The sequence below is a fragment of the Mixophyes fleayi genome, chromosome 5 (assembly GCF_038048845.1).
Source record: "Mixophyes fleayi isolate aMixFle1 chromosome 5, aMixFle1.hap1, whole genome shotgun sequence".
NCBI classification, from domain to species: domain Eukaryota; kingdom Metazoa; phylum Chordata; class Amphibia; order Anura; family Limnodynastidae; genus Mixophyes; species Mixophyes fleayi.
In genome coordinates, this window is record NC_134406.1 from 250240630 (window position 1) to 250528987 (window position 288358).

Genomic DNA, 288358 nt, shown 5'->3' on the forward strand with positions numbered 1-288358 from the left:
GCACAGCTCCCTCTCTGATGGTCATCACACAATGCACAGCTCCCTCTCTGATGGTCATCACACAATGCACAGATCCCTCTCTGATGGTCATCACACAATGCACAGCTCCCTCTCTGATGGCCATTACACAATGCTCTGCTCCCTCTCTGATGGTCATCACACAATGCACAGCTCCCTCTCTGATGGCCATCACACAATGCACAGCTCCCTCTCTGATGGCCATTACACAATGCACAGCTCCCTCTCTGATGGCCATCACACAATGCTCAGCTCCCTCTCTGATGGTCATCACACAATGCTCAGCTCCCTCTCTGATGGTCATCACACAATGCTCAGCTCCCTCTCTGATGGTCATCACACAATGCACAGCTCCCTCTCTGATGGTCATTACACAATGCACAGCTCCCTCTCTGATGGTCATCACACAATGCTCTGCTCCCTCTCTGATGGTCATTACACAATGCTCTGCTCCCTCTCTGATGGTCATTACACAATGTACAGCTCCCTCTCTGATGGCCACCACACAATGCTCAGCTCCCTCTCTGATGATCATCACACAATGCTCAGCTCCCTCTCTGATGGCCATTACACAATGCTCAGCTCCCTCTCTGATGGTCATCACACAATGCACAGCTCCCTCTCTGATGATCATCACACAATACACAGCTCCCTCTCTGATGGCCATCACACAATACACAGCTCCCTCTCTGATGGCCATCACACAATGCTCAGCTCCCTCTCTGATGGTCATCACACAATGCACAGCTCCCTCTCTGATGGTCATCACACAATGCACAGCTCCCTCTCTGATGGTCATCACACAATGCACAGATCCCTCTCTGATGGTCATCACACAATGCACAGCTCCCTCTCTGATGGCCATTACACAATGCTCTGCTCCCTCTCTGATGGTCATCACACAATGCACAGCTCCCTCTCTGATGGCCATCACACAATGCACAGCTCCCTCTCTGATGGCCATTACACAATGCACAGCTCCCTCTCTGATGGCCATCACACAATGCTCAGCTCCCTCTCTGATGGTCATCACACAATGCACAGCTCCCTCTCTGATGGTCATCACACAATGCACAGATCCCTCTCTGATGGTCATCACACAATGCACAGCTCCCTCTCTGATGGTCATCACACAATGCACAGCTCCCTCTCTGATGGTCATCACACAATGCACAGCTCCCTCTCTGATGGTCATTATACAATGCACAGCTCCCTCTCTGATGGTCATCACACAATGCTCTGCTCCCTCTCTGATGGTCATTACACAATGCTCTGCTCCCTCTCTGATGGTCATTACACAATGTACAGCTCCCTCTCTGATGGCCACCACACAATGCTCAGCTCCCTCTCTGATGATCATCACACAATGCTCAGCTCCCTCTCTGATGGCCATTACACAATGCTCAGCTCCCTCTCTGATGGTCATCACACAATGCACAGCTCCCTCTCTGATGATCATCACACAATACACAGCTCCCTCTCTGATGGCCATCACACAATACACAGCTCCCTCTCTGATGGCCATCACACAATGCTCAGCTCCCTCTCTGATGGTCATCACACAATGCACAGCTCCCTCTCTGATGGTCATCACACAATGCACAGCTCCCTCTCTGATGGTCATCACACAATGCACAGATCCCTCTCTGATGGTCATCACACAATGCACAGCTCCCTCTCTGATGGCCATTACACAATGCTCTGCTCCCTCTCTGATGGTCATCACACAATGCACAGCTCCCTCTCTGATGGCCATCACACAATGCACAGCTCCCTCTCTGATGGCCATTACACAATGCACAGCTCCCTCTCTGATGGCCATCACACAATGCTCAGCTCCCTCTCTGATGGTCATCACACAATGCTCAGCTCCCTCTCTGATGGTCATCACACAATGCTCAGCTCCCTCTCTGATGGCCATCACACAATGCTCAGCTCCCTCTCTGATGGTCATCACACAATGCACAGCTCCCTCTCTGATGGTCATCACACAATGCTCAGCTCCCTCTCTGATGGTCATCACACAATGCACAGCTCCCTCTCTGATGGTCATTACACAATGCACAGCTCCCTCTCTGATGGTCATCACACAATGCACAGCTCCCTCTCTGATGGTCATCACACAATGCACAGCTCCCTCTCTGATGGTCATCACACAATGCACAGCTCCCTCTCTGATGGTCATCACACAATGCTCTGCTCCCTCTCTGATGGTCATCACACAATGCACAGCTCCCTCTCTGATGGTCATCACACAATGCACAGCTCCCTCTCTGATGGTCATCACACAATGCACAGCTCCCTCTCTGATGGTCATCACACAATGCACAGCTCCCTCTCTGATGGTCATCACACAATGCTCAGCTCCCTCTCTGATGGACATTACACAATGCACAGATCCCTCTCTGATGGTCATCACACAATGCACAGCTCCCTCTCTGATGGTCATCACACAATGCACAGCTCCCTCTCTGATGGTCATCACACAATGCACAGCTCCCTCTCTGATGGTCATTACACAATGCACAGCTCCCTCTCTGATGGTCATCACACAATGCTCTGCTCCCTCTCTGATGGTCATTACACAATGCTCTGCTCCCTCTCTGATGGTCATTACACAATGTACAGCTCCCTCTCTGATGGCCACCACACAATGCTCAGCTCCCTCTCTGATGATCATCACACAATGCTCAGCTCCCTCTCTGATGGCCATTACACAATGCTCAGCTCCCTCTCTGATGGTCATCACACAATGCACAGCTCCCTCTCTGATGATCATCACACAATACACAGCTCCCTCTCTGATGGCCATCACACAATACACAGCTCCCTCTCTGATGGCCATCACACAATGCTCAGCTCCCTCTCTGATGGTCATCACACAATGCACAGCTCCCTCTCTGATGGTCATCACACAATGCACAGCTCCCTCTCTGATGGTCATCACACAATGCACAGATCCCTCTCTGATGGTCATCACACAATGCACAGCTCCCTCTCTGATGGCCATTACACAATGCTCTGCTCCCTCTCTGATGGTCATCACACAATGCACAGCTCCCTCTCTGATGGCCATCACACAATGCACAGCTCCCTCTCTGATGGCCATTACACAATGCACAGCTCCCTCTCTGATGGCCATCACACAATGCTCAGCTCCCTCTCTGATGGTCATCACACAATGCTCAGCTCCCTCTCTGATGGTCATCACACAATGCTCAGCTCCCTCTCTGATGGTCATCACACAATGCACAGCTCCCTCTCTGATGGTCATCACACAATGCTCTGCTCCCTCTCTGATGGTCATCACACAATGCTCTGCTCCCTCTCTGATGGCAATTACACAATGCACCGCAATAATTTGCATTATAAATTGGACAATCTCCTGTAATGTGGTGGTCATCAACAAAAACCTCCACTTTAATTTAAACACTTAGTGAAATAATGAGATAGTATTTCTTTATCCAGAACACAAAACCGTCTACATCTTATGTAGTGCTGTACAATTTTTAAGAGGAACACAGACATTCGGAGGTATCACACTGGGTTCCATAGCAAAATTTTGCGGGGCTGGGATGCTGGTCCATCGGCTCCCAAGGCCCCCACTTTGCTCTTCTGCACATGCTCCAAACAACAGAGCTGGGGGCTCGGTAGCTGAAGGTCAGGAATCACTGCCCCCCCCCCCCACCTCTTGGTAAGATAGCCACCACACCGAATGCAATACTTTGCCTAATAACATAATAATACACAACGATACACAAGGGCGATGAGAACCATGCTCATGAGAATTTAGAGTCGAAGAAGAAGTATATACCAATATTTCTTGTTGACATCGGCTTATTGTTATCTGACAATGATTATTAATAATGGATTTTGAAAAATATGGCCTCAGTTACACAATCACCGTAAAATGTTTCCTGAATTTAATAAATGCTTTCTCCTAAATGCTATTCATATGATGTGATTTATGATGTGTTTCATATAATTTTAAATATATCCAGAGAAAAATCTACAAAAGCTGGCTACACCTATTAGTCAAGGAAAGATAGCAACTATATGTTTAAAACATTAGCTTGCGGACTGATACAGCTTATAGAATAACAATAGAACAGCAGATAGTGTATAATACAGAACAGGAGATATCGTATGGCAGACGTTCAACAATGAATGCCAGGGTCAAAAACGTTCAAGAACAGATTAAAAAAAATGAGATTGCCCTTGAATGTGAAGGACAAATGTGCAAAGTCTGTCTTTTATATTTCCAATAGGGTTTTGCTAGTTGGTTTCATTTCTGGTTTCTCAAAAGCAGGTTGAGTCCAGTCTTGGCATCTTATCAGCGTTCTGCATACTCCCTCCTCTTCACGGTTACACCAAGAAACAAACCTTTGAAGAAGTTATCTCAGTATTATAGACAAACAGCAAATTTCTTCCAGCCTATGTGATGGAGTAAAATCAGCTTTAACAGATACATCCATTAGCTGAAAAATTAAAAAGGCATACACATTATTCACTGTATATTGGTGTACGCCTGCTCTTCGCTCCAGGGAGAGGTCTCTTAAAACTAAAAGTGCATCTGGGTTTGCGGAAAGATGGAAAAATCTTAAGAAGCGCACTGTGTACAGTACACACGTGTAAACATCACATAACATGTAAAGTCAGTCCAACCACCACGCTTCAGTTTTTCCCCTGAAATGTGTTTATTTTTAGCCTTATTTATAGCTTGAATTATTCCTGAGAATAAGGGGAAATCCGCTGCGGGTTTGAAAAAGTAGAGATGTTGCCTATAGCAACCAATCAGATTCTAGCTGTCATTTTGCAGACTGTACTAAATCAATAAACTAGAATCTGACTGGTTGCTATAGGCAACATCTCCACATTTTCAAACCCGCATCTTGATGAATTTACCCCCCAGGACTCTTTATTATGTGTCACTTTTTGGTGTCTGAACCTGTTCATGACATTGCTCAGATTACACCTAGAATTGTGATTCTCTGCTAATATTCAGGACGAAGGAGCACAATGGGTCCCAAGTTATGAGACAAGACCTGGAGACCACCAGCTCTCTGCACACTAAGCAACGCCCCTAAAAACGTTCCCTCTCTGCCCTCATTATCCGTTTTATTATAACATTTTATTAACAGCTTTGAATGTGTACAAACAAGGCAAAAGCAACAGTGCATCCTGTGCATAGGATATACAGTGCATCCGGAAAGTATTCACTTTTTCCACATTTTGTTATGTTACAGCTTTATTCCGAAATGAAATAAATTCCTTTTTTCCCTCAAAATTCTATACACAATACCCCATAATGACAACGTGAAAAAAGTTTTTTTGAGATTTTTGCAAATTTATTAAAAATAAAAAACGAAGAAAATACATGTACATAAGTATTCACAGCCTTTGCTCAATACTTTGTTGATGCACCTTTGGCCGCAATTACTGCCTCAAGTCTTTTTGAATATGATGACACAAGCTTGGCACAGATATCTTTGGGCAGTTTCGCTCATTCATCTTTGCAGCATTTCTCAAGCTCCATCAGGTTGAATGGGAAGCGTCGGTGCCATTTTCAGATCTCTCCAGAGATGTTTAATCGGATTCAAGTCTGGGCTCTGGCTGTGCCACTTAAGGACATTCACAGAGTTGTCCTGAAGCCACTCCTTTGATATCTTGGCTGTGTGCTTAGGCTCGTTGTCCTGCTGAAAGATGAACCGTCACCCCAGTCTAAGGTCAAGAGCGCTCTGGAGCAGGATTTCATCCAGGATGTCTCTGTACATTACTGCATTCATCTTTCCCTCTATCCTGACTAGTCTCCCACTTCCTGCCACTGAAAAACATCCCCACAGCATGATGCTGCCACCACCATGCTTCACTGTAGTGATGGTATTGGCCTGGTGATGAGCGGTGCCTGGTTTCCTCAAAACATGACGCCTGGCATTCATGCCAAAAAGTTCAATCTTTGTCTCATCAGACCAAAGAATTTTGTTTCTCATGGTCTGAGAGTCCTTCAAGTGCATTTTGGCAAACTTCAGGCAGCCTGCCATATGCTTTTTGCTAAGGAGTGGCTTTCGGCTGGCCACTCTACCATACAGGCCTGATTGGTGGATTGCTGCAGAGATGGTTACCCTTCTGGAAGGTTCTCCTCTCTCCACAGAGGAATGCTGTAGCTCTGACAGAGTGACCATCGGGTTCTTGGTTACCTCCCTGACTAGGGCTCTTCTCCCCTGATCGCTCAGTTTAGACGGCCGGCCAGCTCTAGGAAGAGTCCTAGGAAACTTCTTCCATTTACGGATGATGCTCATTGGGACCTTCAAAGAAGCAGATATTTTTCTGTACCGTTCCCCAGATTTGTGCCTCGAGACAATCCTGTCTCAGAGGTCTACAGACATTTCCTTTGACTTCATGCTTGGTTTGTGCTCTGACATGCACTGTCAAGTATAGGACCTTATATAGACAGGTGTGTGCCTTTGCAAATCATGTCCAATCAACTGAATTTACCACAGGTGGACTCCACTTAAGCTGTAGGAACATCTCAATGATGATCAGTGGAAACAGGATGCACCTGAGCTCAATTTTGGGCTTCATGGCAAAGGCTGTGAATACTTATGTACATGTGATTTCTTAGTTTTTTTATTTTTAATAAATTTGCAAAATTCTCCCAAAAACTTTTTTCACGTTGTCATTATGGGGTATTGTGTGTAGAATTTTGAGGGAGAAAGGGAATTTATTCCATTTCGGAATAAAGCTGTAACATAACAAAATGTGGATAAAGTAAAGCCCTGTGAATACTTTCCGAATGCACTGTAAGCTGAAAAAGTACAATGCAAGATGGAGGTAGGACAGCAAGGAGGTGTTCTAACTCCACCAAACTCCTCCCATCGGCTGGTGAATACCTCAGCTTCTCCACAAACTCTGCTATCTTGTTCCTCCAACACATGGGTGTCACGGGCACTAGGAGTCTTTACCCAGGGATCACCAGGTGATGAGCTTACCAGAGCAGTGTAGATGGTAATATGGTACTCTGGTAGCGGGGTGATCACGGAACAGGAGACAGCGGAGGATAGAGATGCTCGTGAAAGTCTATGACTAGCAGCACTGGTAATATATATGTAGTAGTACACGAGGAACTGAATGGACAAAGGAAACGTGAGGGTAGTCAGTGGTCTGCGGTAGCAAGTTGTACCACTGCTATAGAGAGGAGGAATGTCCAACAGCAACGAGGAGGTGATGAGAGTCAGCGGTTTGCGTTTAGCAAGTTGTACTGCTGTCTGGGTGAAGGAATGGAATCCAGGTGGAGGTATCCGGGGAGTCAGTGGTCTGCGTTAGCAAGTTGTACCACTGCTATGTGAGAGGACACTGGAACAGGTGACACAGGAAACAGGGATCAGTGGTCTGCCTCTAGCAAGTTGTACCACTGAATATATATGTGAGGAGGAGCACGGGGAGAGACTGCAATACAGAGGATACACGGGCACCTTGAACTTGATCCACAATGACATGCACAATATAGTAATGACTGAACAGCACTGCAATAATACAAAGTCACAGAAACTATCCGGGCAAAAGATAACACAGTCAATGATGGCAAAAGTCTCAGCGGATAGTAAGCTCCAGAGGAGAACAACTCAGTCCAGCAAGATATGCAATACACCAGCACAGTCAGGGGCGGACTGGCCATCTGGCACTTCTGGCAAATGCCAGAAGGGCCGATGGCCAGAAGGGCCGGTCCGCATGTCCGCCGAGCAGCAGCACCCTGCGCGCTGCTCGGCGGACGGAGAGTCAGTGACTGGCGACTATGTGAGTAATCACATGGGACGGCACCACGCCACAGGCGCCGTCCCATGTGATTACTGCATAGTCGGCAGTCATTGATTCTCCGTTGGCTGACCAGCGCGCAGGGTGCTGCTGCTGCTGGATGTAAAAAGGTAAGTGTCTGTGTGTGTAAGTAAGTAATAGTGTGGCAAACAGTGGGGCTGGCAAACTGGGGCAAACAAACAAACAGTGGAGGAAAAACAGTGGGGCTAACAAACAAACAAACAGTGGGGCTAACAAACAAACAGTGGGGCTAACAAACAAGCAGTGGAGGAAAAACAGTGGGGCTAACAAACAAACAAACAGTGGGGCTAACAAACAAACAGTGGGGCTAACAAACAAACAGTGGGGCTAACAAACAAACAAACAGTGGGGCTAACAAACAAACAAACAAACAGTGGGGCTAACAAACAAACAGTGGGGCTAACAAACAAACAGTGGGGCTAACAAACAAACAGTGGGGCTAACAAACAAGCAGTGGAGGAAAAACAGTGGGGCTAACAAACAAACAAACAGTGGGGCTAACAAACAAACAAACAGTGGGGCTAGCAAACAAACAGTGGGGCTAACAAACAAACAAACAGTGGGGCTAACAAACAAACAGTGGGGCTAACAAACAAACAGTGGGGCTAACAAACAAGCAGTGGAGGAAAAACAGTGGGGCTAACAAACAAACAGTGGGGCTAACAAACAAACAAACAGTGGGGCTAACAAACAAACAGTGGGGCTAACAAACAAACAAACAGTGGGGCTAACAAACAAACAAACAGTGGGGCTAACAAACAAACAAACAGTGGGGCTAACAAACAAACAGTGGGGCTAACAAACAAACAGTGGGGCTAACAAACAGTGGTGCTAACAAATAAACAGTGGGGCTAACAAACAGTGGAGGAAAAACAGTGGGGCTAACAACCAGACAGTGGGGCTAACAACCAGACAGTGGGGCTAACAACCAGTGGGGCTAACAGTGTGGCTGTGGGGCTAATTTTGTGCATGTGTGGCCCCATGTTGCTATAGTGTACGTGCGTGTTTGGCCATGTTCATATAGTGTGCGCGAGCGCAGTATTTTAAATATAGCATGTGTGTGCGTGCGCGCAGTATTTTAATATAATATGTGAGAGAAGGGAGGATCTTAATATAGTGTGGGAGGTAGGCTATTTAATGGTGGAGTGTAGGTGGGGGCTAATTATTTAAGGTGAGGTGAAAGAACCTTTAATTTAATGCTGGGGTGGTTTAGGGCTATCAATTGAATATGGGGCTGATTTTGGGGAGAAGGGCTATTTATTGAATGTGAATATAAATTATTTATTGTCGGGATTGGTTGTGGAAAATGGCTATATTTATTACATTTTAATGCTATTTAATTTATTGCTGGGACTGTTTGGAGGGAGGGAAATATGTCTTGAGTAAATGGGTATACTGTTAATTTTATGTTGGGGCTGGTTGGAGGGAAATTGGTCTACTTAATTAATGTGAATATTATTATTGTGGGGACTGGAGGTAGGCCTAATTATAAAACGTGAGTGCTATTGTTTTAACATTGGGGCTGGTTGGAGTTTTCTAAATCTCATGTACCCATTTTTTTTTCAAAATAGGGCATCCAATATTCCAGGTTCGAGACAAGAATGAACTGAGCTAAAGAAACCATCTGCTACAAGTGGTGAAAGTGATCAAGACAGGTAGGAGAGAGCAGGACAGTCTGCCAACTGTCCTGAATCTGGTAGGGCAGTCCTGAATTTGGATGACTGTCTCCCTTAGTCAGGATTTGGTCCGACTGCAAGGACAGTTGGGAGGTATGTCCCGCTTCACAACGTACTGCTTGTGAAGGCAACGCTGTGTGCTTCTAACAGTAGGGCCTGTGTATTTGTCTAAAATGTAATGTATTATTATAATGTATGTATCAATGCCCCATGTTGGCCACACCCACAACACAATGAGGTCACGCCGTGTTCAGCGCCACCGCTACGCGGCGGCACATATTTTCATTCCTGCTGGAACTGAGGTGGGCCTGTGTACCTTAAATGCCAGGGCTGATTTTTAGTCCCAGTCCGGCCCTGAGCACAGTCAATGAGAAGTATGCATACCGTGGTTCAGGAGCAGGCTGTCAGACAGGAGTGCAGGGATACCTGAACGGCTGGAGGCCGGCAGTATACAAAGTCCCTGGAGGGTGAAGCGGTAATCAAGTAGGTGTAGCGCACAGGTAGGTAGACCAGCAGGGATAGTAGCAAATACTCAGGAAGCAGTAGTATATAGAACTGGACTCCTGGAGGACCCTGAAGAGTAGCGATGGTCTAGACGAGATGAAAGCAGCGAGGCGTAGATCCGATGCAGACTGGTGAGTAGACACCGGCAGGAACACTGAGAAGCACGGAGAGCGGATCAGCTGCTGCAGACACGAGTAGAACTGAGGGGTAGCAGCCAGCAGGACTCTGCAGGTACACGGAGGTAGCGGATAGAAATCAGCAGGTGCAGTCACGATGAAACACGGGAGAGTAGAGCTGAGCTGGAACTGTTGAGCACGGAGAGCAGCGGATAGGAATCAGCTGGTGCAGACTCGAGGAAACACAGGAGAGTTGAGGTGAGCTGAAGACTGTAGTGCACGGAGGCAGCGGATAGGAATCAGCTAAACAGTCACGATGAAACACAGGAGAGTTGAAGTGAGCTGAAGACTGTAGTGCACGGAGGCAGCGGATAGGAATCAGCTAAACAGTCACGATGAAACACAGGAGAGTTGAAGTGAGCTGAAGACTGTAGTGCACGGAGGCAGCGGATAGGAATCAGCTAAACAGCCACGATGAAACACAGGAGAGTTGAAGTGAGCTGAAGACTGTAGTGCACGGAGGCAGCGGATAGGAATCAGCTAAACAGTCACGATGAAACATAGGAGAGTTGAAGTGAGCTGAAGACTGTAGTGCACGGAGGCAGCGGATAGGAATCAGCTAAACAGTCACGATGAAACACAGGAGCGTTGAAGTGAGCTGAAGTCTGTAGTGCACGGAGGCAGCGGATAGGAATCAGCTAAACAGTCACGATGAAACACAGGAGAGTTGAGGTGAGCTGAAGACTGTAGTGCACGGAGGCAGCGGATAGGAATCAGCTAAACAGTCACGATGAAACACAGGAGAGTTGAAGTGAGCTGAAGACTGTAGTGCACGGAGGCAGCGGATAGGAATCAGCTAAACAGTCACGATGAAACATAGGAGAGTTGAAGTGAGCTGAAGACTGTAGTGCACGGAGGCAGCGGATAGGAATCAGCTAAACAGTCACGATGAAACATAGGAGAGTTGAAGTGAGCTGAAGACTGTAGTGCACGGAGGCAGCGGATAGGAATCAGCTAAATAGTCACGATGAAACATAGGAGAGTTGAAGTGAGCTGAAGACTGTAGTGCACGGAGGCAGCGGATAGGAATCAGCTAAACAGTCACGATGAAACATAGGAGAGTTGAAGTGGTCTGGAAACCACAGGAGAGTTGAAGTGGTCTGGAAACCACAGGAGAGTTGAAGTGGTCTGGAAACCACAGGAATCAGCAGCGCTGAATACACGAGGAAACACAGGAACACCTTCTGAGGCTCATGGGGAATGAGACTCCAAGATCAGGCAACGAGGTATGGAACTCAGGTGCTTTAAATAGGGAGTGTTGCCTGATCAGCCAATTAACTAAAGGGACAGGTACTGAAGGTTTGAAAGGGCTGCGCATGCGCAGACCCTCAGGATGGTGGACGGCCACGGTTCCTAAATACACGGGAAGAAGCACTCACAGTCTGGTGAGTGACAATGGGCTTTAGTAGAAATCTAGGTGCGCTTAGGTAAAACATGGGTCATGATGGCGCCAAAGCTGCTGATGTGCTTCCCCTTGTCATATTATTCTTCGTAAATGGCCTCCACTGTGTTTAAAGGTTAAACTTTAGATGGAGGAATTGTATAAATTCTAAACATGTCGAGGCTGAGTCATTAAGGGAAGTACAAAAAAAGGAGTAAATGTTCTCCGGAACAAACCATGTTACAATGCAAGGGGTGCAAATTAGTTTATTATTTGGCACATAAGTTAAATACTGTCTGTTTTTTTCATCTAGCACACAAATACTTGATAGCTTTATTCTTACACTGAAAATTAAAGTTGATCTAGGACATGCCCTACCCCAAGTATAAATCTGTCATCACATTTTAAACTTATCTCCTATGTTACTGTTGTACTGTGTAGGGCAGTGACTCCCAACCTTCGAGGTGTGACAAATTTCCTGACACATCCAGCGAGGAAAAAAAACAAGCAGTGCTAATACATACCATACTTGATCACTCTCCTGTGGAAGGTCCGGGAGGCTCCTGAGTTTTGGGAAGCCCTCCCAGGGCCCAGATGGAGGCGTGACTTCATGATGCAATTTGAATGAATCAGAGCATTACACAGAACAGGGGAGGGCCAGAGTGACGTGATTACCACGCCCCATCCCACACGTGGCAGGTATAAAATAATATAATAATATACAATATAATATACCTCACTTATCAATATCCAACTGTATTATCACAGATAATTGTTTTAATGTTTACAATCTACTTGAAATCAATTTATGATAAAACTGGTATAGCCAAATATATGCAATAGAGTACTAAAGTTTCACAGCTGATAAAGTTGGCATACTATATAATAACCAAAAGGCGTGATGTTTAAAGTCTCCTCATAAACAACAATCAATCGCCCCAGATCCCTAAAGGGGAAAGGAATGTAAAGAAGAAGTTATATAAATTGAGTTTATATAGGTTGATATTGGTCCATTTTGTAGAATAGCTCTTATTAGGAAGCAAAAATGTCCCACTGTTTAAGAGGATGACCCTGATGATAAAGCGGAAGTCTTAAAGACTTAATTTGCCAATTGATACCCAGGGCCTTTTTCATGGTTGGATGTAAGTCTGTTTGTGTGCCGTATCTTGCGTGAAATATCTCAGCGCATGCGCAGAAACGGATCCCACACCAATAAGCTGCAACTGAATGCAATTAACGTCTGAACGCAAATCACACTCACGACAGAATACGACTTTAAAGGCGGCACAGTGATGTGAGGGGTTGATGAACATAGGCCATATACAATAAGGGTGTGCCAACGGCGTTCTGACACAGATACAGCCGATTCGTCCAGTGTTTCTCCTATGTATGCCTGGTTTCAGCTGTTCCACTTGCACCAACTACAGGTGTAAGTGCCGATTGATAGTGATCACTTTCATGGCATAGTCTTTGTATTAAAAACTACAAGTATGAGTGCCACTAGCTAGCACAGAACAGCTGTATGCAGGGAAAATTACTATATGCATTGTATATACAGTACGCATTAAAAGTATCTTGGTTTATGTGTTTACTGTAGAAAAAGATATTCTTTTCAAATCCATATTCTTATGAATGATTATACTGTTAAGAGTTGTTCATTTATTTATTTATGATATCATTTTTGTTATGTGTCCTAATTTACGTGTTGTGAAGTGACTTTTTAGTGAACAGACGCTTGTGTGTACACTGCAGTCTGTTGTATGTATCTCCATACGGTAACGTTTAGGCAAATCGTACGTACACGCTCATGTTCCATGCTTTTTTTAAAACGCAAGTTGAGTCTGAACATGAATAATGCCCAATATAAATAATATGACTACCACATGATAAATTACCTCTTGTAAGAAATCTGTCCCATCAATAGTATTGTATTGTGTCAATGTATGGCAGATGAGCTTTTTTTTTATTGGATATCTGTTACCAGCAGCTTTATATACTTTATTATAAGTATAACTACATTTTAGTAACAATTAGAATTATCAATAATAATTGTGCTCGCAGTAACCTAGCAGTGAATGTTTATCAGTTTTACACAGATAGAAGATTGTTGTTGTTTTTTTTCTTGATGCACCAATGTTAAAACATTATAATGAATGAAAACCAAATCATAAATAAATACAGGCACATTAGTAAACTAAAGTGAATTACAGGTAATTTGGGTCACTTACAATTAAAACATAATTTGCATACAGGGGTTGATTTATTAAAGGGGAAAAAGCCCTTTTGCAGTGAAACAGGTATTTTTCCCACAATAGGGATTTTTTTGTCCTATATATGTAGGGGGGAATATCGCTGGCGAAAGTCCACCTGCGTTGATATCGCTGTGGAAGGCGATACCAGCTTTTACTTCCAGTACCGCTGTGATACATGGTATTAACAGAAAGAGAGAACTAAACAAAAACAATTTATTGATTAATACATTATTTTTTCAGTTGGATCTATTTGAAATGAATAGAACTAGTATTATTATGTCCTGACACAACATTTGAGTATCCCTGCTTTAGGAGCAGAAGCCAGCGTTTCCAAGAAGCAATTTCTTCATGGAAATTGTGTTCAAACGATGGCAACTCTGAATAATATAAATCAGGGGTGGAAACTGACTGGAAAGTTGTGTGTAGTATCAGGTGTTTCAGTTCATTTAGTTGCTTGAAAAGGAACAAAAACCTTTTGGTGGCAAGCGTGATTTTTGTATTCTTTTATTAATATTTAATTACACTTTCCCTTTAATTTCCCTTTCACATTAGATATTATCATCTTCATTGAAACAAATACATATAAAAGTTTCATTAAAAATAGTCAAAACCTCATAAGGACCCTCCGTTCTAAAATTGAATTTAAAGAAAATGTACCACACACCACTTGTAAAGGAATACTAGAGCCAATTAAATCACTAAATCACACCTGTTTTATGAGAATTTCATATTATAAATGTGCATGCCTCCTGGAAAGAGTTTCTTCACAAGATGAGCATTGTGGTACAGAAACATTCCAGCCAGGGTGTTAGAGCCAAGTTCCGGAGCCTAAGGTAAAAGGACGGCCTGTGAAACGCGTACTTTGGATGAGTCTATCCGGGTTACCTGACTACTATGCTGGTGCGGAACATCCTGCAAAAGTACCACTGTCCTTTTATCAAAATCTGTATCGCCCCCAAATCTATATTGAATTTACCAGCGGTGTACGGGATATTATATACTTACCATGCGCTCATATTGCTTTTAACTAATCTATTTAAAGTATTCTGTTATTGTGTCTTGGTTTCCAAAATGGTTTTGGTCAGCAAAATGATAAAAATCTTCTTTGTAACCAGTTGGATATATGGGGCCTGATTCATTAAGGAAAGTAAGGCAAAAAAATTAGTAAGTTTTCTCCTGGACAGAACCATGTTACCAGGCGCCGGCTGGCAAAGTTCATCCCGAGGGGCGCATAGGCGGCCGCATCACATGACACGCGATGTGGCCCCCCCAGCCCAGCCCTCCCCTGCATGTTACAATGCAAGGGGTGCAAATGAGTTTATTATTTTGCACATAAGTTAAATACTGGCTGTTTTTTCATGTAGCACACAAATGCTTGATAGCTTTATGGTTACACTGAAATTTAAAGTTCATCCAGGGCATGCCTTACCCCAACTATAAATCTGTCCCCACATTTTAAATGTATCTGCCCCCTCCAAAACAACATGGTTTTGATAAGGTGCAAAGCTACTCCTTTTTTTGCTTTACTTTCCTTAATGAATCAGGCCCATGACCTTTATTTCGTATAGAGGGACATTACACACATCTGTTACACACACCTTTATGAAAGAATTTTCCATTGTGAATGGAGTCCTGAAAAAAGTATGTGTGCTTCTAACGTGTTTTTTAGATTTAATAACTTTGAATGGAGCCCTGTGTATTGTTTTAAAATTGCATATATCCTGCAATGCAAGTGGGGACACATGGACACCAATGGCCTGAAAACAGTTGTAACAGGTGCGGATAGTCTCTCACAACAGAACCAAAGAGGCATTTTCAGCAATTTATTTATCAGCAAACTCTAAGGCAAGCCAAACCTAGACAAAGCTGGAGGAAACAAAGGTAACTGAGACATACCTGTAACTATGTCATTGGTTTAAATGACTAGCCTTTTGTTTTGGGGCATAACCTACATCTCCAGCAATGACATTCGGAGAGCATGCCAAGTGAAGCTCCACCCCTGAGGTGTGTGCCGTTGGGGGGAAGCAAGAGGAATCTTTCAAGTCCATCATGTAAAGGTACACATACGTCCTGGTACATACATGCCACCTCCCAAAGGAGAAGCGTACATACTACAAAAAAAGATGGGAGGAGGACAACTGGTGGAGGAAAGTGATTATCTGGCTGTTTTGAGGACCTGTATGAAAGGTAGGGATTGAGTGTGAACTCTGGAGACAAGTCTGTTCCAAAATTTGACTTTTATTAGATCTACAGTGAAGACACAGCAAATCAGTGAGAATGGTCAGGTTCAGTTAACAGCACTGTCTGACAAAAGATTAACATAGTGTGGGTTTCTACAGTACACTCATTCCTCAAGGACTGACAACTTTACACTGAGTTTACTAAGCCTTATAAAGGAAATGAGTACACTCAGTGTGTGAACACAGTGGCTCTATAACACACTTCTTGAAGACGTTATCCCTTTCCTCCACCTTGCTACATGCCTCCTCCATTAGAAGCTAGTTTGAACCAACTAAGGTGCTAGATCAGCACTTAAGTCCTAGCAAAAATACCTATGTTGATGTGTAGGCATGCTGTGCAATGGTGAACCTCAAAAGAGAGGACTTCGATCTGATTTGAACCTCCTTCTCTCTGAATCCACTGCCTCGGCCCTGAAACGGCTGAGGCAGACGTTCTACGAGAAGGGAGATAAAGCTGACAGAATATTAGCCACCCGTCTGAGGGCTCAGAGATCTCAAAACAACGTCATGGCCTTGAAGTCTCCTTCTGGCTCACCCATCTACTGTCCTGACCAGATAGGGTGTGAGTTTCTGAAATTTTATTCAACACTATATAATGTGGAGGCTCTAAATCCTGGGTGCGCTCCACCTGCAGACACTATAGCGGCTTTCTTGAGACAAGCTCATCTCCCTACCCTGTCCAGTAGCCTGATTCAACAACTAAATGAGGAAATTACATCGGAGAAAATACTGGCAGTTATCAAGGCCCAAAAGACCTCCAAGGCCCCAGGGCCTGATGGCTTCTCCGCAGCCTACTATAAAAGATTTTCCCAGACCCTGGTTCCCTACCTCCGATCCCTGTTCAATGCTGTCTGGCGTGGTGACCCCTTCCCTAAATCCATGTTAGAGGTGCGTATTGTAGTCATACATAAGGAGGGGAAGGATCCTAGCGACTGTGCAAGCTACCGACCCATCTCCCTTCTTAATGTCAATATTAAGATATATGCAAAGATCCTGGCCACCCGCCTGAATGGAGTCCTTCTGGATCTAATCCACTATGACCAGGTGGGCTTCATCCCGGGTCGCCAGGCTAGGGATAACACTCGCCGTGCGATAGACCTGGTTCAAATTATTAATCAAAGACGTCTTCCGGCCATGATGCTTTCTCTGGATGCCGAGAAGGCGTTCGATCGAATTTCTTGGGATTTTATGACCCTTGCTCTGAAGGCGTACAGCTTCTCGGCTGAATTTTTGACTGGGGTATCTGCCCTATATAACTCTCCCTCAGCTAGGGTCCTGGTTAACGGCTCTTTATCTGACCCTCTCTCCCTCTCCAATGGGACGAGGCAGGGCTGCCCCCTATTGCCCTTAATATTTGCACTAGTTATAGAACCCTTGGCGGCAATGATCCGACAGACGGCGTCGATTTCAGGTGTGGCAGTGGGGCGGCGGGAATTCAAGGTCGCTCTCTTTGCTGATGACATACTTCTCTCTCTGACAAACCCTCAGGAGTCGTTACCCGCTTTATATAAACTTATGGATGAATATGGCCTCCTGTCTGGCTATAAAATTAATTTTGCTAAATCGGAGGCCATGCTCCTCCTTCCCTCAAGACCAGTTTACAGACCAATTTCGCACTACGCTGGCAGGCGAATAAGATTAAGTATCTCAGAGTTTATATCACCTTGACTTATGATAGATTATATCGGGAAAACTTCCCCCCTCTTCTGACCAAAATCAAACAGGACCTAGAGATGTGGAAGAGCTATATCATATCGTGGCTGGGGAGGATTATTGCTATCAAGACGAACCTGATCCCTAAACTTCTATATCTTTTTCAGACTCTTCCGGTGAGGGTCCCTGACTCTGTATTTAGAGATCTGCATTCCTCCTTCCTAAAGTTTATATGGCGTGCCAAGCCCCCTAGAATTTCGGTGGCAGTACTTAAAAAGCCCAGGGCCCGGGGAGGCAGAGGATTTCCAGACATTAAATTTTATTATTTGGCATCCCATCTGACCCAGGTGGCGGTAACCTATGCCCCTTATCAGTCCATAGCATGGGTGGACCTGGAGACCCACTTTGTTGGGGTCCCCTCTATGGCATCACTCTGGGGCCTGGCTAATGTGGATAGACCACCAGCGGCCTCCTTTCTTCAATCTCTTAAATTCTATTTGTCCCTTTGGGACTCATGACGGGTCAAATATAAATTGTCCTCCCCTATCTCACCTCTGACTCCTCTCTGGAAGAACCCACACTTCCCTCCCAACAATTCAGCACAGCAATTTAAACATTGGATGAAGGCGGGAATTCGGGTGGTTTTCGGACCTGGCAGTCAATCAAAATTGGGCCTCTATGTCGGAGCTTCACCACAGTTTTGAGCCGTTTCGCTTACTCTTTTTTGAGTACTTCCAGGTCCGACACTTCGCTATGTCTATGCCTTCCCAGGACGTTCTCCGGACCCTTACTTCCTTCGAGTATATGTGTCTACATTCCCCTCTTACTAAAGGGATGTCCCGGATATATAATTGGCTCATAGAATATACCTTTGATACCCCAGGCCGACATGAGCGGGAATGGGAAAATGACCTGGGACCTCCTCCAGATGACTCATGCTGGGAGGAGATCAGGGAGGGGATTGCCAAGAGCTCGATCTCTACATTAAGGAAACAGCCTACAAAGTGTACTATAGGTGGTACTATACTCCTGATAGGCTGTCTCAAATGTTTCCCACGGCCAGAGAGGCACGATGCTACATATATGGTGGACCTGCCCTCGCATAGTTCCCTTCTGGAATATGGTTCTTACACTTATAAATTATGTGTCAGAACAACAGATAAATAAAGACCCCTGGTCATTCCTTCTCTCTCGCCCTATACCTGATGAGAGCGCGCCTTCTAACAAGCTAATCTCCCATATCTTGGCAGCTGCTAAATCCCTAATAGCAAAACATTGGAAAGACCCCAATGGTCCCTTCATGCAGGAATTACGGTCTTACATAGGACATGTCGCAAGCATGGAGAGTATAACGTGCTACCTTCACGATAAATCATATAACTTTGATAAGTTGTGGGCCCCATGGTACTCACTAGAAGGCCGCTGCGGTCTGTCCAGTATGGCTCCCCCTCCCGCAGGTGGAATAAAGCTCTTGGGCCGCCTCCGGATCCCCTAGGTTGGATGCGGCGTGTTGCTGGTGAGTAATGTATGTCTGTTATTTATTTAGTTTTTATTTAGTTTTTTTCTCGCTAATTTAACCACGTGGTTTATTTTTTCCTACCAGTGTTCCATGTTCTTGTTTTTTGTTTTTTTTTCTGTTAGCAATATTGTAAATTGTATCTGTGCCTTTCTACCTCCCATCCCTTCTCACTCTTCCCATCCCCCTTCTCGACCCCCACCTATATAAATGTATAAAACACAGAGGAGACACCTCGTATATTAATACTTTTATGTTCAATATGTTGACTGTATTTTTCCTGTTGTTTCCTCTTTAAAGAGTTTTTTTCTTAAAAAAAGAGAGGACTTCGAGGGCTGGGTACTATCTGGTTAAGCAACCACTGGCATCCCCAATGGATTGTAAACATTTCAGTGGGACAACCACAAAATGAACCAAGGTATCAAAGAAGAGGCTCTACTAAAACTCTCCTTTATGATGAAGCACTGCTTTCCACTGCAGAGTACTGAATCTCTATGCTTATACACACTCCTTGCCACCTCATCTGCTCTACCAACCGCCTACCACACTGATTAGCTCTTCCCACTCCCACCTCCGGGGCTGTTCCCCAGCTCTGGAATGATCTCACACACCCAATCAGGTTAGCCTCTACTCTCCAAGGCTTCAAGCGTGCCTTTAAAACTCACTTCTATATTCAAGCCTATCAGCCTTCCTCCTAATTCCTTTGCCTTGGCTATAACCTTTACTCCTCCACTTGGTAACACCGTATTTATGTCTCCCCCTACCCTTTTGGATGTAAGCTCTCACAGGCAGGGCCCTGGTGTTCTCTTTATATCACCCTCTGAACCTCTAGGACTGCTTCCCTGGCCCTGTCTTCCCAAGCCCAGGACTACTTCACATTGGACATTACCATCACTCTCACTCACTGTCCTTGTTCTGCATTATCAAGTTATCTGTGTGTAATTTGTTTAATCAGTAATTCTGGTCTTTATTTTTCATTTATTATGTAATGCGTTATGGATCATATCAGCTGGACCTTTTGTGGTGCCATATAAATAAAATATAATAATAAAAATAATAATGTACAAGATCGCATGTTGTACACCCTAAAAGTCCTAACACAGGACTTCCCCAAAACCTACATCAAAGGCATCAGTTTGGAGAGCAAAAGTCAGACCCTCACAAACACATCCAGACATTTGCTTTTGTAATACTTTATTTTGAAAAAACATACGTAGTAAGTACAATCAGTACAGAAAATGAGAAGAGCAACATATACAAGGTCCATGTTTTGTTAGAAATATATAAAACAGTTTTCAATAAACAGTAACATCAAACAACTTTTGTGGGATGGGAGGGGCGGGAAGGACGGAACAGAAAGAAAAGAGAGAGCGGAAGGCGTTATCACAGAAAAAGCATTAAGTATGTTCTTGAACGGTAGTAGATGCACTTATTCTATGTTCCATTTTGAGAGAAGAGGGCAGCTCACATGAAAAAAGGAAGAAGAAAGGCCCAAATGTATACTGGTGGGCCTCTAGATGTGGGTAGGGCTTTGTCAACTTTGTCAAGAGCTAGGAAGACCAAACTTGATTAAAGAGGTTCAGTCTATCACTGGGGTAGTAAGCAATCTTTTACATTGACCGTTGAAAGAGGAGGTGTATCTACTTGCTTCCAGTGGGATGTGATAGCTGATTTGGCAACCACTAACACAGTGGATTCCAAACTTTTTCAGTTCAAGCACCCTTAGGGTCTCCAAATTTTTTTCCAGGCACCCCTAAGCCAAAATAATTACCAAGTAGTCCCCCGCCTTGCTTACCACTGGCCCTGACCGAAGCACCCCTATAAGATCTCCAAGGCACCCCAGGGAGCCTGTTTTGTTAATATACTTGTTAATCAGTTCATCAGGACACTGAAGCATGGGTGGGCACTGCTGAGCTCTTTATTTAGCCATTTGCAGACTCCGGGTACATTGCACACTGCCCCACACCCACTTCCCAGCATTCCCCATGGTCTTAGGGACCATCACTAAAGATTCAAGCTTAAACATATTAGGGAGTGTCTACAAACATTAAGCATATCTAATGCAATAACATCACAGAGCCTAGGTGCACTGTTTGGGAACCACTGCGCTAACACATGGGAAGCAATTTTCATTGAGTGTCTAGATGGGAAAGGGGAAGACCAAAGGATATTTAGGGATCCAAACTTCCATAATGGAGCTCAGAATTCTGTTTTTTGTTGTAAAACAATTATATCTTAGGGCAGGTCCTCCTGCCCAGGACTGCACAATACATTAAAAATAAATAAAAAGCATAACCCCCCCACCCTCCAAACAAATTAACCCTAGTGCTGGTAGTAGCAAAATCAGGGGGACAAAAATTGTTCCTCCCCAATTTCATTACAACCAGCACTCAACTGTGGCAGCCGGGATGGTGGCACTATAGCAGGGGAACCCGCTGGATGGGGTTCCCCTGCCATAGTAATACTCAGACCCAGGCTGGTCAGCACGGCTCTTCCCACACCCCTGGGCGGTGGATGTGAGGTAATAAAATGGTTAAGTGTTAGAAAGATACTATGTTGAGTTGGTGCACTACAGGATCCAGCAAGCTGTCTGGGCATGTTGGTGTTTTAGTACTACAAGCACCAGCATAACCATGGCTGCCTGGGTATGCTGGAACTTGGGGAACCACAAGTGCCAGCATACCCTGGCACCCAGGGCACACTGTGTCCTGTAGTGCACCAAGTTGAAATTGAAATAAAACACACACCTCGTTTAAACTACCAAATTGTATTTAAAAATAAAAAACCTCATTCATACTCAACAACATCTGTGTTTTTCATCTGTACAGAACCAAATCTTATAAGCTTTGCCAAAAATATCTAATAAACTTATTCCAAGGGTTTTAAAAACAAACAAAAAAAAAGCTGGTAAAATTAGTCCATGGATGTTTAAAAAATCTTCTTTTCTTCCCGCTTGAATCCCCATAATAATCTTCTGAACATGCTTGGCAAAATAAAACAAATATTCAAATGACGCACCCTATTTTCTACAGTGACGAAGTTCCGCCATAGAATGCAAAACCGACAGCCGCTAGGTCTATTTATAAACTGGAGCCTTCGGCTCTGACAGCGTGTGAAAGTCCCAGGTTATAAATAGATCTACTTTTTTTTTTATTTCTATGCATTCTTTTGGGATTTTATATTTCACATGTGCATTGGACGTATCCTGCAGAGTATTGGCTATCAGAGCAGAGAACACCTAGACCCGAATTCAACAGACGTATCTTCAAATCTTCTCCTATCTGAAAACTGATGTACGTATTCTCGATTTACATTCCTTTTTCCGTGCCTTAATAAATCAAGCCAAAGATGTCTGATTTGGTGGCAGGCCAAGGAAGGAGTACGTGCTAACAGTGCAGTTTATTTTAAGATTAAATGAAATGATAAGTACTAGGGATACACTTTTACAGAAATAGTTGTTTAACGTCTTCACCACCTTTTTGGCAAGTCAGTTTCTAAAAATACAATACATCCATATTTGCCAGTATTTTAAAATAATTTCCAGGGACACTTTGGTACTGAACAAAATGCATCATGGATTGTACTGTTTAGTTAGGATGGCAAGGGCATGGCATATTTACTGAAAATGGTTATATAATATCATTTTTATGCATTTAATAGTCATATTCCATAAATATTAAGTTATAAAGCTGAAAATTAGAATAGATAGTGATAACTGCATAGTGTATACAGAATATCAGACATTCTACTGTGCAGTTTGTCAGTTCTGAAACAAAGAACATCCCCAGAGACAGATGTTTATATCCTGGAGGGTTATGCTATGTGTATCCCTCAATACAATAAATGAACAATGTGTTAAACCTGGTCTCTGTAACCCTAGCAGCAGTAATACAGTCACATACAGGTTTACTGAGTGGGAGGAGCCCACAGCAACACCACGCCCATTTCCCCAGCATCCTCTGGTGTGTCCCTGCCGCTTCCTGCTCTGTGCTTGTGCTGTTTGGGAGGGGGAGTGAAGCAGAGCACCAGCAGCAACAACACAGAGCGAACATGCTAGCTAGCCTCACTCAATGTGACATGATAACTGTCCAATCAGGAGACGGGCTGAGTGCTGAGTAGCCCAATCAGCGTGCACTAAGCGCCTGGGGTCGGTGCTTGCAGCTGCGCAGGCTGGGTTGACGTGTGGTACGGAGGAGGGGATCAGTGATAGGAAGATGATGGAAGTTGTACGGAGTTAGTGACTATTCCGTTCCGGGCAGTCTGTGTGTTATTGCTGGGGGTGTCTGATCGGAGTCATCCAACATGGAGCATCCTGCGCCAAAGAGGTGAGGATTACAGGGCGTCATTCCTCTGGGGAGGTGGGCAGAGGGCCTTGGGGGAAGAGGGGGGTCAGCACTAAGACCAGGCCTTCATTCTAGTGTCCAAGCTGTCATCTCTCAGAGCTCACTCACTGGGATCATTCATGTTCTGTTACTTTCCTGACACACATTATACTGTCATAAATTACATGATCACCAGTAATACTTCAGTGTCTGATAAATTACTATGTATCAGTACCACTTCAATGTCTAAATTACAATATGCTTCAGTGTCCCATATCTTACAATGTGTCATGTCTTACAATAAATCAGTACTGCCTCATGTCTTATAATGTATCAGTACTGCCTCATGTCTTATAATGTATCAGTACCACTTCATGTCTTATAATGTATCAGTACCACTTCATGTCTTATAATGTATCAGTACCACTTCATGTCTTGTAATGTATCAGTACTGCTTCATGTCTTGTAATGTGTCAGTACTGCTTCATGTCTTGTAATGTGTCAGTACTGCTTCATGTCTTGTAATGTGTCAGTACTGCTTCATGTCTTATAATGTATCAGTACCACTTCATGTTTTATAATGTATCAGTACCACTTCATGTCTTATAATGTATCAGTACCACTTCATGTCTTATAATGTATCAGTACCACTTCATGTCTTATAATGTATCAGTACCACTTCATGTCTTATAATGTATCAGTACCACTTCATGTCTTATAATGTATCAGTACCGCTTCATGTGACATGTCTTGTAATGTGTCAGTACCGCTTCATTTTACATGTCTTGTAATGTGTCAGTACCGCTTCATTTCACATGTCTTATAATGTGTCAGTACCGCTTCATGTCACATGTCTTGTAATGTGTCAGTACCGCTTCATGTCTTATAATGTATCGGTGCCACTTCATGTGACATGTCTTATAATGTATCAACGTCGCTGCCTCACAGCGCTGGGCCATTAGCTCTGTGAAGTTTGTATAGGCTTCTTCCAGGTGTTCCAGTGTACTCCCATAGTCCAAAAACATACTGGTATGTTAATTGGCTGCTGACAAAATAGACCCTAGTGTGTGTGGTGGAGAATATAGAGTGAGCTCCAATGGGGCAGGGTCTGGTGTGAATGATTACATATTCTCTGTACAGTGCTGCTATATAAACTATAATAATTATTAGTACTTTGTAAATAATCCCCAACATTTCATGTGTCCTGTTCTTTAAGTATCATTTGACAGAATAATAATGGTCCTTGAGCTGAACCAAAGTGTCCCCTTAGAAAAATATCAGTAACAACAGCTTTGAAGAAAGCTGAGGTAAAATTCATAAGCAGCATTCTCAGGCAATTATATACACTGTCATCTCAATAAAACAAATTTGTGAATTTGATGTCACAGTTTAAAATTCACTTACACGTAGTGGAGATGGCCTACTAATATACTAGTAACTTAAACCTGCCCTAAGACTTCTCGGTGATGTCACTAATTCCTAATGAACTGATAAGCAGACTTTTCGTTCATACCACAAACTGGCTGCACTCTGTGTAACTGATGGGCACTCTCTAATAATGGCCAAGCGTTGTTTTGTCTCCTGTTCTTTAAAGCGGCTTGTTGGATGTTGAAACAGAATTCTGCATTTTGATATATTTTCTCCTGGTCTTTCAAAAATATTTATCAGAAAATCTGCGATGTTCCACTGTTCAAAAAGTTTAATCATTCTTGCTATATGGATCAACAATTAAATCTTAAAACGCACTCTAAATATGACACTTGGTCCATCCTCATATATGGAGAAACAACATGGTAAATTGCCAAGCTTACCACATGGCGATTGCAGCTTTAATGTATTATTTTCTTGCTGTTGGGTTAAACACATATTCGCTGTTCATGTTTACACCAATTGAATGATGGACCATGAACGCTGCTGGCTCTTTATTGTTTGTCCCCTTATTTTTATTTTTTCAACTCAGAAATGTTTTATTGAAAATTTTTAAACAGTGGATGCAAGCAAAAAAAATTTTGGGGAGGTCGTCCGCAGCGGGGGGTAAGGTCACACTGTCACTGCATTGCAGAGTACATAACAATGGAATATATCGACTCAACACATAACACATTTTGATACATTGATTAAGAACCGGATGACATGGGGACCCGTCGGTTAATTTGACAGATGACCACTCTTACAATGCAGCGATTTTGGGCCAATTGATAAATCTAATATGTACTGAAGCAATATTGAGATAAATGTGTTCCTCAGTAAATCAGCTGTTACTATAGCCATCCTCTTTTAACCTGGAAACTATAGCTTGCCTGCAATGATGTAACCATTGAGTCGTCATCATCGGCTATTTATATAGCACCACTAATTCCGCAGCGCTGTACAGAGAACTTACCAACATCAGTCCCTGTTCCATTGGAGCTTACAGTCTAAATTCTCTAACATACACACAGACAGAGAGAGACTAGGGTCAATTTGATAGCAGCCAATTAACCTACTAATGTCTCGGGTTTGTCAATGTATGATTACACTTTTATTTATAAAAGTAGCTCTTTCATATTAAGGTACTAATGGCCCAGAGTCAGAAAAGAGATCTCGCTCTGTAGTAAATTGAAGACATGGGGGCTCCTTGCCCTGGATAAACTATCCAGTTCTGTTTTATCTCATGCTTGATGTGTATAGACATCATATGATTTTCTTAAATTGTTTTCATCAACAACCATAGTATTGTTTTTGACCTTCTAGGGCTCTGCTTAGCCAGGTCTGGTCTTACAGTTCTTTACTCTATATAAATAGTCTCAACATTATATCTTAAATGGACTCTAATCCCAATTTTTTTTAGCCCATTCTGTTTGTCTATTTTAATATTAAGGAAGTGTATAAACTGTACATGTAACAGATCTTTTGGCATTGGTTTGCAAGTATCTGGGTGAGCGCTCTTCATCATAAGCAATTCTAGTGGTTATCTTTTTGCTGAATCCTCCACCCCCTTTATCTGAATGTCTATATTTTTGCCTTGCCTCCATTAAATCTCCATTTCCCCCCCCCCAACTTGGGAATGCATTTTCCTGTTCTCTGCCTCTGTTTTTGCCCATGTGTACTTTTTTTTTTTTCTTCTTTTCTTCTTCTTCCCCCCTGTGCTGCCTCTTTTGGGCTTGTTTTTCCTTTTTGTCTTTTCTTCTTTGTAGTCTTCCTTTTAGCTTGTTTTTCCTCCATTGCGTCTGTACACCCCCCCCCCCCCGATATTATTCCATGTACCTGTTTTCTTTTTTAATTTTAGCCCCCTTCTCCCCAGTGCTCAGTGGTTTTCACATGCTAACTGGAGTAAGGAATTTATGAATGGTCGCATTTCCCCCTGTTAGTTATCATCCCTTATCATTTATTAAAGAGATCATCCCTGTGGGCAGCACAGTGGCCTAGTGGTTATCTCTCCTGCCTCACAGCACTGGGGTCATGAGTTCGATTCCCGACCATGGCCTTATCTGTGTGGAGTTTGTATGTTCTCCCTGTGTTTGCGTGGGTTTCCTCCGGGTGCTCCGGTTTCCTCCCACACTCCAAAAACATACTGCTAGGTTAATTGGCTGCTATCAAAAATTGACCCTAGTCTCTCTCTCTCTCTATCTCTTTGTCTGTATGTATGTGTTTATGTTAGGGAATTTAGACTGTAAGCTCCAATGGGGCAGGGACTGATGTGAATGAGTTCTCTGTACAGCGCTGCGGAATTAGTGGCGCTATATAAATAAATGATGATGATGATGATGATCCCTGGACAGGCCATCCGATAAAAGGCTGATCCCGCGATGACTTTACTGTAGCATTAACTCCGGGATCTGACATGGAGCCTTTAATGTGCATGTGCGACCTTAGGCTTTTTCGGGAAGTAAGGAAGGGGAGAGCATGAAGGCTGACAGAGAGGGATTCAAAGATCCCTCCCCTCCGCTGCTCTCCCCACAGGGCAGAACAGCTAGCGCCATCGTGGTCAAGCTATGAAAAGCTAGGCTTTTTGGAGCTTGCTAAATTGGCACAGACTGCAGTACCTAATGAAAATTATGGGGACTGTGGTTTAATGCAATATATCTCCTGCGTTAGACTTATGTTAAATAGCCCTGATACGTAAAAATGCCTAAACCATGCAGAAAAAGCTTTTTCCGCAAGGTTTAAGGCTTAATAAATAGTCCCCTAGATCTCGATTTCTTAACTGTAGGAGTTGTTACATACTCCATCTAGTGTAGAGATCCAATTGAAAAGAAAACCCTTTAGCTTTCATCCAATAAAATTGTGAGATTTTCTCTCAATGAGATCACTGCTACTACAGATTTGAAATTAAACCTCTTGTGCAGTATTCTATCTCAATATTAAAATGGAAATTGCTTGACTGAGGCTTGGATTAAATATGTAGTCTCATGGTTGTGCTTATTAGTGGCCTTTCAAATGTTTTTTGTTATTACCTAATATTATATTTTAGAGCCACATATTCCCACTCACACTATTATCATGTCTTCTTCTGGTGAAACCAGCCCTTATGGCACACAGTCATATGTTTCTTCCAAAGAGAGAAGAAGGCCTAGCCCTTCCTAACCTCCATAAGTACCAGGAGACTTGTTTATTGACGCAAAGAAGAAATTTGGTTTCTCTCTAGGTCGAAAGCCTTGGATAGATCTAGAAAGGGTCACTTAGATTACTCTATAGATGACTATAGTTGGATCCCTAAGAAGAGAGCTATCGCTAATAGAATGCTCATAACAACTGTAGCCTCTCTGAACGTATAGGGCAGAATAACTGGATTTGCAGAGGATATATTTACGCTTGTCGAAAAGCATTGCTAAATTGATCCCGTGCCCTAATCTAACCACATGACATACAAGGGGGATGTTAAACCGTCTCTTTTCACAGCGCTAATCGCAATTTCGTCTCCTCTCCCCAATTAGAAATTGGATAAAGGTAGTTACCAGCAGGACCACATATTACAAATGCCTTAGAAGCTTTTCCAAGCAAGGTGAACAAAGTCAGGTGCGAGGGGTTGGATCTCCGATTGGTACAACTTTAATATATCTCCTTAAACACCCCAGAAATCTAGAGTTCAGCTTCAGTGGGTCACTGGTATAAAATTGTATTTAAAAAGAGTAATGGGAGAAATTATTTTGTGAACTCGCATAGCATCTCTATGAGGTAGATTGAATAGGGCGCAAGGTGTCTCCTGAATGTTAGCGGAGACACCTCGCATCGATGTTCTGGCTGGAATCTCACTCAGTTTTCCTTACACTCCATAGAAGTGCGAAGAAGAATAAGCGGAGATTCCTACCCTAATTTCCGGCAATATGCGTATCCGGACATGGCAGTGATGTCCATGCGCCACTTCGCGGCCAGTTGAACCCCTCCATATATGTCTAAATAATTCAGATATGCTTAAAAGCTAATAGATAGTTTTTATTTGACAGTAGAGCGGCTTTCCAAAATTTGGCCAAGTCATTTTGCTGCCACAATTGCAGTGAAGTAGGAGTTATCATATATATCTTCTGGGGTTGCTCTCGCTTTCAAAAGCTCCATGTGGATCCATGATAAATGTGTTCTAGGATACCCATTATTTGCTCCAAGAGCAGTTATTGCTTAACGGTGGAAATACCATCTCCCCCTATCTATAACCAAGAAAATAAGTAAAATTCAATAGTTTTGATGGAGACGATCGGACTGAAATACTCAACCTCTGCCTCTCCGCCTCTCATGAGTGATATAAACGCCATGTGTGTATTAAAGAAGGAGGCTTATCCTCACCGAATCCAAACTGTGGGTCTGATGCACCACTAAACGTTTAATCTAAGCCACTACAAATACATCCTCCAATGCCCGAATAATAGTAAATAGGTTCTTAAGACAGGGCCTTATCTCATCCTTCACATTGCATCACACTACAGACTTTGTAATAACCATTGCAGCAGCCATGTACTATTCACCTGCAAGTGAATGCGCATTATGCAGTTGTCTGTCTCCCATATGTGTCCCTTCAGTCACCCTCCTTCCCTGGTTTCTCTTTTAATGTATCCATGTTACTTGAGAAACTTAAAGATTAATGAAGGAGAAAAAAATGGTTGGTTTCTGGATAGCAATAGCAGCTACATTATTGAAATTGCTCGTCGCAGTCTGCATTAGCCACCAGTTGGACAGCTCTGTATGATACTAGATTAATGGGGTTTTTCGCCTCTGGGATGTAGAGGATTCACATACAGCCCTCTGCCCCAGTGTTCCTGGATAAGCAGAGATCTCTCCCAGTTTGGACAGTGTAGGTGTAGCCTGAAACCTTACAGTGATTCACATTTATCCTGCCGGCTGAGACCCACATTGCTATACTAACACTGGTGGGGTTATAATGAGGATAATGTGGGTCTAAGTGGGGGTTTCCACCTTTTGGGATGGGTTTTATACAAGCTTCTCTTCTCCAGACTAGTAAACGAGTAAGTACCTCTCTTGGGACACCCACAGTACATCTGGGCCAACTGGCATTTGTCCAAGCACAACCCAAATTTCATTTCAACCACTATGTCAGACCAAAGGCTTTCAGAAATCTTACAGCAGTCCCAGTACAAGTAAGGTTCTCGGGACAATGTATTGTACAAAATGTGTGTCCCAGGCGTGGTTAGTCTGTGGGGCAGGGGGTTTGTGAGATCCCCACCAAAGGTAGAAAATTCTATCCCCTCTTTGTGAATCCATCCAAATTATTATACCTGGCTGGGTCTGTTCCCTTACCTGCAGGATAAAGAGGGGAGCACTTATGTGTCATAACATAATAAACGTGATTATATTTATCTAATAAGCTTAAATATCTGCTGGATATTTTCTGTATCCCTTTGTGGGTAGTGCCCTCTTCTTGGTAACAGACCTAACGCCTCTCATCATTGGTACATTGGTTGTTGTCACATCAAGTGTAAGGGATGATCTTTGCTTTGCCACTTGAGATTTTTGTCATATATCAGATCTGTTTTATTCAGTGTCAGCAGTGGAAGTTGCTTCTTGCTGTTTCCATGTTGAGGGCATTCTATACTCTGCAGTGTAAAGTCAGTGTACACTTTCAGGCCCTATATAAAATAGTGCTATAGATGGATTTAGTTGTCTATTTAATATTTCTGCTGCGTTAATAGGGAGTTCAAGGTTAAAGAAAACGCTACATATCAGCATAAGAGCAAATGACAGTCCATTGTTTTGTATCGTTTCCTATGCAAGTTATATTTCATATTTCTCTTCACTGTACTACAATGCATTTTTAATCGAAGGGTCAATTTTGATTGTTATGTAAAGTGTTTGTATAAAAGGCAATTTGATTGCCTTTTGGTTACTGTTGCAATGAATTTGCTGCACAGAACATGGTTCTTTGAGTCTCCGGTGACAGCAGCTACTATTGCATCATTGTCATAGTCTATTTCCAGTTGGACTGCATACATTGAGGGCCCAGATCACATTATAGAGGCTGTAAGTCTATGTGGCAGAAGAATGGAAGTCAAACGCTTTAGAGAGGATAATTCTCTGAATGGGATTTTGTGGCCACCAGCGTCGATCACGGCGATTGGACAATATCATTGATGATATTGCATTATTAGCTCATTTACTTGGTTAATGAATTTCATTATACCAAAACGATGCATTATTTACAAGTATGACTAATTTATGCAGGAATTTCTCATTTAAGGAACATAATATGACTCTGAGGACAAGGTTAATGAAATATTAATAAAGGACCCAGTTGATAGCATGTAGTTGGGAGTCAGTTTAACCTGTGTGTGCCAGCTCTCTGTGCACTAGAATAGCATTGGACTTAAGCAGCTGTGTCTGCTTGTTTGTTTCCTGTAGCCCGCTCTGTTTTCTACAAATGTTCTAAAACAAAGTCTTGAAGCTAAGATGCCAATTTCATATCAATAACTCATTTTAGTGCATAGATTTTTTTTTATTTTTTTTTTATGATTTATGGAAATGTTTAATATTTAGCAATGAAATGCAGTATATCCCATTGCTGAATGCTACATGTAATTCCCTCTTGCAACCTTATCCTCGGCTCAGTTTACCAAATGCCAAAAGGAACAATGGGAAGGTTTGAGCCCAGAGTTCCTGTCGGTAGCTGGAAGACAGGTGCAGGTTTAGAGGATTTATTGGTGTGGAATATTTAGCTACCACACACTGCAGCTGTGTACAACCAGGAAGCCTTGATAAAGCACTTCACCTAAATAATGTCATTTAATGTTCAACCTACCATAGCTGCTCTATAGCTTTTACAAAATACAAACAATTGCTACAATGTGATGAAATATTACTGCACAGGTCTGTGTGGAGCTCATACATTTGTGCTTTCTTATTATGCATTCTCTACTGTTGGGTTTGTAGATGTGTTGTGTCTAGATGTATCTTAAGCTGGCCAAACATTACAGGATTTTCACCCAATTATTGTACTAATCACACGATAAACAACTGTTAGGCATTATTGCATTAGTGTGTACGCTCCCACGATCATATTTTATCCCAACAATGCACATTGTATGGTTTCATTTTTTTTAAACTAACTAAAAGTCATTATCAACAATGGAACGATGTCGGTCAAATTCTGCAGTGTGTAAGCACTCGCTGCCAGCAGTGTAGGCAGATCTCTATGGCGTTTACAGAGTCACAATCTTTTCAGCAGATGGTTATCAGAGATGAAGAACACAGATCTGAAGGTAAATCGTGTAAGTGTGTACAGTAATGGCCAAAAGTTTTGAGAATGACACAAATATTATTTTTCACAAAGTCTGCTGCCTCAGTTTTTATGATGGCAATTTGAATATACTCCAGAATGTCATGAAGAGTGATCAGATGAATTGCAATTAATTTCAAAGTCCCTCTTTGCCATGACAATGGACTTTATCCCAAAAACATTTCCACTGAATTTCAGCCCTGCCACAAAAGGACCAGCTGACATCAGGTCAGTGATTCTCTTGTTAACACAGGTGAGAGTGTTGACAAGGTCAAGGCTGGAGATCACTCTGTCATGCTGATTGAATTAGAATAACAGACTGAAAGCTTTAAAAGGAGGATGGTGCTTGAAATCCTTGTTCTTTCTCTGTTAACCATGGTTATCTGCAAGGAAATATGTGCAGCCATCATTGCTTTGCACAAAAAGGGCTTCACGGGCCAGGATATTGCGGCTAATAAGATTGCACCTAAATCAACCATTTATCGGATTATCAAGAACTTCAAGGAGAGAGGTTCATTAGTTGTGAAGAAGAAACTTCAGGGCGCCCAAGAACATCCAGCAAGCGCTAAAGTTGATTCAGCTGCGGGATCGGGGCACCACCAGTGCAGAGCTTGCTCAGGAATGGCAGGCAGGTGTGAGTGCATCTGCACGCATAGTAAGGCGAAGACTTTTGGAGGATGGCCTGGTGTCAAGAAGGCCAGCAAAGAAGCCACTTCTCCCAAGGAAAAACACCAGGGACAGACTGATATTCAGCAAAAGGTACAGGGATTGGACTGCTGAGGACTGGGGTAAAATTATTTTCTTTGATGAATCCTCTTTCAGATTGGGGCATCTGGAAAAACTCTTGTCCGGAGAAGGAAAGGTGGGCGCTACCATCAGTCCTGTGTGATGTCAAAAGTAAAGCATCCTGAGACCATATATGTGTGGGGTTGCTTCTCGGCCAAGGGAGTTGGCTCACTCCCAAGTTTGCATAAGAACACAGCCATGAATAAAGAATGGTACCAAAACATCCTCCAAGAGCAACTTCTCACAATCATCCAAGAACAGTTTGGTGATGAACAATGCCTTTTCCAGCATGATGGAGCATCTTGCCATATGGCAAAAGTGATTACGGAGTGGCTCTGGGATCAAAACATAGAAATTTTGGGTCCATGGCCAGGTAACTCCCTAGACCTTAATCCCATTGAGAACTTGTGCTCAATCCTCAAGTGGCAGGTGGACAAACAAAAACCCACAAATTCTGACAAACTCCAAGCATTGATTAGGCAAGAATGGGCAGCCATCAGTCAGTATGTGGTCCAGAAGTTGATTGACAGCATGCCAGGGCGAGTTGCAGAGGTCTTCAAAAAGAAGGGTCAACACTGCAAATATTGACTCTTTGAATAAACTTAATTTAATTATCAATAAAAGCCTTTGACACTTATGTAATGCTTGTAATTTTACTTCAGTAAACCATAGCAACATCTGACAAAAAGGACTAAAAACACTAAAACACCAAACTTTGTGAAAACCAATACTTGTGTCATTCTCAAAACATTTGCCCATGACTGTACACATGGATCAGCACGGTCATCGGGACTTTCAATCGTTTGTAAAATCGTTACAGATATCGGGATAACTTTTCTGTAGTGTGTACTCAGCTTTACTAAGTTGCCACAATCATGCCTTGTGTCAGGTCTAACTCATGTCACATAATTTAGTTGTCATGCACCTCTGTGTATTTGTATGTTCATAATAATACTATAAGAGCCACATAACTGTTGTTCTAACAGACCTACTCTTCCTCAGTACAAGTATTCAGGACATTTACACCTTGATACTTGCCAATCTACATAGTGTCTATCTGGGACACTACACAATAGGTTTCCAGATTTCCAAAATCTCAGCTCATTCAAACGTGTTTCTTGCCTAAATACTGTATTGTCTACCTTATACAGTACATTTAAGTTCATCATTGCAGTTTACACTCTTGGTGCCCGTTTATGAAGTAGCATTTTTTTAATTTCCAATAAAGTAAAATATACAAATGGTAATATAATTTATCTTTCTAAGTTTATGTTGATATTTGTACAGTATGTTTGGGAAGAAAATGGGTGCTCCGTTCCTTCCACACGCTTAAAAATCCCACTGAATTGCATTGTATGTTAATTGTAAATGAATCAAAATTATTCCTACTGTGTGTGTGTGTGTTGTGGTAGAGAAGATGGATTGTAAGCTCCACTGCGGCAGTTACTTATGTGAATCATTACATATTCTCTGTAAAGTGATGTGCAATATATAGGCTCTATATAGTTAAAGGTTAATACAGTACTGTGCAAAAGTTTTAGCCAACATCATTGAGTCTGTCTGGGAATACATAAGAGACAGAAGGATTTGTGCAAACCTACATCCACAGAAGATCTGTGGTTAGGTCTCCAAGATGTTTGGAACAACCTCCCTGCTGAGTTCCTTCAAAAACTGTGTGCAAGTGTACCTAGAAGAATTGATGCCGTTTTGAAGGCAAAGGGTGATCACACCAAATATTGATTTGATTTAGATTTCCCTTCATTTTGTTAAAAGATAAAAATAAACTATTGAGACTTCTATTTATGAAAGCATTCTTACTTTGCAGCATTTTTTCCACACCTACCTAAAACTTTTGCACAGTATTGTAAATAACTATGTGTAAACCTGGGTTTATCCTAAAATCCATAGTTTTATAAGTTTTATAATAGAACCCATGTTTATAATTCCCTCAGCTCTGCCTCCTTTTAAGTCCCGGTCTTGTCCATAACTAGTATTTCTACATTATCGAACTCCATAATTGATGCTGCAACTGGTGTATAGATAACTAAAGTAAGTCTGCTTATAAGAAACAATCCAATACAACTGGCAATTGCTTCCAGAAAAGTTAGGAATCCGTCACTGCATGAACACAGATTTGTTAAAGTTCATGAGTGACATTTAGGGGTAAATTTATCAACCTGCGGGTTTGAAAAAGTGGAGATGTTGCCTATAGCAACCAATCAGATTCTAGCTGTCATTTATTTAGTACAATCTACAAATTGACAGCTAGAATCTGATTGGTTGCTATAGGCAACATCTCCACTATTTCAAACCTGCAGTTTAGTAAATATACCCCTTAGACTTGTTTGCCCTCTGTCCCATTAAAGCCTGTGTACAGGAACTGTTAGTTTTGGCCCGTTTCCAAGCACTTACTGCAGAGTTATGCATCCATGTACAGACTTTTCAAAAGGACACGAGTGTCCCAAATAAGTTATTTCTAAAGTGCCAGCATTGTCCACAGCGCAAGTAATAAATTCCGGGCAGTAAAACTTAAATGATTTTAACATTTGCGCAAATATTCCACAATAGAATTGACAACTTTGGTTACAGAGCTTATAATCCAATGGAAATGACACTTGTCCATCTATATACATTAGTCTCATCGCTGAACTCTGTTCGCCTGACTTAAAGGTATGGTAAGTGTCAATATATTACATGCTTAGGGCTGTGACTGTCCTTGCTCCTCTCTCTCAAACGCTAGTGTTCTATCTGCAGTTATCCCATGTTCCACATGTCATGTGATGTATTGACCTCATGTCTGTGTCTTTTTTTTCGTTTTTTTTATTAGCAAACTTAAAAAGCTGAGTGAAGACAGCTTGACGAAACAGCCAGAAGAGGTCTTTGATGTTCTAGAAAAGCTTGGCGAAGGGTAAGTGAAAAATGTAATATTCTTTTTATCACTTGTGCTGGGATTCAGGGATAAAATGGGTTCTGTTAAGTTTGCTTTAAAGCGTGACTGTAAAGTGTTTTACTAGACCTTGTATAATGCATACATTGCAATGTTCTGGGAGATCTCGCTTGTATTTACGTACAGGAACGCTCTAATATTGAAAAAATATTAAATTTGCTCAATGCCAAAATCTTTATATAAAAATACTCTGGCTTTTCATTTCACTTGTGTTGTCCATACTTCAATACCTACAAGCAATGGTTTCTGTAAAGTTAATATGTTGATTTGGATTTTATTATATACAATAGAGGGGGTTTCCGTTGGAGGAACTCATTTCCCCTAGCTCTGTTTTTTTTTTCTTTTTTCTTTTTGGTCTTAATAATGTTTTTTGAGTGTCCCTGTGCAATTGATGGCATTAGAGCGTGAGATGTTTTATAGAGTTTATTGAAAACAATATAAAAGCTGTTTTATCACAATATAGTCCTATTTCTTTATATCAAGAATACATTTTGGCACATGTTTTAATTCTCTATATAAACAATTGTCTGGTGTATATATAGCGCATTCTATTTTTTTTTTTTTTTTTATAATTCATTATTTTAGGTGGTCAAAAGAAGTATGAACGGACATGTTAAAAACGCACATGTTAAATGGGAAACTGCAAATGATAAATATATAAATGTATTAAAATATAACAAAATCAAACATGAAACAGGATAGCAAAAATGATTAATAAAAACGGGAAAGAGTAAACATTACAAATTTTTAAGACAAATGAAGTTAGGGGTGAAGTAGATGGGGGTTGGATGGGTGCAAGGGGGGTGGGGTGACGGTACAGGACTAGCAAGGAGAAGGGTGAGGGATATCTTAATGACTCACAGTAATGGAGTTGGTAGGGTATAGCTGGGTATATGGCAGAGGTGACGTAGAAAGGGTTAAGGGTCATTCTGTACGCTTGTGGTCCATTCACTGCACATGGGTGAAGGATGGAGGTCATGGGATATAGGAGAACATGGGTAGAAACCTGTTCTCTGTGAACAGCCATGCGGCCCACACTTGAATAATGTATGGCCTCTATGGAGGAGATAGTACGTTATTTCCTCTGGCTGCTGTATGTCAAATTTATTTTTAAGGATTGGGAGGAGAAGGTGGACCAAACTCTTCTAGTTTTTGGCTATTAGATATTTAGCTGCTGCTAGGATGTATGCAACTAGTCTCCCACAGGATTTATTGAGGTCTTGGGGGTAGGGTGGGGTTAGAATAGTAAGAAGACCAAAAGGTTCTTTGCTAATACCCAAGGGGGGCCCAAAGAGACTAATCAGTAGTCTGTACCAAAATGGAGTTATTTTGGGGTGTGACCACCATATATAAACAATGGTGCCCCTATAGCCACAGTTTCTCCAGTTTGCGGGTGACACATTATGTTAAGCCTCGCTGGGGTGTGGTACCACCGATACTACACTTTGTAGAAAGTTTCCTTGACCTTAGTTGAGATGGAGCTCTTAGCGATTCTGAGTCTCACGTTCTCCCAGGCCTCCTTATCCGGTGGAGGACCAAGGTCGCTGTCACATTCCGTCTCATGGTAATTGTGCGATGGTAAGGCAGCGTTCATTACAGTATCATATATTTAGATAAGTCATACCCCTGTTCATTGGAAGGTGCCTGCAGATATTCAGGAATAGGGTAAGATATCAGAATATATGGGTCAGGGTATGGAATGCAGAAATAGATGTATTTGGATGAATTGAAAATAACTGCACAAGTGAGGGGTCCACTGTTGAAGTTCCGCCATAGACAGCTACTGGCCATGATTAGACAAAATTAATCTTTTATAATCGCTTCTCAGCTGTTTTCTTTACAGTACATTCATGTGACAACTATTAAGTGCGTAAATTGGAAGTAAAGCGAATAGTAGAAGATAAACCAGCAGATTCTAAGCTCGGAACAATTACCCGCTTTAGGCTTTTGCTAGAAGAGAGGAAAAACGGAGGTGTGAGAGCCAATCAGAAACCGCTATCACGGAGATTGTGGCCTCTCCTTGGTTCTTCCTATCACATCTCCCCCACCTCCCTTTCATACTCATTTTAATGTGGCATAGTGAAATGTTCTGTCACTTAGCTTACATTTGTATTAGTACCTAAGTAATAAAAAAAATAAAAGTTTGCAAAGTTGGAACTTACCCTTTTAATTTGTGTCTTTGTCTAGAAAAAAATAATATATATATATATATATATGTGTATGTCGTTTTAAGTTTAAAGCCATCAGCAAACCAACACATTTATCATTATGTGCATTATTGTAATTCGCATTCCCAGCCAGACAGAAGTGTTAACAGAAATGTTCACCTTCTACGCGTGTTAAATGTTTTAAGGTGGTCTTATCACCAGGTCATCTGACGTCACTTTATTCCTTTATTACATAGTGTCTGTGCACTGTGGTTAGCAATCACCTCCCCTCCTTGTGAAACAGGTGCGCACTTATTATCATTTCCCATAATCCCTTTATCTTTTCCCAGAATTCTGCTGTCAGTCTTGCTGAAGTATAAGCCTCTGAATATAATAGCTTTGGGGCATGGCCTATTATTAGTATTAATTTTTATTTATAAGGCGCCACAAGGCGTCCGCAGCGCCGTACAGAGACAAACAAATTACAATACAATGGGAGACAGCACAGTAAACAGTAAGTACAGCAACTCAGTAAGCTCAATGCACAGCTAGAGAGGGTGGGGAAGGGGGAGGTAGGATCCACAAATGACGGGGCCCAAGAAGGAGGGCGCGGAAGACAGGGAGACCCCCAGGGGGGAGGAGGGAGCGAGAGTTGACGTGGAGTGGAGCCTCGAGGAGGAGGGCTAAGTACCTGGAGAGCAGAGTTACAAGTGGTGGAAACAGGAGGAGAGATGGCCCTGCTCAGAGGAGCGTACAATCTAAGCCTAGTTGCGAAAGAGTAGCATGTGTTTCACCACAGTACAGTCCACCGTTCTAGTTATAATTAAGCGGAAAACATTCTTTTGAGGGCACAATTTCTTTAAATCTGTCTTATGTGCTTTGAGAAGAAGCTTGGGAGAGAGCGTAACTAATAAAGGACATGATGGATTTAATGCTCGCTACAAGGTGAAGAGGTTCCCTGTTTTTTGTTTTTTTTTGTAATTGTTGCTAATTTAGAGGGGGATGGGTGACTATATAGTAAAGTAATAAAATAATATTTTAGGACCAAGTGTCGGGTCCTCTTGTGTTATACAGCTGTGTCTGTCCAGCAAGGTCACAAAGATCTAATGAAGCTGAGGGTTATACTCAGTGTAACGCTGCGCAAATGTTCATAATTTACATGAATGTGTTTCAAGACTTGAATCCTCCACCCAAGCTGAACTTTTGTTCTGCGATATCATGTTAGCAGTAATCAATGTATATATCACTATGGTAACATCGATGTTTCGTGCATAAACTTCTGTAGAGGACATATCACCTCTGGAACAAACTTTACCACCTTGCTGTGAACAAGTGTGACGAGGCTGCGTTTGTAGGAGCTTCCTTCTGCATTTCAGCACTGGGTTTTGCTTCCTTGATATAGTAGCTTCTTACTTTCCTATTCATAGCAGCGGAAATGACCCTCTCCCACTGTACAGAATACTGCTGTTTGTAGTTTCCTGTTGCAAAACAGTAGCAGCCTTTCCCTTTTGATCTCTGCCTGTATAAATGTGTACTTTCTTGTTTCTGCTGCTTGTTTGTTTCTCTTGAACATCAATATGTATGTATAAGGAAAAACTATCTCCTGTGACTGTGGTGAGCTCTCTGTAGGGGTCACTTCTCTATGAAGTCAGTAGTGTTCCCAGTCCCTGTGATTTTTGGCAAATGCATGAGTTTAACTTCTGAGATTTCTAAATGAGACCAGCAATACTTCTTCACCTTAAGTTGGTTCTCTGGGCGTTTAAAGGGCATGTAAACCCATTGCTAGTCATTAATGTATTTATTACTGAGCTAAATAATATAATATTGAAATAACTGAATAATTATTCAGTCCAGTATTCATTGGCTGAATTTCATATATAAATTATATTTAGTGGGGGAATTATATTTAGTGGGTGATGTTGCATCACTCTGGTCCACATCAGATGCCTTAGTGTGGGTGATAGGCATACACTATATCTTAGTTAAAAAAAATACTGCTTCATTGGTTGGTAAATAACCAGTGATGTCACAGCAGGCATAACTTCATCATCATCATCATCATCACCATTTATTTATATAGCGCCACTGATTCCGCAGCGCTGTACAGAGAACTCGCTCACATCAGCCCCTGCCCCATTGGAGCTTACAGTCCAAATTCCCTAACATACACACACACACACACACACAGACGGAGAGAGACTAGGGTCAATTTTGATAGCAGCCAATTAACCTACTATTATGTCTTTGGATTGTGGGAGGAAACCAGAGCACCCAGAGGAAACCCACGCAAACACGGGGAGAACATCCAAACTCCACACAGATAAGGCCATGGTTGGGAATTGAACCCATGACCCCAGTACTGTAAAGGCAGAAGTGCTAACCACTTAGCCCCTGTGCTGCCTATAACTGACATGCTATGCATTACAGTTTCTGATTTTTCTATGCTATGGAATGTGTCTTGCTGTTTTTAAGCAGTGGAAAGGAGGTGTTGGGAACGGGTACTCCAATATTTTAACATTTTTAAAGTAAAAATAAATTCAGTTACCATCTATTATTCACTTTGCTTGTTTTCCGCAACATTTATTAGTGTCCCTATGTAATCCTTCTATTTTTTTGCCCCCTTTTGCCTATTTTTCTCATCTTACCGACACCTTTTCCATTGGACTGCTCCCACCTGCTCCTTTAATTTTCTTTGGGCTCTTCGTTCTCAGAAAATGAATTACTTTGGGTCCAACACTCAGACAAGATTCCAATGGCTGCGTGTTGTCTGAGGGCAATGAGCTGGCGGTCTGATAAAAGACTGCTGGTAGAAGTGGGCAAAGTGTGGCAGACTGGGACCCAATGGATAGCTACTGAGGGTCTTCAATAGGGTCCAGGTTGTACCTGGGATATTCCACACGGAACTGAAAAATCTGTTTTGGACGTAATTTTCATAAAACAAACTGTGCAATAGTTTTAAGTCGGGACACCCAGTCACTTTTTTTAATGGGCTGTAATAAAAGAATGGGGAAAGGTGCCCAAAGCATTCATGATAAAATACTCCACGGTTTGGTGTGATTTTTTTTTTTTTTTTTTTTTTCTCTCTTAATTATTATTTTTACCGCATTTGGAAATGCATATTAAGTTTGGGGGGGTTTATTTTTGTGTTAATGCCGGGAGTAATCCATGTTCATTATTCAGAATAACAATTTAACACACTATTAAAAAAAATATTAATCAAGTTTTGAAGAAAACAGAATGAAATAAGACTGCTGCCAGCAAATGTACTTTTTGTTATATCTTTGAAGGCTGAATTCTCCCCCCTATTTATATTATATTGGGTGTTTTTTGTAGTGTTGTTTCTTTTATATATAGATATTTATTCTGGGCCTGATATATTTATTTTTTAAATATCACTTGTCTGATAACAGTAACTTTACAAAAGCTTTGAATGTATCTTTCAATTCATAGAACTGGTTGAAAATATTTAATAGTCCCTTGAGGCTGTTATGAGAAAAGTGTAAAAAAAAAATCTGACCTTGTGCCAGTTACAAACAAATATAAAGTTTTGATTTCATTATTATATGTTTATTGACGTAGATTTTGATGTTTTCACATAAGGATTTAAAATAAACTCGCTCTTGGATATGTCTTCTAATTGGAAATAAAACGTTTTACTGAAAACATGACAGGTTGACTTAGTTATTTATTATACACAAGTTAACCCGTGCATGATACTCGTGCATTCTAGTCAAATCAAGCTACTTAAGGTGTTAAAAAGGTTCTTGTCATACATTTGGGCCTAGCCCAGGCCTCCTCAGGGGAAGAGCGTTACTTCCTACCACAAGCGCCCTTTTTTAACGTGGTTTTGTCCACATGTCACCACCTCATCATTTTTCTCCATCACCTCATCCTTCATCTTCATCGCCACATCCTTCATCAAGCTACTTAAGGTGTTAAAAACTCCCCACTGTCACCCCCGGCAACCACCAACCAGTCCCAACTGTCACTTTTCCTTCAAGACATATATAGGTAAGTGTATAACTCTGCCCAGCAGGTGGCGCTGCAGCTTGTTGTTTTTTTTTCCCCCCACACATGCCACTAGGCATTTATATAGTAGATTGTAGAGAATATTTGATTACTATAAAAACAAAACTCAGACAGTAGTCCTCAGTGAGTATCATCCGTATTCTAAAACAAAAGACAGTTGTTGTTGGTGCTTATCCTTAATACTGCATATCTGTGTGTATCTAGCAAAATGAAAACATCAGGTATTGGTTCATATTTTGATCCAAACATTTAAGCCTGTATCCCAACGACAAGGGGACCCCATTATATGTATCTAGCAAGGGCTGGCTTGTAACCCACACCCAACAAGGCCTTAAATAGGCCATATGGACAGCTGTCAAGGCAAAATGATGAAACAAAACCATAGAAGAAATAAGTCTACATGTGGTTAATCCCATATTATATATGGTACCAGCTGCATGACAGTGTGAATGCTCTATATGTATACAAAATAAAAAGGACAGGCTTGTTTATTCTCTGTTTTCCCCCATCCATATGCTACTTGCTAATCTAATCTGTACTAACCATTTACTGCACCAGCTCCCCTACAGCATGTCCATGTGTCCTTATCTGAGGAAATGAGTGTTTACCAGTGACTTCTGTATAGCGTTATACGTTTCTGGAGATGTAGTAGACAGACTCATGTTTTCATAAGCCTTTTGTTTCTGTGTTTCATACTTGTCAACTGTCAGAAATTGCCTGGGACATTGGCACAGTATGGCACTGTCCTTGGAGTCGTCAGACATGTCCCAGGGAGTCATAGAGGTATAAAGCCTTCGGTGTCCACCAGTGCTGAAGTTTCTCCACCTCAGAGCTCTATTTCCTGCTCTACAGCAAACTCTAGCTGTCCGAGTTCACTGTGAACTTCTCAGTCAGGGATTACTCGGCTATGGTTCCAGTCCACGTGGGCCATTTAGTTTTACAGCAAAACCCAGCAATAGTATGTATTGTATTCAGACTTGTAAATAGCTGTCTATATTATACTGTAGATGTCACTGTACACTACCCACCAAAGAGGTGTGTTTCTGTGTTAGTAGTCATCACCAGAAATGAAAGAGGTGTCTATATCGTCTGCCAAGTGCCAGAAACTTGCTTTCCTTCATAAACTAGCCACCAGACAGGGTTTGTGATGACACAAATCTATTTTGTATGTACTAGCCACCAGCCTGTGGATTGTATAATGGTCCTGAGATGTGTTACGTGCTAGCAACTGAGTATAGCATGCTGGACTTTGAGAACAATATGCTCTACATAGCGACCGCCCCCATCCCCCCCCCCAAAAAAAATAATAATAAAAAAATATAAAATAAAATATAAAAAGAATTATACGGAATGCATTGCATGCCATTTGGTTTTATGTTTACAATGTTTTTAATTTGCATTAAAAAAAGTGTCCCTAGAACTACTTACCAATTAAAACTCAATTTCCTGGATCATGCTGAAGAGAGCGTACAGTTTCTGGGAGTTGTAGTACACCTAAGGCGTCATCTTTGTAGTATAAGTAATTGGCAGAAAGTTGGTGATTGTTGGTAATCACACAGGCACTTTGTTGTACCATGTATTTTAATTTTTGTGAACTCTCCACTTTTCCACTGTATATTCCAGCACATAATTGTGTAAACGGTAATTTTGTGTCAGAGAAACACTGATATAGTAAAAAGATCGGGATCCGTTCGGCCTGGAAGGTGATATAAAATCCATCTGGGCCAGGGATTTTATCTCTTTTTATAGATTCAATTACATCATTAATTTCCTCATACTTCCAAGGAGAACAAATAGCAGCTGCTTCTACTAGGGGTATGGAGGAGGGAAGGTTAAGGGAGTCTAAAAAAGCATTAAATCAATCTATTGTAGGTTGGAATAGCTCTATTATCCAGAGTGTTGAGTGCTCTATTATCTACAATGCTATAGCATTGTAGATTTGCAATAAGAAGATCTGTTTAAGCTTCTTTGGAGCCTTACAAGATATGCTTTCATACCTGGGTTAGAAGGGTTTTTTTGTGCTGTTCTTCTGAGTTTTCAGTCTGGGATTCGTAGGAGAATTATAATGTATTGTTTGTTTTCTTAATGCTGGCTGCCTCCTGAATTGCTCATAACCATGTTTAAGGCACACAGTGTACACAGAGGTGTCTAATGGGACATTAGTTTGTATATAATTGTCAAGGACCTCTTGTGTGAGTTGTGCTCCAACATCCTCCGATAAAATGTAATCCGCTAATCTCCAGGGTCTAGGGGGACAATCTCTTTTTAAATTGTTTTCCTTTATTAAGAGATGTCCACTAGTACTAAACTTTTAACTAAACCACCAACAGTTGAGGGTGTCATGTCCAGGACTCCTGCCATGTCGTGAAAGGTACATATTCTGGTTGCCACTACAATGGCTCATTCAGCAGCAGAATTTCCTGAGCCAGAGCCAAGGAGCTCAGATGTTGACTATCTCTTAAATAATGGGGGCTCCAGACATTGGGCTTTTGCAGCTCTGTTATTTGGGAGGAGAAAATTAATAGTTAAAGGGGTTGTTCACTTTTTGGGAGGGTTTAATTAAGAAGGGGTGGCCCAAAGAATTTATTATGGATGGACATCTCCAATGACCTCTGAAAATGAAATAACGTCTTCACTTTGGATGTTTTGAGATTCAGCGCAGACTACGAATGCCTTTGGGAAGAGAAGATTCCATTTCATGATGGTCTAATTGACTTGTTGTATTTCTGTGTTGTAATGCTTTGATTAGTAAAGCAACAATCTGTAGTGACACATAGGCTGTGTAATAACAGATGTTCCATCAGATGAAATCTACATCACAATACAGCACAAGTGGAAAGCTAATAATGCAATCAAAACTAGACAACAGGACCAGATGTTTCTTGTATTAAGCTAGAAACCTTTTGATAAAGAGCCACCAAGGCAGATGTATTAAAATGAAAGAACAATACAGGTGTCTGTGTATTTTGACAGCACATAAATGTGTTTTTGTGATTTGGCTGAACGTTGAGTCTTCAAAGCACTATAATCAGTTTTTACTGTAAATCATTATATATTGGGGGGGAAAGGTCACATGTATGAAAACTGGTGTAAAGGAAAAAGGTTGTTGCCCATAGCAGCCAAATATATTTTGCAATTTTTTTTTTCTTTTTACAGTTTAGGAAGTGAAAGCAAACATCTGGTTGCTAAGGGCAACAATACCCTTTTCTTTGAACGAGTTTTAATAAATGCCCCTCGAGAAGTTGTTTCCTTGCTGCCTACTCTTTTACATTAAAATGAGAACTGGTCATAGCCCTTTGAAGTAACAAATTAGCTAATTTACAAAAACACATCTAATTGCTCTCAGAATACAGCAACCTCTGGATACATTTGCGCTGATCATTGTTGTGTAGAGTTTTTCAGGGTGTTGAGCAGGGGTTGGCGGTATAGGAACTCCCAAGGATTAGATAGTTGCTGGTTCGTTTCTGCAGAACAAACCGTTTATATTTAGTTATTTAAGTCTATATACATACTTTATTTAGTGATGTGGGGTTTTCTTTTTTTAAAGACGCGTTGTAGATCATGTAGCACATCAAGGTACAGTTTTACATACTGTAACGTCAGTTAGTATACAAATAGGAAAGGAGATATCAAATTTGACACCTCACAAAGCCATAGAACACTACCATCTAAAAAGGATAACTGATACATTTGCTGACCAATTTTTGATATATAACAAAGCAGATAAAAAGGGGTCAATAAAGAATAAGGGTAGGGAGGGTGGCATGACAAAGTGTCAGAGAAGGACAAGCTGGGTATATCCAAGTCTCCCCATATCTTCCTGCTCTTTTTGTTTCATCCTATTCTTTTATTTAACACGTAACTGGTTTAATAATGTAAAGTTTGAGCCTGCACTGTGTTAAACAGGCGAAGATTGCTGTTTCCTGAATTACATTTTAATAGCGGATGTATATGTTTATCAGGTATATTTTATATATTGAGAGTGAAGACTGAATATTATGTAAGACTAGACAGGAATATAACATTGTAACACTCTCTTATACAGAACTCCTGTGTAACTTTTATTAAACAATAAAATTATCCAGAAAAAAATATCCGTAATGCTCATGTCAAACATACATAATTTATTATATCTGTATTCAGCTGAATTTAAACCCTGTGGTTATCAGATGAAAACAATTGATTGGTTGCTAACCATTTACTAATGTCGCTTCGTAAAACATATGTTTCGGGTTTACATCTCCCTTTTTATTAGATGTGTTTCTAGGCAAAGCAGCAATTTCATGGGAAAAAATGAGTGTTTTTTGTTGTTTTACCTAAATCAAAGTGGAAGGCTGTAAGAAGAATGTTAGTATTTACCATTTTCCTTAGTTTGTGTCTTCATACTGCTAAAAACTATAATTCTGCAGTATCCTGTAACTACCACGGCAACCACAGTCCCATGGCACTTGATGTAGTGAGCAGTGAGTGTTTGGATCTCCTTCTGAGCTTTGTCTGCTCTGTGTGCTGTAACATTGTTTTCTTCCGCGTCTCCTCTCTGCCTTCACATGAGAAATTTTGAAATGGAGATAATGAATTGTAGAAGGACAGCTAAGAAAAATGGATGCATGTAAAAATACCTGCTATTTAAAGAAAAATAAAACTTATGTGGGATTGCTGCTTTAAGGTATCTAAGTCTCTAAGTGGATCTTGCTTTGGCACAGTCTCATGTCAATACAGGTCAGCAAAATGCTTTCATTCACCACAATAACTAGTTTTCTCCCACTGCACAAAACATCAAATAGTTTTTATATTGGACTGTTTTTGTTGCAATTTCTTAAATATCTTCCAGGATGATTCATAAAATATGATACCTGGCTTTGAACAATATAATAGATCATTCTCTCTTTCATAAAACATGAGTATTGTCAGAAATGTCTTTGAAATGTCAGAGACCTGAACAGAGTGCAAAAATATTCCCTACAAGGTTCGCTGTAGTGCGTTTCGTGTTGGTGTAACAGACAAACCTACGTCTGACTGTCTGGATTTACGTAGGTCAGAGAGCATGAGGTTATGAAGAGAGCCCATTCTGTGCAAATTCTTCTCTTTTGATGTCTTTTCTAGTATACTGCCAACATAATGTCAATTCGACTTATAATTATTGTATGCCTACATTTTTTTAAATAAAGTTTTCTTATTTGTTTCCCTGGCTGTATAGCTCATATGGCAGCGTATTTAAAGCCATTCACAAAGAGTCTGGGCAAGTTGTTGCAATCAAACAAGTTCCTGTGGAATCCGATCTTCAAGAAATAATTAAGGAAATCTCTATAATGCAGCAATGTGACAGGTAAGCAGATCACACATGGGTGCCAGGATTGTTCATATCCCACCTACTGTCTACTTGTCCCACGCTATGTGCTTTTTATGCTTTAAGCCTAAATGTTTTGTTTGTTGCCCATGTTTTACCACTATCTGTGACGCCTTACAAATCAACGATGATGATGAAAGGGTTTGTAATTCACATGATCTACTGTGTTTGCTTCCACAGTTCAGACACCCAGCTCCTGCCCTGTGAGGTGCTTAGCTTTGCAGTTTGGAAACCGCTGTAGCGTCTCTGACTCTGAACACTGTGGTCAGACACCAGATGAATGATGCTGACCTTTACACTTTACTGTTTTCCACAAACTTAAGCTAATCGTCGTCTTTTTTAGTTATTGCGAAAAACTAAATGGAATAGTTGAATAGTCTCTTCTCACTCATTGCTGGTGATGTCAGTGGGCACATGTAAAGTATAGGCTAGGTTAGCAGTTTTTAGACAAGAAGTCAGGCCTTGGTTTTAGGTGATGCACACCTAGACCTATGCAGACTAAAGGCAAAAATTAAATGATCTGTATACGGAAAGTCATAAAAATTCTGAAAAAAAGGAAACTAAAAAATATAAGGAATATTAATGTCATACACACAGCCCCTGTGAGGAGCTCTGCAATACAAAATAATGAGAGGTTGGGATTTCATATACAAAAACATGATCGCTCCTCCTACTTTCACTGTGAGGAGCTCTGCTACTCCAGGTAATGAGGGGGAATTTCAAAGGAACAGAAAAAGATGATCACAGCACTTCCTCATGTCATCACTATGTGGAGCTCAGCTACATGCTATAAGGAGGAGGAACATACCAAGGATCGTGAGTGACAAAAGGCACTTAAAAAAATAACTAAAAATTGTAGCAGCTTTGAGGCATTGTATTCCAAATTAAGGAAATATATCTTATACATGAAAGAAGTCTGAAACATTGAGGATAATAGATTCCTTATCTATATTGCCATAAGCAATACTATGGCATTTGTACACGCCTCTGGGTTAAAGTAATCTTTAAGTAGCAAAGCCTTCCTCGCAATGAGTGTGATGACCAGTGTGTGTGGTTTGTAAACCTCTGGTTAAAATTCTCTGGTTAAAAACAAAAAAAAAATGTAATGGATAAATTGATGAGGAAATCCCACATACGTTTTCCTTCCTTCTTTCCTTATCTTCACTTATGCAATTATCAAAGCACTGATCCAAAACTCTCTTCTTTGAAATTATCTTCCAAATGTCCAAATAAGACATATAATATACAAGTTAACCCGTGCATGATACTCATGCATTCTAGTCAAATCAAGCTACTTAAGGTGTTAAAAAGGTTCTTGTCATGCATTTGGGGCTAGGCCAGGCCTCCTCAGGGGAAGAGCGTTACTTCCTGATGTAAGCGCCCCTTTTTTAATGTGGTTTTGTCCACATGTCACCACCTCATCATTCTTTTCCATCACCTCATCCTTCATCTTCATCGCCACATCCTTAATCTCCATCGTCTTACTGTTCTAAAACCTCTCGATACACAACGTTTCTGCTAAACACCTTATCGCTGTGCTCAATCAGTCTTCCTTGAAGGGCAGTATTCGTCACCTGCACTTTCACATCACTGCTTCTCCGTACTCGTGAAAATGCGACATACAATTGTCCATGACCAAACACAGGCTCTGGTAAATAAATACCCACACGGTCAAGAGTTTGAGCCCTCAACTGGTAAATTTAGCCTTTACTACCCCTCCCACGGGGGGAAGGGGGATGATGGAAGTTAACTGACTTCACTATTATAATTTTTTTGTCAAATAATGTCAGTATACCAAATTTCCATTTTAAGCTAAATGTTCTAGGATTTGTTTCTCATATTTGGTGTTGGGATATTTCTGCTAACTAGGATTTTAAACTAACTGACAAATGCTTACAGTTTGTAGCCCTATATAGTGTAGTGGCACACTGGTGGTTTAGGAACACCAGATTTTATTATGTTTTATCTTCATTTTAACTATATATAGCAGGCAATAATTTACTTGTTTCAATAGTTCTAATACGTAGCCCACTGTTATCTTCTGTATTTAACTGACAGATGTGACACCAGCCTTAGGCTGGTTACACACAACAGAACACTTCTCCCGATGCAATATAGTCCACGAACGATTGAGAAAAGAAAAAAGCCCCGATCAGCATGTCGATTCATGGGTACACACTAAACACGGTTTATAAGATTTACCTTCAGATCTGTGCTCTTCATCTGTCATAGCCAACAGCTGAAAAGATAGTGACTCTGCACACTCCATAGAGATCTATGGAGACTCCCCTGTGGTGAGTGCATACACACTGCAGAATTGGAACAACGTTGCTCCATTGTCGAAAGAGATTTTTAGTCCGGTTTAAAAATCAAATCAAAAGATAGGATGAGCTTTGGAACGATAATTGTTCGTTGGAGCGTACACACTAATGCGATATCGGGTTGAACGTTCGTTTATCGTGTGATTGGTTCAATAACCTGCTGAAAAACATGTAGTGTGTATCCAGCCGAAGACTTGAATGCATATAGGATTCCGGGACTGGCAAGTTAGACATCAAATAGTGTCCAATAAAGTTCTAAGCTATACAGGAATATATTATCTTGTACTGATAGGGAACATTCTGCTCTTTCACTTAATATGTAAACTGAAATTTGGAATCCTGTCTCATAGTGAAATCGTGGTGGATCAATACATGGTCTAAATCACACCGTAATTTAACTCTATCCCTCAAAACAGCCTTACATCTTGCATGGTTTCTGATTTAAAAAAACTCTATATTTGAAAGTTTACAAACAAACTTGTTCTGTGCATGGAAACATAACGTCTTTCATGTTTCCTCTTTGTGCAGCCCCTATGTAGTGAAATATTATGGCAGCTACTTTAAAAACACTGACCTATGGATAGTTATGGAGTACTGTGGAGCTGGCTCTGTCTCGGACATAATTCGATTACGGAATAAAACAGTGAGTATATATTCATTTTATCCATTTAATAAAGTAATGATATAGAAAAGAATGTTGATGATAATGTCTTTCACATGCACATATCTTGCTTTTGTCCTGTCTTTGTACCTGCTGATCCCCTTCTTAGGGATAGATTTACTAAACTGCGGGTGTACAAAAGTGGAGATGTTGCCTATAGCAACCAATCAGATTCTAGCTATCATTTATTTAGTACATTCTACAAAATAACAGCTGGAATCTGATTGGTTGCTGCAGGCATCATCTCTACTTTTTTTTACACCCGTAGTTTAGTAAATATACCCCCCAAGTCTTCATATACATCCCTCTCCTGCTCTGTTATATCAGCTTCTATCATCACCAGTGTATCCTGTAAGGGTGCTATGAAGAAATCACTTTATACTGCTTTTCTCAATCTTTCCGCTGTAAAAACTTTCATTGGCCGTAGTCGTGGTCAGTCTTCCAGAGTACTGTCTTAGTTCTTTTTCTATAGGCCCTAGTGCTTGCAGTTATGGGTGGGGGTTAAAGTACCTCTATATAGTAGTTTCAGTTACATTGCACTTTAGCAGTTCTGAATTTTTTTTCCCCAATATATAATTACCAGATGAACCTCATGTAAGTACCTGGCACGTATTTAGAAGGTTGTGTTGCCTTTTTTTTCTGGCAAGTTAATAAGTCCTGTTTGTTTTTTGTGCTTGATGCAATTCTAATTATCTGCACTAATTTTTCTGTGCTGTGTGAGCTGAAATGTCTTAAACCATGACTTATAATTCAAAGTATTTATGATGAAATACAAAGGTCACTTGATGATGGAAGATATACAGTCAGTTACTGTAATACACCATGTTTGTTGTGTTTTGATGGATCTGCTTAAGTGTCCCTGGAAACTACTGAAATGTTGGTCACGATGCAAAGGTTAGAATAAGACCATCGTTCTTTCCAGCTCAGGCTCATGGGGCCTTTAATTTTCATGCATAAGTCAACAAAAGTATGCTTCATACCAGGCAATAGCTGGATCAGTTTGTGTTGTCTTTTTTATTATTTTATTTAGTATTTTATATTGCAGTTTGCCTTCTGCTCTGTCCATAATGGGTGGAAGAATCTCATCATTATTAAACATTTAATTTAAGGAGTTTATTGGACTGTTTAATATTACTCACATAAACTGTATAAAGTATATTCGCACTAGCGAGCCGCCGTCAGTCTTCTGTTACTGAAAGTGTTTTTATTAGTGTTTGGTACCAAAAAAAAAGTATTAAGGATAAAATAAGTTAGCGAGTCAGCTGGAGGCTTATCTAGTTGTGTGCCTGCAATGGGATGATGGTTTATTCTCTTTATTTATTTTGAAAACCTATGAAATGGAGCACATGAAATGTGTCCCGTATTCTATAGCATTTTCTTTTATGTTGTGACTTTCCTGACCTATTCTGCAGCAATACCAACGCCAAGGAGGCCATTGTGTCCTATTGTTAATGGAGATGTCCCAACATCACTGTAGCTTTAGTAATTTTATCCTTATAAGTGGAGCATGTATCGTTACTATATGTTTGTTTATGAAGTATGCGCTGCCTGGGTGGGTATATGTCTGCACCGACTCCCTGTCTGCCAGAGAAGGACCTCCCTGAGCAGGCAGTTTAAAGAGGACCCCACACACCAGACTCCTAGAGCTACGTCATTCTGAGTAACCAGGACAGTTCTGCTTCACATTAAAGTGCTGGTGTTGTAATTCAGTCTGATGTTGCAGAGGTTAGACCCAGACTACCTGACATGGGTTAGATGGTTTCACCTGGCACCCATGGGAGACCATTCAGGAGGTTACTCACCCAGGCACTATTCCTCAGACATGTAACATTGTACAAGTACATGCTGCTGAGCCTATTGTCCAGCGTGATCTGATCATCCACATTGTTCTTGTGTCCTATTGATACATTGTCCTCCAGCCTGGAATATGGTTTTGGAATCTGTAGGGATTGGTTTGAATCTCCTGCTGGATTTCTGTGCTATACATCATATCTGCATTCCAAATTTGGATCGAAGCACAGAAATTGTGTGCAGTGATTTGCTTCAAAATAATCAGACGTTCGTTTACCCTAAAGTATAAGTTTAAAGTTGTCTGAATTTCTAATAGCGTTTGACTGTTTATTGATATATATTTTTTTCTTTTTTTACTTTTAAATATTTGTAGTAGGATTTATCTTTCTTCTTTAATTGGTGTACAGTTGTAATGAAATTGATATTTGATACTTCACAGACATGGTTTTTTTTTATACATATTTTTTATATTACTTGATTTATTATATATTGCAGCATCCAAAGCGCTGTCCTAGATCTTCTTTTCTTCTTGGTATTTGAATTAGTGGTGGCAGCTTCGAGGGTGGCAGCTGCCTGGTTGCTGTATTAAGTAATTAAGCGCCTATAGCTGGTTTTCTTTTGTGTTTTATATGGATTCAACACAGTATATTAAAGTAAATTATTTAAACTATATTGAATATGGTCACCTACATTATCAGTTAAGAGACCACTATGGGACTAAGATAATTTAGTCTGTTTAAACACAGGATTTTTTTTGTTTACATATAAAAATGAATTAACACTGAACCGATGGACACATGTTTTAATGATGAGATCAACTTCTTATGGAATATTCTCTTTAGTGACTCAGATTCATGGATGTGAAGTAGCGGATTGGACAAGATAATGTAGAGTTCAGGAGCCAGTGCATTAAATCGAAGAGCCAACAGGGTCTTTTAAGAAGCTACAAAGATGTGCATTTATTATGAATAGAAATGATTTGTAAATGTTAGGCTGCAGAAGGGTCTGTCCGTCTATCTGTTGGCTCCTAAGATCTGTAAACATAACGTCTGTCTTTTGTGAAGTGTTAGGGGAAGAAGGGCAGAAGACCTGTTCTAATTTTGGACTCCTGCTTCTCCACACCTGAAACACGTGTCTAAACACTATGATTATATTCAGAGCAGTCTTTACTTTCCTCATTTTTAATTGAAGTTGTTAAAAATGTATGTACAGAAATATTTTGAATTGTGATTGAAATTTTCATTCGTTAATAATGGTCACAGTTTCCACATCCCAGATTCTGCTGTGTAAGCTGTATTAACAATGACTTTATTAAGGGTTAGGAGTACCCCAAGTCTTCACACCCACTGGTGTCTTATTGCATGGGGTGTTTTCAATTGAGCGCAAGATTTTTTTAAAGACCGCGTTAAGTCATTTTAACGCTGTTTTTTTTAAATCGTTTTTGAGTAGATTAACTTTACCCGCAATTCAATTTCATTTTTGACGCTCCGTTTTTTTTTCATCAAAGGTCCTCTCGCGCTCCAGTAGAAGGTCTATTGAAAGTATAGGGTGTGCGAGAGGCAGCTGCATTAAAAGCTATTCAATTGTTTTTTAACGCGTCTGTTAAACAGGCCAATATGCTGTTTTATCTCGCACCTCCTTGGGGTGTGATAAAAATTAAAAAAACTATTTGAAATCATGAAATAATGAGAAAAAAAAAGATATACTTATGTTTATCACTAATGCCTAACATGTAAAATTTGATTTTCTTGTGAAAAAATAATAAAATAAAAAAAAATAAGTAAATAGAAATCACTAATTAAATATATTTCTGTATGTTTTTGGTACAAATATGTTTGTACTAATGTGTTTTGGCATGGTATAGATGATTCTGTAGTAAAAAGTTAAATAAAAAAATATGCTAAAGAAAGTACTGTATGTAGATATTATCAACTAGAATGGTTGTGTAATGCAATGAAATGTATCATCAACATCATCAACATTTATTTACATAGCGCCAGCAAATTCCGTAGCGCTTTACAATTGAGAACAAACATTAATAAGACAATACTGGGTAATACATACAGACAGAGCGGTAAGAGAACCCTGCTCGAAAGCTTACAATCTATAATTTAATTTATAATTTAAATGTATGAAAATGTATGCCAATCCTTTTTTTTTTGTGTCCTACATGACGCGTTAAAACTCCCCTTCACTCCCCTAGAAACTCGCAAACACAATGATTAACGCGCAGGGGCAGCGTTACCTCTTTTTCAATTAAATTGCACAAGTTTTCACGCTGTGTTAACTAAAAACGGTCGCTATAGCAGTCAAAAACACGCGGGTGATTTTTTTTTTTTTTTTTTTTAAGAAGCCGGGAAAAAAAAAATCTTGCTGTCAATTGAATACCCCCCATGGATTACAAGCATTTGTACTGCTAGTAAAATGCGCATAACCTTGTTTCTAGAATGGCAATACCCACTACCGTTGTTACTAACATCGGTGCATTACCATTCCATTTGCGTTTTTCGGCTTTCATCTAGTCCCAGTTTGGAGGCATCTTACTGTAACCACATATGTTTGCCAAACGTATTGGAGCAGTCGACGGTGGGATCCAAATGCTAGTATTCCATGCACGTCCAGCGCGCTTGCGTTTTTACAAGCGTTAGAAGAGTGCTAACACAACGCCATTGGGTACCTGGCCTTAGAGAGGCCGTGCGACCATTAATTAATACATCAGTACCATGGACAGTGACATTACATGTGAGATACTAGAGTGATGACTTACAGCAAGTTTCTTCCCTATGCCACTCATTGTAGTATGTGTACACAGTAATTACATTAATAATGCTACATAGCCTTTTGTTTGGAATGTACAGTAATAGACTCGTTCTGCCCCATGTTTACAAGTTCTCTTTTGCTGCCGCTATAGCGTTGTATAGGCAAAGTGTAAGCGCGGCTGGTTTTTATTTTATCTGTTATCATAATCCAGTGAAATGAGAGAGCGCTGAGAAAGTTTGCAGTGGAAACTTTTCTAATAGGTTCCATAATTGTTTAACATCTAAATTGCACAAAAATAGAAACTACTGGAAAATTACAAATTATGTGTGGTGACCATAAACAAGGGAAAGTAAATGCAGTCTGAGAAAGGAATGTTAATGGACTCAGGCTAAATACATTTCTTTATCCATACTCTTCAATCTTGGGAGCATTAAACCAACCACCTCTACTTCCCCAGATCTGCACAATGCTTCTCTCTGACCATACAGCCTGCAGCACTAGCAGCCATGCTGATGTGAATGGTTTGATTTTGTTTGCCTGTGCGCTTCTGTCTCCTTTAATCTGTAGGTGAAGCGGCCTTTATTTTAATATGGCCGGATTTGCAATCATGTTAAACCTCAGAAACGTCCCTGTTTGCTGATCACAGTAGATAAGGGGGATTTGTACATTTTCCAGCTGCTCAGGAAAAAACATCTGCAGTTACCACAGAGCATGATATTGCATTCTTAAAGGGCTGGCCAACCCTAAATGGGGCTTTGAAGTGGGAAGAGAGCGTTTAACCTTTTTGCAAAGGCTCTAGATGGTTTTTTTCTCTTTCAGCAGCACACTGCGCCCTCTAGAGTACAGTTTGTGCATTGCTCCTCTCTGGTTTGCTAGTTGTTACCACTGTACAGCTATTCTGTGTATTAGGAACTCCAGATTAGACCAACAGTGTCCGAATGATACAGATCAACCTGTACTATATACCTTAAGCTGGGTTCAAGAAACGTTTGGTTTGTTGTTGTAACAGTTTTGCTATGCAGAAAAAATATATTGTCAGGACTATTTTAAGTTAAGGTAAATAACGGTGTCATTAATTTTTTTACCCACGCAACATGCATATTTCTAATTCTAATATGTGGATTTTATTGTAAATACATCCCACCACCCTTTTGTGGAAATTTATATTTTTATTTAATTTTGAGCACCATCTCCTATGATTTTGTTAAATGCCTCCTTTACCAAATAAATAGAGGAGCAAGCTCAAAAAGTTAGTAGTTATAACTTGTATATATGCATACAAGACGCATCCGTGTATCACAGAGAAGTTGCATACATCATCATCACCATTTATTTATATAGCGCCACTGATTCCGCAGCGCTGTGCAGAGAACTCATTCACATTCCCAGACAGACAGACAGACAGACAGACACACACTAGGGTAAATTTTTGATAGAAGCCAATTAACCTACCAGTATGTTTTTGGAGTGTGGGAGGAAACTCGAGCACCCGGAGGAAACCCACGCAAACACGGGGAGAACATACAAACTCCACACACCTAAGACCATGGTTGGGAATTGAACTCATGACCCCAGTGCTGTGAGGCAGAAGTGCTAACCGCTTAGCCACCGTGCTGCCCCATATGCTTATGTAACAGGTACCTATAACCTGACATTTGTGAATCTTTATTTTCTTTCTCAATTAAACACAGTATTTGGTTAAGAGGGGGAAAAGCAGTATTATGTTGTTTTCTTTCATTTTGTTTAATAAAAAATAAAATACATGTTTGTTTTTTCCTTACAGTTAACAGAGGATGAGATTGCTACAATACTTAAATCCACTTTAAAAGGGCTTGAATACTTACACTTCATGAGAAAAATCCACAGAGATATAAAGGCTGGGAATATCCTTCTCAACACAGAAGGTCACGCCAAGTTGGCGGATTTTGGGGTGGCTGGCCAGCTAACGGTAGGTGCCATCTAAAGCGCTAAATTACAGTGAAGCCATTAAATGCCAATCTATAAATTCCTCTCCTTGTCGCTTCCTAGGATACAATGGCAAAACGCAATACAGTAATAGGAACCCCGTTTTGGATGGCTCCCGAAGTGATACAAGAAATTGGGTATAACTGTGTTGCAGATATTTGGTCCCTGGGGATTACGTCTATAGAAATGGCGGAAGGGAAGCCTCCGTACGCCGACATCCATCCCATGAGGGTAAGATCTGTTTTCACTTCCTTTTTCTGCTCCTGGAAATATATTATAGCCATTAAGGTTGATCGTCAATGGCCGTGTCTCTGTTGATGAAGCCGAAATCACCAAAATCATAGTTAATTAAAAAAAGCAAAACCTAAAATAAATATACAGCATATATTTTGTTTCACATCTTATCTGGCAGAGTAAATTTAAGTGTATTACCATGTCTAAGGAATACATTGTTCAAGTGCTAATACTTGGTAAAGTTAAGATAGAACTTTGCCAGTGCTAAGGTCCCTTTCACCAGGATCCCCCTTTTGTTATCAGTGAGCTTGGATAGAACATCTTGTAGCCAATCGGATCATCGGAATGTTCCCAGAAGAACAGAATGATATCATTTCATATTAATGCAACGTCACTGTGACAGGTTTATTCATATGTGATGCATTCATATTAGATTATGACTAGGAAAAGTATTAATGATCATCCCAAAAAGTTTTAGCCCAAATAGTGCTCTGTAGTTTTACGAAATTGTATCAAACACTAATAACACAATCAAGTAAATCTACAAGCTGAGCTGGTGCATATCTCACTGTGCTTCAACTAAATTCAGTGTTAACATAAATATCTGTTTGTACTCATTTTTCACTTTTGGTGCAAATCTGATCAGCAGCAGCAGCGCTCCAATTTGGTATTTGTTAAGATATTTTTAAATAGCTAGAACACTGTAAAATTTGATAAAGAATGCAGAAATAGAGTAGACTTCGATACAGGCGCGGGCTGGGAGAGGCGTGGCCGGGGGGCACACAGGCGGCCGCATCCCATGAAAAGGGATGCGGCCGCGTCATTGATGACGCGGCCGCATCCCCTGTCATGTGATGCGGCCGCCTGTGCGCTGACACGGCCGCATCTGATGTCATCAGATGCGGCCGCGGGGGAAAGCATAGTATTTTGCATCCGGGGGGCGGCCTGCCGGCCTACTCACCGGCCCTAATAGCGGCCTGACCGAGCGGCCCGGGGGACCGACGCCCCCCTGCCCCCCGGGCCAGCCCGCCCGCCCCTGCTTCGATAGAGCATTGAGCACAGAATGGTTTGGGCTGCTCACCCCCACGCAGTGTGATAATGGTGGCATCTTTACTTTTCAATGTGTCTCTGGACAAGATATAACACTACACTAATGTAAACTAATTAATCTATACTTTTCTGACAGTTTGTATAATATCAGCAGATACATATCTAAATGAAGCTTGATTAAATTACTGAACTATTTGTCCATGTAAAATTCACCAACCGTAGCTATAATTGCTAATGTTAATATGATTTAAATCTGCTTTGCTGTAGTGTTAGTCTGATAGTCCGGTTTTCTGCATATATTAAAAGAACAGAATAAAAGCTTAGAAAGCGTGCTGAATAGCATGAAGATTATTGAAACGAAGTTCATGTTTTACTGCCATAAGTCTCCGTATAAGTTTTAGAATCTGAGACCTAAACATTGGAAACATTAGTCAAATGGATAAACATTGAGATAATGCAATACCATGTCATATGTATATTAATTCTAAAAGGATACTGTCAAAAATACACAGTGTAATGATTAGAGCTGATAATAAAATAGAGAGATGAACTTTGTCAAGTCTGAGCTGCGTAACTAACTGCGCCAAACCGAATGTGCTTGATCTGTCCTTGGTCTATGATGTCATCACTTTGAACGTGATACACGTGCCGGGGAAAGTACAGTTGGGACGTTCACCAGAGATTGGAGGAGTAAAGGAGCATCTTAACGGCAGCTAGTTCAATGAAAAAAAATGTAATTAAGATAAACATAAAAAACATGAACACATATAATGCTGAAGTTCTTTATTTAAGCCTAAGGGGTATATTTACTAAATTGCGGGTTTGAACAAGTGGATGTTGCCTATAGCAACCAATCAGATTCTAGCTGTCATTTATTTAGTGCATTCTACAAAATGACAGCTAGAATCTGATTGGTTGCTATAGGCAACATCTCCACTTTTTCAAACCCGCAGTTTAGTAAATCTAGCCCTAAGGGTTAAGTGTCTTCAATCAGTAAATGCACTACGATATATATTTATTTGTGACTATTTTTTGATTTGTATAGTTGCATATAATTAAACACAGAGCATGATGTGTCTAATATACTTTATTTATTTGAATGATCATTCTACCTCGTCATACTCGAATATGGATTTAGATAAATCTTTGACATGTGATTTTGCCACTTTGATGACTTTGAGTGACTAATTTCTCACTGATTATTGACGTTGATGGAATTATGAGTATTAGAAGTTTGCTGATTATTTAATGGAATTCCAATTTTGAAAGAGAAACTTTATAATGACCGTAAATGAATGTATTTTCCATTTGTGGTATTCCACATGGCGTCATCCTTTAAGCCATAACTTTTGAGCACCACACACCTTTCACTTATGTTGGTACCCTAGTTTTACTTGAGGAGAAATATACACAATATATATTTACAATAAGTCGTGTATTATGTCCATTTAGGTGTGTGAGTTTGCACATTGCACACATGGTTAATTAGTTTTGGAAATTGATTTTTTTTTTTTTTTTTTAAATAAAAACAATGTTATACTTTCTCATTGTTCATCTTTTGTTAGTATATCATCAGTAAGCCTAGTTAGAGCAAGTTAATCCTATGATTTTGTTAAATGCCTCCCGTACCAAAGGAGGCGCATTTGATTATTGTCCAAAAATAAAGTGAAACTGTCAACAAATATGGCAAATTCCACGGTATCTTGGTGCAGAAATATCTGTTTATTTCTTTGTTTACATATCGACATGTGGATCTCTGTGTGAGTGCATGTTACTCTTATGAGAGTGACTCTAAGGAAAATCAGCGCAAATGTTAGAGCTGAAACATTTATTAAAGTGAAAGTGTTCTGGGGACCGATCTATACATCAGTCAGGGAACATTTATACGGTGACATTTGTTCCATTAGTATGCTGGTATTTCTTTACTACATAACTGTAGGAGAATCATCTGAAAACCAGGAACAGTAGTTCCTGGGGAAAGGACGTTTCTGTTCACTCAGATAAACATATTTTTGACTGGTGTCTGAGACAGTCCTAAGTAATATTTATATTATGTAAATCACTTGCCTCATTAGCAGCACTGGAAGCTAGAGCAAGGTTACTTTTCTTTTCTCTAAGTCTGGCGGTTTACCCTATTGTCTGATTTATTTTTAAAACAAATGTATTTCTGTTGCCATAGAATACTGTTACTTTCTGTATTGTATGAATTATAATGATTAATCCAGATTTGTTTTGGTTAAAGCACATTGTTATCCTAAAGTTTCTATGTCTTCAGTGTTTTCCTTGTTGTGTTTTTTTTTGGGGGGAAATATTCATACTTAATGCAAATGAAAGAATTTCAGATTGAGAATTTAGTTTTAAATTGTGGACTTTGATGTGGCTAAGTCTTCTGTACGAATATAGTGCAAGGAAAGTCAACATTGACTTGCATCATACCCCAGAAGTATTGCAATCCCCATATTCTCTACGCATGGCTTAGCTTTTTCTTGTAAGAGTGATTTTCATTTCACTTTGTTTGTGTGCTTTTTCTGGTATAGCACCTTTTAAGGAAAGCATATGTTTATACGATAAGGAATTCCATTCCCCTAAACTTATTAGGTCTTCCACTACAAAAAGGCCTGGCCAACCTGTGGCTCTCCAAGTGAAACTACAAGCCCCAGCATGCGTTGCCAGCAGATAGTCAGCCGATAGCTGGCAAGGTGTGCTGGGACTTGTAGTTTCCCAACACCTGGAGAGTCACAGGTTGGCCTCTACAGAATAACTCTTCGTATTATTGACCAGCCCCCTGCTTAATTTCAGCCAATTGGAAGCAAGCAGGCACTTCACCTCCAAGATTGTGTTACCGATCTAAGATACGGTGAACTAGATACGCTTGATACATTTACATCAATGTGGAGCTATTTGTACTATTTTGCTGCTGACTGAATTAAATTGTTTCCTCCTCATAAACATTTTTGCCTTTCCCCCATTGTAATTACTGTGTTCTTATGGTGTATATTATGGTGATTAATTGTTGGTATTAAAAATAGGTGTAGTAAAGACTCTCCTGTAGAAATACGGAAGCCTGCTGACAATGATAGAACGTGTACATTACTTTTCTCTGAGCCAGGCGGAACACAGCAGATGAAGGCAACAGTCACGAGGCTTATCATTGCCAATTTCTCTAAAGCTAGGTACACGCTACAGGAAAAGTCTTATGATTAGCGATTTTACCAACAACGGAGGAAAATAAATCCTGCTCAGCATGACGATACATGTGTACACACTATACCCGATTACCTTCAGATCTGTGCTCTTTATCTGTTATAACCATCAGCTAAGGTAGGAGGGGGAGTGCTGCTGCTTAACTAAATTGTCGTTCCAATTCTGCAGAGTGCATACACACTGCAAAATTGGAACGACACTTGCCCCATCGTTGAACAAGATCTTTAGTTCAGTCTACTATCTCGTTCAACGATATTATATACTTTGGAATGATAATCGTTCCTTGTTGCAGGGTACACACTGCTGGGATATTGGGCCAATCAGTCGTTGATAGTTTGATTTGGCCGATAATGACGAGAAATTCTCTGCATCTGTTCCTGTTCTCCACACTTTATAATTGAATAATTATCAATGACAAACATTTAAAATACCCCAAACATTATAGCTCTGTTCATTGAGCATGTTATGGGTATTGTAGTGCACCTCCTGCTTTATAGCAGCCTTTCTTGTGATTCCAGAGCAATTATATACCATTTTCTACATGATTCCACATAATAGGCTGATCTATACCGAGTAATAATGCTTTGTGCTACCATACAACAAAGTTGAACCAGGGTACAGCTGTAAACTATGCTTTGTGATGGCAGAGGGAGTGGGAAGGGGGGGTGTTACAGTGCAGACAGAGCTCAGAGGGGCGTTCCAAGGCCTATTTGCTCACTAGATTATGTGGCATGTAACAGTGGTTGCCATGGTGGTCCAGAATCATAAATCATTCATAGCAGCCTGAAGAGAAAACCAAAATGGTAAAAGCCAACATTCTTCTTTATAGCTTGCCGCAGTGATTTATGAATTTTTTCATGGAATTGCTGCTAATGTGGACTAAAATGTAAATTATTGGATAGAGATGGATAAAAAGCAATTTCTGATTGCTCTCTATGGGTTACTGGACATTTGCATCTTTGAGCAATGATTGTAAATGAAAATCGGTGTTAGTGTAGTGGATGACCCTCATCTGCTGAGGGACACCGGTCCTTAGGGTTATCAGAGATACAAACACTGTGTCGTCTTAGTCTCTCACTGCAATAACTCTGAGTTCAGAAGGCCAAGCACTGTGGTGGAGAACAGTTTTTATGTTCACATCTAAGAGGCAGGAAATAATAAACGAGGGATAAAAATAAATCCCAGCTAAACAAAAATAGACATTTTGGGGGGGAGCAGAGAAAGCTCCTTCTCTCCCCACAATCAGTACAAAATGCAAGTATGAAACGGAAAATCTGCTGGCAGAGAGGCTGTATTGATTACAGATTAATTATTTGATTGCCCTAGCTTGATTTTCAGTATAATATTTTCAAGCTTAATGTAATCATCCACTACACAGCTGGAATCACTCAAACGTCTTAATTTCATTTAAGTGCACCAGTTACCAAAAGGTAAGGGGGTAATTTCTCTAACATGAGTTTTTTAAGAGGTAATGAGAAAAATGCAAAAGATTAGAGCCCTTGTAATGCTGATAATCAGATAAGCCCGGGTCGGACATGTGCCTCTCCAATTGTGCTATTACCCACAATGCACTGTGCCTTGATGGCGTGCGGGGGGGAAAGAGGCGCTGTATACGTTTAGAAAAGATCTGTATATTATACAGGTTAGCACTTCTGCCTCTCAGCACTGGGGTCATGAGTTCAATTCCCGACCATGGCCTTATCTGTGTGGAGTTTGTATGTTCTCCTCGTGTTTTTGCGTGGGTTTCCTCCGGGTGCTCTGGTTACCTCCCACACTCCAAAAACATACTGGTAGGTTAATTGGCTGCTATCAAAATTGACCCTAGTCTCTCTCTCTCTCCCTCTCCCTCTCCCTCTCCCTCTCCCTCTCCCTCTCCCTCTCCCTCTCCCTCTCCCTCTCGACTGTAAGCTCCAGTTCTCTGTACAGTGCTGCGGAATCAGTGGCACTATATAAATAAATGATGATGATGATGGTTTTACACCTGAGCCAATAATAAAGTGTATTCATTTAGAAGGAAATATATTTTTATGTCGTTATTACTTTCACTGTATTCTGCTTATAAAGCCTTCTTTATCTGCATTTTCACAATTATTATAAGAGGGAGCTGGAGGAACGCTCATGTGGTAGTATACCTGTCACCTATTCATGGTCAAGCAGCCTATACGTTTACTAGACATCCATGCCTCGCGCAGCTTTGACCTGCTGCCTTCTCATGAACGGTGGATCAGCTCCTAAAAGAACTGCCTCCACTGTATATAACCATCGGGTATACTTTAAAGCTGCATGTGATTTTACACTGCACCGTAACAGTGCCCCCTTGTGGGGAGACTCTAATAATGGCACGGTGAGCATTCATAGGGGGGTATTCAATTGTTGCCGTTAACGCGCTAAAACAAAAAAAAAACGAGCGCTCGGAGCTGCGAGATAAAATTTAGCGAGTAATTACCGTATTAACGCTAATATTTTTAGAGCGCTCGTTTTTTTTTTGTTTTAGCGCGTTAACGGCAACAATTGAATACCCCCCCATTAACTTTTAAACAGAACCTCTCTGACATGAGAGTACCTTAGGCGAGATAGTCATTACAACTGTGCACAGGTAACCAATCAGATTGTCATTATTTTAGATTAGTATTGAAAAGGAAAGAAAATCTATTATACTTGCAATGGATTATATACCATTGTCTGCTCACACGTCTTCATAAATTTAATTTTAATCAGCAATATTTGCTGCTGTTAAAATACATTTTGTCAAGATGATGGCTATTTAACAAGTGCACAATCTATTTTCGGTGTCACCATACAGTGGTATACTAATGCATAGTTACTGTTGGCTTTGGCTATCTTTATATTCCACTTAAACTGGTTTATGATTTGCTGGAATTTCACAGTATTTCGGCCATCCCTGTTTAACTTGTATTCATCTCATTTGTTCAAACAAGACAAAATAGCTCCCTGCCCTCCAAGATAAGTCTTTACTATGCAATCGGTGAAAGCAATATAAATATATTTGTCATCATTAGTGAAGTATATGGAAGAATGTTTATGGTGTAGCAATCTCTTGGCCTTGATTTGAAAAATTCACTAGTTGCCATTTATTTTCCATTTATCCTAATAATATATCATTAAGCTGCTTTTCTAACCACTGCAGAATAAATCAGCGATAACTGCTCAAACCAATAAAATACATATTATTTGAAAACAAAATGAATCAAAGTGCAGCATACATATTGATAGGAATCTATAGAATCAGGTGCATAATTCTGCCCTCTCCAGATTCTGTTGAGAAAATGACTTTCATTCCTGGGCTTATGAGAAGATATGGCTGAAGGAATGTTTACAGACTTAGCATTTTTTTTTCTATTATGGCTTAATTGCGAAAATATAAAACTAATATCCAGGAACACTTTGCTGCTGAGATAGTTTATCTATATACTGTCATGGACCACTACAATCCCCATCATTAAATGTTTACTGAAGGAGGAATGTTAGCTAGCAGCTGGTTAATGCATAAAAATGATGACACATCCTTGGGGCTATCACTGTGGCCCAGTGGTTAGCATTGTTGCCTCACAGAGCTGGGATCATGAGTTTGATTCCCACCAGGGCCCTATCTGTTTGGAACTTTAAAGTTCTGCCTGGGTTTCCTCCGGGTACTCCGGTTTATACACTCCAAAAACATGCTGATGGGTAAATTGGTTTCTGACAAAATGGAGCAGTGTGTGTGGTAAGGAATTAGACTGTAAGCTCCAAAGGGGCAACGACTGTTGTGGATAATTACATATTCTCTGTGCTGTGTAATAATAATAATTTAGAACCTGGGACTGCTCTTGGTAATTAGGGACAGTTGGTATCAATCATTATGGCCCATTTCCATTACTGCATGATCTAGTGTTGTTGAGATGCTTCAGCCACAAGAGCGCATGTCACGCTAACGTCACTTTATTTTTTGCAGTAATTCAGAATGATTACTGTACTGGGGCCGATGTCTGCTACATACGGACACTAGACATGTACAGAAAGCAGCTGGAGAAGAATGGATGTCTGAGGACCAGACCTGGGGACAATGGTTTAGCATTGGGATAGCAGCTGTATCCAAGTCCCCAGTATACTATGTTCAGGGCTTTCCCTCTCTCTGCCCCTGCAGAATCACCAGAACTGCCTGTTTAGTGGTTTTAGGAAGCTTTCTGAATTGAGAGCACTGTGTAATCATCACTGCACGGTGCTCCTGCGACAGTTCAAAGCTAAACCTTCTCTTATATCTCCTAAACCAGCGACAGAGCTACTGTTGCATGTCTAGGGGGCCCCAGATCAGGTTTTACAACTGGGTCCAAGGGCATTTATCTGCACTTGCCTTAAAACAATCTAATATTAAAGTAAGGTAGTCTAAAAAACGGGTGGGGGAGTTGATCTAAAAATGTAGGGTTGAAAACTCTTAAAATGACTAAATAAAGCAAAGCTGTGATCTTCTGAGCACACGGTTCTTGGGACTCTTGAGTGTATGGTACAGGGTGTTGGTAGATAACACTATAGGGATAAAGGAGAATTGGCCCCACACAAACTAAATGATGCTTCTGTTCAGCATAAGAACAGAATAGATGACGAATTTACGAAATGCAATGTTATCCCTACTATGGGCCTATTTCAATGATTGAAATGATTGAAATTTCCTGCTCTGGTGACTCTGGGTGGTCTTCACCTAAGTCGGGAGTCTGTCAGGAGAGCAGGTAACTCTAGTTTATATCCGTGTTGATATACGTCATAAACTGAAGATAAGGGAAATAGAATGAATGGCATTTTTTACCTTTGCACTTTGGCTGGACTGAAATGCAATATGTAGACTTAACCTCATGTATCCAACTCCCATTGTCCTAGAGAGTGTACTCTTGTGAGCAGGCCCCTGTTATCTGTATATCTGTATTACCAGTATTGTTGTATTACTGTGTTTGTCCCCAATTGTAAAGCGCTACGGAATTTGCTGGACCTTCTGTCTTTAATATAAGTAAAGTAACCTCATTCTATCCCTTTTTATGCTTTTCAAGAGTTGCCTTACAGCCCATTTGGAGCAGCACAGCTATGAGCATGTATGATGACTGATTCTTTCGGACACTGCCTGCTCTTTTAGTTACTTTCACTACAAATGAACGCAGGGCGTCTATGAGGCGTCCTCTGATGACCCCATCCCCCCTCTGGACCATAAGTGCAAGGACTGGTTACCTAACGATCACGTGTTACTGCTGTTTTCCTAATGTTTAATAGGGAAACCAGCCTATCAGAACATCATATTTTAAATATGTTTAAATTCTTTCTTTCATGTAATTTATCCTTGAAACTAACATGTAATTGTTCATATTTAGATCTGTTAATAAGTAGCAGCAATGTTCAGTATGTTACCTTAGCACAACTGTGAAATCATCCAAAACATAGTAACATCTTTTTCCCCCTGTTATCCTACCAAGCTGATCTGATCTGATCTTATACACTTCCTGGACATGTGTTGACTCCTTTTTTAGTTTGTGTGACTTTGTTTTTCTTCTGACATTGGACCGATAAAGGCAAGCATGCAAGCCAGGGCTTATTGTCTTTGCTTTTCCTGGACTCCGGCCACTGTCTTCAGCATTTATGTAAAGTACAATTCTTGTGACTTGGAAATGCATGTTGAAATGATCCTGCACACTGTTTAGCTGGAGGCCAGTTGGCACTGCCACAAAGTTGATCTTGGGCCAACAGGCCATTTCCTAGTTGGCCACGTTGGAGCTTTAAATAGAAGTCGAACATGGGTTTTTAAACAAGTGCTCTGGCAGAGAGGAAGTGGTGGATTCCTTGCAAACAAGCATCGCTTCCTCTCCACAACTACACTGCACACATTCACCACACTAGTACCCAGGAGAGTGTGGCCGGTACAGGCCGCAGCAGCATATTTGGGGCTTAAGAGGAAGGCTGGAAAATCTGGCCAATCTTAATCTTTTGTTCATGATGTAATGATCACTTAACCTTCATTGATCAACTCTGTAATAGCTTCCATTTGTCTTGATATACATGTCACACAGCTGACGCTTTGGCCAAAACAAAATAATTGCTATACAATTAAGAGATTTTTCATCATGTGAAGTTATGTAAATATTGATTTGTGCAAAGTGCTTTTAGTATCAATTTACAGCCCACTGATATTAATGAAGCTGTATGTGAAAGCCCTTGGTTCTGTGCATTACCCTGTTTACTTTTGCGTGTATTTCTTTATGTTCTCAACAAAAGAAGATACGATTATTTTACAAGCCCTGTTTGTCAGCGTCACTGTACCGTAGGTGTCTGGAGACCTATTCTATTCATCATGTCGCCACTGCAATCCGTTTAAAAATCATTCTACAACGCTCTCTATGTCGGCCTTCATTTTAAAGTGACATTAGACAAATCACATAATGATGAAATGATTTTCTGTTCACAGAATCTACAGATTCAGATTAGCGACCTCTTTCTTTTAACTTATAGGTTTCAGTTGATTAATCCTTTAGTGGCAATTTGCAAGTTTTTAATACTTGTATTCTTTAGGTATTATGCTTTCCATACGAAGTGTTAATATATATTTTATCCTAGAGTAGATCAGTTTTCCATTCTTACCTGGCTTGAATGGAATATCTTAAAGTTTTTTCTTCTTCTCCCAATTGATCTTAAAATGGAATTGTCTCTAAGCGTCGGTTTCAAGTTTTAAAGATGTGCTCCTTGGAATCAATCTGGTTTACAAAACGGACCATCCACACAGTACAATTCCTGTTATTTTGCATTTGACACCATGCCTGTATTCTGTAACTTAATTAAAGTCAGGAAATATAACATTATGGGGATTGCAGTTCTTGAATACATATATACACAGTGCCATATATAATGCATTTACTCTTACTATTTTGATTAGTTTAAAATGTCAACTAGGACAATGAATAACAATGATACCTTCTGTTTTATTTTGAAAAACTTTTCAAGGTATTGAGTTATCTGCAGCATTCAGGGTTAACAGTTTAATGTAATACAGAACGGCTGAAATATTTTAAGAACGGCTGAAATATTTTAAAAACAAGTAGTAGTTATGAACAATAATGCTTATTTTGCTACTGTAAGACAGTGAAAAGTAAAACAGTAATATTTAATAAATGATAATCTTCAACCAGATTATCTGGATTAAACAAAGTAGTAATGCATTCCCTATTTCCTAAAGCATGAAAAACTCCAATGTTTTCTTATTATAATTTTATTTAAATGAAATAAAGTGGTAAAAATCTTATGTTTTTTTAAAAACTGAAAAGCTGGATATCTGTGTCTGGCATAATGGTCCCCACAGCATGGCATATAAACTGTATGGTTGGTATATGTTCTACAATGGGGTCTCGCTGTAGTGGAGGATATAGTTGATAAAAGGATGGCATTGGTCGCTTGGGGGGGCGTGTCAGGGGTGTGAACTTGGTATTGGCCAGCTCTGGATGGCATTGGTCGCTTGGGGGGCGTGTCAGGGGTGTGAACTTTGTATTGGCCACTTGATAGAACTGCAGCGTAGGTTGGTTGCAGTTCATCAATCTTTTTCCACATAGACATTGTCCGTACCTTTCTGAGGAGGGCAGCAGTTTTTTATAAATTTTATTTTTTATTTGGTGTCCTATATATTTAATGGCAGACGCTTGTTTTAAAGTTGATTTATTCTTTAAATGTCATTTATAACTTGTGGATTTCTGTGAAATTGTCTCCTTTTGATACAGTTTTAGAAGACATTATCAGCCTCCGTTAGAGTTTGCAGCAAAGCAAAAAAAAAAAAAAAAGAGACCAAATTTACTCCTGGACAGACCACGTTGCTATGCAAGGGGTGAAAATTAATTTGTTTTAGCATGTAGAGAAAGTAGTAGTAGTAGTAAAGAACAATTAGTGTTAAAAAAGAGCCAAAAAACAGTGAAGTAAAATATAGTTTATGAGCAGATGGCTGGCGTGATACTGAACCATGGGGGTTTGTTTTAAAGTGGATCCCCTCTTTATTTACTTGATTACTAAGCTTATTATAACTCTTAAATTCTGCCTGTACATTTTTATTAAATATCACATTCCCTATACAAAGGATTGCTGATGTTATTGAAGCGGTATTGCATTTCTATCAATATTTATTGCAGTTGTGATTCTACTTTGTTCATATGCAGATGATTGTTATGGGGAATCCCTATATAACACAGAGCCAGGATACTGCCCACTGGTTCTCAAGCTAGGTTGTTTGGTCATTTTAAGCTTTCTTGGCATCCAGCGGTGTAGACCAGAGATATCTGCAAAAAGTGTACAACCAACACATCATGTTGGTACACTGTATGCCAATGTACTCAAACTGTCTAAAAAATAAATGTGTATATAGAAAATAGATAAACTTATAGATTCTGTAGATTATACACAATCTAGGGCTATGCAGCTCACACTGTCGTACAGGGGAAATGTGAACTCCTTACATAACAAGCAATGAAAGAAAAAAGAAACCGTACAGCGCTGAGAGTGGTCTATAGCCGTAATGTTAATTAGAGCACCAACACAGATGATCTAAATGTACAAAATAATGACTTGCGTCATTGACTTTACCTATACTGTTACTGAACCTTTTATAGCCTATAAATTGTACTCATGAATTGGATAGATTTTTCATTTTCAATTCCATAGAAGGCAGTTTGCTAACTTTGTGTCCCCACTTATAGGTATAATCTGCAGAAGAAGCCGAAGATCACTTTTTGCAATGCAGAAATGTGTCTATCTAATACTGCACTTGAGGTGGGAGTAAGGCGTTAAAAAAGAAAATGTAGCTGACTATGTGGTCTATTCAGTGTGCTTGGCAGTTATTCCATACCTCCCAAATGTTCTGCTATAGGTGGTACAGTCACGATCAGGACAACTTTGTCCTGCTGGTGGGAAATTTGGGAGGTATGTCTCATTCACTGCTGCTCTGCATGGCAGAGAAGTGGTAAACGGATGCCAGTGAGCACTGGTGCACTCGGCAATGGAGTAGATTGAAGGGGAGGAGAGTACGGGGCAACCTAGCGTTCAAGAGCCCTAGACATGCCATCATCATTATGTGACCATGCCCCTTGTCCCGATGCTAGATACCCAAATGTTGGGAGGAATGATTAGTCTGTGCGCTGTGACCTTTGATGAGGCCTATAAAATGAATTTAGCATTTCCTTTGTAGGGACAACGCCATGATTAGGCAGCATGGTGGCTAAGTGGTTAGCACTTCTGCCTCACAGCGCTGGGGTCATGAGTTCAATTCCCAACCATGGCCTTATCTGTGTGGAGTTTGTATGTTCTCCCCGTGTTTGCGTGGGTTTCCTCCGGGTGCTCCGGTTTCCTCCCACACGCCAAAAACATACTGGTAGGTTAATTGGCTGCTATCAAAATTGACCCTAGTCTGTGTCTGTCTGTCTGTCTGTCTGTCTGTCTGTCTGTCTGTCTGTCTGTCTGTCTGTCTGTCTGTCTGGGAATTTAGACTGTAAGCTCCAATGGGGAGGCAGGATCGAACAGTTTGTGTGTTTAGCTTTAGTTATAGCGAATACAAAGAATCTTTAGATTTATATCAGAAAGCTGGGATTTGGTTAATTTAAAACCCTTTTTTTTTTTCTTTTTGTTTTGCTTCAATATTTTTAAATTAACGTAAAAGTTGGATTAAAGTCAGGATTGTTTATGCAACCCTAGAAAGGCAATAAAAGTAATGAAGGCTTGCGGGGAATTAAATGTCACCAAATATATCTCTTGTCAACTCTAATTATCCTTCTAAATGCAAATATTTTTGTTTAAAACTACATTTATGAAGTGTGAAACCCCTCACGTGGGCATGTCATGCTATAGAATGAATTTACATATTTGTACAAGTTTGTTTGGCAAGTGTTTTGCCATTTTAATAGTAATCATTAGCCAATCCTAAAACCTGCACCATCTGTAATATGAACAGATTGTAAATACATCTTTCAAGCTGTTCTAGCCACCAGTAAAAGAAAACATTCCAGATGTTTTTCCTTCTTTAAAAAAAAAAAATAAAATAAATCATTTTCACCTGCCAAAATACACAGGGATCTGAAATGCACCTTAGAGGATTTTATTTTAGATTCATACATTATACACACCCTGGTTGAAATGTTAGCACAGAACATTGATGTCCCATTGCACAGTTTGATTAGATAAGAGTTGATCTCCTTTCATCAAACTGAATGGTTTATTGCTGTGTAGTTAAAGGATAAACCTATATTTAAGTAATATCACCATAAAGCTAATATTTGTCCAAGAAATGCGTATGTGTGTTTGTTTTACTAGTGTGGCCCCAGAAATACCTTTTGTGTTATCTTTTGTGAATTCCAGTAGCAGTCCTTTGTATGTTTGCAAAATGCAGTTTTAGTGGTGGAAGGACAACTTGCTCTGATGTTTCAGCACTGTGTGTAATGTCTCCTACGGTAAATTACAACTCGCACAATCCAAAACAAGACTGCCTCCATTATGAACACTAATAAGTACCTGTTTCTGACCTGCGTGGTTGTCCCAGATAGTGTTAGAATCCTGCACAGAGCTAAGAGCTGCAGACAAGGTAGCACTAAATGTTGTTTCTCTCTTAATAGATGATCAGTATGTAACAAAACAGGATTGTATTTTACAAACAGTAGTGTATCAAGTAACATCCGTGTCGGACTGGGGCATGAAGGGCCCACCAGGGAAACCAGTGACTGAAGCCCACCTAATACTATGTAGCGCTGCAAAGGGGGTATTGGGGAGCCTGGTGCACTTAAGACATTTAATATAATTTTAGACTAATACATAGGCAAAACTGTGTACACTACTGTTAGATGCAGTTCTGCCTTCACAAGCAGTACAGTGTGAAGCGGGACTTACCTCCCATCTGTCCTTGTAGTCGGACCAAATTCTGACTAAAGCTGGGTACACACTGAAGAATTTTTCCAACCGACGATCTCAAACGATTGTACCTACGACTGAAGGTCCGATCAGTCTGGTGATTCATGCATACACACTGACACGATTTACCTTCAGATCTGTGCTCTTCATCTGGTCCTTTATCTGGTCCTCTAGTCCGTAGAATGACAGCACAATATTAATTCACTACTCTCACATTGTCACACTGATTAAAACCGCCTTGTTATAGCTATCCACATGTCCTAACGAATTTCATTAGTTTCTGTGACTCTGAAACAAAATATTCTGTCTCGGAATGACCAAATGAATTATTCCTTCTACAGAACTCTCTATATTTATTCACTCTGACATTCAGTGCTAACATCGGCTGAAAAGAGCCTGACTCTAAACTCTATGGAGATTGTCAGCATGAGTGCATACACCCTACTCGATCGTTAGGTGATTGATCGGAAAACATTGAACGGTACGACCAACCAAATGAGGCGATAATCGTCCATTTGGGCAGACTTTCGACCATTGTGTCACTACACACACTGACCCGACTTTTGAACGAGCGGTCGTATGTCTGTTGGTTGAGCCGATTATTGAACAAAAACCCTGTAGTGTGTACCCAACTTAAGCGTGACAGTTATCCAAATTCAGGACAGTTGGCAGACTGTCCTGCTCTCCCCTACCTGTTCTTGTCACTTTCACCACCTGTGACTGCTGGTGTCTTTAGATCAGATGCTGCTTGTCTGGATCCTGGGAGGGCCCTATTGGGGGAAAAACAATGGGTACATGAAATTTAGAAAACTCCAACCATTCCCGCCATTAAATCAACAGCACCCACATTTAATTATTAGGCCTCTCTCCAGCCTCAACATTAAATTAATTGTACGGACATTTGATAAATAGATCTATTTCCCTCCAACCAACCCCAACATTAAATTAATAGTATTCCCACTTAATAAATAAATCTATTACCCCCCCCCCCCTTCCAAACAGCCCCAGCAATAAAGTAATAGCATTTACGTTTAATGCAACCATTCCCGGAATTAAATAATTAATATTCACATTTAGTGGATAGCCCTCCTCCCCACACTCAGCCCCACATTCAGTTATAGACCCAAACCACCCAGCATTAAATTAAAAGTCCCGTCACGCCATCTTAATTTGATAGGCCCTACCAATAAATTATATCGCCCCACTATCACCCCACAAATAATGTAGTATCCATTAAATAATTGGCCCCCGCCTAAACTCCACTATTAAATTAATAGCCTACATTTTCCCAATGTACTATTAAGACAGCCCCCCATTCCCTCACACATTATAGCAGCCCCCCTCCCTATAGTTTAGCATAGGCAGACCCCCCCTTCCTATAGTTTAGCATAGGCAGACCCCCTCACTATAGTTTAGCATAGGCAGACCCCCTCACTATAGTTTAGCATAGGCAGACCCCCTCACTATAGTTTACCATAGGCAGCGCCCCCCCCTCACTATAGCTTAGCATAGGCAGTGCCCCCCCTCACTATAGTATAGATAGGCAGCGCCCCCCTCACTATAGTTTAGTATAGATAGGCAGCGCCCCCTCACTATAGTTTAGTATAGATAGGCAGCGCCCCCTCACTATAGTTTAGTATAGATAGGCAGCGCCCCCCCTCACTATAGTTTAGTATAGATAGGCAGCGCCCCCCCTCACTATAGTTTAGTATAGATAGGCAGCGCCCCCCCTCACTATAGTTTAGTATAGATATGCAGCCCTGCCCCCTATAGTTTAGTATAGATAGGCAGCCCTCCCTATAGTTTAGTATGGATAGGCAGCCCCCCTTCACCTGTAGTTGCTCTCACCATCGCTCCACACATTGGTCAGACAGTAAGTCAAGTGACTTCCTGTCTGCCGCACAGCACTTTGGGACCCCATACAGCAACAGGCAGCCTAGCTATTGGCTGTCTCTTGCTGTTCCGCTGACCACCAATGCTTTTGAGCATTTTCTTCACCCCCCTCCGCGGCCACGTCCCCCTCCGCACCCTCCATTGCGCCCCCCCCCCCCCTGCACCTGTGAATTCCCCCCCCCCCCTTTCCCCCCTGCACCTGCTATGAAGCATCGGGGTCAGTCCGACGCTGAGTAACATACACAAGTCTATCAATATTGAACACACAATGTAAATGTAAATCAGTGGTATCTAAAGCAGGTCGTTGCAGAGTATCCTGAGCAGTTTTTGATATATAATGGAGGGTGAATAGGAAGACCAGAGAGGAGAGCAGACCGCTAAAGAAGGGAAGGTAGGGAGAAGGAAAGGAAAAGGAACCAGGTAGACCAACATTAACCATTCAAAAACTCAAACGGACAATGATAGGCGTGTATTGAAATGGGAACCGTGATTCCTCCTTTATTATCTGATGAGTCAGTCTGTACCTGTGGACTGGTCTGGACAAATGACCATAGCAATGTGTGCGGTCACAACATTCAGTTTTCTAGATAATGATCTGCAAGCACTCAATATAGTTGCAATGAAATATTATATTTTATTTATAAAACACTATCCTATACAAACATAGAATTTGACAACATTTAAGAACCACTTGGCCCATCTAGTCTGCCCGGTTTTTTTTAACTTATGGTAACCTCAAGCCCTATTTGATCCTTAGTTCTTTGTAAGGATTTCCTTATGTCTATCCCAAACATGTTTAAATTGCTCTACTGTATTAGCCTCTACCACCTTTGATGGGAGGCTATTCCACTTATCCACTACCCTTTCTGTCAAGTAATTGTTCCTCACATTTCCTCTGAACCTCCAGTGTCAGTGCATGTCCTCGTGTTCTAATACTTCTCTCTCTTTGAAGAATGTTTCCCTCTTGTACCTTGTTAAAACCCTTGATATATTTGAAAGTTTCTATCATGTTCCCTCTTTCACGTCTCTGCTCCAAACTATACATATTAAGATCTTTTAGTTTTTCCGGGTAAGTTTTGTGCTATAGACCATGCACCATTATAGTTGCCCTTCTTTGTAAGTCTCTAATGTATTTATATCAATCTGGAGATAAGGTCACCAGAACTGAAAACAGTATTCTAGATGAGGCCGTACCTATGTTCTATATAGTGGTATTATTACCTATATCTTTCTTGTCTGTCTCATTACTTTTTCATTACCTAGTGCTTTACATTCACAGAGGCTGTGTAACAAATTTGCTTAAAATGACATTAACACACACAAGTTATCCCGTATAAAGGAGCTACTAATAACACTTACAGATATATAGGGAAAAGTTTCCATACCTTGATGGGATTTGAGATGTGCAGTACTTGTATTATAGTACAAACTATTGTTCTCTGTGGTCAGTCATTGGCTGCACTGACCACCCGTTGGATAACCAACAAATATCTCCATTGAGCCGTAACTTTGTCAAATATCTTCCTAAAATATTTAAATATATATATATATATATATATATATATATATATATATATATATATATATATATATATATTTATTATATAATCTGTTATTCGTTATTATTCAACCCAGCTTGTATTTTAGGTTAAGTTGTCCTTTAAATCAGAAGGTAAAGGAGAGCATGGCGAACACAGTGTGAAGTCTCTTCAATGAATGTAATTTTTTTTAAAAAATTAAACATTTTGGAATAAGTTGTCGGCAAGGAATAATAGACCATACAGTGCAACAGAATACAACATCACGTGCAGAAACCCCTATACTTTATCACTGCAAATATGGTTTTAGTTGTGATGCTGCCGTCTGAATAGATGGACGTTCTGCTGTGTTATGGATAGGAAGCAGTGATTTATAAATTGGGATTTGTCAGTCATTGGGGGTTTTACGGAAAAGATTAGCCTTGGAATGTGTAATCAAGTAGCAGGACCAGAGCAAGTAAGAAATGAACACGTCAGACAGCAATTGAAGACTTAATTGGTATTAAATGGGATACATGTTCTTTGTGTTTTGCAAATGTTGTTTTGATTAAATGGAATAATTTTTTTTTTTTTCTTTTCTTTTACATACATATATACACATAAAAAACTAGGAAATATGAAACATGCCCCATTTGATGGTTGGCTTTCTTTTTGACTTTGATTAATCACTTTTAAAGTAAGCAGTGAATCAGTTCTGTAATTTTAAAATTACACACACGCTGGTTAAGCTGAAACCGAAGTCACGATAAGTGAAGGATAACTGGATGTTGGTTGTGTTTATGGGGCTCTGTATATTTTTGTAACATAACTCCCATTCTTAGAAGTGCTAATCTTCTGCAAAACTGTACCACGGTCCCATTGAGATATTTACATGAAGGCTTAATACACAAATGTTTAAAGTTGCGGTATTACTTTCAAAGTAGTGTATCCCATAATACGTCAATTGTAAAGGGCTGTCGAATGGGAGTTGATGGGTTCTTTTAGACAGCATATTTTTCTGTAGCATTTTAATAGGAATTCCATACTAATGAACTTGTATGTTTCATCATTGGCGTGACATCTGGTTTATTCTGGAAAAAAACCCACTAAATTTACATTTTAGTTATATGGTCCCTTTAAATTCTCTAAACAAATCTGTTCCCGTTTCCCAGAGATTTTATACATTTTGTCTCGGGAGATAAATTCATACCTATGTTCTATCTGCGGAACCCTCTTGAAATTCTCTTTTTATTACGTTCCTACAATATTTCCCCAGATTTAGCATCTGTAGCTATCTGACTTTGTCTAGAAAAACAGCTTTGTATTACGGTCCTCTCATGACTTTTTTTTTATTTTTTTATTTATTGGTTCTTGGGAAAATCAAAGGAGGATGATGTTTTAATGTACGGGCCACGATACCTAGAGCTAGATACTTTATATAAAAGCGCTATTAGTGGCATATACATATAAAATACACATTTAAACATTTAGGAAGTTAAAGAAATACTTTTTAGACATTCTCATTTTCTATTAGACATATGCTGACTATACACTCAGGATTATTGGGGAATTTTTCCCCCCAATATTTGCAATTGGCCCCAAAGTGAACGGAGTTCTTGAATACCATTAAGCCATATTAGCTAGTTTATAGGCAAATAAATTTGACACCATTATCTCTCAGTATAGTGGACAAGTGACCGAAGACACAGGTTGAACCTGATTGCCAATCGGGCAGTTCTGCCCAATTCGTCCCACTATCTGTCAGTAAGTCATCACAGACACAGCCAGGCCCCCATGTGATCAATGTGTTCAACCTGATTGCCAATCGTCCAGTTCCATTCAGTTCGGCCCACTCGTGGCTAAATAGGCAACTGATCCTGATGCTTGTGTTGTGTGACTAACTGACCCATGAGCCCACATACTTTATCCCATATGGACAGAAATGGTCTGGAGGAATCTAGGACATTGTGCCAAGAGACAGAAAACAAAGTGAAACCTTTTAATTCCAGTCGTGCTATAGAAGTTTTACATCCGCATTATTTTTTTTTCAACGATCTTATTTTTCACTTGTAGCTCTTTAATGGTGTGTTCTAATAAACATACGGTCAAGAGCTAAAAGACTCCCCTTGTCTTTAGTAGCGTTTAGGTGAGAGATCTCTCCGGAGATCCCCATCATTAATTGTAATTTCTGCCTGTACCTGTCATTATCAAACAGTGGAAGAATGTTGCAGGATCGATGATTTCAGCACAAGAAGAAATCTTAGCTTGATTAATGCTTCTCTACAAAGGTAATGTGTGGCCAAAGGCTGGGTACACACTACAGAAAACTCCTCCCAATGTGATATCATTAACGATTTTTACCAATAACTGAAAGTCCAGATCAGCATTCATGTGTACACACTATACACATTTTACCTTCAGATCTGTGCTCTTTATCTGTCATAACCATCTGCTGAAAAGACCATGGGGTAAATGTATCAAGCTGAGAGTTTTCCAGCAGGTTTGAAAAACCAATCGGATTCTAGCTATCATTTATTTAATACATTCTGCAAAATGACAGCTAGAACCTGATTGGTTGCTATGGGCAACATCTTCACTTTTCAAACCCGCCGGAAAACTCTCAGTTTGATACATTTACACCCATGACTCTGTAACCTCTATGGAGATCTGCCTACACTGCTGGTCGTGAGTGCGTACACACTTCAAAATTTGGCCAACATCGTCCATCATTTTATAGAGATTTTTAGTCCATTTATAAAATCAAATGACACGGTACGATGTGCTTTGGAACGAGAAAACTGAAAAATGATCGTGGGAGCGTACACACTAATGCAATATCAGTCCCAACGGTCATTTTTCCTGTGATTGGCAAGAATAATCAGGCGAAAACCTGTACTGTGTACCCAGCCTTATGCAAGACCAGGAGGCTGCTTGTGAATCAATTGGAATGTCATGTAACCCGTATGCAAAGGAGAGTGTGGATTTTGATTCGGAAAACATCCTAGCAGTGTGAAAATGTATTTAGCCCCTGCTACTGGGTTTGACTTACATTGGTGTGGATGTGTGTTTGGTGTCAGAACCACATTATTATATCTTATGGTTTTTGGTTGGCCGATCACACATTTACCAGTTTTATGGTTTGAAATAATAATGTGCATTCCTAATTGTTCTATCATCTTCTGCTCATGCAAGTATGAAATGACTTATGCTTACTTAATACAATCTCTTCCAGCGATCTAAGCTACATATACTCTACTTGTAACTGGACCCATAATTTGAACTAATGTTGTTTTCAGAAAATAAAACCTGATACTACCTCGGACATGAAATGAATTGTAACTGCTGCCCACGAATGCTGCCACAGGGTGTATTTCTTGCCTTTTCCAAACACTTAATAAAAAATGTTCAATGTTTTTAATGTGAACAAAACGATATTCAAAAGAACTATTTCCAATCACTCCGAATTTCTCCAGTTAAAATGTGATGGTCCACAGGCAATTTATAATCCTTTTCCTGTTAAAACATTTAGCAAATTCTGATGCCGTTGCAATGGGAGAGTTTATGGAAACATAAGTTCAGGTGGTTTCAAGTACAGCGAAATCTTTTAATTTTACATTTTGATCGCACCTGTTTCCGTTTAGTCCCCCTGGCAACAACTGTGCTATCAAAACGGTTACAAGACCACCCTGAATTTTGAAAGCAGCGAGATAGAGTGAAATAATTGTTTCCGCCCTCTGTCATTTTTGCTTTTGACAGATGTTGTTCCGATGTTCTTGCGTTTTTTAGAGCAAGTGTTTCAGATCTTTGCAAAGTTAAACAATCTTAGATGGAACTATCAGCGTTGCTAAGGTACCGCACAAGAAAACATTTTCTTTCTACCCATTTGAAGCGGACACATTTTTCTGCAATGTGTCACTAAACCTGTGCTGGGTTTGATAAGTGTATAGGCAACGCAATAGTCCTTTTATTAACATTTTTGAAGAGGCGCTAAGAAAACATTTTGTGATTAAACTTCTGGATATTTATGTAAATAGATAAATCAAATGTTCTCATTTTTATTAGCAATAAAAAAAGGAAAATACAGTAAATGGTGCAGATGGATAATAAATGTATAAAGTTTCCCCAATGCTGGGATATGCTGCCAAAGCAGCCAGCCAATCAGGACAAGAGAAATGTAGCAAAAAGAAAAAAATATATGATGTCATCAGACTTAAAATATAAACCAATTCAATATAAAGCACTTCTTCAAGCAAGCCATGCACTGTATATTAAGAATATGCCCAATGTCCATTTGGACCAGTATAACAATAAAATAGTAATCTAAAAAACAAATATACATTAAAAGTCTCATCAAAAAAGATATCAATTTGAAATAGCCATAGGTCCATGATCAAATGTATTGTCCCACATGAAAATAGAACTGTACTGAATAGAGACATTAGGTAGTATTCAGCAAATTAGAGGAGGTGAGACTTACCAGATAGTAGTCATACAATGGGTGGGTGTACAACCTTTTGGCAATCACAGGGGCTTTAGTATTAGTCTAGTAATTAGAACCCCCCCCAATATGTGTCTTTATATTAGAGATAAGCGGGCTCGGATATTTGAAATCCGAGCCCACCCGAACGTTGCCGATCCGAGACAGATCCGGGTATTCCCGCCAATTGCAAAACTGAAACTGAGGCTCTGAGTCATAATCCCGCTGTCGGATCTCGCGATACTCGTATTCTATAAATTCCCCACTAGCCGCCGCCATCTTCACTCGGGCATTGATCAGGGTAGAGGGAGGTTGTGTTAGGTGGTCCTCTGTCCTGCTATATCTCGTGCTGTGCTGGGGAAATAACAATGCCCTTAGAAGGACAGACCACAGGACGCAGCACAGCACAGCCCAGCCCAGCCCAGCACAAGTTATAAAAAAAAAATATCCAAAAACAATCCTGCAGTATAAGTCCATTGGTACTGCAATATTACAAAGTTCACTGATTCTGCAGAATAGACTGGGAATTAGTGGAAATGATTGTTATTGAATGTTATTGAGGTTAATAATAGCGTAGGAGTGAAAATAAACAAAAAAACTTGATTTTAACACTTTTTATGTTTTTTTCAAAATAAATCCAAATCCAAAACCTTAAATCCGAACCAAAACCTTTCGTCAGGTGTTTTGCAAAACAAATCAGAACCCAAAACCTCAAGCAAATCCGAATCCAAAACACGAGACACCAAAAGTGGCCGGTGCACTACCCTACTTTATATCGACACAGACTGAAAATAAACACCTTTAATGTATTACATTTATCCTATATTTATACAGTTATTGCTGCATGGAGGACTGTCCCCTCTCTATATCACAATGAAATACTCATACACTACATCATCATCATCATCATCATCATCATCATCATTTATTTATATCTTTATATATATATATATATATATATATATATATATATATCTCGCCACGAATTCCACAGCGCTGTACAGAGAACTCACATCAGTCCCTGCCCCATTGGAGCTTACAGTCTAAATTCCCTAACACACACACAGACCGACCAGAGACGAAGGTCAATTTTAATAGCAGCCAATGAACCTACTAGTATGTTATACACTTACTATACCACCACAGTGTAGCCAGCAGGCGCACGGTACTTTGTCCAGAAACGAACGCACTGTGCTTTATCCCACAGAAAATACGCTGACATAAGCTGTTTTTCCTTTTAGTTCTTTCTTTGGAAATTATGGTGTTTGTTTTTTTCCCGTGTTTTATGGACAGCGCTGTTTTAGAAGTTGCATTTTAAAAATTAAGGAAAATAGTTTGTTTCTTTAGTGCAGAACCCCAATAGGACTGTCCCCCAATCCATTTAGTAGACGGAAACCAGGTTGATTACTTTGAGTCCTTTCTGCCATAGAAAAGGGAAATGTGTATTTACTGTGCCTGGGGTACTGAAGCCACTCAACATCACTCTGCATTACATGATCGTTTTCATTCATGGAAGCGGAGTTCAGGAACCCGCCTGTGATAAAGAATCAGTGCGACTGTACTAACTAGTAGCAAAAAAATGTAGAGTTAAAGGTCCCCGGAGAGCCTCGCACATTTATCCCTGCTTGCTCACAAAACATAATTATTCCCATATTGTGATATAGTAAGTTCCATTTTACAGTTCATGAAGCTCTGATGGAAGGCTGCCTGAAATTAGTGACAAATATCATTACAAGATGTTTGGTAGGGAACTCTACCGTGTCTCAGGATGACAGATTTATGTTCTACATTATTTACTTGACAGCAACAAATTTAGTGGATTTGACCGTAGGAGACTTCTGAATGGGAGATGTAGGCACATGATATGGAAATAAGATAGCTTAGCTTAAAAATTGACCCGTTTGTATGATTTTCTACCATAGAATTAAGAATGTCTATATGTGGAAGAAAGTGAGTGTGCATTGAGAGACTGCAGTCTTCCTGTAGGACATTAAACGTGTAAGTGTTTTTCTTGATCTAGCTCTGTTAGCTTCTGCAGCAGGCACGGGTCACCTTGATACTTGTTTCTAATTTATAAATTGGTAAATAGAAAATGCCTTTATTCACATTCCCTGCCCTCTGAACCACTCTCTTGTGTAGCCTAAACACTATAGCGATCATGTTTATTCACAACATTTGTTAAATAAAGTTTGCAACCTGGCCTTTGTTATCTTTATTGTGAGTGTTTCTACCACTGGAGAAATGTGGCCTGTTCAGGGGAGGTACAGAGCTGTGCAAGTCCCACCCCCGCTGTGTCATGTTACGTTTCACTCCCTCTGCATAACTAGATTTGGAAGTCCCAGCAATAGCTGCCATGTTAGGGTCCTGCAAATGAAATTACATTGTGGCAGTGAAGAGGGGGGGTACGACAAACAGTGAGATACACTTCACTCCGCTCTGCACATGTGGATCTTTATTACATTTCTTACTCCATATAATCTTTTCTTCTTCTGGATAAATGGGGGCTGTAATTCTTCCCACCTAGTTATTAAGTAGTATTATTGTAGATTTGAAAGGAGCCACAGTGCTCCACAGCGCCGTGCAGCAGGGAAAACAGGATGTAAATAAAACCGGGACATACAAAGTGGTCAAACTAAATGCAGACATGAAAACAAAGGTTATGGAGGACTCTGCTCATTAGAGATCTACATTTACACTTCTACATTTACTCAGACAGGTCAACCCAAACATGTTTTCCTTTTATAACATATTTGGTATAATCTATATAGGATAAATACAGGTGAGTACTTTTTCTTTATGTATAATTGAACTTGTGAGGACCTTTTAGGAGTCACAGGAGACTCTGCCCATATAGATTGCACTTAGACTGGATATGATAGTAATTGGTAAGGAAGCCACTAGTAGCAGGGGCGTATGCAAGATTTATAGGGGGGGGTTTCCTCCCCACCCCCCAAAAAAAAAAGCGAGCGAGTTGCTGCTCAGTTTCGGCAGCACTGTACTATACAGCAACCGCGGCGCTGTCAAAGAAGCTTCCGTGGCGGTGCTGTATACGCTTCTTTGACAGCACCGCGGCTGCTATATAGTAAATTGCCGCTATGTGGGGCACTTTGTTAGCGGAGGGGAGGGGTTTCTGGAGACTCAGAAACCCCCCTCCTGCGTGCGCCCCTTATTAGAGTTTGCCTGGGTTTATTGGTGTATGACATGGAGGGGATGTCCTAGTGGTGTCACAGTGTCATATCCTGACAGCACAATGGCTTAGTGGTTAGCACTTCTGCCTCATAGCACTGGGGTCATGAGTTCAATTCCCGACCATGACCTTTTCTGTGTGGATGTTGTATGTTCTCCCCGTGTTTGCGTGGGTTTCCTCCGGGTGCTCTGGTTTCCTCCCACAATCCAAAAACATACTGGTAGGTTAATTGGCTGCTAACAAATTGACCCTAGTCTGTGTGTCTGTGTTTGTATGTTAGGGAATTTAGACTGTAAGCTCCAATTGTGCAAAGACCGATGTGAGTTAGTTCTCTGTACAGCGCTGCGGAATTAGTGGCGCTATATAAATAAATGGTGATAATGATGATATCTCCTGATTCGCTGGCCACAAAGGGGTGTGCTTGTTCTTTTGTGTGCGGAGTTTGGGCAGGAGGGGGATGGGGCTTATTTTGTCTCTATTTCATAATGCAAAATTTTGGAAGATATGCAATGTTACTTCTCTGGATTTCTCTCTCTGTGTAAGCTTGCGAACACACAGTGTTTTGTTTTGTTTGCAGTGGCCAAGAACCAATTGAAATTGTTCCCGGGTCAAAGACATTGGCAGTGTCCAGTGATGGCGGTATGCTTGGCAGTGCATGGCTACCATCTTTAATGATAGTTTATAAACGGCCCTCCTGGAGATCCCATACAAAGGATCATTTGTAAATGGCAAAATGGTGTGAAGATGTTAAACCTGCACCAAAAGTGTAATCCTTTAAGTGGAGATGAATACCGTTGGCGAGAGATACTGGTGCGATAGCATCCATGAGTGTTTAAGTAATTATTTTGTATTTGTCCTTTTAAGTTATGTATAGCAGTGGAAGGCAGCCTGTAGAGCTCTGGCTTTCAGGGCATGCTGTGTCTTGTAGTTCCACTAGCTGTGACTTGTGTAACTGTGTTCATATAAAGACTGCTGAGGGGTCTGTCTGCTCTTTTCTACTAATGAGATCATAACTGTGCCCACTTGAAATGTTGTTTCAAAAGTAGAACAACGTTATTTGTCATGGATGTCACGTACTGAAATGAATGGCATGTCACACTTCCTTGGGAAGCGGACTGTAAGGTCCTAATAGCATACCTGTTTAATTTGTTTTCTTAAGTAGGTTAACCAAACTGCAAGTGCCGTGTTGTGAACTTAACCTGCAGTCATGTTGATGTAGCCCCTGACATTTACAGAAGGGTTTAGTCTTGGGTGCCTGAGCATAGAAGAAATGTGTGTATTGTTCCATGTGGATGGATCTCCGTTTATAGTAACAGATTCCATGTGTTGTCGTTGGAGACTTTGTTTTGTGAAAATAACTGTTTTTTATTACAGAAAACATAGGGCTAGATTTACTAAGCTGCGGGTTTGAAAAAGTGGGGATGTTGCCTATAGCAACCAATCAGATTCTAGCTGTCATTTTGTAGAGTGCACTAAGTAAATGAAAGCTAGAATCTGATTGGTTGCCATAGGCAACATCCCCACTTTTTCAAACCCGCAGCTTAGTAAATCTAGCCCATAATATCATTTAGGTTCCACATGATGACCGTCTTTGGCAGTGGATTGTAGTTGACTAACTATAAATCCTACACTTACCAAGACCAAAGGTACTGTGGTTTGGAGAACATTGCAGGTTACTTAGAGAAATGGCTGACCCATTACTTAAGCATCTCCTACCTACACGTTTCCATTTACTCTCCAAGACTAGGACGCCTTCTCCTTGGTTGCAACAAGGTAATGGCTGGGATTGCTAGGGAGGAGGAGGAGGAGGATGGCCCTGATATAGGAGGGAGTGTCATAATGGACAACACCTTTACATGTGAGATAGGCTATCTAGGCTGTGGTAACCTTTATGCATTGCACAGTAAATAGGATACAACTGGGCAGTTCAGAGATGCTGAAATATAATTGGATATAAGCTGGGTAGCAGCACTAGAAGCTTGGTGATTTCTGCAAGAGCTTATACAAACTTGATAGGAAAACCACACACAAGGAGCAGACGTGGTTATATTATTGTATAAGTTACTTGTTAATCCGCTAACTCTCCTTCAGTCTTTCCAACAACTGAGGGGGCAGTCTGCTCCTTTACGCTACTTATGCATCGTACTCCTCAGCATTGGTGGTACTGTATGATAACACCATCCAGCTGCTTGACAAACTCGACAATGAGCACAAGTCAAATAGACCAAATTGTCCTCTTTATAGAAATGAACAAAGTTGAAATAAACATCAATTGCAAGGAAATGCAATAGTAGACCAATTTCCTTCTTATTCCACCTTGTCATATACTGTTTCACTTAAGTGTTGGGCTCTTTTTATAGAACACATGTAAAATAAAATTGTATGCATTCCACTTTGATATGACTACAAATATCTATTTTTGCCCCCCTCCTAAAACCGATTTAAATCCTCAAGGCTCTATTAAGAAATATTATAATATTCTCCGTAAAGATGACACATAACGAAAAATGTATGGTGACTGGATTGCAAAATATACTTACAAAAATGTGATGTCCCAATTGTAAAGCACTGTGGAATTTGGTGGCACTATATAAATAAATGATGATGATGATGATGTCTGCTTCCAGTTCATGGTTCATAGTCTAGTTTGTGGCACTTCAACTGTTGTCCCAGGATTTCCTGCAAGGTAGAATCTAGAGGAACAAGCTACAGTTCCACAACAACAGTAGAGCCTAAGGCTTTCTTCCACTGGACTAGCCCATCATTCTGTTGGTCAACTCCTGACCTCATCGTAATTTAATTTGGTGACTCATTCTGCCACCTAGTGGTAATCCACAAGAATGCTCCAAACAGTACAAAGTGTAGTTATTGGATTGGATTGGATTTTTATAGTATAAAAGATATTCTTTCTTTCAACAGATTGGACCAAACCATTCCAATTTTAAAATTGTTCTCTGGGACAAATAGTGTGAGACATGGGTGGCGTTTATATACAAAAGATACTACTAAAATGTTAATGCTGTACCTTATGACAAGCAGGTGACTAAAGCACTACATCTAATGAGGTGTTTATGATTTGATGTAATGTACTGCATCTCTCTGCACAATAAAATGGTTCAAATTATACTAACACATCCCTAACCTTTGGGTAAGTAATGGGAGAACCATTTTTTTTTAACTGTAGAGAGATTTTAATATTTTTTTTTACCCTTAAACTGCACAAATTAGATTTAGTGCTGTGGAGTGGTCAAGTTCTGTATATGTGCATGTCTGTGCTTTGCCCAAGGCAAGATACATTTATCCTTTCCAATCCTTGCCAATTACATGATAAACGACTATTTGGCCCGATATTGCATTAGAGTGTACGCTCCAACAATGAACGATTATTGTCTTATTTGATTTTTAAATTGGACTAAAAAAAATCGTTCAACGATGGAACGATGTACTTCTAATTCTGCAGTGTGTATACACTAACAATCAGGTTCTCCATAGAGTTTACCGAATCATGATGGTTATGACAAATGAAGAGCCCAGATCTGCAGGTAAAACGTGTACAGTGTGTGCACATGAATTGGAAGCTGATTGGGACTTTTTCTTTTTTCTTTAGTCATTTGTAAAATCGCTACTGTTATGGCATTAGGAGAAATTGTCTGTTGTGTGCACCCAGCCTTAGTCTGTGCAGGGGGTTAATATGAGATTCTGAAAGCTCTTTAATGGAATCTAGAACAGTCACTGAAGCCATGAAACACATCTTCTCATACAATGCAAACGTTTGTCTGGGCATAGCAGAATTACTAAGTGTGATCATCTAAGCACTTTGTTTAATGTGCTGGCAATTAGGCATAAAAATACTAATTTAAGATGTTGGAAATTAGGCATATCGCACTATAGCCCCTCCTGGGTAAGCTCCTACCACTGCTAAATCAGATAAATTTATGATGTTTGAATTGATGAAACTGGTTTCTAACACAAAGGCTTCTCTGCAATAAAGAATACAAGCAGAACTTTGAACCATAACATCTCCGCAGCATATAAAACCGTGGAGTTATTTCATAGTCATTATCTGTGCATTCTTTATAGTGATAACACTGTTAATCAGACCTCAAGACCAATTTCATATTTTCTTTTATGATGTAGCAAGATCAAATCACTCTAAACAAATGATGTTGACGTATGTACATATCATGTGATCTACGATTGCCTCTTTATTGAGAAACACACCAACTTATCTCCTGGCTTTTTAACAACCATTAGACATCGTAACGAACGCTTTAGATTACGGAGTTGCTGTTTATCTCGTTGAGTTTAGCAGGTTTGTAATCTACCTACCCTGATTCTGAGTCCTCAATCTGAAACACTAATTGTATGACCACGGAGGGGACTGCGATTTAAATGATTTGCAAAATGCTGAAAACTGGCGCTCAAGGAAACAGCCACATACATCTTTAACCAATTAAAACTACGTTTTATTATTTATGAGCCAATGATTATGACAGCATTTTAATGATCTCATGGTAGTGCTTTTGATGGTAAAATATGACTTGCTATTACAAATTCTATGTATTCTGATTTTTTTTTTTCTTTTGCGTAAACTCAACATATTATAATTACGGCTTAATAAGTTTTACATGCCAGAGGCCGTTTTCTCTCTAAACGTGAATGACAGCTGTGGAGATTTAGGTTTCGCCACTGAATGCCTTGCCCGGGGGCCTGCACATTCCCATAAGGTGCAGAAGAAACCATTGACTAATTTGTTATGAAAGTGAAAGAAAAGTTGTTCGATAATTCTAAGGGAAATGTGCCACAGACATCTGTTTGTAATGAGCGCGTGTCCTTTCAAAACCATACTATATTACCATCGTGATTGCTGCATTGAAGTTAACATCCCAGGGAGGGAAACTGTGGATGACTCTGACTTCCTCCTGGGGGTCATTTTATACATGGAGGTGGTGTTATTAACTCCAAATGGCATGCAAGCTCCGGCACGGCCGGGCATAAAACCAACACTGATCTTTCCCTTGACACTAATCTGGATGGATTAATTAGAAACCAAGTTTAGCCTTTTAATTCTTCTGTCCTATACAATGGTCTGTTAGTCCAGCAGTGTGCTTCAGTGTTTTATGTTATTTGTGTCTATTGCCCGTGAGTCATCTTCTGTCCTATTATATCAAGACTATCCAACCTGCAGCTACCCAGGGATTCAACCTGGTACACCTTCAATGATCAGCAGCCAGCCAGATGCATACCTCCCAACATTTAGAATCGTTGAAGTAAGCCCCACCCCGGTTCAATCTAAACTCCGCCCACACATGGGTAAATTAAGATAAAGCTCCACCCATTTTTGTTAAGCCCCAGCCCCTTTCACGTACCATAAATTGTTTGCAAGCCCCTTTGCAGTACAGTGAAATAGCTGCATGCTTTCTCAAACTGTTGCACGATAGTAGATATGCTTGAAAGGTACCGCTTGGGCCAATTATTTATATGTCAAACATGATCCGTTTATTGAGATTAGCCAAGTGCCACAAAAATATTCTTTATTTTTTTTAAATAATACATTCTTATTAATCTGGACAAACAGGCTGTGATATTGGTTGTTGTCTCACCCCAAAATGAGCTGGTTATTGACCCATTCATAGTTGATTGGATTATTATTGGGCCTTTTGGTAAACATGGTTGGGAGATAACCTTCCGATAACTGTGTGTGGGGTCATATTCAATAGCCGCTAGCTGGCCCCAGGAATATCTGTGGCTACTCATTCTGTGTACTGAGCGACCAAAAGGCATCCAAATTTGTCTCCTATGTGTGCGGTGTCACGACTGAGTATAGCGTACCTGCTATCGTTGGCACTACTCGAGGGAAGGTGCGGAGTCTAACGTGCCCCTGGTGTTCACCAGGGACCCCCGCAAGGAGGTATGGACTCAGCTGCAGGAAACACGCAGGTCGCGGTCCTTCCACGAGTCAGATAGCGAAGCACAAGAGGAATTGTCAGACAGACCGGTTCAGCAACGGTGCGGGCAAGGCAGGTGCACGAGGGGAATCCAAAGGGGTAGTAAGTCGAGCCGGGTCGGTAGCGTTCTGGCAGCGTGGTACAAAAGGGAGATCCAAAAGGGGTAGTCAAGGCAATCCGGGTCACAGGCAATATGGCAATAATCAGGAGACAGGCTATCACAGGAACACTGGAAACGCTGGAGGACAGGAAAGGACCTGAAACTCTGGCACTGGAGGTGGGGCCATGGGAAGCTTAAATACATCTGATGCCCAATCAGCTTCTGCGCCGCAGCGTTGTCATCATATTAGCGTAGTAGCGCTTCCTGAATGCAGCGTCCCGTTGCCTAGGAACGGGAACGCTTTCACTGCTGTAGCCGGGTGGCCGAGCGGGGCGGAAGTGCCGCGTCTGGTTGCTAGGCAACCAAACGCGCAGATATGAGGTGCCCGTCCGAGACTTACAGGCGGCGCCTGACATGCAGCAATTTGGACACTGTTTGTGGTGCTCGGCGCTAAGCTTAAGCAGCAGTATCGGCCCGTGTGCGCGCGCAGCACATTGGAATTGTCCAATGAGATCTTTTGGAAAGACATGGATATGGATCCTTTTTTCCCCCGAAATTTTCTGAATCACTAGTTTACAAATTTACTAGTCACTAGACACTGGCCAGTCTGCAGAGTTTGTGAATGAAATCATTTATCACTGTTCAAAATTGCTTTATTATGTTTTTAGTTATATTTTTGTATATAGATTTTGTATAGTGCTATTTTACATAGTGTAACTTTACATTGGATGAATATGGCAGGGTAGTTTTTACCTTTTCTTTGATAGGATTTTTAGTGCAGCAGTGAATTACATTGTAGCATATTGTGTATGTAATATATATATATTGTATTTTTTATTTTATCAAACCTCTTTAACATCTTTCTTGCTATAGTTTTTAGCACTGCAGAGTTTTTAGCTTTTTGTAGGTTTTATTTTGCCTTCCATCTTTTAATAACTGTGATTTATATAGAAATGAATGCTGCATTCATTCCACATTAATTGAAATGGGAGCTGTTCCAGAAAGGTTTCAGGTTAAGTATACAGGTGGTCGTCGCATGCATAATTCTTTAATGTGAGACCAAAAATCAAATTGTGTAGTACATGTTTGTGTTCAGTTCCCAGGATGTCCATACTCTGCCTGCCAATTCCTGCTGGCGAATTCCAACAATGGAATATGTTTTTAACATTCTTCTCTAGCTGCTACTCTGTTCCTCTGTACCAGCAAAATGTTGTACACCGCCAGCTCTGTCTACCCTACTATGGCTTAGATATCTAGAGCACGGCAGGCTCTATAAGATGAAGTAGACCCCTTGACCCCTGTGGTTTGGGCTTACTGCTTTATCTAATGAGAACATTACAGAAATTAGTTCTGCAATTTTGGCTAATTAGCCTAAGCATTAACAATTTGTATTCTGGTAATAGCTCATGTCCAATCAATTGCCCTTTCATCTCTCTAGTAGAGAGTCTTCTGGATCTTTTGGTCACACTTCAGTGCTGTTGGGAATCTTTGAACTGGTCATATTCTGCAGTATTGTTTATGAATAGAATTTTAGTCATGTTCTTAGCTAATCAGTTTACATTATCCTTTTACATTTGTAACCTACATTCAATTTCCGATTACCAGTAATTAAATCCATTGGCCAGGGGCTACTTATACGTTTATTAATTCCTTTCTTTCACATTTTAATACCCTTAGCTATAGCATCATATGTTCCTGACCCCCTGAGTAAGTAGCTTGAGTAAATGTTTAGGAGAAATGGATAAATGAAAGTATAAATGTGATTATAGTCTTGATTATGTAGGATTGTCTAGCCGTCAATGTTCAATGGCCACTGTGTGACCTAGCCAAAGGCAAGCTCCCTTTTTTTTCTTCCTCTTTTTATTTTATACTTTTATATAACTAATTGGCCGATGTTTACTTTGCTAAATGTCATATGGACACCGTAAAAAGCCAGTGACCTGCATTGAATTAGTGTAATTGTTATACAAACAGAACATGACATAGTTTTGGTCTTATACAGGAAAGGAAAAAGTTGGAAAGATTTTTGATTTTGATAAATAGAAACTAAAGATATGAACACACAGCATGCGTCATACCTCTGTTTTCCTTTTATCTGCCTTCTTACTCGCATTTTGTTTTTTAAATCCGACCTGCTTTTTCTGTAAAGTTATTTCCTCTTTCTAATTTTTTTATTTTTCTTGGTTGAAGATATTTTTGGTGACTGTCATTTTTAAGTATATTTTTCTTGGCAGCACAGTGGTTCCCAGTCACGTTGGGATGACCAATCCATCAGATCTATAGGCAGTTTGGCCACACAAATGCAATCATTTGGCGATTGGTCAATACAGCCTTGTCTGAGTGTTAAGAGGGTCGTCCCTAGTTTTCTAGTTCGTTGGTGACCCCTAAAACCAGTGATGGGATAGACCAATCAGATTCACTTCTCTGCCTAGTAACATCTAATGTAATTGGATCAATTTTGACAATTCAGAATTTTCACACATTTAGTAGTGTGAAGCCAATTTTGTTTAAAATTGTATAACCTTATCTTCCTGCAGTGGGAAGTTTAAGTGATGTTACAGCATGCACTAGGGTACGTTGATGTTAAATGGGTTAAAATGCATAATTTGTTATTTTATAGTCTGTATGTTAGAACACATTTAAATTGAATAAAAATACATTTAATTCACATAGTTGATCTGGGCCCCATCATCTTATATTCCCTAACGTGTTTCTTATTTAGTGCATGTGATTAAACACACAGTATTACAGACACCATATCCTGTCCCATTGAGCTTACAGTCGAAGTTATTATTTCTGTGACACAATGACAAAGTGACGTAACCAAGTCCGCTCTACTTGAAGTCCTGTCATACTTACCTCTATGGAGGACAAATGATGACATAGTTTATCTGTGATATGTGTAATGTTCAGCTGATCTGATCGGTAATAGGGGAAGACCAGCAGGTCTTCTGTTATTTGTCAGAATAATCTGGCTGCTAGGTGCATATGGGGTGTAGACTGATGTGGATTGGATCATTGGTAGCGCTATATAAATAAACAGTGATAATCATTAAATGTTTCCTTAGTCATTCATCATGCATCATTTTTCTGACCAATTTCTTAGGTACAAAGAGCCCGGCTTCTATTCCTCTTTTCTCACTTGTCTTTTCTAAACCTGTTATAACTGTTGATGCTTCATAACAAAATGATCTTTTAAGTCCACCCAATACAATGTGTCCTCCGAAGTTGGGGTCCTTGAGGTCTAGATGTCTTGTTTTATTATTATCATTTATGTTTGGATTACTAGGGATGAAGATTTGTCGGCTTTAATTTTATCAAACCATGGCTTAGTTGTAGCCATAGCCATCCTTGTGGCAGCAGGAAAGCATACCTCCCTATACCCCGATTTAGGCGAGACAGTCCCGATTTGAGGGCTCTGTCCTGTTATCCCGATCGGGACAGCTTTGTCCTGTGGTGGAGAATTTGGGAGGTATTTACTGCTCACTGTAGCTCTTAGGACAGTACGGGGCCTTAGAAGTGCTAGGCATACCCCCGGGGTGTGTGACCACTCCCCCACCAGAACGTGGTCATGACCCCTGTCCCGGGATTCCCAAATGTTGGGAGGTATGGTAAAGTCTTGGCCGTAAACAGTCCTGTTTTGTTTCATTGTGAGACAAACTATACTTTTTATTTTGCTTTATATTAAGAACATGTGTGTTATTATTATTATCATTATTATTATCATTAATTGATATGCAGTGCCAACATATTATGCAGTGCCAACATATTATGCAGTGCTTTGCCGTTGGGAGCAAACACAGTAAGAAAGCAAGACCAGGTATTATAAAGCAGACAAGAGGTATAAGGACTGCTCTCAAGCTTACAATCCATAGGCATATTGGCGTTTGATATGCATGAGGTTAATTGTCATGGGATACATAATGACCCAACAACACAGTGTTGCTGCAGTGTTGTGCAATGTATATATATATGGAGGAAGAAAATCAGATTACTTGGAAACTACAGCCTCGTGCTAATCAATAGTTAATGTGAAATCCATTATATCGTGCCATAATGTTTAGATGGTAATCTGCCTGCCCTGATACATGTGACCATGTTTCCATAACAAGAGAGTGTTGTCTTTATTATGCGTCTATGAGGAGATGACTTTACAGCCTTTATTGCATCTGTTGTCACATAAAATACAACTTTTGTACTTTATTTTTAATAAAAAGGGACACATTTACAGTCTGCAGTTAATGGTTGTTAAACTACTGGTTGGGTTGTAAAGTTGGCTACTAGTGTAAGGTTAAATGTGTTGTAACGTTGAAGTTTTCCTCTTGAAGGTCTGCTAAAGAGCTGTTCTTTTTAGATTCTGTGCACCAGGAAATGACATATCTTTATTTGTGGTGTGTTCACGCAGAGTAGTGTCTATATGTGATAGAGCATTGGCCATGCTTTTACCATTGACTACCAGGATGCATTTCCAACAGCTCTCCCTGTCATCAGAAGACAATCCAGCAAATTATAACTCCTTCTTTTTTGTTTATTGAGCAAATAAAATGTCAGGATGACACTTGGTTCCTGCTTAGTCTCTGGAAAGAAGAGGAATCATTGACATCTATTTGCTTTTAATCTGCTTAATGGAAGCACGTTAAAACCCAATTGTAAAGCGCTACAGAATTTGCTGGCGCTTTATAAATAAATGTTGAAGATGATGATACAAAAATTACCTTCAAAGTCCTACTTTTCACATTGCTTTCTAAAAATCTTAACACTGTGTTCACCACCCTGCCACTTATTTCTCTGTTGCTCCAGGTGACGGCACATGTAGTATGGAATAAAAAATAAATTGACGTCTATCTAGCTTGCGGTATTTTACCCATGGATCTCTCATCGCCACGTTTATAGCCACTTCTTACGTTAAAGCCCCAGTGTGTGAGCCCTGTAGCATCATGGAGCGGACTCTGTCCTTACCGCAAGGGTTTCCATCATGGGACCTTGCAGAGTTCTTGTTGGCTGAATGACTAGAGCTCCATTTCTAAACTTGGCAAATATGGAACGAGTATTTGTTTTCGGTACATGGTGCGTCAGGGAAATGTTACATTTACGGAGTGGCGAATTCCTGTACAGACGAGCTTGCGGTTGGGTAAAAATCTGATCCTGATAATTGATCCTGATAATTGATAAGCCCTTTGTAAGCTTTCCATCATCTGCTTGGTACAAACTGCAAAATCCAAAGGTGGGATTTTCTGGTAGTACCAGTAGGTGCCGTCTTTCTCTCTGATTACATTTATAGCTCACTAAGATTGATTGCTGTGATTATCACTTTTAGTGAGAAGCTTGAGAGAAGTTTATGTAATAAAGAAACTGTGCAGTAGTAAAACTGAGAATGGTTGAAATAAAGTTAGCTCTATTAACTAATAAAGTTAGTCTGAAATTAAGAAAAGTTTTTCATCTGTAGAACACAATGGTTTCATGTTTTGTTCTGAAGTGTATGGTACACACACACACGTACACACACACACACGTACACGTACACACACGTACACGTACGTACACGTACGTACACGTACACGTACACACACGTACACGTACACGTACACACACACACGTACACACACACACACACCCACATTTAAAATTACTCTTACAGCGGATATTTATATCACTTCGAAATCAGAATATACATTGTATGGATCTTTCTTCTGTTGAGTAAGCAATATATACCCTTAAAGGGGCTTCCACATTTGGACACCCCCTTCTCATTCAGTAGTTATTTAGAACTTAATATGACCCTGTTGTTGTAGCATTGCTAAAGGCAATTTCTCAGCTCAGGACTAAGACAGTTTTTCAATTTTCCACAGTCAGGGAGGTGAAGATTTCAAGGTTTTGTTAGATTGCTTCCGAAAAAGACCTGGAAGTGTCAGGCTAGTACTAAACCTGCTCGGTTTTGTTTGTTGAATGGGAAAAGCTACACCTTACATAAAGTTTGTCCCTATTAAAGCTGGCATTATGCCTATAAAAACTTTCAAAAGCGCAAAAATTGTCACTTTGTTTTATTATTGCCGGGGAATATGTGAGATGACTCTGCAATATTAAAACTTTATGAAGTCATTGTGCATGCAGCAGCAAACGTTACATAATAATAGTTTGTTTCTTTGTACAGCTAAACATAATAGATAAACAAGCTTTACTTTGAAACGTTTGCCGCTGCGTTGGCGTAAAAGGATTTCATACAGAAGATGGTTCTATTGCTTTAAGCAATGTGTAAAGAAAATGGAAAATCTCATCTGTCAACATAACTTTGCTTCTATCCCAGTTCTTCCCAAGATAAGATAACACTTAATGCTGTTAGCGGGGACTTTATCCTGTAATTCTTCCTTGTGTCTAAGCTTCTGTTTCTTCTCTTTATCCAAACCAACTGCTGACTAGAGAAATATTTGCAGTAGTTATTTTTTATGAAGGGAGATGAGATAAGCCGATAAACGCTATAGGGCTTTTCGAGTTCATCTCGCACATTGTTTGCTGTTTAGAATGTTTATGTAGCAAGGTGTCAACCTCAGCTTGTTTTCTAATGCAGGTTAGTGCTTTACTCTATTGCCCAAGTAGCTAATGCTCCTTAACAATGACTCCTGGTTTCAAACTTGTGGGAGCCATTTCTGTTGATGGGAATGGGTGCAGGTCTTTCCTGGCTCCTTAGCAGATCCTGATGGCTTCTCGGACTGGCTCCTGAATGCTATGTTATTTTGCCCAGCCTTGCTTTATATAAATAACCTGTCGACTGTGAACAGTAGGAAAGTGCACCAGTAGTCCTTTATTATGCCTCAGTGATGCTACTAGTTTTTTTTGTTTTGTTTAGTGAATTGATTGCCTGCAATCGATACGACTATTCGTTCAGTCCACAGAATGCCTCTTTCCATTGTAAGTAGGTGATGGATACTCTTTAAAGTGGCGCTATAACTCCACAGTAAGCTACTTTGGTGTCTTGATGCTTGGTAGACAACTTAATTCAAGTCATTAATTTCTAGTAGAATGGTCTATAATATTAAAGAAGACAGGTGTATATATTATTTAGTTTTGCAAGCTGCTCTCCACGTAGTCTCCTGGTTTTTGACATGGTAACACATGACTTCAGAGCGCCTCACCAAGAGACATGAGATGCTGTGAGCGGAGAGTGATGACTTCATTTGTGTCTTCCTGCTGGGTTCCACTTGCTGCATCTCTCTTTGCCCCGTCCAGATTTTCTTGGAAGTCCGAATTGGTCACCCACTATTTTGTAAGTTTTTCGAACGTTCCGGAATAGTGTATTTTATGCAGAGTTTGTTCAACAAGGTAATAATGCTTTGGATGTGTCTTCTTGTCCTTCAAGTTGATTAGTCACTCAGTAGATTTTTCATTCACAGCCAAAAAATCCACACACAGTCAGTCAGACTTGGTTTCTCAACTCCTATGGATATGGTAATTATTTTTAAAAAATCGACTTTGCTTCAGTTTTTTTTTATTATAGGAAGTGAAACATTTTTGAGTTTAATTCGTTTTTTGTTTCTAAGGTTCTTGTGTTATGTCATTCACTTAAAAATTAAAAGCCAATATGGTTCTTTAATACCCTCTGTATTCATTTTCAGGTCAGAGTTTAGTTTGCGCAGGCTTATGAATTGTACATATGAGGGGATTGCAATCTTGATCTCCTATACTTGAGCTTTTGACTCTCTGAGCCAGAATCCATTCATTCGATTAAAGTAAGCCTCTGTATGTTAGCTGTGCATGTTAACTTTGTTTCATATTGAGTTACATGTGTGTAATGCACCACTAAGTGCATACATCTAAGCTTTACAAAAAATCAGTCACTAAAACTTAAGCTGGGTACACACTACAGGTTTTTCACCTAATTATCTGCCATTCACATGATAAATGAAAGTTAGGTCTGAGATTACATTAGTGTGTACACCCCCACGATCAGGTATTATCATACCAAAACACATTGTATTGTTTGATTTTATAAACTGACTAACAATCTCTACAAACGATGGAACAATGTTCCAACCCAGCAGTGTAGTCAGACCTCCGTAGAGTTTAGAGTCACAGTCTTTTCAGACAGATGAAGAGCACAGATCTGAAGGTAAATCTTGTAGATCGTATTTAGTGTGTACACATGAATCGGCTGCTGATCGGGACTTTCAGTTGTTGGTAAAATCGTTAATGATATCACATCGGGAGGAATTTTCTGTAGTGTGTACCCAGATTTAGTCCAGCCTAGTTTTCCATATGTTGCAGAGCTACATGTATGTAACTGGTAGAGCATGCTTGGGTGCCGCAGACTATATAAAGCTGCGATTGGCAATCACATAACATCCTGAACATGGATCTGTTCTCCGGGGTCACACTTTACCAATATAAGTATTGTTGGCATTGGATGACTTGCAGTTTCACCTGTAAACTGTCTGTCGGCCTCTAATCATTATGCAACTATTGATTTTGATAAGCTGCAGTGCTGCTGTATATTGATTGGAGAAACCCTCCAGTACACTAGTAGTAATATCGCTATATAAAATGCTGGAATCATTTACAACCTCTCCTAACACTGCACATAAAGTGTGTGATGCTAGGGGGTGTAGATACCAGTTGTTAGTGGAGGTTAAAGTTTTGGGTTTTGATAGCTACTGAATAGCTGTTAAATTTGCTTTAAGATCATTAAGAGATTACAGATACAGCTCCAGGTACTAAAGTTCACTGTTAGATAGTTGGTCTCAAGGACAACCATGCAGGAGATTGTGGGGAAACCATATTGTGTTGTCAGTGCATGAAAATATCCACTCCTGTTATTTCATATTGCCAAAAATATATTCACTCTCGCTGCATCCTTATGTTTGTGCTGGAATATCTGAGCCTCTACTTATTTTTTTCTGTAGGAAACCACATTCTACATGTGTACGCGGCACAATTAGTAAACATTTGTGTCTACGTAAAACCAGGATTTTACATTATAGGATAAGGACTGACTGAGTACTGATCTGATAAGTTGTGTGCACAGTGTCACCTACAGGCTGTGCATAGTTACTGCATCCAAGCCGTTTAATGTTTACTTTCATGGGTTGGTTTCCACATTTTAATTAAATGAAAGGTCTGTACATTAAAATGGTCATTGTGTATTATTTCAGATGGCATCTGTAAGACGTGAACGATTTAGGCCGGGTGTGCCTAAGTGGGTGACATCTGACTGTGAACTGGTCTTGCAGCAAAACTAGAGTGAAGAAAAGCTGTGAAACTTTGAGAGTGTCATGTAATGTAATGCCGCTTAGATACACAAGCCCTTGGTTTAGGTGTAAAGAGACCTTTCATGAACATTTTGTTTCCTCTATACACTCCATCCTGCCATACTAGGAGAATTCTTGGGAGTGCTGCTATGGGAAGCTGTGACGAAAAAATATTGTGTACTACATACCTGGCATCTCCGTATGTAGATGGGACAGTCCGATTTTGATGGGACTGTCCCAAGTAAAAGGACTCTTGTCTCAATTCAGGGACAGTTATATCCCTTCATTGTCATAAGTAGCAGTTGTAAGTTCACAGCAATGAAGAGGTGCTTTAAATGGGGGCAGCTCAGCGATTTATGAAGCACTTGGCACACCCTTAGGCAATGTTTTACGTGCCACGTGGTCAGGCCTCCTTCTCATGCTCTCGGCATCGCATGCTGGCTGTCCTGTTCATCAAATGAAAATGTTGGGAGGTACGGGTATTACTTTGTTTTTATTAAAGCTTGCTAAACCTAAAATGCATATAAGTGAATAGCAGAACCTAAGAGCAATGGCGTAGAAAGATTTTGGGCCTCATTTAAATTTGGGAGTGAATCCAGTGAGAAGGTGAACAGATATAGTGGAGGCACGTCCTTGCTCAACTCTAAATCACAGTGCAAAAATAAAGCTGCCCAGTGTTGTGTGTATACTGAAATATCTGACTAGTGTTTATTATTGCAGAAAATGTTGCTAGCTTTTGTACAGGTGCTTTGTGTGGCTGACATATTGTAAATAGACATTATTGTCAAAACCTGAATATTTCCAGCTGCAAGCGGCGAATAATTCAAAGGAAAATTGTGGCCAGTGCATAACTTGTTTCACATACCTTGTTCATTTTATTTATAATCTGTTTGCTCATTTTTAGTATTTAAATCTATTATTTTACTAAAAAATACAAGTTACTTGCAGTGATAAACAAAGCTTTAGGATTTGTTCACACGTGCTGTGAAAAAGCTAAAAATCGCATGAAAACAAAAGCACGCTTTAGGCATGTTATATTCATGCATTTGTAATACCTTGTTCACGTGCTGTCGATGCTCTTACTAATACCATCCGTGTACAATGTTTTTATTTCAAGTCTGGAATCCGCTTTCAGCTCTTTTTTTCTCTTCTTTTTAGGCTATATTCATGATCCCCACAAATCCTCCACCTACGTTTAGAAAACCTGAGCTGTGGTCAGATGAATTCACAGAATTTGTGAAGAAATGTCTAGTGAAGAACCCAGAACAAAGAGCTACCGCCACACAACTGCTACAGGTAGGATCTTCATCAGTACCGCCACACAACTCCTACAGGTAGGATCTTCATCAGTACCCCCACACACCTCCTACAGGTAGGATCTTCCTCAGTACCGCCACACAACTCCTACAGGTAGGATCTTCATCAGTAACCCCACACACCTCCTACAGTTAGGATCTTCCTCAGTACCGCCACACAACTCCTACAGGTAGGAACTCCCTCAGTACTGCCACACAACTCCTACAGGTAGGATCTTCCTCAGTAACCCCACACACCTCCTACAGGTAGGATCTTCCTCAGTACCGCCACACAACTCCTACAGGTAGGATCTTCATCAGTAACCCCACACAACTCCTACAGGTAGGATCCTCCTCAGTACCGCCACACAACTCCTACAGGTAGGTTCTTCCTCAGTACCGCCACACAACTCCTACAGGTAGGATCTTCATCAGTAACCCCACACACCTCCTACAGGTAGGATCTTCCTCAGTACCGCCACACAGCTCCTACAGGTAGGATCTCCCTCAGTACTGCCACACAACTCCTACAGGTAGGATCTTCCTCAGTACCGCCACACAACTCCTACAGGTAGGATCTTCCTCAGTACCGCCACACAACTCCTACAGGTAGGTTCTTCCTCAGTACGCCACACAACTCCTACAGGTAGGTTCTTCCTCAGTACCGCCACACAACTCCTTTTAGGTAGGAACTTGCTCAGTACTTGGGTAGGAACTTCTAATTTATGTGTGTATTTCTATTACAGACAGCCTCTTCTTACTCAATTCTGTTATACATGTCTTATGCAAGTAGCAGCTTAATAACTTATTTCTAACAAATCCTGTACTAGAAAAGATACTCTGTTCTGTCACCTGAAATTGGACATCAGCTGGATTCTCTGGCCAAAATATCATTTCAAGTGTCCACACTTAATGTATTGTCCGCTGTACTTGCGGTTAAGGTTTCTTTTTGTCACATGATAGTTACCATCCAGTAGCAGTTACAAATTTGATCATGTTGGCACTTAATGAATATTTTATGTCCAGATATCCTGCATCCATTGTGCCTTCTCATCAGCTAGATGACGATATAGAGCTTTGTTATATGTTTTCGGTTGATAAGTGTTTTATCACTTTATATTATTGGTTCGATTTCTTTTAATGGTTTGTTTTAAAATAGATTCAATTTTTCTAGTGTATAGTTATATAAGTCTGACCTGATCATTTTCACTGTAGTTATATTCTAGAATTGTTCGGATTTGTGACAAAAATAAAACTAAAACGGCCCACTCTAAATATTCATAAAGATTCGACCATAGCTGAAGTCCTTTCAAAAGCAATAAAACTGTACAGGAAATATTTAATAGGAATAAAATTAAAGCAACTAATAATATTATTGCAGACAATTATTTTAACAGTCCTCTATATTAATATGTTTGGAGTTGAAAAAATGGAAGGTAGGGTGATAATGACAGGGGGATAAGTATTGGTCTGAAGTGCATACAATAATAAACCATGTAGGAATGAGATCAATAAATACTTCTTAACAGCGAACACCTTACATTTCTACAATCCTGCTCCTTACATTTCTACAATCCTGCTCCTTACATTTCTACAATCCTGCTCCTTACATTTCTACAATCCTGCTCTTTACATTTCTACAATCCTGCTCCTTACATTTCTACAATCCTGCTCCTTAGCATTTCTACAATCCTGCTCCTTAGCATTTCTACAATCCTGCTCCTTAGCATTTCTACAATCCTGCTCCTTAGCATTTCTACAATCCTGCTCCTTAGCATTTCTACAATCCTGCTCCTTAGCATTTCTACAATCCCGCTCCTTAGCATTTCTACAATCCCGCTCCTTAGCATTTCTACAATCCCGCTCCTTAGCATTTCTACAATCCCGCTCCTTAGCATTTCTACAATCCCGCTCCTTAGCATTTCTACATTCCCGCTCCTTAGCATTTCTACATTCCCGCTCCTTAGCATTTCTACATTCCCGCTCCTCACCCACTACAATCCTGCTCCTCACCCACCCCTGGAATCTGTGCCCCCACATTTATCTTCAGGACATCCTGTCCATACCTCCCAACATTTAGAATTACAAATTTGGGACAAAATAAACACTGCACACATTATGCACAAATAAATGGGCAAATCTAGGTAAACTCCACCCACTTGTTGTCAAGCACTGAGGCCTGCAAATCGTCATATCCTGCCTTATCGGCACAGTTGGGAGGTATGGAGCGCCTTTACACAGCCCTCCACAGCAAGGAACGTCTAAGTATCATATTTTCTTAGGTTTACTGGATGGAGGACACCGTATTTGTAGAGCATACACAAAAGCTAAGTGCATTAGTGTTACTATACTTCCCACAGGAAATATACCTGTTAAGGTTGCATGTAACCCTAACTAGCTCCTGCCCTAAGGATTAACCGATGTGACACATGGTATCATTAATGGTGTCTGGTTATATCACATAAGACATTATAAGCAATAATACATCAATCACTGACATCATACAACATTCCCTATAACATTGACCAGTGGTAGTCATGTTCCCGAACATGACTACCGCGACAACACTTACCCCGACATCGTGACAGCGATTCTCGGGACACAGACATGCTCATAATATCCATTGTTTAAAAAAATGACTTGCAATCATTGCGACTACTAAAGAATCCAGCCGCACAGAATGAAGTGACTTTGAACACCGGCACTATTATTTTTGCTCTTAAGGGTGCAATGGGATGAGGCGGCGTCTGTATATTATGGAAGTTTTCTTAACAACATTGTACAGGCGCCGCCTCCTTCCATTGCACCCTTAGGAGCAAGAATAATAGTGCAGATATTAAAAGCATGTTGGTTTCCCGAGATTCGCTGTCAAGATGTCAGGGTAAATGTTGTTGCGGTAGTCATGATCGCTGTTACGTACCCAACTCACTTTGACAGTTACCTTGATTAAATACGTTAAATTTGTACACACAGTACTGTGCACCCACAACATCATTGCTTTGTTGTTAACAGAACAGATTTACAAACAAAAACTCTGTACCGTGACACCATGCAGACCCCAAAACTGCATGACCAGGGTATAGGTGAAAATAATAAGTGTAGTTCAAGAAGGCCAATATACTGCTTAATCTGTGTTCCTATTATATTTAGTTTGCATGCCTGTTTTCTGCATTTCTGTGGACTAATGGTTTTTCATAAGGTTTTTTTGTTTGTTTACTTCCTGTATTTACTTCCTCTAATTCAGTTGCCCCATCTTAAAATAACAATATATCATGTTTTATTAATCTGATTTTTAACACTGATATTATGCTGCCCTAATCTTAGTGATTGGTGATGTAGTCGTTGATATCTTAGTGTATGTTATAGGATGTCATTTAATAATGTCTGAAATGTTCTGCTTGACATCCTTGGTGACATCTCTCACATCTAATTTTATGTATGAAATTTAAATAGATCCTTGGACTGGGATAGTTAATGTTCTGTGCAGCCTTACAGCAGCTTGTTGTATTTCTCAGTAGTTTTATCAGTGCTAGAACATCTCCAGTTTCCTTCTCAATGGTGGGGTACGGCCCACCAGCAGTAGTTTGAGGACTAACAGGGATTGTCAACCCCCACCATCGCATTTGGGCCCAGATATGTGCCTTAACCTGTGGATAATTGCTTAGCCTACCATACTTCACCATGTTATGACTACTACAACTTCAGAGGTGGTCAAGATAAACCAGTACACAAAGCATGGAGGTGTAATGGGGGGAGCAGAACATTTCGTACTCGCTGTTACTTAAGGCCATAAGGCTTGAGCCTTCACTGCACTAATGCTGCTGTCTATGCTCAATATAGATTTAAACTACATCTTACAGTTATTTCCTTAATTTCAATGTAGTACCTTCCTTTAAGTAGCATATTGAAAAGGGGGAAGTTGTTATTGCTGCAGATTGGACAGTCACTGGTCAGTGGAAGGGTGTTGTTGCAGCTGATTGGACAGTCACTGGTCAGTATAAGGGTGTTGTTGCAGCTGATTGGACAGTCACTGGTCAGTGGAAGGGTGTTGTTGCAGCTGATTGGACAGTCACTGGTCAGTATAAGGGTGTTGTTGCAGCTGATTGGACAGTCACTGGTCAGTATAAGGGTGTTGTTGCAGCTGATTAGACACTTGTCACCTATTTGCTATAAATGGAGAGTGGGATGTATTTGTAAGGGGTTATCCAAAGTGGAAACCTTTTTTTAAAGCAATGTTGTTGCATGCGATCTAGACGATAATAGCTTCACATCTATGAGGATTATTGCTTTAACATATAGCCACTGCTACTTTTTGTGTTTGTGCTAGTTAACAACCTGTTTTTCACACTAAAGTGTAATTCTAATGCTGCTTTCACAGCGGTGTGGACTTTAATAGTGTTTTTCTATGTTTTATGGAGTAATAAAGGTAAATGACTCCTATTTAGTATACGGTTATGGCCTGCGGAGAATATAAATTCCTGTTAACTGAAATTTGCCATTATGCACTTTCGTGGGACAAATATATATATATATATATATATATATATATATATATATATATATATATATATATATATATATATATATATATATATATATTATAAAAATAATATCTTGTACATAATATCTCCTGCTTTCTGGCATTCCCGACACCCATATATCCCCTGCATACATCTCAAATCTCATATTGAAACACCGTCCCTCCCGCCATCTAGATCTACCTCTGACCTGCGCCTTGTCTTGTCTCTGGTAACCACCTCTCCCTTTCATCTACAAGACTTCTCCTGTGTTGCTCCCCACTTATGGAATTCCCTACCATGCCTAATCAGGCTTTTCCCTTAGTAGGTATTTCTCTTAAAAAACAAAAAACAAAACCTATCTCTTTTTTTAAAGCTTACCTTATCCCTGATACTATTCACACTAATGCACCCTCACAACTGTCCCAATCTCCACTCTGAGCCACACTCGCTCCTCTTGTTTCAGCTGTGCCCTCTTCCACTTAGAATGTAAGCTCTGTAATGAGCAGGGTCCTCCATACCCTTTGTTTTCATGTCTGCATTTGTTTGTTTTTTTACTTTGTATGTCCCTGTTTTATTTACATCCTATTTTCCCTACTGTACGGAGCTGCGGAGCATTTTGGTGGCTTACAAATCTACGATAATAATAATAGTGCAAAAACGTGTAGCTTTTGACTTTAGACACTGGAGGTAGCTATTTTGTGATCTGGACTAAATCCGTATCCTCCATACAACGTTGTAAGACTTTTATATTTAGTGCTTAGGTATTCCATCGCTTTGTGCTCATAAGGGATATCTGCAGCCCTTGCCCTTGTTTGGTTACATAACTGCTTAGTAACTTTTAATATAGTTGTCTTTCACCCTACTTTATATTCTATATAATGTATACAAAATAGGACTGCAATAGAGGAGGAGGGCGTGCTTGACCTATCTGCTCGGTTGGAAATCCATTGGGTCCCCTTGATTCATTCTGCAAACTGGTTTATTAATTACCTTTTCACAATGTTCTTAATTTGTAGACAGCAGTAAAATAATTAAATTTGAGGACATTATTAATGAAAAACAGCGATTTGTCACAAAATTGTTTCACAGACATAATGTAGGTCCCAGATGAATCCTTGTGTTTCCTGAATTAAATATCTTTATTTTATTTTCAGTTCCTCACTCATGTTAATGGTGAGTAAACATCAGAGTACCATATATACATACATACATCCGTCTCCAGGACTTCTCAATGACCAGTAGCAAGTTTTTACAGATCAACTGAAGTCTATTCAGATCTGGCTGTAAAGTTCAATAGCAACTCAAAAACCCTTTAATTCCCTGTTCACGTTGAGGCACTAAAAAGTTGCTCTTTCATGACGCTGTAAATTACAGCATATCACAAACCTCATCTTTCTGGAGATAACACTTCTTATTTTGGTATTGAATAACTTTTATGAGCCAGTTACTCAGATGTCTGATTTAACATGGAAGCATTCCAAATGAAATAAATATCAGCTCTCTAAGTGCTGGTATTCACTGATTGCCCAAATGATTAACAGATCCTGGAGCTCGGCCCTTTGAGTGACTTATTCTAGGTCAGTGACATAGAGTGCATGGAATGCAGTGCACTAACATGCTAAGGGCAACATCTAAAAATTATTGCAAGCATTTTGTTTCCTATGTGGAAATTCGGGATGGATATAAGAGGGATCTGTGGACATTCACTTTAGAGGCAGACTGAGGTGCGGAACGTTTAACTCTCAATCGCTAAATAACCAGCAGTTGTCTAGAATGATCTTTTATAGCCTGCAAGAATGTTTAGAGTTTAAAGTTTAAAAGGAGTGAAAGCTGAATAGGGGTGATCGCGTTGATTTATTTCTTGTTTTTATTTCCTTAAAAAGAAGGAATTGAACCTGTACAGGTGCTGCCCACACATACATTGAGAGTACAAACCACACCTAGTAAAGACAGCCGCTAGGAAATTATCATTTACATTACTGATCTGTACCCGTAATTAAACTTGAATGATACTTTTTGGTATCTTTTGGGTTTGCAATAAAATTTGTACTTTTTATTTTTACTTATGATATGCTTCTTAAAACTGAAACAAAAAAGGGTCCGCAAAAACCTTGTTTTCATTTTTGTTTGTTGGAACAAAGCAATTTTAAGTATACAGTTTAAAATGCATTATTACATAAAATTAAATTTTAGCCTAAATAACAGGCCCAGACAGGTAATCTGGCAGATTTGGTATTTGCAAAAAATGTCAGGTGTCCCTGAGACTATTAGTGGTAATGACCATGGCTCCAAAATAGACCATATCATAGACCATAGCTACCACCGTATATAGTCGTTGCTGATGCCAAGTGAGTGATTTACCTGCCAGCCAATCAGTTAATGGTGGTGTCCTTTGTCCAAACATGGGCTGAAAAATAGTTCAGGCCCTATACACAAGTTTGGGTTACCCTTTTGTCCCTTATTCTTTATAACCCTTACCCTGATCTTGCATTTTATCTGGTGTCCTATTTCATGTGGTTAAATGACCCTTTTATTATGGGATGCATATGATGGAATATAGTTGTCTGTGTACTGTGCATAAATGCATTGCTGGAGAGAGTAATGTGGTGTGGGACATTGTGAACTCCGCAGGATTCTGTTATTGCAGATGTTAGTCTTATGTTTGGCGCCACCTTGTGGTGCAATGTTATTGTTCTTATGTTTTGCCTGTACTAATTAACAACGCTACTGTTAATTATCATTCTGTGTCATCCTTATTACATGCATCTAATGGTGTCAGAAGTTGTTTGACCCACAAATAATGCCGCTTATTAGATGCGCAACTTTCCGGATTGTGGTAAGCTCTGTGAATGAGCAAGGCCTGCGTGGATATTAGTCAGTTTGAAATCACAGACACCCTCCCAGTGATACATAGCTTAAAGCCATTCTGAAGAGGGTGCACATTATTATGGTGACTACTAATACTAATAGTATTCTTCCCCCATAAGGGGTGTAGCTGAGTGGCATTTTGAGTTAGTAACTGGGAGATCTTCAGAGATGAGTTTGAAGATTTTGTTCCAGGTGAGATGCAGGAAGCCTCGCTGAGGAGGGTGATGGGCAGTCAGTGTTGTCATGTTGTTAAGCACAACCTGAACGTTACTGAAGGCACCAGAATTGTGTAAAAGCAAACTTTAGATCCACTAGAGACATTTTTAAATCCGCAAAAAAATGTGATCTATGAAAGGTACATTTTTGGCTGCCAGTAAGGGGCAGGCAAATCTGTTGACAACTTTGTTACCCTACTGAGAGCAGGCAGCAACATGTGAGTATGGCACACTGAAAGATGAACTTACATGAGACAAATTAGTAATGGTTTGTAGCAGTGAGAGCACACAGCACAGTCCAGGGGCTGGCTGGCAAATTTTAGCTTGGGGAGCGAGACTCGGCTTAGTAGCCTTTTAGGAACATTTTAAAGGGAAAAAAAAGCATTTAGCCCGGTCACTCAGCCGCAGGTAGCACTGTGACCCGGCCGCAGGTAGCCCGGTGATCCTGCCATAGGTAGCCTACTATAGTTCCAGCCCAGGGGGAAGATTTCCCACTATTCAGCCAACCTCTGGCGCAGTCAAGGCAACTTAAGACAACAGAACTTAGACTTGGCACCAGCTATTGAGGTATGTCGCACTGCAGAGCTCACTGACCAGAGAATGGACAGACATATTGACAATGTCAGTTCTGCAGAAAGATTACAGGGCAAGCACAGGTGACTTGGTCATCTGGCAACAGCATAAGAACCTGCACAAGAGTTTACCAGAAGCCAAACGCATGCAAATACTGTGGCAAAATGCATAGACAAGGTAAAGAGCGTTGTGAAAAACATGTAGATTTTGTTTGATTACAAATCACTTTGCTAAAGGGTGTTTGTCAAGAAGGAGATTGAATTCAGTAAGGAAAATACATACTTTCGAAGAAACAACTCCTGCTGATGTAGGCCTCCACATTGCTGAAGTGATTTACTCAACACAATGCATTGGTGCTATAAGATCACCAGGCCAAAGATGGTTTACACATCTAAGTTTGCATGAGAGACAATCCTGCAGGTTACTGAGGTGCAACATGTGATGAGTCTGAGAGACTAGATGAAGCTAGCACATAGAGCCCCACTACAGCCAAGTTTATACCAAACTGAAGCTGCATTTTGAAGACCTGAAATCTTTGGGATGGTTCAGAGCAAAATACGTTGTTGTGGTCGTACACATATGCTTAGCTTTGAGATCGTGAAAGCTCATCAACAACCATTACTGTCAGGTTCCACATGTGTGAGTCTGATGTAATTCACCATTCAGGCTGATTTACACAAGATGTAACATCATCTATCTGGCCCACTGTCAAAAGGAAGGACAGCTTCTTAATGCCTATGATGATGTCTTTAAGGGGCCAGTGTAGTGTGTCCCCGGGGAAGTACATTTCGAACTTAAACCACGTGTCTCGCCATGTCACGGTTTCCCACACAACTTGCCAATAGCCCCCTAGTCAAGAGGGATGGCTTTACTTGATCAGCAGGAAGCAGACGGCCATACTGCATGTTGCTGACTGGATAAGCAACATGATCATTTTGTCAGTGCCTGAGAAACTTATGATCTGCCCTGATGTGAAATTCCTAAACCAAGGACTGTGGAGATCTCACTATATTATGCCATCATTGGAGGTCTTGTACAAGCTGCCAAAAGCATAACTTTTCATTCTTGTTGATGCACGGGATGCATTCCTGCATTGCAAGCTGGATGGCCACCTTTTGGACCCTTTCGGGTAGGAACATGTGGCTTAAATTTTAGGTTGGCATTTGCATTGCACCCAAAAACATAAGCTCTTGACTGGTCTCAGTGGTATTGAGCTCAGTGGATGATATTCTTTTGATTGGCTGTGGTGAGACAAAGAATCAGAAGATGACATGTTGCTAACACTGATGGATTGCTACAGTCAAGTAAAAACTAAGACTTGATGTGAAGAAACTGCAATTTAAGTTGAGAGGTAAATTTCCAAGGTGACAGCCTGTCCCCACAGGTTTGAAAGCTGACCCAGAACAGAGCAGAGTGGTCTTGGAGATGCCAAAGCCCATTGATATGAAGTCAGTGCAGAGTTTCAACAGATTTGTGACTTATCGGGCTAAATTCATGCCTCGCCTTTCTGAGATGTGTGAGCTCCTGCAGAGACTCCTGGACAGAGACTTGGTCTGTCACTGGCTTCCAAAACATGACATTGTGGTGCAAGAAATAAAAAGTTGAAGTATTTAGATTTTACCAAGCCAGTCGTTATACAGAGTGATTTAAGCAAAATCAGACTGTAACATTGCCTGATGCAAGAAGGTCAACCAGTTGCATTTGCTTCTAGGACACAGACCCCAACTAAGTAGAATAATGCAGAGATTGAAAAGGAGTGCCTGAACATTGTGTTTGATTGCCACTCTTTGCATTACTATCTGTATGCCTGGGAAATGATCTTGGTGAACACAGATCACAAGCCACTAGTTGCCATTTTTAAGAAGTCACTCCTACGTGCTTCCAAGCATCTTCAGAGCATGCTCCTAACATTTCAGCATCAGACAATACATGTTCTCTGCAAGCCAAGCCCATAGATGGTCATCAGTGACAGTCTCAGCAGGGCAACATCTGCAGATGGGGACCCAGAGCAATGCAGCAAGTGCAGACCAATATTGTACAGGTCAACTAAGCAGAATATCTCAATGTCACAGATTAACAACTGCATCAGATCCTACAGCATACCTTGAATGATGAAAGTCTGCAGACTTTAAAGTAGTGGTCAATGCCATACCGCCACTTCTCCTACAGTCTGCATTGTAAAACTATCAAATTCCATTCACTTACATTTTCCATGCCGCCACTTCTAAATTGCTACTTTGACCATTGCAGTCTGAAGTCCATTGTACTGGCAGGTTAGCCAGATTTGAAAAAGGAGACTCCACTCTGATTGAAGGACTACTGGTCATTTGGAGATGAGGTCGGCCAATAGAATGGTATTTTGTATAAGGGCCCAAGGTGCATAATACCAAAAACTTTTAAGAGCAGAGATGCTAGCACGCAATGACAGCAACTGTTTAGCATGTTTTGAATATGCACTTTTACAACAAAAATAAACCAACGTGATGTCACTTGAAATTCCGGCAGATTGTCAGCATGGAGTTATTCACCTATGTGGGCAAGGGATTTCTGTTGATGATTACTACTTTGACTTTTGTGAAATTGATCTACCCCCAACTTTTGCAAGGCACAATTTGCAATTTGCACGTCATGACGTGCCTGATCCAGTGATTTCAGACAATGGATCTCAATTTGCATGTGAGCAATTTAGTTTTCGTCTGAGTGGAAGTTTGTACATGCCACATCATCATCTTGTCACCCAAAATCTGTAAGGTTGAATTGACTGTCAAGATAGTGAAGAATATTTGCAAAAATGCTATCGGCGACAATACAGACCTTATTGAAAGCCATATTACATTGGACGAACACACCAACAGAGGGCACGAGGAGTAGTCCAAAACAGCGCCTGATGTCACATTACGCAAGACATTCTGTCCAGTTTCCTACACATTACTTCAACCGAGTGTGGTACTAGGTGTTCCAATTAAACTACAGCAGATTTCAAATTGGGGAACAATTCATCAGCCAAATAGCTGCCTGAACTGGACACCCACAAGCCAATACCTACAAAGCCCATTCCCGGAGATCACACAGGTCGCTGGACACTATCTTGTGGACATTCTGCCCCTATCTTGTGGACATTCTGCCCCTATCTTGTGGACATTCTGCCCCTATCTTGTGGACATTCTGCCCCTAGCCTGACGATGGAGGCAGGTAGCCCAACTGAACCGCTGTCAATAGTGGGAGGCGAAAGACCACAGGTCGCCATACCAGAGAGTTGTCACAAGAGGAACATGCAAGTATGCCTTATGGCTTCCACGTATTCAATCATGGAAACCTCCGTACAGCTCATTGTCACCTACTAGAGCCACACAAACCCCTGCCTGACAGAACCATGTGTGTTCCCGTGGCAGACGCTTGTCACGGCCACTGGAAAGACTCCATTTATAAGTTTACAAATGAATATGGAAAAATAAAATACAGTAAACTTTCAGCTACGTTTATAGAAAACAAAAGCACAAACATTACCGATGTTGGTGTTGTGTTTGGCACCAACTTGTGGTGCGATGTCACTGTGCTTATGTTTTGCCTGTACCTATTAACCGGACGTTGTTCTAATTAACCTGGCTACTGTTAACTTGCACTTTGTGTCTGTTCTTATTACATGCGTCTGAAACACCTGTAAATGGGGCAACTGTTGTAAGGAACATTTCATTTTTTATTAACTCACAGAACAACATTTTTAGTTTAGAGTTGATTTGCTACTTGAAGGCTGTAAAGTTGAGAGATGTGTGACAAATTTCACCAGCAATTCAGAAAATATACTTTTTTTTTAAATTTTATTTTTAATAAATATGCCCTTATTTAGTGATCAAAGGGTAGCGAGAAATGGGTAATCATGGCTATTATTCACAGCCCTCACACATTTTTTATTAAGTGTGTAATCTTTCTTATGAAACGAATATATATTTTTATTACTAGATTAATAGGGAAGTCGGCTAAGCTTCCCAAGCACTACACAGACGTTTAGTTTATGAATGCATAAAGTGCATCGCCCTTTGGCAAAGTACAGGGTCCTTTGAAGTGGTCAACATTAATACAACGGGGAGCTGTAGGTTTACAGTTAATGTACATTTCTTCTTGCTGTAAGTATACAGTGTAGGATTACACATGGTCATGACTACATGGCATTTAAAACTACCTAATTGTATTCTAATTGGCTTTAAAGATATTTTGTGAATGACTCAAATTAAGCTCTTTCCTTGTTTACAGAAGATATTATCATTTTTATTCCTGTTGCTGAGTTCAGGTTACAGATTCTTCATGCTTACAGTCATGGAACGCAGATCTGGGGAAATAAACAATAGCTACTTGCAATGCAGCCACTGATTTGCCATCTCAGTATGTTAAAAAAATAAATAATATATATATATATATATATATATATATATATATATATATATATATATATATATATATATATATATATATATATATTAGTGAAACCCGGCACTAACAGCCTTAAATTAAACTGAAATGTAATGACTTAATTATTAACAGAATTAAAATTAAACAACTTTTTTTCTCATACACTGTTACTTGTCAAAATTGGAGTGTAATGAACAAATAACTACATCATCAATCAATATATTAAAGGAACTAAAGGACTTCTTTATACACTACAATTTATGTATAACGTCTTCCATCGAAGTTACTTTGCTGGGCATTGTCACCCGCAAGACGCGCTGATATATGTGGCTGCAAATAACTGTCACAGTTTCCAGACCACCCAGCAGGTCACATGTGCCAGCTCACCCAGCAGGTGCCCAGGGAGAGTTTATTTAGTGTCACAGGTTCCAGAGCAAACTATAGGTGTATTGCCAACTGTCACATTTTCCAGAGGATAATGCCAATGAATTGTCAGGCGGACGTTTTGCGAAATAACTCAGAAACAATGCAACCGATAGAACGCCAATATTTTTCTGCAAATCTACAGCCTAGGACCTGTAATTAGGTGTAAGATGTGCCCTGCTCAGACAACAACATCATATAAATAAGTTGCTCATAAAAGTCTTACTTATGATATTATTATATAAATATATGTAATATGTTTTGGGGAATCAACGGCACACATTGCTGCCATCCTACTGGGTAAAGCAGTGTAACTAAATTATTTACAGTGTTCAGAATACTAAAGAAAAGATCGGTAAATAGGGAGCTGCTTCTCAAGAGCATTGTTTTACTGTAGGAATCTGATCATGTTTAACAGTACAAAAGTTTTCACCTGTTTTAAGTGGATAAAAAATAAATGCTGTTCTTTTGTTTCGAAAAATACCTAATTCAGCAATATTGTAAGCAGTTGTTATGAGCCATCTTGAGCTTTTAGAAGTTTTAAATAAGACGGAAAAAATCAAGGTTTGAGCTGGGAAGAAAAGATGTGCACCCACTGCGTTCTATATAGATATTTCCAGGGATCATATAGTTAGACATCGGTAGTAAAATTTCAGATGTTGTGACTCTTGGGGCTAGATTCACTAAGCTGCGGGTTTGAAAAAGTGGAGATGTTGCCTATAGCAACCAATCAGGTTCTAGCTTTCATTTATCTAGTACTTTCTACAAAATGACAGCTAGAATCTGATTGGTTGCTATAGGCAACATCTCCACTTTTTCAAACCCGCTGCTTAGTAAATCTAGCCCTTGGTGTTTGCCCAATATTGCTCTGATGTGTAAGGTTTGATAAACGAAGGTTCATGTAACTTGTTATTGTTTATCTTATACATCGGGGGGCACATGATTTATCGATCTCCCTTTCTTCTCTTTCCCGTAGCACACATTTATCAAAAATGCTAAGCCTGTGTCAATTCTTAGAGACCTCATCACCGAAGCGATGGACATCAAGGCAAAAAGACACGAGGAGCAGCAAAGAGAACTTGAAGAGGAAGATGAAAATTCAGTATGTTTATTTTCTTTACAGTTTTGGTAAACATTAAAATGTCAGATAACTAGCTGTTACTGGAGACCTCTCACACTCCAAGGACCTTTAGCTATCAAAGTCTGTTTTTGTCCAGAACAATTAGTTCTTAGTGTTTGACACAAGTTCTTTAAAATAAATTTGCACATTAATACACCAAAGTCTGTTAAAAACTCAGAATTCTGTGGCGATCTGTTCAGATTATGGTCCACAGGGAGGATACAAGGCCACCATTTGTGGCTTGAAGAAATGAGACTTAAACTCCGGCTACAAAAAGGGGTCTTTAATGTATACATACTGAATATACAGGCTGCTGCCGTCATTGACACAGTATAGTGTGTTGAGTCAGGAAGTTGTCCAATTGCCAGTATGGGCTTAGTAAGGAAATTTTGAAAAAATATGCTTTATAGTTTTTTGGGGTTTCCTTTGTCTTCCTCTAGATCAGCTCTGGTTTTTGAGAATTCATGGTTTGACATGATAGACGTACATCTTTTTCAACCTAAACAATTATGCAACTTTTTTTGATACATAATATAGCAAAGTAATTATTATAAGGACACATGTGGAAGTTTATTTCTACATTTTGCAAAATCAGTGCAACTGACTACTGTATCTATCCCATGCTTTGCAAGAGCTGACATGTTTAAACAGTTGTATTCGGCTCTCAGCTACATTTATATCACCTGGAAAGGAGATAGAGGAGGTCAGAGGGTGGGCACACATTCCTAAAGCTGCTGAGCCATTGGCTTACAGTCTCCCAGGTAACTAAAAAAGCGTACCCCAGATTGGAAGATTGAGACATGGCGACAACATTAAAACTTTGAAAAGGGAATGGCTCTCGCCTCTTATATCGCCCCTGTTCACTATTCTCCGCTATCATTTAGTCAGTGACCGCAGGCTGTTGGTTGTGTTACTTTGTTTATGCTTCCTATAACAAAAGCTTTTCTGCTTTACCTTTTTACTAAAAATTTTTTGTTTATTTTATTTTTTGTGCTTTGAGATATTGTCTTATTCCAGAATTGCTGCTTTTATAAGCTCCCCTTGTATTATTGTATTGTTGTTGTTTATGTAACCTTCTGCCTTATATGAATAGAATATCTCATTCCAAAACCACAAGCATTAATATGGAGCTGTCTCCCCCCTATGCTGCTATACCAGCCCTCCTCTTCTGGGAAGGCCTTCCACCAGACTTTCTAACATGGCTGCTGGGATTAACATTAATTCAGCCACAAGGGCATTATTGAGGTCAGGCACTGATGTTGGTTGGTAAGGCCTGGCTCACAGTTGGCGGTCCAATCTCTCCCAAGTGGCATCCAATGACCGTGCCGGGTTGAAGGTCATTGAGCTCTTCAGTATGGCCCATTCTACTGTTAATATATGACCATGGAGATTGCAAGGCCGTATGCTTGATTGTATGCACCTGTTAGTAGTGACCAAGCACACTAATTCGAAATCGTGTCCATATACTTTTGCCCATGTATATGTGTGTGTGTGTGTGTGTGTGTGTGTGTGTGTGTGTGTGTGTGTATATACATATTTTTTTTATTTCCTGTATTTGAAAAAGCAAATCCACTGTTCCTTATTCCCATCATGTATGTCAACCTACTTGATGTCTTCTGTAGAATTGGACATATTAGAAGAGATTTGTAACGTCGAAAAGAACTGCACGGTGGCATAGCAGTTAGCATTGCTGTCTCGCCGTTCTGTGGCCCTGTATTTGATTAAGATGCTATCTATTCTGAGTTTGTAAGTTCTCCCCATGCTTACATGAGTTTGCTCCCATAGTCCAAGAACATATTAAATAGGGTTGGTTTCTGACAAAATTGGCTGTAGTGTCTATGTGTGTGTAATCCTGTAAGTTAGGTATAGTGCTGTCTACGGAGATGATTTGTAGAGAAAGAATAGCTAACTGCATGTTGAAACGTATCCATGGCCAGTGCAAGCTTACAATTGCTGTAATGCAAGGGCTATACTGGCTTTGCATTTGTGATACATATAACCTGTTGGGTCATATATAGCCACTAGTACCCTATGGAAATGACAACACATGGGACTATTGGGTATTAATCGGTAGTTAAGAGATAAGAGGTGGCCACTTCTTAGTGAAAGGTAATATTGTTTCTGTAGAACAGAGCACTAGCTATAGAGATGCTTTTGGAACAAATGACAAAGCGCTTCATGTTCTAAAACAGTTATGTTTTTGGAGGGTAGATGGTAACTAGACTGACGACTGAGACAGCTTGGAGACAAAGGTGTACTTATTACACATGAAACAGCGTTTTATTAATATTGGTAAGGCACACCTACAGAATTTTTGTTGCTATAATTGCATTGGTCCATAATAAAATATGTTTTACAAGACGATTAGCAGTGTACCATTTTATGTTGAATAATATGGTGCAATTCCATGGCTGAGTATGAACTCATTGTCCGCTGTACATGCTCTGCAATTTCAGCTCTATAGTTTACTAATGAGATTTTTAGAAACAAACGCTTTACGTTCATGACATGAGTTTGTTTGGCATAAGGATGCTTCTTATGTAAAAGCTACAAAAATTATTACTTATATGAACGCAGCTGATGCTTAATTTAAATGTCAGCTGTTGTAGTGATACTGGACAGAACCTGTTACTTGGGACCCTGTGTTATGGTTACACAGCTCTCCCCAGTCATTGATAAATAGGGTTCCGGCACTGGCCAGGCTGGATAGAGTAAGTTATCACTGGTATGGCGACAGTCTGATTTATCAATGTTGATGGTTTGTATTATCATCAGCAACAGCCATGTCCATGTAATCAGACAACTGCGCTCTTCATGATGGTATAGTTTCATTAGAGAAAATGTAGTTACTATGCTTGTGTTAATAATCTGCTCTATGAAAACTGACATTAGTTCCCAGTGATAAAAGAAGGAAACACTGTGGTAAGTCTGATCCTATAATTCCAACACAGAGAGAAAATAGAGCGTCACTGTATTTACCTAAAGAATGTTTGTATTACTCAGTATAACACTGTATCTCCCAACATCTGGGAATCTGGCATCGGGGCAGGGGGCGTGGTCGTATCACATTGGGGGTGTGGCCACACCAGTGTGGGTTTAGCTCTTTTGAATGGCTAGGATGCCCCCACTCTCCTCCCCACCCCTCCAAACACCTCCATTGATACCAGTTCACCGCTGCGCTGACATACAGAGAACATACGATACTTCCCACCCGCTTGACAAAGCTGTCCCGATAGGGATGGTGGGACAAAGCCCTCATACCGGGATGGTTGGGAGAGTTATGTAACACTCCTGTCACATATTATGGGTGTTCAGCAGTACTTTATATTTGGGGGGGGGGATTGGGTATTGCTGCATTACTTGGTGTTAGTTCACAATTTTTTTTAAAAAAAGAGTCTTTTGTTACCTGAACATGTAATGCAGTCTCCATTTTATGGGTCAGTGTGCGTTTTTGGAATACAGTAACAATGCACAAAGATATTTTAAATTTAGTCTGCTAGATCCCACCTTTCTGTGATATTTTCCAAACATTAGTAGATGCTTTTTATATGACAGCGACTTGTGTTTAAGGCCCAGAGACCCTAGACGTAAACTGAGGAGCAGGTGTGTGGTTAGATGCGTTCAGCTCTCCCTTGGTGTCCTGCTGATACTGTGCAGTTTCCATATTGATTCATTGTTCATTATAACAATCTGAAATCCAAAACCTCTCCCTCTTCCCTGCTGCGGGTTGAGTATGAAGTGTCCACAAACATAATGCCTACGCATTCAGAATGCCAACATGTAAAATTACACACACTGTCATAATGTCTACAGGGTTGTAATGTTGGGATTCCAAATGTTTAGTAAATAAATAGATGTAAAGGAGAAAAATGGCAATACTTGTAAATAAACAAAAACAACATCCCCTGCCCCGAACAGGTTAACCAACCCTACTGCCAGTCTAGCTGGTACTAGCAAAATCGGGATACAGAAAGTGTGGGGTCCCCCCGATTTTACCATGACCAGCACTAGACTCTGCCTGTCTGGGCTGGTGGCACTATAGCATGGGATCCGACAGTGTGGCACCCTCCTGCCATAATTCCAAACCAGCCCGAGGCTGGTCAGTGCAGGGCTGGATTCCCTAGCGAGAACGGATCTGCAAAAAACAATGCAGATGCCCCCTTTGGTTTAACCAACCCCATGCTGTTAGCACTAGGGCTCTTCCCGCCCCCCTTGGGCAGTGGGTGTGGGATTTTAATTGTTTAAATGTATAATTCCTTTTTGTCCGTCCCTGATGCACTATAAGTCACAGCATGTCCAGGCTGTCATTAAGTGTTTGGGCATGCTGGCGCTTGTAGTACTACAACCCGGTAGACATTATGAACATGTAGACATTTCGACTACATCCCCCTGCTGCAGCTTCCCTGATGTTAAAGTATCCTGCTCTCTTTCCAGTGTCATGAGCCCAGAAAGAGCTACATGTGAGTTAGGAGTATAACATGCTGCTTTGTGTAGTGGAACTAGTCCTGTACCCTCAAATAGTAATTTACTTCTCTTCATGTTAAATCCTCGAGTCTCACACAGAAGCTGCTGTATCCAGTGTTCTACATAACTTCCATCACTTGTCTCTCAGGTAAGTCTGCATAATTACTGTATGTAAAATGTGGACTCTCCTCAATAAAGAGAACAGCAGCAGAGACATTTGGGGCTAACATAAGCTGCAGTGTGCGGCAATAAGTTCTAACACACACAGCAGAATGACCCTGTTCTTTAAGGTAATAAATATTTGGCCGTATTCCCCGCAAGCTGTCATGAATTGAGGTTTGATTGTGATACATTCCACCGCACAGCTGCTTGACCTCCTGAATCAAAATCCTATCCAAAAAATTAAAATTCTCTAGAAGAGGCCAGTCATAGTCAGTATGCTTAAACTAACATTTTAACTTTCAGATCTCCATTACCCCCCCTCCCCAGTAGAATACTTTGCTTGCCGTTTTCAGCTAATTAAAAAAATGTGTTTACTTACCTGAGCAGCTATCATAACATATCAGCCTGTCACAAGACGTTTCCATCATACGACTCAGACCAATAACATGTTTTATATCCGTTAGGGAGAAATAACCTGTTCTGGTGACCGCATGCACCCAGCGGCACTATACGTGTAACAGGGCTGGGCTATAAACTTAGTCATATTGTGCATTATTCTTTTATAAACATACGTTAATGTTTTAGGTGTTTGTGTGTGTCTGACGTTGACCCTTGTTTATCACACAATGCGTATGTTACATTGTACCTTATCATCATCATCATCATTTATTTATATAGCGCCACTAATTCCGAAGCGCTGTACAGAGAACTCACTCACATCAGTCTCCATTGGAGCTTACAATCTAAATCCCCTAACATATACACACGCACACACTCGCGCACACACACACACACACACACACAGTAAGGGCAATTTAATAGCAGCCAATTAACCTACTAGTATGTTTTGTTTTGTTTTTTGGAGTGTAGAAGGAAACCGAAGCACCCGGAGATTTTTCTTTAATGTTCAAAAATTATATTTTCATATTTAATGTGTAATTCTAAGTCTAAAAAAAAGTTGCAAGTTTTTTTGTTTTTTTTTTGGTAACCATAAACCCCCCATTGTTTTATCTAGTGATACCCCTGATGCATTAGGCCGTATGTTATGTGGGGACTATATCTAAGCGCACACGGGACATGGACAAAGTCTGACAAGTAAAATATGTTCAGGCCTCGCTAGAACTCGCACACCTGGATCCTCATTGTAAAGCAATATCTACATAGCAACACATGCACAATAAAATAATTATAGTTTTTAATGTTAATGTTGTAGTATACCAGAAAACTTTCCAACAATGCAATATTTCTGATATCCTAATTAAGTGGAACAAACCTTAGCTTATATACATTTTGTAGTATATGGTGTAATATGCGGAATATATTTAAGTACGTCAGACATGTCTTTAGTAATGATTTAGCTTCAGTTGTATCCCATGTTTCCTATTACTAATCTGTGTATACAGCGTTATCCGATCGCCGCTGTAGAGTGCTGGGTGGGGTCCAGCAGCGCTCTGCGGCGATGATTGAATATAAGCATCACCATTGTACTAGTTGGAGGGCATTGTGTTATGTAGTGCGCGCACATACCACCTCCCGCTGCAGCCAAGAGCATTAGTGTTATCCGTTTATACACAGGTATAAGGAAACTGATACAAGAATCAGGAAAAGCTTAGTGGGAAGAGATTGTTTTGAATTGTGTTTTGTAGTTTTGACTATTCTGAATGTTTCATGCAAGTCGCACAAAGCTGTGAAAGACACAGGCTTAGCTACTGTCATGCAGCGGTTTTCTGTGTAGGGACTATGGTACAGCTCATAGTGGGACACCATGTAAAACATGATCAGCCAAAGCCTACTAGGATCCGGTAGTCTGTCCTTATGATGCCCACTCAGTGTAATTTGAACTGCTTTTTATTTTGCATTTAAAATGACCGTGCAACTACTTTGTTGACACTAAATATACTTTCACTGTACAATGATTTTAACAGGCAGCCACTGTGTGTTTAAATATAGATATTTAGTCTCTGGCCCATTTGTTTGAATATCATATCACAACCGTGCTGTTCATTATTACTTAATTTCTAGATGCTGATGAAAGTATATTACTTTTCAGCTAGTTTAAGAAATTCTCCCCGCAGTAACAGTCACTGTCCTCAGCTGTGAAATTGACCTCTGTTAGCTAAGTGCTCTCTCCTCCGTTTAGTTTGTTGTGTGTGGCGCCCCCATGTGTTACGAAGATGAATTGCATACATATAGTGTATATGTAATACATTGTTTTTCTTGTATTCCTTATTAGAATTACTTGAAATACTTGCTGAAGGATGAGCTAGTTGTGTTGTCTGCAGAAATGATCACATTTAAGTTTTTGTTAAAAATATTACTGTACAGGTTTAGTGACACCTGGCTAGTTGTCAGGGGAGACAGAAATATGTTACTGCAATAAGACAATATGGAACGTTGTGGCATTTGTTTTATTTTAAAGACGTAGCCTTGTCGGTTCCTTATTTCTTAAAAGGAGATCTCTGTGTATTTTACTATGTACGTAGCCTGATTTGTTTGCAATTTTTTTTATTATCCTTTATATAGCACCGCCTTTTACGCAGTGCTGTAGGGAGAATATAATATTAATTCACATGAGTTCCTGCCCAGTTGGAACTTACAGTGTAAATCCCCTACCACACGGACACCCATTAGGGTCAATTAACCTACCAGGATGTCTTTGGGAGGAAGCCAGAGCCCCCCAGAGGAAACCCACACAAACATGGGGAGAACATACACACTGCACTCAGAGAAGGACCTGGGGGTAAATGTATGAAGCTCCGGGTTCTTCAACACTTGCGAGTTTGGCGTCTTCAGCGCTTAAATTTAAAGCGGCGCTGCCTTGTAAGAACCCGGAGCTTCATACATTTACCCCCTGGTTAGGATCGAACCTCTGACCGCAGATCTGTGAGATAGCAGTGCTAACCACTGTGCCCCCATGCTTCTCTTTTTCAGTATATGTTGTATATTTTAGACATCCATATGGTTTAAGTGCGGTTGGCAAGTTTAGCACCATGTAGGGGTGATTCTTTCCCTGTACTGTACCAGCATCACAAGTTCTCTCTTCCTGTTTTTTTTCCACACTGATAAAAATGTGCAAGAGAATGAGAACCCAAGGACAGTCAGGAACACACTGTAAAAGTAATTAGGATATCGCACACGGTCATCTAACTTGGCTAATTCAGACCATCTGACAAAAAGAGGCACACGGCCAGTTTGGCAGCATCATGTTTTGGGAAATAATGCAGATGAGGGGAGCTCTAACGTACTGGTCTGTTCAATCCATTCTTAATTGCTGGCTGTCTTTTCGTATAACCATTATTGGAATATATACTGCTGAGAAACAATGTTTGTCCTGTACAGCAAATCAAATATTACATGTTGTGCTGGTTATTGCTGCCTGATCCCAGCCAGTGGGTGGCTGTGTCACAGCAGACATTTAGGGTACTGCTACCAGTAGTGGTGTTGTGAGGATTGCTGAATCAAGCTGCCATCGGAATAGGATGTGTTCTGTCTCGGTAACTGCTGGTTGTGGAACACTAGTGACTATCCTGTAACAATGGTGACACTGCTATGGTTTGTTGGCTTTGTCAGACTTGCCAGCTTAAAACAAACTGTTACAGGAAAATGTTTACAGTCAATGATTCCCAATCTTATTGCTGCATTCTGCACTACAGGGAATAGTATTTATTTGTATCTACTATGTGTTGCACCTGTTGATCGCTGGTCCAGTACAAACCAGGGCAAGGCTGGTGGGTGCGGTGACTTTTGCCGTTTGGGTGCACAAACTCACAAATTACCGATTAGACATCATTCATACATAATGCGCAAAACAAGTAAATGGAATACGAAGACACAGTGACTTTAAGTGCACGGTGGAGTAGTGGTTATCACTTCTGCCTTACAGCACTGGGGTCATGAGTTCAATTCCCAACCATGGCCTTATCTGTGTGGAGTTTATATGTTCTCTCTGTGTTTGCGTGTGTCTCCTCCGGGTGCTCCGGTTTCCTCCCACACTCCAAAAACATACTGGTAGGTTAATTGGCTGCTAACAAATTGACCCTACTCTATGTGTCTGTCTCTCTGTCTGTGTGTGTATGTTAGGGAATTTAGACTGCAAGCCCTAATGGGGCAGGGACTGATGTGAATGAGTTCTCTGTACAGCGCTGCTGAATTAGTGGCGCTATATAAATGGTAATGATGATTTGTGTCTGTACAGCATAGACGGATCATCCTAACTCCCTTCTAGGCCCGATTTACCCGTACCATGTTTTAATATTTCGTTTTGTTTTTTTGACAAACAGAAGGGGTGACGGAGACCCAAACGAATATCTTGTCTAGATCCCCATGAGGTCTTAATCCGGCTCTACAGCTATAGTGCAGTTTCCAGTGCTCTCTTCCACCCACAGTAGATTCGGTGCTTCCTCATTTGCCTGGATCCAGTTGCCTATCTGCGCTTTGCTTTGTGACTTGGAGATACCGTTATTTCCACAATTCCTGCTAATTCCGCAGATCATTTCATTCTTCATGTACTGGTTAATTGTTGTGTTCTGAAATAGCGCCTAATTAAAAGTATAGCTGAAACGTGTGAGAGAAGCAATGCCCTTCCTTTGTATTCGGAGAGTGGATTTGTGCTCCATATGGGGCTTATGAATCATACACTGGATTATCATCAGTTCGGCTGTGCATTCCAGGAACATTACTGCCACTGATTGGAAATGCTGGTCGTGTCCAATGCTGGAACATGTTCTTTTCAACAGTTCCCCAGCATCTGCCGAGCAGACCTCTCTGTTACTAAAAATGTCTTGCTTGTTTTTGGAATGAGCGAGTAGTAAAATATGGCAGCCCCCATAAATTGACATCACACTTAATGTTTGCAGTATAAGGTCCCTCCTGTTGTTCTCTCCAATCCTACTGTCTTTGCTCGACTTTAATTGTAAGTTATGACCCAGAGAAGTAGTCAAACTAATAAAACATGTGGTTAAAGTTTAATGTTTTCCAGCATGGGACTTTTAGTATTTATATGACGGTTTGAGGTTTTTTTGATGTGGTTGCGGGGAAAAAAAACTTTTATATAAACTGATCTTTATTCTCGGGAATATATTTCAAAGTGTTTCCATAAAAGCTAATCAGGCAATTGTTCTGCTCAGTAACCCTTTGTGTCTATATCCCTTCCTTTGTCTAGGAGGAGGACGAGCTTGACTCTCACACCATGGTCAAGACGAGTTCTGAGAGTGCTGGCACCATGAGAGCGGCCAGTACGATGAGCGAAGGTGCCCAAACCATGATCGAACATAACAGCACCATGCTGGAATCTGACTTGGGTACCATGGTGATAAACAGCGATGAGGAGGAGGAAGAGGAAGAAGAAGATGGCACTATGAAAAGTAGGTTTTGTTATAAATGGTTTGTAGCAATACATTTAATAGACAGGTATATTACGGGACATTATGAAGATTCCAAGATTTGTTTCCGACGAGCCCTCAAACATAAACGCCAATGCGGTCCTAAGTTTGTTGATAAAGTTCTACAGAAGTCGTTTATGTGGGACTGTTGTGTTAAAGTACTGATCACTCTTATAGAACAGTTCTCCAAAACTTGTCTCCGTGCATATAGGAAAAACACTTGGACTTAATACAATAGTCAGATTTCGGAGTAGCCCACTCGAGCTGCCGTCATCACACCAGTTGATCATGCTAACAGTATGCATGCGTTTAGTAATTGGCTTTAAAGCTATAAAAGCATACAACTGCACAATAAACGGATATCTGACCAAACAACATGTAAATACTTTATATTTCAGCCGTATAGCTGTACAAATATCTGCATGAAGTTAGCTATGGGGCAGGCACACATAAACATTCATGAGTAATAGTGAGAGTGTGAACTTCCCATGAGCTATTAGAATTCCCTGAGAATGTTTGTGACATCATTAAACAGTAGAGAGATGCCGGCTTCCAGCATGTTCACACACGAGAATAGTGTTCCTGTATCTTCAGCCCATACCAATAGCTAATTTAAGTGGTGCATAAGGTATTACTGCAAGAAGTATAAGGAGTAGAGTTTCACAGCTTATTTTCTCAAGAACGGAATGTATATTAATGACGTCACATTGCAATTTGGTGCTTACACAGGTCGTACAATTAATGTTTTATTTTTCATGACTGTCCTTCCTAGCATCATTATTTATTTAGCGCCACCAATTCTGCAGCGCTGTACAGGGAATATTTGTCAATCACATTACTCTCTGCCCCATTGGAGTTTACAGTGGAAGTTCCATAACATACAAACACAGACAGACTAGGGTCAATTTGATAGCAGCCAATTAACCTACCAGTATGTTTTTGGAGTGTGGGAGTAAAACGCAGCACCCGGAGGAAACCCACGCAAACACAGGGAAAACATACAAACTGCACACAGATAAGGCCATGGTCAGGAATCGAACTCATGACCCCAGAAGTGCTAACCACTGAGCCACCGTGCTGCCCATCAGAGAGATGCACTGTGTATGTTCTATGATATACAGAACATTCTCACTGCTTTGTGTAATGATATGCCTTATACACTTTCTTGCAAGTGATTCATACACTCACAGCCTGCCCAGGACCAGCATTTATACATATGAAGAGAATGACGCTGTCCAGCAAGTCATTGTGGGAGAAGATGTGCGAGCAGTGACTTATGTTCTGTGCAGACTGGTGAAATACTGCAGTCTATTTATCTATCTCGTGCAGGAACAGCTGAGAAGCCATCATTCCAATAGTAGATGGCTGCTGTTTAGCTTTTGATCCAGTGTGAAAAATGTTTTCTACTGACTACAAGTTTCTTGTTGTGTGCAAAATATTTTTCCTGCCCGTCTCTTGTCCGTTACATTGCAGTGAGGTTCTAGGACAGCCTGCGACCCATAGTCATCTGAATGTATGCAGTTTGTCATATGCTGCAGGTACAAGTACAAACACTTTAGCATAATGATCAGCAACTTGTAACATTTTTCACAGTAACTCAATACTGAATGTGTATTAGTAACTATTTGTTACACATTTCAAGTAAAGTTATACTTTTTTCATTTTTTTTTTTGAAAAGTAATTTTTATTAGGGTTTTTTCAAAATATTTTCATTTATTTTAAACTCTGTTTCTATTTATTTTATTTAAGTTACAGCTCGATATGCGAATGTCCATAAACACACTGGGGCTGATCCATGTTCGGGTGTAAGTCCCTTTGTGTGCCGTATCTTGTGTGAAATAGGTTTGCGCATGCTCTGAAATGGACTTTACACCAATGAACGCAATGCATGTCTGAACGCAAATGACACTTATGACTGATTATGACTTGAGAGGTGGAACAGGGGTGAAAGAGACGGAGTAATATAGGCCCAGTACAGTAAGGACTCGCGGAGGGCTTTCAGCTGCAGATGCTGCCGGTTTCATGTCCTGGCTCTCTTATCGGTGCGCTTGTCTACAGCCGTATCGTTTGCTCACACTCCAGGTCAGGTGTACGTGCCGGCTGATGTTGATGACTGACACAACATAGTCTTTGATTTTAAAGAACACGTATGTTTGCCACTAGCTAGAACAGAACATATGTGTGCAAACAAGATAGACTATAAAAATGCATTGCATGTTCTGCAGGCATTGCAGGTATCTTTATTTATGTAATGAATGTAAACAAAATAAAAAAAGTTTACAAAAATATTTCTATAAAACATTATACGTTTCTTTTTTTTTTTTATAATGTGTTCTGATGTAACATTTTATTTTACATACATTTGCACATATACCACAGTCTTGTGTCTAAGTATGGCAAGTACTGTCTAGCTGCAGCGTACTTACTCCTAGATTCATATGGAAGTATCTTGAAATACGCTAGGATTTTAATATGGTTTGAACTACGCTCAAGTTTTGTTTTTGTTTTTTTTTCTTTCTTTTTTGTTTTTTTAAATTAAAAAAACAATACACAACTTGCTTGCAACTTGTGCCCAAGATGAATGGGGCTCACTATGTCAAAGACAAAAGGACTACGGTAATTGACAAAATCAGGTAGTATGAACAAAATTCTTAGGGTAAATCTCTGTCACTTAGTATGCTCAAAGAAGATTCTAGAAGGAATAGTTGCATTACTATAAGTGGTTGCTCCTGTCCATTAAAACCATCCATCAGGTGTTACAGTAAACATGGGTTACGCAATGAATATGTCTTCTTCGGAGATATATATATATATATATATATATATATATATATATATATATATATATATATATATATATATATTTATATTATATGCACTCACATTTCTGAAGCCCATTTGCATAAACTCTAGAGTAAATAAAACATTTTGTATTAAATGCTAAAGTCTGACCACTCTTTACAAGTCTTGTGAGTGCCTCCTACTTGCTCTTGGACAATTAATCATCAGCAACATTTTTGAGTGTTTCTTATTTCAAGCTGTCATGGCACAATAAAAGAAAAAAAAATAGAATACAATTATATATATCTATATCTATGTTTTATATATATATATATATATATATATATATATATATATATATATATATATATATATATATATATATATATATATATATATATATATATATATATATCTTCAAGTTAGAATCTGCGATTTATTCGGGATATGTGCGAGGCGCCTGATTATGTGTTCCTAGTAATAATGCACTGCAAACAGGGCCCTATGTGATGATGGGATTCTATCACCATGCACATAGAGCAGGGCCTTTTGGTTGATGTAACCTTACTGCCATTGTTTATACATCAGTGCATTGAAATTTATGTTTATGCTGTTTATCTTTTTATTGCAAGTATATTTACCTATTAGATACTACAAATAGTGCATTATTGCTAAGAATACATAATCAGGCGCCTAGGAATTAGCATTGTTTACCATACACACACACACACACACACACACACACACACACACACACACACATACACACATACACACATACACACATACACACACACACACACACACACACACACACACACACACACACACACACACACACACACACACACACGTGGGGTGTATACAGTGCTATGACATACCGCCACTTCTCCCACTGCCTTCTTTATAAAACTATCAAGTTACATTCACATTTTCCATACCGCGACTTCTACATTTACACTTTAACCACTAATATATAATATTATACAGAAAGTGTTTAAAGAAAGGTTTGCTGTTATAATTGTATTTCAGATATGTATTAAATGGTTACTAATATACATTCAGGGTTAGCAACCAAACAGATTCTACCTATTATTTATGTAGAGGATTCTAGAATATGATAGCTAGAATCTGATTGGTTGCTATGGGCCACACACCTTCATTTTTGCTTTTTTAGAAGGTTTAATCAAATCTACTCCATAGACTATGAAGAATACATTCAGCGCTTTTTTTATGGCAATGTTTTTAATAAACTTAATTTAGAAAATATTTTGTAACTTGTTGATCATTTGTGCTAAATTGTTTTCACCTATTATTGTTCTCTTAAAAGAAGAAGAAAAAAGAATTTCCCTTTCGTAGACTCGATTCTCTCCAAGTATGCAGCCCAGTGAGTCACATAAGACGAAACAAACATCACTTGTTCCACCCACCTATGCATAGAATATGTAAATAGGGCACGGTGCAGGGTGGTTGACAATTTAAAAGCACTTGATTTAGTATAATAAAGTAAGGAATGTCTACCAAGGGAATATATTATAGTATCTGCTCTACCTCCACTTGGTACGGGTGCATCCCCTGGAAATCCGCCCATTTTCAAAATTGAGACCACGAGAATGGCTTCTCTTATCAATGCTCCAGGCATTGCTTGTTGGAAAAACACATTCAATGACCTTTCAACACTTGTAAGAGATAAAAGCCACACTTGGGAAAAGAATTGTTTCCAGGGTTTTCAATTCTGTAAAAAAACTTACATTTGGAACCTATTTAAAACTGCAAACTGGTTTTCCCTGCTGCTGCTATATCCATTGCTCGTCTTGAATGCCAGTGAAGAATAGCTTTAATTTTGGCCTGTCTTTTGTAATTTGAAATATTGTCAGCAGGATTCTAGATATTAAAAATAGAAAAGCAGAAAAAGTAGTGCAGTACGTTTTTTCTTGCTGTGTGTAAACTATACTTTTTCAGGTCTGTCAGCGAGTCAGTGGAAAGACGCGATAATATATTTGTCCACTAGATGGAAATGGAGAGCATATTATTTCACGCAAAGCACCAGCCTACAGTCCCCAAATCACTTATTTCACTGCTATTAACTACAAATATATGTATATGTATAGATATATATACAGTCAAGTCCATAAATATTGAGACATCGACACAAATCTCATATTTTGGGCTCTATACACCACTCTATGTGCAGATGGACAATGACCCGAAGCATACTGCAAAAGCAACCAAAGAGTTTTTTAAGGCTAACAAGTGGAATGATTGCAATGGCCAAGTCAATCACCTGACCTGAATCCGATTGAGCATGCATTTCACTTCATGAAGACAAAACTGAAGGGAAAATGCCCCAAGAACAAGCAGGAACTGAAGACATTTGCAGTAGAGGCCTGGCAGAGCATCACCAGAGATGAAACCCAGCGTCTGGTGATATCTATGCCTTCCAGACTTCAGGCTGTAATTGCCTGCAAAGGATTTGGTCCCTTAAAAAGTGGGAGGCACATATAGAAACTGTTGTAATTCTTACACCGTTCACCTGATTTGGAAGTAAATACCCTCAAATTAAAGCTGAAAGTCTGCAGTTAAAGGACATCTTGTTTTTTTTCATTTCAAATCCATTGTGGTGTTGTATAGAGCCCAAAATATGAGAATTGTGTCGATGTCCCAATATTTATGGACTTGACTGTATATAGATAGATATATATCTGTTATTTCTAAAACTTAGTCTTTGAAGGACATATTTTATAGCATCAGGTAAGAGTGGTGTTTTTGCATTTTGCAGAAATTGAAAGTTAGCTATTTTTATTGGGTATTTCTATGTCATCTGTGAATAGCCGTCTTCTCCTAGATATAAAAAAATTAAATAAATGACTAGTTTCATTAAACAGAGAACTACTTTTAATTAAGTTGTCATTAACCAAAGAGCTCTATAAAATGTTGATGATGGTTTGACTAATAACTTCTGTATTATAGTCCATTGCTTAAATTGCTTTGAGCCTAAGGGCATTTTAAAAGAAAACTAGTTAAAATGAAGGTGATCATGTTTATCTTCTCATCCAGAGCACAGTCACGGCGCGTTTGAAGCGTTAAAGGAAACCTCTGAAAACATTGAGTTTGGTCAGACACAGGTCAATACTTAATAAGCACCTGGCATTCCCATAGCACATCATTATATTTTTAAAATCTTATGAAACCTGCAAGCAACGTTGAAATTTACACAAAGCAAATGCTTAGTGTTAGAAGTAACTGTCCCAACTGAGGAACAGTAATCCATTTAGTGGATAATACACAATAGTGTCATCATTATTTTATTATCCTTTATATAGGGCTTAAATATTATGCAGCAGTTTGCAATAATTTCATTTATTTTTAAATCTTGTGTTCTTATTGATTTTTTTTTTTATACAAGAAACACAAACCAACATAACCCATAGCTAATCTACCCCCTAAAAGAGACCTAACAGAAATGCAAACTGAAAGAATAAAACTATAGCAATGTGTATCTTTAATGCGTAATAAATCACCTTAGTCAAAACTTAGAGGCAATGTTGACATACAGAGTGTAAAGTAGCACAAATATGCTGCACAGAACCCTAAAAGGCAGGAAGAAGAAAATAGAGAGAGGCCCCCCCCCCCTTATTCATCATAGTCGTCATTATTATGATTGGGATGTATAGCAAATAGAGACCTGTACAAACGGCCAAACTTCATGATATTTATGTAGTGATGATCTTTCAGGCTGCTATACATCATTAGCCTTATAAGAGTTTCTCTCGATCTCTCTCGTTCTCTCTCGTTCTCTCTCGATCTCTCTCGATCTCTCTCGTTCTCTCTCGTTCTCTCTCGATCTCTCTCGTTCTCTCTCGTTCTCTCTCGATCTCTCTCAGTTAAACTACCTATATAGTTTTGGTTTTCTTTGGACCATGGTTGGAAACTTGAGCACCCATGTGAAACCCATGAAGTCATGGGGAGAACATACAAACTCGCACACAGATCATGCTCTGATCACAATCCAATAACCAGTAGATGGTATTCTCGTGTTTAATAAAGCTGTGTCTGCTGCATATTAAATAGTCTCTAATTGGTTGCTGAAGTTCAATGTATTAGTGACCCAGGCAGTAGCGTTAACCAAGCCGATAGCCAGGTGCTATCTATCCCTTGTTCTGACAGCTCCAGTTGCTTCTCCTTGAAATAAGTACACAAGGTAGTTGGATGCTGAGTACATTTTTTTTTTTCCCCTCACCAGGTGTATTATTTACCTGGTGAGGGACATTTGAGCTTCGGAAATTCATCTCCCGGCCTGAAACTGCCAGATGGAAGAATCGGTCCTGACGCAGGAGGTGTGCAATACATGTGGCACTAAATGAAATCATTCCTGTGGTCCGCAAACCAGGTTTTCTGTTGGACAACCCCTGTCCTAGCAGCTGGAATACCTGAATGAATGGAATTCTCAGATCCTGAAAGATCACTAGTCTGCCCATGGTACATTACTGTTTCAGGACAACTAGAGAACTTTCAGTTGTTTACAGAAGTGAGGGGGTGGATCAATACTAGGACATGGTAGTGGTCATTATATATATACTTTTTTTTTTTTTTTAAACATTATTTCCAGACTCAATTGGAGGTTGACACCTCCATATACTTAGTGCACAATTAATTAATATATATTTATTACACGTTCAGTTAAATACTTTTTCCAGTGCTATAAAATACTGAACTAGTCTTTGGTTGTTTTGATTACCCTTCATCTCTAGAGAAATAGACTCCAGATTGTAATCAGTCCTTCCTCTTGGTTGCCCCCACATGGGTAGATCTCTGGGCAATTGTTTCTATACACATTCACTTTCATTAATTGGGCTGAATGACCAGATTGAGAAGTACAAGCAGAATCTCCTTCCTCCCAGTTTGAGCATTGACATCACACACATCTGTTGACCATATTTTCCAATCGGAGAGGGTTCATTTGGCGCAGTTGAGTTTAAGCTTTCAAAGCAATTGTTTGCGGGGCCAAATTAGTCAATTTGTATCACACATTTGTCTTTCCTTTTATAGACAGAACTTTCAGGCACAGCAGTAAAGGTGCGTTTTTAGAGTGTATGTCAACTATTACAATATCTCACACAGGCAACGTCCTGGACTCATTGGGATCCCTCTGATTCAAGGGTTAATAGTCTACGCCAGAACCCTAATAAGGTATTTGCCTCACATTTACTTTACACGTCGCAGGGCTGTTTAATTAGCTATCTTTGCATCTCATGTCATTTGGATTAATAATCGCAATAGCTGTGGTAAAGCATGGAGATGTACGTTCAGTTCATGAAAGTGGGAGGTGAGATAGTAGAGTTATAAGCTTTACTCCATTGGTGGCAGACCTTCAGGGACAGGTGAGGGTACCATACAATTTCAGTTATGAACAGGATACTGGTGACAATGCATAGAGTTCAGTGATCTTGCAGACTCCATGACCGTCCCCCAGTATCATCTGTATCCCACCACAGAGATAGCTTAACTAGACCAAGAAATGAAGGACGATAGGTTGTCCAGCAGAGCTAGCACTTAGACTCGGGATTCTTTAATGAATACTATTGGGGAGAGTCATGTGACCACACATGTCACAGTGTGAATATATAAGTCATTAGTCCTTAGAATAGTGTGAATCCTGTCTTGTCACTCTTCATACATGTGGGGGAAGCTGACTACGGAATATCTGGGAGGTCAGTAGATGGAGGGACTAGGGGGTGTGACTGGGCGCAAGAACACCAATAGAAAGTTGCAACCTTTACTTTTGGTCCATGTTGTCTCCTCCACCCGTTTGGGTTAATCCTGCTCTGCTAAAGGTGGATGGGATCGGAGCTGTTGCATACTGAGCATGCAATCTGCCTCCAGCCTGGCGGCCCTCAGCAGTAATGTGTAATCCACAACTGCTATGGGCCTATGGAAAGTATCAAGCAGAGCTTTGATAAGCACATCATGAGATTATACTGCTCTAGATCTCTGTATTTTCATTTCTCCAAGTAGTTTTTTTAGGATTCCCTTGGCTTGGTGTCCTGATGTACAATAGCTTTAATTAAACCTCACAATAATGCCTACTTCATAATGGAGCAAAAAAGGGGGTTACCGCTGGATTCCATAAGGTCGATCATATTTGTCTTGCGCCCAGCGGAATATTCTCTTATGGGCATTTTAATATGTAACGAACATTAACGTTCTTTCTGCAAATGTATCTTGTGGCCCCACCTGGAATTGTAAGACTGACACATGATGTTATATTAAGGCAGAACTTGTGCACACATTTGTACATACATATGACAATTACACAAGAAAACATGAAAATCCATTCCCCAAGGGTTAAAATAAAGTCCATACAATATTGGCATACACACTGTCCCAGATTAACAATATATAAAGGAAAGGTTAATGGAATAAAAAGACAGTAATTTATCATGTGACAGCGGGGTCAGACATAGATCTACATCTCCACAAATCTCTCCCTTGGAGCTCAACTGCTGCTTGTTCAGCATAACTCATTAATGTTTCCATTCTTGTCAAAACATCTTATCGGTACATTAGCTACCTGATTAGACTTTAAAAAAAACAAAAAAACACAACACAAAGTACTAAAATCCCGTTTAGTTTTAAATCCAAAACAACAGCTTTTCAGTTATCTAAAATAAAATGTAAGTTATTAATGTTAATTTGGGACCAATGGCATGCATTGCAGGCTTGTTCTGTCCCTCTGTGCTAATCCCCTGGTTACTAATATCCGCCTGTAATTATGTGCCAGTCTAGGCCTCCTGGAGCTGGGAGGGAATGTGATGTACTCTGTGTATCTGGCCGATGCTTCATTTTCCATCACATATCAGAACTCTGCTGCTGGTACCAATGCTCCCAATGGCTTTTGTTTGCAAACTATCCCTCCTCAGAGATGAGCTATGCAGATGAGTTCTGGTGCATATCTGTTTGTTAGTATTGTCAGCAGAATCATTCTGGCTTAGGTTCACATTTTCCATAGGCACCTACACAGAGAGTCATTTATCTTTCAGCTTTAATTTACACTTCAGCATACTAAGAATAATAAAACAAACATATAAAAACAGCAAATCATATTTTATATTAATACATATTAAATAATGAAAACAAATTGATCCGACTGATCAAAACAATCAAAAATTAGTTTGTACATAATGCTTATAAATTATTAACGTTTTATGTAGCCGTGTACATTTTGGAAAACTGCTTAAAAGTTGAGAAGCTGAGGGGCAGTCTGACAACAGGGACAAAGTTACAAAGAAGGAGAGTAACTCTGGAGAAGTCTTGTAGTGGTGAAGAATTGTGGATGGCTCTATAGATCAGGATATCATACCTCTCAGCCGTCCTGATTTGAGGGCTTTGTCCCACAGGAGGGAATTTTGGGAGGTATTTCTCATTCACTTCTGCTCTGCATGGCAAAGCAGGAGGGAATGGGTGCCACGAGAGTGGAAGGGTGGAGAGTACGGGGCAGCCAAGGCAAAATCGCTAGGCAAGCCCCCATGATGATATGGTCAAGCCCCCCTGTACTGATGCCAGATAGCCAAATGCTGCAGGTATGGCAATATACTTTGTATTTATATAATAGTATTTAGGAAAAGCGGTAATGAAATGTCAGAGTGGACTGCTGAGGCTGTACTATTGAGGTAGAATGGCCTAGCAGTAATGCACAGAATGCAGTACGTTGGAGACAAAGCACCAGTACACCTGAATGGTCTGCCCTGCGCGCTTCAAGGTGTACGTGCCCCATTCTGAAGACAGTGGTGGGTGGAGATACACCTGTCATACTGTAACTTAGCCAAGCTCAGGAAGGACAGAAACCTCTTGAGACTCACAGTGAGTCCAACGCTTCACAGATGCCCTCTGCTCTGTGGAGGGTGAAGTCCTGTGCGATAGGTGAGGCATTTGTTAGAAATAATACTTGTTCGGCTATGGAAGTAGGATTAAAATGTGTAGCAAAATAAATATATATATATATATATATATTATTACAGTACCGTGTCAGCCAGAAAAATCTATGTGATGTTGAATACTTTCGTGTCAAAAAAGACTAAAGTATTATAGGAGCGATACTTTTATTGGCTAACCAAAACAAATTTTTATATTTGCTAGCGTTCCGAGCACAGGGGCCCCTTCATCGGGAAGAGGCCTCTCTGCTCGGAGCGCTAGCAAATATTTGTTTTGGTTAGCCAATAAAAGTATCGCTCCTATAATACTTCAGTCTTTTTTGACACGAAAGTATGCAGCATCACACAGAAGTAGGATTAAAGAATACATAGAGTAAAGCTAGCCTTTAAATAAGTAAAAATGTTCAATAGCCGTTTCATGGTGTCTGGTGAGTGTGTACTGAGCCTCCGCCTGACCCAGATAACACGTGGAGGCTTATTGAGTGGAGTATGGTTGTCCGTCAGTGCTCAGTATTTTCCCAATCAGACCTCTGTTCTTCAGGAAAGTTTGTGACTCGAATCCACCACGTTTCTAACACTCTGACCTTATTACTTCTCATCCCATAATAAGCATCTTCTCTCCAACTGTTCCTTGTCCTCTGTACTCTGTAAGTCACTGGATAGCCTAAACAATTGCATCTTAACTACTTTGTCATTCTCTTATTGACCTGTTGCCATTAGCTAATGGGTATATCACATTGATATTGTTATAAGGCCAATGGACTGGGTTACAAGCGATTAAATATTGCTGGGGGTGTGCGTGCTACGCCGCTGTACAATGACCAGCAGGAGTTATTTTTATTCATTATTATAACTGTGTACTCTTGATTTTGCGTTTAACCTGGCATTGTGACATTGAGAATTGTCACAAGCGCGGGTGGTAGAACGGTTCTTAGCAAAGATGTTACCAAACCGTTTCTTTTTGGCTGGCCATCTGTTACATATAAACACCACACACCAGTTCAGCTGCAGTATACGCCAACATTTATTCCTTGTATAAAACTCAGCACTCGTTCCCTCTTGCCGCCCACGTACAGTGAATCCTGCTGAGCGGTTTCCTTCCCTATGTCCTCCAGGCAAAGCCATGACATCCTTATGTACTGACAGTGACGGCTGATCCCTAATTGAGTGTTTTCACACTGTTCATAGTACATGCCTGCGGGGAATATAAATCTGTAGCCAGTGACTACTTACCATTCTGATTCTTAGCGCCCACCTGTGCTGCTGAAATATCTGAATATTGGATTCACATTTCCAATAACCTCCTTATGGTCAATGATTTACGATGTATTACATTGCATTCTTTGCCTTGATTTGTATATCATTTCATTTAAAAGGCCGATATTTAATTCATTATCGCCGTTCTGTTCCTCAAGCTCTTAGGTTGCCGTAAATAATTCATGTTATATATTAATATTAATTGTTCTCGAATACACTCGGGGGTCACTGCTCTTAAAGCTTTAAACTCATTGTTTGCTGCAGGAATAATAAGATGTTCTGTGTCGTTTTTTTTTGTTTTTTTTTAAATATACAGTGTTAATCCCTTCGAACTAACGTGCTAAAAAGATTTTGGAAAGAATCAGTGTGCGCGTTCCAATAACATCACTCAGAAGTATTGAGTTGTGGAAAACAACGCCGAGCAATTTTCTCACATGAGGCATAGGAAAATGGGATTAACACTTCTGCTCAAGTGTAGAATAAATCAGTCCCAATAATCAGCGTTCTTTTCAGCAACTATCACTTGGATGTTTAACGATGTTGACAATTTGGCCACAGCGCAAAATCTGGATACATAGATTCCTTAATGCTGAATAAAACAGGATTTTTATTGTCCAACTACGTCTTATACTACGTCTATACTTATTACTTGCATACAGTACAGTATAATTGTATTTGAGGACTTTTCTCTGACTTTTTGGGGAGTTATTGTTGTGTTTTTGAATATTTATATTTTTTTGTTTACTATTATTTTGTACTAAATTGTTAGTGTAACTTTATCAAAGGCAATGATGGGTAATCTGTAAAGTAATAAGTTTCTCTAACTTGATCGCTCATGATCTGGGCATGATACCCTGGTGAACATAGCCGTAGAGAGGGCATTTGTGTTTTGCATGGAGGGACACACTGTGCATTAGAATCACCATATACATGTGCCCACACAACACACGCTAAGTAAACTGATGTACGTCCCACACTGCTTCAGCCTCTTGGCCATCAACCTCTCCCAACACAGTGATACAGTTCTGTAGCAAACTGTGCTCTCTGAATTGGGTCTTTATTAGTCTCTCTGATAGGTCACATTTTTATATAATAAAGAATATATCTGTGGATTGTTCACATGACCGTTCTGTTCCTTAAACCCTGTCCTCAAGCCAATTTATAGCCATTCCATGAACAATTGCTAGTATTGAGGTGGCCTAGCTCTTTAAAGATACAGTCCTTGCTATCGATTTTCTTTGCCTGCTGTAACCTGCCAGGTACTTGGTTGTCCCCGGGGATGCTCAGAAATAACTTGAAAAGAAATGTTGAAATTCATCTTGAAAGGTTTTCTGGGGGCACCCATTTCTTTTAGCTGAGCTTGAGCTAATTGGTAATGCCCATATTGTGTGATTGATTAGGCACAAATATGTTCTAAAATGTGCAGGAAATATGGATTAAAGACTAGTTCTACCCATAATCTGCTGTAAAACAAGAACTAAAAACCCTATTGAAGACATTCGGGGAGAAAAATGACAACCACATACTGACCCCACATTTGACCCCAGCATCTGCCCCTGCCCAAAATCTCGAGTCATTATTATGCTGAAAATATACTCTGGCCTTATATAACAACCCATTAATAATTGGTAAAAGAAGATTAGATACATACACTTTACCTACCGGCATTAGTTATGATTCCAATTGTGTACGTAGTAGAACTACATCACATGTCGCACCTGCCCAAACAAAACAGACAATGAAAAAACACTTTCTTCCTACACAAGCAGATGGAGCCCTATGTATCACTTCCTGATACCACATCACTTTGATGTTGGATACGTGCCAATGGTTTCCAATTGGTAACTAGATGGAGATGACGAGAACAGTCACTACTAATGGGCATATTATGGTTTGCTTACTACTGGACACTAGTAACATTTTAATTCACCAGCGCTGCCTCTGGTAGCCTTTAACATCACTGTAACTACTGGCATATTACTGGGCACTGCCATTAATACTCCTTTTATACAAGCCCACTATTACTGGTGGCGTATTAATGGTAAATGCAATTACTAATGTCTTTTTACTGAACATTACTACAGCTGGTGTTTTATTGAACAATTACTACTACCTGTATTTTATTATTTTTATTATTAGTATTATTATTATTATTGTTAGTAAATGAAAACAAAGAGTAGTGAGTGCCACAGTGCATTGCAGTGCTGGTCAGAGGGAAAAACAGGGCATATATAAAACAGGGACATATATAAAACAGGGACATATAAGGTAGACAAAATAAATGCAGACATAAAAACAAATGGTAAGGAGGGTTCTGTTCATGAGAGCTTGTAAACTGGAGGGAGAAGGGTGCTGCTGAGACCAGAGGAGCGAATGTGGCTTAGAGATTGGGGCAGTCGGGGGTAACAGTGTGAGCACTATAGGTGGAGATAAGGTAGGCTCTATTAGTGGGCATTGAGACAGTGTTTAAAAGATTTGAAGACTGATGCATTACTGATAGTATTGGTATGTTATAATGCATAACTAATGCAGGTAATTTGTTAATGGTACAATGCTGCTGTATATATTAGTGGGCATTACTAGTATAGCTATACATATTAGTGGACGTCACTCGTCTGGCTGTACATATTACTGGACATTGATTTAAATAGCCTCCTGCTGGGTGGCCAGCCACCTAGTCATATGCCAACCCCCCAACCATCCCATTCTCGAGCCGGGGCAACATTGTGACTGTGCACTACAACTGCACGTGTCCACCTGCTGACCCATCACTCCCACTGCCCCTGCCAGGGGGCATACTGTGCCACGACCTGGCTCCTACACCCCACCATTTCCAGCCCGGAAAGCTAGAACCCCCCTCTTCTGTGCTCCTAAAATTGTTCCAGGAAATTAAAATGCAATAAAATAAACTAGAATGCAGACTATAGTGACTGATATGCAGAATAGAATGAAGTAAAAGGATAGGTTGCTATCTATCTGCATTTAGAGAGAAGTAAGTGGAGCATCTTCTTCAATATCCTCCCTTGGTGGATTTCAGTGTTGCATGGGAGGCTCCCAAACCAAACAGATTTCCCAACACTGACGTGACGGTCTGATATGTCATAGAAGAAGTCAACCTGCAGCATAGTAACTTCTATGTGTGGGGTGCATGTAATCTGCTCTCAGTTGGGCATATTTGCTGTGAGATGTAAATGGAAGTGATGAACACAGTCATTAACCTAGCCGTGTATGATATTTATCTTCCAGTGCTTAGTGGCAGATAAACCGTAGTGGTTGTCCATATTGGAATTGTAATCTGAGTAATGCGCTTCATATTTTTGTTGAGGATATTACTGTGCTTATTGTTAAGAATGTTTTTTTTGGAGAAAAAAATATTCTTTTTGTTTTTATTTAATCAGGAAATGCGACGTCTCCACAAGTATCACGGCCGTCCTTTATGGATTACTTTGATAAACAAGACTCTAAAAACAAGCCCCATGAGAACCACAATCAGAATGTCCACGAGCAGTACCACATATCCAAAAACGTGTTCCCCGACAACTGGAAGGTTCCTCCTGACGGGGATTTCGACTTTGTAAGTATTAACAATCAATGTCACTTTGTCCATGTTTTCATTGGCGATGTCAGGACCCCATACATGAGGGGTGATAGGACATCTGATTAGTGAGTAATGAGGCAGGATTGCACCTCAGCACTTTGTAGAATGTTGTGAAACGAACGTCCAGATTGTATTAATGTTTCTATAGTTTTTTGTTTTTTTTTAAAAAATTTGGAACATAGAGAGCGAGTCTGCCTCCATGTGGGTTAGAAATTTCTCGTTAAAATGTGTTTTATTATCATTCGTTACCATTTCAGTGTAAATTGTCACCAGTTAGGTAGATCCAGATTTTGTAAGAAGAGCCCAATGTGTTTCCTGGGCAAAGCATACATAAGAGAATGTCCAAAATAACTACCTACAGCTTAGCTAAGGTCAGAGATTTTTATTAAGGTCTTTACTTGAGGCTTAAAATAAAAGTATCCTCACTACACATTAAACATACTTACCTACTCTTACGGAATGTCCGGTAGATGCTTGGGAGTCTCTCGAACTCCCAGAAGAGCAGTTTCACAGAGGAGGGTGGGAAGTTCCAGTATTGGCAAGTGTGCTTTAAAACATCATATTCTAGTACTATTTAATATAAATCCACGGTCGTCGTTAACAAAACTGGGGATAAATAGCCAGAGACGATACGTTTAAAAATTACATGAACGCTGGAAGTCTTGTGTCCTCAATTATTCGTTAAAAGTAAATCAGATCATTTATTTATATATTACAAATGAATCAGATTCTATAACCTCAGTGTAGGATACAATGTGGCTCAGACCTGCCGGTGTACTATTCATTAGATCACTGGGTGACTCGCTATCCACGTCAGATAGCCTGTTCACCGCATCTTAAGGTATCTCTATCATTGAATTCATTACCTATACGGAGTGACAATATTTTGGCACACCACTAGTATGCAGGGATAGTTAGTTTAATATATTAGTTTATAATTCTGTAATTTGATGTGTGAGGAATACCTGATTCATGAATGTGAGGCTATTGTTTATATCCCTTATCGGTGCCATATCATTTGTGATTTACAATCGATCCAGTATAATTTGGAACGAATGTGTAAAACACCAGTAGAAAATCTATAATTATTTAACTCCACAATTTAAGAGCATAACTAATATTTCTTTAATCAGTGATCACAAACGATCTAACTATCTTTATAATTTACCCACACTAATTCTCACCTTGAGGACACAATATAACGCATAATTTAGGAATAATTGTAATAGAGACTGACATACTTTTCAATTCACGACACTTTACAAATTTTAATTAATTTGGTTAAACATTATTTTAGTTTAAAAATATCCATTCTTATTTTTTAATAAAGATACATAAAATTTATGTTGTTTAACGTTTGTGTACCACAATAACTAGTAACACTTGTTCTCCCTTTGTAAATATTGCAAAGTGTCTATGTGATTGTTTACTACTCTTTTAAACAAGATTTAAGACAACCATATAGATTAACAAGACCTCTGCATTTTACTGTACTTCCGAGTTTTTTATTTTGCATGACTTCCGTATTGTAGCATTGTGTGCATGTGATAAGTAGCTGATACTTGCTGTAACGGTAAGAACTGGAGAATGAGGAGCGCCTCCTGGCATGGGAATAGGAACATCTGTAAGTGAAGATCATTTTGTGGAAGAGAAAGACAGTTTGCATATTAAAGTGTCAACTTTTTTTTTGAAAACTATAAATATTTCAAGCTGCTGCCATACTGTCTGTGAAACATTTATGAGAATTATACATAATAAAAAGAATTACAAACGTACATTGACATTTCCGGTATGAAAGGTGCAGTATGCTGAAGACCTAAAAACTGCTCGTGTTAGGTAATACCAGCAATAAAGCTCTAGGCTGTGTAAAACATATATACAAACGCCTTCACCCACCTCTGTTACTCTTAGCAAAGAATTACATTACACATTTCTATCCCCCCAACTTTATTTTATGTAATTACAGATGTTCTGCCACCTGCACGTGTCATTATGTTACTGTGTCCTAACAAGTGTAGACTGCAGGGAGTCAGAGCCCACGGCTGCCCTAAGTGGTGCACTCACAGAAATATTTATACCTGGTGGTGGTTTCATATGGTCGAAAAACACTTTGATGGATCACGTGCCAAAATGAAATGTTTTGGATGAAATTATATGAGAGGAAACAAGAGTCTCCCTTATCTTATTCAAGTTTTACATTTTGGATAAATGGGAAGATTTTGAGGGAGGGACCTTGACAATGGCGCAAGCAATAAAAAAAATAAAAATGCCCCAAACCTTACAGGTATTGCGGTACCCCTCCAGATAGTGCAGGTAATGAAGATTGGGGGGTATGTTTATTAAACTGCGGTTTTGAAAAAGAGATGTTGCCTATAGCAACCAATCATCATCATTTATTTATATAGCGCCACTAATTCTGCAGCGCTGTACAGAGAACTCACTCACATCAGTCCCTGCCTCATTGGAGCTTACAGTCTAAATTCCCTAATATAGACACACACACACACAGACAGAGAGGAAGAGACTAGGGTCAATTTTGATAGCAGCCAATTAACCTACCAGTATGTTTTTGGAGTGTGGGAGGAAACCGAAGCACCCGGAGGAAACCCACGCAAACACAGGGAGAACATACAAACTCCACACAGATAAGGCCATGGTCGGGAATCAAACTGATGACCCCAGTGCTGTGAGGCAGAAGTGCTAACCACTAGGCCACTGTGCTGCCCAATCAGATTCTAGTTATCATTTATTTAGTACAGGCTACAAAATGACAGCTAGAATCTGATTGGCTGCTATAGACAACATCTCCACTTTTTCAAAGCCGCAGTTTAATAAATAGAACGCAGGTTGTGCTATAATTATCATCTCTCCCTGCAGTGTGCCCCCTGATTGGCCATTAGTTGCACAGATCTGGTCATTGAGCACTGGGTACCATGGGTGCAGCGAGATGGTAAATGCACCCATCAAGCCTGTGATCATCTCTTTCCATCAGATGATGATCATTGTAGCAGATTTTTTGTGTCTGAACGCTGCATTTTGCGCCCATTGAACTAAACCATCCCCTGGCCAACCTGTGCTTTGCCAGTTGATAGCCAACCGACAACTGACAATGTATGCTGGGATTTGTAGTTTCACAACACCTGGAGAACCATAAGTTGGCCAGGTCTGATTACTAAACCGTCTATTTGCTTTCTGTTTAGGAACCTTAAGCAAGAGACGAAATTTGGTTTCGCTACACTGTTCCAGTAGGATTTATTACATTATATGGAACGTGTTATTCTATTTATACACAATATACAGTATCGACAGCTAGAGATGGGTTGATACAGATGGATGTTTATTTCTTCCATTGTGCATATCGTTACATTGTAGAAACCTTTCCAAAGACGCCTGTTAATTTCATATCTAAAAAGCAGTAACCTCACAATATTGTGTTATTAAAATGTAAAGTTTCTTGTGAGCCTGAGGTGTTCCAATTTCTGAAACAATTGAGTCAATTAGTTTTAGCTGCAGCAAATAAAGAAAACCGTACACTCTGCTCCAGTCTCCTCGGCACAAGTAAAGTACCATGTGGAATGAAAATCTGTTTATTGCTGCAACACCAGTGTAATGATTTCTGTCACTTTGATGGAACTGTTTCCAAGCAGCCATGGATTCCAGATTGCTTGGCATTAGGCAGAAATGCGCACATCTTTGCGATTGTTTTTTCTTCAGTAAGCTTCCTGTTTTAAGTACACAAATTCGAAGTCCTCTAAAGATTCTGGAATAGTAACAAAACTTGAAAGAGCCATCTGTTAAGCGAGACAGAACATTTCAGTGGTTTAATGAGCAGAGGAAATAAATTAGAAACATGGCTGACTGTGAAACACGGGAGTTGTGACCTTAAGCTAAGGTTGCCACACAGGGATGCAATCTTCCCGTGGAATGTCAAGCGAGGGGGCTACTGGTAACTTAGCATGTTCCTGCTGTATGTAATTAATAAAGCATGGCCGGTTCTTGGCCGGTGTACAGTAAAATCTTCTTGTGTATTAAGTTTACTCAAGTTTAATTGCTTAGCATAATTTTTTCCACTTCATTGGTTTTTATGTAGCTTCCTTCAAGCCATTAATCTACATATAGATCACACATGTGCCTTTACTTAAATCACTTATTATAGATGCCAAAGATTGGGACAAGTCCTGTGTAAATCTGCCATAGGAACTCCGCATTTACCGCCTGGATATGACTCCACATTGCTGTTTTCCTAATATATGTATGTGTTCCTTTTATATTCAGATGTGCAGGTAAAACAAGTGGTTAAATAATATCTTTGAGGACGGTTCTATTACTTGTAGAAGGGATAAAGCTAAAAGTGTTTTTTTTCTCTCTAATCAATTTCTTTTAAACAAACTTAATTTCGGTCTGGTCTGTGTGCCCCCAGTTTGGAAGTGGGTGGAGAGGGGACAACCTGTAGCCAATCCTGTTATGGAATTATTCACAACAGAAGTATTTCACGAGTTGCGGTGTGTGTGTGCTGGTCTTGTGTCATTATGTTGGAGAGGACTGGGCTGCCTGTGACACAGCGAGATGACGTGAGACGGACAATGGAGGCAAGTGGGAAGACAAATCCTGGGATTTGATAGCGGAAGGAGCAGGATGCCCCCAATAGCACAGACAAGTCCTGTTCTTGCGAACTTGATACAGTAAGCTTGTAGTGTTAAACGCATCACTATATGAAATGAAGTTCATACTCCCAATTTGTTATGGAATATTGACGGCAGTCATCGGAGCTTTCTAGACTTAATATACTGGCACTCTTGTCAAACTTTCACTGCCATCATATACCAGAGTGGGTGGCACAAATGTGGCCAGCTGCCATTTTTATTGGTCTACTGGTACATCCTTATGTGAGTTCTGAAAGAACAGATTAAAATATAACAAAGATGCCTCTCCCAGAGTTTGCTGAACAATCTTAATTTCCCAAAGTGTAAATAGACTCTCAGTCTTCTGCAGTATTTGCCTATATATGTGTGTATGTATGTATATATGTATATATGTATATATATATATATATATATATATGTATATATATATATATATATATATATATATATATATGGATATATATATATGGATATATATATATGGATATATATATATATGGATATATATATATATGGATATATATATATATATGGATATATATATATATATGGATATATATATATATATATGGATATATATATATATATATGGATATATATATCCTGCTAAAGGCCATCATAGCAGAAAGCAAGTAGTGAGCATAGTAACTTATTGGATATCAGTTTAAATCAGGCCTGTCCAACCTGCGGCCCTCCAGATGTTGTGAAACTACAAGCCCCAGCATGCTTTGCCAGTAGACAACCAGTTGATATCTGGAAGGGCATGCTGGGACTTGTAGTTTCACAACACCTGGAGGGCCGCAGGTTGGACAGGCCTGGTTTAAATGTTGTCATCCATGCCCTACATGTCACTGTTCTTAAAATGTAACCAACCACTGGAACTTATATTTGCTTAATTTTGTGCTGCATTTGTGTTGGTGAAAATTTACTCAAGACTGTGATAGGGAACCTTCAGGAGCCTCATGGTGTGGCTCCTCAACCTTCACAAGGGCCACACGTTACCCTTAGTCTTTGTAGTAAGTTAAAACAGTACATTTAATCAAATAAACAGCCGCCTATCTGTAATAACACATCAGCAGACTTTTTAAATGAGCTACAAGCTATAACAAATCTGACAGTAGAGCAGAGGGCTGAGGCCTGCAGCAAAGGCTCCGAAGGCCGCATGTAGCTGTAGGGCCCCCTGTTGCCCATCACTGATTTAAGAGGTTGTGGCATGTATGATGAAAACTCTGTGCCAGTGTTACCAACCCTTGAAAATAACTTACTGGATTTTTTTTTTTTTTTTTACAAATATACTGACATTTTTCAAATCTGTTGAGAACTGAAAGAATCGCCATTTATTACAGTCTTGAGCCATTCCTGCGTGTGTTACGATAGTGTCAGGAAGGCTTTGAGTTTTTTACCGACATCTACTCTTTTCTCATTGATGGACAGACATTTGACTTATTACTTACTGACGGCTGACAAACTCTCTGACATTCATTCTCAAGTAGATGAGCCAAGCAAACCCGAAACACACAAAGGGGCTGAAACAAACAGAGCGCTCTATGGAACATTTTATTTTGATTTTCTGAAATCAATCTTAAATTAGACATTATGACTCTACTTGTACCAAATGTAAGTTACAGTAATTATGTAATTTTAAGGAAATGTGGAAACTATTCAACAGCTGCTAGAAACCAGCAACAGATCAAACCTCTAAGTAATAAAGGCTCCGGAAGCCGAGTGTTCCATTGTCTGATTTGGTCGGAATTGACAGCACTATGTGGTCAGCTGACCAGCTCTGGCATCCGCATAGGGATATAATTTATATCCACGGCAAGAATTTAATCCATGTCAGTAGGGGCTTCTGGCTCTGAAAGTTGTACTGCTGGTTTATGTAGATTCTTTAGAACATTGGAGAGCAGTGAAAGACACACTATTATTTTTATATTTATTTTTTTGCTGTAAATTGGGCTGTTTGTTCTTTTACAGTGGCACTGTTTATAAAAATCTACTGAAAGAAGTCTCAAATTATACAATTAGTCCTTTCTTTTACTTTGCAGACATGGCAGATTCTAGTTATGCTGTATGTTTATTTCAAACAAATACTAGACCTAGGACGCATACTGGGTACGTTTGTTGTAGAGCTGCTAATTAACACCCCTTTCTTATAGATAAAGGCCCTCTTGTCATTCCTACAGCAGTAAGCACTTAGGTGCCTATTTATGAAGCCCTATTGGAGATATCTCCTGCTTTAGGCAAAGTACCGCATTAAACAGCAGATCTTTGGATTCCTCTCTGGCAGCGTTGCTGGTCTGCCCTGCGCTGTTTAACATAAATGGTTTCTGCGTATGCGCAACTCTAGCTCAGAACCCAAAGTCTTCATTAGAAAAAAGTCATCGCCAGGACAGCCTCCTATCAGACGTGCTGTCCGGGCATGACTTCTATAGTGAATTGCCCTGAAAATTCAGATGGTACTTAACGGGGCAAACAGCTGCTAATTCTTAAATATGCCCCTAGTATGAAATCCAGTTTTCCTAAACACAAGCTTTTTATCTCCACTATGAAAATAATGACGATATTAGAAAAAAATACCTTTGTTGACAAAGGACAGTATAGTTGTATTTGTGTGTAAATATGGCCGTATAAAGTAAGAAAAGACAGATATACCAGGAAATTATGCAAAAATATTTGTTTTTTTTAAGTAATGTTTTTTGTTACGTTTTCTTCTTGCTGGTTAAAAGTATTCTACAGTTAGTCGGAGATGGCTGTATTTAAGTCATGCCATGAAAACGTGGCTACGGTGATGCAGTGGAGCTAATCCTCATTATTTATAAGGCGCCGCAGATTCCTTAGCGCCGTACAGCAAGGCTGCATCAATACAAAACACATACAGTGATGATAAATAGACAGCATAGACAAAATACAGCAATACACATAGCTAACATAGTAAATAGCACGATACAGGTATGGAGAGTTTGAAGGTACAATAAGGATAAACAGCCACAAACAGTCCTGACACTGCTATCTTCTTTATGTACAATACTTCAGTTCACCTTAATACAGAAAGCAATAGGGCAGTTCACACTCATATTAATAAATGCAGACGCCACTAAATATCCACTGTGTTCACTGGGGAACGTTTCTGAAATATGTCCAGAGCAGCCAATACAGTTCTGTACATTTCCTACAGCAGTTTAGAAAATGAAAACATCTGTTCGCGACTGGTGTAATTCTGGTAGCAACGTTTACTTTGCGCCTGTTTTCATAAATGTCTCTCAGTTACTTCTCTTTGGGTAAATGCGTATTGGTGATTTAACATTCAGACATGGTGCAGGGCCCTGCATTCACCAGAAGGTTTAACCCAGCTTGAACATTTTGTTAAAATAGGGATCAGTTGATCACTGTAGCAAAAGATGTCATAATAATAATACAGCAGATTTAAAAGCAGTGGACACATCAGGGACGCAGTATTTATTAAATCTGCAGTGAGTGTTGTAGCAGTGCTTGCTATAGTGATCTGATAAGTGTTCATGCTGAGTTATGTAGAAGATGGACTACGTGTGTTTAGCCATTTTATTGAAAAACACAAACTATAAAACCTGCTTATAAATGGGATATATTTTGTTTTGTTTTTTAGAATCTTGAATTCTTGTTGTAGAAATCAGGGCACAAAGAACAGCACATTCTGCTCTTTATAATGCAAATTATAAATCTGCTTTCTAATAAATATATACAATACCACATGCTGAGTTACAGTTCACACAACAGGTTCTATTCTTAACTGGTAATGCTACTTGTATAAGAACGAATAACGCTTTAAAATAACCTTATGTTAAATATGAAGTCGTCATGCTTGAATTCTGTATTACTATGTACACAAATTGTTCCTACAAAACTGCCACATGTAATCCATACTTATTGCTAAGCGTAGTATATTCAGGTCGGCAAAATATTCAAGATGGGTAATAATTCTAATTTTACATTAATCCCTGTGTACACCATACTGCTATATATCTATTAAATGGTTAATGTAAGAACTTTCTGAGAATATTTAAAAGAAATTGTCAACGTTAGGGCATCAGTCCCTCTTTATAATTAGATGAGCCAGATCTTTCTATCTGTTGTGTCTTCCTGAATAGATTGATACATGCTGGAGATGGATAAAATATAGACCCCTAAAAATGAATAGACGTAAAGACCTACAAACCTCTCATCTCCTTAGTTTAGTCTACTTTTTGATCTAAGTTTGCTGATTTTTGGTTTGCAAACATTTTGAGATCTGCGAGACATTGTTCTATTTAAATGCCCTTTAGAAGATACTTTTAGTGTTTAGAGTTTATCATTCTTACATAACCAGTAACTGCTCCAAGATGGGATTTATAATGACCTCATAAATTTACAGTGTCCGCAGGAGCTTTGTGTCACCTGAGTAAATGAGACGTGTGCATCTTAAGATCGTGTTCCTGGGTGCCCGCAATTCTAACATAACATATATGTTATGCAATTCAAACATAACATTATAATATATGACATAGCTGCAAGTAGTTTTGAAGTAGGGGTGATTGCGGTGGTACATTTTGCAAGTGCTTAAGTGCTCGAGGAAAAGACGATCTGCTCTGTGCTTGACAAGCAACAGTATGTTGTTAGGTCATTATATCAAGACCACAGCAAAGTACAGCAATACACTGAAGTGTGTATATCAAAATCATGATGTATGTGTTGATTGAAAGTGCAAACATGCTAATGTTCTTGTTTAATAGCTAGTATAAGACACGCATACACTTTTGCCTTTGTGTTAGGACACGTTCTCACACATGAAAATGGGTAAAAACTTATTCTAAACACGTACTTTAGTGATGTGTTTTTAACGCGGTTTACATGTGCTTTCTATGTATTGCGTTTTACCGCAACAATTTATTGCACTGCTGTGGGAAATGCGGCATTTGCAGCAGCAGTAAAATTTAGAAAATAGTGCTGGGAATAGCAGATTGGTGTTAACGAGCTCTTAATGTTAATAAGTATCCAACACCTGCATTTCAAAATACGTTCTGTTGGTATTAAAAATATAAACTTTTGTGATGTTTTATAAATGTCACTGGAAATGAAAAAAACTGGCGACATCAGTCTTTTGCAGCGTGCACATTTTCCATGTAAACTAAACTAAAAGAAAATAATAATCCCTGTTCAGTTACTTCCATTGATATAATTATGCTAATTACCTGATGATTAACATGCACCAAAGTAAAATTGCAATCTTTGGTGAGCTGGAATCTGATTAGAATTCATTTAAGTAATGATCACTTATTAAATCATGGCTAGTATGATGTGTGAACTATGATTTTGAGTTGTGTTATACAGAGCAATATGAAATAAAGTTGCTTTAATGAAAAACAGACACAAAACACAAACATTCTGTTATATAGTGTACAACGGTGTCACATTCTGGTTAATTGATGGCTAAATTCATTAGAATACAACATCATCACCATCTCTTTTATATAGCTCTACCAAGCTTGCAGCGCTGTACAGAGAGTATGTTTTATCCATATCATGCCTTCCCCATTGGAGCTTACAGTCTAAATTTCATAAAACACACACAGACTAGGGCTAATTTTGTCAGCAGCCAATTAGCCCACCAGTATGTTTTGGGGTTTGTTTGTTTTTTGTTTTTGTTTTTTTGTTTATTTTTTTGGAGTACTGGAAGCCAACGCTAACACGGTGAGATTGCCTGTTCGGGAATCAAACTCATGACCCCAGTGTTGTGAGAAGTGATAACCACTGTCCTTAGTATTACACATCGTAAAGCAAGATCTACTGTGGAGGGTCTTTTAATCTGGCACTATAAAGCCTATCTATCTTCCAGTGCAAACTGACCATTTATATAGATTTTAGCAAAGAAATAATTGTTTGGCCTTTATATGTATATTTGGCCTATATACAGTATGTGCTTTGCCAGGATTACAAACTTGGAAATAATGCCAAATTTCCAAATATTGCTTGTTTCATAGTATAATGCTCCTTGGCTCTGCTGAGGTTTAGTGTAGATTAAAGCTGCAACCCCATGTACATTCATGTTTTGTGGGTTTTTTTTGTGTGTAGGGGGTTTGTAACATAATCTAATGGTTACTTGTAAAAAAAAAAAAACACAAAGTTGTTCAGTTTTCCTTAGAGTTTTTCGTCAAGCTGCTATTTAATGATTTACAGTTTGCAAATTGGCATGCTGTTTCCATGGCAACCACTGGCACATGACCTGATGTAGTCAGATGCTTTGTAAATATCCCTTTTTCAGAACGCACGCATCCCTGCCTCCCACCTCCTTCATTTGCAGTCACATGACCATTGAGAAACTTTGCGACTGACTGTCTCAGAGATCTGGTTGCCCTTGCCTCATGAATGAGCTTTTAGAGCTGAAAAATAAAATGGTTCCAGCTGTGTGCCACTTTCTTGCGATAATAGCCATACCAGTTTCCTTCACAGAGTGATTTTGCTAAAGGAAGATTGAGTTACAGGAGCAGGTCCTGGAAAAATGACATCCGCTTCATGTTGCAAAGGTATAAAACTTCCTGCTTCAAAAACCCCAAAACAAAAATGTTAATGGGGGATTGCAGCTTTATTTAATTAATAACACCAAATGGTTAATATTTTATGTGGTCTTTCGTTTGTTTTGGGTTTTTTTTGTTGTGTTTTTGAAGGATTACAAACTTAATCTGTTTTTTTTTTTAAACAGTTCTTTTGTTAGATTTCAAACCACTGTCTGTATTACAATTGGAATCCTCTGTTCGCCATCTCACATGGTGGGATAAATCATTGTTCCTGTGACTAAAGTTCTCAATGTCTGAGAATGTTATTCTGCATCTGTTTTCTAGCAGCCCCTTCAGGGTTGGCTTTTGGTTTCTTTTGTTTTTATACAATTCTGTTTTCTTTTACACATCATGATTTAGAATATACTATATATAACTGTTTACATGCAGATTTTTTGTGTGCAATATTTGCTAATGGACATATGTACAGTAAGATGAACAATGGTCATCACCCCCAGTGAGCCCAGCGATCACCTGTCCCTATACCACTAAATAAACAGTATGGAGTTGTAGGCTTATAACACCCAAACACAAAATTGAAAAATGCTGAGAACCTCGTAGTAACATGCTATGGAAGATTTTGGAGCCTGTATAGAACTGGCTATTCAACTTTTCAACCACTCTAAAGGTTAAGTGGACTCCAGTAGCATGATTAATACAAGAAACATAAAAAAAAAGACTTGTTGCATATGTGTCATAATCCCAAACTGCATATTAAAGCTAACTGCTGATGTGTTGATGTGGGTCAGTGCTCATTTTGCACATAAATACAATGTTCGTAAATGAAACTAAGCGACTGCATCTGAAATTACAAGGTGAGGCGAGAACCTAGATTATGCTGCCGCTTGAATTCTGCCATGTGAGATGAGTTTCTTACCCAATGACCACAGTTGGACTGGCATCCTCTTTCTGACTTAGTCTTTGCTTTGTTGTAAACTAGAGAATAAGATTGAATGGGAGCAGCAGGCTTCTGCGTCATGTGACCTCTTCTGCACATTGCATGGAGGTCACGCAACACAACCAATCAAAAAGGAGGAGGATTGAGGGCATTGTGCGCCATGTGCTTTCCCTCCTATCTCTGCATGCTCCAGATGTTGCATGTCGAGGCAGGAACCAAGATTATGCTGCCACTTGAAATTTGCCATCTGAAATGAGTTTCTCACCCAATCTAGCGACTGACCACATCCCCTGAGCCCTGGCCACAGCCCTTCAGCAATGCACTAAAACTTTGCGGTGGCTCACAGACTGGGCACCTACCATTGTATTCCCCCGATAGGCCCTTCATGCCCCTTTTCGACACTGCCCATGACCAAATTTTCTGTAAAGCTCCGTACGCAGTTTGACTATAACTTTGTTAAATTCAAGCGCCAATTAGATACTTATGATCAAGTGTACAGATCCATTAAGCATTATATAGTAACTGACACAAGAGAGTCAGTAGGAGAAAATAAAAAGACTGGGATTTGGGTGCCAAAGTATGTTCCATGATATTTCTGGCTGCATAGCTCATTTATTTTTGAATAAAAATGTTTGTATAACGTTTACCACATAAAGACAAAGCACAAGCTGACTATCTGCATTATTTATGGGAATGTGCTTCTTTTGAATGCTACAGCAGAATAAAACATGTCTTTCTCTCTATTCTCCTCTTGAACAAGGCATCTGTTTTATTTTACTGCTTAAATTGATTTGGAAAAAGGTTTCTCTCTCTGCTTATAAAGATGCATGAAGTTCTCTGCGCTCCACCAGATCTCCAGAGGGTTTCACTGTCAAAGGGGCAATTTTTTTTTTGTTTTTGGATGGTCTTAAGTTTTAGCAAATCAGATGTTCAATGGAAACTAAACTTTTTTTGTGTTTTTGAATAGCCAAGAAGATGAGCTGGAAAAAGATATTCCACTCGCTGGCTGTAATCCCTTCCGTGCTTGAAGGCAATGACACTACAGCGATCGAATTGACACTAATCCTAAAACACAAGTGGCCTTATAAAGAGCTACAAATAACATTCACAAAACAAGTTTGATTCCGGGGTGGATTAACAGAGGTAGTAAACTTAGCGGGGCCTTGTAAGGGTCTCTACTGCAACTCAAATATAATACTGTGGCTGAAGGCTGCTTGGTCCTTTACCTCTCTTTGTGATCGTGAAATCACCAGCACGGCCTGTAATTAGGGGCAGATTCAATTAGGCATGAGGTTCCGTAGGGATGTTATATCACTTATTGTTTGTTTAGACATCACTTATAGACATAGTTGCCTATTCTCCTGCATCCTGCTCACTTCCTTAGTGAAGTGGGTGTAGCGGGGCTTAGTGACGCGATTCACAGCAAATTGCGTCATCCCGGTCCCACCATCTGCTGTAATAGGGCGAAAATTGTGCCGTGGAGCAGAGGGGGCGGGGCTTGACAACATAACGCCCCCATGGCTCGGCAACCAGATCTCTTCTCCCGGAGGTTAGATCACAGTTGTTGGCAAATATGGTTATAGGCAATGAATTTTGTACAGTAATACCCCCGAAATGCACACAGGAGCACATCACACAAGGTTTCAGAGGGACCTTGTACATAACTGAATCTGCCCCTTAATGACATCTCTGCACCACACTGATGAATCTACATACTAAGGAGCCCCATCTCACATTGTACATTGAAGCCCAGGGACGTTTAACGAATTCATGTTCTCCTTTAAAAAATTAAAGTAATATATTTGACTTCTGTCACAGACCATAGGTATCATGTGATATGAAGTTGGACATTACATATGGGAAATGTGAATTATAATTAATGTTACAATTTGTGTTCTGGCGGCTGGATAGCAAATAGTCACTGATACACATTGGCATATAATAACTTCTATATATAAGCAAGTTTTGTGATGGCGGACTGTCAAGATTGGGTTATTTTCCAACATTATTCAAAAGTGTGAATATGTATTAAAACAAACATCCAAGATAAATTGATTGGTTGGTATGGTTTTAGTGCAGTAATGTCCACAAATAATTCTCAATGCTTCTTTAATTCTGTGAAATTTATTATTTTATACTACCAATCTGATTGTGTACATGTATACGTTTTTGTTTTGACCATAGTGCTATTTAGGGCTCTATTTATTAAATGGGGAAAAAAGCCCTTTCTTCAAAGAAAACCTGTGTTTTCACCAGGATAAAGCTTCTCCCTATCTATCAATGGGTTACTGCCGTAGATAGGGCTATTGTCGGAGGGAGCCCCAGCTGCATTATACCCCATGCAGCTATGTAACAAACATTGTGGAGGTACAAGCATATCACTCAGCTGCCTCGTGAGATTTTTAATGATAAATCATGTTGACAGGTAGTTTTCTATCTTTCTAGGCCTTATTGTCATGTATTAGTAAATAGGCCCGTTAGTAAGGTAACAAGTTGGTTTCTGAGCTGCCCATCTTATCTCTCAGCGTAGAAGACAGGCACTGCCACACAGACTCACAAATCTGCTGTAACAATGTAGTCTGTCATCTTGTTCCTTAGGGACGCTTCTGTGGTGTACGCAAGTGTTTCTAGACAGTGAAGAATACTGATGAATATTAATGCACTGAGTTGATGTCTTATGCAGTGCTTCCCCAGCTGTGGCATTGAGAGCCAAATACCTATGTATACACGATGTGGTCGTTATATGTTTTATATTAGATCTCATTTTCTTACTTGGTCATCGAGAGATGAGAAAAGGTATCGGACAATTTGATGTTCTCAGAATGTCCCATAAATAAACGGCCTGTAATGTAAATTGTTGCATGAAAATGAGCTACTAATAATTACTGGTCAATGTAAAAGATTTAGGAGCTTGTTGAAGCTAAATATACTAAAGATAAAGGTTTGCACATGCTGGGGACATTTTAGGTGGGTGACAATACTTGGTTAAAAAAAATTAGACCTTCAGAAACCGGTGGTAGTCAGCATATCGGTGCTGACTACACCGACAAGACTTACCACAACATATCTGATTGGTTGCTATAGGCAACATCTCCACTTTTCAAACCCGCCGGAAACTCACAGCTTGATACATTTACCCCCTGGTCTTTTGTTGTTCCGGGAGACCTTCCCGGACGTAGTCTCCCAGACTCCCCCCAGAGAGGGTAGGCAAGTATGACTAAATTATACATTGTTAGAAGTTCTGAACCCTACTATTCCTCTATATGCTGCTACTACTACAACTACAGTCACGTTTTCATCAGTTTTAGAATTACATAAATATTGTGGCAGTAAAAAGTATTAACCTTCAGTGCATTTTATAAACCTGTGAGATCTTTTAGTTTAAGGAGTTAGCAGCCCTGGAAACGTGGGGGTAGATTTATCAAACCTTCTGTGTTGCCCATAGCATCCAATCATACTATAGCTTTCATTTTCTAAAATGTATTAGGTAAATGAAAGCTAGAAACTGATTGGTAGATTTATCAAACTTTCGAAAATGGAACATTAGCAACCAATCTACTCCTACATCTCATTTCTCCTGCCTTTCGTTGTCTAAGATAGCAAATAAGGATGGGATTGCTTCAGCTAACGGCGTTGTGTCAAACATGGTGCTTCATGTTATGATACAAGAACCTTTACACACACACACACACACACACACACACACACACACACACACACACATATATATATATCTACTATATAAATGCCTAGTGGTGTGTGTGTGGAAAAAAAAACCCAAGCTGCAGCGCCACCTGCTGGGCAGAGTTATACACTGACCTATATATTTCTTGAAGGAGAAGTGACAGTTGGGAGTGGTTGGTGGTTGCCGGGGGTGACAGTGGGGAGTTTTTAACACTTTAAGTAGCTTGATGAAGGATGTAGCGATGAAGATGAAGGATGTGGCGATGAAGGATGAGATGATGGAGAAAAATGATGAGGGGGTGACATGTGGACAAAACCACGTTAAAAAAGGGCGCTTGCGTCGGGAAGTAACACTCTTCCCCTGAGGAGGCCTGGGCTAGGCCCAAATGCATGACAAGAACCTTTTTAACAACTTAAGTAGCTTGATTTGACTAGAATGCATGAGTATCATGCACGGGTTAACATATATATATATATATATATATATATATATATATATATATATATATATATATATATGATACTATATATATGATACTATATCTTACTAGAGCAACTTGTCTTGTGGGTATAGTTGCCCTTTAATTGAAGTGCATTTACAGGAGTATCTGTATTAAGTATATTTACAAACATACTTGCCGATATTAGAATTTTCCCCTTCGGGTTCTCATGTAACATTCACAAGTATTTCAGGCACTGAGGGAGGGGCGTGGCCCCCCCAAATTGAGGCAGTTGTCGGCGAATTGCTGTAAGGAACTTGGCTCTACTCATTCCTGTTCTCGATCGCAGCAGATGTTCCGTTCTTCTGGGCGGCGTGTGGCTGCGGTCATGTGATATGTAGGCAGGGAGTTTGAAATCCCTTCCCCTATATCTTGCTCGCTCTGACACACTGCCTGTGTCAGAACAGCAAGTTACAGCTTGGCATCTGGCTCTCTCCCTCTGTGTATCCTGTGCTGACTCCTGGTGTTTCCTCCGTGTATGACCTCTGCCTTGTTTGACCACTGTTCCTGAATTATCCTGCTGACATTCTGTGTATCCGACTCGACTGTTCACATTGACTATTCTGCTGCCTGTGCTCCAGTGTATCCAACCTGGCTGTGCTCCTTTGTATTCAACCCTGCGACTCTACTACTGTGGTATCGCTTCACTGTATCCTACCCGGTGCTCCACTGAAACGTGTCAGGAATCTTCAGTTTGTGTTGATCCATTAATTATCCTGCCCTGCTTACCGCTTCAGAGTCTGCTCCGGATCTCTCACCTATTACATCAGCGGACTAACCTATGGGCCACGACCTGAGGGCCTCTGGCAGCAAAACCCACCCTGCCTTGTGGCGGTTCTTGGTAAAGACCGGGGGTTCGTTAGACTCCACGCCCTGGGAATGCTTGTGTCAACTCTGAGTTGTAACAATTGCGTCATTGAAACCCCAATCGTGCAGGATGCAGGAGAATGACCTGCTCTCTGGGAGACCTACCCAGAATTCGGGAGGCTACTGCAGAAACTCTGTCACAATCCCCATCAGAAGATATTTTTGCATGTACCACTCAGACTTCTAATTTTTTGTGACCTAATCCCTCTGAATTGTACTGTGAATGTATAACTCATATATGGTATATAGTGTGTTTTTTGGTCACTCTGCTCTTCTTCTATATCCATTGATTGGAACTACCACCTAGATAGGAAGCTATCAGCCTGCCCCAGCAAAATATTATTTTAATATTTCTGAATATTTTCATATGGAAAGTTTTTTAAAAAAAATGTATAATTATTATCCGAAGCAATGCACTCGGTGGGGTCCTCCACATACATACTGAGGGGGAAACCAGAGCGAATGGGAAGGAAGCTCTGTTTACATGTAGTCACATCCAACACCCTAACTATATATCTGCCAGATGCTTTCCTTGCATGTGTAAGATCCTAGGCCTGGATCACTTCAACATTTTCTGTTCCACAATACAATTTGCATTTAAAATTTGTGATGATAATCAGTGCACCCCACTGAGTTTCTCTTTCTGCTAACATGCTGAAAACAAGGTCTGTTAAGTATTAGTAACAGTCAGGCCTGTGATTATATAAGTTTCAGGCAAGCTCAGCTACTATTGTTTTTTGTGTAAAACAGAACTGTACAAGCAGAGGGTTTGGTTATAGAAATGACAGATTATTAGATTAATAGAGCTAGTCACTTCCCCATAGTTTTAATTTCTGAGCCCTTACTATATTTGCCACTAAGTTTTGGGTCAAGATTAATTTCTGAACAACAAGATATAATAGTTGGAGTTCTGATGTAGAGCAGGTACATGCAGATTGGGAACACATGCTCATTTCAGAAGTGGAATGACAGCACCATGTATTTAACGGACGTTGGATGTGCTATGGTACTAGGCACATTAACATTGTCATGTAAGTTATGAGCAGACACCCATATAACATCCAGCCAATGTCATTCCTGTGGTTGGAAATAGTTGGTTGCTGTATAAGTTCAATGTATCCTGACATGACTTATGCAGAGTGACAGATGGACTGCAGTCGCAACTAACCGCTGTGTAGAAAGAGGCATATCAGAATGTGCAACTCACCGTACCTTGTCACAAACATCGTTTGGCATCTGGCTGCCACACAGAGCTCAACTTATGTCAGCGGAAACCAAGTACTAGTCCTCAGCTATGGAACATTATCACCCGTAGATTAGGAAAGTCTGGTACCTACTGTTTCACACACAAGTGTTTTGTGGCACACACTGGGTCTCTGGATTCAGGTAAAGCACTATTTGGATTCCACAGGATTTGTGAACAGTGTGCATTCCTTCATATGTGTGATGTGTCGTGTGTTATGTTCGTCTAGTTGCCTTCTTCCCATAGTGCACCCTGCTGTCACTATGGCATCACTTTCCCGAGGTAAACGACTCACAAGTACCCAACTGTCCACATGGTATAAAAAAAAAAAGGAGATTCATCAGACCAGGCCACCTTCTTCAATAAATATTGTCCGCTGCGATCAATGTGGTTCCAACGCACAAAAGAGATTTAATAGTAAGATGTAAGAATTAAATAAAATAAAGTGCAGCCGATACATACGCAGTGCACTGGATCCAGCATACAGGCATTCAGTCCTGAAGCCTGTGGTCAAAGTAGATTGAATGATGGTCTCAATGCCTGGTTTATATACAGTTTGTGGTACATAAAAACAGTGGAGATGTCATGGCATTTTTGAATTGGTTCAGGATTTAGGACAGTCCGGTATAATGCAGGTCATAGGTCGGTTCAAATGATTCTCTCCAAGGGTGGGGGTCAACCCTCCAACTGTTGCCTTCCCTCAGGAGCCCTCCAAAATACTGGTTCAAACCAGCCTATTAACATTCCAAACACAATATAATTTTGAGCATTAATCCTTTATCATCCATAAATAGCGTACGTAGGGTGTGATCGCTTAGCCGATTGTAGTGGATGTCGAATGGTAGAAAGTGGATTAGTATGACACTAAACATGATACATTTCCTATATCCTGAACCTTGGATATCAATAAAGTGGTTTTAACATTATTATATTAAACTATTAAATCTATTACATTTGATAATAAAAGACTATGTGCTGGGACTTTATTAAGGTGAACTATTTACAAATGAATGTGTGAGAGTGTAAATGTATGTAGAAATGTTCACTAGTGTTATTGCGTAATACGCCCTTCCACACCGTAGCGTGCTATTTGCATATTTTCAGATCAAGCCAATTAAATCGGTGGTTATTAAATTGAAATGATTTCATTCAATTATTTGACTTTCACATGTGTGTACTCCCATCACCATGCTTAATATAATTGAGCATTTGTAGTATAAGATGGAATGAATTAGTACATATCCACCTCTATTTAGTTTGCAACAGTACGCATTGAGGTTGATATTGGGCCAGTATCCCTGTCCTGCACTTTATATACATTGTCGAATTAATGTCCCAAGAATTCTTGCTTTTATGAGAGATTATAATGGGGGAGGGGAGGAGGTGGTGTACGACACCGCCAATACTGGAATTTTACAGGAATTAATGGATTGTTTGCAATTATATGTGTACATATTTGTGTGTATGAAAACAAAACTTATTATATTTGTCCTTTGCATATATATGGTTTCAGTTTTAAATAACCTTTATACTGGAAACTTTAAAAACAATACATGTTTGTCAAGCTCGTCTTGCTGAGTAAATGACTTTTAAAATCCTTTAAAGATAAATATTCTTTTGGAAAGTTGTACAAGTATTCATAGTTTGGCCATTAAGACACTTTAGTATTGGAGATGAGGGATGGTAAGTCCTTTTATATTTACCAAATAAACAGAATTGGGCTGCCACTGGTAATAAGTACGGTTTTTAGAACGTTATTTTTATTGTGCAATATGACTTATGGCGATTTTACTTACTGAACATTTATAGGAAATAATGTACAAAGAGTGAACTCTCTAAAACCAAAAAAATGCCAATTGCATTTCTTGGCAGAACATTCCAAACTTAAACTTTTAAAGTTACATTTTGTTTCAATATAAAATATTCAATGTCTCCTGTTGTTTAATTCATGGCTAGATATACTTAATTACATTCCAGGTAATTTAGGAGTGTAATTAAGAACAGAAGGTCGCTTCATTGGAAGTTGCTGTTCCTTATTAGTGGCTTGTAAAACTAGATTGACTAGCTCATCAGATGTGTAGGAGAGTATAACGCAATTCTCCCAACCTGTATATTTCATCTAGCTATTATACACCAATCAGCCACAACATTAAAACTGCTGACAAGTGAAGTGAATAACATTGATTATCTCATTACATTGGCACCTGTGAAGGGATTTATTGGGCAGCAAGGGAACCGTCAGTTCTTGAAGTTGGTGCGTTGAAAGTAGGAAAAATATGCAAGCGTAAGGATCTGAGCAAAGGCCAAATTGTGATGACTGGATCAGAGCAACTTCAGAACGGCAGATCTTGTGGGGTGTTCCTGGTATGCAGTGGTAAGTACCTTCTAACAGTGGTCCAAGGAAGGACAACCGGTGAACCAGTGACAGTGTCATGGGTACCCAAGGCTCATTGATACGAGTAGGGAGCAAAGGCTAGTCCCTCTGGTCCAATCCCACAGAAGAGATATTGTAGCAAAAATTGCTGAAATAGTTAATGCTGGCTATGATAGAATGGTGTCAGAACACACAGTGCGTTGCACCTTGCTGCATATGGGGCTGCGTAGCCACAGACCGGTCAGAGTGCTCACGCTGACTCCTGTCCACTGCCGAAATCACTAGAAGTGGATCATGGAGCAATGGAAGAAGGTGGCCTGGTCTGATGAATCTCCTTTTTTTTTTATACCATGTGGACAGTTGGGTACTTGTGAGTCGTTTACCTCGGGAAAGTGATGCCATAGTGACAGCAGGGTGCACTATGGGAAGAAGGCAAGCTGGTGGAGGCAGTGTGATGCTCTTGGTAATGTTCTGCTGGAAAACTTTGGGATCTGGCATTCATGTGGATGTTACTTTGACACGTACCTACCTAAATATTGTTGCAGACCAAATACACTCTTTCATGGCAACGGTATTCCCTGATGTCAGTGGCCTCTTTCAGCAGAATAAGGGAGACTGCCACACTGCAAAAAATGTTCAAGAATGGTTTGAGCAACATGACAAAGGGTTCAAGGTGTTGTCTTAGCCTCCGAATTCTCCAGATATCAATCCAATCGAGCATCTGTGTGATGTGCTGGAAAAACAGTCCGAGCCATGGAGGCCCCACCTCACAACTTACAGGACTTAAAGGATCTGCTGCTAACGTCTTGTTGCCAGATACCACAGGACACCTTCAGAGGTCCATGCCTCGATGGGTCAAAACTGTTTTGGCGGCCCTCCCCTATACAGGGAAGGGCTGGCAAATGTTAGCCCAGGTGGCAAGACTCAACTTTTAAAGTAAAAAAAATGCTGCTGACCCAGCCCAAGGTAGCCCTCTATGGGACCAGCCCCGGGGGCAGATTCCCCCCTACTCCCCAGCCCAGTCTGCCCCTGGGCCTATACAATATTAGGTAGGTAGTTTTAATGTGGTGGCTGCATGTTTATAATGATCAGTACAGTTGTAAATCTGTGAATTCGCACCACTTCACTCATGATGATTTTTACTACCTGGCTTTCAGTGATCATCATTGTTTATTTATAAATTGTCACAACATTCTGCAGCACCAGTCAATTTAAAATTAATCATAGAAAAATAAAAGTACATTAAAAAAACAAATGCCTCCTTCCTGAACAAAAAAATGTTTATGAAGGAAGTGCCAACATAAGACACAGAGGGCGAAGAGTGCCCATAGGAGCTTACTGTCTAGAGGTACTAATAATATTTTCAGAAGTCTAAATGCGACACCGACTCATCTCTTACTGCCTTTATCCTAGTAATTGAGCTGCTGACTGTACTCGCCAATTTTTTTAGCAACAGATGTTGAAGAAGTTGATGCCATCTATCCATTGGTGTTTTACATGCATCTAATGCTAGTAGCAATGTATTTTAGACGCTTTCGATAAACGTTTAATCTGAGTTTTTACTTGCATTTGCTCCCTGATGCATGTAAACACGGAAGCCTACAGGAATGGAACAAGTAGGGTCTTTAACAACCCCAATGGGTTCAGGAGCACTAGAAACAATGTTTTATTCAGGCTCTTACATGCATATTACAAATGTTTGTAAAACACAATGTGAAAACACCAGTGGGTATGAGGCCTCACAATGTGAAATGAGCAGTTTAGACACTTTCAATAAAATCTACCAAGATCATCAAATAACTTATGATTCCATATTCAATTATATCAGGACATTGTATAATCCATAAAACATCATCTTATGAAATGTTTTGCAGACTTAAGTATGCTCTTATGACAAAGGTACAAATGTAATATGCACTCTCATGCCATTTGGTGGCACAACTTGGTTTTATTATCTTGTCGATGCCCTCCTGCATCTTCTACATTACTTTATCTCTGTGAAGTCTCCTGTGATTTTCCCCATGGCCGTTCTACTCACTAGGCCTGTGATAGGCGACATGCGGCCCTCTGAGCCTTTATCTGTGGTCCCCAGATCCTGCCTGATTTATGCCCCCTACTTCCACTCTGTCTGTCCCAGCTCTTACTCTCTGTTTTATGTCCCACAGAGCTTCACTGGCAGCCCCAATAAAAGCAGAGACAAGGGGTGAATCTCAGAGGGTCAGAGTGCGGAGAATAAGACTTTATATTGTTCTTTGCCCAGAGCAGTCAACCTCACGTTGCCCCTTCAGATAATGCAGGGAGGTCAGATTGCACCATCAGCACCTCTGAGATCTGCACCATGTCTTCTTCCTCCACTGATTTCTGATACGAAGTGTAGCGGGTTAATAACAAGTCACCAGCCAGAGTCTTGAGTTGGAGGGAAACAGGAGCTTTTATTGTGAGGATATACAGCATAGCACAGCAATACAAGCGAAAAGCAATGCAGAACATTGAGGGTATATAGGCTCCTTCAGTAGCGAGACTTCCACAATCCCCAGGTACCAGCCAAGACTAGAATGAATATGAGCTTTAAATAGGCCCAAACTCCGCCAGGGACATCCTCCTGACTCCCAGGACGTTAACCCTTTCCTCAAATATGGCAGTTTCTCACCCTGCACACTACGGGTAATGTGCGCCCCTTTTGATGGTTTTGGGGTTGCATATGTGGCACTTTAAAGGATATCAGGTTGCCAATCGCTGCACTAGGTAGAGCTGGTTATTTGTGTTGTCGCCGGGTACAGCACATCTCCGCTCTGCTTTATGCATCATTGGACTTATTTGTAATCACAGAACAGTTTGAAGTTGTAAAAAAGGGAAACTCAAAACATAACAGTGTAGGTGTGGTCTGTACAAACTGCAGGTATAAAACTCGTCTGACAGCTCTTGTGTATTAATACAAATATGACTAAATATAAGGTGTTCGGTGTACATTAACTTACGTAGCTGGTGAGACATTTATTAAGAGAGAATGCAAAGACCAAATATGTCACTAGGTTAGAGCATACTTGCCAACTTTTTGATGTTCTCCGGAAGTTCCCACCGGGACTAATGTGCTGCGATTCCCAGAGAGCTGTAATCCTGCCCCATGGGGGCACTTCGCTAGTAAGTGGGCAGATGTGAGAGGATACCATAGTCTCCAGGGAGACTCCCGACATCCGCGTCAGTCTCCCGGATATTCCTGGAGAGTTGGCAAGGATGGGTTACAGTCTATCTAACATTGCTTATATGGATATTCTGCTACACCTAATGATCATTTGGACACTGAGAGACATGTTATTTTACCTCAAGCACGACATACAGAATGCAACTAAGCAAATTATGTCCATTATATCCATTCCATGAAAAGATTGTCTTAACAGTATTGTTCTGAGTGTTTCACAGGTTAGTAAGAAATGTATTTGCAGCACAAAATACTTTATTGTGGAGCTTACCCCCTGTGGTGATTGTTTGGTGAATTGCAGCCAATAATTAGTAGATAAAGTGAATACAGTAGATGAATAATGAGCCCATATGATGATCTCTGTTCATGTCGTACTCGCGTTGTGGTTTGAAACGTTGGCCGAGCTGTTCAGTATTTCAGGAATCCACTGTCTCCTCTTTATTTCCATGGAAAACATCTTAATGGAATGAGCTACCTCTCTGCAAGACAATATAAAGCCATTATGATCTGGATCCATCTCTTGGCAATCCAAAGATCTGACTGATTTGATTGTTTTGTTTTTCTTAGAATCAGGCCTTTGTTTCCCCCCTGATCACCCATCCTGCACATTTTGTTACAACCACTGAAGATTACAATTCTGTCCATGTGAACCACAGAAATAGCTGGTTTTCATAAAGTGGATTCTTTATAAATAAGAGACATGAAGATCTGCACAGACTTTTTTATTAAAACCGAAACAAATAAAACTCAGAGCAAAAGAATAACTCGGAGTCAATCGCTACCCTGAGAAATTTGCACTGGTTGTATTTTACGTTTTATTATTGTGTGCTCGTACATTTTGTGTTATTGAGACATAAAAATATTCATTAACCCATGTGAATATTTGGAGACAATATGGATGTAAGGGATAAGTAACTGCTGCTGTTCATTTACAATGTCCTAAATATCAACATGATCACAGAGCACCACAAGAGCAAAGTCCTTCTGCATGTGAAATAAATGGTGTAGGACAGCCATGTTCACCAGCAGCTGACTGTGTTGACATTTGTATAGTGACTGGTTCACCTGTCAGCTCTCCACCGTCTGACAGTACCACACCACTGGTACCTGCACAGACACCAATGGTTGCTTTAATATTGCCGGCTGATAATGCTTCTGTCTTACACTTTCCCCATCACCAGCTACAATTCTTATTCCTCTCTCGCCGCTCCACATCTGCTGCACCACTTTGTAAATCCCTACATTGGCTCCCTGTGTCCTCCAGAATCAAATTCAAATTACTCACCCTTACCTACAAGGCCCTTAACAACACCACCCCTTCATACATCTCATATCAAAATACTCTCCCTCCTGCCCTCTTAGATCTACCTCTGACCTGCACCTTGTGCTGTCTCTGGTAACCACCTCTTACTCCCGCCTACAAGACTTCTCCTGTGCTGCTCCCCACTTATGGAATTCACGACCACGCCCAATCAGACTTTCCCACAGCCTTCAAATCTTTAGACGCTCTTTAAAAATCCATTTTATTTAGAGGTGACCTTATCCTCGATAACACTATTCACACTAATACACCCTCACAACTTTCCCAATCTCCACTCTAGGCCACACTCGCTCCTCTTGTTTCAGCTGTTCCCTCCTCCACTTAGAATGTAAGCTCTCTAATGAGCAGGGTCCTATATACCCTTTGTTTTCATGTTTGCATTCATTTTGCCTACCTTGTATGTCCGTTTTATTTATGTTCTGTTTTCCTTACTGTACAGAGCTGCTGAGCATTGTGGCGCCTTACATATTTAGTGATAATTCCGCTACCTTATGTATCCATTTTCCCCACACCTCTTGGATTGTAAGCTCTTTGGACAGGTCCATCTTTCCCTTCTGTTTTATGTCATTGTAGGTTATTCATTTGTATCATGGTCTTCTCAGTGTACTATGCTAAATAACAAATTGTGTATTTATAAATAAAGAATTATAATAATAAACAACAAAATATCCACCTATAGTCACTTCTCTGCTCCACAAAGTATTTAGCTGGGGGAAGACCAGGGGTAAACAGGGATCATTTTATATATATTTTAATAAATCCCCCCCCCCCCCCCCCATCATATTCCAGAAAACTAATGTCCCTAATATTGTATGTCCTCATATTAGCTGTGTTTTGCCAGAGACAAGTAGTTCCTGATTGTACTTGGCTGATCTGTCTTACATTTTATATAATACTCTCCTGCCACTTGTGACACTAACAATCTGCATTATTATGTTATTAACCATCTGCATCCGTTTTACAGAGCTACTTAAATTGGAAACCCAGTAATAGATACATTGTATCTACTTTACAGATCTGATGAGACCGACAGCATATGTAATTCTTGTGATTTCCTCTGACTTATACCCATTTTCCCTCCTTTTGTGCTGGAAAGGGCAGCCAGCGCCATCTATTATTTTTCTGTTACAATTGTTTGAGTCTGAAAGGATTTGTCTTGTATAGAATATAGTTACTGTCGAATTTCAATGATGTGAAGTAGCCAGGATACTTATTTCAGGTTATTAGCTTCATGCCATTGTTTCACTAATTGATTCATTATTTCTATTTCTGTGAATTACTCCCATCTCATGCTGAAAAGGAGAATTTTGCAATCTCCCATCTTAGTGCAGGTCACTGTGTAGGAGAACAGTGCCTGATAGGGCAAGTTATTATAACTAGAGATGCTCAGGCTCGGTTCCCCGAGAACCGAACACACCCGAAATTAGCAGATCCGAGTACTGAGCCGAGCCAGCTCTGTACTTTCGCGCCTTCGGAATTGAAAACAAGGCAAAACGTCAGTTACATTGTTGGATCTCGCGAGTTTTGGATCCTATAAGTACCGCCCTCCACAGCGGTCCAGCACCATTTCACAGAGGGACACAGAAGGGGTAGCACAGTTCTTGGCAGTCTGTAGAGCAGTTGGGCAGCATCATAGGTAGAATAGAAAGAGGAGGGTTAGAAGTGTTCTTCAAAGTCTCCAGCGACATTCAGGAGAAATAGAGTTAATAGGTCTGGCAGGCTTGGTCTTCTAAATCTGCAGTCACATAACGTACAGTGTTATATAGGTTGCACACAAAGAGGAGAGCTCCATTGCTAATTGTCATTGCTGAAATACAAATACTAGGGCTGGCAGGCTTGGTCTTCTAAATCTGCAGTCACATTGTACTGTGTTATATAGGTAACAAACAAAGAGGAAAGCTCCATTGATATTTGCATCACTTTTCTTTACTGACACTGCTGTGTGCCAATGTTTCCTAGATGTGCTAGGAACTGCCGTGTGTTTGACTCATTGTTCTGTCGCTTAGCATTCAGCCAGGTCGCTGCAGTCTTTGTCTGAAAGTGTATGAATATAATATTGTGACCTATGAGGTGGTCAAAATTGACTGCAAATGACTTGAAATTAGTGTTATTGAGGTTAATAAATAAATAGGGTTTTTAGAAAAAAATCAGGAACCAAAACACGCAACGGTGGTTTTACCAAAACACGTAGTTAATCCAGATCCAAAACCAGAACCAGAACACGGGGGTCAGTGAACATCTCTAGTTAGAACTCAGAGTAGTACATATATATCCTTGCAATGAAATTGCAATTACCACTTTATTTAATATTACTGTTATCCCTCTACCATTATTTTTTTAATCCATTCACATGTATATTACTATTTTTTGTTCCCTTTTTCTTAAGTGTGTAAATACAACTTTTGCTTCCAGAAACCTGGAAGATTGACAAGAATATTTTATAGTGGGCACATTAACATTTCTATTTCTTTCCTGTTCAAGTGCACAATCTGCAATGTTGTCTGTTCATATTTTGTAAACCCAACCTCTGCAAGGATTCCAAGAAGTGCATATCCTGCCTGTGTCTTTCTCAGTTTAAATGCTTGTAACAGACAACGTCCCTATAGAATACCCTCATGATGAAAAGCTACCGATAAAGTGAAATAAATTTGGGTTGATTTATCAGCAAGGCTGCCAGAAGTAACTAGCACCGCAGGCTAGAATCACTGCACTTGTAGGTCATTGTTCTGACAGAAGCCACAATCTCCTCAGGTCAGAGCTCAGATCTTACTATCAGCTGCTTTCTCTTGTCACATATCACATCAGGCCCATTTTAATTAGATTCCAGGAATTAAATGAACTATATGCAATAAAAATGCATGCAACATAATAACTATTATGAGATTTTGTAATGTGGCAAGAAAAAAGCATTGCTGTCTGCTAGCAGTTCGAACCAGTGTGAACTATTAATCCGTGTCCTAGTTATATAAGATAATATAGCGTTGACAGCAAATAGCAGTCTTTGCTTTATTTGTATCCCAACAAATATCGTTTGAAGGGCATATTATGCCTCTAATAATAATTTAAAAAAATTGTTGGACTATAAGGCTATGTACAAAGCACTTCTCAGTTGTCCCATGTGGCACTCCCAATACATGTTAAACCCAAACTGCACTTTACAAGAGAAATTATTGATCTTTATAAACGCTGGGTGGTCCAGGGATGCAGCATGCACCTATTTCTGGAATTAATTCCTTGTTCCGTCCAGCATTTACATGAATGTGTGTATGTACAGTAAGCACATTCTCAATAGGATCAATTATCCTGAGATGCGTGTAAAGTGGAACTAAGCTCAGTGCAACAGGTTGTGAGCTTGTAAAAAGTACCATGGGTATGAGCACAGGTCGTTTTATCCAATTAAAACACACCTTTGTGTTCTTTAAAGTGGTTACTCCCTTGCTGAACACCGCTTTCTGCCTAGACAAACCATTCTCAAGGGGAAACTTCCTCCGCTGCTGTGTTGTATAGTTCACTTGCTGCATTTAAGAATCCTAAAAAGGAATAAGTTTGGTGTTGTGATGGAAATCACCTTCACGTTCGAGGGGTTGTCACAGGTTTTCTTATATAAGATTTACTATCCAGATCTGCTATAACCAACTAAGCAATTGCCTCAGCAATCATTCAGCAAAAGAGTGGTTACATTTTATTAGTTTAAAAAATAAATATATATATATATATATATATATATATATATATATATATATATATATATATATATATATATATATATATATATATATAAATAATGATATTATGCAATACAGTAGACAAATGATAGTGCTGGTTTATAATTCCTTAGAGAACGTTAACCAGTATTGAGAAACAACGCAAGTTAAAAGCTTGTTCTCTGCAGCATTAGTGTACTATGTAGTGCTCCCATTGTATTTTACAGAGTGCCAACGCTTCTGAACGCCGCTGGCAATATGAAATTGACACAAAGTGAATGCGTTTTTAAAAAATGTGCATGCATTTGCTTACATTATTGTTTGCACTGACAGCATCACAGCGTGTTTGATTAGGCTTTAAGAATGCACATTAAATACTCGCAATCAGTGCCTGTGTGAAACGATGGGCCTGATTCATTAAGGATCTTAAATTAAGAAGTTTCTTATTTAAGTCTCCTGGACAAAACCATGTTACAATGCAAGGGGTGCAAACTAGTTTTCTGTTTTGCACATAAGTTAAATACTGCCTGTTTTTTCATGTAACACACAAATACTTGATAGCTTATTTGTACACTGAAATTTAAAGTTGATATTTGTGTGCTACATGAAAAAAACAGTCAGTATTTAACTTATGTGCAAAACAGAATACTAGTTTGCACCCCTTGCATTGTAACATGGTTTTGTCCAGGAGACTGAAATAAGAAACTTCTTAATTTAAGATCCTTAAGGAATCAGGCCCAAGGTCTTTAATTTGTTACTTTCCATTTACATGTGTAGAATATATTTTATAGATTCTTCTGTCTGAATTTTAACCACACAATGCCTTTGTTACCTCTGTCTGCTTTTTTCATCTATCAGATTTGCTACATCATATTGAGTTTCAGCTTATTTAGTTTTCCTTTAGAAGCGCTCTTTTTTTTTTTTTTGTTTCTATGGCAACAATACAAATCTTTTTGTGTTCGCATCTGGGTTAGATTGTTGATAGTACACTATACTGTCAGTGCGTACAGCAACTTGTAGGAACATGCCATCTTTTAGTTCAACTGTACTATAGTCCCATACAGCCTGACCTCTCTGTAGGGTAAGTTGGTCTACATAGCAGTCTGTCTGATCCATGTATGTGTCAGTTAAACTACAAGTATGTTTTGCTTGTTTAATTTCTATTTGCCTCTTTGAAGCAGTGTCCTCCTGCAAATAGAGAAGACTAAAGTTATGTAGTGACACATAGGTCTCAGTGCCTGACTGTAGAGTGATCTTAGTTTGTGCTTCTGCTTTATGATCCATTAGCATATACTGCAACATAGTAATAGGGTCCAAATGCTGTGTCTGTAAATGTTACCATTGAAGTACTAACCAGCAGCATCGCCAGCAAGGCCGACAAGAGACATTTCTGGCTTTGGTACAGGAACTTCTTAGGGCGCCTGTCAAATCCAACTAGGGGGAAGTGTCTACACCAAGGTTAACGGCTCCTCTCACTACATAGGTAGGCCTCGGTACATTGTGCCTACTCCTCCCCCAACCCTCCCTCATCCCCTCTCGGTGTCCGTGATTGCCAGCACAACGCACATCTTTTTGTTTTAATATTGATTTATTACTATTGTCACGATACTGGGGCTCCCACAGATTATTTGTCTGCACCAACTAGTTAGTGGAGAATGTACCAGCAACTCATGCACCAAGTCATCGAATACTGGGCTATCTTTATCCCACCAGTACCGGGAACATAGTTCACACCCAGGGAAATATCTGAATAAAGAATGCTTAAGTTTCGTAACATAAAATCAACAACAGATTTAATATAATCAATGAAGCACTTCTATTAAATCACACTATAGCCTTTGCAATGTAACACATAGGAAATACAATTACAGTACAATACTGGTCTCTTTGTAGCTAACCCTGGGGGTATCCGCTTCTTGCTTCATCCTTATTAGTGAGAATCCTCTCCTGTCACTGCTGGCATTACGGCGATTCTGCTTCACTGTCACCCTGATTTTTCACAAGAATTCCGAAGATGAAGGAAGAAAATTACTGGTCCTCAAAATCCTTTGCTGTAGCCTCCAATTCTTGGTCCATTCTGAGGGGGCTGTTACCCATCAGCAGTCCACACATCCAGCTTCATGATCACAGTCTCCCTCCTGTCTTGGGGCATAGGTTTTTGTTCGGTCTCCGATTCCTATCCTCAGGTCTGTGCTTATTCTTCTGGCTCCCCGATTGGAAGGTCTTATCTTCCAGGGCCGGATCATACTTCATGTGCTACCCACCATCGGTCACCCAATTTGCAGCTCTTATCTGCCAAGGTAGGAGCGTATGACAGGTGCTGCCCATCTGCATCTTTTGACCCCCCCTGCTGGTGTTGGCTCCACAATGTCTACAAATTCCGTTGTCTACAAATGTCTACAGATTCTGTGTTCATACCATATAGTTACGGTGAATAAGGAACCCTTGCAGTGCTTTATAAATAAAAATAATAATAGAATCACCTTTTAGAGCCACCTAATCAATGATGATGAGATTAGCAATGTAATTCTTCTTGAGTTAACGACTTCATTGCTGGTCTGCAGATGATCACTCACCAGCTGGCCGGCACATTCAATAGAGTCTATCGGCGCTTCTGGAGGCATTGCCCCGCTACTCGCAGTAGTTGTGTCCTCAAGGGAGCTGCATAATCAAACTGTGTACAGTTTCTCCCATATTAAAACCCGTTGGTAGTCATTATCACGATGCTGAAAACTACATGGAATAGTCCAACATGATGAGACCGAAGATGTTCCAGGCTTTCTAAAGAACATTGTACAGTCGGCGCCATCTTAAATTAGAAGTTTTAACCACACAAATGATAGTGGGGACCTTGAAATTGACGTCCTTGTAGGCTGCCGGGATGGTTTAAGTCTCCTTTTGAAGCTGTCAATATTACCACACTGTCGTGCATGACACCTTCGGTCTCATCATGAGGGGCTATCCCATGTCAGCATTTTCAGCATCGAGATAGGGTACCCAGCCCATTAAAACCAGTGCAATATATTTCTACAGCTCAGCCAACAAGTTAATAATGCGTTGGTCACAATCCGTAGTAAAATGACGTTAAAAGAGCAAGTCTCCTACACACGATGATGGCAGCCATTTTTCTTGAGATTGCTGCCTATCAATTCCCTCAAGACTAGTGACATCAGTAAGGCAAGTTAGGGCCAATGCTCATTAAGAACTGGTTCTCATGAATATTCAGCCTACAAATGGCTGGTAAAGCCATATTACTATTACTCTGGAAGCTAAATGTAGACAGTATAATTGAACAACATTCATGATATGGTATTGGGGATGAATTAATTTAAGTTAAAGGCTAATTCTGTGTTTGCAAAAAGTTTATAAAAAAATTAATCTGCCATCTGTTTTACCTGATTGAGCACACGACCGTGGCACCCTTTGGTGGTTGGGGCTGCCCACAGTGCAACATTATGTCTGTACTGCCACCTGTCATTTCATTATGCTGCTTCTACCCTCTGGCTTAAGTTTAAAAGTCCCAGTGCTAATAGTTACCTCAACAGCACTCCTACAGTTCAGATAAGGGTAGTGCGAGATTCTTTTTTTCTTCTAATGTTTGTGTAGTCTTTAATCCCCTCTCATTTTCTTATTAAATTGCAGCATACAGTCTAACACATAATTATTCTGCTACAGAAATGCAAAGCTCTAGTTATGTCTGCTCCAAAGTCTGGCCTGTTACCGCAGATCCACTTTTCTCTAATAGCCACTGGTGCGGAAAATCTGCATTATATAAATTATCGTGTTAAGATTTGATGGTTGAACCAAAGTTCTCCCGGGGTATCTTATAATGGGAGCGTCGTTCTAAAAGAATAATCCACTTGTTTTTCAATTGTGATTGGAAAGATTTTCAATGTATGCTTTATCCATAAAGGGAAAGCAGATTAAAGGAATCTTAAGCAATCTTAAAACCGTAAAAACGTACAAATTAATCTTGGCCTCTGTATCTTTCATATCATAGTGGTGCTATATAAATAGCTGATGATGATGATTCTTACTATGTGTTCCTATTTTGTATATGTATAGAGCCTCACGTTACCATGCTGTAATTAATCTTATATATACGTACATTTTTTAAAATTAAAAAAATAAAAGGTTTACTACTACATCGTTCTTATTGACTGCCTCTTGTTCCCACTGACAGCTCCAACATGGCTATAATCTATAGTAAACCACAGGATAGCCTTATTCTACTTGTTTTACAGCAGTCATAAAGTGAGAGTTCACGCAAGGAAACTAGAGACTGAACATATGGCTGGGGAAATAAATAGCCTTAGTAACCTTTCATATGTAACGAGCTATGACAATAAATACAAATCTATGTTGATATTTTGAAAGGGACCTGCGGATATAGTAAAGTAATATTTAGTGCAGTGATAGGCAATACACTTCAGGAGCCGCATGGGGGCAGCCCCCTAACCTACAAAAGAGCCGCACAGAAGCCTTAATCTCAGTAATAAGTTAAAACAATACATTAATCATAGAAAGAGACACCTATCTGTAAAACCATATTAGCAGACATTAAGATTCCACTTGCGCACAATCAATAAGGTTCCATTTGTGCACTATGCTTGTATCCAGTAGATTGTTGGCTCTCACGATCATTTCCCCCTCTCTTTCTGTCGTCTTGTCCACTTTCCCCACTTCTACCTCTGCTTCTTTGTATTGTGTCTCTTGCATGTTCTGTATGACAACCACTTGTTTGTTTTCTGCCTAGTACTACTTATGTACAGTATCATGCTGTATTTCTTGCTATTTTAAATTGATGCTTCTTGAATCTCTTGTATTTTGCCTCTTGCTTGTTTTGTATTTTACCTTTTGGTCCTCTGTTTTTGTGCTATGCTCTATGTATAATTTTGTGGAGCCCTATAAATAAAAGCTAATAGTAATATCTGTGCACACATAAACAATATGTAGGTCAGGCATACTGTTTGCACTGTACTTGCTCAATAGAAGGTGCCTTGCCAGAGCAGCCAACCTGTGACCCAATACATGTACTACCCATTACCTTCCAGGTCTTGTAGGCTGAATTTGAGTAACCAGGAGTAATGTGTAGATTAGAAGATAGGGAGAAATATTTGCAATCAACCTAAACTTCCTTCCAAACGTTCAACCATGTGATTGTTGTATCCCTCATCAACATGTGCTCTTTAAATTGCTTGGCGTAAAATCTAGTGTGTAGAATCCCTTTCAGAGACCATTTTTTGACTACCTTGTTTTCCAGAGTTATTCTAGTGAAATGGGATATATTATCGAACTAGTCACAGTCATATACACTTGAAGGAAAGATCTGATTGAACGTTATGACCTAGGGGTATAAGCAAGAGAAGAGGAGTTTGTGGGTGTAACATAAGCCCAGCAACACTAACCACCCCAATAAGAGGACAGCTACCCATTGTGGACAGAGGCAGATTATACCCCAATATGTTAACTTGCTGACAGCCAATGTTCTTAATCGCACATTATCATACCTCCTAACTATGCCTCTTCTTCAGTCGGGATGGGGCGTAAGATATCACAATGGGGGTTTGACTACACCCCTAGGGGCTTTTCTAGCACGTTGGAAGAGCTAGGTTGCCCCTTACTTTCTTCCCCTCCAAACTTCATTCATTGCTGTTCAACAGTGAACAGAAAGTACCTCCCAAATTTTCCACCAGCAGGACAAAGCTGTCCCGACTGGCATGAAGGGACAGAGCTCTCAATCAAGACTGTCCCATCTAAATCAGGACAGCTGGGATGTATGGTTTATTTACATCAATGTATACAAAGAGTAATGGGGTTTGCAAGTCCCTGATATGACCAGAACTATTGGTGTAGAGCAATGTAGATTTCTAGTGCCCATAGAAGAGCTTTTTTGTTTGTTTGTTTTTTCAACTGTTCTACCACTGAAAGTACAAATAAGATCTATATTTGTAATAACCTCTTCACTTGTCTAAACACTGTTAGAGGTGTGTGGTCAAAATTCTGAAACTCTATCCTTATGGTACTTAACTTTTAAGGGAGCTTCTCGTAATGTAAAAGTTGTAAATGTTATTATTGTAGTGTAAATCAATACCAAGATTTCTCTCACCCTTTAGGCAAAGTGACATCATTTATCATACTGTTTAATGCATCTTTCATTGACTTCTTTGAATACAATAGAAGTATATCTTGTTGCAGTTGTGTAGGATTTCATTTAATGATCTAAAACAATATCTCACTGATGTATATTGATCAGACATCTATCCCACTGTGTTATCTAAGGCTAATTTTTCCTGTAGATAGATAACTTATATAGGTGTTAGTAGATGGATATATAGAATAGATCATACTTGCCAACTCTCCCGGAATGTCCGGGAGACTCCCGAAATTCGGCTAACTTCCGGGAGAGCTGGCAAGTATCCCGCATACTGGAACTTACTCCCCAAACTGATGCGATTCACCACGCCCCACCCTCCAACCACACCCCCTGCCCGAGATCTCCCGGAATTAACTTTTTAAAGGTTGGCAAGTATGGAATAGATCATTCACCCAAACTCCCTCCACATTCCCCCCAGTCCACCACTTCACCTCACTGTTTTTGGACAGGGCTGTGACAACCAACAAAAAAACAGCTATGAGGAGGTTGTAGTTAATATTATTTATTTATATAGCGCCAATGATAGTACCGAGCGCTGTACTTAGTTTATGTAATCATTCAATCAGTCACTTCCCCATTTGAGCTTACAATCTAAATTCCTTAACACACACACAGACACACTATGGTCCATTTGTGTCAGAAGACAGTTAACCTAAAAGTATGTTATTGGACTGTGGAAGGAAACTAGTGAAAACCCACGTATACACAGAGAGAATATATACTCTACACAGATAGAGCCCTGGTCAAACCCAGACATATGATCCCAGCCATGTGAGGCAGCAGTGTTAACCACTGTGCTGCCCCGATAGTGCAGCTTTAAAGCAGCAATAAAATACGTATATGAAAAGACATTATACCATTCACAAATTTATATAGAAATGTTTGCATACAAGGATCATATTTATTACATGTTTGTCTGTGTAGCTTGAGTGCAATGTCCTATGTTATTAACATTTTTAGGTTTTTAATGTCGTCCTTTTGCCAAGTTTCCTGACAGGAAGCAGGATTTGTATAGGGAAAGGGTGTAAATTTCTTTCAGATATTTTAGAAGATTATAATATTACTGGGTATATCTGCTGTTTGCATATTACCAGAAATAATATTATCTTTTATTTATAAATGGCCAACATATTAGTCAGCACTGTACATTGATTGTGGTACAAACAACATAAAATTACATGAAACAGAAGGTGACAAAACAACACAACGCATGTCACACCGCTGGAGGGGACATGTCTTGGGGCAGGGCAGGTTTAGCTCCACCCATAGGAATATCTAGTGCTGCCAAAGGTAGTGTCCAGCTCCACCAGCTGGGACATATAATACACACAACTCCTCCTGGTAAGGAGGAGTACTATAAGTTGTAGCACAGCTTCTAACCGAATGGAGTTGTGCTACAAGAAAATGTCCGCCGCTCTCCAGTGTTTCCTCTGTGGTGGGTCCGCCCTACTAAGAATCCTTACTGCTGGTATATTACTGGGCACACCTGCTGCTGGTATATTACTGGGCACACCTGCTGCTGGTATATTACTGGGCACACCTGCTACTGGTATATTACTGGGCACACCTGCTACTAGTATATTACTGGGCACACCTGCTACTAGTATATTACTGGGCACACCTGCTGCTGGTATATTACTGGGCACACCTGCTGCTGGTATATTACTGGGCACACCTCTGCTGGTATATTACTGGGCACACCTGCTGTGATCATATTATTGACACCTCTGCTGCTGGTATATTACTGGGCATATTTAGTGCTGCAAACAAGAGTTGGCTGTGGGCAGTGTAGTCTATAGTCTAGGTAACTTAATTATAGATATGTAAATGAATGGAGCAAGAAATATCACCAAGTGAGACGTACTTGTGGAAGGTTGTATTATTGGTAGAAGGTTCCTGCACACACAGGGATTCCAAATCAACGCAACTGATTAATTACACAACTTAGTACACTCTAATATATCTAGATATATAGATGTATGTATATGTTTGTTTACATGTGTGTGTGTGTGTGTGTGCACACACACACACACACACAGAATATATCAGTCATTAATGTGTTAAGTAGCTTGACTTGACTGAAGATTCCCTTGACTAGTACAACTGTGGGTTGAATTGTTGTACGAGCTGTAATAATGTCACACACTCATTACATCTCATCATTTGTCATTAGGGAATTTAAGCAATCTGTTTTAGATCAGAGTCTCTAATAGGATTGTCTTGCAGCACAATATCTACAAATAAGGAAACCTTTATCTCATTCTGGCTAATGGCATCTAAAATATAATTGGTTTTTTTCCCCCTGAAGCTCAACAGATCACTTGTAGCTTTGTGACATCTCATTGCATGTAGGATCCAGTATCATACAGCCACTGTAACAACTACACCACTGTAATATTTCTCCTCCCCCTCATTTGCATATTCCAACCACTGACTGGCATAAGGTAGGACTAGGAGGGGACAGGTTAAAAAACAGCAAGTCTCATCTATAAATAACCTTTTATATACAATCATATTAAATCCAAGAATGTTAATTTTAGTGGCAGGTACACAAATATATATATATATATATATATATATATATATATATATGAATGTCAATGTGTCAGATGAGAAGTGAGTGAAGTTGATTTCTAATAGCCTGCAAGTAATTGGTCAGAGTGTGTTTAGACTGATATACGGTAATTTGGTGATCAGGAAAATGATTATAGTGGTGTTGGGGCTGAGGTTTCACTAAATGAATTTGTGAAATGTTGTAGAATACAATAGGGACAGGGGGTGCTACCATTATGGGGCCCCTTGGTACGGACCAACCGATGCCATGTTTTGCCCCTGAATAGGGGGATATACTTAGAGATGTTCACTGACCCCCGTGTTTTGGTTTTGGATCTGGACTAACTTTGTGTTTTGGTTTTGGCAAAACCGCCCTTGTGTGTTTTTTGGTTTTGGTTTTGGATCCCTATTTTTTTTTTCTAAAATCCCTTTGTTTTTTCTAAAATCACATCGTTTGGCTCTTTTTTTGTTCCTACATTATTATTGACCTCAATAACATTAATTTCCAGTCAATTTTTGTCAAGTGACAAGAACACTGCTGCCCCTCCTGTTTCTGTATGAGCAATGACACTGAGCAATGTCACTGGAGAGTGACAAGAACATTGCTACCCCTGTTTCTGTGTGAGCAATGGCGCTGGATCTCCTGGGGAGGGAGGTATTTATGGAATCCAAAACTCGCAAGGTCAGACAACACAAAAATGATGTTTTGCCTCAATTCAGATCCGAGGACGCGTGAAGGTACAGAGCCGGCTCTCGAGCCTACTCGGGTCCCCTATGTTCAGAAAACCGAGCCCGAGCATCTCTAGATATATTAGGCTGTGTCAAATTGCTGCCATCTTATTACAGTTTGCTGACATTGAAGTGTTCCTGCCATGTATTGGGAATATATTGGTAATTTTTGCGTACAACAGATAAAAATATTGGTTGTTAATAGTATAAAGTGTTATATACATGTGGTTTTCCTATTACATATGTCCTGATTCTTACTGTAGAATTTAATCTGCACAGTTCTCCGGATTGTTTTAGTACAATTTGCCCAGCGGTTTCCCAGTATCCTGGTTTGTTCTGGTTTTTCCTTTTCAAACTTTGCAGATTGACATAGAACAGCTTCTCCAAAAGATGAATCGAAGATCAAATAACTGTGTTAGATCCACGGCAGATGTAAAAGGCAAATGTATGACGCTCTTGAACTGCAGATTCGGTGTGCCCAGCATACATTAAAGCTTTTCAACGTTCCCCAGGCTTCTCCTCTTGACATTTTCCCTCGCACGTTGTCATTAGATTTTTAAACCTACGTGAACCTGAACTTCATGATAATGTTTAAAACCTGAAGCCGTTGTCTGACGACAGGTTTTTACATTGGGTATATTCTCAGATATTTTCTCCCCGTACTGTAGCTGTGATCCTTACAAACGGGTGAATAACATGACCCTGATAATGAATAAATACTTTGTAGTTATTGCTAACTGTCCCTACTTTCCAGGTGTGTATAGTTTGTCCTAGGATGTATTTGTACCAGTATCCTATTTTTTATAATAGACTATGTGTGAACAGTGCCTCTTCTCTATTTTTCCTTCTGTATCCTCAATGCAAATCTATGTATAATATACATCTATGTTTATGTTGTGTAGGTTACATTTTGTGAAAGGATATTGTAGGCGATAGAGTTCTGTGTCTAATTCATGTGCGCAGGATCTGTTTGTATACGTGCATCTACCTGCTGGGCTGCAGTGCTCCTGAAGCTTTATTCAGATGTTGACAAGCATCCAGCAGTGATTGTAGATTGGCTTATCTCACCCTAAACCTGTCCTGATATCTTAATATGAACAAATAAACAATGCAGGTGTTAATTTCATCATACACCCAAAAGTAACAATCAGCAGTAAGAGAAAACAGACACACAATATGCACTCCAAGCTCAGCCATGTTTTCTCTCCGGTTTATTATTCCTGCCACTTTAATTCCTGTTTTCCGTAAGTACGGAGGTACTGGGAAGATACTCGAGTCTATTTAAATATAAAATAAATTAGTTTTCTTGCTCATAACAAGTGTCTCATTATTACTGCATGATATCTCAGTAGAAATATTGTGTTCGTTGAATTGGCTTTCTTATAGCATTACATATTTATAGTTTTGCTTTTAGAATGCGGTCAGATCAGACATTTAAATGCATGACGTACTTGTAGTTTTGGCAAATGATGACAGCTAGAGGAGTTATTTGTTGCTTAGGTGCATAAATGTATGTGTAATAGTGGATGTGTATTATTCCCTGATGGTGGAAGAAAACATGATTAATTGGAGAGAAAGGGGGTTTATGCAAAATGTGTATTCATGCAAATGTGCTGTGAAAGGCAATAAATATTGACCAGAATTATATACCATGAAATATTTACCTTGAGATGAATATGTAAGAGATATCGGGCGAAGCCTGGGATTATGTGCTATATATTCATCTTCATATGTGTTTAGCAGAACGTAACCGTTTTGAAGCACAGAATATTAGTGCTCCTTCCCTCTATTGCTACCTACCTTTCAGTAACTTATCAAGTACTAAGACAGTATAAGGACAGGTACCCACTTGTGTACTGTTTACATTAAAAACCACTTGTCAGACACATACGCAGTTATGTTATTAGCATTTTTGAGGAAATTGGAGGTCACTTGCGTTAAACGTATTGAATGGAGTAGACCACTCTATTAAGTCCATTTAGCCACAATGCTGATGTCAAGCAGGTAACATCGCAGAGGGGGTATGTGGTCTTCAGAAGCAATTGGTTTCATTTTTATGTACTGTACTAGCGTTAAAAGCACTAGTAAAACTTTCCAAATTGACATCTGTGGGTACATGTCCTAAGAAGACCGTACACGTTGTAGTACCTAAAGTCCACACTAGGTAGCAGCAGTTATAACTGAAGTTCTGTCAGAACTACAGAGCTTAAACATCCATAAAATAATAGAAAATAATAAAGTGTACTTAATTAGAAGTACTTAGCTCAAATTTACGTTTGTTATTGATATGAAGCAGTCAGGGTTTACTTACCTCTTCATGCATGGCTTCTTATGTTGGCTTATCTTTTGTGGATTAAATGATGACCAATTAATATCTTTTATGTGTCATTTGTCACATGAGATTGCATGTATCAATTTTAGGACTTGGTGAGGACTTGTTGATTATTAACTATTTCCTGATCTGTAAAAACAGATTTCAAACAGAGTGTACTTTATTTCCACGTGCCTCTACCTTATTATTTCATATATGAACAATTTTACTCATAGTTGCCTACACTCTTGGGAATGTTCAGGAGACTTCCGAATTCCTGGGAGAGCAGGGCAACCACCCTGGTCCTGTACACAATTAATTAAATGGCAGGGGTGGGGCTTATAGGGTTGTCACGCGTTAGTGTGGCCCCGCCCCTTACCATAATAGGCTAGAACTGATGATGCGTGTTTTGGGGGCGGGTCCAAACAACACCATTTTTTCTTTTAAACAGATTTAAAAGAAACAAAAAAATCATTGTACTAAATGACAGTGGATATTTACAATATTGCATGTATTCCATTTGCCCTGCACTGCACTGCAGTGCATTTATGTGTGTCTGACACACATTAATCCAGTTGAAGCCTAACCTTCAACTTAGCGGGAATGCATGGTACATGCAATGAGATGTAGTTAACAAGCATTTACATCTGTGTTTCCACATGTTTGGCTTGAGCAAGACAATTTATTTTTGTTGTATGTATATGCAAATTGAACAATTTGTAAACGTATATGGAATGCAGTGTGGTTTCTATGCAATTTTATTAGGGTTTTAATGTACAATAACACACATTGCAAATGCTAGTGTCCTTGTAGCCTAACAGACGTGACTTATTGCTCTGTACTTTCCAGTAATCTGCTTTTGGAAACAATTTAAAGAAAATAGGTATTAATAGTTGTAAAGATGCCTGCTCTTCTTCCATTTCATAAATTCGAGTGTAGAAAACAGATTTACATACACACTGACAGTGTAGATAAAGAACTGTAAATAATAGGCTAATTATTCATCCATGCAGCGAATGAGACGTGTATGACAGCTGCTGATGAAATGGAGCTGCACTAATGTCAGTCTGTCTTAAAATAAAAGGGAAGAGCAGGAAGATTTATTGTGAAAAACCTGAAAATGTAGACACGTGCTATAAGATGTCAGTGACATTAAATTGTATGATCACTGCTCTGACAGATTGTTCTGCAGCTGAATAGAGAAAAAGTGAAAGTAATTGTGAAAGTGCAGGCGAGCCCAGTTACTGACCTCTGATCCTGTATAATTTTAAGGGATACGCTCCATAAACACGTCAAGTTACAGCTCTGATGCAAGCCTAGGGTTCTGCTATAAAGGAATGCATGAGTACTGGTATCATCATCATCATCATCATCATCAGTTATTTATATAGCGCCACTAATTCCGCAGCGCTGTACAGAGAACTCGCTCACATGACATTATTCTGTGATCTGGAACTCTCAGAAAGATGAAATGCTGCAGCAGTTGCAGAGCGATTTATTGTCCTCTTTAACCGTGATTCTGCAAAATGCTCTGGACTGAAACAAGCCTGAGAGAGGATTCTAAATCTGATTAATTCCTCATGTCGGGCCTGCCACCAATATCTGCCTTTAAAATACAAATGCTTAAAGGGCTATCTTAAAAAACAAAAAAACAAAAAAAACAACTTTGAAATATTGACACATTGGGGAAGATTCAGTTAATAGCGAAGGTCCGTCGGGTCAGCAGAGATGTCTTGTCTGATATCTTTGTTTATTTTTGCTCTTCTCGCTGCAAGCAAAAATGAGCAAAGATTTCAGTACCATATTAACTAGAAATACACACACACCGCAGTGCTCCCGCGGCACTTCATGGTTCATTGAGTCAGCCCTGATGATGGCATTTACAGTAGTCTGAGGCATTCTGCGTTTGTGTTTGATGTTTCCAGTCACATGTAAGATAAATATATAGGAAAATGATTAAGCTGCATTACCACCTAATGCGGCCAACATTTCCATTCACTGCTTGATAATGGCTGCAGAAGTACAGTTTTAATTGCATTAACTTTATTACACGTCATATATGAGCTGCTTTAGGAATAAATATTCCAAAATCTATTTTCAGACAGATGAAAACCTAATCTTCAATATAAAAGCAGGACAAGCTCAAATTTGCAAATGTCCTAGGTGGTTAGCTGAGCGTTTTGAAGAGGAATGTCCATCTACATCTTTTTGTTAAAATCTGTTATCTCCTTGTAGGAAGGTTAAGGTTAGCTATAAAAGATGTAATCCTTTTGAAAGGCTGCTTGCCCCATGTTTTTGTTGGAAAAACCTCCTGAAGTTTAGCCTCTAAGAGATTGGGCAACACCCAACTCTAATGGATTTCAGCGCACACAAAGTCTTGTATATGAACTTACATTTCCTAGAGGGAGGCATTTCACCCCATAATCTATCTTTATCACTTTCCCATTAATACTTTGTGTTGTAGATCACCTTTAGCTGCTCATTGGCTACATCTTGTCATATAGCCCCTCCTATTTCATATTTGCCTACTCATGCTGAAGTGCTAATGCTGTGATTGGTTCCAAGTTATTCTAGTCCTGCCCACTTCTTCCACTACACATCCGTATGTGCCCATATTTTTATGAATGGAGACAATAGGCTCTCGGACTCTGGTCAGTCACACCTAAAATAGCCCATTAACCCTCCTGTGTTTTAAGCAGTACTTTGGTGGAGCATTCAAAGGTAAATGGGTCATGTACATTTACCATGCTCATTGTATAGTTATTGATGGTCCCCACATGTTCTTAACTGGTTACAACCCATATGTAAATTAAGGGTAGATAAATGGGGAACAGCACCACTTCATCTGTGACTCTTCCAGATCACTATGCCGATTCATGTGTACATACCAAACACATTTTACACGATTTACTATCAGATCTGTGCTCTTCATCTGTCATAACCATATGATAATTAGCTGAAAACCCTGTAGGTATTCATAGACAATAAACATTACTCTGTTATATAAATCCATTCTCCACCTTAACTACTTGTCCTCTTTGACTTTTACTTCCCATCCTATCATTATTTGTTATAGAATCTGTAATAAGATTATACATATTAGTATTAGGTATGTTTATTTGCAGGTATGTTTTATGAGTTATATAGCGTCTTGCATTTTATGCTACATGATTGTGCCTTTATTATTATTATAGAACTGTTATTCTCTGAAATTAATTTAATAGTTTAGAAAATGATCACTCACATTAACCATTAAAACTAACAATAAAAAGTATGAATAGAAATCTAGCAAAATAAAATTTGGATACATAACAGCCAAATGGAGAAAACAAACCTATACAAGTATATAAAACTTAAGTTAAAATAGCAATGAAAGGCGTTTGATGTCTGCTGTGCACATACAGCAAACTCTGTACAATATATTTAGTAGTAAGTTTTGAAATCGTCTTCAGGATGTTCACGGGGTTTCATTCATCACAATGGATGTTCTTTGATTGCCCAGACACAAGTTTTCTGAAGCAATTATTTATCTTCTGGAAGCTCTGTGGAAAAATATAGTATGTGCAAGCTCAGATCAATATAATATACCATCTTCCAGCAGCTTGTTAAAATAAATGACACCCTGCTGAATACCTGAAATCCTCTCCCTTCCATGACAGCGACGACCCACTGACTCTTCAATAAGTGGAAAAATGCCTAGAGATTTTATATAGCATCGAAACAAACCGACAATGAGATCTACATCAAATAGGAGCTGGGGTGAAAGAAGATAGTTCTGTAAGTAATCCAGCCCATTGTTGGATGACAATAGGGGACTGTCTGTGTACCTTTCAGCACACACCTTACACCGGAGATGTCATTCTACTTATATTTATTGTATAACTTCCATCTCTTGAGTTACTTCTGTATTAGTGGTATGTCTGAGATACCCGATTCTAGGATATTTGGTGTATGTTTATGTTTGGGTGTAACTGGGTTCCTGCCAATGCCAAGTAGACATTATTACATATAAATACATTCCATACTTGCCTACTTTCGGCAAGTGTAGTTCAGGAGAGGGTCGTGACTAGTGGGTGGGATATCAGTTAATGAGCGAGTGAGGGAATCGGGTCTATCGGTTTCTGTTCTAATCTATGATCCTATTTTGTGGAATTTTTATGTATCTAAAATGTTCTCTTCCCTTTTCATATTAACTAATGTTTTGTTTTTCTTTTCTGCCACCAGCTGAAGAATTTGAGTTTCGAGGAACTGCAGATGAGACTAAAGGCTCTGGACCCCATGATGGAGCGTGAGATCGAAGAACTGCGACAGCGGTACACCGCCAAGAGACAGCCCATTCTGGACGCAATGGACGCCAAGAAGCGGAGGCAGCAGAACTTCTGACAAGCGCAGAGTCTTCTCCGCAGGACCCGTCTTCACATTGGGACATGACCGATCTCTAGGAACTCCAGGAAAGAAAACCTGTGGTCGTCACATAAATGTTCTCCCCAACAAAGCAGTGGTTGATAGAGGGGACTTGTGTGTGTCTCTCCATGAATGCATCTGACCTCCGTTCTCTCCTCTGGATCACTCAGTGAGAGGGGGCTGGGAATTGTATTTTGGATCCTACATATGATTTTTCTCCCTATCTTACCTTTGCTTTTTCTCCCAGTCCCTGCAGCATTGAACTTTATTTTTACCCTGGTTCTTTCACTAGCAGCGTTTTGCCTTAGTCCATGCATGTAGTTATAGTGTTACAGGTGAATAGATAGAGGAGGAGGAAGACATTGACAAGCATACCTATGGAGAAAACCAGCATAATCTTTTAATATTCCTTCATATCAAAATTTCAGGGACATATGTTCACACCGTGGTAAATATTAATTTGCCTTAATGTTACAGCATAACTATTTATTTGTGTTATATCTGAGTCTGGCGTACATTAATGACCAAACTTGTTCTGTGTTTTTTGCTCATTGAGGTTCCGGGACACAATGTATGTTCCTTGTTCTACAATTTGTCTCACATGCTGGGCAGTTTCAGGGTCGCTTTTTGCCCATAACTTGTACCTGTGCATTACATACAAAAATTGTTTGATGACAATATCAAATATTCTTCCAAGGCAGAAATCCAGCATGATTTCTATTTTATCATGAATAGTAATGCCATTTGCGAAGTCGTCCAAGGATCTTCTCCTAACGCTCTACCTTCTGGTTGAGCCGGTTTACAAACTATCCAGGTTCTGTGGCCTGGAGAATCGCTGAGCAGAGGCATAGGGGAAGACTCGGGGTGTGGGTGGGGTGACTTTGTATTACTGGCGTTCCCCTCTGACGTCACTGACCCATCAGTTCTTGCACAAACCCTCCCTGATATCCGCCAAGTCTGAGCGTTTTGCCCTGGGCACTAGGTGATTACTATATATTTATTTCCTCTCCATCTCCGAATAGCTTTCAGTTTTGGCCTTTGTTCCATATTCAAGTACAGAGAAACAGAACTATACAAAGTGTAGGTCCAAGTTTGCAAAGCCATAAAATCACTCAAGAGTTAGATATGATGTTACCCTAAAAACTAAGAAGTGCCACTTTTTTATGCCTATATTCCCCCCCCCACCCCTCCCCCCCCCCCCCCCCCAATACTACCTAGTGGCTGTAGAAATGCAGGAACTTGACTTTGCATAAGTTCCAGTCCCCAAATTGGGGATGGAAGCTGTCTAGTCCTATTCACCCTATATTACATTATGTAACCTCTAGGCTTAGCCAGAACAACCATTCTATATGACGTCTTCTATTTCCTGATCGTTGCCTTCCACCCAATCCATGGGGTCTGGAATCTGGGATTTGTGAGTATTCCAAGGGGACGTTTTCCTGCATTCTGCTCATAAATAAGGGAGTCCTTTGTAGATCAGATAACTTGTTGCATCGGCAGCAAAGACGTGTACAACATTTAGCTCTTTTACTGTCAGGGAGGGTGAAGCATTAAAGCATTGGATACAGCTTGACACTTGTAATTGCAGCGTACATTCAGATCTGCATTAGTGCTGTAGCTGTAAAGCAGGTAATGATTTTCCTGGATATTTTATAGCAGTAAATGTTATTTACGTGAGTTGCAGCGTTAAGCAAAGCTCTTTATTTTACTGTGGAGCACAGAAAGGATGTTAAATGTCCTCAGCACAGCTTCCTGCAATGACATTATGCACTGATCTTGTCAGCGTCTAGAAATTTATTTTCTCACCACAGTAAAGCAAATGACAGTTTTAGCATAAAATAATTGGTGATTGAAAGCCCTCGTTTAATTGTAGCAACTCTGTTTATGTTGTCTATCCAGCTCTTACACATTAAATGTTTCTTCCTGGCATATTTATACTAATAGTGTGGAAATGTTCACCCGCGATTAGGATGCACCACATTGTTCTTATAGGCTGTGACTGCTCAGTACTGTACTGGACGATTCGGGGTCTGTGCAGAATTAAGTAACCACTAGGGCACCTTGCAGTGTTAAATTGGGGTCTGTGCATACACATATATATTAATATTGCTGTTACATGATGGCTAGTGAACCCTGCAATCTGATAATATAATGAATATTCAACTGATTTTGTACTTATTGCAAGTGTGCATTATTGTAGTATTGGGGTCTCTGTCCTCCAACTATAATAAATTAATGTGTATGACAGGACTACAGGACATTTAAGAAAGGAGTTGTTCTCACTTAGTGTGGGAGGAAGCATGTGATTGGACCAGAGACAATAGCCAATCACTTGCTGCACCCAGTCACAAATTGGAATGCCTCTTGTTTTTGAATTTCTTTCCAGTTGTTTCACTTTCCAATATAGATAAAGTGACATTGTGCCAGGAGGGTAGAAGAATCCTTTATGTATTGTGCAATCCTTGTGATATGCTCCAGGATGTCTCAAAAAAATTTTTTCTTTTATATATTGCATTAAGGACAAAGCCTAAAGCATAAGATACTGAATAGAACGGTACTTGCTTTTAATTCCATAAACTGGTGCTTTTATTGGATTGGACAAAACAATTGTAAAGATTACATTAAGGGACCATTAGCTTTAAGTAACCAAAAAAATAATGCCTTGTAATCTGGAAACCGCATCGTAGTAAATGCTATCTGGGCTTCCTGTTCTGTTCTGCAATTTATATGGGGAGCATGCACAATGTCACATTGCTGCTGGCAGTCCTATTTTTTATTACAATGGAAAGTTCTTTGTTTAAAGTACCTTTTACACTGCGCACATTCATATTCTGTGAGTCAGCCTACTTAGCTGCCTGGCATTGTTTGAAGCGCTGGATTTAGCAGCGTGACCTTCAAAAGACAGCCTGGAAAGTCAGCGCAAGTTTTCCCTAGCCGTGTTCACAAGGTAGCCAGCAAGAAATGTGACCATGTCGCCTATTTTAGATATTTTGTTGTCTTATAGACACTAAGGGATATATTTACTAAACTGCGTGATTGAAAAAGTGGAGATGTTGCCTGTAGCAGCCAATCAGATTCTAGTTAGCATTTATTTAGTACATTCTACAAAATGACAGCTGGAATCTGATTGGTTGCTATAGGCAACATCTCCACTTTTTCAAACCCGCAGTTTAGTAAATATACCCCCAAGGGTCAAGTGATACCCAGCTGGGTAATTCCTACATTGCTGTGCATCTATGTGCTGTCTTAGAGGTTCTGAAAGATGATCTTGGTGGCAAACAGCACATTCAATTGAACATATTTACAAAACAATGTTTGAGTATTACTGTCCTGAAAATGGTAAGTAAGTAGCAAAGGAAAGGGTTCAAACTATCATTTTGTAACCTGCTGGGACCAATTATTCTACCAATACGTGAAATAAGTCAGACCCCCAGCCATGGGAACGGAGTACCGTGTCTCTTCAGCAGTGAAGGGGTTAATTATTGGAGCTACCAGCTCCATATACAAAGCTGAATTCTAATAATAGCTTTGTCAAGAATTGAATACACTGTAAATGTCATTGTGTCTTGTAGAACAAACATACTTCGTTCTGGGATAGGCAACTCCAGCTGGTGTCAGAAGACGGCCCCACACGATCAGCTGGAAGGTTCCTGGAGAGTTAAAGGTGGCGTTTGTGGTTAGGTTTTACCAGAATTGTTTTTAAAATGAGGAAAAACCATTTTTATTTCATATTGTGTATTTTTATTTTCTGTCAGATGTTTGTTTATATTTGGTAAATCGCAGATTTGTGTGTAATGTTCTGTTTGCAGATCACTATCTGTTGTTTCAACTTCCATTATGATAACCACTTCAGAACTATTTCTTCAATTTGCTTTCTATGAGAATTCATTTTAATATATAACTTACATGCGGAACATATTGAGTAAAAATTAAATACAAAAATCATTTTCAAAACAAGTTTGTCTTATTTTTGGGTGACAGCAGAATATTAATCGGAAAATATCCTAATTATATATAGATTTTATTTGTACTTTTTCCTGTAATATTCATTCTATCGGGGACCACTCATATGTGCCGTGATAAGTGAGTGGCAGCTGTTTCTTTAGTACGTAGAAAAAACAGTTTAGGCAGCTGCAAAATGTGTCTATTTATTGCCTTTCGGAATTATATTTTAAAATTAAAATAAATTAAGTTGGGACCTTGTATGTATGCTTTGATTGCTATACCTCTTAGGTTGTTTTTTGGGGGCCGGTCATAGCAAACAAGGACATAATTCCCAAATTTCCAGGTATTGTCCCAGGTTTTAAGGATTTGTCAAATGTTGCTAACTATACAAGGGTAAAGCTGGGTACACACTACAGAAAATTACTGCCGATACAATTTCTGCAACTATTTTATCAACGACTGAAAGTCCCGCTGATGATGATGCAGATTACACAATTTACCGTCAGATCTGTGATCCTCATCTGTCATAACCATCTGCTGAGAAGATCTTTGCACACTCCATAGAGATCTGTCACTTCAGAATTTGCCTGATCGTTGATCGTGATTTCAAGAAGTTTATATAATCAAATGAAATGATACAATGTGTATTGGTATGATTAAACATGATCATGGGAGCGTACACACTAATACAATATTCGGCAAACGATCGGTTATCGTATGATGTGCACGATAATTGGATGAATCTTTTGTGGTGTGTACCCGGTTTTACACGTGACCAGGATTTATCCTGGATACAATATAAGATTTGTGTTGTTGTTGTTGTTGTCATTTATAACTTATTTTTTAGTCAATTATAATGAATAGATTTTTGTTTTGATGTCGACTTTTTTGAAAATTAACTATAGGTTTTATTCTTAATGACACTGAAGGCAGCAGGGAGAGGACATTTCTGCACTACACCGTTTTTGTCTCTAATCCTGCCCCTACTACTGATATCACCTTTGTAATTGTAGACCAAATAGTGAGAAACATGCAAATAAATCAGGACAAATGATAATGTATTGTACTTGTATAGCTACATAGTCTAAATTTAGAGTTCTATCTTTTGATCTGATGTGCTACAGTCCACTATGCAGCCGCTGCTATCTGATTGCGCTTATATGTAATAAATGCCCTTATATAGCAAATTATTATCATTTATTGATTGGAAAGGTCATAACTCAAATAAATGACATACAATGAAATAAAATAGAAGGTAAAGATGGTCCGGCCCAAATGAGCTTGTAATCAAGGAGGTCATAAGTCAGTGATTGGCAATTCTGTGCAGCTACGTATGGTGTGGTCGGTATGAAGAGAAGACCATAGATGGTTTAGACATGAAAGATGAACTAGTCTTTGTAAATCTCAAGGCAGTCAGCTGCGGACAGCCATGACCGTCTTTCACTATTTATCCCAAGTGAACCTCCTTCATCTTCTGGTTCTGGAGAAGACCTTCACTTTCATGCTGCACGGGCACTCTTATGGTTATCCGTGAGGTCAGACAAGCCTGGTGTTTTCCTTTAGCCCCCTGTTCGTTGCTGAAAACAGAGCCAGGACAATTGTTCCCTGTGTTCAACTCCACCTGTTGCCACTGTTAAGGCAATTCTTCTCCTTGAAACCAACTACCTTCATATATCAGGAGTCCTGAATCGATCAGGAGTCCAGAAATCATGACATACACAATTGAGGTCAAGATAAACTGCACTCATGCGTCTTTAATCTAAGAGCCTTTTTATAGTCAGATCACAAAGCAGAAAAGTCTGTTGATTATTGCAAAGAGCACTTATCCTATAACATGTCCATATATTAAATTGTTTATCACTTCTGTGGAGTTGTGGTCGGAACAGTTAGAACATCTTATGGGTGTAACATCTTGTGATATGTCTGATCTTGCATCTTGACTGCAGGTGTAGATGTTATCACCTTTCAGGCTTGTTCCTGTAACACAGATCTTATCACATTCTTGTCACCAAACTTGAGTTGCTTATAACTGTATTTTTCTATTTAAGATATCTGTGCATACATATAAGAAATCATATATCGGAATACATATATTTCAAAACACACATTATTTTATAGGAATCGTATCACACATTATTCCCTGACACCACCAAGTAGCCAGCAGAGATCACCAAAGGCAGAACAAAGATGGTTACAACAATGACTGTTTACCTCACTGGGTCCAGCAGCTGAGATGAGATGGTATTCAGTAGCCCTGTCCTTGGTGTGATGACACAGCATGTAATTTCCCAACGTCTTCACACAATTTTAGATGTGTTCTATTTGTGAGTAGAAGACTGTGCGGGAGGTAGGGCACTGAGCTGATCTAAACTGCAGCCATAATCTTTTGTAAGAATATCTAGTATTCAGCTAAAACCTAAAATATAAATTTGGTTCATCCCTACTTTCTAACATACTGTAATTTTGACTTTTCAATCCAAAGCATCAAGACAATTTAAGTCACAGCACATTCACTAGTTGCATTTTGCAGTTATTTCAATTTTTATTTTTTTCATACAGAAATCTGTTTCCACACACAAAATTCCTTTTTGTGCAGTCAAAACCAGCATTTATACGATGCAGATATCTCCCACAGAAAGTATAAAATCTGCACATAAGTCTAACTTAAAATGCCTCAGTCTGCAACTTCTGCATGAAAAACGCTATAAATCTGCTTGGGAAACGCATGTATTTTTGATCAGTTTTGCTACATTTTTCATGGGTGGTAAAAAGGCATCACAGAAGCCAGTGTGAGTTCTTTGCATGGTAAGTGGATAAAAAAAACATTGTACATAAAACTATTGTTTTTTGATTGTTGGTTTTATTAAAATGAAATAAATTTGATTATTGAAGCACTTTTGGTGTGAATGAGGCTCAAAATAGATGCAAACTGGTGCCCTGCATTAGATACGTGTGCTGCATTTTCCACGATTATATGACTCCTATTTCACCCTGATTTAGTGAATGCGCAACTGTGGATGGCTCATAGCAATTGCAACTCAAAAGTCAAAAGGAACGTTTTCCTAATGGGAAAGAGGGAGTGACTCTCAGTCAATGGGCATAGAAAGGGTGAATCAGTGTGTAGTATTGTTCCGATTTCTCTGTTGGGAATGTTATGCAGTATGGGTGTGCATTACATTTGCATGAATACTGATGAAGTAGGTTTTTGGGTTTTTTTCTTCACACAAGAATAAATCGGGTTAGCATGCAGTTCCCAAGACCTTATAGTTGTTTAGAAGAAAACTAATCCATTATGAATTATTACAGAAAGAATGCAAAATGAAACTTGACACTGTAGCTTATGGGGGGTATTCAATTGTTGCTCCAGGAGCCGGAAGAACGAGCGCGTTAAAACTATTACCGTTTATACGGTAATTACTCGCTGAATTTCATCTCGCAGCTCCCTGAGCTGCGAGATGAAATTCAGCGAGTAAACTACCGTATTAACGTTTTTTACGCGCAAGTTTACCGTATAAACGGTAATAGTTTTAACGCGCTCGTTTTTTTCCGGTCCGGCGCAACAATTGAATACCCCCTTAGTTTGTTATAACACAAACAATTGGACAAAATCTTATTTCATGTTTAAAGCACACTTGATATATTTGAGAATGACACCGTTTAAATGTGACAACACACACTGCGATTAGGCTCGCAACGTGTGGGCTTACAGAGAACACAATCCCCATTAATGATCCTCTTAATTCTGAGATATTCATTATTAGGCATGGCACAATTTTCGCTTAGAAGAAGACCACTGTTGACCAGTGTATCCTGTCATGTTCTGACCACACTAACACAATGTAAGGAAGCCTGTAGTGATCCACATGTAGCCAAATGACCTGATTGATACCACGTTGTCGAAGTCAGCTACGGCGTAAAAGGGCGTACGCAGCCGCAACACGTGGCAACAACAGTATTTAGTCTTTTACATACATTCGCACACACACACACACTTGTAAAATAATACACATTAATGGTAGTTGCAACACATAGTCATTTATGTCGAAATATAGTAGTATTTATGTGTAATATCATAAGTTATATGCATATCAGTAAAACATATGGTACAGGTTGAAGGAATCATATGTGGTATCATAATACTCCTCTTAACATTTGCAACTGTCCGGGCCACTCTGCGAAGGAATCGCAGAGTGCATACGCAAGTTATGAATGATAGGGAATTATGAACTATTTAAGACTAAGGAATCTTGGCGGGAAGATCGAAGCATTTCCCCTGAAGAGATGACCCCCTCCTTTGGATTCTTTAGGTTGAACTAGCTAATGATTGACAACCCCTTGGACCTTCCTGAAACCTGGACCAATAGAAGCAAGCTATACCATTCTGTATTGTTTTACTGTATTTCTGTGTGCATATAAACAGCAGCTCCTCATCTAGTGTGCAGACATCTTGTCCCCAGACTTCAGGATTGAATGACTGTACACTGGATCCAGAGCGCCTGCGATAAGTAACGGCTGTACTTATTATTTTCGCTGCTACTTTTTGAGAATAAATCTTTGTGCGTTGGAAACACAAATCGAGATTCGACAATCGTTATTGGTTAGCGACAATACGCACTTAACGTATAGCCAGCTATGCAATTCTGGTGTGAAATATACAAATGTTGGTATATATTATTTACAGGTATGTGCTTATTCTAGTGCAGTGTTGGCTAACCTGTGACACTCCAGGTGTTTGTGAAACTACAAGTCCCAGCATGCTTTGCCAATATAGCAGCTTATTGCTGGAAGGGTATGCTGGGACTTGTAGTTTTACAACACCTGGCGTGTCACAGGTTAGTCAACACTGTTCTAGTGTCCCCAGAGTAATCTCTCCCACATTTTTTTTTATGTGTCAAATGACCATTGTAATAGAGTTGAATAACCTAGAGGTTCACAATACATTTTACTGGCAAGACTTTAAGGGACTTTTATTTATAAAAGTTTTCTTAGCTGAAAAATAGAACCCAAATGTCATTTTAAATTGCCTTAAAATGAGACATAATAACAGAAAATTAATGTTGCAAATCCATCTCCTATGACAATTACCTTCAAGGACATGAAGCATTTCTTCTACCTCAACGTCCTACTGGCGTGACCAGAAGAACAGTGTTTTTCAGTCTTAAGGCTGCGATATTTCTGCATGAGAATGTTGCCGTTGTTTCTTGTGCACCTATGATAGAGAATAGCACCATTTATAGGGGATGGAGAATGAATAAAATGTGAATGTTGCATCAGTGTTATCAGTTTAAGACATAAAAGTATATTTTTATTCTGTAATTAGCAGATAACATTTGAGGTGGTGTATAGATTAGTCTATGGAGCTATCCAATTCTCCATTTCATGTCCGAAAATGCTAATAATATTTAGCGCCCCCCGCATTCAAATCTCTTGAGCAAGATCAAATTATTTTTCATATATTAATTCTCTGCAGAGTTTAGGGCAGACATGAAATTCCTGTTCCATGCATTGCACACGGTGCTTGCACACATTACATCTACTCGGGTGCAATACATTGTTATTGCCTGAATCTGCTTCACAAACTTTGAGGATGGCAATTAGAGATAGCTGGGCACTTGTTCAGATCTATGCCCTATCTCCCACATTATATTATTTTGGATTATACTACTAGTGGATCATATTTCCTGCTCGGCTGCTGTACCCACTGAGCTCTACTTTAATTGCTGATACTAAATTTGTTTTGCTTCTGGACCCACTGAGGTGATCTCTGACTGCTATTGCCATCTCTGTCACCCCTACTAAAGCTCAGCATATATAAAACAGAGCTCATCATCTTTCCTCCTTCCAGAATCACCACCTTACTGTCAAATCTTCCTAACTGTCAACAAGGCCACTATTTCCTTAGTCTCCCAAGCCTTGGTGTCTGCATCCTCTGCCTTATTCCTCATATCCAGTCACTCTCCCAGTCCTTCCAGCTCCTCCTTCAAAAATTTGCTAGAATATGCTCTTTTCATACCTAAAATGCAACTAAAATTGTTCCCATTCTCTCACCATCTCCCACCTTGACTACTGCAACCTTCTCTTATCTAGCATTTCCCTCACCCTTCTGTCCCCACTTCAATACTTTCAATTACATTCCTCTTTTGCCGCTCCACATCTGCTGCACCATTCTTTTAAGTCCCTACACTGACTCCCCATATCCTCTACAATCTAATTCACCCTCACCTTCAAAACCCTCACCACCTATTCTTCATACAGCACAAATCTCCTGTTCAAATACTCCTTCCATGTCCTCTCTGCTCCTGACCTTGGCCTCGCTTCTGATGACCTTCTCTCACTCCCACTTACAATACTTCTGTGACACTGTCCACTTATGAAGTTGCCCAACACTCCCATTCAGACTCTTCCCCAGCCCTTAAATCTTTAACCACTTGCTAAATACCCATCTCACTGCCAACACCTGTTACAGAATGAATGTTCATAATCAAAATTCCATGGATTTACAGTATAAATCCCCTTTACATCCCACCGTCGGCGGGGTTGCACAGTTTCCTCATGTGACGTTAGCACTTTAGTCCAAATCTTTCTTTGAATAGGACCAAGCACCAAAAGGCTTAAAATAATATCCTCTTATATGTTGATCAGGCTACTTTATTGTAGTTCAACAAGAGGGGTGTAAAAAAATAGTGCACATTTTGGAATCTATTTTGCCAACAAAATAGATTCCATCTGTTTTGTTCTTTGTTTGTTTTTTAACTTTCTATTTTGGAAATTCAAAATACGAAAATAAACAAGTAACAATGTAGGATATGAAGAACAATCGCGATGAGGAAACTACAAAAAAAAGTTTTGTGAAGGGCTCAACTCAGCGAATGGGGTTTTTATTTTTTCATTGTTTTTTAATACTGCAGTAGTGTGCGTACCAGATGAGAAATAAAGGCTTATTTGTGACAATCTTCGGTGTTGCTCTTTTTTAGTAAATGGCAAATCTTTGCTGGTTTCTGGTGGCTCTGTGTCTTAAAAAACATTAGATAGTAATCAAACAAATATAGTGTAAGAATTTAAAAAAAAGCAAAAAAACTTTTAATAAAGAAGGAAACCGTGTACATCAATAAAATATAAAACATGTTATCTGGATTACCAAGTATAATCCATTGATTCTGTCCCCTCTGCTTTTGGAATTACCAGGAAATTACTTGCAAATAGCAAAGTAGGCAGCCCAGCATCAGAAAACAAATTATCCAAGTCAGCAAAAATTGGTGTCTTGTGGATTACCCTACGCGTTTTACCCATCCTCTGGATTTGCTCAGGGGGTTATTTTAACAGTTGTCTTTAAATACTCTCTATGACTTCATTATACTGCACATGTGATGACATATGGCACTTCTAATTCGGAATCAATCTGAAAGTGTCTGTAATATTATTAACCGTATTCCTGCTCAAGTGTGATGGGGAAACTAATCCTAACAGCCATTCTCTTACATAATATGAACGGCTCTGGTGTATACATCGGTCTCCTCATGGGAGATATTGCTCCTTTCTTGTGTCATTCTCTTATATTTTACAGATTTAGCACCAGACAAAACATATACATATTTATGGTTTTATGTTACTTAATCTTCCATCACATCATGAAGCGGTATAATACACAGTAGACTATGCTAAAGGGGAGCTTTGTGGCGTAGTAATTAATGTGCTGTGTTAATGTTTTTCAAAGCTTCTGTTACTAGTGAGGACGAGGTACAAAGCTTGGTTTTAAGTACCATTACTTTTCAACACCCATGTGTTTGAGCCCTTAGAGTCTCGGATCATCTGTCGCTTTGCTGGTGTCTGGTCTCTATGGATCACTCAGCTTGTGTCTCATATTGTCCATTAGTTGTGCTAATTGCATCCTGTGTCAGTCTGTATTGTTTGCAATTCATCTGCCCTAGTCTCCATAGTTTTGCTCTGACGTGTGTTTTTTGGCCATGTGTCTTGCCCCAGAGGCTGTAGTTTGGGCACACTCGTTGCTTACTTTAGAATTAACCCAGATTATGTTCTCGTATACTGAAATAGGTGCAGTTTTGGATCTGTCCAATGGCACAGTGCCTCTTCTTGTACTGTCTGAACTTTTGGCTGTACAGTCAGTAGTTTTGTCTCTGCCTCTTACTGTACAGTCAGTAGTTTTGTCTCTGCCTCTTGTTGTACAGTCAGTAGTTTTGTCCCTGCCTCTTGCTGTACAGTCAGTAGTTTTGTCCCTGCCTCTTGCTGTACAGTCAGTAGTTTTGTCCCTGCCTCTTGCTGTACAGTCAGTAGTTTTGTCCCTGCCTCTTACTGTACAGACAGTAGTTTTGTCCCTGCCTCTTACTGTACAGTCAGTAGTTTTGTCTCTGCCTCTTGCTGTACAGTCAGTAGTTTTGTCTCTGGTTCTTGCTGTACAGTCAGTAGTTTTGTCCCTGCCTCTTGCTGTACAGTCAGTAGTTTTGTCTCTGCCTCTTGCTGTACAGTCAGTAGTTTTGTCTCTGCCTCTTACTGTACAGTAAGTAGTTTTGTCCCTTCCTCTTACTGTACAGTCAGTAGTTTTGTCCCTTCCTCTTACTGTACAGTCAGTAGTTTTGTCTCTGCCTCTTACTGTACAGTCAGTAGTTTTGTCTCTGCCTCTTGCTGTACAGTCAGTAGTTTTGTCTCTGCCTCTTGCTGTACAGTCAGTAGTTTTGTCTCTGCCTCTTACTGTACAGTCAGTAGTTTTGTCTCTGCCTCTTGCTGTACAGTCAGTAGTTTTGTCCCTGCCTCTTGCTGTACAGTCAGTAGTTTTGTCTCTGCTTCTTGCTGTACAGGAAGTAGTTTTGTCTGTCTCTTGCTGTACAGTAAGTAGTTTTATCCCTTCCTCTTACTGTACAGTCAGTAGTTGTGTCTCTGCTTCTTGCTGTACAGTCTGAGTACAGTATGAGTCCAAGTTTCCCGCTAAGGCAACAGTGTGCCCATAGCCCGTGTAGGTGTGATCCGTTGGACCAATAGGAAGCTGCCACTGTTCCCCTGACTATTATTTGGACCTGATGGGGTGGATGGGGCCATGGATTGGCAGATGGGTTTGGTGTTTTGGACCCTTTTCTGCCCCCATTATTTTCAACCACAGTTGGGTCACCAAAGCAGACTGTAATCATATTCTCATATGCATTACTTAAGATGATTAATATACCATTTAAGACGGGGCTGCCTTTATTTCCAGGCTTCCTAATGCGATAAACTGATGGACTATCTTTGTCTAAAATGGAGTAAACATATGTTCGTTGTTACCAAAATCATGTATCATAATGGAACCACCAACATTGTATTCAAAGGGTCTCAAAATATTTGATTTTTTTGTCAGATTTTCCTGAATTCTGTGCCACAAAAACATGCACTTCTTATATGTGATATGCAATCTTTTTTTACCCAAGTTGTTGTAACTGCATATTGTATTATCTGGGTAATATTAGCACTAAGAGACCTAGTGAGAGCATTAATCTACCGTTGTGGCTTTATATTGACCCCTCCAGTTGCAGAGTGTGGGTTGGACCCTACAGCCATTCAGCACAGCTGGCACCTATCTTTCCAGGCTCTAGGTTTTCAGGAACACAATTTTGCAATCACCTCTTTTAACATCTCTAGAAGATTTTGGATGATAAGTAATGTGCCTTGTGAATGTGGTTTCTCTATCATCAGCAACCACATAGGCCCCCTCCCTCCCGCTCCCATCTAGAGAATAATTCCAAATGTAATATTTTGGCTACTGATTTTTAGTTCTAAATGCTTCAATCCATTCACTAAATATCTTGGATCAATAAAATAAATTAATAAATAGATAATGGGTATATTGCCAAGGGAGAGCTGGTGGATTTTAGCCCAAGGGGCAAGATTTGACACAGCAGCCTACTAGGAACATTTTCTTAAAAATGCAGGTGGCCCATTGACTCATCCCCAGGTAGCCCACTAGGGAAGCAACCCGGGAGTCAGAGGCCCCCCTGCCCCCAGCCCAGCCTGTCCCTGTATATTGCCTAGGGATTTTTGGGAAGTGACCCAATAAGATCAGTTTGTATTTGGGACCATGGACCCTCATTAAACGTCACAGAAAGTAACGGAGTAGACTCAGATCATGCTGTAAGTATAGGGTATTGATTACCAGCAATATGCCAGTCTCACACAATTTAATATGACAAATATAATTTCTGAAGAGTTAGCAAATCAGTTGATGATGTTCGTCTCCGTGCAGGAACTTCAGGACCACTGGTTAGTTCTCACAAGCTGTCCTTCTAGCACATTGGTCTAATTAGGTCTAATGCCTCCCTGCACATACACTTTCCCCCCTAACTAATGGTTTTCACTATAGCCCAACAATCAATTAGTATTTTCCTTTTCACTGTCTTTTAGGCATTAGATGTGATGATGTATAAAAGCAGACTGCAAATCAAAGTAGAACAGTCCCTGATGAAAATTCTACAGAAGAAACGCATAAGGGAGTTTTATGCTTTATTCACATTAATTAATGTGAATCTGTCTTACTTTCGCCCTCATGTCTTCTCTTGATGATGATGATGATCTTCAGTGGCAGCAAAGATCCTCCTCATCTTGGAAGTTTAGAAGGATGACTTCACTACCCAATATCTCTACAGGCAAGCTCTTTTTATTTTATGTATGTGTTTTTAATCTTGTTGGGAAATTTGTTTTTTAATGCACTATTTTTGTTCCCTATTTTATTTGTTTATATTCCGTTGTTAAAGGAGTGTATACATCGTACACCTATGATGTTCCCCAAGCTTGAGAGTCGGGAGTATTGCTGATGTTGCAAATAAACGTTTGTTTGTTTTTTATGCAACCTCTTTTTAGTTCACAGAAATGAAGCAATTTTACAATACCAATACAATAAGAGGCACAGGAAAATTAATGTTAAGAAACAAAGGTATGTTACAATATAATCAATGGTGTGATACATAAACATGCATACCAGCAGTACTGGAATGTGTAGTGTTCCTCTCAAAATAATTTATTTTATAAACAGTACAATATAAACGAGTCATGTGGGGAGGAGTGGGTAAAAAGAGTATTGTAAGGAGAGTAGGGAGATCCAGGGGCCCAAGTCTTGTAAATTTGAGTAAGCCAAGAGGGGAGGTTATCAGTAGTGATTCAATACATAGAGGGTCGCTAATATCGGTTAGATCCTGCTAAGTAATGTAGTAAACTTCTCTGACTCTTTGAAATCTAGCCACCTGGACCAAATTGCACAGTACTCCTCAAATGTATCGGCCGAAGATAGAATCAGATCATCCATACTTACATAGAAGTCCAGTCTTGTAAACCACTCTCTGACTTGGAGGTGATGGAGGGCTCCAGTGGACCAATATTACAGCCTTTGTTGCACTATTTAGGTGTCTCAGTAAGGACTTACACTGAGCTAGTAGCATGCTGATTAAATGTAACCCACAGAGTCCGGTATCTCACTCATCATGACCTCTTTGGAGGCGGCCAACTCCTCTTCCCAGATAGGGCAAACTTTAGGGCATTCCCACCAGATATGAAGAGGTGTCCTAACTATCCCATTGCACCTCCAACAAGTGTTTGGAAATCCAGGGTACATTTTGGCTAGAAGGTTGGGCACCAGTACCACCTGGATAGAATTCTGTACCAAGTCTCAATGATAGTTACATTTGTCTACGAGACCTGAGTTGTGCGAAATATGTTAGGCCATTTATTTTCTCCTGCTATGTCCCTGCCCCCAGGTCATGCTCAGATAAGCTATTTTCAAGTGTACACTTGGTACTTTTGCACACTGTAGAATTAGAGTAAAATTACTCAAAGATACCACTTGGGTTCCCTATTTTTTCATTTCTTTATACAGCATGGTTAATGTTGTATGGTGACATTAGGGCTAGGGGAAAACCCAATAGGTATAACAATGTCCGGAGAACAAAATACTGAGGGGAATACAGGAAAAAACTGTAGGAATGTATTTGCCAACTGGTACAGGAGTGGCAGAGTTTAATTTACTATAGTTAAGATGCAGTCTCATTTATTTATCAAGTTTCTGGATATGCTGGGAAATTAATAGTGGATTTGCATACTATTAGTACACCTTGTTCTATAAAAGACTCACTGGGAGATACTGTTTCTGTGGATGATGGGGACCGTACAGAGACCATTTCTTCACCAAAGTATTCTATCATGTTTATATTTGGCAAACACATGTTCACATTCTTATATTATGCCAGACACCCTTAAATCTTTGTGATTTAGAATTGAAAATGATTGCTAGAAAATTAGAGATAAAGCAATGCAGCACATTACCATGAAACTAAACTCTCACGTTTGTATAGTCAATGATTGTATCATGTATCTTCAATAGGCTGAACCCAAAATGTAAGGTAAGTTCATGAAATGTGCCTTCTGGTACTGTTGGTACGTTAGTTTTGTAGAAAGAATAGTTTTCTGGAAAAATTGATTTCTTCATGCAGGGCAGAGTGGGGTACCGGGACAGTGTCATAATAGGTGGAGACATAAATATGATTCTAGACCCTGAGCTCAACTGATCTATTCAACTTCACCTCTAGGGAAGCTTGAAAGCTTTGATCTCCGAATCATAATCTCTACGAAGTGTGGAGTGTTCCTGGTCCAAGCAGCCACCAATTCATTCACTACTCAGCTGTGCATGGGCTTCACTCCTGTATTGATCTTTTCCTAGTTGACCATGATACCACCCAAAGAGGAGTCGAGATTTCATGAGTGTCCAGAATGGATTATGCAGCAGTAGAAATCTCCCAACATATTCCCTGAGCACACATGGTGGTGTCTAAACCACACCTTGTTCTTGAAGCAGGAGAATGTGGTGGCCATTATGCAGGCCATTATATAGTTCAAACAACACAGCAAGGGTGATAGTAGAGGTGCCAAATCATTTTGATAAACTGATTTGGCATATCCTGAGTGCAGCCAAGTGTCAGATTGTAATAAGTATAAGTATAGTGTCTCAAACTCCTCATAGGTTTCCAAGCACATGGGAACCATGACTAGAAGAAGTTATGGACCTCTCTACATCCTCAGATTCTCATGACTATTTTATGGTGCACGCTAAAAGTAAATCATGGGCAACCTTATCAACCCATCTCTCTCCTCTTCCTCTATAACCCCCATCTATCCCCTGTACCCTGTGTGCTTTCAATGATTTGAAGCTGATTCTGCCCCCCCAGATTCTCATGTTACATTTTACTTTTATTCAATTATAAGCAGTTGAGTTTAAGTTCTCAGTTTTTCTATACTTATGTACACTGAATGTTGCAAATAATTGTATGTACCCTATCCGACTCCAGAGCTGGAATAAGGGGGAGGCCCAGTGGGCATTTTCCCCCCGACACCCCCATCTTTTGGAGTCCAACTGGATGAGGCAACAACATCTGTCCGGGTACAGGTGCTGCCAGGGCTGTTAAGGCAGGAGCTACTGCCCCAGTGGCACCTGTTACTGGCCGTGGCTCTATGCAGTGGCTCCTGGCTTCCTTAAGTCTTGCAGCATTATTACATCACTGATGCGTCGCTTAAGGGAGCCAGGAGCATGGACTGAAGGGAGAAGAAAGAAGAGGCCTAAGATACGTATATCATCAAGGGTGGCACTATTATTAATTACACTCATCAAGGGGCCAATGTTCTTAATTCCAATCAACAAAGGGGACACTTAATTAATTCCAATCATTAAGTGGCAACTATTATTAATTGCAATCATCAAAGGGGCACTATTATTAATTCAGATCATTAAGGGGCATTCTTATTAATAACAATAATAATCAAACAGGCACTTATTAATTAAAACCATCAAGATGGCATTATTAATTACAATCATAAAAGGGGCACTCTTATTACAAAAAAATCAAGGGGGCACTTTTACTAATTGAGATAATCAAGGGGGGGTGCTATTACTAATTTAAATAATCAAGGGGCACCATTATTAATTATGATCATCGAGGGGGCACTATTATTCATTTAGATCATTAAGGGGGCACCATTATTCATCATGGGGCCTAATAGTGTTGTATATTCAGAACTAGATGACTCAAGACAGAGGGACCTCTATGGTCTAAATGTATTTTAAGTGCCCATGGCCCCACAAAGCCCTAATTCAGCTCTACCCGACCCCTTCTCTTCTGTACACCTCCCCCACGTTAAGCTCAGAAATTCAATAAACATTGTTTCAAAAATAAATAGTCACTATGATTATTAACTGGCACATTAAAAGACAAAAAATATTGTTCTCCTATTATATTTACTTGTAACTCGTAGTTAAAAGGGTTAACCTGTGATTTGCTGGAAATGTTTTGGACTTCGCAACATGTAGGTTTCATGTACCACCTCTTATGTTTTGAATATAGCACCATGTGAATGTTATAAAGTGTTGATTTAAAAATATGTTCAGCCATCAAAGAGTTTACAATAAAAAAAGGAATAATGTCACAAATGTCATTTTGTCCTTGAAGAGTCACTTACTGTAAAAATTAATTTTTGGGCATCGTGCCAAGGAGCTCGTCAAATACATTTCATAAGAAGTATTTAAAAGGCTTTGCCAAGACGTGGCTTTAATATTAAGAAAAAGAAACTGATTGAAATTCAATTTCCCAGACGAGTTAAAGTGTATAAATTGATTCCATCCGGTCATAAAACATCTTCCAAACAAGAGAGATTGTGAAGAAAGTAAATGTCTGCTTTAAAGTGTGTAATTTGCAGATATATAAATTACCTCTCTGCGTTGTGACACGGTTATGTCCTCTAGGCTATAAAGTGAAGATATTTTACTTTTAATGCAAATATATTCATTTTTCAACATAACAGAGTCATTTAGTGGAAAAAAAATATTATCGCTCTCATTTGAGCCATCATCTGATTGAATTATTTTTTTTTCATTTTTTTATTATAGTATAAAATACATTTTGTCAGTACATTTTATAAAATGTTCAGAAAGCATTATTTTAGAGTTACCAAATCTGCTGCTTTTGTTCTGATGTCTGATGTCTGCACATCCCATGTGTGTCTATGTTTAAATAGTCGCAATACTAGAAAGAAATCGCAACTTTATTTATAAGTTATTCATCTCCCTTAAAGATTGTGTTATAGAGGTACAACTGATTGGAGTTATATGCTCAAGTATGACATTCTGATGATTAGTCCAAAAGAGGACAGCGGTGTAAAATCAGAGAAGGAATAAGCCTTGGTTTATCCCATATTATACATAGTGGTAGCCATTATAGCGAAGAAGTCATTTCCTACAACACTTACATGGTAATCGCGACTGCTGTCATTGCTGACATACAGGAAATACAGACTCCTTCAAAAACTAACAAACAACAATTGCGAGAGGTGAACAAACCGACAAAGAGATGTACGTCACTTTAAAGGGCGACAGTTACATTCGTGCTGTTAAGGGGGCAACAATGCAAGTACCCGCCATTGTCGGCTGTAGAATTAAAAGGCGTATGTCTCACTCTGAATAACCCCATATGTGTTCTGCTAATGGAGATCCCTAATTAAGTGTAAGCGAATAGGTGACCCAGATTACATGAGTTGGACCTTCCGTAGGTCCTGCCAGCTGGAGAACTCCCAATAAAGTGAGCCTGGTAGACTCCACTCCACGGATGTTACTGTATTATACAGTCATCTTTCTGGCTGAACTGATCGATACCTTATTAATAAATATATTTCTTCAGCAATCTGTTCTTCTTCTCACAGTATATTGAAAGATGAAGCATGTCTACAGATTATAACATGAATGTGAGGTGTCCTATACACCCCGATATTTCTATAGCAGACCAAGACATTGACCGGTCAGATATTTGTTGAAACGCACTGTGACAGTGTAAAGGAGAATAATTTTAATTTGGCATTGAAATGACATTTCAGCTAGTTGTCTTCATTAACAATACAAATTACAATACATCTCCAAGCTATAATATGGAATGATTATTTTAATTGAGTCCCCGGGGCAGGCTGTGAGATGCTTCCTCAATTCCCAAGGATAGGAACCTTTGCTTTCAGATCCCAGGGTGTTTATATCGGGTAATCCTAAAGCATGATCTCCAACCTGTAGCTCCCATATCCCCTGCAAAGCAGCGTGTGATATACATTATACAGCCACAGGTTACAGCAATCTCATAATATAATCCAGTCTGACAAACCTGCAGCAATTAGTGATCCTAAATCTATACGTTTTTATCTGGTGCAATACCTTTTTATTTACCTGGTAAAATTTAAATCTGAAATGCATTTATTTTGAGGAGTTTACTGAACTTAATTCTTTTTTATATTTCTTTATTATGTCACTAATCATTTTACTTACTACAAACATTAACTGTTCCCAGTTCTGCCAGATGGTAGAATTTTACACTTCTCTATTGGTGGTACAACTTGCTGATAAAAACAACACATATTATGAAATGTCTCATTTGCACTGTATAATAGTAACATTACATTCATCATGTTTAGTATTTGCTGCCATGTGAAGCCTTTGAATCTTTTTTTTTGTGATGACCATTAAAGTGCAAAATATATTTTTGCTGTTTAGCTATTATGTTTCTTATTGCCCATCCCTCCATATTTTAGCTTTTAATTTTACGGTAAGAAGCACCCAGAGCTGTGGACTATATTTGCTTTGAGCTATCACTGTACTCCCCTACTTGGAAAGGCCCAGTGACTTGGGAAGACCTAGATTAGACTCGAGTGTTAAAATAAAAATTAAAGTCACCTGTGATAAGGTGCTCACATGACTTAAATTAACCAATGAATGATAGATTTAATGTTTAAAAAGGGCACTTTTTATTCCGTTACTTTGTCACAATGGTGAAAAGGAGGAGCTGTTTGAGAGCATCAGAAGTGCTATTATCACCAAACACAAGGCCTCTAAGGCCATCTCCAAAGACCTTGGCAGGCCAGTTTCAATATTGCGCAATGTTATTGAGAAGTTTGCTGCTCATGGAACTGTGAAGAACCTCCTCTGTGAAGAGGAAAATCAATGAAAGAAGTCTTTGAAGGTTGGTACGAACTGTGCATAAAACACCATGTAAAACATCCAAAGAGCTGAAGGCTGACCTGGAACAACAGGTCAGCCTTCAGAGTCATGGTTTTAACCTGTACCATGCGTTGCACACTAAACCAAGAGAGGGCTTTATGGACGAAGGCCAAGGTTGACTCCACTGCTGTAAAAAAAAAAAGACATAAAAAGAACGACTGATCATTGCCAAAACGTACCTAGACAAATCACAATCCTTCTGGGGAAATGTTCTGTGGGCAGGTGAAACCAAAATAGAGCTCTTGGGCAATGCAGACCAGCTTTGTTTATAGGGGACAAAATAAATTTAAAGGAGAAGAACACCCTACCTACGGTTAAACAAGGCGGACGATCTGGTACTGGAGGTCTTGACCGTATTGAAGCGCATCAATGAGCCTTGGGCGCCCATGACCTCATATGAGTTGTATTCCCATATTTATTGTAGCAAGCGGAGAAGTGAATAAACACATTTACTTGTTAATTTAATATATCATTGTGGTAGCAGAGCCTATTGCAGATTGTCTGCAATTTTTATTCACTATCTGCACCTTAAGTCACCTTTTTCACAATTGTTTTTAACTTATATTTTGCTGATTTCAGAAACCAGATTACCCTACAGTTTTAATGTACACCTAATAAACATTATATACATTTTAATTGATTTTGTAGAGAGTTCTACATTCCTGTCTGTCATACCGACACTAGTTGTGACACTATAGGTCTGATAGTCCTCATCTTTGGTCATCCTGAACATTCAAACTGAAACGTGTATTTATGGACTGTTGTTCTTGCTATTTTTAACCACTTCTTTGGGATATAACATGGATTTAACACCATCCCAACACTCCAGGTGGGTTACATTAATACCGCATGGGTTTTTGTTTCCCCATTGGAGTACAAAGTGGTTTATTGGACCAGGGCCCTCTTAACAACCTTTTGGGCCCCTGGGCAAAGCAGTGCACCGCGGGGCCCCTATATATACCTATATAAAAAAAAAAGTGTCTATATATATATGGGCCCTGCAGCCCAGGGGGGCCCGTCAGAGGCAGCACAAAAAAAAAGCCTGAAAAAAAAGAAGAAAATACTTACCTTGCTGTCAGCTGGCGATCCGGCTGCCTCCCTGGTCTCCTCCTCCGTCGCGCTCCGCAATGGATGTCGGGCGGGCGTGATGACGTCACGCCCGACATGCACTGCCAGCGCCGCACGGAGGAGGAGACCAGGGAGGGAGCCGGATCGCCAGCTGACAGCAAGGTAAGTATTTTTTTTCAGGCTTTTTTTTTTGTGCTGCCTCCGACGGGCCCCCTATGGGCTGCAGGGCCCCCGGGCACCTGCCCATTGTGCCCAATGGGAAAGACGGCCCTGTATTGGACACTTCTTGGCATTTATCCCCCTCTCGACAAATCCACACCAAATGTCACAAATGCAGGAGTTATTATCCAGTGTTCACCACTATTTGTCTCCCAAAGACTCTAAGAGACTTGGAGGTACCAGCTCAGCAGGGGACAGCCACAAGTGGGAATCCATAATCCCTGCCAATCACCAACCCAAACTTCCCATCCCAGCCAGTCCTGAACCAAGCAGGTTTAGAACTATCCTTGTAGGGTGGGATTCCCACCGTGAAAAATCTGGTCCATTGAAGAAACCCTGCAGGGGGAACCATAGGGTGCTCCAGGAATTCTTGGTCTTGGTATAGAGTTTTGTCTCCCAGCAGCTACATTGCGATTCCTGCTCTAGTTCCTGTAATCTAGATGCATCTGCGGAGCATGCACATCTTTTGGCCAAAACCATTAAATAGGAAGAGAATTGCTGCAACAGCTTGGCCAGGAGAGTGTACTGGAAGGATATTGCCGATCTGAAAGAGGGTTTGTTGCTCTGGTAACATCTTCAGCACCCACCCACTGGATTGCAACCTGTCCCAAGGACAGCGTCACGCAACTGGGTTCATGCACAGTAAAGACTGTTCCTCTTTGTTATTTTAAAGCCGTGGGGAAGTTAGGGAGTGTTGTTTGGAGTGTGGTGAGCACTTGGGGCTTATTAATAGTGTATTTATCCATTGTTCACTGTAATCTCAAAAATCACTATATAACCATTGTATTGCTCTCATTGTTAAATTGTACGTTATTATCAAATTGCTATTCTGGATGTTTTATATATGTAAACATGCTTAAATAAAAAGTTGTTTTAAAAAAATAAAGGTGCATTTATAATTTTGGCCATTGATTGCAAATTAAGTTAATCTTTTGTAATAAAAATATGGTTATATCCTTCCTCTCTCTCTTTATCTGTGTGACCCCGAACCCCAAGGTACCAGAAATTCCCTCCTGGTATCATCACACCAGTAATCTGGTTTTGGTAATGGGTTAGGTGGTAAATCTCTCAATCTCTGCTATTGATACCTCTTGTATTCCAGGTACTTCTACTTTTTAAATTAATATTATTAATTATCATTTGTATTACACAATTTATTGGTAGATAAATCATGTGTAATAAAATATACACTTTGGCAGTCCATTTAATAAAATTGTCAGAACATTATTTTAAGAGTTGCCAACACTGCTGCCTTTGTTCAGATGGCTGCTTACTTAGCAACAGCTGAGGCAGGCAATTAACATCTGCATTAAGTGCACATCTAATGTGTGTGTCTATGTTTAAATGGTCTCAATACTAGGAAGAAATAGCAACTTTATTTAGAAGTTATTTATCTCCCTTAAAGATTGTGTTAAAGAGATGTAAATGGTTGCAGTTATAAGAATGGCATACTGACCATTAGTCCAAAATAAGAAACGTGTACCTTATCCTTTGGTGGAAGAAATAACCCATGTGTTCTGCTAAAGGAGATCTCTAACCAAATGTAGGTAAAAAGGTGACCTGTATTACATAAGTTGGACATCCCTTAGGTCCTACCAGCTGGAGTGCGGTGGTAATCGTTTTTACGATTACCGATATTCCGATATGGAGAAGCCCTACAAAGAAATTAATTTCGGGTTTTCTTTGTAGGGCTTCTCCATGTCGGAATACTGGTATTAGGTAAAGCATACCCAACCCCTGGAGTGCTCACAGCAAAGTGAGCATGTTAGACTCCAATTCTCTGTGTGTGAAACAGTAATCTTTCTGGCTGATCATTGAGAACTGATCGATAGCTTATTAATATATCTGACCAGCAAGGCACTGTGAATCTTTTCTGTACTTTACCTCTCACAGCGGTGGCTGCAGCGCTACACTGCACTGGAGACAGTAGCTAATATCTGTGGCTGGACATACAGCGCCTGATTCTTCACAGCAGGTATTGTGAGCACAATGTGCGTTTGCTTAAAACCGTACGGAAATCAGCTCTGCGTACTCCTGAATTCATCAGGAAACGGATCCGAACATAAGTGCGCTGATAAATTTGGATGTAGGTCTGTTCTGCTCTACTACAGAAGACACTGCAGGATACGTCCATACCTACATGGTTCATACATTCGCAAAAGAACAGACAGTAAAAAAAATATATAGAATTATTGTCGCCTTTTAATAAAGGCATTAATGACAAAACATTAGGATGTTCTCAATGTCTATTGAACGTAAAATAAATTTTTGCAGTTGCTCCTCTTTGCAAACACATGTTATAGCATGCATACAAGACTGTCATCATTACTGATCAGGACTCAGACTAGACCTGTAGCTGGAGCAAGAGACGCGCAGAAAACGAAGTAACTTTGAGATGCCGAAAGCTTGATTCAGACACGGCTGCATGCGCTTGAGTTTGGCACACCCCTACTGAATATTTGCTACGGCCAAACGCCCCTTCCCGCCCCGTTCACCCCGAAATTGTAGGCTGAAGTAAGTGTCTTTTGCATTCGAAGATGGAGCAGACAGGGCTGCATTTATGGATGGATCTCCTGGTGCTGGGCATGCGCGGAGTGATTTTGGGTACGACATGGTCAAACTCTGCAGATACGTGCCTTGATGAGTCAGGTTTACAGAGTGGAGCATTTTAGCACTTCTAACAATACATATGGAGATTACATAGTTTTAAATGGAGCCATATAATACTATATATCTTTGAATGTTTTTTTTGTTACACCCTATAATGTCAATTGTACTAAATACTGGTCTTATTACTTGTTGCCCTGTGACATCCTCTCACATTTTTTCCTCATAGAAATATGATTGTGAACACAATATAACAGTATTTTTAGAATTATCCATTGCATCACAAAATGTTTGAAAGAAAAGTATGGCTAGTGACAGATTTGATCTTTGAGCTTTGTGTCTTTTAGCCCTGGAAACCTGTCTATTATCTCAGCACTAGTGATACTGGAAACTAATGTTTACACTGCATTGTATAAGTGGACAAACAGAGCAGGAGTTTAATAATACAGGTTCCCAAAGCGTCTATGTGCCTGTAGATTTGTTATCGTGTAATAGGACTCACAGCTTGTTTGATTCTAGATACCAAGTGTAAAAGGTGCTATCTGGGGTTATGGGATTCTAATAGGATGACCATTAAATAACATTATTTATGACTATTACCGTCAACCAACTCCTCACAAAGGTAGTTCTGATTTAAACTAAGAAATATATTCTTATATTCCCTTAAATCCACAGGACCGATATTTCTATAATAACTTATGTTTTTATCTTTAAGAAAAACTGCACATAAGATGTGGCTTCATTTAAAATGTTTTGTATTCTTAATTAACATTCTAGTTGTAAAACATATATATTATAAAACAGTATAACAGATATAATAGTATTTAGTACAAACTCAACAGGTTTTGTATGCTCTGTTAACATGGGTGGTATAGCGTAGATGTTCATACATTACATTCAGTGCTTGCGGTATAAATATTAGTAAGTTATTGTGTGTTTCCCAGCTATTGTGTGCTGTAAGGATGTGATTGTGTGCTGTAAGGATGTGTGTGTGTGGGTGTGTGTGTGTGTGTGGGTGTGTGCGTGCGTGCGAGTCCGCTTTGCCTATTGTCTAAAGGCGTGCGACTGTATTGTGTGTGTGTGTGTGTGTCTCTGTGTGTGTGTGTAGAGGGGGGCTATTCTCAGGCTAGACTCCATTTTAATCATTCAAAAATACATTTCACTCTCTCATTCATTTCACAACAATATAACCCCAAATCTGAAATTATTTCCTATTTTTTAATTTCACTTATCTCAGTTAAAGTCCAAGATATGTAGTGTAAACTTCATCATGCTTTGCAACAGTCATTATTCACTATCCACATTCCATTCACATGGAAGCTGCTACCATTACAGCAGATCTCACACAGAAGCCATTTTGTCCATTCATGATCATCACATTATTTTACAATGGCAGCCATCTTGCAAGCATGGTAACTTATTGAACAACCTCCATTTTCTCCATTGTCTATAAACTCAGCCTTGTCACACATCGCATCAGTAAACCATTCATTCTGGTCTTGGTTATACCTATTTTCCCTTGGTTTTCACTCCTTACATTCACTTGCTGGTGTGAACTGAGCATGTGCACACCTGGTCTTTTCAAAACTTCCTGTATTCATGTGATTGGATAATTGCCGGTCAGTCATGTCTATTTAAAGCACCTGCCTCCCTACTAAGGTGCCAGATCTTCAGGTCTCCTTACTTGTTAGGACGTCTCCTTCTCTGGCTTCTGTTTATTGCTTCCACTTCGTTATTCTTTGGATTCAGCAACCACTTTGCAGATCGTTGTGCATCACCTCTGATCCCGCTCCAGGGCTTCCAGCTCATCAGGACCTCAGAGCTTTATCATCCTGCAGCCTATTACTCTCCAGTGTATATCTATATCTCCTCCGCAGCCAAGACGCTGCCGCCACTCTGCTCCAAGGTTTCCAGCTCATCAGGATCTCAGCGCTTCATCGTGAATCTACAACACAGTCACATATTAATCACACAATCTCCGTTATCAAAACCAACACAGTCTATGTATAATACACTAATAATATCACATACAAACAGCTAAAAACCAACACAGTCTATCCATAGTACACTAATAATATCGCATACAAACAGCTAAAAACCAACACAGTCTATCCATAGTACACTAATAATATCACATACAAACAGATAAAAACCAACACAGTCTATCCATAGTACACTAATAATATCACATACAAACAGATAAAAACCAACACAGTCTATGTATAGTACACTAATAATATCACATACAAACAGATAAAAACCAACACAGTCTATCCATAGTACACTAATAATATCACATACAAACAGCTAAAAACCAACACAGTCTATCCATAGTACACTAATAATATCACATACAAACAGATAAAAACCAACACAGCCTATGCATAACTTTACCATACACATTCCTACACATCCCTATAAATGTAACAAAAAACTATACAACATATTACACACAGTCACATATTAGTCTTCAATCTCCATAAAACTACAACATAACATTGTCTTACAAAACCGGCAAGCAGTTACACATTATAGCTATTCCATTCAAATACACTACTGTATTAAAGCAAATTCCCTAATGTCAGCCATATAATATCTGCAAACCAACACAAAACTATATGTAAATCCAGATACAACCACCTTCCATTCAATCTATTCAATTTCCATTAAAACTACATTTTTCTTACTGCCTCTAATATAAATGGCCTTTCACATACATAAACATCCATTCCATTCAACCTCCAGTTTCCAGCAGTCCAACTAGGTCTAGGAGCTGTGTCTGTCTGTGTCCTATCAGGGTGAAAGCAGGGAACCAAGAAAGTTTCACTTCCTATTGTTACATGCTCTCAAAACCTTTCTTTTGGGTGGAGTTAACCTGGTGGTGGGGGGGGGGGGGGGGGTCACTGTCTGATTCAAGCATGGCAGAATCTGATATATTATATGACAAAATGGAATATCCTTATCACAGAGTAAACAATCCTTCATTACTTGGACCTTGTGTGTCCATACACTCATACAACATCTATCTGTTAATAATAAGCAGTGCTTTTTTTGTAAAAAAAAAAAGGTGGTGGAACTCACATCTTGTTAATATTTTATGAAAAAAAATTATATATTCATGTCTAAACATACCTTTAATGTATTGTATTTCAGGCAAATGTTCATAGTAAATTCCAAACACTAATAATAATTTTTATGCCCCCCTTCAGTCTTCATTCTGTGCCAGTGCCCCTAATAATTTTTATGCCCCCCTTCAGTCTTCATTCTGTGCCAGTGCCCCTAATAATTTTTATGTCCCCCTTCAGGTGTCATCCTGTGCCAGTGCCCATAATAATTTTTATGCCCCCCTTCAGGTGTCATCCTGTGCCAGTGCCCCTAATAATTTTTATGTCCCCCTTCAGGTTTTATCCTGTGCCAATGCCAGTGCCCTTACTAATTTTTTGGTCCTCCTTGAGTTTTTATGCTGTGCCCCAGGCCCTACTAATTTTTATACCGAACCCCCTTCCCCCTTCCCCCCACCCTCATGTTGGCCTTTTTTAAAATAAAATTCACCATTTATTTTTTTGCACACTTTATTTTAAACGGCCCCCCATTTTTCCTTTAATTTACCTTGCTTTCTATTGCCTCCTTTCTCCTCTTCACTTCTTATGAGCTTTCTTTTCTGGCGCGGCGCTCCTCTTCTTGTGTTGAATATGCTCCTCACACCTCCGTGAATGAATGCCGGGTGCGACGTGCGTGATGACGTCACGCCCGACAGTCCTAGCAAATAGAGAAGGGAGGAGGGCGCAGCCGCGCCGGAAAGATGGTATTTGTTTATTTTTTTTACTTTTAATTGTTAAAGGCCGGCGGAGAAGCCGCCGCAAACCAAAAAAAAAAGGTCCCGGAACGCCGTTCCCAGCGTTCTATGGGAAAAAAAGCACTGATAATAAGCATGTCTACAAATGATAACATGAATGTGAGACACCATATGCATCCCGACATTTGCATAGCAAAGCCTGCTATTGACCTGCCAAATATGTGTCATTAAAGGAGAATAATCTTAATTTGGTTTTGCAGTTACACATCTCAGCTAGTTGTCTTCATTAACAGTACAAATTACAATACATCTCCAAGCTATAATATGGAATGATTATTTTAATTGAGTCCCCGGGGCAGGCTGTGAGATGCTTCCTCAATTCCCAAGGATAGGAACCTTTGCTTTCAGATCCCAGGGTGTTTTCAGCAGGTAAACCTAAAGTATGATCTCCAACCTGTAGCTCCCAAATCCCCTGCAAAGCAGCGTGTGATATACAGCCACAGGTTACAGCAATCTCATAATATAATCCAGTCTGACAACCGGCAGCAATTAGAAATCCTAAATCTGTACATTTTTTTCTGGCTCAATACCTTTTTTATTTACCTGGCAAAATTTAAATCTTAAATGCATTTATTTTGAGTTGTTTACTGAATTTAATTATTTTTTATATTTCTTTATTATATCACTTATCATTTTACTTACTGCAAACATCAACTGTTCCCAGATCTGCCAGATGGTAGAATTTTACACTTCTCTCTTGTGTGGTGCAACTTGCTCATAAAAACAACACATATTATGAAATGTCTCATTCGTACTCCTGTATAATAGTATCATAGCAGTCATCATGTCTAGTATTTGCTGCCATTTGAATCTTATATGTGATGATTATTGCAAAATATATTTTTGCTATGCTCAAGTGTTAGGGCTCATATTGTCCATTCCTCCATACTTGACTGTAATTTTTAGGGTAAGATGCATTTTTTAGTATCTATCACTCCCCCTATCCCTCAACCGGCAGAACTATGGGTTTCCTGTTTTGAGAACCTCTGTAGTTTGCTAGAAACTCAAAGCCAAGATCTTTAAAGAGTTCTTCAGGGGAAAGTCAGGGTGAGTCAGATCATTTATCTTCACAAATCCTAGACAAGCAGAACTCTCTTTTACATTGAGAAGTTCAACATAGATATACACTGTTATTAGGGACACCTGCATTTCCCGTGTATCAGAGCTGGAGTTCAGGTCGTGTTATAAATATCAGTACTGCCATAAGACCTGATTTTGCGCCAATAGCTCTAAAGAGCTAGTCTTACGTAGTCTATCAGGTTTTTTTTATTACAGATGAAGACCCTGGATCTAGCTGAACAGTAAAGAGGGTGGACGAGGGATGTTTTATTGTAAATAATAGTGTTTTAACGTGTGTTTGTTTTATTTACATTTTATTTTGTGCACTACAGGTCCCAGCCGATCCTGGGTGCCAGGGCATGCTAGCACTTGTGGTTCCTCAAGTGCCAGCATGCTCTGCGAGCCATGGGTATGCTGGTGCTTGTAGTACTACAAGTGCCAGCATGCCCAGACCCCTAATGGCAGCCCGGGCATGCTGGGATTTGTAAGGCACCAGGAATAAAATGGAATAAAATTGTTTTAAACATATAAACAATTATTATTACCCCACACCTACAGTCCCAGCATTTTTTTTGCTTGCCAGATCTCCCTAGGGAATCCTGCCCTGTGCTGATCAGCTTGAGGCTAGTTGGACATTACAGCCTAGTTCTCGTAATAATAAAATTCGGGGGCCACATGCTTTTTGTCCCCCCAATTTTGCTAGACCCAGCCTAGGTTGGCAGCAGTAGGGTTAGTTAAGCTATTTGGGGAGGGGCACGCCTTTTTTTTTTTTTTTTTTAACCATGTATGAGCGTTTTAAATCTATTGCTTTCTGTCTACATTTTGACTGTCCATTTTACAATCCTGTGTTACGAGCCGCGGCGGAGCCCAGCCACCGCGACTCTCCTACCTCCGTCCCGGCCATCGCTATGGCGACCGGGACGTCACTTCCGGGCCAGCCCGACCGTTGCCGTAGCAACGGTCGGACGCTGAGTGGTTCAGCGCTGCGTCCCGGCACTGTGGGGCAGCCGGGCGCGTGCGCAATTTGCGAATAGCCTGTGGGCTAATTAATTTAACTAATTAATAGTAGTGGCGCAGTCTGGGGGCAATTATAGAGCTAGGCTCTCATTGGTTGTTTTCTGTATATAAGGCAGCTTAGCCTCCCTGCCGGTTATAGCTTCCAGATTCCTGTGTTGCTGCCTGCTGCTGTACTCCTGTACTCTTGGTGTTAAGCCTTTGGATTGTTACCTGCCGTGTATGACCCCTGCCCGTTTCCTGGATTTGTCTTTTGCCTGTGCCCTTGACCTTTTGGCTTATATCTCCGTTTCTGCTGATTTGCCCGTGACCTCGACCCTTGGCGTGTTTCCTGACGATTATTCCTAGCAAGTGACACCTGACCTTGGCCTGTTCTTTGGAATTGCTGTCTGCCATTACCCTCTGCTCCTGGGTTCCCCGCAGCTGGTACACATCACATGACCCTCTGTATTATGCAGCCAAGTCTGTCCCCACCACTAGGGGCTCCAGTGAACACCTGACTGTCAGAGTAGACTCCGGGTGGTGTTGTACTGGTTGGATGGGTTCCTGACACCCTGTAGGCATTTTACACGTAGACAGCTCGGTACATTTGCGCTTTTCGAAATTGAAAACAAGGCAAAACGTCATGGTTACATCGTCGGATCTCAGATCTTGTGGGTTTTGAAATCTTTAGTTACCGCCCTCCACGGCGATCTAGCGCCATTTCACAGAGGGACACAGAAGGGATAGCACAGTTTGTTGAGAGGTTGGGCATGCAACATAGATAGAATAGAAAGAGGAGAGGGTAGCAGTGTTCAAAAAAATCTACAGTGACATTCAGGAGAGCTCCAATGCTCTATTGCTAATTGTCGTTGCTGAAATACAAATCCTAGTGCTTGCAGGCTTGGTGTAAATCTGCAGTCACATTGTACTGTGTTATATAAAGGTAACACACAAAGAGGAGAGCTCCATTGCTAATTCTCATTGTTGAAATACAAATACTAGGGATAGCAGGCTTGTCTTCTGAGTGTACGGTGTTATATAGGTTACACACAAAGAGGAGAGCTCCATTGCTAATTGCACCACTTTTCTTTACTGACACTGCTGTGTGGCAATGTGTCCTAGATGTTCTTGGAACTGACGTGTGTTTGAGTCATTGCTCTGTTGCTTACCATCCAGCCAGCTCGCTGCAGTATTTGTCCGAAAGTGTATGAAAATAATATTGTGACATGTGAGGTGGTCAAAACTGACTGCAAATGACTTGAAATTAGTGTTATTGAGGTTAATAATAATGTAGGAGCAAAAAATAGCAAAATTAGGTGATTTTAGCAAATTTTAGCAATTTTTCTAAAAAATGCAGATCCAAAACCAAAACACACGAGGGCGGTTTTGCCAAATCCAAAACTAAAACACGAAGCTAATCCAGATCCAATACCAGTTCATGGGGGTAAGTGAGCTTCTCTAGTATATATGTATATATGTATGTGTGTGTGTATATATATATATATATATATATATATATATATATGTGTATATATATATATGTGTGTATGTGTATGTATTTATGTGTATATACATATACATGTATATGTATGCAGGATTGGTGGGTAGAATTTTAGCCATTAGAGTCTTATTGGGCCTCCTCTGTTACCTTCTTTTGCATCCAGGAAGTCTGGTGTGCACAGATAAGCAGTTCACATCCTTATCTTGAATGTACAATTTTTCTGAACAGTTCCCTTAATCATCTACATATATTTTTATGAATGGTATTGATGTTTATTTCATACATAGAACCTTGCATGCTCCTCTAAGCTGTTAATAAGAAGTATTTAAAACAGATTACCATTGTTCTGGACTGTCCGCACCAGATAATTCTGTTAGTGCTTTGAAGCTCTTATCTCACCCCAAATACCTGATATGGCCAAGCAGGTGCCTTTTAATTAACCAGAAAAAATAGGTTATTTTGCTTCCATAATTGAATCTGCCAATAATTTAACTGCAGTTTTGTATTCATATAAATAAAACACCTGTTGATCGCATCTGTTTCTTTTAGGTAGAGTTAATTTAATGTTATTGCAGAGCTCACATTTCAGTATAGTTGCCATTGTTTTTATTGTTTCCTATAATTTTTTAGCCCAGTGTCCTTCAATTCATTCTATACCTAGATAGCTACAGAAAAGGAAAACTGTTTTAACCCACCAAGTATTCAGCATCTCTAGGAATGGCTGAATAAATTATATCCACCCAGAGTATTACACAATTCTATACTCTGAGGTGTGCACCCATATATATATATTTAAATCAATAGTACTTAAAATCAAAGGAGAAAGAATATGTTTTAGAAGGGGCACTCTGGGATGTATAAAGTTCTTTAAATAGTTTGATCTTTATTACTAACTCATTAAAATATACGTAAATCCTGATTACTTGGACAGTAGCGAAAATATTAAGACATATAAAATCACCAACTGTGTAATTGTGCAAAAAAGTGAATTAAAAGTTGTAGTAAGAACTGCTACACTCTGTTATCTGTGTAATATTTATATTATATGATAATTAACATTTGTATGTATTTATGAGGCTCTTTGTAGTATATCACTGTTGGGTTAATTAGACTGTAGATGTTGATTTATATTTTAATATAATACTTGATCATAGCAGACAGCATGTGTACATACTGATATCCTAGGTGATTCATTAAGGTCCAGGTTTTCATTCATTCAGGTGCATGTACATAAATTAAATTAATCTACACTCCTGCTTGCTAGGCAATATAATTACTCTCTCAAATCTAAAGTCTGTATAATAATCTCTCTGTCTAATTACCTTAGAGGATAAAAGTAATGATTCAGTCTGCTATTATATCTTAAAAATATTAGGAGGATAGTAATTATATTCTACAGTAGTCTAATACTTGTTTATTGCAGACAGCCTGTGTACATACTAATATCCTAAGTGATACTAATTTGCTGAGGTCCAGATCCTTATTCATTCATGTGTATGTACATAAATTAGACTAACCCTCCTGCTTGCCATTTCTATTATCTAGTAAGGATTTGCAAGCATTCATTAGTTGAGGTGGTAAATATGCAAACCAGACAGACGACAAAGTAAAACGCAGATGCGCGTTTCGCTACATAGCTTGCCAAGCCCCCTTGATGATGTCACAGCCCAATGACCTATCATAGCCCTCTATTCATCTTTATGTTATTGTAAGTGATTGCCATTCATCTTGGCAGCACGGTAGCTCAGTGGTTAGCACTTCTGCTTTACAGCACTGGAGTCATGAGTTCAATTCCCGACTATGGCCTTATCTGTGTGGAGTTTGTATGTTCTCCCCGCGTTTGCGTGGGTTTCCTTCGGGTGCTCCGGTTTCCTCCCACACTCCAAAAACATACAGGTAGGTTAATTAGCTGCTAACAAATTGACCTTAGTCTGTGTGTCTGTCTGTGTGCTACATAAATAAATTGTGATGATGATGATCTTGTCCAATGTTAACGTTGGCGTTTTATGGTTACATCCTGATTGGTGTCTCATTGGTCTATTCTGCTCCGATATTCCTACCATGAAGGCTGAATAATTGTCTATCATATCGTTTGAATGGAAGATTTAAAGATTCGATTGTGTACTAAGTTAAGGTTTGTTAGGAACAAATCTAATAAAGGGAAAGTGTGTTTGTTGTTATAGATGAAGATATGGATGGTATTGGTAATAAAAGAGCATATGATCCCGACTCTCAATCAATAAAATGATCTTAGGTGACTATTCATTGCAGATAGTCGTGACTGTAGTGAAAACTAGACAAATGACATGTATTTTAATGTGAATAAAATATTATGATTGTCAACCTACAGCTAGTACTTAGTATGTTATCAGCTACAACTAAATAAGTGTTCAGAGATGTCATCAAAACATTATTATGCTGTGATGTGGTTCATTCCTAAAAAGTGCTAATTCAAACATAGTTGTAATAATAACAATAAGGGGATCAGGTGTTAATAAAGTTATCTAACTAAATCTAATCAAGTGTGAATGTATGTAAAATGTAAACTGCGTGTGTAGAGCATGACTAAATCTTAATTATTAATTCTATTAAAATTTACATTTGATATTCAAATACAGTGTTAATGTGTAATCCTCACCTATAGAAAATATAATAATAACATAAGAATAAAAAAAATAATAATTCTCCAGACCCAACAATTTGCCCACATTGTAAAACCGACTATAAATCTAAAAAGAATCTTAACAAATAGAATGTTGGGAAGACATCATAATTAAACTGTCGGACAAAGGGGGAAATATAGTGCTATGGCCACAAATATATAGTAGAAATTTATCATAAATTCGGAAATACAGTCTGTTACAAACATTTAATATTCAACCCCACAGCCAATTTTCATAATTTCTCTATAAACCTTATTAAAAAAGCCCTAAATGAGGGGATAATAAACAAAATAGACCATTATTTCTTTCAGGTGGAAAATTGCTTGCTCAAACTGAGGAAGAGAAGGAGAGAACGGAGTTTAAACTACCTCAGGGAAGAAATTCCATAACTCTACATATCTATCTAACTTTCAAATGTATTTCTATGCTATGTATTTGCAAAGTTAAAGCAACTGTATAGAACTGTGTGTGCGTTGTTTCTGATAGTTATCTCTGTTAGATAAACATTGTAAGGCCATGTTAGAAGGTAAAGAGGTACCTCTTCGCTGCAGTAAACTATAGAGGCCTGTGTATATTGTAGATTAAATGCTAGTCAGTATTGTCCATAAGTTATATGTGACTGTTTTTTTCAAACCAAAGAAATCTATTTTTGATACAAAATTTACAAATCCTCTTTAGCAGTATATGTCTCATTAATCAATGTGCAGGTGTGGCTTCTAAAGACCAACCTGGTGTGTTAATATTTCCTTTGTGTGTGCCTATGGTCCGGAGTAGGGGGGAGAAGGGTTCCTTAATCTCTCTCTGGTGTTGGTTACTTTAGGATATTACCCCACAAAGAACGTTCGATACCTAGACTAGGGTGGAGGCACTACGCAATACTGAATACAAGATTTAAAGAGTCTATTTGCAGACAGGACAAACAAAAACTAGTACACACACCCTAGCAGCGAAAATGGGGTGTTTCATTCATTTCTGGATATGGCGTGGGTTGTCAGAGAGGGAGGAGGGAGTCTGGCATATGGATATCCGTTAATAATTTGATGAGATTGTGCACTTCCTTCCAGTAGCTTCTTATTTTCAGACATTACCACCAGATATGCAGTAGAGTGCCTCCAAAATAGATTAAAAGAATTTGGGAATATAGCCTGAAGACAAGTACCAATACCATCTGTAAAAGAGTTAAAGGCATTTTCCTTAATTCTCACTGAGCTCTAAGTTTTGGATAGATTGGTTCTATTTTTTTTCCACTCTTTGGGGTCCAAGACCTCCCCTGCATTCCTTTACCAAGCCAATTCATGCAGAACTTTCGGCTGCTAATTTTGAGTCAGCAGTTGATACGGTGTCAGTACAGTGTACCGCCCTTAGATGAAGAACCACCTCAACAGAGAGACTCCACTGGGGAGCAGTGATCTTCTGGTGGTGGTATAGTAAGTGTCTGATAGAAGTGTCGCAAATACCCATCTCTAGACATTTAAATCGTATCCGCATACTTTTTACTCATCTGCAAATCTGAACCGTAGAGATACAGCAATACTGATACTCCATAGAGTTCCAATTACAATAGACTCACTGACCTTGGACATACGCAGAGGTTTTGTGAACCAAACTCTAGTAACCCTAGCTTCAATAAATGCCCCAAACGTGCAGCAGGGAGTCTTTTATGCCAATATTTTTCAATAACTGTGACAGATACTGGATTACTATTACTAATCTTGATTAGCGCTGGCTTACCTGAGGTGCGGAGTCTAACGATCTCCCCGGTGTTCACCAAGAACCGCCGCAAGGCGGGGTGGGCTTCGCTGCCAGGAGTCTCAGGTCGCAGTCCTCAGGTTCGCCCCAAGATGTAGTGCAGCGGAGTGGAGTGGAAGATGCGGAGTCAATCAAGCCGGGTCGGTACACAGGAATGGAGGCAGGCAGAATCAGGAGGCAACTCGGAGTCAAGCAGGCCGGGGTCGGTACACGGGTCACAAGAGTAGAGGGATAGTCAGCAAGCCGGGTCGGTACACAGGGGTTGGAGAGCCAGGATAGTCTAACAAGCAGAGATCAGAACACAGGAAGACACAGGAGACTGGAAGACTCAGCAATCCACGAAGCACAGGAGCCAGGAACAGGTAAGAGGTAACTTGTTGCTTAATATAGTCTGTGGATACTAAAAGCCGCCTTCCAGCCACGATCATGTGACCACCGAAATCAGGAAGTGCTGCTGTACACAGAGACAGGAAAATCAGCAGCATGAAAGCAAGTAAGTTTGTGACAGTAACTGACTAAATCAACCAGAAGCATGACTGTCATAGGGGAGGACTTCAATACTATTCTAGACCCAACACTAGAAGGATCCAGCCGGACACATATTCATACAAGACATACCAAAAAAACCTGTAACCTTAATACCCAATTGAAATTGTTTAACCTATATGCACGACTCCTAGCGAGTATCATATCCTTCTGCCAGAGCTTACACACACAACTTGGCCCGCATCAGTTATACTTGAGAATAGATTATTTTTTTGTGGATCAAATAACTATGTAGAAGCTGGAAGGGTTCCGGATCTTCCCTGTGTCCTGGTCTGATCATGAGGCAATAGAGTTATTGTTACACATATCCCAATACCCTTGTGTTCACCCCAGATGGCGCCTCAAACGAGAACATATTCTTGAGATATCTCAGGCAATTACTGATTATATAAATTGTAATGCCTCCCCAGAGGTGTCACAACCCATCCTATGGGAAGCCCACAAAGCCACTATACGTGGTATCCTAATCAAAATGACTGCAACCAAAAGGGAAAGTATAAAAGAGCTCAAACGCCAAATACAGCAGGCGACAATGCGCCACCAAATGCACCCAAAAAAGCACTTGTACATAAAGTTTATTTTTTACTTAATGGACAATTGAATCAAATATTATAAAAAAGAAAAACTAAAGCACTACTATGGATTCAGCAAAACTACTACAAAAAAGGCGATAAAGCAGATACCATTCTAGTTCTTAAGCTCTGAGCTCGTAATACAATTATGACGTTGAAAACCCCCTACCGGTTCATTTCTTTACGATGGAAAAACATAATTCAGAGTTTTCGAGATTATTATGCTTCTCTCTACAATTTATGAATGACAATAGGTAATAAACAGAATTGCGCACTGCCTAACTAATATAAGACTGATGTCTAGGAAATAAATATACAGTAGCAGCCAGGATTCATAAGACCATCGTAAGTCACAGATTCCAACGCTAACCAATGATATGTAACAGAGGACTACATAAGAGCTGGCAGCTACCATACACGACCAGCCTTGAGAAAGTCACGATAATGTGACGAAATGCGTTGGATTTCAGCTTCACACACAGACAATATGGAAGTAGGCCTGTGTGTTTCACAGTGGACCCAGGAGGAAAACATTTTTTTCTTGGCCATCCTCACACAAGTACCCAGGAGTCAATTCCGGTTATATTTGTGAACTTTCTTTGATCCACCTAATGTTTTTTAATATATGCTATATGCCAACAAAAGTGGACATTATTGTCATATTTCATATTGAGACTTACGTAGTGTGACAAAACGAGTTTGATTACACTGTAACAAGCCTGTTTCTCGTTTCTCACAAAATGTGGATTATAGCATGTACTTTTTATAGCTCTTGCTTTTGTTCCCCAGCTCAACAGAATACCACTGCAGTGTCTAATTACATGTGGATAAGGGGACATTGTAGCTCTTTGTAAATATGTATATTGTATATTGTATATTGATGATGTGACAAGTGAGGTTATATTCATTGTCCTTAAAGTGAAGCCAGTATCCATTGTTTTCCATAGGACTAGTCCAGACGTTTTGACTGCGTCCCAGCAGGGGGATTCTGTTAAGCACAGCTCATCTCCACTCCCCCCTCCAACCCCCTCATCCAGGACCTACCAATATTTAAAGAGAGAGACCCGGAGGTTTGCTGAGGGAGGGGAAAGCACTGTGGAAATTTGACCTTAGATAGAAGAAGCCACTCCAGGGGGGGAAGGTGGTGTTCATTCTGGGATTTCATTCACTGAAGGTGCAAGATCTGGTTTTGAGTTGTCGTTCTCTACCGGAGTCTACATATGCAGCTGAGAGAGATCCATGGGTCGTCAAGTCTGGACAAAAGGTGACTATAACTCCTTAAGCTAGTGGGGTAAGGGACAGATGATGTGGTAAACTTGCCTGGCATTTATTTACCTTGTGTACATAATATTCTACTGTTGTTTTTATTACAATAAATGTATTGTTTTACTTTCTAACTGCATTTGCATGAGTGACTATATGAATCCTAGAAGGCACTGGGTAGACTTCCCTGGCATAGTGAGGCACCCGTGGGTGGCCAGCCAGCGTGAAGTAGGTAACATTGGGCCAGATAAACCCGGTACCAAAAATAGATTTTGTACATTTTAATTTATCATAGTGAAGCATTCACTCGACTAATTTATTAAAAAAACATCCATTGCATATTCATTGTATATATTAAGAAAATCTGGTTATCAATGCATTACATATTGTAAAGACATTACAACTGATTGACCACCATATTTAGACATCTGACACAAAGTCACTTCATACCCCATGATAGGGGTATACACATATACAATTAGATGTACAGGTTAGTGCTGGAATCTGTGTTTTTCTATGTTTGACAATAGATTACCCAAATTGACCTAGGAATAACATAAAGAGCTACCTACAATCCTGCCATCTTCATAAACTTACGAGGGTGCAATTGGCGACACTTAACACAGACATCACCTCAGAAGAGATCTCTGAAGCCATAAAAGTGTTAAAAGTCAGTTCGCCACTGGCCCTTACGGATTCACCACACTGTACTAAGCTGGTACATCCTGATCAGGTTGGTTTTGTCCCTTGGAGGCACCAGGAGAGTAATCAGTTTGATCCATATGGCTAAGAGCACTGCTCTACCTGCTCTAGTGGTTGCATTAGATGCCGAAAAGGCATTTGATAGAGTTGCCTGGTCTTTCATGCAGCACACTCCTGAGTATGGGGATCCAAGGTGCCATTTGTAGGGGGATTTCAATCCTATATCACAACCCTACAGCCACAGTATTAGCCAACGGATACAGTCCACCCCTTCAACATAAGTAATGGCACTCGACAAGGCTGTCCGCTGTCTCCATTCCTTTTTGCTCTCATCATGGAACCCTTTGCGGCAAGAATAAGAAATAATCCTGACATTACCGGTATTCCCACAAACATGAGACCACAAACTTGCCCTATACTCCGATGATGTTATTTTAACCATTTCTAAATCCCACATTACATTACCTAATCTCCTTAAAGAAATAACTGAGTATTGTTATATGTCTATCTATAGAATACATGCAGATACATTTGTAATACTAGACCTCAATATTCCTCACAATGTTGCTGAAAGCCTTAGGGTTAATTATGACTTCCACTGACAGCACAGGACCTATTCACAGCTCTATACGTCCAACTTCCAAGGCTCATTCTATCATGTTAGATTAAGTCAGATCTAACACAATGGAATAAACTTATTATTTCTTAGCCCGCATGGCTTCTGTTAAAAAGAATATTCTACCCAGGCAATTCTACCTATGGCAGACACTCCCAATTTAAGTCCATGATAGGAGTCAAGAATTTAGTATGGGTCCTATGGCTCTTTGAAGAAAGTAGACCTCAACCCCCCCTTCTGACCATTGAGCTTATTTCTTGACCCATGACCACCCTACACATTCCCTCTTCCCCCACCACATACTAGAGTACCGTCTCTTCAGCCCATGATTAATAGACACCTCCTACATTTCCTTAATATAAGTTAACAAGGCTGTTGATTTTTCCACACAAGTTCTGTATCCTCCCTCTCTCTCTTTCTCCTATATCTCCCAATCCTTCATTCCCCATCTATGACCCTCTTTTGTACTTATTTTTATTTATTATGTTTATTTTATCTATTATGTTTAATTTTTTAAATATATTGGTCTGAACGTGCTATATTGGTCTCATTGTCCTGTTGTTAGAACGAGAGAAGGATGTTTGCGAAGGTGCAACAAGGTAAGGGTTAAGTGGATTGTTGGTAGGCTTTGAGGAACAGGTGAGTTTTGAGTGCCCGTTTGAAGAAGCACAGACTGGGTAAGAGACGGATGGAGCGAGGGAGGTCGTTCCAGTGGAGGGGAGCAGCTCGGGAGAAGTCTTGGATTCTGGAGTGGGAAGAGGTGATCAGAGTGGAGGAGAGGCGACGGTCATTGGCCGAGCGCAGGGAGCGGGCAGGGGTGTGAATGGTGAGGAGGTTGGAGATATAGGGGGCAGTAGACTGGGAGAGGGCTTTGTAAGTGGTGGTGAGGAGCTTGAAAAGGATCCTGTAGGGGAAGGGGAGCCAGTGTAAGGCAAGGCAGAGAGGGGAGGCGGAGGAGGAGCGGCGTGAGAGAAAGATGAGTCGGGCAGCCGCATTGAGAACAGAGCGAAGGGAGGCGAGGTGGGAGAGGGGGAGGCCAGTAAGGAGAAGGTTGCAGTAGTCGAGGCGGGAGATGATGAGAGCGTGTATGATGGTTTTGGTGGCATCTTGTGAGAGGAAGGGCTGGATGCGGGCAATGTTACACAGCTGGAAGCGGCAGGTTTGGGCTAGAGATTGGATGTGGGGGACAAAGGAGAGAGAGGAGTCAAGGGTGACACCCAGGCAACGTAGCTGGGTGACAGAGGAGATGGTTGAATTATTAACCACGATAGAGAGGTTGTGGTGAGAGGGGAGCCTGGGAGGAGGGAAGACAATTAGTTCAGTTTTAGAGATATTAATTTTGAGAAAGCGTGAGGACATCCAGGAGGAGATGGCAGAGAGGCAGTCAGATACACGAGAGAGGAGAGTGTGAGAGAGATCAGGAGAAGATACGTAGAGCTGAATGTCGTCAGCATAGAGGTGATACTCTATAATTGCACTTCAACACAGTGGCAAAGAGAAAAAAAAAAGATTTGACTAAAATGTTCTACACTCAGTGTAGTAATTAGATTCCTCTGATATGCAATCGAATTCTCTTTTGCCACCAGGCTGGAGTGAGTCACACTTTCAAGGGATCTAGGCGACTCCTATTACAAATGACAATTTGGCAGCAAAAATTAGATTTGCCGTTCAGTGACACTTTGCAGAGTGTCTCATACGAAATGCAGAAATTGTTTCCTGTGCAAGGTGGATATTCAAAGCTCTCTAGATTTGGAAACTCATTTCTGTTACAGGTAAAATATTGTTTAATAATTATTTACTTTACTGACAAAAGCTTAAACTAAAAATAGCACTCGTATTCCAAACCCAGTGTGTACAGTGCCTCCTGTGTGTGGTGCGAAGGGGTCGATGATATTAAGCCTTCTGTACAGAGAGCACCCCTCTGCTGTTCTCAGCAAGTATGACGGCCAGAATATTGGCAATGAAGCTCCATATGGGCTTTCAGTTCAAGAGCAGAACCCCCACTTTGCAGGGGCTGGCTGTCAAAATGTAGCCAGTGGGGCAAGACTCGGATTAGTGACCCAGCCCAAGGTAGCCCACTATGGGACCGCCCCAGGGGCAGATGCTTTCCTGCCCCCCAGCCCAGACAGCTCCTATCAATAAGAAAAACAGAACAGTGGCTGCTAGAGGGAGTGGGCAATCCTCACTGGGACACCTTCAGATTTTGCAATGGGTTCTGTCAATTGCCTGTTACGCCCTTGTCACCACCCTTAGTGCAATAATGTATTCCTGGTTAGAGGTAGACTGTTTCTGCCTGCTGATCTGTAACCAATATAAATCCTTCGTATGGCCATGATTTCTGTATCTATTTCCAGCAAATTAAATCTCTATTTCTGTACAGTTCTATTAGTCATGCAGAATGATAATAAAGGTCCCAGAGTAACACATATACGGTATTCATGGGACTATACGGTAAGATGATGTTAATAAGCCAACTCCCACATAGAAATGTAAGCTTATTGGAACATTGAGGGTTAAAAAGAACATAAACATGCTGTTTTATGCAGTAGTAATGTAAGACAAATCCTTACGCTCAGGTAAATTCACTGCACTCTCACGTCACACGTCCGTGGATGTGTAAGGAAGTGTACTGTATATATAATCATCAGCATACAACTCATAGCTGTGACATTATAATCCAGAGTACAGTTGAAGGTTTCCAGCCCCGGAAGATTAGTAGATATTATGGATGGTGAAATGTTCACACCTCCATGAGTATGGAATCATTAAGGCAAAATAACTGTCAATAAACAAATGTACCTTTTATTATATTTATATATATATATATATATATATATATATATATATATATATATATATACAGTATATTTAGAAATCACGGGTGCACAACACAATTAGTAAGGGTGATTACCGCACAGAGGGTCTACCGCACTACCCTACCCTATAGGGACTATAATCACGGTTTCCTCAGCTATATATTTTGAAACTTTTATTTTTCACTTTTTTAGGCTAAGTTCAGCAACAGGCTTCAAGATGTTAAAGATTAAAGGGAGGATTCATGTCAAACTGCTATTTTTATGTGGTTTGATGTGCAGTTTGCAGTGTTTCAAAGGCAAAACCGCGCATCAAGCAGCATGAGTTTATCCTGCCTAAGGTCAACCTGCGCTGTTGATTGTTAGATCTTAGAAAAATACAAAAAGTACAATGTATCAAGTGGTAAAACTTTGCCAAACTGCAACTACTCAAATATTGTAGACCTGGTTTTTATTGGTGAGCCTGCTCACATCACAGGCGGTTTGAGCCCGGACCACTGAAGAAGATTTAGACTCCTGGAGTATATTTACTAAACTGCGGGATTGAAAAAGTGGAGGTGTTGCCTATATCAACCAATCAGATTCTAGTTATTATTGATTTAGTACATTCTACAAAATGACAGCTAGAATCTGATTGGTTGCTATAGACAACATCTCCACTTTTTTAAACCAGCAGTTTAGTAAATATATCCCCTGGAGTGTCAACTTTCCACCCCAGTGACCTTAGTATAATGAACAGCAATGATCATTATATCACATTTACCGTCTGTCTTGATCTGCCATAGCCCAACTTGTGAAATAAATCCGGCAAATATCACGCTAAAGAAGGAAGCAGATGCAGACAACAAGCGCCCATTGTTTTCCCCCGCTGGTCGTGATTTGATTGGCTGGAGAAAATTCTTGTGATTGGCTAGTGACTAAGGGAAGTCCAGGTCTCTATAGGTCATGAGTTTAGTGATGAGTAAATGAGAAGTTTCGGTGAATGCTTTATTCAGTTAAACTTTATTTTACATGAAACCCCCTCTCCTTCCCCAATCTCCCCACATCTTCTATTCTCTTCTCATCCCCCAGCTCTACACCAACTTCTGTGCTTAAGATAAAATTGGACATTAGTTAAATACCATTTGACTATCATGTACATTGTGAGACTTATTCTGGATTTGAGAAGACAATGGCTAGTGCATAAAGTATATCTTAAATTTGTGTTATTACTTCTGTTATGAGGTTTACATTTCTTGATGCCTTATAAACAGTGTCGATTTTACAAGTGTCTGTATGTTTTATTCATTACTTTTCCACTTTTGGTATAATAGCCACTCCTTGGGTCCCAATGTCCCTTAGTACTCCAGTTCCTACAGCCCGATGGGGAGGGCCAGCTCTCTGCAGCCTAGGGGCGGTAGTCACAGAGAGTGGAGTGCACACTGTTTATTGCAGCCCCCATTTCTCATGGAGGTGCCAGCCTCATCTCCCTGTTAAATTAGAGAACAGCCTAGCCCTGGGACTGGTGAGAATTTTGGAGGGAGGGGGCCTGCTGGTAGATTTTTGCATTGTTAATTTATTTTTTAACAAAAGGTTTGCCTAGCGAGATAGCATCGCCTAAACTGTTATGTCGGTTGCCATCTTGCCAGACAGTGCAAGACTCGCACTACAACAGGATGTTCTAAACAGACACCGTTTGTTCATGCAGCCTGGCTTAAAAAACAGGAGGTTTTTTTTTAAGCAGCTACACATTGGTTTTGATGGCATTCAAACTACAGTTTCATATGTATTGTGGAACTGCCGGAGTATGGCATATATGCCAAAATCGCATATTAAATGGCTGCTTGATTTTGTTACATGTACATTTTATTCACATTTTATTGGGTCTAAGTGAATTAAAGTAATGTACAGGGTGGGCTCCATTTAGAGTTTGCAAAGCAGAGTAGCAAAAGGAGCAATTTTGCACATAACCCTACAGGGGGGGGGGTGCACATGAATTTATTTATTTATTTATTTTTGCATTCATGGAAAATTTGGCCAGCTTCTGTATATATCACACAATTACCGGACAGCTTTTTGTTGTACACTACAAGTAAGATTTGAGCTAGGATATGCCCCCACTAACTCTAAATCTCTCTGTGCATTTAAAATTATCCCCCTAGCCAGGGGCCCGAGGGGCAGGGGGGCATCGCCCAGTCTAACCATCTTTTGTGCCGGCCGCCAAACCCCCCCCCGTGGATGCAAGCGGTGCATATTACCAGCGGCGCACAGGCGGCCGCATCCCATGATACGCGATGCGGCCGCGTCAGCGCACAGGCTTCCGCATCACATGACACACGATGCGGCCGCGTCAATGACGCGGCCGCATCGTGTGTCATGTGATGCGGCCGCCTGTGCGCCCCCCGGGCTGAAATTTGCCAGCCCACCCCTGTCCCCAGCCCCCCCCCCCCCCCTTACAGTGCATTATGATTTTGCCAGGGTGAATCTAACACTAAATGATTCCATGTAAAAAGATGTCTTTATGCCTTTATTAAGTGATCACTTATGAGATCTATTATAAGAATTGTTCAGAATCTGGACTGTGATATATTTCCTGCAGTTGAGGAAACATAACTTTTTATTGCTGATAGTATAAATTTAATAATCTTGTAAATTTGTGTTCCCTCTGCCAGGAGACAGCCAACCCTGGGATTCCAGATAAAAAATCCTATACTAACATCATCAGCTAATAATATTATTTATGTCTGCTGCTAACAATGATTCACTTTCATTGTTCAGTGTAGATGTTAACGCTGTCCGCGGATGGATGAATAAAACTGTGAATGTATTCAAAACTATAGCAGAATTCCTTTATTTTACACAATATGTAAGTACATTATATTGAAGATAGTTTCAACATAAATATATTTCATATTTTTTATTCAATTAATACTTAAAGTATATTTTATTGGCTGCTCTTGTATACTACAGCTCTGCCAAGCAGACGGTCCTGAGCTGAGTTTTCTATTGTGTGAACTTCTTTTGTGGCTTGTGTGTTCTTATATCTCTATAAATCTCACTGTTATACGACATAATCCTTTGAATCTGCAAAAGGCTTTTTATGTAAAAAGAAGGTTGACAAAACAGTGCTATTTAAGTCTTGGCATTACTCCCGCTCAGACCACGAGCGACGTTAAGAACAAGAACAGCACGCTGGAGCAAGAATAGAATTCTTTCCTCAGCTTCCAAGGACGAACACCCCCCTTTAATTTATTTGTCTTTTGATAGATATAGGGGTAAATGCATCAAGCTGCGAGTTTCCGGTGGGTTTGAAAAATGAAGATGTTGCCTATAGCAACCAGATTCTAATTATTATTTATTTAGTACCTTCTACAAGATGATAACTAGAATCTGATTGGTTGCTATAGGCAACATCTCTACTTTCAAACTAACAATGAGCGGACTCGGATTATCGCAATCCGAGCCCACCCGAACAGTGCGGATCCGAGGGCGATCCGAGCACTGTTCGGGTATTTCCGCCGCTGAGAAAAACTGAAAACGAGGCTATGAGTCCAAATCCCGCCGTCGGATCTCGCGATACTCGGATTCTATAAATTCCCCGCTTGCCGCCACCATCTTCACTCGGGCATTGATTAGGGAAGCGGAAGGTTGGGTTTTGTTAGTGGTGCTGTGTCCTGTGCTCTGTCCTGCTGAGTCCAGTGGTGCTGTGTCCTGTGCTCTGTCCTGCTGAGTCCAGTGGTGCTGTGTCCTGTGCTCTGTCCTGCTGAGTCCAGTGGTGCTGTGTCCTGTACTCTGTCCTGCTGAGTCCAGTGGTGCTGTGTCCTGTGCTCTGTCCTGCTGAGTCCAGTGGTGCTGTGTCCTGTGCTCTGTCCTGCTAAGTCCATTGGTATAAAAAAATTATAAAAAGATTATAAAAATTTTTTTTATAAAAAAATGATAAAAAAAAGTATAAAAAAATTAGTACTGCAATATCTAACTAAGTTCACTGTTCCTGCAGTAAAAAGGAATTTCTACTGCAATATATAACTACGTACACTGTTCCTGCAGTATAAAAAAAAGTAGTACTGCAATATCTAACTACATTCACTGTTCCTGCAGTAAAAAGGAATTTCTACTGCAATATATAACTACGTTCACTGTTCCTGCCGTAAAAAGGAATTTCTACTGCAATATCTAACTACGTTCACTGTTCCTGCAGTATAAAAAAAATACTACTGCAATATATAACTACGTTCACTGTTCCTGCTGTATAAAAATATTAGTACTGCAATATTTAACTACGTTCACTGTTCCTGCAGTATAAAAGAATTAGTACTGCAATATTTAACTACGTTCACTGTTCCTGCAGTCCAGAAAAATTAGTACTGCAATATTTAACTACGTTCACTGTTCCTACAGTCCAAAAAAATTAGTACTGCAATATTTAACTACGTTCACTGTTTCTGCAGTCAATAATTGTTAAAGTGTGCATGTCCTATTTCACCAACATAAGGGTGGGTGGGAGGGCCCAAGGACAATTCTATCTTGCACCTTTTTTTTGGCATTATGTGCTCTTTGGGGCCTAGCTTTTGAAACTGCCATCCTGTCTGCCACTGCAGTGCCACTCCTAGATGGGCCACGTGTTTGTGCCGCCCACTTGTGTCGCTTAGCTTAGACATCCAGCTACCTTGGTGCAACCTTTTGGCCTAAAAACAATATTGTGAGGTGTTCAGAATAGACTGGAAATGAGTGGAAATGAATGTTATTGAGGTTAATAATAGTGTAGGAGTGAAAAAAAACAAAAAATATGGATTTTAGCACTTTTTATGCTTTTTAAAAAAAAAATCAGAACCCAAAACCTTGAGTGGGGTGTTTTGGCAAAACCAATCAGAACCCAAAACCTGAAGCTAATCAGAACCCAAAACCCGAAAAGTGGCCGGTGCACACCCCTATTTCAAACCCACCAGAAACACACAGCTTGATACATTTACCCCATGATCTGTTTCATTAACCTCATGAATTTTATTTTAAAGAGTATATCATGCTCATAAGGAAAGGTCCAGGAGTGATCTCTCATCGCTGGACCCACGAACCATGATACCTGGACACTCACCTACTTCCACCCCAATCATTGCCTCCGACAGCAGAATTGTGTAGGCTCCTCTCGATCATTTTGGAATGCCAAAAAAGAGGGTATATAAGAGCGTCTGTGAGTGGCAACCACCTTAAATGAAATTAAAGGGTAATCATACAGTACTTCCAGTGAGTGAATTTGGTGCCAAAAAAGAGAGCAATAATGGAAGCTGTCAACCGACTCCTTCCAATGAAGTTAAGTACGTGACCATTGCTTTATGTTAATTAGCCTAATTAAACTTAGAAAATACAGGCTAGTGGAATCTGTTTAATGAACTAGGATTACATTTAGAAAGGAAATGCGTTGTCATAATGAGAACCATATCCATAGAGGCCTACCATATAGATTTGATTTCACAAGGCCGTCCCTTCTAGAGCGTACAGATGCCTGCTTCCTGTTGGGAGCAGAACAGAAGCCACAACACATGGCTAATTATTATTTCAATCCTTGTGTGTGGATATTTATTTATGTATGTCTATTTTGAACTACACACGGCTGATGGATGCCTAGAAAATGATCTGTACAAGGTACATTTTGGCAATGTAAATATAACAATTCAAGTTTCTTCTCTCGGAGAACATCTGTGCGCAAGAAGTTTTGTTTATCATCAATCTCAGCTTCTGGCGTTTGACGTATAGTAGGCATTACAAAAGACAGAGGTTTTGGCACTGGTTTATGAGATCTTTTGATATTTTATCCCCTTCTAGCACTGGTAGGAACATCATCAACGTTCAGCTGTTTCTCTGTAATAGAGGAGGTTAATGTACAGGCCGAGAGCACGGTTATTAATCTAAAAAAAACGAATGCACCAGGAAATGTTTACATGAATAAATGCATCTTTAGCGAAAATTCCTATATAAAGGTTAAAGTATATATTTTTTGTATTTTTAAATTATGTTCGTCTCTCAACATGTAGCAGAAGAGGTCTGACACTTGGATTCACCACTGTGTTTAATAATGGTCACCACACTTTCTGAATTCTGCAAACCATTCTGCCTGGAAAATATTTACTTGAGTGTAAATTGCCTTCCGAAAGAAGAACGCTACCTGAAATGTAGATGTACATTTTGGGTGGCTTTCAGTACTGTATGGTAAACTAAACTATTTACTGTTACTGTAGTGCAGATCTCCTCTATGCTACTAATGCTTAGCTGTTTCACACAGGTAGGATAGCCATCTTCTGGGAACTCAACGTGAATGCAAAGTCCTCAGGCTCATGTCATCGACAACATCATTCCCTGTTGGGAACACGTATGACGCAATATTACTGGTGATATGAGACGATTTTCCAGATATCTCGGTGAGTGTGGTCCCAACATGAGTGCAATGCTTGAAAATAATCCAATGAAACTCAACTTGATCGATATTGGGCAAGTTGAAAAATGTGGTCTCCGGATGACAGCTAGTGATCTCTTTCTGAGGTTGAACCAATCAATGGCTCTTATGATCAGAGTGCGGAACCGTTGTATCTCATCCAATCTGACCACCTACCTCCATGTCTTATATGAACTGGGATAGTGTCACTTGGCGTATGTCCTCATTCAGTGGAGTCCTATTGGATTGACAAGACCAGAGTCCGAACTGGGGCAGGACATCTTGTAAAATCTTAAGAGCTTCTGGCAACATGCTAGTCATTTTTATCCTTCCAGCACCGTTATCTTAGTAATGACAAACAAACACAACCTACATCTTAACAGAGGAATGTATAAATCATCTAACAACAGAAACATGTAGCCAATGAAGGTCATGGCATTTATCGGTGATGAAATCACCAATAGTGAACTTGGCACTGACCAGGAGCATTTCACGCTAAATGACCCGATAAGAAGTAATGAGATTTTAATGACTTCCTACCTCATGCAATGAATCATGAGATGCCAAAGGGTAGCCCCTCTGTACATTTAAAGGTTATTCTTCAGCATTGATCCGTGGACTGTTTCATTACTAAAACCTTATCTTGTGCATTCAGGAAGCACAAATACAATGAATACCACTTAACTGCGTGCTCCTTTTTTTTTTTTTTTTCCAGGTACAGCAATTGGTAAAATAAAATTAGCTTTAAAGCATGTAAGACTGGAAGACATTATAGCATACTGAGAGCATCCAGTTTTAGCAGGGCCATATTTAGAATTGTCGCTACCCAAAGCATTGTGACTATGCCCTAAGTTAAGCAATGGGCAATCCACATACTGTACTTTGTCACTCTGTCCAACATCACCTTCCCTCGCTGTTTTTACTGGAATAGATAAGTTTGGTGGTAGATCAAGAAACAAAAACCTTAAAAGGAAAATGTAATTAAAATGAGCATAAAGAGATTTCCATGCTGATAACTGAAAATTGCTACCCTAAGCATGTGCCCAGTTTGCCTAAATGGTCAATATTGCCCTGGATTTTTTTTTATACTGTTCCCCAAAAAATGGAGAAGCTTTGAACCTTGGCAAAAACCCTGTTGTTTTGGAGGGGGGGGGGGTGTAAATTTAAAATGTCATGGCAGATTTATAATTGGGGTAGAGCATGTCCTAGATCAACTTTACATTTGTTAGTGTACAAATAAGCTATCAAGTATTTGTGTCCTACATGAAAAAATGCAAAATAATAAAAACATTTGCATCCCTTGCATTGTAACATGGTTTTGTCCAAGAGAAAACTAATTTTTTTGCCTTACTTTCCTTAATGAATCAGGCCCTCTGTCTAGTTGAATGCTTACTTATGTAAGCATTTAACTTGTGTCTATTGTTTAATTATCCTTTGGAAAATGTCCATGTTAATTGTTTTTACATGGATAATTATACTGTACTCATCAAACACTATACCACATAAGCCTTTGATCCATATCTTGTACTGATAAGATATAACAAGATCAATCAGACTGTCTGCAAGATGGATTGATGAGGCTGCAATTTTAGCTGTGGCCATGCTAGAAAATCCGTGATTCTGCATGTATGGTTGCCCAGATAAGAAGTCATTTGCATATCTATCCAGGATTCCTAGGGAGAGGTTTAATCTTGCACTCTTTGGTTCTGTGTGCTAATGCTGGTTGGTATACACTAGCTATTAGGGATAGTCGATCATCGATGTATTATTTATCATAAATTCAAAGTTAGCCCTATAGATTGTGTACGCTATTTAGTACAAATTTATTTCATACATACTGTAATAAATTGTATATCCAATTTTTTGGAATTATTTGTCATTATTCAATATGGTGTTTAAATACCGAGTGAATACATTCATTGCTATATAATTAGTGACTATCACTTGCCAGTCTGTCCATTTTCTCTAATTATAACCTCTATTGTTTTAGCTCACCCATGTGGACAGTTCAGATGATAATTAAACTTAGGAATTTTTATCATTTCCTTTATCAAATCTGTGGTAATCGTTTTTACGATTACCCCTATTCCAACATGGAGAAGCCCTACAAATAAAATCCGAAAGTACGATAAAAACGATTTGAAAATAAACAAACTTACCTTCAACACGACGCTGGACATCTCCGATGAAAGCACCATGCTGACAGCAAGTGATTCCGATTGAAGAAGTGTTCGGCACTGCAAGCTGACGTCATCGCGACGTCTGTGAATAGAAATTTAAAGCAGCAATGTGGGGACCCCTAAGGTTAAGTGTTTAAACACTTAACCTGACATTGTCGCTTAAAATTTCTATTGACAGACGTCGCGATGACGTCAGACTGCGGTGCCAAACACTTCTCCATGTCGGAATACTGGTAATAGGTAAAGCGTACCCAACCCTATCAAATCGTGTTACGTCAAAGGCTAAGCAATGCCAGACAGTGTCATGGCTGCCAGTTTTGAGGATCTTCCACAATACCAGCTACTGAAGACGGGGGGCAGTGCACTGTCAACATCGACAACTGTACATTCCTTTTCACTTACTGCAATCAGCTCTTTGCTAAAGGTTAAGTCAATTAGGACTAAGATAACTCAGTGGTATGCTGCCTTTTCAAGGCCCTCACTCCTACCAATTTTTGCGCAAACACAGTTGAAATTTAGTTTTTTTGCTGGTGCTTCAAGAGTTTTGTTTTGCTTGCATGTTTATTGACTAAGACTTCATCCCTCACCATTCTACATTCTCCAACCCATTTACTTTGCCTTCTTCTCTCATGATTATACCTTCATCAGCCCATTGACTTTGTCTCTCACAGTACTTCCTCTCAGGACTGAGCGGCTTGGCTAGGTTGCAGTGTGTCTCTGATCGCTACCTCAGTCTAGTGTTTTTCTTCTGTTAGTAACCAGCACTCTGACACTAGTTTATTGACCTTATAAACAAGCCCCAAGAAAGTTCCTAATTCAAGAAATAATACTATACATACACATAACTACGAGCACAGTCACCATTGCAAGCTGAAAATCGCCGGATTGAATTTATTGATACCAGTAACATGTTGATGGTTAATTGCGTCGGATGTGAAAAAAGGTCACCAGGGAACAAAGGTTGAAAGTTAGCACTGATTTAACATATGTAAAAGCATTATAGTATCCCGTGGGAGAGCCGCACAAAACCTAACAAACCGCAGTTTCAAAAATAAAAATCAGCATATTATCTGTCCTGGCTAATGGTGATGAGGTGATGATGGTGAATTATTAAGCAAAGTGAAAAATTACAAAAGGACACAACATCGGGCACTCTCTCTAAACATGCACAACAATTATAGCTTTAGAAATGATGCCATTCAAGTTGAGTCTGCATCATCTGGGAGCTTTAAAGCTCCTCCAGGGCCGAGATGACAAATTCCTAGTCAGTATTATTTTTCAAACAAAGAGAAACCCACTTTATATGCCCAAAACAGCCACGTCAGATCCAAGCTCTGAGCATCTCAAAGTTACTTGTGTTTCTGCCGTATCTTATGCTCCAGCTCCAGAGTTGTTTGCAATCACCAGCCCCTGTAAAATTGTATTTTATGCTCAGTAGAAATTAACAACATTCTAATAAATGTATTTCTTGGGGAAAAAATTGCAAACAACACTTTTTTACGGTTTCAACATTAATGCCTTCATTATGTTCAGGTAAAAATAATGCAATTTTATTTTTATTTCCCTGTGCGCTCTTTTGCAAATTTATAATCCACCTAGGTATGGGATGAAGACCTGCCCCGGATTTCAAAAGCACACGCATCATGAGATCCGTGCCTTGCTGCATTTGGACGGACGCAAAACCTAAATACGTGCATATAATCAAGGCCGGATTAAGGGAATGGAGGCCCCCCTGTGAGCCGACAGGGCTCCCCCCATGAGGCCCCCCCTGTGAGCCGATGGCAGGCCCTCCCAAGCGCTTACCACTTTCATTTCTCCTGTCACTGTAGTTCTTCCACGGTGCGCTATCAGCTCCTTACTGAGGAGATCTCGTGATAGTGAGACTCATAGTCTCACTCTCACGAGATCGCCTCAGTAAGGAGATTACTGAGCGCCGCGGAAGGACTACAACGACAGGCTCAGCAGCATTGATCAGGCTGTGGGTGCTCCCACTCCCACACCAATCAATAATGCCGCTGAGCACTTTCAAGGACCCCCTGGATGCCCGAGGCCCCTGGACTGTAGCCCAGTTATACCTCGGGTTAATCCGGCCTTGCGTATAATACTGAACGTGGGCTGCGCTCAGAATATGCGCCTTGATTGATCAGGCCCTAGATGTCTGTTTGGAAGCGGGTGAGGCGAGTCACAGCTGAAGTCCGGTGAATTTGAGAAAATCAAAGTGAATTTTAATTCCCAACCGGTATTACATTTTTCCCCCCCTGCAATTTACAAACTGATATCCAGCCAAATCACAGTAAATACAATTTCTGGGACTCCGGATGACACTAACAGTTATGAGAACGCAAATATATTCTGTTATAGGAACAATCTTGCTGCACAGACATTGAGAAATATTTAATGTCTTTTTTTTTTTAATTGATATATTTTTTTACAAAAATGCATTTTAAAGGTAGACTAAAAGCTAACATGCTGTGCAAGCACCACTTTTTATATCCCAGACTTGGGCTCATATTATTAATTTTTATTTATTCAGCTCCAACCTATTATGCAATACATTTAATCATTCACATCAGTCCCTGGAGCTTGCAGTCTAAATTCTCTACCATTCAAAAACACAGACACCGTAAAATTAGCCTACCGGTATATGTTTGAACTGAGGGGGAAACCCAAGCAAACATGTGAAGAACATACAAACTCCAGGACCCTGATTGTAGTAGAACCCACGGCACCAGCGCTGTGCAGCAGCAATATGTTTAGTGTTTGTAACAATAACTGCTCTGCCTCTTGTATAATCGTCATCAGCAGTTTCCAGCTTTAGCTGCAAACGTAACACAAGACATAATTTCCTGGGACCAACACTATTGGGGTAATCCAGGAGTCCTGGCGCCTTCAAACTGTTTTAAGGAAGCTATATAGCTTGCCAGGAATTGCCTCATTTTGAAAAGGGAGAAGATGACCATCCGGGACTGTCGTATGCTGATCCACAGCCAGCTAAGAGACTATAACACCATCGACAGTCCTGAGGAAGATGATTGATTGTTGTCTCCCTCATCTCCTTCTCCCCCCATGTGTCTGTTTTTTCAATAAAGCTTTGGGCTTGTGACTCCCCCTCCAACCCATTCCCCCATCACTGTTTGAAGTTTTGTTGATATGACTTGTCTTAGTTTATGCACCCTCTCCTATATTTGTGTCTCTCAATAGAGCATTGGGCATCCCCTTCTCCCACCCCTCTCACCTACCTTCCCCTCACATCCATTGCTTGTTTGTGTTGTTTAAGTGATGCATGATTAGTACAGTACTTGATGTATAGTGTAGGATGTCACATCTTGTACCTTATGTCATGGATTATACTCATACTTGCCAACTCTCCCAGAATACCCAGGAGACTCCTGAATTCTGGGTAGGTCTCCCGGACTCCTGGGAGAGCTGACAATTCTCCCACATCTGCCCACTTCCTAGTGGGCAGATTTGAAGCCTCCTTGATGCGATTATCTGGGAATTGCCATCATTTTGGCCCGTGTTAAAATGACGCGTTTGCGCAATTACGTCACATGGGGTGGGGCCAAAATGACGCAATTCACGGAGCCCCATCCCCTCACGCCCACTTCTACTCCAAGACTCCCGGAGGCAAGCCTGTAAAGGTTGCCAACTATGATTATACTAAAAAGTATGTTTGATTATTTTTCACGGTGCATTGTGGTTACAGCAGTACACTTGAATGTAACGTATTGTATGTTTTTTGTACCTTTATACAAAATAAAGATATTTTTTCAATCAAACAAACAAGGCATAAAATTATTTCCACACAGTCATTTCTAGACCAGTAACCGTCTCACGGATCTCTAAGGATGAGCAACTGACAGGCACACAGTCTTATCATCCAGTCTGTCACTTGAAGAATAGGAGGTGAGATTCTGTTTACCAGCTGTCAATGTTGGAGAGTGTTTGCTGGACTCTGTAAAAGCTCTGATGCTGTTCAAACAGGATCCGTACAATAGCCCAAGGAAACATAGGAAATATCAAAGCAATCCTGATTACACTAACAGCTCATTCTGCTGCTGTGGTTTTAGATATGATTGTCACTTATATTAATTTGCCAGAATAATACCTCGTTCATACGGGAATGTGAAAGTCACCTTCACTCATCAAGTAAAAATGTCACTTTAGCAGGAGAGTAAAAATATATCTATATCAGGGTGAGTTAAACAGAATCAATAGAAAATTTATCATCAGGGTATAAAAGCAGTGACAATTCAGGTCAGAGTAGGGACGACTTTGTGCATTTTAAGCTGAAGACAGGTTTTCACAATATTTTATATTGGAGACATGACCTGGAGAGCTGAGTTTTATACAGATCTGTATTGTCACAGAACAAAATCGTATATCCTTCCCTGCTTGTAAAGTGTCTTCTTTTCAACCACCAGTGACAAACAGACGCATGAACTTTGCTCTCTAGTGTATGATTGACAGCAGTCAGGGACAGATTTTGAATACACTTGCTGAATATTTTTTATGGATCTTTGCCTAATCCCAATAGGCTTGTAGCTACGAGCGGCAGAGGCTGAGAGAATGCTCATCCCTGCACAGTGGGTATCTCTAATTTGTTTGTTTTTTCATCAGTAAAGAAAAAATAGCTAAAATAAAGAGAAAAATAAACATAGGGGGCCTGATTCATTAAGGAAAATAAGGCAAAAAAGAGTAGTAAATGTTCTCCGGAACAAACCATGTTACAATGTAAGGGGGGCAAATTAGTTTATTATTTTGCACTCAAGTTAAATGTTGGCTATTTTTTTATTTATCACACAAATACTTGATAGCTTTATTTTTACACTGAAATTTAAAGTTGATCTAGGACATGCCCTGTCCCAACTTTAAATCTGTCCCCACATTTTAAATTTATCTCCCCCTCCAATGCAATATGGTTTTGCCCAGGTGCAAAGTTACTCCTTTTTTATGCTTTGCTCTCCTTAATGACTCAGGCCCGTGGAATTTAAATTTGAAAGGAAATGTGCCAAGAGAATTTTCTGTGTTAAGGAGGTGAGCATAGCCCCAAATCATCCTGCTTTGGGAGGGATTTACCCAATTTGCAGACCCTGAAAGAGATGTGGCGTGGTTCAGTGCATTGGGGGTGTGGTTTGTACATATCAGGGGTGGGGCTTATTTTATGCCAATTTTACCTTGATAAATGTGGTGAGGTATGGGTGTGACTAATGTAGGGCTTAGGGCGCCAATGGTTCTTTGCCAAAAGATTTTATTTAAATAAATCTGGCCCTGCTAACCCCTTCGATAACAAATGATTCCAAACCACATTAATTATTCCAGACAACATCAACCTTTATGTGTCCTGAGGACTACACAGTGTGACATTTACTACAGACTGCGTCAGAAGAGATGGAGCCCAATGTTCATGGTCAGGGAATGTATCCAAAGAGCATCTGGTAAGAAGTAATGTTGCATGCTAATAAAGCTATAATCCTTATACAACATGAATCGAGCTTGGTGCATTATTACCTGTTTTATAAATTATTAAATGCAGACTTACATTTTATAAAATTACATTCTCAGCAACTATATTAAAGGGTGTTTACTATCCAATGTTGAAAAGCTATTAGGATAATTAAAAATATGTAAGGGAAAGTTTTTTCTTTCTGTTAATAAAAGGTTATCTGTTGTTATCTGTTGCTGGGGAAATGAGTCATCTTTTCTGACGTTCTAGCAGGGACGTTTTCCAGCCATTAGAGAAGAGGACCCATTGATGTTCAGGGTACCATTTCTAATTGATATATTTATGCAATAGCAGATCATTTATTATAGAAATGATTTTTTTACAATGCATTGTTGGTAGGTGGTAAGTGATTGCAGATAAATTCCTTTGTGTAAATATTTTAAACCATTGATCTTTTGTTACTGACGACTTGGAAACATTTTTTTTTGCAATGATTGCACTATAGCAGATGGCCATTCTTGCAGCCATGGAAAACAAACCTTTGTAAGCTTTTAAAAGGGCGGAATTAACAATGTCTCAAGCTTGATCTTGAGTACTGATCGCAATACTTTGCTTTTCTCTTAGTAGTGGGGTTAATTTGAGAATGATGCTTATTTGTCACGTTAAGAGACATGGCAGCATCCGTACCTCCTACAAACAAATGACAGGGCTTGTGTGTACCAGCAAGTGTATTCAATATGTCCTGCTCTGAGAGTTGAACATTTGCTCTGGACTCTGAAGTGCGATTGCTGTCCCCAGAGGAGAGGAAAGAAAACTCAAACAATGGAGCAGCCTCCACCAGTGTCAGTACCTCCAATGACTCCATACCACCTGCAGGATTAGCAGTAGAAGTCATTAGCTGTCTCACCACCCTGCTTCCAGTCAGGGCCATCTTAACAACATTATGGGCCCCCGGGCAAAGCAGTGCACCGGGGCCCCTATATATATATATATATATATATATATATATATATATATATATATATATATATATATATATACACAAGTTAACCCGTGCATGATACTCATGCATTCTAGTCAAATCAAGCTACTTAAGGTCTTAAAAAAGTTCTTGTCATGCATTTGGGCCTAGCCCAGGCCTCCTCAGGGGAAGAGCGTTACTTCCCGACTCAAGCGCCCTTTTTAATGTGTGTTCATGAGGTAAAATTACCTCACGAAAATGAGTTTAACCCATCAACTCGTAAATTTAGCCTTTACTACCCCTCCCACGGGGGGAAGGGGGGATGATGGAAGTTAACTGACTTCACTATTCTAATTTTTTTGTCAAATAATGTCAGTATACCAAATTTCAGGTCAATTGGATGAGTCCTTTCTGAGAAAATAGTTTTTGCCACACACACACACACACACACACACACTAACACATGCCGCTAGGCTTTTACTTTTATATATTAGATAATGCTAAGAATTTAGTAGGTCAGTGCTTAACTCCGCCCAGCAGGTGGCGCTGCAGCTTGTTTGTTTTTTTTCACACACAGACTAACACACGCCGCTAGGCTTTTATATTATAGATATATAGATGTATAGAGATACAGATATAGATATAGATATATAGAGATAGAGATAGATATATGTACTTGCTCAGTGACCCTTGAAGGTTTTTTTTGCAGGTTTTTTTTTTGCAGGATTTTTTATTCTAATTAAGAGCCCTGCCTATGGGGCCCCCTTGCCTGTGGGGCCCCCGGGCACCTGCCCATCGTGCCCAATGGAAAAGATGGCCCTGCTTCCAGTGACTGCCATTGGCAGGTATTGAGTGTCCACCTGGCACTTCTTCTGAGGTCTAAGTGGTTATTTAAACCTGAGCTTTAAGTTGTCACTCAAACAAGTGAGACTGGAGATTGATTCAGACAGGCTGGGTACTACTTGCCTCTTTGGCCAATTGTACTGGCAGTACGACATGACCCTCTAGCTGATATATGACTAACCAACAACTTTTGGCGGTGTGAACATGTGTTTCCCTAAGGCTGCTCCTCCCCTTACTAAACTAGATTGTAAGCTCCTAGCGGGGACTGATGTAAGTGACGCTGTTCAGTATAAAATGATTGGCGCTATATAAAGGATAATAAATAAAGAATAGCGCATTGCAATACGTGCATTGACAGTGCTAGCAGATAGTGTCATCAGAACTGGAAGAAAGTGAAGCAGATGGACCTTACGCCTATACACCCTGACAGGTTTTTAGATTTTTTAGATGTGCCATAACCACTTCCAGCCAACCTTGTGGTTCTAGTAATGGAGATCTGTCACCTTCTTCTTCTTCTGATCCATCCGATAAGGTCTGAATTCTGTATCCCTGTTCAGATTTAGTTCAGTCCATGTGTCTGTCTTATTGGTGCTATGAGTCACATGTTCAAGCTGTCTTTTTATTTTTATTTTGGTAGTTGAAGGTGTAATTATGATACATTGGATGCTATCTGATTTCTGTTTTGAAATTTCCAATCTTTAACGCATCTCCCATAAACCTGGTTTATATTTGTACCATCTGTTGGGCACTGAGCGAGGGTAAGTTACCCAGCTGTCTGTGTTCTCCCTTCCTCTGTTACAGTAGTTTTGGGGGCGTGGGGATTTTTACGAGGGTGCAGCATATTCAGTTGCTTCTGTTATTTCCATAACTATTTTCTCCCCTTGTGTTGTGATTAAATATTATATTTTGGGGGGGAGGGTAAGATATGGGTTGGTGGTTAATTTATTGGTATGTAAGTGGGAAGATTGTTCGCAGATGGTTGGCGGGAGATTAGTTGTTGAATGTGGGTGATGTATTAATATTCTGTTTGCAGAGACAGGTTTTCACGGTGTGGGTATGAAATGTCGACAGTTAAAATGTTGACAGTCATACTGTTTACATGTTCAAAATGTCAACACAATTAAATGTCGACATGTAAAATGTGTACAGTGTTGTAAAGTCAACAGTCAAAATGTTGACATAAATTACTAGATTTAAACCAACAATACATATTAAAAAAAAGAAGGCACTAAAAAAAAGAAGTGTCCCCCTCCCAAAGAGCTTAAAACAACCCTAGTGCTGCTAGCCTAGGTACTAACAAAATCAGGGGGGGGACAAAAAGCTTGGGGTCCCCTCAATTATACTATTGCCAGCACTAGGCTTTGCCAGCCTGGGTTGGTGGGGCCCCCTGCCATAATGCCAAACCTGCCCCAGGCTGGTCAGCTCCAGCTGGATTTCCTTGGGAGATTGGGTCCGAAACAAAAATGTGGACACCCCCCTCCCCAGGTTTAACCAGCTCCGTACCGATAGCACTAAGGCTCTTCCTACACCCCTGCGGTGGTGGGTGTAGGGCACTAATAATTGTTAAATTGTAAAAATCCATTTGTTCCTGGTGCACTACAGGCCCCAGCATGCCCAGGCTGCCATTAAGTGTTTGGGCATGCTGGCATTTGTAGTACTACAAGCGCCAGCATACCCATGGCTGCCAGTTTATGCTGGAACTTGGGGAACCACAAGTGCAGGCATGTCCTGGCTCCCAGGGACACCCTATTTTTTAAGGAACAGGTATTTCAGTTTCAAATAAATTGTTGTTCCTGTGTAAGACAAAGGATGCATACATGCATGGCATGGCATTAACTGAGCAATGACCGACAGGCACAACAAAAAACAATTGCATGGTACAATGAAAAAGGATATGTTTAGTATGCTGTGTACACCACAGGGCACAGTACAGGGAGAATGTAAAAACATAACATGTGTTGTGTGCCAAATAAGGAGATACTTAGTATGCTGTCCATAGCATAGGACACAGTACAGTGAAAGTATAAATACTTAGCATGCACGGGGTGTTGCAAAATAATGAAGTACTATGCATACAGTCCCTGTGCCTACATATGTAACATACCAAGTAATAAGTCTCACAAGATTATTATTATTACTACTACTATTATAATTATATACTATGAAACTTTATAACATACAAAAAGCACAACTACATATAACATGGCAAGTAATATAAACACAGCACAATATGCTAAAGAAGATGTAATAGTGCAAGTTATATGCCCTAAATATGCCCTGAATATGCCCAGGAGGATGCCCTGGATGTTCCCAGCAATATGCCCTGTCCCATGCTTAGCAGGATGTAATAAGTGTGCTCAGCCCAAGGGCATAGGAACGAAAATGTTCATGGGGGGGCAAAAGGCTACTATAGAGCTTGGAGCCCCTTTTTCTCGTGTTCGGTATCTCGTTTTACAACAGTTGTAATAGTGACTGTAGATATACAAAGACTCCCAATCCTATGTTCGTTTTTGTCAGTGTTTCAGTTTCATTGTTTAGTTAACTATAAAAATGTATTTATATATTATTAAAGAAATATTATTATTAATATAAACTACCAATTAGCACAGTAGCTGTTGGAAAGATAGATAAATGCAATTGTTCATCTTAGAACATTTTTTCATAGCCCTTAACCTAATTTTTATTCAGATTTGGTTGACAGCCTAATCTCATTTGATTGGGAACATTTTTAAATCTATAGTCACTGCCTCATTGGTTATGGTCTGTGCTATAAATTTATACTGCTATATCTCATGTTTGTTACTGGACGCACCGCACGCAATTCAGGGTAAAAGAAAAGTAAACCATCAATACAGGTTATTTATTAAATGTTTATGAATGGAACACTTAGAGGTTTTTTTAAATAAACAAATCAATCTGTATTAAATCTATACCAAGGCAATCTATATTAAAGAATATTTAGTAGTTATACTAAGACAATCTATCATTTTAAAAAAGGTTTACAAGTTTATAACAGATAGCATGACTTCAGAAAGTAGCATGAAGGCTTTTGTGTAGAAGTTCATGGGGGGCAGAACTGCCAAGAGGAATTCAGGGCCCTGGTACAACAACTTCATGCCCCCCCCCCTTATAGTTGAGCATGTTTAAAAATTTTGCGATGCACTGGAAGTGTGTGTTCATATGATTGGGGGCGTGGCTGTTCATCATTGGAGCGTGGCTAGCAAGTGAAAAGCGCTAGGCCAGCCTCCTACAGAAAAAAACCCTGCATTGTTGTGCACTCCTGACTTTCAGGACATCTAGCACCACAGTGTAGTATATAAACAATGCAGTGAGTACATAAAGAGTTCACAGTCTTGGCCTGCACCTTACTTTGGGCAGAACAGTCACCAAAAATTGAGATTGTCCCACTAGAATCACAACATTTCATAGACTCTCCTCCTCTCTCCTACCTGTTCTTGTCTGGATCATGGAATGTTGGGGGCTTTATTGTTATGGCCACCAGTGCGACATAAACTCATAGAACAGGTAGAAGAGGTCTTCACCTTTAGCAGCTTTCCCATAGAGACTGGTTATGCTCACAGGTACTCGGATGCCCCCAGGTCTTATGCTCAGAGTAGTATGAGTTTATGCTTACAGGGCAGTGCACAGGTATAGGAGGTTGCACACGGAGTAGCGGTAGGCCAGAGATCAGCGGACTGGACAGAGCACCAGAGAGTATGTCGGGTACAGGCGGAAGGGTCAAGGTCACAGGCACAGGTTCAGGATCCAGGGACAGGCGATAGGTCAGGGTCACTAGCAGAGGTTCAGAATCTGGGTACAGGCAATAGATCAGGGTCAGAAGCACAGGTTCAGAATCCAGGGACAGGCAAAGGTCATACACGGGTAATCAATCACAGGTTTCAACACCAAAGACAGGAACAGGAGCAGGCAGCAGAACTGGAACAGAACGCTATAGCCGGCAGTGAGGCTCAGTCCTCACTGCCTTATATAGTACAGATGACCAATCAGAACACAGTCCATAAAGTGCTCCCAGCAGTAATATAATTAATTTGCAGAGCCTGCAGCCAATGATATTGCAGAGTGCCAGCAGTAACCCTAAACCTAATCAGCCTTAATTGGCTGATCGTATACAGCCTTGAATGGCTGGCCCTGCACATACCTGCGCGCACGCGTCCGGCTGTTTGACAGCTGGCAGGGCGCGGTGGCAGGAGATCTCCAGCGTCCCGGTTGTTGTCCAGGCAACTGGGATGAAGACAACGGAAGTGACGTCCCGGTCGTCATAGCGCCCGCGGACGGAAGGTAAGAGTCGAGGCGGTGCCCGCGGCCTCTGCGACTGCTAACACCTATTTGGAAAAAAATATGGGTATATTTAGAAAATTCAAACCAGCCCCGGCATTAAATCAATAGCACCCGTGAGTAATAATTAGGCCTTTCTCCATTAAAACAATAGTATTCCCATTTAATAAATAAACCTATTTCCCTAACTGCAAACAGCTCCAGCAATAAATTAATAGTATTTACATAATAAATATACCTATCTCCCGCAACCAACACTGCCATTAAATCATTCATAGTCACATTTAATAAAGAGACCTCATTCTCAACAAACTCACCCCCACATTCAATAGCCCCCAAACCACCCCATCTTAAATTAATAGTTCCCACTATTAAATTGCTCCACCATCACCCCACAACCAAAATTGTACCCATTAATTAGCCACCACCTACCTCACACACACACACACACACACACACACACACACACACACACACTACCACAAGCCCCCTGTGCCATCACACACACTATCAAAAGCCCCTTGTGCCATCACACACACACACACACACACACACACACACACACACACACACACACACACACCAACACCAGCCCCCTGTGCCATCATACACACACACTACCAAAAGCCCCCTGTGCCAAAACACACACACACACACACACACACACACACACACACACACACTGCCACAAGCCCCCTGTGCTATCACAGACACACACTAGCACAAGCCCCCTGTGCCATCACACACACACACTAACACAAGCCACCTGTGCCATCACACACACACTACCACAAATCCCCTGTGCCATCACACACACTACCACATACCCCCTGTCCATTACACACACTACCACAAGCCCCCTGTGCCATCACACACACATTACTGTGCCCCTTCATCATTACCACGCGGTGACTCCTTATAATCACACTGGCCCCTTCAACATCACACTATGTCCCTTCATCACAAGCACGCTGTGCCCCCTTATGATCATACTGCGCCCTCCATGCTGTTTTCCCCCCCTTCACCTGGCCCCCCTTCATCACGCTGTTCCATGCTCCCCCCCTTTCCTTCATCACTGTGCCATGCTGCTCCCCCCCTCTCTTTCATCACTGTTCCATGCTGCTCTCCCCCTCTTCTTCATCACTGTGCCATGCTGCTCCCCCCTCTCTTTCATCACTGTTCCATGCTGCTCTCCCCCTCTTCTTCATCACTGTGCCATGCTGCTCCCCCCCTCTCCAGCACTGTGCAATGCTGCGCCCTCCCCTCTCCAACACTGTGCCATGCTGCTCCCCCCTCTTCATCACTGTGCCATGCTGCTCCCCCCCTCTTCATCACTGTGCCATGCTGCTCCCCCCTCTCTTTCATCACTGTTCCATGCTGCTCTCCCCCTCTTCATCACTGTGCCATGATGCTCCCCCCTCTCTTTCATCACTGTTCCATGCTGCTCCCCCCCTCTTCATCACTGTGCCATGCTGCTCCCCCCTCTCTTTCATCACTGTTCCATGCTGCTCTCCCCCCCTCTTCTTCATCACTGTGCAATGCTGCTCCCCCCTCTCTTTCATCACTGTTCCATGCTGCTCTCCCCCTCTTCTTCATCACTGTGCCATGCTGCTCCCCCCCTCTCCAGCACTGTGCAATGCTGCGCCCTCCCCTCTCCAACACTGTGCCATGCTGCTCCCCCCCTCTTCATCACTGTGCCATGCTGCTCCCCCCTCTCTTCCATCACTGTGCCATGCTGCTCCCCCCTCTCTTTCATCACTGTGCCATGCTGCTCTCCCCCTCTTCATCACTGTGCCATGATGCTCCCCCCTCTCTTTCATCACTGTTCCATGCTGCTCCCCCCCCTCTTCATCACTGTGCCATGCTGCTCCCCCCTTTCTTTCATCACTGTTCCATGCTGCTCTCCCCCTCTTCATCACTGTGCCATGATGCTCCCCCCTCTCTTTCATCACTGTTCCATGCTGCTCCCCCCCTCTTCATCACTGTTCCATGCTGCTCCCCCCTCTCTTTCATCACTGTTCCATGCTGCTCTCCCCCTCTTCTTCATCACTGTGCCATGATGCTCCCCCCCTCTCCAGCACTGTGCAATGCTGCGCCCTCCCCTCTCCAACACTGTGCCATGCTGCTCCCCCCTCTCTTTCATCACTGTTCCATGCTGCTCTCCCCCTCTTCTTCATCACTGTGCCATGCTGCTCCCCCCTCTCTTTCATCACTGTTCCATGCTGCTCTCCCCCTCTTCTTCATCACTGTGCCATGCTGCTCCCCCCCTCTCCAGCACTGTGCAATGCTGCGCCCTCCCCTCTCCAACACTGTGCCATGCTGCTCCCCCCCTCTTCATCACTGTGCCATGCTGCTCCCCCCCTCTTCATCACTGTGCCATGCTGCTCCCCCCTCTCTTTCATCACTGTTCCATGCTGCTCTCCCCCTCTTCATCACTGTGCCATGATGCTCCCCCCTCTCTTTCATCACTGTTCCATGCTGCTCCCCCCCTCTTCATCACTGTGCCATGCTGCTCCCCCCTCTCTTTCATCACTGTTCCATGCTGCTCTCCCCCTCTTCTTCATCACTGTGCCATGCTGCTCCCCCCCTCTTCATCACTGTGCCATGCTGCTCCCCCCCTCTTCATCACTGTGCCATGCTGCTCCCCCCCTCTCCAGCATTGTGCAATGCTGCTCCCCCCTCTTCATCACTGTGCCATGCTGCTCCCCCCCTCTCCAACACTGTGCCATGCTGCTCCCCCACTCTTCATCACTGTGCCATGCTGCTCCCCCCTCTCTTTCATCACTGTGCCATGCTGCTCCCCCCCTCTTCATCACTGTGCCATGCTGCTCCCCCCTCTCTTTCATCACTGTTCCATGCTGCTCTCCCCCTCTTCTTCATCACTGTGCCATGATGCTCCCCCCCTCTCCAGCACTGTGCAATGCTGCGCCCTCCCCTCTCCAACACTGTGCCATGCTGCTCCCCCCCTCTTCATCACTGTGCCATGCTGCTCCCCCCTCTTCATCACTGTGCCATGCTGCTCCCCCCCTCTCCAGCATTGTGCAATGCTGCTCCCCCCCTCTTCATCACTGTGCCATGCTGCTCCCCCCCTCTCCAACACTGTGCCATGCTGCTCCCCCCCTCTTCATCACTGTGCCATGCTGCTCCCCCCCTCTTCATCACTGTGCCATGCTGCTCCTCCCCTCTCCAGCATTGTGCCATGCTGCTCCACCCCTCTTCATCACTGTGCCATGCTGCTCCCCCCCTCTTCATCACTGTGCCATGCTGCTCCCCCCCTCTCCAGCATTGTGCAATGCTGCTCCCTACCCTCTCCAACACTGTGCCATGCTGCTCTCCCCCTCTTCATCACTGTGCCATGCTGCTCCCCCCTCCCTCCCTCTCTCTCTCTCCCTCTCCTTCATCACTCCGTCCTCTGTTGTTCTGTTTTTCTCCCTTTGCCTCCATTCCTTTACTTTCCTTTGTATTGGCTTCTTTCATCTTCTATCTTCTGTCTTCTGTGTTGTCTGGGTCCTCTCTGCGCCGCTCCTCACTGAATGTCGGGCGCCCATAATGTCCCAACTTCATCTCCACTATAAGCTAAGCTTAGTATATTAAGAGGAAAAACAAAGTTCCCATTAATGTGGTGCTCCAACGTGTGATAGTAGGCTGCAATGTGAAGCTTATAATGTTTTGGACTTGTAACCACAGCCCAGAATTCTACAAAAATTGCAACATCTGCTCAGGTATTTACCACTCGTAAACAAGGGCCTGTTTATGTGTTATTAGATACATTGATAAAATGTGTGTGTCTATTTTCTTTGCATTTTGATGCTTAAGATTAGATGGAGGCATATGGTGTTACATAGCAGTGAACAATGACAGAACACCACAGTACAACTACAGGACACAGCACTAAAGATTGGGTAGCAAGTTTTGGGGGCAGCAAAATGCAGGTAATTAATTTAAAACATGACAATTATCTTGATGCAATAGTTTACATTCATGACATTTATTCTATTGCTGCATCTTCTAGTGCATACACATGTCCATTGTATTCTTTCAGAGTGCACACAACTCATGTAGAAATGTTTATGGCAGCTTGTATGAGAAGGGAGGAGAAGAGAGCTCAGGCAGCAGCTGGGCACAGCTCTGCAGGTGCAGATACTCAGTCCTTGTGTTTCTTGTGTCTCCTTACACTTATAGATCTGCTCTGACTATTACACACATTGACTAACACAGAGGTGACTGATGTTTAACAGAAACTGCTTTCAATAATAGATTTGAGCTTAAAAAATTATTATTACGCTTTACATCTTAAGTACCCAATGGAGGATCAAATTATTATATGAAACTGCAGCACAATACCATAAACCTTACTGATGATCTCACACTAGGGGCTAGATTTACTAAGCTGCGGGTTTGAAAAAGTGGGATGTTGCCTATAGCAACCAATCAGATTCTAGCTGTCATTTTGTAGAAGGTACTAAATAAATGAAAGCTAGAATCTGATTGGTTGCCATAGGCAACATCCCCACTTTTTCAAACCCGCAGCTTAGTAAATCTAGCCCTAGGTATAAAAGGGATTGAGGAAAACAATAACTGAAGTTAGACTTGATATTGGTGCCTGAAATGCCTTTTTTTTTCTTGGTTAGTGTTTAGAAGGGGTTTGTTCAACCTGTTTATTTGAGGGCAACACTATGTGTACTTATCATTAACAAGGTAACGAACAAGATGTGTACATTAATGAGGCATGATTACTATATATGTCCAAAATACAGTTCTGCTTTACAATTTATCTGGTATTTTAAAGCATAGAGATTAACAGCAGATACCAAGAACAATAATACACAGAGAATAAGTGGTGCTTTGCAGCTGTACTTAATCCTCATCATCAGCTATTTATATAGCGCCACTGATTCCGCAGCGCTGTACAGAGAACTCACTCACATCGGTCCCTGCCCCATTAGAGCTTACAGTCTAAATTCCCCAACACACACAGACTAGGGTTAATTTTATAGCAGCCAAGTAACTTACTAGTATGTTTTTGGAGTGTGGGAGGAAACTGGAAACCCACGCAAACATGGGGAGAACATACAAACTCCACACAGATAAGGCCATGGTCGGGAATCAAACCTATGACCCCAGTGCTGTGAGGCAGAAGTGCTAACCACTGAGCCACTGTGCTGCCTGTAATCACATAATGTAGTGACAACAGGCAGTAAATAAGCAGTGCATTTACTATATACCATTTGCAACATGTCATGTCCAGCCTTGTCCAATAAATCAAATTTCCCACAAGCAGCTACAATTGTTAATCTGTTACCTTATATATCAATTGCTCTCCACACCTCGTAGATTGTAATCTTATTTGGGCAGGGTCATCCTTACCGTCTGTTTCATGTCACTGTACATAATTTGTTTGTACTATGGTCTGATTAATGTACAGCTCTGCAAAATATGTCAGCACTTCATAGATAAAGGATAATAATATTAATAATAATAATAATTTCCAGAAATGCCAAGTAAACATCACGTCCATCTAAACTCATTATACATTGTACAAGATCTTTGACCAGTTTGGTATTTTTAGCCTAAGACTAAAGGTGTCTATGCACACAAGGATCTAGTCAATTATTGCTTTGTGTTGTATGACAATTCCAGGGGGGGAAGTATCAAGCTGTGAGTTTCTGGCGGTTTGAAAAGTGGAGATATTGCCTGTAGCAACCAATCAAATTCTGTCATTTATTTAGTACATTCTACAAAATGATAACTGGAATCTGATTGGTTGCTATAGGCAACATCTCCACTGTTCAAACCCGCCAGTAATTCGCAACTTGATAGATTTACCCCCAAATGTGGAACAGCTATGTCCTAGTAATTATCTCTGGTTAAACCCAGGGAGTGGTGTCTAATGGGACCCTATCTTAGAATTCGCTATGGGGAAAAGACTAGTTGCAGGACTCAGGCTAGTTTCACTAGGTGAGGACAGAGGCAGCTCAGGTGGAAAATCAGAATCCAACCCAAAGTCAGAGGTAAGCTGCGCAGGTACAATGTGGAATAACAAAGCAGAAGATCAGGGTCACAAGCAAACATAACATAGTTGGTGAAGCGGGGATGGCACACAATAATTCAGTAGGAGGTTGAGGGATTCTGGTAACTGAACATGTGCACCTGTGACCCATGATACAACACACTCCATCATGAGTGCACACGCAGCTCCAAACGTGTGGTTGGGAGTTCTTAGTGGGCATTCAAGTAGATTGTAAGCTTGCGAGCAGGGCCCTCTTACCTCTCTGTCTGTATGTATCACCCAGTATTGTTTTATTACTGTTCGTTCCCAATTGTAAAGCGCTACGGAATTTGCTGGTGCTCTATAAATAAATGTTGATGATGAAGATGATTTCAGTAAGGGGAAGCTTCTCAGGCACGTGGACCGGTCTGTGGAACACAAATGTTGATCGCTCAGACTGTAAAAACAATTCAATCATAATTTAAGTGCTCTCTTTTATCTGCATGCTAAGTATATACATTCTGTTTATGTACAAATTGTTCAATGAAGCGATGGTGTGATTAGAATTCATAGAATCTTTGCATTTGTGGAGACCTTCAATGTTCTCCAACCATAACAATATAACAAGGCTTGTGAGCAGCAGAAAACTAAGCAGATTTTGTTAATTAAATATATTCAAAAATATTGTATTGGTAGTTGAAAAACACAATTTATTATCTAAATATACTGTGTCAAGACCTGAAAAGAAGATGGTCAAAATGATATGTCTGTTCGTCCAGACCATCAGGTCCTTCCAACCTCTTCTAAAAATGCATTGCGGACTCTACTTCACATGAGACTAAACCACAGCTGCACTTTATAGAAAGGACTGAATCATTAGTGCATTCATTCACTACCGTGTTTATATCCACCCAGTGAAACTGATTTGACTCTAGAAAGGAGCTTGAAGTTACCAACCACATCACTTGCATCATGGCACAAGGCAGTTGTCTTAGTCCATTGTGGATAAACAAATATCAACTTTATATAGCAGCTTTCCAAAATGTTTGCAATAAGTAATAGTAATGAATAATACATTACTGCATGAACTGTTGATCAGTGTCTGGATTCAGTACTTTTATTACTTTTTCAATATATGCTGTTTTTCTTTAAAACTCGCCCCTCCACATTTTACAGCAGTTTGCCCCAGATTTCTTTTCCCCGCAAACTGATTGAAGAATGGGACATGACATCTTCATGCTTTGTGCAAAATGTCATCTGGCATGAAATGAAAACGCGTTAACACACTGTGTCATTTGACAAGAGATGCAAAGTCTCCAACTGCATCTGTCTAACTAGCAGCTGTTACATAAAGGCTGAAGCTCTGCTCCACCATTCACTGTAAAGCCCTCGCTTTATGCTTCCTCACATAGAGGGATAAACTGATCAGAGCTTTTAACTTTCCTTTTACTGTATAGATCAGCTCTTCTCCTGGTTACATGAGGGGTACCCCACAGATGCATTCGCAATCACCCCTTTATAAATTAATGCAACAAATACACTTAGTTTGCTTTATGCAAATGGTCATGTCTCACCATCTATAACAAAGAGAAATACATCATTTTGTGTATATACAGTATATGCCAAATTATTAAAATGTTATTTATTCTGTTCTTAAAAAACAAACTAATTAAATACTAACATTTCTAAGGAAATACTAGATACATATCTTGGAGGCAAGATTCTGCCATATGACTAATGGGATTTGCAAACCTGATTTGCATGTGAAAGAACAGGAGGGGTTAGAATAATACAATAGAATTGTTATGGATAGCATTGGGAAGTGATCAGTGAGAATTACAATCACAGGACACTAAGGTTTTGAAACCACATGACCAAATCACAAGCATTCAGACCAACAACTAGTAATGTCAAAAACACATAGAAATTAGCAGAATCTTGAATGAAATTCTGTATTTATAGCATCACTAATCATTACCTAAGTAATGTAATGCAAGTTATTGATATTCTATAACCATCCAAACTGATAACTCTTTTCCATCATCTTTGCTTTCGTTGACAATCTATTCATCATCTAAGTTCAGAGCAGACCTGGTACCAATCTCTGTCTACCAGATAGCACCATCCTAAGAATTGTTCAGCTCTTTAATATGTTTAAATGTCATGATATATAGTAACTTCTGCTCACCCTCCAAGCTCTATGTGTTAAAAAAAAATCAGGTTACTTAAATAGGTTTTTATGTGGCTCTATAAGAAGTTCAGTAAACCACCTTTGAAATGCATCAAGCTTTTTAAAGCTGCAGTCATTTGGATAGGGCTTTGCAAAACAAATTGAATGAAATATATAACCCATAACACTTACAAGGAAAGTAAGAGTAAACTGAATAGGAACTTGTAGTGAACACTTGCAATTGGTGGTGTTTTTGTAACCTAATCAGTATGTCACATTTTTTTTACATGAAACTATCTTTTATAGTCTAGATAGGAGATGTCATTAGATCACCTCTGCTGGGGAACATCATTTTCATTTCTTTCAACTGGTCTGCCTCTAATAACTAACTAAAAAGGGAAATCCTTTGAAATTTTGTCAGATATGTCCTTAAGAGCGTTGCTATACTTTAAGCTCCATATACATTCATTATTAAGATATTGGCAACCTGTGACTCTCCTGCAGGTTGTAGAACTGCAAGTTTCAGCAGTGCCTGCCAGCCAGGACTGGCAATTCAAATCAGCCAGAGAGCCACAGGTTGCCCAAGACTGATCTAAATATAACACTCCTATACAACAGACTTGTAGCTATGAAGCCTATCCTCTTTAACTGATGCTTAATACGTGGTACAATGCTTTTAATTATTTTAGCTGTATGATTCACAGACATATATAATCGTCAATAACACTCGACTGTATAAATCGGTCCTCAGTGCCCACGGCTAATCATGGCTCTTCTCCCCATGCTGAGATTGCAAACAATGCAGAAAAGAGACAAGTGCATGTGTAATATCAGCAGAGATATATCAGGCTCAGCTCATCTTGGTTCCAGCAGAACACATAGACTGTGCATGGTATATAAGACATGCTCTATTTGTAACGTGAGCTCTACACACCGCTTCCACTAATCTCATTTCATACCCATGGCTGCACTCATCTCTCTCTCTCGGCTCTTCGCCATATCTCCTATGTAGGGTGAACTTTGCTTTCCAGACAGTCAGCTCATCTCTCTCTCCTTTTTTTCCTCCTCCCTTATTTCATGATGCAGAGGAAATCCAGTCTGTAGCCCGCATCACTCACTTGGAAGCACCTGGGCAACCAGGCGGAGTTTGAGCAGCAGTAAGAAAAACAAACCTGCTCGTCTGGGGGATTGTGAGCAATCACAAAGCAGAGGGGAGACAATGACATGTGAGGTAGAGAACAAGTCACTAGATAGAGAGAAGGCTACAATGTGAGCCGGCATCGGGCTCAGTGCTGGGAGCTGTCCATTCAGCACCACTGTTCAGCACCAATGCTAACAGGTCCTGTGACTTTACAGTACCAACTTGTCACCCTGCACCTGCTTCACCAGGAGTCAACCTTACTCCGCAAGGGTCAGACTGTGATATTGGAAGGATCAGAGATTAATTCACCAGAAACTCTAATGGGGGCAACCACAGCTTCCAGGAGACGTAAATGGAGCCATGGAGAGCGCCTCTGGTAGCTGTTTTGTTTTGGATTCCAAGCAATTGGTTGTAAAGTTCAGCTGATAAGAGGTATGAATTCATACTACGCTGTTTGAACACGTTTTATGACGGGAATCGGGGCACTGATAATAAGGCAATGCGATATATTAAAAGAGCAAAGTAGCATTGTAAAATGAGATTACATTTTAGTATTTGCTTACTATAAATAAAACTTAATGTAGTATTTCATCAAACCACAAATATGATATAATGCAATTATTTAATGGCTCATGTTATAATTGATTGCATGTTCCTATATTGGATGTAAAATATACTTTTACTAGGTTAATTGTATATAGTGTTGCATTGCAAAAAATACACTGGGTTCTGTGAAAGAAGATTTTAATTAGGCTAGATTAGGTTATTGACATAATGTACTGTTTCTCATTATGTATTTTCTCCTATTCTAGGTATATTCCTGTAGAGGCTTGGAAGCTCAATATGACAGGCGCACAATTGAGGGATTTATCTGAAAATGATTTTGAAGATACAGAGATTAGTATAAATGTTGGAGGCTACAAACAAAGGTTAAGGTATGACATGCTGTTGAAGTTCCCAGAGACGAGACTGTGCAAGTTGCTGGCATGTCAATCAAAGGAATCCATCCTGGAGCTGTGTGATGATTATGATGACACAAAAAATGAATTCTACTTCGACAGAAACCCAGAGTTGTTTCCTTATGTGCTACATTTCTACAACACTGGGAAACTCCACGTAATGGGAGAGCTCTGTGTGTTTTCCTTCTGCCAAGAGATTGAATACTGGGGAATCAACGAATTCTTTATAGACTCTTGCTGTAGTTACAGTTATCATGGGAGGAAAGTGGAGCCCGAGCAGGATCAATGGGAAGATAAGAGTGAGCAGGAGAGCACCACGTCCTCTTTTGATGAGATCCTGGCATTTTATCACGATGCTTCCAAGTTTGACAGGCAGCCATTTGGGAACTTCAGGAGAAGACTCTGGCTTGCTCTAGATAATCCAGGCTACTCCATCATGAGCAGGATATTCAGCATCCTCTCAATTATTATAGTCATTGGATCTATTGTAACCATGTGCCTCAACAGCCTGCCAGACTTCCAGATTGTGAATGCCAACGGCAGTACAGAGGAGGACCCTCGTTTTGAGATAGTGGAACATTTTGGAATAGCTTGGTTCACTTTGGAGCTAGTGGTGCGCTTTGCTGTATCTCCAGATATCACTGTGTTCTTCAAGCATCCACTGAACATAATAGATTTTATATCCATTGCTCCCTTTTATATCACTTTGATTGTCAACCTGGTGGTGGAGAGCAGCCCGACTCTTGCAAATCTAGGCAGGGTGGCTCAAGTGCTTAGACTTATGAGGATTTTTCGCATTCTGAAACTCGCCAGACATTCAACCGGTCTAAGGTCTCTGGGGGCCACCCTAAAATACAGCTACAAGGAAGTAGGGTTGTTGTTGCTCTATCTGTCTGTAGGAATATCTATATTCTCTGTTGTGGCTTACACTATAGAAAAGGAGGAGAATGACGGCCTGGCCACAATCCCGGCGTGTTGGTGGTGGGCTACTGTTAGTATGACCACAGTGGGATACGGGGATGTGGTCCCAGGCACCATAGCTGGGAAACTGACTGCTTCCGCTTGCATATTGGCAGGTATATTGGTGGTGGTGCTTCCCATCACTCTCATATTTAATAAATTTTCGCATTTTTACCAACGACAAAGGCAGTTAGAAAATGCTATGAGAAGCTGTGATTTTGGTGATGGAGTGAAAGACATTGTGTCTGTTAACCTAAGGGACTACTATGCCCAGAAAGTCAAATCTCTAATGGCGAGCATCTCAAACATAAGTAAGAGCACTCCCAGCGAGCAGAGTCTCAACAGTTCAGTGAACTAAATCAGATTTTAAAAAAAAAAGGCAGTTTGCTAGCTGCAATTTTTTCTTTACACTGTCCACCTGTTGTCATTGCAATATCACTAAAAATAAAATCAATACTCCATTTACATGCGTGGGAGCTGTTCTAACAGTATCCCGTTACTTTACACCGTAACTGTCTGCCAACATTGTGTAACAGTAACTGTTAATGATTGGCACAACCCTGCTGCCTGGCTTCCACGTGTTGTTGGTCTCTTGTAATGATGCGACAGAATGTTTTCTGCACTGATGCAAATTGTTCAGTCTTTGCGATCCCCGTTCAATCCGAGTGTGAGCAATATTTAATGTAACCAGGTGTCTCTTTCTGTAGCAGTGTTGACAACTGTATGCATAAGGTGAAATGTGTACTGTAAGTTACTGTGTATCGGAATGCTCTGTCCCCTGTACCTAGTGTTGTTAATCAGGAGCATTGGTTTTTATTAACATCCAGTAATTGTAGGGATGTGTTGCTAGCTCACTGTGAATTGCAGACGTGTCCATTGCTCTAACCATATCTTTTAAAAACCCATTCCTCAACCAAATGTATCATTCAAATACACATTCCTCAACCAAATGTATCATTCAAATACACATTCCTCAACCAATTGTATCATTCAAATACACATTCCTCAACCAATTGTATCATTCAAATACACATTCCTCAACCAAATAAAATACACATTCCTCAACCAAATGTATCAAATATGCATTCTTCAGCAAAATGTATCATTTAAATAAAATGTATCCTTTTTTACTGGTTTTTTTTTAAGGTGAAGTTTAATGTTGTGGCTAGGCAGAACTGTCAACATCTAAGACAAAGGAAATGTTATTAAAGGGATAAAAATAATAAAAAAAATCCCACATTAATATGGAAACCATGGGCACAAACACAGGGGTGCTCCTAATCAAATTCCAGACTGAGGTGGGAACTGAAACAGCACCTTCCCATCCCTTATACATAACACTACAGACATTTGCATACAACTCTAAAAGATTATTTACGCTACCAATAAAGTAGAAACCACAAATTTAATTTTCGGCAAGAACATTAATATTTGTTAATAAATTTCTTGTACTGTGTTGTATCTGCTGCTTGAGGAAGCCGCCTCACCCCTGCCCACTCCTGCTGTTGGCAGACATGGTGGTTAAAGGGTGACGACTTCTAGTACATAATGTTTACCCAACACCCAGACTCCACAAATGTCCAGGTTCCATCCCTGTGACCCCCCACAGTTCAGGACAAGAGACCCCCGCACCACAGAAACAGATCCTTCCCACTGAGAGAATGGGACATTCACACAGCACCATGTCACTTTCTAACACAGGAGCCGGTTAGACAGATGTATCCAGCCCCCTGTCTAAGAAACTGACACAAAACCATTTCAAACTCCCCTTCTGGTTATTAATGCACTGCATATGTTCTGAGAGGTTTTGTATACAGATGAGTCTTTCATATGCCATAGGATGGATGAACAGTTGCAGCACAATATATCCACTTTGGTTCATTATTGTGTTAGTCCTTTAAGTTTTTAATATGCAGAATTTTTTGACATGTGAAAGATTTGGCATTTCCTGTTCCTCTTCTATAAATCCTGAATGCAGACATGAATTCCAGAAAACTGCAACATTCTGCACAGAACGGAGATCCAGAGCACATGATGCCACCTGCACCAGAAAACATCCATAAGTACAGTTGATAAAGAGCAGATAGAATTACGTTGGCTGATATTATTTTTGTCCTTTTGGTGGTTTTACACAATCTACCCATCCTCCACCTCAGATGGAGGAACATGATGTACACATACAGAACCTTAATAGACAAGTGCAACTTAAGTTTATACTAGCACCAAGAATCAAAATCAGGGTTGTTGTTTAGATTAAATGCAATGCATTTTTAATCAGTCATTTTTTACTTGACAATGTCAGTTAATACATCCCTATTTTATAATACTGTACTAGCAAAAGAGAATTTTTTTGGTTAAACCCCTATATACTAGAATGGAGGGTATAATGCCATGAGTAGTAAGGGAGAGTAACAGGCTCTTGTCCCTGTGTGTCATTGCTTGTTGCATTTTAGCTCAGGTAGTTTCTAATTTGTAGACCTAGAAACGGAATTTGGCTGAATGCACTGCAGAGCTGCAAACACTAATAATGATATTGTCAGGCAACCTGATTGTTATCAACCAAATTGCCCAGACATCACTTTGTGTGTGGGTGTACGCTGATCATGCTAGAGGAGAGGGCTGGAAAATGCAGTCCACAAAACTGTATTGAAATCAAATTTCAAGTTGGGGAGTTTGTGTCTTCGGAATGCATTACAATTTAGCAGGAGGTCACAGAGCATTTTTTCGCTGATGGATTACATCTTCATGGAGGTACACATTCAATGGGACAACCCAGTGCCGTAACTAGACATTTTAGTGCCCTGGGCGAGACAGGGCACCGGCGCCCCCCATCTAAGTGGGCGTGACATTTGCCGAGTGGGTGTGGCCAGCTTAATGTGGGGGTGTAGTTGGCACTTTACTGAAAAAATTCTGTTACACATATTTGCAAATGCATGAAAAGCTAAATGCATGTATATACATTTATATCTATATAGATATATGGCACTGGTTCTATATTAAAGTACAAACCAAATTATTGATATTAGAAGACAGATGGAAAATCAAAGGACATTGTCTCATGAGAGATCTTAATCAAAAAGGTACTGACAGAAGCAAAAACAGGATATTTTATAGGGGAGAATACATGATTTTTATAGAGGTGGAAATCAACTTTTCCTTTCACCAAAACAATCTGAATCATATTGGATGTATATAATCTGCTAAATTCTACATTTACTATCAGTAGCAAGCATTAGAGACAAATCCTCTATAAGAAAGTCAGTGCAACTTCATATTTTGCTCACTAAATCCTGTCTGGAGGGGAGATCCCAGGCACATACAGCTCCCTCCACTACCCTCCGTTTCCTATCACTGTAATATCTGTAACAAAGATCTACAAAAGTCACAACCTTACCGTGCGGGATATACAGGGGACACTTTGGTAAGTTGTGTATCCGGGAATTGTGAGTAAGTTGTGTATCCGGTAGGTTACAATTCATTCAGGGCATCAGAAGCAGTGGAACGCATGTGCGTTCCACCGAAAACAGGAAGTTCGGCATTTGGAACGCAAATGCGTTCCAAATGCCGAACTTCCTGCTTTCGGTGGAACGCACATGCGTTCCACTGAACTGCTTCTGATGCCCTGAATGAATTGTTGCTTAAATTAGAGCGTGGTTTCTTCTGGGCACAGAGGCAGGTAACGGGCGGCTGCGCCCCCTTGGGCTTGCGCCCTGGGCGGTCGCACCGCCCGCACCGCCGTCGTTACGGCTCTGGGACAACCTATAGAAAAAATCATGTGCGCTTTATGGGTGAAAACATATTTTTATGCACCCACATCAACGTACTATAATAAAAACTGTAAAATGTACAAATACAACACATGTGATTTAGACAGACATGTTGCTCTGTTAATCACTTAATTAAGACGGAGCTGAGGATCCAACAATCAGTATTTTAGCAAAGTTTAAAGTGCATTTGCTTTTTGCTGGCATGCACATTCCTATCTCGACCAGCAAGCAGACAAATGGGTGCGCAGATAATCTGCATGGATGAACATTCCAAAATGGTATAGGAGCTTTTATCAAAATAAATAAAATAAAATATAATGCACTACTCCTTTGTATTTTTCCAGCTTTGTAAGTTACACTTAGGGGTATATTTACTAAACTGAAGGTTTGAAAAAGTGGAGATGTTGCCTATAGCAACCAATCAGATTCTAGCTATCATTTTGTAGAATTTGCTAAATAAATGATAACTAGAATCTGATTGGTTGCTATAGGCAACATCTCCACTCTTTCAAACCCTTAGTGATTGTCCACCCAAAAATATTTTTTTTACATGTAGTGTGTGCAGGACTATTATGTAAATAAAAAGAATTTACTTAGCTCTTAAATTGTTATGCACCATGGTCTGCCTGTCATGGAGGAGATATAATGTGGTTATTAGGCAGCGGTAAGTGTGCAGTAACTCCGCTAGAACTCACCAATGGTTTGTCCCAGTATTCCGTTCATAGACGGAGCAGATGTAACAATTTACTTGTGTTCCAATTATGTTAGGCCTGAGGCATAAGGACTACTAATTCCAGGGAAATGAACATTCTAAATCAAATGTTGCTATTTATAAAAACTGAAAATGTCTTGATAAATCCGAGACACACGCAAACTCAGATTACAGGGATTAAAGGGGAGAGGTGTGATTTAGTGACACGGTTCTACTGTTAACGTTTATAGATGGAAGAACTAACAGTCACAAAGCTATATACTTTATAACGCAAATCGATGTGTTTTTATTATGACGGTCTGAGCTAGTTGCTTTTCAAATTTGGATCAGGTCTGTATGGTTTAATAATCATTAACTCTTCAATATGGTAACCTAATGTACAAAGAGACGTAGAGCTCAGTGTTTGGTGCCATGTGTAATATTTAGTTAGTTATTACATATAAGGCAGCTCTGCTTAGAGGAGGAGGGCTGACCTCCTCCATAACCTCAGAGGCGATGGCAGATTGTGTTGGACAGAGAAAAGAAGGGAGCGACACATTGATTACACTGATTACCATATGTGGGCGCCCTCGCTTCACCTTGACTTCTCCTCCAGTCATGTTCTCCCTATATTGTATATTATGTGTACGTTTTTCTGCTCAAAAAACCGCACAGAAAATATCTCCTTTGGGCGCTATATATAAATTAATATAAAACAAAACAAAATTGAGCAAATGTCCAAAAAGGTTGTGGAGCCTCTCAATTAAAAGACATAACATAAAAAGTATGTATTAAAGCAAATAATGAAACAGGGACTGTGTTGAAGATTGATTATATGCAAATTAAATTAAAAATAAACAATTGTTGCAAACCCTTAAAATGAAAAGCAATAGTATTTATTATACAACAGGGATAAGTAAAAGAGATGCAAAGAGCATAAGCACAGATATATAAATCATATATATAGTAATGCAGTTTTACTTTGGACTGTCAAACGTATCCTTTATTTAGTACATTCTATAAAATGACAGCTAGAATCTGATTGGTTGCTATAGGGAACATCTCCCCTCTTTCAAACCCGCAGTTTAGTAAATATACCCATAAGAGTCATTTCTGCAAAAATGTGGGCCTCTAGCACAGATGACATTGTAAGATGTTAACGCTTCAAATTTGTCATTATTGCAGCTGTTTATATGTTAAACACATGGATTATCGACTCAAGATTGTGGCACCTGATAGGGAGTTGCAAATGTTTCCTCCACTAAGCGCCAAGCATGGGCTAGAAGCATTGTAACGGAACCACAGGCAAAAACAAGATTTTGTGTGGCAGAACAAGCTGTTTAAATCAGCTTCTAGAGCTGGAGATGTTATATCTTAGGGGTGTTCCCAGATTAGCCGGTAGACGTAGAGCTTCTCTTCCTCTGCTCGATGACTTAATCTTTACACGTCCTCAGAGTTTCCGGTATTCGGTGTTAGTCTATATATTCCATGGGCAGCCTACTGTACCATCTGGCCTATCCTATGTGGGAAAATGTGTTCTGTGTGGCAGTTCTACCAGTAGAATAAAAGCGATGCAATGTGCAAATGTGACGCATATCTCCTTACCCTTATAATTAGGAAGAAATGAAAAGTTAAAATTAATTGAGACTGTCTAAAAGTAATATTAGCAGGACTTTGAAGTGATGTTGTTTCTCCTTCCCAATTGGCACCATTGTCCCACATGTACACGGTGACACACCCAGAAGTAGAACGTCAGCAAACACTTTGAAACTTGGCAAAACCATTTGAAATATATGCTGGAGAAATTGTTTAAGGGAAGTGAATTCCCCCAAGATTCCTTTCTAACGTAAATTTGGAGCCAGTTGAGTCACCATTAAGCCATTTTTAGCTGCTGGGCTCAAATCAGAGGGTCACCTACTAATAGGTATTTGGGTAGTGGAACAGGTAGTAATGGAACAGAAAAGCCCATCTGTGTGAGAGCGTTGGATACGGCAAATTGTGACATAATTACCGTATATACTCGAGTATAAGTCGACCCGAATATAAGCCGAGGCACCTAATTTTAACACGAAAAACTGGGAAAACTTATGACTCGAGTATAAGCCTAGGGTGGGAAATGCAGCAGCTTCTGGTAAATTTGGATGTCAGAAGGAAATATGATTATGGATGTTGCTCTTATTGTCCTCTGTATGTGTACAGCGATATTGTGTAATTACCTTGGTATGGTAGTTAATGCGCTTTAACTGCCATAATGGAGGATGCTGCAGCTCCCAGATCTGGTTTCAGTGTCATTATGGGCACCTCTGTTCGTTGTTGGTGTTGATGTGGTGGAGCGTGTCGTCGGTCAACGCGATGTTTAGGGCAGCTATGGATGTGCTCGGGACCACTGTGTGTCTGCCGCAAATCCGGATGATGTGGTGGTATTCCCCTGTGTAAGCGCTGTGCTCTCCGTGTCTGGCTCTGTTGCCGGATGTCCTGCTGCTGCAACCCGCGCATGCGCAGTAACCGGTGCTCGGAGAAAGAAAGAAATCTATTGCGGTCCTGGAGCATCACTCGAGTATAAGCCGAAGGGGGGGCTTTTTCAGCACAAAAAATGTGTTGAAAAACTCGGCTTATACTCGAGTATATACGGTAGGTAACTTATGTTATTAAGTATGTGTTTAGTTGTCCAGTAACTATGAAATAACTACTCAACAATAACAATATGCCTCATTTTAACCACCTTGGTTGGATTCTGAACACTATGGATATTTCCTACCATTTTATATGCTATTTATTCCTATATTACATTTTTTTATTTTATATTTTCATACCATTAAATCCAGGATGAGTGAAGTCGTCTGACTATTGTATGTGGAGCTTGTGACCTGGATGTACAGTCATACGTGAACACATTGTAATCCTCTCCTCCTAGCACAAGAACAAAGGAAAGCTTTTAGCTCCTTAACATGACTTTAACTGTTTATAGTAACATTGAAACTCTTTTCTTTTTTTTTCTTTTTTTTTTTTAAAAAGTAGTTTTCCACCATCAGATTATTTTATTTGCTTTTGCATTCTCTCTTGCAACTTTTACTTAAATATATTAAGTTATTTATTTTTCTGCCTCCATTTTGGGCATTTAATCCAAGTATTTATTTTTGTTACCCTGGGCTGTGGTACAAAGCTGATCTCTGGGTACAATTTACAGTAATACAGAAAGCAGAGCAGATCTGTGCAGTAATCCCAGTGTAATGAAAATGAACACAATAAAGATATAATGAACTAAATAAAGGCATAAATAGATGGCTGAATGGAACACAAGAGGGAAAAATAAAACAGTGTATTTAGTAAATGTTGCAGGAAGGCGTGTACTAGCCAATGAATAAATGTTAACGGCAGGTGGAGAAAACCTTTAAGCAACCAATACATCGGAAATGAAAGTTGCTTTATATAGAAGACCCAACAGTAACTTCCATAAATATGTAGGTAAAAGTATAAGGCTCTTGAAATAAGTCTGATTATAAGAGTGCTCCTATTTCTGCTCACAGTCCAAAATCATTCTGGTAAGTTACTTATCTGCTGATGAAACAAAAGGTAAAGGTGATTCTGCCCAAATGAGCTTACAATCTAAGTTTGGGGAGCGCAGGATAAATAAGGAAGCAGAATAACAATTGTAGCAGCTGGACGGGAAAGTGTGTGTTGTTATTACAAGGCGCTATTAATAAAGAGGTATTTGGTGGATGTCACTTCTGTGCAGCTACCAGTGGTATGTCACGGGTGATACGAGGACAGACAGCGGAAGGTGGAGACACAAATGATGAACTGTAGTGACCTTAAAATAGTCGGTTGCTGTCCAGCGTTGAACAGGGGTCAGCATGGGCTGACCGCCTGTGTTCTCTGACACCTTTCTATCACAGCCTGGGTTAAGTTTTTCAGACATTTGTGTTACAGTAGCTGGATTGAACCAGACGCACTCCCCATGTGCATCGATAAGCCTGTCGCCAGTTCACCGGTTGACCTTCCTTGGACCATGTTTGGTAGGTACTAACCACTGCATCACCCCTGCCGTTTCGGAGATGCTTGGACACCATTGTTTAACCATCACAAAGTCGCTCAGATCCTTACGCTTGCCCATTTTTCCTGCTTCCAACACATCAACTTCAAGAACTTCACTTGCTGCCTAATATATCCCACCCCTTGACAGGTACCGTTGTAACGAGATCATCAATGTTATTCACTTCACTTGTCAGACAGGAATTCCATGGAAGCATAAAGATAAACCATTAACTAATATTTTAATGACTCTATGATATATAATGAACATAAATAATAGCATCACTTTTAAAAAAAAATCTTTATATTTACAAACACTTCAAGATGATTTCCATCCAAAACGTCAAATTTAGTAACGTTCAGTCTGTTAAGCTAAATGCTGAGTATTACTAACAGACAGTTTAGTGCTATAATCTGGTGAGCCCTGAAATGCCCCCGATGGATCAGGAACACGTGAGGTTTGGGTTCACTGATATTTCAGAATTTTCATCACATTCAAATAGAAACATGTGACATCATTACTCACCAAACATAAGTGGAGATGTGACTACTCACCGAGTATAGTATATATCATTTATGGAAGTGATAATCATTTCTGTCAACAGTCCTGGCTGCAAAACGCACACCACGGCCATTTTTTGGGTGAGACCACACCTCCTTTTAGTCACTGAAAGTTGGAACAATCTGGCTAAAAGTGAGACCATCCTGGGAAAAACGTGTATGTCATTTTTTATTTTTTTTTATCTTACTCAATACTTACATAAGTCATTCTGTGAAGATAATAACAATTCACTGCATTTAGAAATGGCTTCACCAACACCTTGTGCAGGACAAAAATAAGCAAAAAGGGGCATTTGCCCTGAGCCTTCCTAAACAAGGGGATCCACATTAGTCTGACTAGTAAAGGAGACTAAATAGGGGAGCCCTAAATCAGATTCTGGTATCCTATAAAGACAAGAGACCCCCTGTTTTTGTAGAGTTCCTCTTTAACATTATTAGAATAATTGTAATCCTAAAATCTCAAGTGTCATATAAAAAGTGAGCGACAAATTACCAAACTGAAACTCACCATTGACTTAATTCTATTCTTGATACACCTGTGGCCATACATAGCAGGGTCTCCGGTCCTGACTTCTCCTTTAAAAAAAAACAAACAACAACATAAACAGGAAAAGAAAATTAAGGTGACCACAGGGGGTCATAGGGGGCCACCAGCGTACCAGGAAAAGCCCCCGTTGAAGTCTACACCCAATCCAGCACTGGAAGTAATCTCCCCTCTCAAATTTTGATTAAAAAAATCCCTGCATCTACAGCTAAGCCACGAATGACCACCATATATTACTGACCCATATATTCCATCTGGTAGTTTTAATGACACTCCTGTAGATATCACTTGAGTGGATAGAGGGAACAGCGTCTTCTTTACTATATAGGTCAGTTTCTCCACCGTTGGTTCCACAAGTCTTCCCAAAATTCTTTTTCTCCCCACAGGGCTTTTCCATGTATCTCCCAACGGTTTTGGTTACAATTTGGTAACCACTGTTTAAGGCTTTTACACCCTGCCCAACTGTCTGCGTATGTGATCAGTTTTTAATCGCTATGAGTATTTTGCATTACCATTACCACTGAATGCAATTCAGCATTTTGGCTGCACCCACAAGTTCCCTGTTTATGAAGGATTGTTTATTTGAAGGTCAAAAAGCAGCTGCCACCTATTCCATCCATCGTCAGTCACCACCAGTGATCCAGCCATGCCCATCCTTCTTACTCAGGTGTTAACGCTTCGCATGGTTGGGTTTCAGTAAAGGCTGAAGATTGAGTCTGTAAGTTATAAGAGTAGGTAGGCTTCTAAGGTGCCTGATCTTGCTATTCATTTTTGTAAACTGGACAAATCCCAAAGCCTGTAACTGGGCCAGCTTTTGTAGATACCACTTCCATTTCAACTGGGTTTGATTTTATGCAACCTCTATCCTGTTCCCTAGTTCCCAAGCAATATATTGTCCTGTTTATTTCCTTTAATTGTTTGTACATCTGTAATTATTTCAATGTGTAGCAATTTCCTATAATCTGTTATACTCAGCTTCTCTGATGGTGGATAATTAGTTATCTTCCCATTTTGCTTATACAAAACCTCCAGTCCTCCAGATTTCAAGTCCATCAGATCTAGCTGTTGATACTGACTTGTAGCTTATTTAATGTCTTCAGAAGCCTCATGTCGTGCTTCTATTAAATTCACAAGATGTTTCCTTATAGTAGTAAGAGATACATACAATCAAACAGCAAAACAAAGCTCCAGAAATGCGTGGGTTTACTTGTGTTCTGTGTGAGCAGACTAGAGATAATCCAGCAATTGTATGTCCAAGGAGAGCATTCAGTGACTGGGACATTCTGAGATATTATATACAGATTCTTCCTCTGCGTACTCCCGAATTCAACAGGGAACAGATCTGAAGATAAAAAGCATTAATGATAAAACAGTAAAAAAAAAAAAAAAAAGTTGATTCTTTTAATTCCCTCTCCCCATGAAATACTTTTATTAGAATGTTCTTAATGTCTACTGAACATAAAAAAATATTTTTACAGTTGCTCCTGTTTACAAACACATGTTATAGCATGCATGCGAGACTCTCATCACTACCGATCAGGAATAACCCTGTAGCAGTAGCAAGAGATATGGCAGAAAAGCAAATAACTTTGAGATTCCCAGATCTTGATTCGGGTACCTTTGAGTTTGGCTTGATCTTACTGTAAATTGACTATGGCAAAACTGCCCTTCCCTTGTCATGAGCTCTTTCAGAGCAAGATAAACTACTCTACTGCCTGTGTGTTGCAGTAGAGTTACACAAAATATATGTGTCTACCTTGCATATCCCTGTTTTATTTATGTCCTGTTTTTCCTACTGTACGGCACTGCAGAGCTCTGTTGTGTCTTACAAATCTTCGATGATAATAATAATAATAATTATAATCTATTCTGTGCATAGAAAAATATCTCCTTCATTCACGACTTTATTAAAACTATCTTTAATTCCCATTACCTCTTGCTAAATTATATTTGTGAATGTTATTTGTAGCTTTCATATAAGCCAACTTGTTTTTAAGATTCATGGTCCATTAAGGAATGGAAACGTATACATTGTGGTGTATCTTAAACATATATTCTCTAATTAAAATAATGTTGAAAGACAATACACAAAAAAAACACCCCACTTTAATGTATTTTAAAGTGGTTTTATATTCCGAAAGCCAGCAAAGTCTACCGGCCAGCCTGCATCTGTGCTACACAGAGCTCAGGATTGTTTTCATAGTAATTTAGACAAACAGATGAATTTCTCTTCTTAAAAAATAGCTTTTGTGTAATTTGCGGCTTCTATAGAAAAACAAATAAGAAAGGGCCATAGTAAATTCAGAGCTATAGTTAGACTGTTTTTCATGTCAGCCGAAGTGTTTCCATTGTTCATTTTTGGAAAACAGCGTGAGTGCTCTAAATATATTCATTTCAGGATTCTGAAAACCGCAGCACAAAAAAAAAAACACAGTTACCACTGGGATTTTCTTTCCTGTTAAATAAAAGCACACTAGTTATAGAGCTTAACAAATCTGTTATGAAAATGTAGGGGACTTCCAAGGCAAGAAATTTTAGACGACACCAGTACACACATATTTAAAGGAGAAATATCCTCAAACTTAAGTTAAGCATACAATTAGTGCTCCGGGAGATTGGGCATGTTGGGGGTGGGGCCCGGCGGATTGCATCATTTGGCCCCGCCTCCTTAACATCAATAATTTTTTGACCAATTACAGCAGGGGGTCGGGGCCACGATGGTGCGCGATTCGCATCATAAGCCGACACCCCCCTGCCACCTTACTATTGAGTTCTTTGGGAATCGGTAGGCATGCCTGCTCGCCAGGGAGTGCGGGAGGACTCCCAGAAATTCGAGAGTCTCCCGGACATTCCGGGAGATTAGGCAACTATAAGTAAAATAAAACACAATAGAATTTTGAAGTAACATATTTGCAGTTTTATTATATATTTATTGTGCTGTTATATTGTTCTCCTCTTTTGTATTTGGTTGATTGTGAACAGCTTTAATTTAATATGGCTTAGTAACCTGCATTGTATTTATATATTGCACTAAGCCATAGCAACAAATAAGATGTTTGCTTTCATTTTCAAACTTGTACTAAGCAGGTAAAAGCTAATTGCTGATTACTATGTTTTTCACAATCATAATAATAACGTGTGTTTTTATTGTCCAAATATTCTAATCTGAAAAAGAGTCATTTTCTTCAAAAATCAGAATTGTGACAAGTTTGATCAATTTTGGGAGATTTTTAAAAATAAATATAAACGGATTTTCTATTTAAATAATGGCGCTTTTCCCATTCATTTCAATGGTGTTTGCAGTATGTGCGCTACATGCAGAAACCCCCACTGAAATAGATGGGTCATTGAAATAAATCTGCCCCTTGTAGTGAATGGAATAATTGAAATGAATGGAGCTCCACAGGATTGTTCATTGTGACTTTGACCCATTAATGGAGATTCATGCAGCCTCTATTGATGTGGAGTGAAAGCCCTCGGGGTACTCCTCACCACCAGCCAATCACAAGCGGCCAGTGTGGGAAACCACTTGTGATTCGCTGGATGGAGTACTTGGGATTTCCTTCTTTAATCATAGCGTAGTTCTAGTATGTTAACGTCTTACCCTACCCCCCACCCCCCCTTCATCACCATCCAATGAACATGGATGGATCAAGGCAGAAGAAAATATTTTATTTCCCATATTGCTATGCAGCAAACCAGCCTTTGTTCTGCTGGACCTGATTGAAGATATTTAATTTATTGCATTTAATTATCAGCAGATCCCATTCAGCATGTGTGCTACAAGTAGAAACCTGATTGATATGAAAGGGAAAATCTAGGTATATGCAAGCCTGGTTAACCTTTACCCCACCAATATAGTAGAGTCATAAGAATCTATAAATAAAGATTATTATTATTATTATTATTATTAATAATAATAATAATAATAATAATAATAATAATAATAACAATTAGTACAGATATACTGTAAAAAGATTATCTGAAATTATTTTTGTGTGGGGCTCACCTACCCCACCAAAATCTCTTTACCACTCTCCTTAGCTCATATTACAATCTGCAGCATGTGTAGCTGCAGATTGTAAAGTGCAGCAGGTGTGTCCACAGCTAGCAGGGTGCTTATATACTGTTTTATTATATTTTTGTTATACAAACCTGTTCTTTCAACTTTTGTAGCTTTATTAGTATGAAAGTAAATACAAGGGATGCAGGAGCACTATTCCATTATTCTGAAGATATTTGCTTTGCGAGTGCATAAAAGCCAATATGAACTACTTGCTGAAACACAGACATCATTTTTTATTAATATTTGATATTTGTGTTTCAAGTCTTTTCTGGGGCAATTTGACCTGTGATAGCTGTAGGACATACTCCTCCATAGAGGTTGGGTATAAAGATCTTCCATATTTCGAGGGGGCACTGTGTGTGCTGTGGTGGGGGTAAAAAGGTGGGGTAGATTTAAATCGGTAGGTTAGGCTCTGCCGTTTTTAGTACCCATCATGAATTGGACCGTAAACATCGGGGCTTTAATGTTCAAGCGTATTATGAGAACAACTGTTCTGTGGTAGCGAGAGAGCATCTCGTACACGATTCGCACTAGGTCAAAATACATCTGTACCAGATCGGAAAACGATTTTGCTATGTTTTTCTAATCTCTGGGCAAATGGATCCACACTAAAAAGAAAATCACCTGGCAGACCTAGGAGCGTTAGACCGCCAGGAAATGTGGAAGCAGTGAGAGCATCCATTCAGCAATCACCAAGGCGTTCATAAGCATGCCATGGCACTGGGGATATCATCATGCCTCCATGCAATGGCACTGGGGATATCACCATGCCTCCATGCCATGGCACTGGGGATATCATCATGCCTCCATGCCATGGCACTGGGGATATCACCATGTCTCCATGCCATGGTACTGGGGATATCAACATGCCTCCATGCCATGGTACTGGGGATATCATCATGCCTCCATGCCATGGCACTGGGGATATCATCATGCCTCCATGCCATGGCACCGGGGATATCACCATGGCTCCATGCCATGGCACCGGGGATATCACCATGCCTCCATGCCATGGCACCGGGGATATCACCATGTCTCCATGCCATTGCAATGGGGATATCACCATGCCTCCATGCCATGGCACTAGGGATATCACCATGCCTCCATGCCATGGCACTAGGGATATCACCATGCCTCCATGCCATGGCACTGGGGATATTATCATGCCTCCATGCAATGGCACTGGGGATATCACCATGTCTCCATGCCATGGTACTGGGGATATCAACATGCCTCCATGCCATGGCACTGGGGATATCATCATGCCTCCATGCCATGGCACTGGGGATATCATCATGCCTCCATGCCATGGCACCGGGGATATCACCATGGCTCCATGCCATGGCACTGGGGATATCATCATGCCTCCATGCCATGGCACCGGGGATATCACCATGGCTCCATGCCATGGCACCGGGGATATCACCATGCCTCCATGCCATGGCACTGGGGATATCACCATGCCTCCATGCCATGGCAATGGGGATATCACCATGCCTCCATGCCATGGCAATGGGGATATCACAATGCCTCCATGCCATGGCACCGGGGATATCACCATGCCTCCATGCCATGGCAGCAGGGATATCACCATGCCTCCATGCCATGGCAATGGGGATATCACTATGCCTCCATGCCATGACACCAGGGATATCACCATGCCTCCATGCCATGGCACTGGGAATATCACCATGCCTTCATGCCATGGCACTGGGGATATCACCATGCCTCCATGCCATGGTACTGGGGATATCAACATGCCTCCATGCCATGGCACTGGGGATATCATCATGCCTCCATGCCATGGCACCGGGGATATCACCATGCCTCCATGCCATGGCACAGGGGATATCACCATGCCTCCATGCCATGGCAATGGGGATATCACCATGCCTCCATGCCATGGCACCGGGGATATCACCATGCCTCCATGCCATGGCAGCAGGGATATCACCATGCCTCCATGCCATGACAGCAGGGATATCACTATGCCTCCATGCCATGACACCAGGGATATCACCATGCCTCCATGCCATGGCAGCGGGGATATCACCATGCCTCCATGCCATGGCACTGGGGATATCACCATGCCTCCATGCCATGGCACTAGGGATATCACCATGCCTCCATGCCATGGCACTGGGGATATCACCATGCCTCCATGCCATGGCACTGGGGATATCACCATGCCTCCATGCCATGGCAGTGGGGCTATCAAGTCAGATAGAAGAATTTTACATGCCGATTTAAAATGACATCTTTACAAAATTATGTTGGTCCAAGAATTAAATGAGGGAGATTATGCCAAGCGCAGAGCCTATGTGAGAAAATTCTTGAACAGGCCCCTTCTGCAGACATTCTTCTGAGTAGCGTTGAGGCTTCACTTCCATATCAGTGGGGTCCTAAACAAGCAGAATTTTCGCTATTGGGCTGAACATAACCCTTGTGACCTCCATGAACTGCCACTCCACTCTCCTCGCGTGACTGTTTGGTGTGCAGTTGACGACTTTGGTGTGATCAGCCTGTACTTTTTTGAGGAAGGTGGTGCAACAGTAACTATGACCTCTGACCGGTATGTTGAAATGTTGGAGACCTTTCTGCGCCCCAAACTGGACAATGTGGATACAGAACATGTGTGGTTTCAACAGCATGAGGCCACAGCTCACACAACACGACGTTCGATCGAAGTGTTGAGGGAAACATTCCCTGGGTGTCTGATCTCTTTAAGTGGAGAAGTGGGGTGGCCGGCACGGACACCAGGTTTAAGCCCATGTGACTTTTTGCTTTGGGGATACCTGATGGAAAATGTTTTCAAACATCGTCCTGAAGGAAAGGATCAGACAGGAAATCAAAGCCTTTCCACCTGATATGTCCCGGAGAGTGATGGAGAAATTCCGGGATAACTCTTCAGCAATCTATTGCCAAGGACGGCCATTTGTTTGATATGACTTTTAAAAACCTATTAAAACAAAACTGTTTTTATGTTCTTTTCAGAAATACATTTTTTCTCAATAGTTTTGTTTATTTTTCATACCCTTTCAAAATGTGGAAGATCTTTATGCCTCACCCTGTATTTTCCCCTTTACAAAGAGCTGTAGAAACTGGTTCTGGCTTCTGACGGAATGGATCTCAGTCTGTGTGTGTGTGTGCTCTGTGTAATATTACTGGTTCTATATAAATACACAATGATAAATCAATAGCTCCTACTGACCATACACTCACCATCCGCAGTCATGATCAGGACGATGAGCACCTCTTGATCTACTCCCAACAGGAATGTTTTCTACATACACCCCATACATCCTCATATCTTTAATAAAGTCTTATTTCAAGACGAAACGCGTCAGTGGGGCAATCCGGCCAAAAAGTAGCAGAGAGAAACTGCTGAAGAAAATACCTATCTCGGTTGCATGAATATTGAAAAACCGGTTTCACATGCACTCATAATCATCAGCTGCATTCAATAAGTTGACCCCTTATGCATTTGCATATTGTCTATAAATTCACTATTTTATATGATTCAAGCATATGTTTACCTGATGTGGAGGATTTAATCACAAAACTGTGTCCCATCACATCTAGTGGCAATTATCTCTGGGGGGTTTGAACACCAAAGGATATGTGAGATTTATATTGGGACATTTTAAGGATTATGCATAACATCTAGTAACTTTCATGTGACTTATACCGATACCGTTTATTTAGAAAGCACTTTGGGACAGAATTAGTCCTTAAGGAATAGATACGCTTTCTAAACATCTGATTGTTCACAAACGTTATTAGTGTCTCTTGCTCAATGGCAATGTACGCAGAGATGCAATAAGAGGTGAACGAAAGCAAGATAACACTAAGCAATGTTATGGTAGAGCAGGACAAAGGCAAAAATAATGCAGCACAATTATAGTAGAGTTAAGAGTGAGAGGGAAGAAGGGAAATAAGAGAAAACAAAGATATAACTAGCAAGTAACAATGTCCAGTACAGTGAAATAAGACGTGGAAATAAGACTGACAGCTATGAGAGGCTGTTCCCTGCATGATCTACAGTATATAGTATATTGCATACAAACATATGTGTTAATTGGTCAGCTGAATGGAAGAGAAAAGAATGCCTATTGGTCTTAAGCTAGATAAAGCCAGGCCTGCACGATAAACTATGCTTCACTGATCAACAGCCCAACACAAGCTATAGCAATGGATAACACATTCCAGTTACATTCTTTTACAAAACACAATTGCACCAATAAGAAATACAATTTACAATGAGATGAGGTGAGGTTACCGTAATTTGTAATAGTGCGCAGGCCGCGTTACTTTCGGCAATAACGCGGCCAATTGAATCCCCCTCATTGAGCACATACGAACTAGCTGCAGAAACAACCACAGTGTATCTGTAGCAGCTGTAAATTGATACTTTATAACCAGTGGATGCAAACAACCAATAATTGTCAAAAAATAAATAAAGCATGGTTAATGTAATAGTTAATACATTAATAACAGAAAGGCATAAATAAAAAATGGGAGTGTAATATAATTCAAATGACACAACTCAGTCCCACAATATAATCCTACCCTAGTTAGTCTTTTTCTATAATGCACAATTAAACCTAACATACGTTGTATTTGCAGGTTGAGGGGTAGTCTGGGTTTTGTTACTGAAGTATAACTTGAATGTAGACATCTCAACACAGAAATCCTTATTTAGCTGAGGTGAAATACTGAATATGATTAGATTGAAGGTGTTTTCTCTGTATAAGTATAAGCCTTAAATGTCTCTCAGGACATCAGGGATAATCTGACACTAAAATACCCACTAACAGCTCATCACAAGGAGCCGAAATATTCATTTCTAACCTGAACTCTGCCTCAGGAAAGCTCAGGAAAATGTATATTAATGCTAAATAAGTATCATTAATCCAATGACTAAACTCTCCTGTTTCGATCACCCTTATAAAAATGTAGATTTTCACTCTGTCATAGCACTTTCACACGACTGCCTGACATATAGTGTGAATCCATGGTATTTATATCCACATTGATATTTATATCATAGTGGCTCGGGGGGAAAGGCAGGATTTATAGAAGTGAGTTTCCAAAAGGTTGGTTTTGTAACATAGCAAAACAAAAAACTCAAAAATACAAAACACACTAGCCGAAACGATAATGATCAAATTAGAAAAGTGTGTGTGTGTGTGTGTGTGTGTGTACATACACCAATCAGCCACAACATTAAAACCACTGACAAGTGAAGTGAATAGCATTGATTGTATCGTTACAATGACACCTCTCAAGTGGTGGGATATATTAGGCAGCAAGTGAACAGTCAGGTCTTGAAGTTGATGTGTTGGCAGGTCTTGTGGGGTGTTCCCGATATGCAGTGGTTAGTACCTACCAAAAGCAGTTTAAGGAAGGATATCCAGTGAACCGGCAACAGGGTCAAGGGTGCCCCCAATGCTCATTGATGCGCGTGGGGAGCGAGGGATAGTCCATCTGGTCCAATCCCACAGAAGAGCTTCTGTAGCACAAATTGTGAAAAGGTTAATGTTGTCTATGATAGAAAGGTGTCAGAACACACAGTGCATCGCAGCTTGCTGCGTATGGGGCTGCGTAGCCGCAGACCGGTCAGAGTGCCCACGCTGACTCCTGTCCACTGCCGAGGAGCAATTAAAGTAGGTGGCCTGGTCTGATGAACCACGTTTTTTTTACATCATGTGGATGACTGGATGTGTGTGCGTTGTTTAATTGGGGGCGAGATGACTCCAGAATGCACTATGGGAATAAGGCAAGCCGGCGGAGGCAGTGTGATACTCTGGATAATGTTCTGCTGGGAGACTTTGGGTCTTGGAATTCATGTGGATGTTACATTGTCACGTACTTCCTATCTAAACATTGTTACAGACCAAGTACATCACTTCATGGCTGCGGTATTCCATGATGTCAGTGGTCTCTTTCACCAGGTTAATGTGCCCTCCCACACTACAATAATTGTTCAGGAATGGTTTGAGGAACATGACAAAGAGTTCAATGTGTGGACTTGGCCTCCAAATTACCCAGATTTTAATCCAATTGGGCATATGTGGGACGTTCTGGAAAAACAGTCCGAGCCATGGAGGCCCCACCACACAACTCACAGGACATAAAGGATCTGCTATTAATGTCTTGGTGCTAGGATGGTTGCGGTGAGGCCTTACTCTATTATTTTAACTATTCCTGATTTACAATTTCTAGTAAGTTGTTGATGTAAGTTGGTGAGGAAGTTGAAAGGAGTCTATGGGCTTTGTCTATATATTTGGTTGTATCCATGGTTACTGTTCCTCCTATGTGTCCACTGGTTTAATTATTATGGCTGTGTCTCTTTTTAAGGAGTACTAGTGCTTTCCTCTTGTTAGGTTGGAGGTTTGGTTTGGAGGGTTTCTGCTATATACTCTCTTGACTACTTTTTCAAATCATTTTATTGCATTACCTTTGTGCGTGTGCCTAGATTTTTTTTTTATGTGTCTGTGGTTATTTGTCCATAAGGATCTATGTGAAGAATGTTTTAAGGATTAGTTGCCTGACAAATTTGCTAGTGTTAATATATACTAACATTGCTGACAGGTGTAAACTGCACTAAAGACATAGCAGCCAATCAGCAATAAGCTTTTATCTGTCCAATGCAAGTTAGACACTGAAAGCAAATGTATGATTGGTTGCTATAAATTCATTAAAGATTTTCAATATTGATGAACCTGAATGACAATTTTTTATAATCTATGAGGTGTTTGCAATAGTTTGAAGTACTAATTCTCTAGAAGACCATGGGGAAAATTAAAAATTGGGAAATAAATTATGTCTCACCATTTAATGTTTGTCAATGGCTTCCTTCTTGTGCTAGAACTTTAGGTCAAGATCGCGGATTTTACCTCGCACCCCACAAGGATTTCTTTCATGGTTGCACTACCCCAACTACATGCACACAGACATTTTGCAATAGAGCTGGGTGGAAATGTATAGCTGGCAAAGATGGCTGAATATTGCTACCCCCTGTGGTTCTGGCCTACAGTTACTTACCTGAGGAGTCTCACACACATTGCAATATCAGTGCAAGTTATCATCTTCAATATTGTCATTCTTTAGAGTTGCTGCCATTTTCATATTTCTTATTGATATTAAGGTTGTAATATTACCTATTGCTACTTCGTCTTCTTTAAATTCATGCCCATTTATGGTCTTGAACGTAAACTTGTCATTAGTGGTAGTTTCTCCATTTTATCTATGTCTCCAGTTTTCACTTTGCTGTATCAGGGTGTATCCTCACTTTTACCTTTGCAGTCTGGCTGGGCCGAAATGCAAAATGTAGACTTACCCTCATATTTCAAACTCCCATTGTCCCATAGATTGTAAGCTTGCGAGCAGGGCCTTCTCACCTCCTTGTCTGCTTTACCCAGTTTGTTTATTAGTTTACTGTGTTTGTCCCGAATTGTAAAGCGCTATTGAATATGTTGGTGCTATATAAATAAATGATGATGAGGATGATGTCCACCCAAGGTTCTTTAAGAGTAATATCATCATCATCATCATCATCAACATTTATTTACCCAGAGCCAGCAAATTCTGTAGCGCTTTACAATTGAGAACAAAGAGTAATAAAACGATACTGGGTAATACAGACAGACAGAGAGGTAAGAAGGCCCTCTGTTTTTACAACCACACTAGCTGGTGATTTAAGCAAAAAGTACTTTAGTGGCATGATACTGAATTACCGAATTATTCTACAGATTTAGAGCCGGGTATTTAACCCGGCTCAGAGTATCTTAACTGCAATTTTTAATATTCATCCGTTACTGTTGTCCATCTATTCATTTTAATGAATGCAGCGTAAGTCTATTGCATTCAGCTTTTGTCATATTGTATTTTCAAATATTATTACTGCCCCTTATTGTTAAGCCAATATCATTCTTCCACATTATTATATCTTTGTTATTGCACGATTTTCACCAAGCGGTTACACTAGCCTTTTCACATTTATCAGAGATTAAACTTATTGTACACCATCCACCTCAGGTTACAGACCCATAGGTCACAAGGTATTTTAATAAATATGACTTAACCCATTCACATGGAGTGTGTGTAAATGTGTTTCCACACGTTACTTATAAGGATTTGGAGGGAGGTTTCCCGAGTTAGCACCTGGTGGACTAGGTTAGGATTTACAGCCTGAGGATAGAACATAACTTGGGTGGAGGTACTGTGTTTGAGAAATAAAGAAAACGTGAGATAATCCTAACCATGAGGTTTAACACTCCTTCCCCATCGCTTAGAACCAGGGAGGCATTCTGTGATGTCACCAGTTCCTGATGAATTGATTGGTTGTATTCCCATTAATATTGGTTCAGCGCACAAAACGACTGTTTGCACGGTCTATAGGTGATCGGTCTAGTTTAAAAAGACTAGCCAAATCACGAACCAGAATATATTAATATCAGCATAGCTCAACTATTGTTCAACTTTTAAACTCATGTTCAGCTATTTTTACTTGCCTAGCTGCTATCTAGAAGTATAATGTGCTTATTATGTTATTAAAAGCTGCTTCTTTTTATAGTACTAGAGCAGCCACTTTAATTTGTCATATTATTATTGATTTGGGAATAGATCTCCATATAGTAAATACATTTTCTTTGGCAGCAACCATAAAGCAAATATGTAAACACTGCTCGGAGCTGTTCAATACATTTGTCTTCCATGACTAAGAAAGAACTTGCAGGAAGAAGCCTGACCCATTATTTTAAAATGATCTTTTTTTACTGACTGAATTAACCTCTTATTTAAAAACCATTGATACTTTTACATGCTGTCGTTGGTGATTGTATTGTATGTTGCTTTCCTGGCTATAGATTGTAAACATGTCATATAACACAAATCATTTCTCCAAAATGCAGCCTCTCCTCATATACCACTCCTAGAAATGTTTAAATTATGTTCCTGTCTGACATTAATAACAATATGCAAATATATTACCACTATGACTTCCATTACAAGAGTCAGACACGTAATTTTTTTTGTCCGGATCTCAACTTATATTTTCTTTTTTTCTCATCAAAAAGTATTATAGTGGAACCTGAAAACTCTTGGCGCCTCTTCAATATTCATGGCCTCCAATACTTGCAGAATAGTCGTCTCTTCCAGCACCCTGTTCTACAGGCTGGACAATTTGATTTTGCGTCTGACTGCTGTTATTGTGTCAGTAAAGTTGGTTGAATGAACCCACTGATAATCTAAAATCACAAATACAATCCACTTCATGAATGTAGAAAACAATAAAAAAAAAGCAAAAAGTAAAGAGAATATTTGACATTCATATATGAATTGGATGTGTACTGACTGAGTTTAATGATATAGAGTATATGCAGGGCCGGCAGAAGCTGGAACTGCCTGTATATCACTATGCTCAGTAATACACAGCACTTGATGTTACTCATTCAGGGCCTGATTCATTTTTCTAAAAACTCACATAATTAGGGCAAACGCACGTCTGTATTCAACTACAAGCGGATCTGAAGAAACGTGCCTTGTTTGAATACGGGTGTAGGTACGCCTTACATATACGGCACTTGCCTTATTGAGACAGACACAACACGCTGCAGGATATGAACAATATATATGTGCAATTATTAATAATATAATCAATGTAATCATTAAGGAAAAGCATACTAGCCAAGTCTCCTACATCTGCCAACTTCCTAGTGAAGTGGGCAGATGTGGAAGATTTGGCCACGCCCCACCACCCCCACTGTAAACTGACGCATTTGCGTCATTATGTTGCGGAGGCAGGGCCAAAATGACACAATTCGCCAAGCCCCGCCCCCGCACGCCCACCTTTCCCCAGCAGCTCCTGGACGCCAACTTCCTGAAGTTGGCAAGTATGAGAAAAATAAAAAAATAAAAAAATTTCAATTTTTTTGTTCACCAAATACATTTATCAAGATGTTCTCAATGTGAACTGTGAATAAAATAAATTTTTGCAGTTAAATTGGAGGAAAGAGATCAAATCACCTGGTAGAGACGATGTGAGCTGTGTTAGAGCGGGCAATTGACAAATACTGCATGATTGTATATATTTGTCTAATATTAAATTGCATTTGTGTGATATATTTTAGCAAAGTTAAAGAAACTGATAGACTTTAGTGTATGTTATTAGTGATAGTTATCCTTTTTAGAGAGATATATTTTTGATAAAAAATCTACAAAACAAACATCTTTAGGAGTCCGCACCTCACTAATAAACGTGCCGTTGCAGCTACTAAAGACCAATCTGGTGTGATAATATATTATTTGTGTGGGCCTATGGTCCAGAGTAAGGGGGCAGAGCGTTCCTTGGTCTCCCTCTGGTGTTGCTACTGCTGAGACACTACCCAACAAATGCTTTGAAAAAAGTCTGGTGAACCAGACGAAACGCGTCAGCGAGTCCTCCGATTGCGATATCCAGAACCTGCATACCTCTTATTTACACGTTCAAGCGCTAGGAACTATTTTCTCAGGAACCATTTTATCCTTCTTTGTCCCTGGGCGGACTGAGTTTGGGTGCGCACCCAGAAGACATGTGACCGGCTCACCATTGGGACTGACCGACTGCAATTCCCATTCAGGGTTGGTGAATACCTAATTATCGTTTATGCAGATTGTGTCCAGTAGAAGTGCCCGGAGAGGATTAAGACTGAATCATTTATCGGTACAGGTACCCTCTATTCTATGTATAGTTCCGGACTCTGGCGAGAAAATTATTCTCTAATAATCAATTGGCGCCTAGAGGTTTCATTTCAGGTTGGATATCTAATACACTAGTATTTGTATTGGATTTATGAGATATCTCTGTTTCACTGTCATATGAACTAGGCTTGGAATTCATCCATTGTCATTGGTTGTTTACATTTTCTATATTCCTTGTGATATTGGTTGTATGTGCTTCATATTGGCTTATATTTTATTCTTCTATATGACCATTAAATGTTTATGTTTTTACATATGCCGGCTATTTGTTTATATATTTAATATCCATTATTTCATATCCTAGTGGGTTTCTGCGCTGGTATTTTCTGTTTTTAGACTACCCAACAGTACCCAGATTAAGGTGGAGGCACTGTGTGATACGGAATACAAAGTAAAAAATTAATTAATGGCCGATTTTTGGGCTCTGTTTCGGAGCTGGACCATACAGTATATTCCTACTTTCTTCTGACATTAGCCTCTGTAAAGCGGCCGTGTGCATTGTCAGTCTGTCTCTATAACAACTAGTGATCCCTACGGTATCTGTCTCTCCTACGTTCTCCAGTCACAATCTGAAATGGAGGTGAGACAGATAGATATAAAAACCGGTGTATGTAGACGACCCTTCTGCATTTTGTCACAGTGGAATATGACACAAAGCCGCTGTCAGGTGGATGCCATCGTATTCAAAGCAGTACAACTCAGATGTTTTGTATTTCATATAGACAAAAATAGACAACTCCACCTGATGATATAAGTACATGGCTGAAAACCATAATAAACTGTACTGAAAGTTGCAGGTGGAGATTACTAGACAAGTCATGAGAAGGCTGAAATAACCTTTTTGTTTATTTTTAAAAAGCTGCTGTCAAGAGTCTTCTTTCCAAAAACAGAAGATTGAGGGAACCGCAGACAGAGGTAAGTCTGATAGCATATCAATGGAGACCAGTGCATACTGCCCAACATTTCTGTATAAATATAAGCACATTGGTATAGATCTGTCCAGTAGACTGATGAGCAGTACATAGTATAGAGTCACATGTAGTGGTACAATGTATAATCCATTCTGTGGGCCTGTGAGCCCATTCTGATTATTAGTATTCAAAACAAATACAATTATAATGGCTAATGTATGCTGCACGCCTTCATTCTCTGTTCTTACTGTTATTCTATGGTAGTGAGTGGTATACACTGGAGACCACCTTTCATTTGTGGCTTGTAGTATACACTGGAGACCACCATTCATGTGTGGCTCGTATTATACACTGGAGACCACCATTCATTTGTGGCTTGAAGTATACACTGGAGACCACCATTCATGTGTGGCTTGTAGTATACACTGGAGACCACCATTCATTTGTGGCTCGAAGTATACACTGGAGACCACCATTCATGTGTGGCTTGTAGTATACACTGGAGACCACCATTCATTTGTGGCTTGTAGTATACACTGGAGACCACCATTCATGTGTGGCTCGTAGTATACACTGGAGACCACCATTCATTTGTGGCTCGAAGTATACACTGGAGACCACCATTCATGTGTGGCTCGTATTATACACTGGAGACCACCATTCATTTGTGGCTCGAAGTATACACTGGAGACCACCATTCATTTGTGGCTCGTAGTATACACTGGAGACCACCATTCATTTGTGGCTCGTAGTATACACTGGAGACCACTATTCATTTGTGGCTTGTAGTATACACTGGACACCACCTTTCATTTGTGGCTTGTAGTATACACTGGAGACCACCATTCATTTGTGGCTTGTAGTATACACTGGGGACCACCATTCATTTGTGGCTTGTAGTATACACTGGAGACCACCATTCATTTGTGGCTTGTAGTATACACTGGAGACCACCATTCATTTGTGGCTCCTAGTATACACTGGTGACCACCATTAATTTGTGGCTCGTAGTATACACTGGAGACCACCATTAATTTGTGGCTCGTAGTATACACTGGAGACCACCATTCATTTGTGGCTCGTAGTATACACTGGAGACCACCATTCATTTGTGGCTCGTAGTATACACTGGAGACCACCATTCATTTGTGGCTCGTAGTATACACTGGACACCACCATTCATTTGTGGCTCGTAGTATACACTGGAGACCACAATTCATTTGTGGCTTGTAGTATACACTGGGGACCACCATTCATTTGTGGCTTGTAGTATACACTGGAGACCACCATTCATTTGTGGCTTGTAGTATACACTGGAGACCACCATTCATTTGTGGCTCGTAGTATACACTGGAGACCACCATTCATTTGTGGCTCGTAGTATACAGTGCAGACCCCATTTCTCTGGTGCCTAGCTGTGTACAGTAAAGGCACCCATGTATTGGTGGCTAGAAGTATACAGTAATGATCCCTGTCAAATAGCAGCTAATAGTATATAGTTCAGACCCCTTTCTCTGGTGGGTAGTAGTACAGAGTGCAGCACCAATTCTCAGTTAGCTAGTAGTGTACAATGCACACCCCCATTTCTTGGTGATTAGTAGTATTCAGTAAAGACCCCCATTCTCTTCTGGTGACTAGTAGTATACAGTAAAGACCCCCATTCTCTTCTGGTGACTAGTAGTATGCAGTAAAGACCCCCATTCTCTTCTGGTGACTAGTAGTATACAGTAAATACACCATTCTCTTCTGGTGACTAGTAGTATGCAGTAAAGACCCCCATTCTCTTCTGGTGACTAGTAGTATGCAGTAAAGACCCCCATTCTCTTCTGGTGACTAGTAGTATACAGTAAAGACACCATTCTCTTCTGGTGACTAGTAGTATGCAGTAAAGACCCCCATTCTCTTCTGGTGACTAGTAGTATGCAGTAAAGACCCCCATTCTCTTCTGGTGACTAGTAGTATGCAGTAAATACACCATTCTCTTCTGGTGACTAGTAGTATGCAGTAAAGACCCCCATTCTCTTCTGGTGACTAGTAGTATGCAGTAAAGACCCCCATTCTCTTCTGGTGACTAGTAGTATGCAGTAAATACACCATTCTCTTCTGGTGACTAGTAGTATGCAGTAAAGACCCCCATTCTCTTCTGGTGACTAGTAGTATGCAGTAAAGACCCCCATTCTCTTCTGGTGACTAGTAGTATGCAGTAAATACACCATTCTCTTCTGGTGACTAGTAGTATGCAGTAAATACACCATTCTCTTCTGGTGACTAGTAGTATGCAGTAAAGACCCCCATTCTCTTCTGGTGACTAGTAGTATGCAGTAAATACACCATTCTCTTCTGGTGACTAGTAGTATGCAGTAAAGACCCCCATTCTCTTCTGGTGACTAGTAGTATGCAGTAAAGACCCCCATTCTCTTCTGGTGACTAGTAGTATGCAGTAAATACACCATTCTCTTCTGGTGACTAGTAGTATGCAGTAAATACACCATTCTCTTCTGGTGTCTAGTAGTATGAAGTATAAACCCACATTCTCTTCTGGTGACTAGTAGTATGCAGTAAAGACCCCCATTCTCTTCTGGTGACTAGTAGTATGCAGTAAAGACACCATTCTCTTCTGGTGACTAGTAGTATGCAGTAAAGATCCCCATTCTCTTCTGGTGACTAGTAGTATACAGTAAATACACCATTCTCTTCTGGTGACTAGTAGTATACAGTAAGGATCCCCATTCTCTTCTGGTGACTAGTAGTATGCAGTAAAGATCCCCATTCTCTTCTGGTGACTAGTAGTATGCAGTAAGGATCCCCATTCTCTTCTGGTGACTAGTATTATACAGTAAAGACACCATTCTCTTCTGGTGACTAGTAGTATGCAGTAAAGACACCCATTCTCTTCTGGTGACTAGTAGTATGCAGTAAATACACCATTCTCTTCTGGTGACTAGTAGTATGCAGTAAAGACCCCCATTCTCTTCTGGTGACTAGTAGTATACAGTAAGGATCCCCATTCTCTTCTGGTGACTAGTATTATGCAGTAAAGACCCCCATTCTCTTCTGGTGTCTAGTAGTATGCAGTAAATACACCATTCTCTTCTGGTGACTAGTAGTATGCAGTAAAGACCCCCATTCTCTTCTGGTGATTAGTAGTATGCAGTATAAACCCCCATTCTCTAATGACTATTAGTATAGTACATTACACTTACTAGTATATTTAGTATAGCCTTACAACCCCTCTCCCTTTTCCAGAACTCCCCTGCTGGCTGTGTCCCAATCTATGTGCTTTTTGCACTTGCAGTGCCAGGTGCTGGCATACCAAGCAGCATGCAGTGCCCGGGGCACTAATTGGCTCCAGTGGCACGTAGGAAGCTGATTGTACAATATATGCTTTGTGGCTAGTAATATACAGTCCTCATGATCATGATCAGTTACATACAGAACAAGCCCCCAATCTCTGGTAACTAGTAATCTAAACGGATCCTTATACCGGCTTTGTATGCTCTTTCTCACACCCAATAGTATGTTGTCTCTCTTGTACC

General features: G+C 40.1%; 2 protein-coding genes and 1 long non-coding RNA gene across 3 annotated transcripts in view; all 3 read left to right on the forward strand.

Moving 5' to 3' along the window:
- Positions 1-23337: 23337 nt before the first annotated feature.
- Positions 23338-189124, forward strand: STK3 (serine/threonine kinase 3). The gene is made up of 11 exons (XM_075213874.1): positions 23338-23574; positions 35886-35966; positions 47379-47507; positions 50378-50492; positions 56845-57009; positions 57090-57257; positions 99939-100076; positions 114058-114183; positions 123989-124190; positions 139576-139751; positions 184749-189124. The coding sequence occupies exons 1-11, from the start codon at positions 23552-23554 to the stop codon at positions 184905-184907; spliced, it is 1482 nt and encodes a 493-aa protein (XP_075069975.1). The 5' UTR covers positions 23338-23551; the 3' UTR covers positions 184908-189124.
- Positions 189125-257304: 68180 nt separating this feature from the next.
- On the forward strand, positions 257305-259890 carry KCNS2 (potassium voltage-gated channel modifier subfamily S member 2). The gene is made up of 2 exons (XM_075213875.1): positions 257305-258020; positions 258401-259890. Exon 2 carries the CDS (start codon positions 258432-258434, stop codon positions 259863-259865), a length of 1434 nt encoding a protein of 477 aa, XP_075069976.1. The 5' UTR covers positions 257305-258020; positions 258401-258431; the 3' UTR covers positions 259866-259890.
- Positions 259891-283900: 24010 nt separating this feature from the next.
- Positions 283901-288358, forward strand: part of LOC142157883 (uncharacterized) — a 5685-nt gene continuing 1227 nt past the window's right edge. The window contains exons 1-2 of the long non-coding RNA XR_012692676.1: positions 283901-284302; positions 284771-284826. This is a non-coding gene — a long non-coding RNA (uncharacterized LOC142157883). The remainder of the gene's footprint in view (positions 284303-284770; positions 284827-288358) is intronic.

What these genes read in the sequence shown, in the direction of transcription:
- STK3 (XM_075213874.1), top strand. Translation starts at nt 23,552, where the DNA reads ATGGAGCATCCTGCGCCAAAGAG. An exon ending in CCGACATCCATCCCATGAGG is followed by an intron (nt 57,258 to 99,938) that starts GTAAGATCTGTT and finishes TCTTCTTTTTAG; the next exon opens with GCTATATTCATGATCCCCAC. An exon ending in CCGCCACACAACTGCTACAG is followed by an intron (nt 100,077 to 114,057) that starts GTAGGATCTTCA and finishes TCTTTCCCGTAG; the next exon opens with CACACATTTATCAAAAATGC.
- KCNS2 (XM_075213875.1), top strand. Translation starts at nt 258,432, where the DNA reads ATGACAGGCGCACAATTGAGGGATTTATCTGAAAATGATTTTGAAGAT.